This window comes from Coregonus clupeaformis, chromosome 8 (assembly GCF_020615455.1).
Source record: "Coregonus clupeaformis isolate EN_2021a chromosome 8, ASM2061545v1, whole genome shotgun sequence".
Lineage (NCBI taxonomy): Eukaryota > Metazoa > Chordata > Actinopteri > Salmoniformes > Salmonidae > Coregonus > Coregonus clupeaformis.
In genome coordinates, this window is record NC_059199.1 from 13,285,366 (window position 1) to 13,546,502 (window position 261,137).

At 43.0% G+C, this 261,137-nt stretch overlaps 3 protein-coding genes across 9 annotated transcripts; all 3 read right to left on the reverse strand.

Moving 5' to 3' along the window:
• Positions 1–19,783: 19,783 nt before the first annotated feature.
• LOC121571169 (DNA damage-inducible transcript 4-like protein) lies at positions 19,784–22,090 on the reverse strand. Its single transcript, XM_041882505.1, has 3 exons — positions 21,987–22,090; positions 21,570–21,682; positions 19,784–20,720 (listed from the first exon to the last, which is right to left on the reverse strand). The coding sequence occupies exons 2-3, from the start codon at positions 21,661–21,663 to the stop codon at positions 20,233–20,235; spliced, it is 582 nt and encodes a 193-aa protein (XP_041738439.1). The 5' UTR covers positions 21,664–21,682; positions 21,987–22,090; the 3' UTR covers positions 19,784–20,232.
• An 11,733-nt stretch (positions 22,091–33,823) lies between these two features.
• Positions 33,824–47,252, reverse strand: LOC121571170. 2 transcript variants are annotated; one of them, XM_041882508.2, is made up of 12 exons: positions 47,077–47,252; positions 39,139–39,198; positions 38,803–38,853; positions 38,329–38,460; positions 37,867–37,965; positions 37,720–37,740; positions 37,572–37,616; positions 36,930–36,971; positions 36,547–36,648; positions 36,423–36,447; positions 35,935–36,017; positions 33,824–34,150 (listed from the first exon to the last, which is right to left on the reverse strand). In XM_041882508.2, the coding sequence occupies exons 1-12, from the start codon at positions 47,138–47,140 to the stop codon at positions 34,137–34,139; spliced, it is 738 nt and encodes a 245-aa protein (XP_041738442.1). In that variant the 5' UTR covers positions 47,141–47,252; the 3' UTR covers positions 33,824–34,136. The 2 variants fall into 2 exon arrangements, with proteins under 2 accessions (XP_041738442.1, XP_041738441.1); XM_041882507.2 differs by having other exon boundaries at positions 38,803–38,898; positions 47,077–47,251.
• Positions 47,253–54,479: 7,227 nt separating this feature from the next.
• LOC121571171 (serine/threonine-protein phosphatase 2B catalytic subunit alpha isoform) lies at positions 54,480–202,323 on the reverse strand. 6 transcript variants are annotated; one of them, XM_041882509.2, is made up of 16 exons: positions 202,042–202,323; positions 140,511–140,711; positions 104,874–104,998; positions 104,446–104,557; positions 103,953–104,098; positions 100,822–100,961; positions 84,560–84,637; positions 83,827–83,921; positions 72,104–72,229; positions 69,547–69,618; positions 66,139–66,165; positions 63,866–63,950; positions 62,390–62,487; positions 61,687–61,695; positions 59,688–59,717; positions 54,480–56,421 (listed from the first exon to the last, which is right to left on the reverse strand). In XM_041882509.2, the coding sequence occupies exons 1-16, from the start codon at positions 202,100–202,102 to the stop codon at positions 56,228–56,230; spliced, it is 1,599 nt and encodes a 532-aa protein (XP_041738443.1). In that variant the 5' UTR covers positions 202,103–202,323; the 3' UTR covers positions 54,480–56,227. The 6 variants fall into 6 exon arrangements, with proteins under 6 accessions (XP_041738443.1, XP_041738445.1, XP_041738444.1 ...); XM_041882511.2 differs by lacking the exon at positions 66,139–66,165; XM_041882510.2 differs by lacking the exon at positions 61,687–61,695.
• Between the last annotated feature and the right edge of the window lie 58,814 nt (positions 202,324–261,137).

Below are 261,137 nucleotides of genomic sequence, written 5' to 3' on the forward strand. Positions count from 1 at the left end.
TACAAACTCTCTGAACAATGCATATCTCAAACAAAGGGAATGTTTATTAAAGATCCCTTCCTTTTTATGAACAACTATGCCATTGTCAAGTTGAATATAGGGTTTGGGGTTAAAATAGTGTTCGGAGCTAAGCTTAAAATATACTGAACAAAAATATAAAAGCAACATGTAACAATTTCAAAATTTTACTGAGTTACAGTTCATATAAGGAAATCAGTCAATTGAAATAAATTCATTAGGCCCTAATCTAAGGATTTCACATGACTGGGCAGGGGCGCAGCCGTGGGTGGGCCTGGGAGGGCATAGGCCCACCCACTGGGGAGCCAGGCCCATCAGAATGAGTTTTTCCCCACAAAAGGGCTTTGTTACAGACATAAATACTCCTCAGCGTTTAATCAGCTTTTTGATATGCATCACCTGTCAGATTTGTGCACAACACTTCAGAGTAATGCGATTTTTGTGCAAATAAAAAATTTCTGGGATCTATTATTTCAGCTCATGAAACATGGGACCAACACTGTACATGTTGCGTTTATATTTTTGTTCAGTGTAGGTTAAGCTGACTGAAGCTATGGTATACTAGAGATACCTAAAGTTTCTCATGCACTCTCCAACAATCAAGCAATCAACCATTCCTTCCATTGTAATGCAGTAAAGCACCAATGTCCAAGGCGCATACCCTGCCCTTCAAATAAGTGGGGGAGGGGGACAATTGATTCTGAATAAAGGTCAGTTAAATGCCTGCACACCTCTGAATAGGGTTTAAATGGCTACCCATTTTGCACCTTGATCCCATAATGGATCTGATGCCAAGAGCTGCCATCGTTGGATAAGGAAGGTATTGTGTAGCCATGGCCAGCTCTCTGACCCGGCTCCATTGGGGCTGTGCAGCAAAGCGTCCTGGCACACTGAGTTCCCTATGGGAGGAAGGAAAGTGGACACACTTCCTTCAATGAAGCCGGCCTTGCCCACATTGGTCAAAATGCATAAACATCAGACATGGGTGGAAACCATTTGGTGAAACAAGCAAAGTGTATTGGTCACCCTGATAGACAAGCAACATCTTGAAATGTTAGAAAAAAAGAAAGAAAGTGGCACATCAACATTGTTGATGAAGGAACACAAATAACTTTCCATATATACAATTACCTTGTATTTCAAGCATGTAATTTCCGTCATGCAATAAAATAGATTTTGTGCATAGCTGTAATATTTCCATTCCCCCACAAGATGGCAGTAGGTTAATAGTGCTTCCATTGCTGAGAATGACCTTTACTCTTTGCCTTTACTGTCAATGGAAGGAATGCTTTAGTCACCCACAGCTAGTTCATGTTCCAGTGCAGCACAAATATTGTAGTTGAAATACTTTGTTGCAAACCCAATTCCGTATTTGAGATGTTTTTATTTCTCTTCAGTTATGGCTTCGTTCCACTCTGTCATGTATGGCCCAGTTGTGTAGTGACTGGGATATTGTTGACCCATGGACAGTTTCCTCCCATCCCAACCTTTGACTTCTGAAAACGTCCTGACCCATTTACCCATTGTGCCGTGGTTTTCAGCTTGTTACATATTTACAGACTTAGAGCAATGGTTAAACATTATCCAGGAGTTGGGAAATGATTTAACCATTTTTAATATGGCACTAATGCGGTATGGGGTCAGAAAGGCCTAGATTCAGGGCCTCATTTTTTTTGCAACAGAGAAAAAGTAGCATCAGTGTCAAAAAAAGACCGTACTGTATGACTCAAAATAGTAGTTGCATTTATCAAAAGAGATTCAATGGTGTGGCATCCTGCTTGGATTTAGAGAGTGCTGTGAAATTGACCTTGTGGCCTCCAAGCACAATATAGACGTTAGGCATTTCAGGAAAGTGTAGGTTCAGAGGCAGAGACGTCATGCAGTGCATGACATGCACCTATTTTGCACTCATGGCCAAATGTGATATATTTGAATTGATTATTCACAAAATAAACAATATCTTTCTAAATGTGGAGCGTACAATTGGATAAAACTGAGGAGGCCTGCGCATTTGCAATGAGCATGACCCAGTTCAGAGGCACTCACACAACTAACATCACCAGGCATAAGCAACATAAACAGTCAGGTTTTTTTTTAGGATCTCAGTCAGGTTCTCAACTTACTGTTGAGAGTTACAATAGTAGAATACACAAGGTGCAAGTTTGTCAACATGGCATAAGTCATGGCAAAATGGGTCAAATTGCAGGAAATTAGCTTTAAAACAGCAAAAACCTTCTCTCTGCCCCATGGCAAAATGAGTAGAATTCCATGAAATTGGTTATAAAATTCCTAAATATTCTCTACGCCCCATGGCAAAATGTGTAGAATTGCATGAAATTAACTTAAAAAGTCAACTTTTTCAATTGAAATAAATTCATTAGGCCCTAATCTATGAATTGCATGACTGGGAGTACGGATATGCATCTGTTGGTCACAGACACAGAAAAAAGGTAGGGGCGTGGATCAGAAAACCAGTCAGTATCTGGTGTGACCACCATTTGCTTCATGCAGCACAACACATCTCCTTTGTATAGAGTTGATCAGGCTGTTGATTGTGGACTGTGGAATGTTGTACCACTCCTCTTTAATGGCTGTGCGAAGTTCCTGGATATTGGCGGGAACTGGAACATGCTGTCGTACATGTAGATCCAGAGCATCCCAAACATGCTCAATGGGTGACATGTCTGGTGAGTATGCAGGCCATGGAAGAACTGGGACATTTTCAGCTTCCAGGAATTGTGTACAGATCCTTGCAACATGGGGCTGTGCATTATCATGCTGAAACATGAGGTGATGGCGGCGGATGAATGGCACGACAATGGGCCTCAGGATCTTGTCACATTATCTCTGTGCATTCCAATTGCCATCGATAAAATGCAATTGTGTTCGTTGTCCGTAGCTTATGCCTGCCCATACAATAACCCCACAGCCACCATGGGGCACTCGGTTCACAACGTTGATATCAGCAAACCGCTCACCCACACATCGCCATACATGTGGTCTGAGGTTGTGAGGCCGGTTGGGCGTACTAACAAATGATCTAAAACGACGTTGGACATGGCTTATGGTAGAGAAATGAACATTAAATTATCTGGCATCAGCTCTGGTGGACATTCCTGCAGTCAGCATGCCAATTGCACGCTCCCTCAAAACTTGAGACATCTGTGGCATTGTGTTGTGTGACTAAACTGCACATTTTAGAGTTACCTTTTATTTTCCCCAGCACAAGGTGCACCTGTGTAATGATCATGCTGTTTAATCAGCTTCTTGATATGCTACACCTGTCAGGTGGATGGATTATCTTGGCAAAAGAGAAATGCTCACTATCAGGGATGTATACAAAGTTGTGTATACCATTTGAGAGAAATAAGCTTTTTGTGCGTATGGAACATTTCTGGGATCTTTTATTTCAGCTCATGAAACATGGGACCAACACTTGGTCAGCCATGGGAACAAAGGTCAGCCATTTTGGTCAGGGAGTTGGTCAGCCATTGTTTGCCAGTGCTGTGATAAGATATTGTGTAAAATAATGAATTTGAAGAATTGATCTGTACTGTACAGTAGCCAACCAGTTTTAGAGGAATGATTTTCAAATTAACTGCCAATATGCCAACATTCCATTCAAACAATGCAGTCAATCCACAGTCAGTAGATGATTGACTTAGCCAAATTGTAAATGCAACAAGTACTGATATTGTATCATATAATAGCACTCTCAGCTTTCCAAATATTTTTGGGGGGACATTGATGGTCTGTTTACATATATTTTAGAGGGTATTTATACTTTTTTTTTGCATGACAATATTTTAGGTTGACAATAATTATATTACACAATTTACAAAATATTGCTTTCTCAGACCTTGTGGGGGACCCACGAAACTGTGGTACACCACTGGGAGCAGAGAAGTAGAAGTGCTCTCTCTCATTCACCAGTCCCTTGACAACGGGCTCAATTAACTGGGTTACTCCTGGCTACCCAGCAGGGAGACGTGACTTTTGTACACACGTGCCAAGCTCTGAATCTATTTTGGTGCTTTTGGAAAAGGTTAAACTGTTTGAAGGTTACAAAGGCCAGATTTAGAAAATGAGTGATAAATAGCAGTCTAGCACTAGGGAGAATGGGAAGGTGTGCCTGCACAAGAGGGTTAAAATGTTTATAGTATTCAGAATATGGGGAAATGCATGTTCTATCAGTCAAGTATATGCAGGCGCCTTTTACAGGGTAACATCTTGGTGTTAGTTGTCTCATGCCTCTAGCAAGCTTAAAGGGATAGCTCACTGAAATTACAAAATTACATTTGGTTTCCTTACCATGTAAGCAGTCTATGGCCACCGTTAACTCATTTTTCTCATTAAGTATATCGATGTACCACTTTAATCTCATATATTTACAGGTATTTGGTAGATCATTGTGTTTTAAGGTAAGTAAACATATAGAATCTGTTGAAGGTTATCATCATCTTCACTTAGTAAACACTACGTAGAATACTTAGAAACATTCCTCGAATGAAAATTTACAAGGACAAATTGCTAATGTTATGTATAGATGTGCGTAAGAGAATGGTTATGTACAATTGTTTTAGATGCAACTTATTTTGGTGCACTTGGGTCTTGGCAGAAGTGGCGGACGGTGCATTGGCAGGGTCCGCCACCTGGCATCTTGCCGAGGTGACTTTGGGTTGGACGGCGACCTACTTTCAGCATTCTAAAAAAGGTCAACAGAGAGACAACGCCCCCCTTGGGTGGTGGCAGAAAAACGAATGGTCCCAAGCCAAGGGCCTATTGTATGGATGGATTTATTAGGTTCACTCGTATTTATTTGCATCGGTACGTTCCAGAGGGAACGTCCTGTAAAAGGTCAGTCATTGGCCAATACAGGCTACATAACCGGGTGTCAATGTCCAAGCCAAAACTCCTCTCCCTCCCCAATGAAGAACGATCAACATCACCAGATGTTATTTCAATATAGTTGGCAAGTACGTCTATGGGCCTCTTGGAGGCGGTAACATTTTGAAGGGGAGATTGGCTGACTGTAAAACAGCACATTTCACCGTACCTATCCGGTGTATGTGACAATAAAACATCTTATTTTTATTATTATTAGTAGGCATACTGTATAGTCAGCGTTGGGTAGCCAAGGCCTCAAAAGTGGATTAAAGTGCCTATAATATTGGTTTATTAATACTTGGTTGATTAAACCTTTTCTTGGCGCTGTAGAGAATGTATTATATGCAGAAGAAAAATGTCAAAATCTACCCAGAATGAAGAAAAAAAATATTTGAGGCACTTACATCAGAGAGGTTTGAAATATAATTAATCATCTTTGCTTACGTTGTAAACATGTCACTCTCTCATTATTGTACTTGAAATGTAATATGTCTGACATTGTGATGAATTAGACAGTATTTGGCACAAAGAGTTGTTGTTTGAGGGTTTAGGTTGTGTTGTATAGGTGGTGTGGTCTGGTATAGAACTGACAGTAACTATACAGTCTAGATTAGAAAGTGCATGCCATTCATTAGATTGAGTAAGTGTTCCAATCTATTTAAATTGACACATGGCAAATAAACTTAAAACTAGTCTAGTTGGTGCATTTCTGTCATATCTAAAGAAGCAGGTGTTTAGAAAAATAACTGTATAAGATCTCTGTACAATTTCAGACAGTGACAAGTAGTAGGGTGTTTGGGGCTATGTGTTGTGAGCTGTGTACAGTGTTTGGGGCTGTGTAGTAGTGTTTTTGACCAGTGTGTAGTGAGTTTGGTAGAGTGTTTTTGGCCTGTGTAGTGCATTGAGCCTTTGAGAGGAAAGAGTGAGAGTGATCTTGCTCCCCTGTGTGAGGACCAGCACAGCTCTGGCAGGCATTTTGCTGGATCAGCAGACAGTCCTCAGCACCAGGGTCAGGCAGCTGCAGCTGTGCACACTCACATACAGACACACAAACACAAACACACACACACTTACACAGCCACACACACACGCTTACACTTTCACACTCATACACTTAGACAGACACACACATGCTTACGCACACACACACACACACACACACACACACACACAAACACACTTACAAAGGCACAGATGCATACAGACACACACACGCTTAGAGACACACACACACACACAGGATGCAATAATAATTCACAATGGGATAATCATACACATTTCTGGATACATATCATGATACTGCCCACTGGGCACATCTCTGGTTGAATCAACGTTGTTTCCACTTCATTTCAGATGTTGAACCAACGTGGAATAGACGTTTAATTGATGTCTGTGCCCAGTGGGTGGGTTGTCCTTTTTTTATCTTATTTTATCCCAACAGCAGCTGTACAAGACTGAGTGAAGGACTGAACAGCGATTGGGCCTGATTGTGATAGGAGGAGGTATTTGCAACTGTACTAGTCAAATCAAATCAAATCAAAGTGTATTTGTCACATGCGCCGAATACAACAGGTGTAGACCTTACAGTGAAATGCTTACTTACAAGCCCTTAACCAACAATGCAGTTTTAAGAAAAATAAGTGTTAAGTAAAGAGCAGCAGTAAAAGAAAATAACAGTAGGGAGGCTATATACAGGGGGTACTGGTACAGAGTCAATGTGCGGGGGCACAGGTTAGTCGAGATAATTGAGGTAATACGTACATGTTGGTAGAGTTAAAGTGACTATGCATAGATAATAAACAGAATCGAGGGTGAGAGACAGAGAGAGCCTGGTGACCACTCAGGACAAAGGGGAGCGCCACCGGTAATGGACGACAGAGGCGGGTTCTTTACCGTGCCAATGGAATGTGCAATTTGCGAGCAGTGACCACCCAATGCTTTTAATGCGGAACCCGGACAGAGACATCCACCTTTGTTCACAGCTATTAGCATGAGGGTGACCTTCTGAGTCTCTCAGCCCTGGGCACAGTGTCTGATAGAGCTGCAAACAGTCCTGTTGAACAGCCATTAAAGACTAAAGGCCTGACTGAAACAAACAAACCCGCCGCACAGAGGGTTAGTCATATTGTTCCTGGTTACATTTCTCTAGCCCCATCCCTCAGCGACCAATCAGCCTGTTACCAACCCTTAGTAAACTTCTGGGAAAAATAGTATTTGACCAGATACAATGCTGTTTCACAGTAAACAAACTGACAACAGACTTTCAGCACGCTTATAGGGAAGGACACTCAACAAGCACAGCACTTACACAAATGACTGATGATTGGTTGAGAGAAATTGAGGATAAAGTGATTGTGGGGGCTGTCTTGTTAGACTGCAGTGCAGCTTTTGACATTATCGATCCTAGTCTGCTGCTGGAAAAACATATGTATTATGGCTTTACACCCCCTGCTATAATGTGGATAAAGAGTTACTTGTCTAACACAACACAGAGGGTGTTCTTAATGGAAGCCTCTCAAACATAAACAGGGTAGCTGTTTAGGCCCCTTACTTCTTTCCATCTTTACTAACGACATGCCACTAGCTTTGAGTAAAGTCAGTGTGTCTATGTATGCGGATGACTCAACACTATACACGTCAGCTACTACAGCAACTGAAATAACTGCAACACTTAACAAAGAGCTGCAGTTAGTTTCGGAATGGGTAGCAAGGAATAAGTTAGTCTTAAATATTTCCAAAACTAAAAGCATTGTATTTGGAACAAATCATTCACTAAACCCTAAACCTCAACTACACCTTGTAATGAATAATGTGGAAATTGAGCAAGATGAGGTGACTAAACTGCTTGGATTAACCCTGGATTGTAAACTGTCATGGTCAAAACATATTGATACAACAGTAGCTAAGATGGGGAGAAGTCTGTCCATAATAAAGCGCTCCTCTGCCTTCTTAACAACGCTATCAACAAGGCAGGTCCTACAAGCCCTAGTTTTGTCGCACCTAGACTACTGTTCAGTAGTGTGGTCAGGTGCCACAAAGAGGCACTTGGGAAAATTGCAATTGGCTCAGAACAGGGCAGCACGGCTGGCCTTTAATAGTACATGGAGAGCTAACATTAATGACATGCATGTCAATCTCTCATGGCTCAAAGTGGAAGAGAGATTGACTTCATCACTACTTGTAAGAAGTGTTTACGATCTGAATGTACCGAGCTGTCTGTTTAAAATACTAGCCCATGCATACCCCACAAGACATTCCACCAAAGGTCTCTTCACAGTCCCCAAGTCCAGAACAGACTATGGGAGGCGCACAGTACTACATAGAGCCATGACTACATGGAACTCTATTCCACATCAGGTAACTGATGCAAGCAGTAGAATCAGATTTTTTAAAACAGGTAAAAATACACCTTATGGAACAACGGGGACTGTGAAGAGACACACACAAAGGTACAGACACATGCATACGCACACATTGTGATTAAACATATTAAACATTTTGTATTGTAGATATGTAGTGGTGTAATAATGTTATATGATGTACTGTTTTATCTTTAGTTTTATATGTAATGTAAGTGCTTTAATATGTTTGGACCCTAGGAAGAGTAGCTGCTAATGGGGATCCCTAATAAATACAAATACAAAACAAATGTACTAAAAAAGTGGCAGGTGACGTCTTTGTTGTTTGATTTCCCAGATTGCCTCTTTGTGCAGTAAGAAATAACTGCTTTTGAAATGTAACTAAGGGATTCTTGAAAGTTGGGACATTGCTTGTCCGGCAGGAAAACTGTATTTTTATAGTAAAAAATACAATATTTTGTTTCATTATTTGACTTTAAAAGTTACATTTAGGGGAATTTTATAAGGGAAAATATTTGTTTTTGTAATTTTCTAAATATTTTCAATATTATTCATTTGCATGTCGGCTCTGTGCCATGAAATGCCCTTGTCCAGAGCAAAGGATCACAACTCTCCCAAAAAGTGTTTAAAATTCAAGAAATGTTCAATACTGAATATTAACTGATAAAGAATCTCATGTAGTTTCTTGCAATAGCCTTCTTTGACTTCAATACAAGGCATGGTCCTGAAAGTCCTCTACTTTTGATAGATTTAAACAAACAATATTGAAATCACCATGGTCACAACCATAACCTGTCAACTCCATCTCCCACTGAAAACACTGCTACTCCTACTGGTCTCTCCTCGTCTGACCATGTGTTCTCGCATACCCCGAGAGCATCTGGTCAGCGGGGTGGTGGCACAGGAATCCTCATCTCTCCCAAGTGGACATTCTCTATTTTTCCCCTGACCCATCTGTCTATCTCCTCATTTGAATTCCATGCTGTCACAGTCACTAGCCCATTTAAGCTTAACATCCTTGTCATTTATCGCCCTCCAGGTTCCCTTGGAGAGTTCATTAATGACCCTACTCAGATAGTAATGCGCCGTCGCAACCTTCGCTCTCTCTCTCCCGCTACTCTCTCCTCTTCCATCCTATCATCTCTTCCCTCTGCTCAATCCTTCTCCCTCCAATCTCCTGATTCTGCCTCCTCAACCCTCCTCTCCTCCCTTTCTGCATCCTTTGACTCTCTATGTCCCCTATCCTCCCGGCCGGCTCGGTCCTCCCCTCCAGCTCCGTGGCTTGATGACTCATTGCGAGCTCACAGAACAGGGCTCCGGGCAGCCGAGCGGAAATGGAGGAAAACTAGACTCCCTGTGGACCTGGCATCTTTTCACTCAGTCCTCTCTACATTTTCTTATTTCTTTCTGCTGCTAAAGCCACTTTCTACCACTCTAAATTCCAAGCATCTGCCTCTAACCCTAGGAAGCTCTTTGCCACCTTCTCCTCCCTGCTGAATCCCCCCCCTCCTCCCTCTCTGTGGATGACTTCGTCAACCATTTTGAAAAGAAGGTTGACGACATCCAATCCTCGATTGTTAAGTCAAATGACACTGCTGGTCCTGCTCACACTGCCCTACCCTATGCTTTGACTTCTTTCTCCCCTCTCTCTCCAGATAAAATCTTGCGACTTGTGACGGCCGGCCGCCCAACAACCTGCCCGCTTGACCCTATCCCCTCCTCTCTTCTCCAGACCATCTCCGGTGACCTTCTCCCTTACCTCACCTCGCTCATCAACTCATCCTTGACCGCTGGCTATGTCCCTTCCGTCTTCAAGAGAGCGAGAGTTGCACCCCTTCTCAAAAAACCAACACTCGATCCCTCTGATGTCAACAACTACAGACCAGTATCCCTTCTTTCTTTTCTCTCCAAAACTCTTGAGCGTGCCGTCTTTAGCCAACTCTCTTGCTATCTCTCTCAGAATTACCTTCTTGATCCAAACCAGTCAGGTTTCAAGACTGTTCATTCAACTGAGACTGCTCTTCTCTGTGTCACGGAGGCTCTCCGCACTGCTAAAGCTATCTCTCTCTCCTCTGCTCTTGTCCTTCTAGACCTGTCTGCTGCCTTTGATACTGTGAACCATCAGATCCTCCTCTCCACCCTCTCCGAGCTGGGCATCTCCGGCGCGGCTCACTCTTGGATTGCGTCCTACCTGACCGGTCGCTCCTACCAAGTGGCATGGCGAGAAGCTGTCTCCGCACCACGTGCTCTCACCACTTGTGTCCCCCAGGGCTCAGTTCTAGGCCCTCTCCTATTCTCGCTATACACCAAGTCACTTGGCTCTGTCATATCCTCACATGGCCTCTCCTATCATTGCTACGCAGACGACACACAACTAATCTTCTCCTTTCCCCCTTCTGATAACCAGGTGGCGAATCGCATCTCTGCATGTCTGGCAGACATATCAGTGTGGATGACGGATCACTACCTCAAGCTGAACCTTGGCAAGACGGAGCTGCTCTTCCTCCCGGGGAAGGACTGCCCGTTCCATGATCTCCATATCACGGTTGACAACTCCCTTGTGTCCTCCTCCCAGAGTGCGAAGAGCCTTGGCGTGACCCTGGACAACACCCTGTCGTTCTCCGCTAACATCAAGGCGGTGACCCGATCCTGTAGGTTCATGCTCTACAACATTAGGAGAGTACGACCCTGCCTTACACAGGAAGCGGCACAGGTCCTAATCCAGGCACTTGTCATCTCCCGTCTGGATTACTGCAACTCGCTGTTGGCTGGGCTCCCTGCCTGTGCCATTAAACCCCTACAACTCATCCAGAATGCCGCAGCCCGTCTCGTGTTCAACCTTCCCAAGTTTTCTCACGTCACCCCGCTCCTCCGCACACTCCACTGGCTTCCAGTTGAAGCTCGCATCTGCTACAAGACCATGGTGCTTGCCTACGGAGCTGTGAGGGGAACGGCACCTCCGTACCTTCAGGCTCTGATCAGTCCCTACACCCAAACGAGGGCATTGCGTTCATCCACCTCTGGCCTGCTGGCCCCCCTACCTCTGCGGAAGCACAGTTCCCGCTCAGCCCAGTCAAAACTGTTCGCTGCTCTGGCACCCCAATGGTGGAACAAGCTCCCTCACAACGCCAGGACAGCGGAGTCACTCACCACCTTCCGGAGACACTTGAAACCCCACGTCTTTAAGGAATACCTGGGATAGGATAAAGTAATCCTTCTACACCCCACTTACCCCCAAACAAAAATAATAATAAAAAAACATGGTAAAGTGGTTATCCCACTGGCTATAAGGTGAATGTACCAATTTGTAAGTCGCTCTGGATAAGAGCGTCTGCTAAATGACCTAAATGTAAATGTAATAGATTAAGGTAGAATATGAGTTATGGTTCAAATATGTTCATTTTAATTAGGTTTTAGAGTGATAAAGAAACTGAGGAAAAACTAAATTGCTACTATGTATACCACCTGAATAATGAAGAAAAATATGCAATTTGTCAACTCCGTAAAACATAAACTCTGTAAGATTTTTGTCAAATGTCAACTCCGTAAGAGTGCTGAAATAACTGATAGAATGGTTATGCTTTTATTGGTGATTTTCAAATGAATTATTTTCCATATTTTACTAATGTGTCTACAGAACTTTTAATTTTAGAGGCAAATATACAGTGCATTCGGAAAGTATTCAGACCCCTTGACTTTTCCACATTTTGTTACGTTACAGCCTTATTCTAAAATGGATTAAATAGTTTTTTCCCCTCAAAAAAACACACACAAAAAACTGAAATATCACATTTACATAAGTATTCAGACCCTTTACTCAGTACGTTGTTGAAGCACCTTTGGCAGCGATTACAGCCTCAAGTCTTCTTGGGTATGACGCTACAAGCTTGGCACACCTGTATTTGGGGAGTTTATCCCATTCTTCTCTGCAAATCCTCTCATGCTCTGTCTGCTTGGATGGGGAGAGTCGCTTCACAGCTATTTTCAGGTCTCTCCAGAGATGTTAGATCGGGTTCAAGTCCAGGCTCTGGCTAGGCCACTCAAGGACATTCAGAGACTTGTCTCGAAGCCACTCCTGCATTGTCTTGGCTGTGCGCTTAGTGTCATTGTCCTGTTGGAAGGTGAACCTTCGCCCCAGTCTGAGGTCCTGAGCGCTCTGGAGCAGGTTTTCATCAAGGATCTCTCTGTACTTTTCTCCGTTAATCTTTCCCTCGATCCTGACTAGTCTCCCAGTCCCTGCCGCTGAAAAACATCCCCACAGCATGATGCTGCCACCACCATGCTTCATCGTAGGGATGGTGCCAGGTTTCCTCCAGACGTGACTCTTGGCATTCAGGCCAAAGAGTTAAATCTTGGTTTCATCAGACCAGAGAATCTTGTTTCTCATGGTCTGAGAGTCCTTTAGGTGCCTTTTGGCAAACTCCAGTCGGACTATCATGTGCCTTTTACTGAGCAGTGGCTTCCGTCTGGCCACTCTACCATAAAGGCCTGATTGGTGGAGTGCTACAGAGATGGTTGTCCTTCTGGAAGGTTCTCCCATCTCCACAGAGGAACTCTGGAGCTCTGTCAGAGTGACCATTGTGTTCTTGGTCACCTCCCTGACCAAGGCCCTTCTCCCCCGATTGCTCAGTTTGGCCGGGCGGCCAGCTCTAGGAAGAGTCTTGGTGGTTCCAAACTTCTTCCATTTAAGAATGATGGAGGCGACTGTGCTCTTGGAGGCCTTCAATGCTGTAGAAATGTTTTGGTACCCTTCCCCAGATCTGTACCTCGACACTACCCTGTCTCGGTGCTCTACTGACAATTCCTTTGACTTCATGGCTTGTTAACTGTGGGACCTTATATAGACAGGTGTGTGCCTTTCCAAATCATGTCTAATCAATTTAATTTACCACAGGTGTACTCCAATCAAGTTGTGGAAATATCTCAAGGATGATCAATGGAAACAGGATGCAACTGAGCTCAATTTCGAGTCTCATAGCATACTTATGTAAATAAGGTATTTCTGTTTTTTATTTGTAATACATTTGCAAACATTTCTAAAAACCTGTTTTTGCTTTGTCATTATGGGGTATTGTGTGTAGATTGATGAGGAACATTTTTAAATTAATCAATTTTAGAATAAGGCTGTAACGTAACAAACTGTGCAACTAGTGAAGGGATCTGAATATTTTCCGAATGCACTGTATGTCTGTTTTGAGTATCTGTTGTCAACTCCATCAGAGGCTTGTCAACTCCGTCACTGATGGCCAACCCCCGTAAAATATATATTTTTGTCAATATTCTGAATAAATATTTTAATAACTGTTCTGCAACATATGCTTCAACTATTTAATAATTTTCTGCGCTAGTAAACCTACGGGATAATGTTAGCTTTGTAAATGTTGTTTTATGTTCTGAATCTAGAAAAACAGGGCAAAATGCTAACGAAGTTAGCCCTGAAGCATTATATAGTGCTATAAAACAAAACAAAAAGAAGTTTGGATTTGTATTACAAATTTGAATATCTGATGTTAGAATGAAACAATCAAGGCCTTCAAACACTTGTTAAAAAGAAATAGCCTTTTACGGAGTCCAGTTTATTGCATTGTTGTTCCTTTACATGGTGTGTTAGCTGATACTTTGGTTTATCAAAATATATATTTCAAATTGTGTTAATATTAAGAAAACATTTGTGAAAGAAAAGTTGAGATCGTACAGTCTTTCAAGAATCCCTGAACTACAGACAATAATTATATGTTGAAACAAGACAACTCACTTTTGTATTTAATTGACACATTTTCTCATCAGAAAAACAAGACTGTAGATACTGTGTACATAAACGTTCAAACCTAAATCACATGATGGATAGACAGTACGTCAAAAAGCTATCAAATGAAGAGCACAGCTACTGGTTCTAGGGGCGCAAAACAAAAGCTGTACTGCCAGAGCCACAAACGTCTCCAGCTCAGATTGTCCTGGTGTTTACAAAGATGATCTTGACCAAGACAGCCAGCCAAGACTTAATACCATGTTTATGTACAGTATGACGTATACACACTCTGGCCAAGTTCATCAAATTTCAATATTCCTAGAACGGGGCACGATCTGAGTCGGGGTTGATTCTATGGCATTAGGCCCTACCCCTCTCCTAAGACTCCTAAACACCCCTATCCAATGACTTGGGAAGAGAGACTACTCGCTTGAGTGGGAAACATCATGTAGGAGGCGGTCACGTTGGCAAAGAGCGTGTGAGTGCTCGAGAGAACATCCATCATGCCAACAAAACATTTGAGTGGAGTGGGAGGGGGGGGCTCCAGTACTCTTCCATATGAAGCACCGCCCCCGCTGCACCCTAATTTGAGATGTGTGTGCGTTATTTGAACTTTCGTATATACATCTTCCATTGAACATCATTTTACGAGGTTTGGTCTTAAGGCTAATTACTTTAGGCCTCAATGTTGAGTGTTTTCGCACTAGGACTTCAACCTGGCTTAAAATCTGTTTTCCAGTCATGGCATATCCAAACCTATCCTTATGCTAGTGGACATTATATTGTTTGGGTTGAGGTAAGAGGTGTGGACGGAGAGGAAAGGAAAGTTTCAAGTATTTACTGTCTTCAATAACCACTTAGGAAACTCCGGGTCAAGACTCAAAACGTATGGCTATGACCACACCACAATTAACCACAGGGAAGGAGTAGGTCAGAGAGAAATATAGGCCAAGATAAAACACTTCACTTCAGCAAAACAAATTTGATGTATACATTGCATACTCAATGAAATTTCAATAACTTCAGGACAAGGGATATTTCACCCAAATTACAAAATGACAAGTTTGTTTCCTTACCCTGTAAGCAGTCTATGGACAAAGTATGTAAACCTTTAAACAAAAATGTAAATAAAAAATAGACTGCGCTACAGACGGCTATATCAGTCCGCTAATAAAGGGCAGACATTTTTTTCTAAACAGCATTTGTTTTTTATAGATCAGATTTTTCAGGGGTTGCTGCAGCACCCACAGAATCCCTACTTCCTGCTGTTATGGTTCCAAACCTCTCTGCCAATAACAGCTCATTTTCTGTTTTCCCCTCCCCACTCAAACCACTCCTAGCTTATTTTTGCTTGAGAAATTGCTCTTTGCTAAGAAGCTATTTATGTTTATTTTTTTTACCATATTAAATGAAAACAATTACATGAAGGTACTTCATCTTTACCCAGAAATGATTTGATATTGAGATAAAAATGGCTGCATTGACCTTTAAGGGTGTGCAAGGCTCTGTAATGTTAGGGATACATGTTGCCCCATGTATCATTTTTGCTTACGAATTACTGATGAATAATAATAATTTGATCGTAAAAAACATATTCTAACTTTGCAATAGGTCTGGTACTGTAGTGGCCATACATTCTAAGGCCTAGAATCTAGACCTTATCTAGACCACTGACCCTTCCGTCATAAATCATTCAAAAGGGTGAGAAAGTTAATTAGAGTATTCAGACTCTGTGTCGTGCCACCTTAGTGAATGTCCCACAAAAGTGACATAGTTAGAGCCCTCAAATTCGACACCTTCTCATTAAGTGTCCGGTAGAGTCGAGTCCAGCAACATTGTCCTCCGCTCAGTCTGGAGGCCCCCCCACCATTAAAGAGTCCGAGAGAAATGTCACACATGCTCTCTGCCGGTTATCAGCCAGGGGTCATCTGATGTACTTACATAAACATCCCTCTGCGCTATTTACGCACAAGCTGCCACCTCCGAACCGCTACGCCATCTTGACCCGCCATGGAATGCCAGTCGTCAGCCCTATAGCATGTTTACCTCTGCCTAGGCCCTACGGAAACTACGTATTTGTTACGGTCATGGACATGATGCGATTGTTCTATGTATAATCATAGCCGCGGGAAGTAGGGGTGCTGAGGGTGTTGCACCACCCCCTGAAAAATCAGAATACACATTTCTTTCTCTTACAAAAGTAGTGCACTGGGCCTTTAATTGTGTTAGCTGACTGATATAGACATCTGTAGTGCTGGCAAAAACTTTTTTCAGCATCTCTGCAGTAGGTAACTGTATAATTAAGAACAGTATCTTGCAGGATTCAATAGTTGGAATTGTAAGAGTTGTTGCCCTGTCCTTTTCTCTGGGATTGCCATTCTAATGGAATCCAGAAAGAACAAAGCCATGTCCTCAAACATTTACATCAAAAGGTGCAAAGTTATGGGCAAAGACACAAAACATCCACATTAAAGTGCTGAAGCGCGTAGCGCTTAAAAATCGTCTGTCCTCGGATGCAACACTCACTACCGAGTTCCAAACTGCTTCTCGAAGCAATGTCAGCACAAGAACTGTTCGTCGGGAGCTTAATGAAATGGGTTTCCATGGCTGAACAGCCGCACACAAGCCTTAGATTACCATGCACAATGCCAAGCGTCAGCTGGAGTGGTGTAAAGCTCGCCACCATTGGACTCTGGAGCAGTGGAAACGCGTTCTCTAGAGTGATGAATCATGCTTCACTATCTGGCAGTCCGACGGACAAATCTGGGTTTGGCGGATGCCAGGAGAACACTACCTGCCCGAATGCATAGTGCCAACTGTAAAGTTTGGTGGAGGAGGAATAATGGTCTGGGGCTGTTTTTCATGGTTCAGGCTAGGCCCCTTAGTTCCAGTGAAGGGAAATCTTAACTTTACAGCATACTATTACATTCTAGACGATTCTGTGCTTCCAACTTTGTGGCAACAGTTTGGGGAAGGCCCTTTCCTGTTTCAGCATGACAATGCCCCCGTGCACAAAGCGAGGGCCATACAGAAATGGTTTGTTGAGATCGGTGAGGAAGAACTTGACTGGCCTGCACTGAGCCCTGACCTCAACCCCATCGAACACCTTTGGGATGAATTGGAACACTGACTGCGAGCCAGGCCTAATCGCCCAACATCAGTGCCCGACCTCACTAATGCTCTTGTGGCTGAATGGAAGCAAGTCCCCGCAGCAATATTCCAACATCTAGTGGAAAGCCTTCCCAGAAGTGGAGGCTGTTATAGCAGCAAAGGGGGCACCAACTCCATATTAATGCCCAGGATTTTGGAATGAGATGTTTGACGAGCAGGTGTCCACATACTTTTGGTCATGTAGTGTACAGTACAAAACTCTATTGTACATAGGTTGGTCATCTAGGTTTGTACCTGTAGACTTTCCATCACCACAGTAATTGAATACATTGAGACATCAAGTGGTTTGTGATAATGTGATGATGTGGCTCAGTTGGTAGAGCTAGGGTTGTGGGTTCAATTCCCATGGGGGACCAGTATGACAATGTATGCACTCACTACTGTAAGTTGCTCTGGATAGGAGAGTCTACTAAAATTGAAAAGGAATGAATAGACCATTTGTTTTCAAAGAAATTAGTTGCATTTGCAAAGTATTTCAAGAAACTGGAAAACATATCAAGCACATATTTTAATTTACTATTTTGTACAGATAATTATCAGACTCAAGTTACAAATGCTGGTAAACACTCAAATGCATTTTTTTTTTTAATCACAAAAGTAGTGCACTGGGTCTTTACTAGTCCTGTATTAGCAGATGGATGTAGACATCTTCAGCAGGCATTTTTCTTTCTGCATTCCCAAAAAAACAACCTCGCAGCACCCCACACTACTTCCCGTGGCTACGCGTATCATTGATTCAAATTCAACCCCTATAAAATATTCTGAACACCAGTATATGTAATGTGCAATTTGAGGAATTACAAAAAGATGTCAAATTTACAATAAAAATGTTTGAATGAAAAGCTGCTTCTGTACTTCAAGTGAAAACATGGCCGCCAAACTAACATAGAATGCTACAACGTTGCAAATATCGGAGACAGACAAAGTTTATGCAAATCTCGGATGAAAAAAAAATGTTAGTCTAAAAGAAATGAGATGTCTAGATGCTTTTTATAGTGGAGATCAAGTTTATAAAGTGCCCGGCTGGGCTGATAATGTGGATTGCAGTCAGATGGAACAGAGTAAATAGCCATTTTAACATCATACAGTAGATTTAGCCGGTGGTAACTTGTGGAATAGACACCGGCTGGAATGTAGTTTTAACCAATCAGCATTCAGGATTAGACCCACCTGTTGTATAATGCTATATAAAGTGAGGCAGTCTATAGGACCAATGTTTCCAAGGCCTGCAGTTTTTCCAAACAGTGTCATAATGCATATGAGACAGATGGTGAAATGGGTATTTCTATCCAGGATGCTTCTGTAAATGCACCCTGCTGCAGTGATGTTGCTATGCTGAAAATTCTGTGTTATGCCAGCCAGCCCCCAGCACAAAGAATCCCACTGGTCACGTTCTCCATGTCAGGTTTATTTTGCTGTCCTGCTTTTAAAAGCCTGTATTGTGCAACTGTTGTGTCATGCCTACTAACTCAGTCATAGCACCAGAATATGCATCACAGCTGGCTAGGTGATGGATTAGCCAAAATCTCTTGTACAAGACAAGTCAATTTTCCTCACCATTTTAAAACACATTTGAATTCTGTAATCAAATTCTATTTTCTTTCAAAATGGCAATCACCGAGTGGAGTGTAATGCAGTTGAACCCAGATTAGAAAACATTTGAATTCACATTTAACACATGACAAAGTTTAAAATGTTTTATTGTCAAAAAGACAAGATTTCCACTTCCTTTAAAAAGGAATTTCAGTTAAAAATCCTCAGTTGCTTAAACAGCACTGCAACCGTCAAGCATTGAGAACGGTATTGCGATGAAAACAAGGTATAAAAGATCAAGCTCTAAAGAACTCCCGTGGAGCTAGGATCTAACAAGTGCAAAACAAATTTACTTTGATTTTAACATTTTCTAAATGGCAGTTTAAGGTGTCTGCATCTGTCGAGGTTGAGAGCCTGCACCATTGATGAGCAGCATGTTCACAAGGACAAACAGTCAATGACTCGCTAACAAACATTCACATACCCGCAATTCAGCACTGAACCCTTACATTATGGCCCCTGACCATTTTCCAAGTCCTGCTCCTCTAGGTGTTTTTACTTTGCTCAACACAGTAGACAAATCTGGAAACAAACTCTACAGACTGATGCAACTACAAAGTGGCTAGTGACTGAACAAAAACATGTACTTACTAAAATGTGGAAAACCAGGACATCAAAACATTAAACGCCAAATATTTATCGTCATGAGTAGGAAAATGATTGATTACCAAAGACTATCTACCAGGGCAGCAGGTAGCCTAGCGGTTAGAGCAGGGTTCTTCATTTCCGGTCCTGGAGGGCCGAAACACCTCTGTTTTTCATCCTCTCCTTCTAATCAGGGGCTAATTCAGACCTGGGACACCAGGTGAGTGCAATTAACTACCAGGTAGAAATAAAAAAAACAGAAGTGTTTCAGCCCTCCAGGACCGGAATTGAAGAACCCTGGGTTAGAGTGTACGGCCAGTAACTGAAAGGTCACTGGTTTGAATACCAGAGCAGAGAAAAAAAAAGAAAGAAAAAAAGGTTGATGTGCCCTTGAGCAAGGCACTTAATCCCAATTTGCACCAGGGGTGCTGTACTACTATGGCGGACCCTGTAAAACGACACATTTCACTGCACCCATCCGGTGTATGTGACAATATAAATATATCCAAAATATTACATTTAACTTTAGCTGATTGGAAAACTTTGTTCAAATATTTTGAAGTCAATGAGTAATGCTAATCTTGTTCAGGCATTAGACCATAATCCATTACAGTAACCAAGCCTCGCCCATCCATTTTTAATAATCAGCTGTACCATCCTGGACATTGGAACAGACAGGCTGGCTGACCGGCCTTTGGACACCTCCGATAACCTTCGTATTCCACTCCTCTATCACATGACAAACTGTATTCATACAAAAACCATTTAGAAAATAAGACCCTCCAGGAGTGATTTTTACATTCAGATGCTTAAGTGTAGAAGTGCATTGTACCCCCCCCAATCCCAGAAGTCCCACCTTCCGCCATCCCCTCAGTACTCTACCACGGTACCAGCCGAGGAGGAGTAGAGCTTCTTCTTGATGAGCCGGAAGCCCGGACTGAGTTTGAGCACATGCCTGAAGCCTGGAGTGAAACAGGCGCCAATGTGCAAGAAGTCTCTGAGGCTGGGCCAGGCGCTGCCATCCTGCTTGAACACCAGCGTCAGCTCGAAGGTGGGCACCACGTCTGCGTTGTACACGATGCGCTCCAGCTGCTTGCAGCACTTCTCCTGTTCCAGGTGAATGTAGAGCACACAGCCACGCATGCCACATGGCTCGCCCGACGACAGGCGCAGGATATCGCGCGCTATCCTCCGAGTCAGCTTCTCCGGGACTAGCACCTTTGAGCAGTGCAGCGTGGTCTTTTTGGCCCGCGACAGGCAGTTCTCAAACATCTTGGCTAGCTGCTGACATGTCCGGTCCTCAGACACCTCCACATTCAGGTGGGATTCAGCCAGACAGTGGTCCCAGAAATCCAGCTCTAATTGCAGACAAAAAGACAATAGTTGAGTGAAGGATTTTAAGGCAAAAGCTCCTTATGGAACTCAGTCAAACACTGAATACAACAATAACATTTGATGTAGCGTCTCAATAAATTACATTTGTTCATTCATTTAATCTGAGGGCTTAATAATGGATAAACAAACATTGTAAAGATTGCCATCCCAAGTGTCCCTTTCAAGTCAGTGAGAAAGAAATGAGACCTGAGCCAAAGTCATGGTCCATGGACTGCTTTCAACATAACTGTCTATATTCAAATCATTGACAGGAGGGGCATTTTTTTTTTGTCATTTAGTAGACACTCTTATCCAGAGCGACTTAGTGAGTGCATACATTTTCATACTGGCCCCCCGTGGGAAACGAACCCACAACCCTGGCGTTGCAAGCGCCATGCTCTACCAACTGAGCTACAGGGGACTTACAGGCATCAGTGACAGAGTTCAATGTTTGAGAGAAGTCAACATCCAAACCCCCAGAAGCAAATTAAACCTAAAAGTTATAATTAATTACAGTAACGTTACAAAATTAGCATAAGGCATCTATGTGCATTCAAATCTCACATTGACACATGCCAGCAACTTTCATTGACGAATAAACGGAGTCCTGTAGGGTAGCACAGAGCTGATGAGAAAAGATGACTTCATCTTTTGTTGACTTCACCATCCACTCCCTCCCTCCCTCCCTCTCGCTCACCATTCTTCCCTGCGCTGCAGCTATGCGCCAATATTGGAGTAAACAAGCTCTGAAGACTTTAGAAATGCCCAGTTGCATAATAGGCCTACACATGCAAGTATACATTGTAGAAGAATAAAACGAGTTCCAAGCTTACCATTGTCGATACAAGCCTGGTCGTATCTACGGTCAATCAATTCTGATATGCATTCAGCGTTTTTACTCTTCAGTGTGCTTGTAGCAACAACCATAGCGACACTCCGTTTGTTCCTTTAAAGTGATGTAAAAACAACGGGAAAATGTTCAATTACAATTGAGCAACAATTTGCAAGCCAACTTGGCATAGATGGCTTAAAATGTGATACTAGCAAGCAAACATTCGCCAACTTGTCATCAAAATAAAGCTTTTAAGTTAACTAAGTGGGCTAACTTGCATCAAGTTACAACAAACGTTACCTAGCTAATGTTTCGAAAATGTGTATAATAACATTTCGGATTAGTTCTAATGTTGTAGCAGATCGTTTGGTTGCAGCATCAGAGTATTCAAGAAGGACAATAAAATAGACTCGCTTACCTTGATGTTTGTCCAAATTAAATTACTTTTAAAAAATAAAGGTTATCTTATAAATACTTTCCAACATAGGCTACACATCCACACAGCCTACATCTAGTGAAAAGCGTCGGGGGATATTTATACCCTTCTCCTCACCGATGACGCAGTTTTGACCAATCAGAATCATTTTATCATTCTGGAACTTGCTGAAGTTTACCAAGCAACACACCTCGCGCTTGTCAGGGCGCTCAGATAACGTCTGCCCGGAGGCACATGATTGGCCACGGAAAAAATTGCATCAACCAATAATCAAGAAACATTACTTTGTTGCTAACTGCATTTTGCAATCACTCACCTGCGATAATTCATTAGGCAAAAAGTGTTAGTAGTCAAATTATTACCCCAAGGATGATATTCAACAGGTAGTCTCCTAAACTCATGTATTTTTTGTGCTTCATTGTTCAGAATGTAATGAGATGTGTGCATATCTATGGTTGCTACCCTACTTTTTTAAAATCTGTTTTGTGTCTAACAATAACATTATATTATTAGTGGTTGAGAAATGTATGACCAGATGGATTGCACATTCATTTTGCACTCTGGGTACATTTTAGAGGTGGAGTAATGGCTCTAAAATGGCTTGACACTCTCCTAAATTTCATTTAGAAAACTGAGCATAAAATGTTGCTTTTCTTACCACATCTACGTGTGTGTTATTTTTTCCACCCAATCTTCTGTTTTGCAGCCTAAACTAACCAGATGAAGCAAAACAACAGGTCCATATTCCATTAGCTGTTGTACTAATTGATCATTTACAATATTCAGTATAACATATTTTCCAAACAAGGACTTCCAGGTCATCCTGAATGGCGAGACAGTTGCTTCCAGACACCTCTGGAAATGGGATCTTGGGGTGAAATTGGTTGAAGGAGTAATAGAACACATCAAGGGTTACCCTGACGACTCACACAAAATTATTCTGCTGCTCTGTCATTCGCTGCATACTTTAGTCTGAGACGGCCATCATTGAAGTCGTTGGTATTGATGAGTGCAACAAGGGGTGTTTTACAAACAAAGTCATCAGTGATTGGATCGTCTCTAACCAATCAGAGTATCAAAGCCAATGATGAATTTTCAAACTGCCGCTTTACCCACGTGTGTTCTGGCTTTAGCCCAACCCATCGGTTTCTGGATCAATCAGGTAGCCCCGAATGTGTTCGCATTCGGTGGAGGATCAGGGAGGTACTCAGATCCAGACTCATTGCTGAGAAGAAACTAACGTTCGTGGGCGTTGCGTAGCTTTTGGCTGGAGCAAGGAGTCTGTGTAGCCAGGCAAATCAAGGGCCTCCTCCCACCTGAAGGTAAGTGCAGTGAAGTATTTTGTCTTTGGTCTCCTGTGCATCAGAAGACTGTGTTAGCCCACTGAGCTAGCCTAGTGTTGCTTTGGGGAACTTACACGTCTTCATTAACTCATCACATGAGCATTACTCACCAAACCACCTCAATCTTTTTACCCCCCTTCGCCATCCTCTTTCTCAGAGAACCATGCAGGTCACGGAACCAATGTGAGAGACTGGGTTTGAACCCAGGTGTCCTGTGTCAGAACGATTGGGAACTATTTCACACTGGGAAGATTCTTACATGACATCCTGCACGGCACAAGATTAGCCCTTGAGCTAAATCCTCAGCTCAGGAAGCAATCACCAGTCTTCAGTTCTCAGGCAAAGTTACTCATCACAAATGTGTGGCTTACTGAACCATGTACAGTATGGAGAGGCACTGGTAGGTTTGTGTGCATTGTTCAATAAGCTGTTAGAAGAGTGATGCTTAACAATGTAGCTGCAGCACAACAGCCACACTCGGGGAATCCATTATCAATCCCTCTCAACAGCCATTTGATTTCCCCCATGCAATCCAACTCCCCAGGCCTGGCCCTCCCTCATTACAGCTGAGGGTAATGGAATCCAGCGCACCAGGGAGCTCCCACTGTCACATGGATAGAACAAGATACCCCTAAAAAAACACAGTCACATGCATTGCCAGTGCAGCTGGAGACTAGAAGAAAAGTTAACATTGCTAATGTTTTAAATTTAATAAGGGCATTACACTACAGCCAGTCTAATATTTGCTGATAAGGATGCCGCTTTCATGTGCTAATCGGAACTAGGAGACTCGGAAATGTCCGACTTGCTAACTGGTTGAAGTTATACACATGCTGCGTTCATGACTCACAAACAGGGTTGCCAGGTCCCTCTGGCAGGATTCCCTAAAACCTTCCATAAGGCCATTTCCCCTCACACCTGTATAAAGTTAAAACGTTATGGCACATACAACCGATACCAGTTTATTTGGTGTTTTTTAAATTTCATATAATTTCATAAATGTTGCAGGCCGTAAAACTATGTTCAGACCCATTGTCAAGTCCCGCCCTCTTTAGTTACTGTTGCGAGGTAAGACACTTTTCCCACCGCAAATAATATTATTTATTATTATTATCTGCGCATGTGCACGGGCACGCTTCACACATTGTGTAATGTACACGAATGCGTTCTGAAAAAAATTGTGATATAAACACCGAATTGTTTTATTTTTCGTGTGCCTGTCGCAAATTTCCAATAAGTAATTTGTGTCTATTTCACAATAATCTGTGATAGTGGGTTGCATGTTGCAGTATGATTCTAGGTCTGTTGACTGGGGCTGACCAGAGTAAGAACAGCACATGTTCTCGTTTTCCTCCATTTTGCTATCCACTCAATTGTCATTCCTTAATTTCCACCTTCTCCTTCTCTTTCTGTATCTTTTCAATCAACTCACACAGCCCAGCCCAGGTACAATGGGTTCGGAAAAGTTTTCAGACCCCTTGACTTTTTCCACATTTTGTTACGTTACAGCCTTATTCTAAAATGGATGAAATAGTTTCCCCCCCTCAACAATCTACACACAATACCCCATAATGACAAAGCAAAAACAGTTTTTTACAAATGTTTGCAAATGTATTAAAATAAAAAACTGAAATATCACATTTACATACGTATGCAGACCCTTTACTCAGTACTTTGTTGAAGCACCTTTGGCAGCGATTACAGCCTCAAGTCTTCTTGGGTATGACGCTACAAGCTTGGCACACCTGTATTTGGGGAGTTTCTCCCATTCTTCTCTGCAGATCCTCTCAAGCTCTGTCAGGTTGGATGGGGAGCGTCGCTGCAGCTATTTCAGGTCTCTCCAGAGGTGTTCGATCGGGTTCAAGTCCGGGCTCTGGCTGGGCCACTCAAGGATATTGAGAGACTTGTCCCGAAGCCACTCCTGCGTTGTCTTGGCTTTCTGCTTAGGGTCATTGTCATGTTGGAAGGTGAACCTTCGCCCCAGTCTGAGGTCCTGAGCGCTCTGGAGCAGGTTTTCATCAAGGATCTCTCTGTACTTTTCTCCGTTAATCTTTCCCTCGATCCTGAACAGTCTCCCAGTCCCTGCTGCTGAAAAACTTCCACACAGCATGATGCTGCCACCACCATGCTTCACTGTAGGGATGGTGCCAGGTTTCCTCCAGATGTGACGCTTGGCATTCAGGCCAAAGAGTTCAATCTTGGTTTCATCAGACCAGAGAATCTTGTTTCTCATGGTCTGAGAGTCCTTTAAGTGCCTTTTGGCAAAATCAAGGGGGCTGTCATGTGCCTTTTACTGAGGAGTGGCTTCCGTCTGGCCACTCTACCATAAAGGCCTGATTGGTGTGCTACAGAGATGGTTGTCCTTCTGGAAGGTTCTCCCATCTCCACAGAGGAACTCTGGAGCTCTGTCAGAGTGACCATCGGGTTCTTGGTCACCTCCCTGACCAAGGCCCTTCTCCCCCAATTGCTCAGTTTGGCCGGGCGGCCAGATGTAGGAAGAGTCTTGGCGGTTCCAAACTTCCTCCATTTAAGAATGATGGAGGCCACTATGTTCTTTGGGACCTTTAATGCTGCAGAAATGTTTTGGTACCTTTCCCCAGATCTGTGCCTCGATACAATCCTGTCTCGGAGCTCTACCGACAATTCCTTCGACCTCATGGATTGGTTTTTGCTCTGACATGCACTGTCAACTGTGGGACCTTATATAGATAGGTGTGTGCCTTTCTAAATAATTTCCAATCAATTGAATTTACCACAGATGGACTCCAATCAAGTTGTAGAAACATCTCAAGGATGATCAATGTAAACAGGATGCACCTGAGCTCAATTTCAAGTCTCATAGCAAAGGGTCTGAATACTTATGTAAATCAGGTATATCTGTTTCAGTTCTTTTATAAATGTGCAAACATTTCTAAAAACCTGTTTTCGCTTTGTCATTGTGGGATATTGTGTATAGATTGATGAGGACAAAAACGAATTTAATCAATTTTAGAATAAGGCTATAAAATAACTAAATGTGGGAAAAGTCAAGGAGTCTGAATACTTTCCGAATGCTCTGTATCTCTCTGCAGACCTACAGTACACAGGCACACCCTCTCCATCTATCTCTTAAAGCCGTCTTGCTACATTTGGGAATCTTTACAACTCCTTCTCTATTTTCTCCTCCATCTGGTCACTTCCTTTTCTGAAATGAGCAGTTCTTGAGAGGCATTGTGGTTACACCGTGAACTGCAAAAATCTGGCAAAACAACAATGTTTATGTCTGCCCCCTGCCGGTTCAGTGTTCAATTTCAGTTGAATCCTAAGCAGATTGGGTTTGGGTGTACTCTGCATTGCACTTCCTCGTTCAAGCAAATGACTAGCAACATCTTAAATTCCAAACCACATTTTGTGTGAGAGCTAACATTGTGTGATAGCAGTTTTCAGGTTACATGTCACAAAATAGTTTTAAATCAACTTCCGGTAGTTGCGGCATGGCTAACCCCAACTCATAAATTGGAGAATCCGGCTTTAGAGGCCTGGTTGAATCCAACATCTTAAGAAAATAAAACTTTTTAATGGACAGAACTGTATTTGGCACTATGGTCTGTCAAAGACTTTGAAATGGCTGTAATGAGAGCAATAGTCTTCAGTCCCTCAGTCTGCCTGTGACCTTCAGTTTTAGTGAGTAAGGCGAGCGCTGCCAAACTCTGCCTGTGAAATATTCCCATCTGTCGAATCAGCTTCCCTGAATGAGGCAAAAGTATCCCTGGTTGAGCTTCACATTACTAATCCAGTGCAATGGAGGCGGATCCTCTTGTTATCTCCCTGCCCAAGGGGCCTGGTATGCTGCCACCCATAGCCTCTCAGCGATGCATGACTCCTATTGCATCCCCTGACCTTCCTGTGGAATCTAACAGGAGACCCAGCATGCCTCTTGTGTTGGGTTGCATTCTTCTTCTTCTTCTTCTTCTTCTTCTTCTTCTTCTTCTATGGTATAATGGCGTTCGCAACATGTGCATTCCGCCACCTACTGTGCGGGTGGATAATAAGGATCACAAAAGGAAATAATGTGGGTAAAAAATAAATAAAATATCATACAAACTATTAAAAAAAGAAATTAACTAAACAAAATCAACACAGGTTCAAAAGACTCCTGTGAGGGCGGGACATTTCCTAGCGACAATAGTCCTTGCAGTGCTTCTGCCGTGAAGTCTTGGAGCCCAAAAAACGTATTGGCTGTAGATAATGATGTTCAGCTTCTTGGACGTATTAGACACTTGCGTTGTACAATTAATCACTGTGGCTATAAATGCTACAAAATCCACATTCTTCACAATGAGTGTATCCAGATCACTTGATTGACTTAAAACATTAGCAACTGGTTGCAATGCATCCACCACCATGTCTTCTTCAACACTATGGCCTCTTGCCCCTTTGACTCTCTTCACTGCCTCCACATAGGAGATCTGCTGTACAGCCCTGATCCTTGACACCTCAACCTCTTTCACCCTAACAGGGCACTCAAGTAAGTCCAGAGTATGATCCCCACCACAGTTGCGACATTTTCCATTCACAGATTATTCAATACCATACTTTTGCCATCTGCAAACATTTGACATGTCTTTTACAATTCCCACACTGTAGTGGTTTGGACACAAATGCTCTCACTGCATACCTCACATATCTAAGCTTCACATATTCAGGTAGAGTCTCCTAAAACAACAATAGTATTGATAGGCTTTTCTCCATCCTTCGATTTACCATACGGGTCAGGCAACGTGCACTGACCACTCCTGGGATTTTCCGAATAAGGTACTTGTCATCTATATCTAACGAGACTACTAGCTATAACTCCTTTGGCAGGCGCCCTGCTCCGAAGATCAATACAGGTAACTTCTGACGTGGGCAATTTTGCCAGATCCAGTGCACGCTTCTTCTGTTCTTCATCGACACAATTACCCAAAACAAGGCCGCTTCTAGTCACCTTGATTGAAACCACCTTTCCCACTGCTCTCTTCACAGTCCTCGATAGTACAAATGGATTTCCAAATGAACCTCCTTGTCTAAAAAACGCATTATTGGACAGCTCCTTGTCTTCAACTTTTTCTTGTTTTGTTCCATTCTTTGAGTTCACTATATTCCATTCATTGTCACACACTTCACTTGCCGCACTTTCAGATTCAAGCAACAATTCAATGGACGTTGCCATTTTGGAACTGTCATCCATCTCCTGTGCGTCTCCCTTCTTCCTTGTATTTCTCTTCCAGAGAATCCCCAGCGACGTAGTACAGTTGTCACTAGTTCACTATAATAAGCAGGTCATGTCTAAGAGGCAATTTGTTACCTGAATTGTTGAATTGAATCACCGGTTTCCTGTTTTAAAATGGTAAACGTTGAAAGCAGTGTTGCAGCAGGTTTCTTTTATGATTAAACTGAAACTGAAGGAAATGTTTGGCAAGGCGACACCAATGAAAGTAAACCCACATCACGTGTTAAATGGAGTCATACAGTGCATACAGGTCCCACAGTTGACAGTGCATGTCAGAACAGAAACTATACCATGAATTCCAAGGAACTGTCTGTAGATCTCCGAGATACATTTGTGATGAGGCATATATCTGGGGAAGGGTATAAAACAATTTCAAGAGCGTTGACAAACTGAGCAACCGGACAAGAAGGACCTTGGTCAGGGAGGTGACCAAGAAACCAATGACCACTGACAGAATTACAGAGTTCCTTGGTTGAGATGGATGAACCTGCCAGAAGGACAACGGTCTCTACAGCACTTCACCAATCTGGGCTTTATGGGAGCGTGGCCAGACAGAAGCCACTCCTGAGAAAAAGGCACACGACAGCACGCCTGGAGTTTGCAAAAAGGCACATGGAAGACTCGGAGAGCACAAATTGTACTCTTTGGCCTGAATGCAAAGCACTATGTCTGGAGAAAACCAGGCACAGCTCATCACCCATCCAACACATCCCTACCGTGAAGGATGGTGATGGCAGCATCATACTGTGGGGATGCTTTTCAGTGGCAGGGACTGAGAGACTGGCAAGGACAGAGGGAACAATGAATGGAGCTAAATACAGGCAAATCCTTGATGAGAACCTGCTTCAGAGTGCAAACAACATTAGACAGGGGCGAAGATTTACGTTCCAACAGGACAATGACCCACAAGCATGCAGCGAAAGCAATGGAGGTGACCCAGTGCCATGTTGAGATGGTTGAGGGTTGACGAGAGATTAACTGCTTCTCTTCTCATTTTTATGAGAAATATTACTGTGACAAATTCCAGATTGTCTGCATAATCGAATAACATTCAGCTCAGACACCTGTACATTCCCCACAAGACATGCCACCAGAGGTCTCTTCAGAGTCCCCAAGTCCAAAACGAATTCACAGCTCCAATTACTCAAGCAAACAGCAAAATTACCTTTAAGAAATGGATTAAAATACTAATGGAACAGCAGGGACTGTGTGGGGACACACATACAAACACACTCACACACAGACACTGTAACACACATTATTTTTCAGTTGTATTGTTTGTATTCCTTTTTTTGTTGTATATTGTTGTATTTTAAATTTGTGTAACTGTCCTTTTCTATTAGTGCATCAGCGTTTTGTTACTTGTCATGTTTTGTGCGGACCCCAGGAAGGGTAGCTGCAGCTTCTGCAAAAGCTAATGGGGATCCAAATAAACAAATGGCAATGAGTAGCAACGCTCCATGGGTAGGGAGTAATAGTAGTCTATGAGGTGTCCTCTGGGGTCATTCCCTGACTCATCTCTTTGCATGTTATCATTTTTATTTATTTTTTATTTTTTATATATTTCACCTTTATTTAACCAGGTAAGCCAGTTCAGAACAAGTTCTCATTTACAACTGCGATCTGGCCAAGATAAAGCAAAGCAGTGCGATAAAGACAACAACAACACAGAGTTACATATGGAATAAACAAAACGAACAGTCAATAACACAATAGAAAATCTATATACAGTGTGTGCAAATGTAGTAAGTTATGGAGGTAAGGCAATAAATAGGCCATAGTGCAAAATAATTACAATTTAGTATTGACACTGGAGTGATAGATGTGCAGAAGATAATAGAGATACTGGGGGTGCAAATGAGCAAAATAAATAACAATGTAAATAACAATATGGGGATGAGGTAGTTGGGTGGCCTAATTACAGATGGGCTGTGTACAGGTGCAGTGATCGGTAAGCTGCTCTGACAACTGATGCTTAAAGTTAGTGAGGGAGATAAGTGTCTCCAGCTTCAGAGATTTTTGCAGTTCGTTCCAGTCATTTGCAGCAGAGAACTGGAAGGAATGGTGGCCAAAGGAGGCTTTGGGGATGACCAGTGAGATATACCTGCTGGAACGCATACTACAGGTGGGTGTTGCTATGGTGACCAATGATCTAAGATAAGGCGGGGATTTGCCTAGAAGTGATTTATAGATGACCTGGAGCCAGTGGGTTTGGCGACGAATATGTAGTGACGGCCAGCCAACAAGAGCGTACAGGTCACAATGGTGGGTAGTATATGGGGCTTTGGTGAAAAAACGGATGGCACTGTGATAGACTACATCCAATTTGCTGAGTAGAGTGTTGGAAGCTATTTTGTAAATGACATCGCCGAAGTCAAGGATCGGTAGGATAGTCAGTTTTACGAGGGCATGTTTAGCAGCATGAGTGAAGGAGGCTTTGTTGCGAAATAGGAAGCCGATTCTAGATTTAACTTTGGATTGGAGATGCTTAATGTGAGTCTGGAAGGAGAGTTTACGGTCTAACCAGACACCTAGGTATTTGTAGTTGTCCACATATTCTAAGTCAGACCCGCCGAGAGTAGTGATTCTAGTCAGGCGGGCGGGTGCAAGCAGCGTTCGATTGAAGAGCATGCATTTAGTTTTACTAGCGTTTAAGAGCAGTTGGAGGCCACGGAAGGAGTGTTGTATGGCATTGAAGCTCGTTTGGAGGTTTGTTAACACAGTGTCCAATGAAGGGCCAGATGTATACAAAATGGTGTCGTCTGCGTAGAGGTGGATCTGAGAGTCACCAGCAGCAAGAGCGACATCATTGATATACACAGAGAATAGAGTCGGCCTGAGAATCGAACCCTGTGGCATCCCCATAGAGACTGCCAGAGGTCCAGACAGTAGGCCCTCCGATTTGTCACATTGAACTCTATCTGAGAAGTAGTTGGTGAACCAGGCGAGGCAGTCATTTGAGAAACCAAGGCTATTTAGTCTGCCAATAAGAATGCGGTGATTGACAGAGTCAAAAGTCGATGAAGACGGCTGCACAGTACTGTCTTTTATCGATCGCGGTTATTATATCGTTTAGGACCTTGAGCGTGGCTGAGGTGCACCCATGACCAGCTCGCAAAGCAGATTGCATAGCGTAGAAGGTACGGTGGGATTCGAAATGGTCGGTGATCTGTTTGTTAACTTAGCTTTCAAATACTTTCGAAAGGCAGGGCAGGATGGATATAGGTCTGTAACAGTTTGGATCTAGAGTGTCACCCCCTTTGAAGAGGGGCAGCTTTCCAATCTCTGGGGATCTCAGACGATACGAAAGAGAGGTTGAACAGGCTAGTAATAGGAGTTGCGACAATTTCGGCGGCTAATTTTAGAAAGAAAGGGTCCAGATTGTCTAGCCCAGCTGATTTGTAGGGGTCCAAATTTAGCAGCTCATTCAGGACATCAGCTATCTGAATTTGGGTGAAGGAGAAGCGGGGGGGGCATGGGCAAGTTGTAGTGGAGGGTGCAGAGCTGGTGGCCGGGGTAGGGGTAGCCAGGTGGAAAGCATGGCCAGCCGTAGCAAAATGCTTATTGAAATTCTTGATTATCGTAGATTTATCGGTGGTGACGACAGTGTTTCCTAGCCTCAGTGCAGTGGGTAGCTGGGAGGAGGTGCTCTTATTCACCATGCACTTTACAGTGTCCCAAAACTTTTTGGAGTTATTGCTACAGGATGCAAATTTCTGTTTGAAAAAGCTAACCTTTGCTTTCCTAACTGCTTGTGTATATTGGTTCCTGACTTCCCTGAAAAGTTGCATATCGCGGGTCTGTTCGATGCTAATGCAGTACGCCACATGATGGTTTTGTGCTGGTCAAGGGGAGTCAAGTCTGGGGTGAACCAGGGGCTATATCTGTTCTTAGTTCTGAATTTTTTGAATGGGGCATGCTTATTTAAGATGGACTGGAAAGCACTTTTGAAGAACATCCAGGCAAAAAATGTGTCTACTGTATGGGAATACGATACGCTTATAAGGTCCGCTTATTTGCATACCGGTAAGAACCAATGGTGCATTATATAACTCAGCACATTTGAATCAATCAGATACGGTGTGTAGCCAGGTGTAGTGAACATCCAAAATCAACATCAACTTATGCATTGTATTCCTGGCGCCAAACTCTTGTGAGCATGTGCGGGTGCAAAATCAACTTATGCATTGTATTCCTGGCGCCAAACTCTTGTGAGCATGTGCGGGTGCAAAACAACAAATATTCAACCAATGTCGATCAGTCAAATAGCGCTGTTCTTTATTTGAGAAATTCTAATCATCTTTGACCAGAGGGAAATCTTACGGATTGCTCCTTTACAAAACAGAAACAAAAATTGAGTTTATTTGGTTTCACCAAAAATTTAGTAGATCATACATCTGTGATTAAACAAAGCCAAACCCTCCTTGGGAAACATTGACAATAGGTTTCAGACAGACAACAGCTAATATACAAAATAACATGTTCAAAAGCAGGAAAGAAACTGGTAAAAGAGCTTATCTTTAAAATCCTGGCATTTACACCGAAAACTAAATCATTATTTTAAACAGGTTTAACGCATACAAACACTTGTTAACAATGTGTACAGGTCACTAACTGGTTTAAATCGAGGAATTGTGTGTTGAATTCAGGTTTAAATCGAGGAATTGTGTGCTGAATTCAGGTTCAGTGCATTTGGATTTCATGCATGTTTGGGTGTTTTATAAAATCCAAAGCAGTATCTTGAATACAGGGGTGAGACAAACAATCTTTCTTACACTCAGACAATGAGAATTTGAGCTAATTTATTCACATTCATTCAGAATCCTGCATTGTTTTCCTGACTAAAATGTCTGGATGTTGATCTTGATTCAATTAAAATCACAATTCCTCCTTGACTAAATTACCATGAAAAGTACATATAAAAAAAATATCTATATCTTCTAACAGACATGTGTTCAGTTAAGAGCCCCATATACATTTACATTACATTTTAGTCATTTAGCAGACGCTCTTATCCAGAGCGACTTACAGTTAGTGAGTGCATACATTAAAATTGTTTTTTATTATACTGGAATCGAACCCACAACCCTGGCGTTGCAAATGCCATGCTCTACCAACTGAGCTACATCCCTGCCGGCCATTCCCTCCCCTACCCTGGACGACGCTGGGCCAATTGTGCGCCGCCCCATGGGTCTCCTGGTCGCGGTCGGCTACGACAGAGCCTGGATTTGAACCAGGATCTCTAGTGGCACAGCTAGCACTGCGATGCAGTGCCTTAGACCACTGCGCCACTCGGGAGAATATCCTACAATACTCACACACCAATATTCTTTCCACACCATATACAAATGTTCCCACTTTAGTAACCTTTGGGATTCTGTGACGCCATATTTGATAGTCCATTATGTTTAGATCGTTGAAGGTGAAGGTCTGGACCATTTTCCGGGTTGTGAGAGCTCAGCCTCATCCAGTGGTCATTTCGAATGGGATGGCCTCATTAGAATGGGATGGCCTCATTAGAATGGGATGGCCTCCCTTTTATCTTGCAGCAGCTGAAATGGAGAGATCAAAATCCACAAACTGGTTATGTATTATAAAACCCTAACACAGGATCTAATTTGACAGGTGGGGTTATATAAATGAGATCGCTCCTTATATTACAACATCCCTCCCATTAGAATAGGAATATCCTGGGCCACGATCAGTAGCCAAATGTTGTCGAACGAAATGCCATGAATAGAGACAACGTAATTCCTTATTTTACATGACAGTGAGGCATGCTTGTTCTGCATAGTACATTTATATCTGAATGTTCCATAACATTGTGTCCTGCTTCGTGGATGCTCAACAGAACAGTAGAGGTCAGTGTTGTATTATTGTCCAGATATCAGAGTTTACCAGCCAACAGATCGAGGCTCTGATAACAGTGAAAAGAGAGGAAGGTGGGGATTTGTATGCCTAATTCCCATTTGGGGAAGTAGGCCTAATATATGCCTGAGGCACAAACTACACACACAGGGTCCACCCAGGGCACATTGACATTTGCCGGCCCAGGGCTCCACACAATAGGGCCAGTCCAAAATATTCTGTGTTTGTGTGAGGAAGTCCCCATCTTTCATCCTCTGCTGGTCTTTCAAGGATGGGGATGAGAAATCACAGGAAACACCTTCCCCTGTTCTCCGCAGCCCAGGCCCATTTACTGAACATGCACAATGAGATATTAAAAGCTCCAGGCTTCCCTGGAATAATTGCAGGTCCACGCCTGATGAAACAAAGTTGTAATGTAGAGGGATGGTGGAAATGAGTGTGAGAACTTGGAAAAGTTTAGTAGAAGAAGAAGACTAATGGTATGCATGTTTCTCTTGAACTTTTTAACGTTTTATTGAAGTGTTCCTCCTTGTCTTTACTTCACTTGAAGGGTAGGAGTCATGGGAACGGAATAGACTAATTGCTTGTTATAATATTTTCACACTACTGAGCCAAGCCAAGCTGAACTGCACTGGCCTGGTTATGCATTCACCATAGTTGCTGGAAGTGTGCTGGAAAGTACACAGTATAACACCACCTCACCGTTTGCAGTGGTGGAAAAAGGACCCAATTGTCATACTTGAGTAAAAGTATAGATACCTTAATAGAAAGTTACTCAAGTAAAAGTGAAAGTCAGCCAGTAAAGTACTACTTGAGTAAAACGTTTTTGGTTTTAAATATACTGAAGTATCAAAAGTAAAAGTATAAATAATTTAAAATTCCTATTATTTAGCAAAACAGACGGCACAATTGTCTTGTTTTCTTAATTTTTGGATAGCCAGGGGCACACTCCAACATTCAGACATTTTTACAAAAGATGCATTTTGTGTTTAGTGAGTCGGCCAGACCAGAGGCAGTACGGATGACCACGTGTTCTCTTGATAAGTGTGTGAATTTGACTATTTTCCTGTCCTGCTAAGCATTCAATATTTAGTAGGGCGGCAGGTAGCTTAGTGGTTAAGAGCGTTGTGCCAGTAACCGAAAGGTCGTTGGTTCTAATCCCCGAGCCGACAAGGTGAAAAATCTGTCGATGTGCCCTTGAGCAAGGCACTTAACCCTAATTGCTCTGGATAAGAGCATCTGCTAAATGATTCATTATTATTATTACTTTTGGTTGTCAGGGAAAATGTATGGAGTAAAAAGTACAATATTTTCATTAGGAATGTAGTGAAGTAAAAGTAAAAGTAGTCAAAAATATAGTACAGATACCTCAAAAAACTACTTAAGTAGTACTTTAAAGTATTTTTACTTAAGTACTTTACACCACTGACCGTGCTAACCTGCTAGTAAGTAAACAGTTTAAATGTACCATTGTCTTCACCACCTGAAGACTTCACCCCGAGAAGCATGACACCATCTTTGCCGCTGTCTGGCCTGCTCTGGAAAGAGGCACTGCAAAGAGGAGACAGCAGGGCATATTGGTAGTAAAATAGTCTTTTTTGACAAGATCACGGTATATTTAAGCAATAAGGCCCAAGGGGGTGTGGTATATGGCCAATATCCCACGGCTAAGGGCTGTTCTTAAGCACGATGCAACACGATACAGCCCTTAGCCGTGGTATATTGGCAATATACCACAAACCCCCGAGGTGCCTTATTGCTATTATAAACTGGTTACCAACGTAATTAGAACAGTAAAAATGAATGTTTTGTCATACCCGTGGTATACGGTCTGACATACCACGGCTTTCAGCCAATCAGCATTCAGGGCCCGAACCACCCAGTTTATAATTGAACTGTTCAAATGGGGTCCTGTCCAAATTGTATCTTTATGTACAGTCCAACGACTATACTTACTTTTCTGTTCCATTATCAGTTATCTCTGTTCAGAGACAAAAAAAAAAGATTAATTAGTGATATTTCGTTTGTAATAGACATGTTGACATAATGCTGTGCATCTATCTCAGTCATTAAGTAGTACCTGTGTGATCGTGGTCCTTCATGCATTTACTATTCAGAAGGAAGATGACAGCAGCCACCACAACTACCAGGACTGGCAAAAGAATCCACAGCAGGTTCTTATCTGAAGACAGAGGAGGCATATCTTTCTTTAGTGTGGCAGACAAAACAGTTGTTTTTCACATCCCATGAGAAGTTGGATTAGTACCATTGTTGGGACAATGTGTAATGTAGGCAATTTATGATGATTTGTAATCAAACATGGCTTGACTATTGACTTTGTACACACACACACACACACACACACACACACACGCACACACACAACCCAGTCAAAAGTGAAGTGTGTGCACCCTCTGGTGGGTGTGGTAGAACATAAATGTTGAGGTAAAGTTGCTACATTACTTGATTTAAGAGCTTCCGTCTCTTCACCTCTAGCCTGTTGACCTGAGTAGAAAAAATTATATATACTCTGCAGCGTGATTTATGCGGTAACTTTGAACTTTCGATGACCACAAGGAGATGCTAGTTGCATAATACACTATATGACCAAAAGTATGTGGACACGTGCTCGTCGAACATCTCATTCCAAAATCATAGGCATTAATATGGAGTTGGTCCCCCCTTTGCTGGTTCACAATAACAGCACTTACAGTTGACCGGGAAGCTCTAGCAGGGCAGAAATTTGACAAACTGACTTGTTGGAAAGGTGGCATCCTATGACGGTGCCAGGTTGAAAGTCACTGAGCTCTTCAGTAAGGCCATTCTATTGCCAATGTTTGTCTATGGAGATTGCATGGCTGTGTGCACGATTGTATACACCTGTCAGCAACAGGTGTGGCTGAAATAGCCAAATCCACTAATTTGAAGGGGTGTCCACATACTTTTGTATATATAGTGTAGGTAACTTGTCATCTGGATAATGTATCCATTTAAAATGTTACGGTTATTTTGCTGACTGTGTGTTTTTCAGTGCAAGGAAAATGGAGCACCATTCGTGGCAATGTAAGTTGATTCCTATACATATGATGGTAGCAGAGGACCTACCAGCATCTTGATCCATATTCCCATTGTCCTTGTTTATTTCTTGACCTGGAAAAACATTGTCATTTTTATCAGTATACCATCTTGTTTTCCTATACAGGTAGTGGACAAAATAGTGCATTGAGGGACAGTGATAGTGCTTTAGACTTACCTGTAATTTCATCCTTTGAACCTGAAGAAAACATTAATGGCAAAACATTGTTATGGGGTCATGGTATCGTTAACCCAATGCAGTACTTGCTATCATCTAGCCTATCTCTATTGTAATTTGAGAGAGGGTAAAATAATATTCTCTTACCTGATAAGAGCTTTGTGGTTGGCTGAGCTGTGGTATTTTGGGGGAGTGGGTCACTCTGGGTAACAGCAGTTATGGCCTTGGTCACTTTTGTTGTTACCTCTGCGAAAGAGGTAGAATGCACTCGTTCAGAAAATGTCTAACATTTAAAAGATCTGGGGCAGTATCAAGCATCTCAGAGTAGGAGTGCTGATCTAGGATCAGGTCCTCCCTGTCCATGTAATCATATTCATTATGATCTGAAAGGCAAGACTGATCCTAAATCAGCACTCTGAGATGCTGTATATATGGTCTGGTTTTACATCTGTAGAGCTTATTCCACAATCACATGTGAGCACATCTGACCTATTGTATAGAAATGCAGTTGATAGAGAAGACAGTATTAAATACTGTCAATATTATAAAGTCAATATCATAAATGAAATGTCAATGGCCAATTTAAATGAAATGTTTATGAAGTCTCACCATCATCCTTAGTATGTGGAGATGTGGAACTCACTGGATCTTGGGGTAAGGATGAATTCATTGTATTTTCTGTTGTATTTGTTGCTGGTACTGCTGATGTAGCAGGGACTGAGGCAGATTTCTCCTCTGTCTCTGGAATGTAAAATCAGTCTTAAAGGAAAATTCCACCCCAAAACAATATTTTGGTATTTAGTCCATTATTGATAAAGTCCCAAAAATGTTTTGCATGTCAGCAATCAAGTTCACAAGGGATATGACTTTCAAAATACAGAAATACAGCCAGTATTATGTATTTTGCATTATATGATGCTGTGTTAATAGCAGAGTTTCTACACCAGCATACTGTACCAATTTCTAAAGATTGAACATTTTCTAATGTTACAATGTCCTAATGTTCTGACACTTATTTGAACTAGAGATTAATACAGCAGTTTGAATATGAGACCATGTTTTGACATTTTTTCTTTTACTTACTGTTTGGGGTCACAGTGGTGTCAGAAACATTTTGTAAGACCGTTACAGTGGCTGAAATAGCCACAAGATGAACAGTCGTGGTGGGTTTCTCAGTTGCTGTGATGACAGATCAAAGATGTTCTAACTCATGAATAAGATTCAAATCACAAAACATTGCAGCAGCAGGTGATGCAAAAATCTTTCAGACTTAAAAATGCAACCAGCCTCTTGAGTGTTCATTTTTTGTTTGTAATAAAAAGAAAATCAGGAATCCCTGAGATTTTTTCAAATTACTATCACTGTCTCTTGAAATATTACCTCAATAACACAAATGTTTTATAATATACATGTACCTACATGTAATTGCATCTGATGGTTTCGCTGTTGTTGATTGTTGAAATGGGTCTTCTGATTGCACTGTGAAGCAAACAGTATTTTTTTAACGATACTTAACTTCTGTGGCAACACCATAACCATACCAAACAACAGACGAGAGGCAGACAAAAATAATTAAATGATTCAGTAAGTTTAGTTTTTTATTTATATAATATAATATATTGTAGGCGGATACTTCCTGCTAAGAGAACCCGTAATTGTACCACATTTAGCAATAAGCTTCACCTGCAGACTAATTCTCTGTAAAGTGCGGCTCTGCAACTTTTGAACATCCAAATCCTACAACGATATCTAGAGGATATGAGCACTACAAAGAGATCAAAAGTCACCATTGCTATCTTGGTCGCTAAAACATTTCCTCAAAAGTATTTGTCCCTTTTTAGATCCAAAGGGTAGACAATTGTGTTGTTCCTGTTTGGCACAGTTTGTAAGACCACTGTCTGACATTCATCTATTTTAATAAAAAAAATGTTTTTGACGATGTGCCACTGAGAAGGCCGCCTCGTCTGTGACACAATGGCTGCGTTTAGACAGGCAGCCCAATTCTGGTATTTCCCCCCCTAATCAAATCAAATCAAATGTTATTTGTCACATGCGCCGAATACAACAGGTGTAGACCTTAACCAACAATGCAGTTTTAAGAAAAATAGTTGTTAAGTAAAAAATCGATAACTCAAAAATAAAAAATAATTAAAGAGCAGCAGTAAAATAACAGTAGCGAGGCTATATACAGGGGTAACTGGTCTTTTGACCAATCAGATCAGCTCTCAAAAGGATCTGATGTGAAAAGATCTGATGTGATTAGTCAAAATACCAATTAGTGTAAAAATATAAGAATTGGGCTGCCTGTCTAAACGCAGCCTTTGAGGTGGATATCCTCTGATTCAGGCCCAGACCTGTGAAAAGCTGCATCCTGTCCCAGACAGAGTGTTGTTGTCCCCTGACCCCTACTGGCCCCAACAGCCAAAGGGCCAGGCAGGGTTTTCTGTCTTCTCCCCTGTCAGAGGCTGCTGCTGCTGCTTCAGCTAGACTGTGTCTTAGTGCTTGACGTTTCCCACTGACTGTTGAGCACGTAACCCAACACTAGAGCTCTGCTTTTGCCTCTTTTCCCGATGCTATAGCTGCATTTTGTCTGGTCCAGAGCCCACTCCTCATCGGCAGTGTCGGCAGATTCACCCCTGGCCCCACCCTTTCAGAAGTACTATACATTATGGCAACAGACTATTTCCATGATTCAGACAAATGGAAAGCACACTCTACAATGTAGGCTAAATACACTTGCACTTCACCCTTTATCAATTTCGTTTTGTATATATTATGGTGGAACATATTTGCAAGGGGGGAAAAAAAAACATTTCTCTGTCCACTCAATAGAGGCTTGCACTGTAGTCACTAGGGCTTTGCTTGGGTGTTTCCTGCAGATGTTTAGATTCATGCAGGAAGGAGATTTGCTGCTGATTGGATCATATTATTTCACTTTGAAAGGGACAGGACAATGATCTCTTTCCCTCTGTTAGAGAAGGAGCAGTTTGGTTCCCACTGGCTATCTACAGCTCCAATCACCTTTCTGGGCAGCGCAGGTCCAATCAAAACAAACAATCAGGAGACTCCCTCTTTTTCTTTTCCACTAGCCCAAGTAACCACATTCATCTGTCTTGGGCCTGGACGTCAAACAATGTTTTTTATTCCTATATGTTCTGTCTTATTATCCGTGTTGTCCGATGCATTATGTCTCTTGAAAAGATTGCCAAGGATTGCTAAACTTTATCTTAAGTGAATTTGTTGCGTAAATTCACTGAACTTGCGGAGACTTGAAATATACACTGAGTGTACAAAACATTAAGCATACCTTCTTAATATTGAGTTGCAACCCCCCTTTTTCCTCCCAGAACAGCCTCAATTCGTTGAGGCGTGGACTCTACAAGGTGTCGAAAGCGTTCCACAAGGATGCTGGCCCATGTTGGCTCCAATGCTTCCCACAGTTGTGTCAAGTTGGCTGGATGTCCTTTGGGTGGTAGACCATTCTTGATACACAGAATAAACTGTTGAGCGTGAAAAACCCAGCAGCGTTGCAGTTCTTGACACAAACCGGTGCGCCTGGCACCTACTACCATATCCTGTTCAAAGGCACTTAAATATTTTGTCTTTCCCATTCACCCTCTAAATGGCACACATACACAATCCATGTCTCAATTGTCTCTAAGCTTAAAAACCCTTACTTAACCTGTCTCCTCCCCTTAATCTACACTGATTGAAGTGGATTTAACAAGTGACATCAATAAGGGATCATAGCTTTCACCTGGTCAGTCTATGTCATGGAAAGAGCAGGTGTTCTTAATGTTTTGTACACTCAGTGTAGGTATAAAGCACACAATGTGCTGAACAGCGTTCCTCACACACACCTAATAAAGACTATTTCGGGTGTGCATCTGGTCTTACAATAGACCTTTAGTAAAACAGGGATGCTTCAATGTCCTGCCAACAGCTTTGGTTGGTCTCCCTGTCAACCTTTAAGTGATGGCGCCTGAGGGGATGGCTGCCGTTTTACGGGCTCCTAACCAACTGTGCTATTGTGTTAGTTTTTTCGCGTTGTTTGTAACTTCTTTTTTAACTTATTGTATACATAATGTTGCTGCTACTGTCTCTTATGACCGAAGAGAACTTCTGGACATCAGAACATTGATTACTCACCTCGAACTGGAGGAATAATTTTTCTTTAAGAGTCCGACGCGAAGGATATACTGCTTTCTCGGGAACGGGCCAAAATCCCTGTCATTTGCGTGAAGAAAAGACGGAGAAAAGGGCTGCCTTCTGAGAATTCGTAGGCCAGTGAGTAAACCTCCACTACCATCTGTTCTATTGGCCAATGTGCAATCATTGGAAAACAAAATGGATGATCTACGATCAAGAATATCCTACCAACGGGACATTAAAAACTGTAATATCTTATGTTTCACAGAGTCATGGCTGAACGACAACACAGATAATATAGAGCTGGCGGTATTTTCCATGCATCGGCAGGACAGAGAATCTTAGCGAGCTGTATATGGCCATAAGCAAACAAGAAAATGCTCATTCAGAAGTGGCGCTCCTAGTGGCCGGGGACTTTAATGCAGGCAAACTTAAATCCATTTTACCTAATTTCACATGTGCAACCAGAGGAAAAAAAACTCTAGACCACCTTTACTCCACACACAGAGAAGCATAGAAAGCTCTCCCTCGCCCTCCATTTGGCAAATCTGACCATAATTATATCATCCTGATTCCTGCTTACAAGCAAAAACTAAAGCAGGAAGTACCAGTGACTCGCTCAATACGGAAGTGGTCAGATGACGCGGATGCTATGCTACAGGACTGTTTTGCTAGCACAGACTGGAATATGTTCCGGGATTCATCCAATGGCATTGAGGAGTATACCACCTCAGTCATCGGCTTCATCAATAAGTGCATCGACGACGTCGTCCCCACAGTGACCATTAGTACATATGCCAACCAGAAGCCATGGATTACAGGCAACATCCGCATCGAGCTAAAGGCTAGAGCTGCCGCTTTCAAGGAGTGGGACACTAATCCGGACACTTATAAGAAATCCCGCTATGCCCTCATACGAACCATCAAACAGGCAAAGCGTCAATACAGGATTAAGATTGAATCCTACTACAGCGGTTCTGATGCTCATCGGATGTGGCAGGGCTTGAAAACAATTACGGACTACAAAGGGAAACCCAGCCGCGAGCTGGCCAGTGACGCAAGCCTACCAGACGAGCTAAATGCCTTTTATGCTCGCTTCGAGGCAAGCAACATTGAAGCATGCATGAGAGCACCAGCTGTTCCGGACAACTGTGTGATAATGCTCTCGGTAGCCGATGTGAGCAAGACCTTTAAACAGATCAACATTCACATAGCCACGTGGCAAGACGGATTACCAGGATGTGTACACAAAGCATGCGCGGACCAACTGGCAAGTGTCTTCACTGACATGTTCAACCTCTCCCCACCATTGTCCCTGTGCCCAAGGAAGCGAAGGTAACCTGCCTTAATGATTACCGCCCCGTAGCACTCACGTCGGTAGCCATGAAGTGCTTTGAAAGGCAGGTCATGGCTCACATCAACAGCATCATCCCGGATACCCTAGACCCACTCCAATTCACATACCGCCCCAACAGATCCACAGATGACGCAATCTCAATTGCACTCTACACTGCCCTTTCCCACCTGAACAAAAGGAACACCTATGTGAGAATGCTGTTCATTGACTACAGCTCAGCGTTCAACACCATAGTGCCCACAAAGCTCATCACTAAGCTAAGGACGCTGGGACTAAATACCTCCCCCTGCAACTGGATCCTGGACATCCTGACGGGCCGCCCCCAGGTGGTAAGGGTAGGCAAAAACACATTTGCCACGCTGATCCTCAACACTGGGGCCCCTCAGGGGTGCGTGCTTAGTCCCCTCCTGTACTACCTGTTCACCCACGACTGCGTGGGCAAGCATGACTCCAACACCATCATTAAGTTTGCTGACGACACAACAGTGGTAGGCCTGATCACCGACAACAATGAGACAGCCTATAGGGAGGAGACCTGGCAGTGTGGTGCCAGGACAACAACCTCTCCCTCAATGTGAGCAAGACAAAGGAGATGATTGTGGACTACAGGAAAAGGCAGGCCGAACAGGCCCCCATTAACATCAATGGGGCTGTAGTGGAGCGGGTCGAGAGTTTCAAGTTCCTTCCATCACCAACGAACTATCATGGTCCAAACAAACCAAGACAGTCGTGAAGAGGGCACGACAACACCGTTTCCCCCTCAGGAGACTGACATTTTTTTTGGCATGGGTCCCCAGATCCTCAAAATGTTCTACAGCTGCACCATTCAGAGCATCCTGACCGGATGCATCACCACCTGGTATGGCAACTGCTCGGCATCTGACCGTAAGGCGCTACAGAGGGTAGTGTGTACAGCCCAGTACATTACTGGGGCCAAGCTTCCAGCCTTCCAGGACCTACAGTTGGGAAAAAAAGTATTTAGTCAGCCACCAATTGTGCAAGTTCTCCCACTTAAAAAGATGAGAGAGGCCTGTAATTTTCATCATAGGTACACGTCAACTATGACAGACAAAATGAGGAAAAAAAATCCAGAAAATCATATTGTAGGATTTTTTATGAATTTATTTGCAAATGATGGTGGAAAATAAGTATTTGGTCAATAACAAAAGTTTCTCAATACTTTGTTATATACCCTTTGTTGGCAATGACACAGGTCAAAAGTTTTCTGTAAGTCTTCACAAGGTTTTCACACACTGTTGCTGGTATTTTGGCCCATTCCTCCATGCAGATCTCCTCTAGAGCAGTGATGTTTTGGGGCTGTCGCTGGGCAACACATACTTTCAACTCCCTCCAAAGATTTTCTATGGGGTTGAGATCTGGAGACTGGCTAGGCCACTCCAGGACCTTGTAATGCTTCTTACGAAGCCACTCCTTCGTTGCCCGGGCAGTGTGTTTGGGATCATTGTCATGCTGAAAGACCCAGCCACGTTTCATCTTCAATGCCCTTGCTGATGGAAGGAGGTTTTCACTCAAAATCTCACGATACATGGCCCCATTCATTCTTTCCTTTACACAGATCAGTCGTCCTGGTCCCTTTGAAGAAAAACAGCCCCAAATCATGATGTTTCCACCCCCATGCTTCACAGTAGGTATGGTGTTCTTTGGATGCAACTCAGCATTCTTTGTCCTCCAAACACGACGAGTTGAGTTTTACCAAAAAGTTATATTTTGGTTTCATCTGACCATATGACATTCTCCCAATCCTCTTCTGGATCACCCAAATGCACTCTAGCAAACTTCAGACGGGCCTGGACATGTACTGGCTTAAGCAGGGGGACACGTCTGGCACTGCAGGATTTGAGTCCCTGGCGGCGTAGTGTGTTACTGATGGTAGGCTTTGTTACTTTGGTCCCAGCTCTCTGCAGGTCATTCACTAGGTCCCCCCGTGTGGTTCTGGGATTTTTGCTCACCGTTCTTGTGATCATTTTGACCCCACGGGGTGAGATCTTGCGTGGAGCCCCAGATCGAGGGAGATTATCAGTGGTCTTGTATGTCTTCCATTTCCTAATAATTGCTCCCACAGTTGATTTCTTCAAACCAAGCTGCTTACCTATTGCAGATTCAGTCTTCCCAGCCTGGTGCAGGTCTACAATTTTGTTTCTGGTGTCTTTTGACAGCTCTTTGGTCTTGGCCATAGTGGAGTTTGGAGTGTGACTGTTTGAGGTTGTGGACAGGTGTCTTTTATACTGATAACAAGTTCAAACAGGTGCCATTAATACAGGTAACGAGTGAAGGACAGAGGAGCCTCTTAAAGAAGAAGTTACAGGTCTGTGAGAGCCAGAAATCTTGCTTGTTTGTAGGTGACCAAATACTTATTTTCCACCATAATTTGCAAATAAATTCATAAAAAATCCTACAATGTGATTTTCTGGAGAAAAAAAATCTAAATTTGTCTGACATAGTTGACGTGTACCTATGATGAAAATTACAGGCCTCTCTCATCTTTTTAAGTGGGAGAACTTGCACAATTGGTGGCTGACTAAATACTTTTTCCCCCCACTGTATATACTAGGCGGTGTCAGAGGAAAGGCCAAAAAATGGTCAAAGATTCCAGTCACCCAAGTCATAGACTGTTCTCTCTGCTACTGCACGGCAAGCTGTACCGGAGCGACATGTCTAGGTCTAAAAGGCTCCTTAACAGCTTCTACCCCCAAGCCATAAGACTGCTGAACAATGAATCAAATGGCCACCTGGACTATTTACATTGACCCCCCCTTTGTTTTTACACTGCTGCTACTCGCTGTTTATTATCTATGCATAGTCACTTTACCCCTACCTACAGGTACAAATTATCTCGACTAACCTGTACCCCCGCACACTGGCTCGGTACCAGTACCCCCTGTATATAGCCTCGTTATTGTTATTTTATTGTGTTACTTTTTATTATTTTTTACTTTAGTTTATCTGGTAAATATTTTCTTAACTCTTTCTTGAACTGCATTGTTGGTTAAGGGCTTGTGAGTAAGCATTTCACGGTAAGGTCTACACCTGTTGTATTCGGCGCATGTGACAAATAAAGTTTGAATTGAGGAGCTGCTCTTGGGCGACTTGGGGAGGTCTCCTGGTAACACTTGACGCACCTTAACCCGAAGTGTTCTGAAGTGTTATACTACTTTATTAACATTCATAGCACCTTATTAAGGTTTGAGGCTGTACCTTCCTCCACATGGGGCTGACTAGGATAATATACAGTTTTTATGGGAACACTACACAAGATTCCCATCAACAACAACAAAAAACAACGCTGCTCTTATCTCAGGCTTGGACCAATGGAAAAATGCACTTAGGCATCACTGGACGTCCCTGGAGAAATGTTCAAAGTGTGAGCCTGTCTCTTAGAACAACTCGCATACATACTGTTCTGAATACCTTGATTGTGATCGCCAGTCGTGTTTCATGTCATACTATACTAAGATATTTAATGACCCAAATGTCCATATGCAAGATATTTTTATTTGCAAACCAAGTCTGATTAAGACAATAAGTAAAAGCCAATAAAAACAATTATTCTACTCATCCAGACAAAATAACATAAAACACTATACAATGCAACTACTGGCAAGTCTTTTTACCTATTTTCCCAAGCATCCATTTTGCCTAACTAAAACTTGTATCTGTCCAACAGTGTTAAACACTTTGTAACTGTGTAACTTTTAAAACCCATTATTAATTGAATTAAACATTTTAGGCAACATTCCTGGCTGTGAGACAACAGTCCTTTGTCACCATATGCGATCTCCTATCCAAGCCAGTTAGTGGTCATTTTGGTCTAAATATCCCTGTAGGCTTACCTGTTGTGAGGAGCTGGAGCGAGGTTAGAAGGAGGACGAGGAGGGCTATCCTAACGGTCTCCATGGTGCTTCTACTGAGCGTTCCCCTCCAGGGTGCTTCGTAGGGTTCTTCAGAGCTGTGTGAGCCACTGCTATCAACCAGTGGAAAAGGTGTTCACATTCTGGCCCATTTCTGCTTATTTTGTCACTTCCTTTAGAGAAAGAAGGGGAGGAAGTAGAGCAATTTCCCTTGAGGGCGGAGGGTAGGGGTCTGGAGAGGATGGGGAGGCTGCGTCGGCCAGTGAGAGAAGTCTTTCTCGGGCCCCAGCCTGGAAAGGAACTCGGCCCTCAAGGCTATGTTTGTACTCCATCGCCAACTCCGGTGACTTATTTTTTCCTGACCTCACGTTGCAGGAGCAACGTGACTGGTGTGAAGGAGTCTAATAAGTGTCTGACTAGGATGGGCTGTGAATGACCCGAAACAACAGTATCAGTTGGATCAAGGAGGGTACAGTGGGATCAAGCAGTTAGCCAGATCATATTCTTAAATAACTTTTTATTTTTTAGAAAAATAAGCTTGAAATTGGCATGGTCTAATTGACTCAACAACCAACAACACATATCTAAATTTTAGCTTTCTTAATGAACCAGAAAATCATTAGTTATTTCTGGTTGTTTATTTAAGTTAGCTGGCTAACTCATTGATCCTGCTTTATAGTATACCCCTCAGAATGGGCTTTCAGGAAAACAGTGTTGTCTGAAACTGAACTGCATGTTCAGCTCTTCAGCTTACCCTTGAGACACCCACATTTTGAAATGTACTCATAAAAGGTTACAAATAATTGTTACTCTTGTTATGTGAACCACGTTAACTGAAACCAATATAGTGGTCAGTTGCAACTCTCGCTTGACCCTTTTAATATAGCTAGGGCCACTAGTTAGGGCTTGGCACCAAACTCTAATGAGATGGTGAGAGGCACACCCCATCGTCTTCGTTACAGTTTGTTTTAATGAACAGTTAACTGTGAGCCATACCTATTAGTGGTTAATGTCAGTTCTTCAGATCATTTCTTGAGCCACAGATCTATACTGAGCAAAAATATAAACGCAACATGCAACAATTTCAAAGATTTTACTGAGTTACAGTTCATATGAGGAAATCAGTCAATTGAAATCAATTCATTAGGCCCTAATCTATGGATTTCACATGACTGGGAATACAGACATGAATCTGTTGGTTACAGATACCCCCCAAAAAAAATTGCCTCACAAAGGGCCTCAGGATCTCGTCACGGTATTTTTGTGCATTCAAATTTCCAATCAATAAAATGCAATTGTGTTTGTTGTCCGTAGCTTATGCCTGCCCATACCATAACCCTATCGCCACCATGAGGCACTCTATTCACAACGTTGACATCAGCAAACCGCTCGCCCACACAATGCCATTCACATGGTCTACGGTTGTGAGGCCGATTGGACGTACTGCCAAATTCTCTAAAATGACGTTGGAGGCAGCTTATGATAGAGAAATGAACATTAAATTATCTGGCAACAGCTCTGGTGGACATTCCTGCAGTCAGCATGCCAATTGCACGCTCCCTCAAAACTTGAGACATCTGTGGCATTGTGTTGTGTGATAAAACTGCACATTTTAGAGTGGCCTTTTTTTGTCCCCAGCACAAGATGCACCTGTGTAATGATCATGCTGTTTAATCAGCTTCTTGATATGCCACACCTGTCAGGTGGATGGATTATCTTGGCAAGGGAGAAATGCTCACTAACAGGGATGTAAACAAATTTGTGCACAACATTTGAGAGAAATAAGCTTTTTGTGCTCATGGAAAATTTATTGGATCTTTTATTTCAGCTCATGAAACATGGGACCAATACTTTACATGTTGCGTTTACATTTTTGTTCAGTATAGTTGTCACTGTATTAGACAAAGCATAGGTGATTAGATTATGTTGAAATGTTGAAGTTGAAATGGTGCTGGAATAGTGGAGGCAGTTCCTGTTTTCTTTGCGACTTGCGGTAACTCTCTGTAGTTCTAAATCAATAGCAGTGTAGTAGACCGAAAATTTCGCACATTTTAGAGTGGCCTTTTATTGTCCCCAGCACAAGGTGCACCTGTGTAATGATCATGCTGTTTAATCAGCTTCTTGATATGCCACACCTGTCAGGTGGATGGATTATCTTGGCAAAGGAGAAACGCTCACTAACAGGGATGTAAACAAATTTGTGCACAAAATTTAGCGAAATACGCTTTTTGTGAGTATGGAAAATGTCAGTTTTTTTTTATTCAGCTCATGAAACGTGGAACCAACACTTTACATGTTGCGTTTATATTTTTGTTCAGTATACATTAGCATAGCTGTGGGAAGGAGGGTTGGATGATATGTTTTAATCAGCCCTTCCCTCAATAATCAGGCTTGGTCCTTCTCTACCTTTTAGAATCAGCATTGTTCTCCTACCCTGCCTCCCTTCTGAGCAATTTGTCGGTTACACAACAGCCAGTACACTTTATTTTACAGGTCTATTCCCTGCAAGTCTTCCATAAGTCGTTGTAAATGAGAATGTGCTAAGTTAAAATAAGGGCTAAACAAATAAATTGTTCCCATAACTCCAAAATACACATAAAACAATGATTAGATCTATTATGTAATCATATTATTATGTGAAATATAATTGCAATGAAAATGTAGTCAATTGCAATGAAAATGTAGTCAATATTGTTTCATAAATTAATGTAAGGTACTAAGTGTCAAAAAGTTTTCATGTAAAAAAATAGTTTTAAGTGTCAAAATGACTGTCTACAAAATGTATTGCATTGTAGAGATCACCTAATACTCTATTGCAACAATGCCAAAAAGGCTACATCTCAGCATTATGACCTATGGCAACTTAAAGCCATCAATATGAAAATTCATCATTTTCACTTATTCTTTGACCAACACAAAGTAGGAGCAGAGGCAGCACATCTCTTTGTGAAGGGATCTCATTCTTAGATGGGCAGTGAACAACTGCATGTTTCATATATTCAAATACACAAATTATTTTTTCGATGGGATTGGTGAAGTCGGCTCATTGTTGAAGAAAATGCAAGAAGCGGAAGAGTGTGAAGCAGATCGAATACCATTGATGACGTTTTCCATTCTTATTTGTTTTCATAGGAGTGTTACGCACGCAGATTACTTTACACTGTTTGCTTGGGAATGTTATTGTTATAGTATTGAGGGTGACATTCACTTCACTCAATAATGCAAGTAGTGTATGTAGCCTAGCGGTTAGAGCGTTGGGCCAGTAACTGAAAGGTCGCTGGTTCGAATACCCGAGCTGACAAGGTGAAAAATCTGTCAATGTGTCCTTGAGCAAGGCACTTAACCCTAATTTAATCCAGGGGTGCTGTACTACTATGTCTGACCCTGTAAAACAACACATTTCACTGCAACTATCCGGTGTATGTGACAAAACATTTATTTCCAATGCCAATTCTCTGGCCATCCCTAAACAGGATGTTAGAACCCGCTTCCTTCCAAAGTGCATTGTGACTCACATACAACTGAACAAATCTGACAAGGGCCATTGGGAGGGACTCAAAATCTGGCTACAGCTTTACCTCAGACTTGTAAATGACACTGTCAGAGCCCCGCCAAAGCTTAAATGTTGGTGGCCTACTTTTTGATGATATGCACATCTTACAGAGTGTGGCTTTAAAAAGCTAACATTGGTCAACACACAATATGATTTATTGAATTTACCGAGGTTCAATATTTTGAGGAATTACTATCAATGATCGTTATCATTGTTGTTACTATTATTATGGTCCAATAAATAACAATCTGTTTCGTAGCATTTTTTTAACTAGCAATTTATTGGATTTCTATTCCCAGAATGGCTCTTATCACAATAAGGGGAATTCTGAGAAAAGTGAAGGGTCCGGCCCTATTGTAATTTGATTTTGCTCTGTGGGAATACAGCCATTGATCAAAGGTCAGAATCAGGGTGGGAATGTGTTTGTTAAGGAAATATCTAAAGCATCGCAGGCAATACACATCTTCCCAAAGGAACAGGCTTTCTCTGGGAAAAGTGATCCTACCCCCGCAAAAAAAAGTCACATTTCCCCACATCATTGACTTTGGATTGGAAGCATAACACTGGGTAAAGGTTGTGTATAAAGTTACTTTGTATAATACCTTCTAATAGATTAATTAAGAGCATTATATTTGCAATGTACCACACTTATGCAACCCCTTTAATAGCAAAATAATATAAAATAAATAAATAATACATTCCACATGTTCCAGCCAGTTGTTGAGACGTAAACATTCCCATCCACACACACAAAGGTGTTTTGGTACTCCACCCAATGTTTTCCTACTTTAATCAAAGACGTTCATAATGTGCTCCAAAGTAAACACCTTTTCTACTAATTTCCTGTGCACTTATTTATTACTGGCCAAGGCCAAATTCCCTTGTTGAAATAACCTGTCCAGTACTCACTTTTAAGTTTGTCTAATAAGACATTGCTGTAGCCCTTTGCACTCGTACCCGTATACGGGTTGAAAATGGCAGATTTGGCCACTGATAAGCGCCTAAATTGGAACGCTGTGGCTGTACAGTAACATGCTATACATGATGTCAGAGCTCTGGCTCTGCGCTTCACAGCGCTGTATGGGTTTTGACTGACAGACATTCTGAACTTGAGTGAGGGAAATGCTGTAACTTAAGAGGACTCTATTTATTTTGAAAGATGAGACGATGATTATAATAAATACCGATTTGATGTCATACAAGCAGTCCAAATGTTCACATTTCCATATCATAAAACTCATGCCATATACAGTGTCAATGTTTATGATCACTATGTTTGATGTACAGTTACAAGATGACATGGCGTCATACCCTGGTTTGTTCTAAACGGAATGAGCCGATGTTTGTCTATTGGGAAGAGCATTTGTGTAGGACACGCACCTGAATGCACTCATGACTCCTTTCTATGCGCACCAAAATTATGTTTCTCTGAATTGCTCCTGAGTGGCGCAGTGGTCTAAGGCACTGCATCGCAGTGCAAACTGAGCTACTAGAGATCCTGGTTCGAATCCAGGCTCTGTCGTAGCCGGCCGCGACCGGGAGACTCATGGGCGGCGCACAATTGGCCCAGCATCGTCCAGGGTAGGGGAGGGAATGGCCGGCAGGGATGTAGCTCAGTTGATAGAGCATGGCGTTTGCAACGCCAGGGTTGTGGGTTCGATTCCCATGGGGGGCCAGTATAAAAAAAAAAAAATGTATTCACTAACTGTAAGTTGCTCTGGATAAGAGCGTCTGCTAAATGACTAAAATGTAAATGTAATTGCATTGTGAAAGCCTAACACTGTAAGGTTGTATTTTATAACTTAGCTAGTCATGTTGGCAATAGAACAAGGTCTCAAATTATGCCCACCTGACCAGTGGCATGTATTCATGGGTGCCAAGGGAAGCCAGCCTTCCCCAAAAAATTTACCAAGGAAAAAGTACATACAAAATAATCTTTCATCTCTCTGTGTTTCATACATTTCCTTCAATTCGCAAGAGAAAGCATCCGAGCGAGCGAAACCGCACCCCTCTGTCTCTGTATGTATAGCCCATCTATCTGATGCTGTCTGGTCAGAAAGAGTATGACATTGTTGCCGCCCGTAGCATTGAATGCAAGGGAAGCCAGCGAGCATTTGGCCTTCCTTGATAAAAAAATTAATAAAGTAATAGCCAATCAGCGTTGAGCTAAACTGAGTGAGCTCACCTGTGAATGGTCCTGGCACACCAAAAAAAAGTGTCAAAGGAAGCCAGTTTGGATTTGGCTTTAGACCAATCAGATCACAAGTCAAAAGCCATTATTGACAGAATTTTTATTTAGAGTGGCCTTTTATTGTCCCCAGCACAAGGTGCACCTCTGTAATGATCATGCTGTTTAATCAGCTTCTTGATATGTCACACCTGTCAGGTGGATGAATTATCATGGCAAAGGAGAAATGCTCACTAACAGGGATGTAAACAAATTTGTGCACAACATTTGAGAGAAATACGCTTTTTGTGCTCATGGAACATTTCTTGGATCTTTTATTTCAGCTCATGAAACATGGGACCAATACTTTACATGTTGCGTTTACATTTTTGTTCAGTATAGTTGTCACTGTATTAGACTAAGCATAGGTGATTAGATTATGTTGAAATGTTGAAGTTGAAATGGTGCTGGAATAGTGGAGGCAGTTCCTGTTTTCTTTGCGATTTGCGGTAACTCTCTGTAGTTCTAAATCAATAGTTGTTTAGTAGTCCAAAAATGTCTGAAATATTACCTTGCTTGACCATGCTGTAGGTCATGTAACTGTTTATTACATGCAATATGTTTTGTGGACTTCACCGGACAGATGTTGCTCTCTGGTTTTGTAATGAAACAAATATGTGGTTGAATTTATTCTGCCACTGTGCTTTCTTATTGTCTTTAGGCCTATATATCACAGTGTCAAGGCATATGAACTAACAGGTTATAGAGCAAACAACGCAATTATCACAACACATTGGTTGTAATATGGCTTTTTGTTCTGGATTGGCTTCCCCGGTGATTTTACCCACGCACCGCTACTGCACCTGACCCAGATTGTGATTTATAATGGAACTTTTTGGATTGCGTAAACAACAGTAATTGTGTGATGGGGGGGTGTGCTTGCTCTAGTTCCTCAATGGCACAGCTAGGAGAGCGCAAATAATCACCTTATAGTTGAAGACTCTTCTTGAGTCATAAAGTGCACTGAAATTACTTAGGCACTGTTCACACTTTGGAGAGGTGTGGCCACATGGAGACACCAGTTAGACCTCTCACTCAAACCCTTGTCATTTTTTTGTCTTATGTTGCACCTACCCCACATTTTCCAGGAATATTCTTATTTTGTTACTAAATGTTTCCAGAGTATTTTCAGATTTCGTTATCAACAAGTGTGGCGAAAAGTACAGTAAATGTAAAATGCACATACAATCAGCAGTGTAATGCTTGGATTCAAGCTTGTGTCAGGTGAACTGTTGTGTCCTCACCTTTTGGTCTAATAATTTCCCCATAAACTCCTAAATGTTTCCTTTCAATTGCTACCTCTGTTATGCATCTGCTTTTCATATTTCTTCTGTAAGAAACATCTACATTTAGCCCTATCCTTATAGGCCAATTCCCACCAGGTCAATATACTTTACTTATATTGTCTAATTTTGCACAGCCTTAAGCCTAGTCTCTTAAGTTCCAGCGAGAAGAGAGATACATACTTGTTGGGAGACAGCAGTGAAATCCAATTTATGAAATAAATATGATATAAATAATTTTTTATGAAGTGCTCATTATGAATGTTTTGGCGACTGCTGTGTAATCACTCACAGTCATCATGCAAAAATGTCCAAAAGAGTATATATTTAGAATGTAATACATTTTTATTTTTGTATGTTTACATTGATTTTCAGTTTGCAGACTTGAAATCTGAGAAGAGGAAAGTCTGGCTATATCACACACAAAAAAAAACAGTTTCATTTAAGTTGAAATTCATGCAAAATTTTTATTGAACAGTAATATAAAATAATTTTTCATAGTTGCTAGTTCATGCTTCATCTGCCAACTGTTTCGAAGTTAAATTACAAAAGCAAGGCTTCATGTCATGTAGTGAATTACTTAGGCATGGAGTTTTTTTGTTTTATTGAGCAGTAACAAACCTGTAACTGATATACAAAGCAGAGTTCCAAATAATAACAATAATCAAATTACACTTTCTGTGGCACATTTACAACAGAACAAAAATGTCTAAACCGTTATATGATTTTAACAGCTATCATGCATTTTGAGTTCCACATGTAACCACAAACCTCACAAGAATGGTCAAACATACTAAATTTGACTGTGAGCGCATGTCAGATAATTAAATGCTTCAATTATAAAAGAAGTTGAGGCATATACAGCAGTTTCATGGTGTTAATTGAATGAATGCCAGTATATGTTCACAAAGCGCACTACATTTCAAAAACAGGCCTCGGCAGCCAAGGTATTCAATTCATTTATCCACTTCCTTTGTTTGAGTTTATAAAACATGCATAGGCAGACACTTTCAGGTTGTCTTTTTTTACACAATAAAAGTTATTTACGTTTACTTTGTTCGCAATACTTTAAAAAGAGAAAAATGAACACTCACAGAATTCCAGCAAGCCACAATAAAATCTATAGCCCCAAAACATTTTTTTAAATTTGCAAATAATAGATACATGTAAATTCCAGTTATGAAACTCCCCCCAAAATAGATATTCATCACCAAGGTAATAATTAGCCATTATACAGAAATCCGGGTCAAAAGCGCACACCAAATGAACCTGGGGTAAGCATAATCTGTACAAAACCATAAAACATTCCATTTTTGGCATTTCAACAAGGTTGCAACATTCTTTTTAAGACTGCCTAATTTATCTGAGAACTATTTTATAAGAGTAGCAAAAAAAGTTATCAATAAATATTCCTTACTTAGTTTGTACACCCTTATGTTAAAAACATTTTTTTAATGTTCTGTCCTTTTTAGTGCTGTATTTTGTAAACGTACAATAGTTAGTAAGAAGTTACACAACATTTTCATATCCAGTAGAACAGGCCTCTCCAACCCTGCTCCTGGAGAGCTACCGTCCTGTTGGTTTTCACTCCAACCCTGGGGTTGGAGCGAAAACCTAGAGGAGGGTAGCTCTCCAGGAACAGGGTTTGAGAGCCCTGCAGTAAAATGAGTGAGGGGCTTTCATAAAACATCTCCTTTAAGATCTCTTTCTCTCTCTCCGTCTGTCTCTCTCGTACTGAAGTACAGAATCAAGCACGTCATCACCAGGTTCGAGGAGGCCAAGGGCCCGAAAGAGTGAACAATGCGAAAACTTTCTGTAGTTTCTACAAGTAATTTTTTTAAAGGCATACCCAAAGACTCTCTCCTGTAGTTGTTGTACTGTACGCGCCACTTCCTGTGAGCACCACTTCCTGTAAGCGCATTCCTGATCATGTCCCTCCATTTTCGCCTCCACCCTGCTGCCCCCGCTATGCCGCCCGTGGCAGACTGCGACGAGGAGGAGGGTGGTATAACGCCCCACCCTGGTCGCCACAGGCTGCCACCACCACCCGCCGCGGTGGAGCGTGCCCCTTCACTGGATGTTGCTGCTGCTGTCCTTGGCGTCCGTGCCATTGGTCTCCGAGGACAGAGCCTTGTTAAGGGAGTTGAGGCTGGCGTCGGAGGGGAGGCCGTCCCGCCTCGGGGGCATCCGCTCGTTGATGCGGTCCAGGCCCTTGGCCTCCTCGAAGCTGGTGATTTTGTGCTGGGGCGAGAAGCCCTTGATGGCTGGAGGATGGAGAGAGGGAGTGGGGGACGAGGGGAACATTAATGGAGGGGTGATTTAGAGGTAGAGAATACATGTAAAATATGAGGTTACTTATTTCTGGTTTACATGCAGAAACAGACACATCAATGTGTTTTGAGTTGTTTTTGGTTTTGTTCAGCGTCAATAATTCATTGTGAATCAAGTAATGTGATGACAGAATAACGAATGAAAATCTCTGTTTCTGAAGTGGTTGGCTATATAAACCATTGCACTGAATGGAAATGTCACTTGATGGTTGTTAGCAGAGGTCTAGTAGGCCAACCGACAGAAACCACAGCATCATCATTCTAACAATATAAATAGTTATTTGAGGAAAAAAAACATTTCTATACTATTTCATCTGCTTAGTGTTTTCATAGAAATAACTAGAGTATGAATGCGTGTGTGTACACTGAGTATACCAAACATTAGGAACACCTTCCTAATACTGAGCTGCACCCCCCCTTTTGCCCTCAGAACAGCCTCAATTCGTCGGGACAAGGTGTCGAAAGCGTTCCACAGGGATGCTGGCCCATTTTGACTCCAATGCTTCCCACAGTTGTGTCAAGTTGGCTGGATGTCCTTTGAGTGGTGGACCATTCTTGATACACACAAGAAACTGTTGAGCGTGAAAAACCCAGCAGCGTTGCAGTTCTTTATACAAACCGGTGCGCCTGGCACCTACTACCATACCCTGTTCAAAGGCACTTCAATCTTTTATCTTGCCCATTCACCCTTTGAATGGCACACATACACAATCCATGTCTCAATTGTCTCAAGGCTTAAAAATCCTTCTTTAACTTGTCTCCCCTTCATCTACACTGATTGAAGTGGATTTAACAAGTGACATCAATAAGGGATCATAGCCTTCACCTGATCAGTCTGTCATGGAAAGAGTGGGTGTTCTTAATGTTTTGTACACTCAGTGTATATCTAATATAAGTCTATAACTTAACTTCTTTCTGCAGAGACATTTGAACACTGAAATTAATAAATAATGTTTTACTGTCACATACAATGTATAGGTGCAGTTAAATGTGTTGTTTTACAGGGCCAGCCATAGTAGTATGGCACCCCTGGAACAAATTAGGGTTAAGTGCCTTGCTCAAGGGCACATCGACAGATTTTTCACCTTGTTGGCTCGGGTATTCGAACCAGCGACCTTTCGGTTACTGACCCAACGCTCTAACCGCTAGGCTACCTGCCGCCCTTGTAGATTATGGATAACATATCATATTTTTATTCTCATCTTGGAATATCATAGGTAAAACCATCCTATATAGTTCATTCTGCCTTTTGAAGATTGCAAAGAACTATAATACAATCAATATGAACAATTCATCAGAATAAATGACAACACAATACCAACACCAATTACCATATTACCGAAATGATTGACAAAAGGATGACATAATTCTACTGAACTATAGCTGAGTGTCTGGTGCTGCAGGACAACAGGTTGTCATTGTGCCATTGCCTTTCAATCAAGGACAGATTTTCAAAAGTAAAAACACTACTGATAAATCACATAATTGACTCAAACAGAAAAGTATGTCAAATGAATGTGCAAATTGAATAATGTGCAAATTATTCAACGTGGAAGTGAATGTAGTGTAATGTGAAAGTAAAAACAGTAAAACAACACAATGTTGCAGTGGATCTTCTATTTAAAAATAAACCTATAGATAACTGAGTGCATATTGAATAAAGGCACAATTAAAACACCTGAAGATCCTCAGGACCAGACCTCCCCACCACCGTACAATACAAACAAAACAAAAGGACCAACAAAATTGGAAAATAGAGAGCGGGGCCCACGAAACTGAAACATACAGTATACCACAGAAAGACCACGCTCACATACACAGACACCAGAGGAGGCTGGTGGACGGAGCTATAGGAGGACAGGCTCATTGTAATGGCTGGAATGGAATCAATGGAATGGTACCAAACACACGGTAACAAAGCGTTTGACTCCGTTCCATTGATTCCACTCCAACCGTTACAATGAGCCCGTCCTCCTATAGCTCCTCCCACCAGCCTCCTCTGATATACACTACTACAGAGGTAGTTGATGCTAATCACTTGTTAAGCCTGCTCAGAACCTGCAGCAAATTACTAATAAGGGACAAGGGGGGTATAGTGGTTGTGGGTAGCTACATTTTCAGGAGAACCTATTTCTGGATCGGGGGGCGCCATTTTGGAGGAATTTCCGATATTATGGAATTATGGGTGTAGAGAGAGGGGGCTGATGGGACTTATAGTTGTGTTGCTGCATAGCACAGGTCAGACACAGGTTATTAGCAGCTCAACAAAGAGAACACGACACAGCAGAGCCACAGAGGAACCACCAAGGAAAAATGAGTCTCGGGACTGATGCACGTAATCCTCTAGGGCGTGCTCAAGAGGAGTTGCTGAACAATTCCAACGTAAATAGCAGCTAGCTAGCAAACCGCTATTTACTGCGTAGTTGAGGTTGTTCTTTGTTGCATGGGTTTGTTTGCCCATTTGCTTTTGGAGTTGGAGTCCAATTTGGCTTTCAAAGCCTCTGTTGGGAAAGCAAATTTTGTTCTGATTTGTTTCTATCGAACATACTGTATATTAGTGAAAAAACAAAGCACAACTGCAAGTTGTTTCAAAGGGGGAAAATCTAATGGGTCTTTCATAGCAGGACTGAGTCGGTGGGTGAGTGGGTACAAGGGCATGGGGTGTTGTGTGAAGACACAGGTGTGACATAATATCCTTGGTTGGTGTTTTTTAGAGAAACTTATGATTGGGCAATATTTAGTGGAGGGGATCAAGACTCGATTCAGTCCGTATCGCGGAAGATCTGCGTTTACCATGAATGCAGCGTTTACCGTGAATGCAGTCTCCGTGAACACGATAACATTGCCTTTATATGTCAATTGCACTACAACGCAGACCTTCTGCGCTGCGGGTTGAATCGAGCTCTAAACTAAAAACTTTGTGAGTAGGAGGGAGGGGAAGGGGGGGGGCTATATCCTAGCAGGTGAAAAGAAAAGTAATTCACTTAATGCTCTCACCACCTGACCCTTTAAAACAAACATAGCTTTTCTGTACTCCCCCCGTTTTATATGTTTTTTCTGGGGGGGGGGTGTTTTGTTTTGTTCAACTATTATGCCACAATTTGTTAGCCCAAACACCCAACACACTCTGTAAGTGGGGGGGGGGGGGGGCACTGTCTATTGCAATAAGAAGCAACAGAGAGGGCCGCCGGCCTATTTACCTTCATCTGCCTCAATAGCCTCAATAGTAGCTGAAGAGAAGAAGATGGGGGTTGCAAAACGAACAAGAAGAAGGGTGACCAGCGAGGAATTCATTTGGTTTTTCCCAGGAACCGGTCAATGAGCAGCAAAAAGAGAGAGCCAATGCAAAGACAACAACGTTAAAAAACCTCTCCATGTTTTCAGACAGAGGCAACACATGGATGTTAGAGAAAAGAGGGGAGGAGGAGGAGGAGGGACAAAGCGGGTGTGTTAAGACGGACAAAGAATGTAGGAGGCAGGAAACCAAAAAGGGGACAGACGGAATGGAGCCAGTCAAATACCCATTGTAGACAAATGCGTGGTGCGCTGGTATTTTGAGCTTTGTAAAAACGTCACCCGTGTTTGACAAAGGGACAAGAAGCGGTGCTGGATGAATAGAGACAATGGACGTCTGGACGGGGGACACCGTGACAAGTAGAACTGGAGAGGGTTACAATAGTGATTATCAAAGGGGAACAGTGGATGTCTGACGTATCCTCACTCAACAAACTACACACTTAGAGGGGGGTGACGTCAGGGGTGTTTAACAGGAGTTGGGGTACAGTACATAAAGACGTGTGAGTGAAAACAGAGACAACTCTGCCAAAGTCAAGAATGCGGCTGCAACTGAATAACCGAGACCAGGTCAAATAAAATAAAAACATGAAGAACTCTTAATGTTCTCGGAAACAGCTATCTAGAACTGTTGCGCAGCCGTGTCTTTTGAAATGAACCGTCAAAAGAGCAGACACACCTTTTAAAAAACACATCATGGCAACACTTTGATACACTTACCACTTACTGTCCAAATCCTTCTGTTTTATAGCAGTAGTTATTGTCAAACACTTATCACCAGAAATACAGAATTTACTCTGTAGTCAGGTGGTACACACACAGACAAATAAATGGGTACGAGTTGGACTGCAAATAAACAAATACTTAGCGGCTACAGCTCTACACTTGAACAGGTGTGTGTTGCTATGGAGATATAATACAGTACATAATGCACAGGAGAGACGTACACACACAGGTAAGTTATAAGGAGGTCCAAATGAAACCAAGTGGTTGATGGATTGCACAACATTGCAGTAGAAGCACATTGGAGAATATCTGAACAATAGGAGCCTATGGTGAGCTGTGATTCTACCGATGTTGTGACAGACAATCTCTCAAACGTCACTCTGCCTCCCAAAATGGCTCGTCCTCGCTACTGCCTCTCAATTGGATGGCTTTGGCCCATCGTTGCCTCACTGGGAACTACATGGTTGCTCCTATGCAGTCCGAATCAACAATAGCAGCGTGTGAGTATATGCATCGGCGTATGTGTGTGTGTTTGAGATAGAGATATAGAATACTGTTCAGAGGGCAAACATGTAGAATTTCTGTGGTTAACTTCGGGAAAAGTGATCCTTAGGAAGTGAACCCAGAAATAGTGTCAGATGGGATCAGTAGAGGATAGAAAACATGATTCTGCAGGCCTACATGCTAAAACAACTGGCAGAAAAACTGACAGAGGAGACAAACTAACCAAGAGAGCCGAAGAGAGGAGAGTGAAGTTGTTTGGATTTCTGCCTTGTTTGTGGATGACAAGGTGGACAACATTGATCCCCTTCATCCACAGTTGTTTATGTCAATTCCAATTCATCTGAATCGTAGTCGATCCTTAGCCTCCCTGACTTCTTAGAAATGACTTACAATTTGTAAAATCAAGAGCCATGTTTTTGTTCTATAGAAAGTCAATTGAAATTCTAAATTGGCTATGTTGTAGCCCGATTCAGTGGGTAGATGATTCAATTCGACTAATAATCTTTGGAAGAAACGACTTCCCTGTGGCAAAGCATCTTCTAATGCTAGTCTGTCACGTAAAGGAGATCGATCGATCGTCAGACTGGTTTCGGGAGTGTTTGGAATTCAACATGGGAGGGTGAATTCTACAATATTCTCACAAAAACACTGCTGACAGAACACAACAGATTATACCTGTGGTTTCTAGAGAGAGAGGAGAAAGAAGAAGAACACACAGACAATTTTTGAGATATAACCAGTAGATTACAGAGAGAAAAGGTGGAGAGAGGGGGGAGCAAGACAGCATTAGAAGAGACAACTGGGACAAAGAAAGTCAACTTCTAACATTTAATGGCTGTATTATCTGAAGCCACCACCAGAGAAAGGGGCAACACTTCGCAGTACTTAGGTAATAGCCTATTCTAGGGTAACTCTGCTGCAATAACGGCTGAATTGAACTACAGCAGGGTTTCCCAAACTCGGTCCTGGGGACACCTTTTGGTTTTTGCCCTAGCACTACACAGCTGATTCAAATAAAGCTTGATTATGAGTTGATTATTTAATCAGCTGTTTAGTGCTAGGGTAAATAACAAGATGTGCACTTCTTGGGGTCCCCAGGACTGACTTTGGGAAACGCTGAACCACAGGTAGTTACATAGTATTTACCACTGCTGCAACTGTGTTCTACGACATAAAAGTCGTATAAAATATACCAGGTTTAAGAGAAAATCCCCCCAAAAAGGGGCTAAATAAGTATCAGGTATTTGAGGTAGATGTATTGCTAATAAAATCGTATATATAAGTGTGTGGTGAGGGGGGCGGAACATGGGGGCTTGGGGAGTGTGAGGGGTGTTGTGGGCTGGACATGGAGGTCCAGGGTGTGTGTTGTGGGGCTTACCATTCTGGAGCTTCTCCTTGCCCCCGGACAGCACTCCACTGGGCAGCATGCCGGTGGGGGTCAGCCCCTTCAGTGTCAACACACTCTCACTCTCCTCCCTGCAGGGACAACAAACAAACAAATGACACAACGCTCAGATAGAAATATAGCCCATAGAACATGTAGGCCTTTTAGCAAGCTCATTCCTGCACGGGAAAAATACATTAAGCAACGTTCAGATGGAAATATAGCATGCAGAACTGATGCTTTCATGTGAAATAGTGTTTCTCAACTTCTCAAAAAAGTGTTTCTCAAGTCTCACGTACTCCCAACATCACACATTGTTGTTCTAGCCAGTGGAGGCTGCTGAGGGGAGGTCGGCTCATAATAATGGCTGGAACAGAGTTAATGGAATGTCAAACACATGGAACAATGGTATTTGATACCATTCCACATATTCCGCCCCAGCCACTACCATGAGCCCTTCCTCCCCAATTAAAGTGCCACCAACGTCCTGTGTTTCTAGCCTTATACTAGCACACATGATTCAACAAACCATCGAGCTGTTGATTATCTCAATGTTTATGAAAGTTACTGCTCCTATTGCTTCAGCTTTATGAAATGACATCATCTATTGGGAGTTGCACCAGGAAGCGAGAGGTTAAACAGACAAATGAGCACTGAACAGGAAGAGTTAAAAGAGACACAGAAAGAGCTTTTCAGACAGTTGAAGAGACAGAAGGTTGGCCGATGCCCCATGCCAAAAATAAGTATTTAATCAAATACATTATACGTTAACAAGTAATACCTAAGTCAGTGGTATTCAAACTTTTTTAGCAGGACCCCATTTTTTTTCCATAAGAATTTCTCGACCCCACCCCACCCAAAATCTAATGACAAAACCTTAAAATTGGTACATTTTACATCAACAAATAATCTTAAATTCATTAAATGTATCTCTTATCAAAATGAAAAGAAACCAAAAAATAAATTTACTCAATATTGTCCCATATAATAATCTGTACTATTATTATTATTATTATTATTATTATTATTTTTAAATAAATTGGCAACCCCACTGCAGTTCCCCAACGACCCCACTAGGGGTCACGACACACACTTTGAATCCCACTGAGTAACTTATATAAGCCTTTGTTAAAAGCTTATCATTGCAGCCTTATTCTAAGCTGTGAGTTTCCCACTGGGCACACACTGGTTGAATCAACGTTGTTTCCACGTCACTTCAATGAAATTATGTTGAACCAACGTGGAATAGACGTTGAATTGACGTCTGTGCCCAGTGGGTTGTTACTAAGACACGTTTATGCAGACATTTCTGCAACAAAAAAACTGCCTTTTGATGTAAAATTGCACTCCTGTAAAGTACAGTGTAACTACTTCTGCCTAGGATCATGTAACTGGGCACATATTATAAAATACATAAACATTGGTACACAGGAAATGCACACCTAGACATACATGATTCCTAATAAATACCTTAGGACAGAGAATACCCTGGCCATCTTGCCAATGGCACGGATCTTGTTCCTGATGACCTCCTTGCGTGCAGCGGCTGTGGCACCTATAAGACATGCACGCACGCAGTTCTCAAGGTCAGACAGTCAGGCTGCTTCAAACCATCACAACATGTCTGCTTATCTGGGTGAGGCATTTTCTTTGAGGTGTGCTCATTACCAGACATGAGCTGGTAAAACGTAACACTAAGTTGTGTTTTGTGTGTCTAAGTAGTGTACGTGTTTGAGTGAATCCTACTGATACAAAGGAATCCTATCCTAAATGTTTAGTTGACATTTATTTGATCGTTTAGCAAATGTGTTTAGCACAGGAGTCTTACAGTGTCATATCACATCAAAATACACTATGTAGTTATTGAAGTTCAAAGTAAAACCAACCGAACCAGTACTTTGAATCTCACTCCACCACTGCAATTCCCTGGTTATGTCTACAGTCTTAGTATGAAAGGCTTTCGGAGAAAGAGGTGAAGCTTGGTGTTCGATGCCTCATCACCTCTACCCTGTCTAGAGGAAACCTCTAGACACTCATCCATAAAGTAGTCCCTCAAACACTCTGCCTGGCCTAATCACAGACATTGAAAAGCACTGCAGATGACCTTCTATCAGATTCCCTTTGCTAGGACTACTGTTTCTAATCTGCAATGCCTTTGTGAGGCCCATGATGGTTCTGAACTAACAAGGTGTAAACACAGCCTAAAGCTGTCATCTAACATGGTCGTGTTCAGTTGGCACGGACTGGAAGAAAACATTTCAACAGAGATAAATGGGGAGGTACTATTTGAACTTGTCCAATAAGAAACGCTTGTTTTCATTTTCTGTTGCAAAACAGTGTGCGCTAATGAACACGACCCAGGTTTCTGTTTCTGCTTGGAGAAGAAGAATAGAGCCTGGTGAACAATATAGCCTGGTGAACAATATAGCCTGGTGAATAGCTTAGTGGGTAAGAGCGTTGTGCCGGTAACCGAAAGGTCGCTGGTTCTAATCCCCGAGCCGACTAGGTGAAAAATCTGTCGATGTGCCCTTGAGCAAGGCACTTAACCCTAATTGCTCCTGTAAGTCGCTCTGGATAAGAGCGTCTGCTAAATGACGTAAAATGTAAATGTAATGAATAATATAGCCTGGTGAATAATATAGCCTGGTGAACAATATAGCCTGGTGAACAATATAGCCTGGTGAAGAATATAGCCTGGTGAACAATATAGCCTGGTGAACAATATAGCCTGGTGAAGAATATAGCCTGGTTTAGGAGCTTGTGTGTTGTGACAGGATGACTTGTGTTTGACACTAGGACCCTTTTGTGACCCAGCTTGGAAAATGGTAGCGAGGTGGAGTGTGAGAGATGGAAATTAATACAAGTGCTTGGAAGTATATGGAGAGAGAAGTATGAGTATGCAGAGAACAGTGAGAGACTCTAGTGGAGTGTGTTCCCTTAGGTTGGACCACTAGGGACAGTCCTGAGTATCCCATCTTCTGTAGCATTGAGCTACAGCTAGCTGGACTTTTGGGCATTCTACACAGGAAAGAGGCAATGCATATTGAGGACTGACTACGCTGCACTGTTTCAATTGAAGCTATAGGCTAACGCTAATTCACTCATGTGCAGATAACCGTACTGCAGATTCACTCAAAATGTTTAAGCTATGTTTAAGTTACCAGTATTGAAGGCAACACACCATGCAAGCTGTTCACCACGCAAAACTATACCAGTCTATTAAAATACTGGGTAACACTTTATTTGGATAGTCCATCTGTAGATGCTCTACAGACAATCAATAGCATTTACACTAACTTTCTACTAACCCTAGCTCTCTAACCCTTATCCTAACCTTAAACTTAACCCTTATTCTAAACCTAACCCTAACCGTAACTTTAGCAAGCAGTTGCTTATCAACAGATAGTTTGTTAATAGTATGTCCATCTGTAGACCATCAACAGATGGAAAATTTGGACTATCCAAAAAGTGTGACTCAAAACTGTATAGTGTCAACATTCTGAGTGAACCTACAGTGCAGTTGACCTTTAAATGCAATTGATTGAATTTGGGTGTATGTCTACTGTCTATATTTTTATAGATCGATTATATATTATATTTTTACTGATAAATATCAATTACCAAACTGAGCATAAATGTTACAACACATTTACGTCTTGTGTTAGTTAATTGGTTCCCAAAGTGCATGTGCAAGAGCAAGCACCAACACAAAGGTATATTGGCGGTAGAGCTGAGGGATGTACCTTTCTTGGGGGCATATATTAGTTGTCCTTCTCAAGAACACCCCCAGAAGAGAACAGAAAAGACAAGACAGATCAGTGAATGGCCGAAGAATGACAGAGGAAACGAAGGAGGAGGAAGAGGAGGTGGAGAGGAAAGAGAGAAGAGGCAAACAGACACCCATGAAGCATAAAGAAAAGCAATGGCTTAAAACAAAACTCTGAAAAACAGAAAAGAAGAGAGACAAATTAGATGAGGTAACCACGGAAATAATGAAATAACACAGCATCAGAGAGAGAGAAGAGAAAAAAAAGAAATAATACAAAGAATATGAAGATCAACACAATGAATATTAAACTAATGAAGAAAGTCAGTGAAGGAAAGAACATTAGGAAGTGATAAGATGTTAGTCACCAAGGCTTTGAGTGACTAAGAAGTGTCTGTCAGCTACCAACGTTAAGGTCAAGGGTTAGAATCGTTTTTCTATAACACACCACTTCCTGCCATACAGGAACAGGATATGACCTATGTTCACTGCTCTATGTTCACTACATACTTCAGTCTGAGACTGCCTTCATTGAAGTCATTTGTAGTGACGTCAAAATGAGGGGTGTTGTTCAAATCAAAGTCATCAGCGATTGGATTATCTCTAAACCAATCAGAGTATCAAAGCCAATGACGAATTTTCAAAATGCCGCTTTACCCACGTGCGTTCTGGCTCTGGCCCAACCCATCGGTTTCTGGGACCAATCAGAACGGTCAGAATGTGTCTGCATTCTTGAAATCGTTGGGGAGGTACTCAGGTCCATAATCCGTGGGCGTGGTGCAGCGTTTGGCCGGAGCAAGGAGTTTTGGTAGCCAGGCAAACCAGTGTTAGGGTCAAGGGTTAGAAGCAGTTTTCTATAACACACCACATCCTGCCATCCAGGAACAGGATATTACCTAAGCATTCCTTCCCCCTCACTATAGAGTTATGGTGACATGTTTAACTTTGGTAAATAAGAGACAGGATGGAGTATTTAGGGCTTATCTAGGAATGGGTGTTCCAAACCATCTCTACTTAGACAATGCGTCTGACCATTATGTTGTACAACAGTGGTCACCAACCTTTTCTGAGCCAAGATCACTTTCGCAGTCAAAAAGCAAGCCGAGATCTACCGCTCAGATTTATTTTTCAACATGACTGAAACAGTGTAACATTAACCTAATAAAAACAGTTCTGTAGGAATGATGTTTGGGCAGTAGGCCTAATATACATTATCACAGCATATTAGCTCTCTGCCCGGCCTGCCAATCTTTTTTATTCTAAGACCATATTATATTTACAAACTCGAGCTTTGATAACAAAATAGATCAGTTGGTGTAGCACTTGCGAGGCACTGTGGAGCATAAATGTTTTATTTTTTTATTTTACTGGACTGATGGTACCTGCATCTGATTGTCATGGTACTTTCAAGACAACTGGGAACTCGGTAAAAAAACCTGAGGTCAAATCATGAATTCAGTGATATTCAGGTTGGAAAGTCGGAGCTCTAGAAAGATGACCATTCAAAACAATATTTCCCAGTCGGATGTCGTTTTTTTCAGAGTTCCCAGTTGTCTTGAACGCACTGAAGTCGGAAGTCTGACATTTTCGTGTTCCCAGTTGTTTTGAACACGGCATTAGTCTCAGCAGAGGGAGGGAGAGAGCAGCAGAGGGTCCGCCTCTCACAGTCCCTGCTCTCTCCTTCCTTTCCTCCAGTGAGACTGACCAGAGAGAGGAGACACCGTCTTCCACCTGATGGCGAAACTAGAGTCGCAGCACATCTGCCTCAGTCATGCACACAATATTCCTCTATATTCAAGTAGACATGATGAGCTGCTAATAATAATAATAAAAACACAGGGTTATCGATACACTTGGCTACTCATTCATTGCAGCTGCAGCACGATTGGAAGTATGGAAAAGCAAGTTTTTATGTTTTGTAATAGTGTTGAATAAAAACAGTAACAGTGCTGAATAAAAACATGAACTCACTCATAAAAATTGCAGCTCTTTGCTGTATTCTTTGACAGTTTCTCTGTGTTCATGCTTTTAAAAGTTATTAAGTAGGCTAGTATCAAACTTTGCTGTGGCCGGCGTCGTGGAAGCCCTGTAGGCACAGTGATTTGAGCTATCCGATTGGCCAGCGCAGAAGGCGCACTCGATTTAGCCACAAATCTCCCAGTCTGTCGGGTAGGCAGAGTTTGTCTTTACAGACAAATTAAATGGTTCAAAATGGGAACACTTTGCTTACCCGGTGCACAGGGCTTCTGAATCAAGTGCACCTACCACCAACAGCGCAACACAAAAAAATTAAAAATAAAGAGCGCAAGCCTTTACCGTTGGCTTTTCTACAGAAATGTTTGTTGATCGACTAGGAATGCCGGTCGACCGGTTGGCAACCACTGTTGAAAATGTAGCCTACTAATGTTAAATGGAACCCAACCGAATGAGCCGTGAGATAAGACAGGAAAGAAATGAGAATCATGATTAAATGGAAATCATGAGGCATTGAATACCAGGAAGGTGCCATGGTCCACCCACCCATAGATATACAACCTGAATAGAATTGTGGAATGTGTTGACCTTTGTAACAAACTTACATAGTAGATAATAATAACCATAACTAACTGCGTTACATAGGATACAGACATGGAATAGAGGCATTGGGCAGATAAAGCAAGTTAATGGTGGTGTGTGTGTGGTGTGAGTGTGTGTGGTGTGAGTATGTGGTGTGTGTGCATCCATGTAGGCATCTTGCACTGTCATGTTTCTACTGTGGATCCAAATAAGGTAAATGTCAAATGTATGATGTGTTGAGCTGATGATGAGTGTTTCATTGGTAGAGTTTGCCCTCTAGGGGAAGTATAGTCAACCACAGACAGAAAGTCAATCCTCATAATGAACCTTGTCCTTCCTCCCTTGCCCTATAGAGTCACACAGTATGAGTCATAATACCCATATAACCTAGAGGTCAAAGAGGGAAATTGTCATTTTTAGTTTTTCCACCATTCATTTTTCCAATACGGGATTTTAGAAACACTTAAAATAAGGGCTGTGTTTCGTGTAGGCTTACCCTGGCGTGACGTTTTGATAACCATGTAAATCTCTCTCAGACAAGGTGACTTTTAAAACGATTGGAACCATTTCCCTGTTTGACCACTAACTCAACATTGGGGCTCTATTCCCCATTCTCCAATTACTCCAATACATATAGAGTGAAGTTAGCAATGTCATGCCATTAGATCTTGCTTTTTAGCTTTTGCTTAAATTATATTTGAATACAGTTTTGAAGTGAAACTGAGAGAGGGGAGGGAGCACCTGCGAGAAAGGGAATTGGGCTTATTTAACCTGTCGTGGCAACACGAAAATAAATAGTAACAGTCGATGGCACACCACACAGACTTACCGTCGATCTCCTCGTCTGTCGTCAGCTCATCATTGGAGCAGATGCTTAATACGTTAACCAGCATCTCAGTGACTAGAGAGAGAGAGAGAGAGAGAGAGAGAGAGAGAGAGAGGAAGGGGGTAGAGAGAGAGAGAGAGAGAGAAAGGAAGGGGGTGGAGAGAGAGAGAGAGAGAGAGAGAAAGGAAGGGGGTGGAGAGGGAGAGAGAGAGAGAAAGAAACCGTGAGAGAGAGGAAGTAAGGGAGAGAGGAAGGGAGGGAGGGAGAGCTAGGAATAGCTGCTAGAAAGCCATGTCTAAAATGTGACATCCAACTAGAGTGTTTGGGGAATGGGTTGGGGAACTACACTTCAGGGGAGAACAGGGTGAGGGGGGTTGTGTGAGTGGGGGGGTGTTGCCACATTTAACTACACTTCAGGAGAGAACAGGGAGATGGGGGGAGGGTTGTGTGAGGGGGGTCTTGGATGAGATAATTTATAGTTTACACATTGATTAAATTAAACAGAGAATGTAAATTGTAACTTGTCATGCAACTTTAGTACAGTAGATGTCAGCAACATACAAAGGAGGGGTGACTGGGTGTGCTGGAGATTAAAGTGGATGTACACTACCAGTCAAAAATGTGGACACACCTACTAATTCCAGGGTTTTTCTTTATTTTTACTTTTTTTTTTACATTGTAGAATAATAGTGAAGACAGCAAAACTATGAAATAACACATATGGAATCATGTAGTAACCAATAAAAGTGTTAAACAAATCAAAATATATTTTATATTTGAGATTCTTCAAAGTAGCCACCATTTACCTTGATGACAGCTTTGCACACTATGGACATTCTCTCAACCACATCCATGAGGTTATCCAGAGCGACTTACAAATTGGTGCAGTCAACTTATGATAGCAACTTATGATAGCCCTATTTGGTAAAAGACCAAGTCCATATTATGGCAAGAACAGCTCAAATAAGCAAAGAGAAACGACAGTCCATCATTACTTTAAGACATGAAGGTCAGTCAATACGGAACATTTCCAGAACTTTGAACGTTTCTTAAAGTGCAGTCGCAAAAACCACAAAGCGCTATGATGAAACTGGCTCTCATAAGGATCGCCACAGGAATCGAAGACCCAGAGTTACCTCTGCTGCAGAGGATAAGTTCATTAGAGTTACCAGCCTCAGAAATTGCAGCCCAAATAAATGCTTCACAGAGTAACAGACACATCTCAACATCAACTGTTCAGAGGAGACTGCGTGAATCAGGCCTTCATGGTCGAATTGCTGCAAAGAAACCACTACTAAAGGACACCAATAAGAAGAAGAGACCTGCTTGGGCCAAGAAACACGAGCAATGGACATTAGACCGGTGGAAATTTGTCGTTTGGTCTGGAGTCCAAATTGGAGAATTTTGGTTCGAACCGCTGTGTCTTTGTGAGACGTGATGTGGGTGAACGGATGATCTCCGCATGTGTAGTTCCCACAGTGAAGCATGGAGGAGGAGGTGTTATGGTGTGGGGGTGCTTTGCTGGTGACACTGTCTGTGATTTATTTAGAATTCAAGGCACACTTAACCAGCATGGCTACCACAGCATTATGCAGCGATACGCCATCCCATCTGGTTTGGGCTTAGTGGGACTATCATTTGTTTTTCAACAGGACAATGACCCAACACACCTCCAGGCTGTGTAAGGGCTATTTGACCAAGAAGGAGAGTGATGGAGTGCTGCATCAGATGACCTGGCCTCCACAATCACCTGACCTCAACCCAATTGAGATGGTTTGGGATGAGTCGGACCGTAGAGTGAAGGAAAAGCAGCCAACAAGTGCTCAGCATATGTGGCAACTCCTTCAAGACTGTTGGAAAAGCATTCCAGGTAAAGCTGGTTGAGAAAATGCCAATAGTGTGCAAAGCTTTCATCAAGGCAAAGGCTGGCTATTAGAAATAATCTCAAATATAAAATATATTTTGATTTGTTAACACTTTTTTGGTTACTACATGATTCCATATGTGTTCTTTCATAGTTTTGATGTCTTCACTATTATTCTACAATGTAGAAAATAGTCACAAAAAATAAAAAAAACTTGAATGAGTAGGTGTGTCCAAACCTTTGACTGGTACTGTATGTCACACTAGCCTTCAGCCTTATGACACATTATACTAAAATACATGCAGTCAAAGATACTGTAAATTGCTTTTGACAACCCTGTGGCGTTATGGTGAATGACATTTGATGTGATAATTAAGGACATATTTTTGATTGATAGGTTAGACATGACTATATCCACCACTGCATGGGAGTCCTAATAACAGCCGTAACAACAGCTTCCTAAACGTATTAAATTAACTTGAACCTCACTTTTGACTGGGTTGTCATTGTGTGTGTGTGTGTTAGTGTGTTGTGTGTGTGTGTGTGTTAGTGTGTTGTGTGTTTGTGTGTGTGTCTTAGTGTGCTGTGTGTGTTGTGTGTGTTAGTGTGTGTCTTAGTGTGTTGTGTGTTGTGTGTGTGTGTGTGTGTGTGTTAGTGTGTTGTGTGTGTTAGTGTTAGTGTGTGTGTCCCGCTCACCTTTCTCCCCGACAAAGGGCAGGGACCAGGTGAAGACGTCCATGAAGTTGGGCAGCCAGTAGGGGTGAGGGGAGCAGTTGAACTGCCTGATGTTCATCACATTGTTCTCATACTTCAGTACTGCAGCTGTAGGGAACAGGCAAAGACATCATTTAGATTAACTTGAATAAACATGTACTGGTTACTTCAGCCATTTAAGTTTAATTACTAAAAAAAACATGAGGTAATTGATTTCCTCAACATTTTTGAGTAAGTACTTATTCAGGGTGTGAAACACTGTATGTTGCAGACAGAAATAGAATGAATAGAGATGACATGATTCCCTATTCTATCTGACAGACAATCGTTTATGTTCTACTTGATCAATTTAGTTCTGTAATTTGACGTCCTCCTGAACAGACCCATGGAGAGAGGAGGTGTGTTAAAGGAACATATCAAACATTTACAACTTCATATACATCATCTCCAGCACTACCCCAACATCAACATACAGTGCCTTCAGAAAGTACTCAGATCCCTTGACTTTTTCCACATTTTGTTACGTTACAGCCATATTCTAAAATTGATTTTTTTTTTTATCCCCTCATCAATCTACACACAATACCCCATAATGACGAAGCAAAAACAGGTTTTTAGAAATGTTAGCTAATTTATTAAAAATGTAAAACTGAAATATCACATTTACATAAGTATTCAGACCCTTTACTCAGTACTTTGTTGACACATCTTTGGCAGCGATTACAGCATTGAGTCTTCTTGGGTATGACGCTACAAGCTTGGCACACCTGTTTTTGAAGAGTTTCTCCCATTCTTCTCTGCAGGTCCTCTCAAGCTCTGTCAGGTTGGATGGGGAGTGTCGCTGCACAGCTATTTTCAGGTCTCTCCAGAGATGTTTGATCAGGTTCAAGTCCAGGCTCTGGCTGGGCCGCTCAAGGACATTAAGAGACTTGTCCCGAAGCCACTCCTGCTTTGTCTTGGCTGGTGCTTAGGGTCGTTGTCCTGTTGGAAGGTGAACCTTCACCCCAGTCTGAGGTCCTGAGCGCTCTGGAGCAGGTTTTCATTAAGGATCTCTCTGTACTTTGCTCCGTTCATCTTTGCCTCGATCCTGACTAGTCTCCCAGTCCCTGCCGCTGAAAAACATCCCCACAGCATGATGCTGCCACCACCATGCTTCACCGTAAGGATGGTGCCAGGTTTCCTCCAGACGTGACGCTTGGCATTCAGGCCAAATAGTTCAATCTTGGTTTCATCAGACCAGAGAATCTTGCTTCACATGGTCTGAGAGTCTTTAGGTGCCTCCAAGCGGGCTGTCAAATGCCTTTTACTGAGGAGTGGCTTCAGTCTGGCCACTCTACCATAAAGGCCTGATTGGTGGAGTGCTGCAGAGATGGTTGTCCTTCTGGAAGGTTCTTTTATCTCCACAGAGGAACTCTAGAGCTCTGTCAGAGTGACCATCGGGTTCTTGGTCACTTCCCTGACCAAGGCCCTTCTCCCCCGATTGCTCAGTTTGGCCAGCTCTAGGAAGAGTCTTGGTGGTCCCAAACTTCTTCCATTTAAGAATGATGGAGGCCACTGTGTTCTTGGGGACCTTCAATGCTGCAGACATTTTTTGGTACCCTTCCCCAGATCTGTGCCTCGACACAATCCTGTCTAAGAGCTCCACGGACAATTCCTTCAACCTCATGGCTTGGTTTTTGCTCTGACATGCACTGTCAACTGTGGGACCTTATATAGACAGGTGTGTGCCTTTCCAAATCATGTCCAATCAATTTAATTTACAACAGGTGGACTCCAATCAAGTTGTAGAAACATCTCAAGGATGATCAATGGAAACAGGATGCACCTGAGCTCAATTTCGAGTCTCATAGCAAAGGGTCTGAATACTTATGTAAATAAGGTATTTCTGTTTTTTATTTTTAATACATTTGCAAAAAAATCTAAAAACCTTTTCTCGCTTTGTCATTATGGGTTATTGTGTGTAGATTGCTGAGGATTTTTTTTATTTAATCCATTTTAGAATAAAGCTGTAACGTAAGAAAATGTGGAAAAAGTCAAGGGGTCTGAATACTTTCCCAAGGCACTGTATGTGAAAATGGCGCGTTTCTATGTTTTGAAGTAAAAACAGAGGAAGAAAAGTGTTTTCAATGACATCGGTGTGCATCATGTGATTTTAACCAATTATTAGGCGTTGCCTACTAATTGCTGACTAATTGCCTACTAATTTTTGATGATGTCATTGGAAACACTTATCTTTCTCTATCTTCTTTACTACAAAACATAGAAATGTGCCATTTTCATATACAGTATGTTGGGGTGGTGCTGGAGATGGTGAATATGAAATTTCATCTGACACAACCCATGTTGGTTTCACTTTACTTAAAGCATCCAGGTATTATGCATTACAACTTGTTATAAGCATGTATGTTATTAATGTTTTATAACAAGGCGTATTTAGTATGTTTTGTCTCTCTTCCAAGTGTCTCAAACAGGGTTTTATTTGGTCTGGATCATTATGAAATGATTACAAGACATTATAATGTGGTAATACTGTACATGTTCATGACAATGCATTAGAACTGCATCATAGTGAATTATCCCTGGACGCTTTAAGTAAAGTGTTACCCCAATAGCTACTGTAACACGTTGAACGAATCACCGGTGTACATAGCATTATGAATGCATTCAGAGGGCCTTCTATCCTAGAACATTCATAGAGTGCATTTTAAAACTGTCCATAAAACTGTAAATTCAGCTCATCACTAAACCCCAATAAACCTGTTAGTTTTACACCATGAGGGACGGTGTGCCTTGCAATTAAAACAGCGGTATTAAGTAAAAATACCTAGTCAGTCTCCGCTGTGTGCCTGTTCTACACAGCTGGCCTTTTAAATCCATCCTTGGCTCTACCAGAATGTTCTTTGGCCTTGATGCCAAGCCCCCAACCCCCACCACTACAGTCCCAGCATCATTTAAAGGGATTTAAAACATGAATAAAACCAGGAAAAACACCTCGCTCAGCATATGGGCTTGATGGGGCTGATCGCCTCCATTCCTTAGTGAGAGAACATTCATTTCTGGTGAGGGATGAGGGATGGAGGGAGAGGGTGAAAGAAGAGAGTGAGATAAAGCGGCAGGGAAGAGGGGGGATGGAGGTGAAAGAGATAGATGAGGTGAGGGAGAGAGAGAGAGCGATGCAGAGCAGAATTAGGCCGATACTCGCTAATGATCAAAATCTAGAAAAGAGCCGTTCAATTCTACAGCCATTCCCAAACCTTCCATAACAAATCACCTACAGAGAGATGAACCTGGAGAAGAGTCCCCTAAGCAAGCTGGTCCTGGGTCTCTCTTCACAAACACACCCCACAGAGCCCCAGGACAGCAACACAATTAGACCCAACCAAATCATGATTAAACAAAAAGAGAATTACTTCACACATTGTGGAAAGAATTAACAAAAAAACAGAGCAAACTAGAATGATATTTGGCCCTAAACAGAGTCCCAGGACCAGCTTGCTTAGGGGACTCTTCTCCAGGTTCATCTCTGAATACCTGACCACTGTGACTGACCCAAACTTAAGGAAAGCTTTGACTATTTACAGACTCAGTGAGCATAGCCTTGCTATTGAGAAAGGCCGCTGTAGGAAGACCTGGCTCTCAAGAGAAGGCTATGTACACACTGCCCACAAAATGAGGTGGAAACTGAGCTGCACTTCCTAACCTCATGCCAAATGTATGACTATATTAAAGACACATATTTCCCTCAGATTACACAGACCCAAAGAATTTGAAAACAAACCCAATTTTGATAATCTCCCATATCTATTGGGTGAAATACCACACAGTGTGCCATCACAGCAGCAAGATTTGTGACCTGTTGCTACAAGAAAAGGGCAACCAGTGAAGAACAAACACCATTGTAAATGTTTATTTATTTTCCCTTTTGTACTTTAACTATTTGCACATAATATCACATTTGAAATGTCTTTATTCTTTTGGAACTTTTGTGAGTGTCATTTTAACTGTAAAAAATGGTTTATTGTTTATTTCACTTTTGTTTATTATCTATTTCACTTGCTTTGCCAATGTAAACATATGTTTCCCATGCCAATAAAGCCCCTTAAATTGAAATTGAATTGAAATTGAGAGTGAGAGAGAGATGATTAGAGAGAGCAAGAGAGAGAGATGATTGGAGAGAGAGAGAGATGATTGGAGAGAGCGAGATGATTGGACAGAGCGAGAGAGAGAGATGATTGGAGAGAGACGAGAGGGAGATGGAGGGATGTTGAAATGAAAATCTGGGGGCAGAAGAATAAGCTGAAACACAGCAAATCTACTCGTAAGTTCCACAGGAGATAAAACAAAGGGGAAAAGTTTACTGGAGAACCAGGAGGAGTGCTTTGGTTCGCCACAGTATGCAATACCGCTCAAGAAGTCCATAAGAATGTGCATACATAGAGCTTTTTCTGTGCCAATATGCATGGATTATCGGATCTGTGGAAAACACAGAACTCTCTGGGAGGCAATTGCAACATACCAAAGATGAGGTCAGAAACCGAGGCTGTACCAAGAACCAGTTTAACCCATATAGTGTTTATGAGTGAAACATATGTAATACAGTAACAAAACATATAATCACGGTCCAACAAATCCAATCTGTTTTTTTGTATCTTGAAAAATCTATAGATTCTTCTGGATGTTTTAGAATGATGATAAAAAACCATTTCCAAATACATTATGTCATGTACGACTTAACAAACTTGTATTATAATACTTTGCTATATTGTCCCACTAGGATCAGACCTGGGCCTGGGCCAATGACCTAGTCGGTCTAATCAGGGTAAGGTGATATCACGTTGCAACAGGCCAGGGAACCACACAGACAGACACTGCTGCCTAACCCCCTTTATACAGCAATCTGCTCCCCCTCCCAGCAGCAACGCCCAGCCAATGTGGCCCAGATTCGTTGAGGGGAAAGCTGACACCGAGGTCGGGTCCCGGTAGGGGACTTTCCTGCCTCAGGGCGTCTCCTGGCTGGGTTTGAGAATAGCAAGTCATCAAACGCGGCATGCCAGCCATCTGCATGTCATGAGTCTGTACAGCTACAGCCAGACAGAGACTAACATTCACTTGCATCCCAGTGGGCTTGGTGAGAGGTGGGGTTGGTGGTACTGTGGTGAGACGAGCGGGTGCGGGAGCAAGCAAACGGTGCAGCCTTGAGAATCAACAACCATTATTATGAGCTTCTGTGCCTTCTCTTAGACACAGACACACAAACTCAGAAAGCACAAATCCACTAGCATTGTAGTATCTAAGCAGTTAGTGGCTTATAACAAGCAATCCCTCATGCTACAAGGCTCAGCTGGTTGTCGTTTGTGACACCAGTGTTCTGGGTTTGATTCCAGGAAGGACCACATATTCCTAACATGTATTAACTGACTTGCTTTTCATTTTGTTTTTTACTCACAAAACAATTTATTTTCTGAGGTCTTGTTGCAGTTCCTCAGATGACCACAGGGTGTCTCTGTTGCTCTGATTAAGCTGCATGCTCCTCTAGTGCTTCTTGGAGGAAAGACCAGACTGTCTGTGCTCTAACACATACACACTACCACGGTCAAGCCAGCCCGACGCCTACCCACCTGTCTGCCCTCTCGTACATTATTTACAGAGTAGTACCTGCTGAGAAGGGATTTCCTCCCTTCGTCACGAGGACGGCTCTCTGATCCCCTCTGTCTGGAGGGATGAAAGTTCCTCTCTACCTCCTCTGGCTTAATGCTTCCTCCTGTACTGTCTGTCTGTCTGACTGTCTGTCTGTGAGGCTGACTGCCCATCAGACTCTACTATCTACAGTGCCTGGCAAAAGTATTCATCCCCCTTGGCGTTTTTCCTATTTTGAAGCACAGTTCCCGCTCAGCCCAGTCAAAACTGTTCGCTGCTCTGGCACCCCAATGGTGGAACAAGCTCCCTCACGACGCCAGGACGGCGGAGTCACTCAACACCTTCCGGAGACACTTGAAACCCCACCTCTTTAAGTAATACCTGGGATAGGATAAAGTAATCCTTCTACCCCCCCCCCAAAAAAAATTAAAAAATATTGTAAAGTGGTTATCCCACTGGCTATAAGGTGAATGCACCAATTTGTAAGTCGCTCTGGATAAGAGCGTCTGCTAAATGACGTAAATGTAAATGTTAATTTGATTTTTATTTGAATTTCATGTAATGGACATACACAAAATAGTCCAAATTGGTGAAGTGAAATGAAAAAAATAACTTGTTTCAAAAAATTATAATAAATAAATAATGGAAAAGTGAGGCGTGCATATGTATTCACCCCCTTTGCTATGAAGCCCCTAAATAAGATATGGTGCAACCAATTACCTTCAGAAGTCACATAATTAGTTAAATAAAGTCCACCTGTGTGCAATCTAAGTGTCACATGATCTGTCACATGATCTCAGTATATATACACCTGTTCTAAAAGGCCCCAGAGTCTGCAATACCACTAAGCAAGGGGCACCACCAAGCAAGCGGCACCATGAAGACCAAGGAGCTCTCCAAACAGGACAGGGACAAAGTTGTGGAGAAGTACAGACCAGGGTTGGGTTATTAAAATATATCCGAAACTTTGAACATCCCACGGAGCACCATTAAATCCATTATTAAAAAATTGAAAGAATATGGCACCACAACAAACCTGCCAAGAGAGGGGCGCCCACCAAAACTCACGGACCAGGCAAGAAGGGCATTAATCAGAGAGGCAACAAAGACACCAAAGTTAACCCAGAAGGAGCTGCAAAAAAAAGAAGCAAACACGTTTGGTGTTCGCCAAAAGCCATGGGGGAGACTCCCCAAACATATGGAAGAAGGTACTCTGGTCAGATGAGACTAAAATTGAGCTTTTTGGCCATCAAGGAAAACGCTATGTCTTGCGCAAACCCAACACCTCTCATCACCCCGAGAACACCATCCCCACAGTGAAGCATGGTGGTGGCAGCATCATGCTGTGGGGATGTTATTAATCGGCAGGGACAGGGAAACTGGTCAGAATTGAAGGAATGATGGATGGTGCTAAATATAGGGAAATTCTTGAGGGAAACCTGTTTCAGTCTTCCAGAGATTTGAGATTGGGACGGAGGTTCACCTTCCAGCAGGACAATGACCCTAAGCATACTGCTAAAGCAACACTCGAGTGGTTTAAGGGGAAACATTTAAATGTCTTGGAATGGCCTAGTCAAAGCCCAGACCTCAATCCAATTGAGAATCGGTGGTATGACTTAAAAGATTGCTGTACACCAGCGGAACCCATCCGACTTGAAGGAGCTGGAGCAATTTTGCCTTGAAGAATGGGCAATAATCCCAGTAGCTACATGTGCCAAGCTTACAGAGACATACCCCAAGAGACTTGTATCTGTAATTGCTGCAAAAGGTGGCTCTACAAAGTATTGACTTTGGGGGGGTGAATAGTTATGCACGCTCAAGTTTTCTGTTTTTTTGTCTTATTTCTTGTTTGTTTCACAATAAGAAATATTTTGCATCTTCAAAAGTGGTAGGCATGTTGTGTAAATCAAATGATACGAACCCTCCATTTTAATTCCAGGTTGTAAGGCAACAAAATAGGAAAAATGCCAAGGGGGGTGAATACTTTCGCAAGCCACTGTACCTCTCTGTATTCCACTCATGTAACAGAGGTAGACAGGAAATAGAGGAGGGAAATGGGCCGTTTTGATTTTTCACTTCACTTCTATTTATCATCCCACACATATTTGATCCAAGTATCCGTGGGACAATACAGTAGGCTATACAGTACAGTGTTAGTAATAATGCAGATCGAGTTGTCAATGTCACTGATCAATAATTGAGGTTTTGATCTTAACTGCACTTAAGTCACAGAAGGAGACTAAATAATAACCATGGAATGTTTATTGGTTAACTGCTCCTCTCTTGCCAATAGTCCCATCCAGCTTCCCTCCCAGAAATTCAGAAAGGAAAACAGAACGTCCCTGTTCTGCTCTGACGTGCTCTGGCTGGAGAGGGTGGGAATCCCTGGAGACTGTCCAGAGAAGGTCCCCACGCTGTCGTCTGTGACGAGGCGGAAAATTCCCTTCTTCACGGTCGTCATTCCTGTCCCGGGGATCCCATCCTGATATTTATTCCACGCTCAGCATGCCATCTCTTTCCACCCCTCGTACGATCGCACCGCCACAGCCAACCTCACAGGAAACTGAACGCTGACATTTGACCCCCAGAGGTCAATGAACAATGGCCTCGGCCATATCTCTGAGCCTGTCCTCTCTAGAGCAACAGCACATTTCCATCTCTATTTTCATTCTATCGATGAATAACAGGAGAGAGAAGGGGAAATATGTCTGTTTAGGAAGCAGGTAGGCTAAATGTTTGTGCTGAAGTTTGACCTAGTGATTAACACAGCCAACTTCTCAACACACATGCCTGAATCCCCAGTCTGACACTTTCAAAGCCATCCATCTACTTCGGTCTCCCCGTCATACTTTCAACTGTCTAAACACAAGCATCAACAACATACGACAGGGGAAAATCAGGTAAATGTCTTATGTGCTATGTTTGGATATGCGTAATTACCATCACTGTCCAAGGGACAGGCCCAGCGACCGAAGGGTCTTGTTGAGCTGGGTGATTTTAATTAAGCAGCTAGCCAATACAGTGAGGGAAAAAAGTATTTGATCCCCTGCTGATTTTGTACGTTTGCCCACTGACAAAGAAATGATCAGTCTATAATTTTAATGGTAGGTTTATTTGAACAGTGAGAGACAGAATAACAACAAAAACATCCAGAAAAATGCATGTCAAAAATGTTATAAATTGATTTGCATTTTAATGAGGGAAATAAGTATTTCACCCCCTCTCAATCTGAAAGATCTCTGGCTCCCAGGTGTCTTTTATACAGGTAACGAGCTGAGATTAGGAGCACACTCTTAAAGGGAATGCTCCCAATCTCATCTTGATACCTGTATAAAAGACACCTGTCCACAGAAGCAATCAATCAATCAGATTCCAAACTCTCCACCATGGCCAAGACCAAAGCGCTCTCCAAGGATGTCAGGGACAAGATTGTAGACCTACACAAGGCTGGAATGGGCTACAAGACCATCGCCAAGCAGCTTGTTGGTGCGATTATTCGCAAATGGAAGAAACACAAAATAACTGTCAATCTCCCTCGGCCTGGGGCTCCATGCAAGATCTCACCTCGTGGAGTTGCAATGATCATGAGAACGGTAAGGAATCAGCCCAGAACTACACGGGAGGATCTTGTCAATGATCTCAAGGCAGCTGGGACCATAGTCACCAAGAAAACAATTGGTAACACACTACGCCGTGAAGGACTGAAATCCTGCAGCGCCTGCAAGGTCCCCCTGCTCAAGAAAGCACATATACACGCCCGTCTGAAGTTTGCCAGTGAACATCTGAATGATTCAGAGGAGAACTGGGTGAAAGTGTTGTGGTCAGATGAGACCAAAATTGAGCTCTTTGGCATCAACTCAACTCGCCGTGTTTGGAGGAGGAGGAATGCTGCCTATGACCCCAAGAAGACGATCCCCACCGTCAAACATGGAGGTGGAAACATTATGCTTTGGGGGTGTTTTTCTGCTAAGGGGACAGGACAACTTCACCGCATCAAAGGGACGATGGACGGGGCCATGTACCGTCAAATCTTGGGTGATTAGCCAGTCTCCAGAGCTTAATCCCATAGAAAATCTGTGGAGGGAGCTGAAGGTTTGAGTTGCCAAACGTCAGCCTCGAAACCTTAATGACTTGGAGAAGATCTGCAAAGAGGAGTGGAACAAAATCCCTCCTGAGATGTGTGCAAACCTGGTGGCCAACTACAAGAAACGTCTGACCTCTGTGATTGCCAACAAGGGTTTTGCCACCAAGTACTAAGCCATGTTTTGCAGAGGGGTCAAATACTTATTTCCCTCATTAAAATGCAAATCAATTAATAACATTTTTGACATGCGTTTTTCTGGATTTTGTTGTTGTTATTCTGTCTCTCACTGTTCAAATAAACCTACCATTAAAATTATAGACGGATAATTTCTTTGTCAGTGGGCAAACTTACAAAATCAGCAGGGGATCAAATACTTTTTTCCCTCACTGTATAGCATGCAAAAATATTATTTCCCCCTTCGAGTCCTCCAACCTCCTCCATGTGTTGCAGCAGCCAGTTTGCATGTTTACAGCTCATGGAGAGCATGGATAAAGAGAGAGAGGGGAGAGTGAGAGAGAGAGAGAGCAATCATGGCAGTGTGTTCATTCATTTGAGCGCAGGGTGTACCTTAGTTCATCTCTCTCTATATGCACACCAGTGTAATGTCAGGAAAGGAGCAGGAGGAGAATAAGACATTAGCCTGAGTGACCACCAGTGACTACCCAGCTTCAGCTCATGTGACCACAGACAACTTGACCCCTGACAGGAGACCCTGTAGAGTAGTAGACCCTTGTCTCAGGGGTGGAACAATCTGATTCCACAATTTAACTAATCCTTTTCTAAAAAATGAGCTATTTGGCCGTTATTTTATATTCACGCAATGTTGGCCTTTGTGTTTAGGTTTGTATTTATTTGCCTGTGAAACCACCGGCTAGGGGTGCCCTGGCTCTGACGGCATCCCCTCTATGATGAGGGTTACACTGTCCCAGAACCGCAGACCATTGGGGAAGGACCCGGTTAATCTGAATCTGGCAACCTCCCCCTCCTTGCTGAGTTGACGGGCTCCATTTAGATTTACAGTGGCCATCGGCTGGCCATCAATCACTAGACTGCGGCGCTCGCAACCGAGGCCCCGGTCCAAGACGAGAGAAGATCAATCTATTACGGTCACTTGCATTTCAATTGGGCCCCCTGCCACCGCCCCCACCTAAATGAATGATCAGACAGATTCTAACCATATTTGTGCCTCATTGGGCGGTTCTAAACAGAAATAACATTGAGAATAGAATGTTCTCTTCTTAACCCTTCAGTTAGAAGATCTATAGAACTATCGTGGGAATCATCCCTTGTTGTTTCAAGAGAACAGAAAAGAATCCCATAAAACTACATCACCTGAGTCGTACCCTTTTTAACCATAAAAAAGATTTGAGGAAATATGCAACAGATGTTAAATGCACCATAAAACTACAGCGGGAAGTAGAATCTAGTAGGGCTGAGTAATTGCCTGCGTTCCTGACTCTGCTTCACAAGGCCGGCTATTTAAAGCTCTTTACCTTTGAGTTGGCAAAGCTGGGATCAAATATCAAAGTGGGCCGAGATTAGGGAACATCAAGGTTAAAACAACAACCTGGATGGGGCTGTAAACATAGCCCACTGTAAGACTGACTAAAAGACTCCAAAACATCCCGACACATGCCCTCAAGTAAACTCACTGGCTTCGCCCCAATTCACACCTATGCGAAAATATGCCCCCATGGGGAAAATGGCAGAGTCTCTCTCTCTCTGTGTGTGTGTCAAAAACAGCCCCATCCCTTTCTCTCCCTGTCCCGGAACTCCCCTTTGGTGCCCCTATTGGACAAAAAGAGTCGTTCTGAGAGTTTTTTTGCTGACTCACTTCACAAAGGTCTGTGTCCAGCCTACTCCAGAGTGTGAATGCCAAATGGACCGCAGCCAGTCCAGCCCATCCCCATCTAAACCAACCCAAGAGACGCAAAATAAACTAATACATAGTTGAGGTAATGAATACTGGGGACTCTGTGCTTACCTTTGTTATTGTAGACGTCTAGGTAGTTGGGTGCTGAGAAGATGGTGATGAGAGAAGGAAACCCTGTCGTCTGGCTCTTCCTGTACATGCGGTACCTAGAGGGAGAGACAGCATCATCATTACCGTTACAACATTACCTAATACTGTACTTGTGGTCCTCTGTAGCTCAGTGTGGTAGAGTAGTGGGTTAGATTCCCAGGACCACCTGAAATGTACGCACGCACGACTTTAAAATCGTTTTGGATAAAAGCGCCTGCTAAATGGCATATATTACAACAGATTCTATAATAATGTAACATACACATTGTTATTGTATGCATGTGAATGAAGTCAACAGTGCCCTGAGGAATAATTTAATTGATTTGGACAGGGTAATCTGATCCTAGAGCTGTGCCTAAGGCTGACTTGTATGTCAAGCTGTTCTTGCTCTTTGAGTGGGCCAGACAGTCTGCGTGGACAAGCAGCGAGAGTGCAGTAAACAAACAGGGTGACAAGCCTTCTGTCAGTTTGGCCGCTCCGCTCTGCCTCATCAGCCTTTTCTTCAACGTTTTGACATGCTCGCTCCCAAAGTCCTTTGAGGAGGCACGGATGGCCAAAACTCAATAACTTTGAATTCAGCACAATTTTTTTAGCAAGCACAGGTTCGAATGTTTACTTGTGTAGGCTCAAGCAACATAGTTGTCCGAGGAGAATGGCCGTAGCAGTTAGCAGTGGGCAAAAAGAGGGCACTTACCCAGCGTCCTGTGCTTCATGGGCTCGAATGACAGATAACAAGTTATTGTGTTGTAGAAAGTCGCAGACAGCGGGGTAGCTGTTGAAAGACAAGATGACACGTGCTTGATTAACGGGTCTAATTTGATCAAAAGACAGTGATTAGATTTTGTTGACACATAATTGAAATAGATATTCATTCAAATGTATTTTAATACATTTATAAATATAAGCAGATGCATCTTCATCATGTTACCATGAGAAAGGGCAAACAAAATGATCCAGCATAAAATCACAGACCTTTTCTCAACAAACACTATAATTATTCAGTGTGTGTGTGTGTGTGTAGCTTTTGCATACTCATGCAGTTCTGATCAGGCTGAGATGAAGGTGGAAAAAACAAACTGCCAGTAATTACAGTGTAGTACAATTTCAGTATTTTCCATTCCATAACCTTTCGTTACCAAAGATACCAAAAGTCCACTGGAAATGTCCTTTTGCTTTCAGTGAGGTAGGCCCTAGTCACACAGCCAACAAACCCCTTAAAACCAGTTACGTTGAAAACATTCCTAAATCAACTCCCGGAGAAGGAACGTTTAATAAGTGAGTGACCTTGGGAAACAGAATGCAGCTGTGAGTCCAAATCCTTTAATAACTCCCGACCACAAAAACTTCTGAAGGCTATTCAATGAACAGCTGATGTCACATGAGAGCAATCCAAGGATAAATATGCAATATTCTCAGACTGTTTACAAATCGTTCAACGAACCACACTCATTGTGCAACCTATTCATGTTTGTATTTTATTGTAGCTTACAATAATCAACCATTTCACATGGAGAAAAATACACATCAGCTGCACATTTGGAAATACGTAACGTAAGTGGGATCATTTAGCGCCTCCAGTGCTTGTTGCTGGATTGAGCTAATTAGCATAACAATGGACATGCTCTTTGCTCAGTCTGAGTCTCCATTGCTGAAAGCTTTTGGACCTAGAGGGTAGCTCACTGCTTTGTGTGATAGGTAGATAGATTTTTTTCTGAAGCCTTGCATTTCAGGCCACTGGGCACTTCTGGTAACATCCATTGTCCTCCCCCTACAGTTAATATCCAGGACAAAAAGTAGACAAGAGAACATATACTCTCACTTCACTAAAAGTAAACAAATATGTCTCAATTCACATTTCCTTGTTAGACGGGTAACAGGATATGCTTTGAGTGGCACAGTTACACATCAGGCTTCTAAGCTGAGAGGACTTTGCTTTGTCACTCAATGTCGACTTACACCTAGAAATAGGTCTAGGTATCACATTCATTCTGTTACTGATGACATGAGGAGAGAAAGTACAACTGACGGAGGAACATTACCAAAGTGTGTACGGTTTCTTTGTGGTGTGATCGCATTGCTTCGAGGAAAATAAAAAGTGTGCATCTAATATCCATCTTGATTCATTCTTTTAGTCCATTCTTTCTTTCCATGCACCTGTCGCTGTTTAGCAGATGCTGTTGTTTTTTTAAAGTTTTTTTTAGGGGGTAGATCAGATTAATATTGCAGATAGATTGTAACTTCCATCAATGTCATTGTCTGCATCACTTCCAATCCCCCATGTTTATATATACAGTGGGGAGAACAAGTATTTGATACACTGCCGATTTTGCAGGTTTTCCTACTTACAAAGCATGTAGAGATCTGTAATTTTTATCATAGGTACACTTCAACTGTGAGAGACGGAATCTAAAACAAAAATCCAGAAAATCACATTGTATGATTTTTAAGTAATTAATTTGCATTTTATTGCATGACATAAGTATTTGATCACCTACCAACCAGAAAGAATTCCAGCTCTCAAAGACCTGTTAGTTTTATTTTAAGAAGCCCTCCTGTTCTCCACTCATTACCTGTATTAACTGCACCTGTTTGAACTCGTTACCTGAATAAAAGACACCTGTCCACACACTCAATCAAACAGACTTCAACCTCTCCACAATGGCCAAGACCAGAGAGCTGTGTAAGGACATCAGGGATAAAATTGTAGACCTGCACAAGGCTGGGATGGGCAAGCAGCTTGGTGAGAAGGCAACAACTGTTGGCGCAATTATTAGAAAATGGAAGAAGTTCAAGATGATGGTCAATCACCCTCGGTCTGGGGCTCCATGCAAGATCTCACCTCGTGGGGCATCAATGATCATGAGGAAGGTGAGGGATCAGCCCAGAACTACACGGCAGGACCTGGTCAATGACCTGAAGAGAGCTGGGACCACAGTCTCAAAGAAAACCATTAGTAACACACTACGCCGTCATGGATTAAAATCCTGCAGCGCACGCAAGGTCCCCCTGCTCAAGCCAGCGTATGTCCAGGCCCATCTGAAGTTTGCCAATGACCATCTGGATGATCCAGAGGAGGAATGGGAGATGGTCATGTGGTCTGATGAGACAAAAATATAGCTTTTTTGTCTAAACTCCACTCGCTGTGTTTGGAGGAAGAAGAAGGATGAGTACAACCCCAAGAACACCATCCCAACCGTGAAGCATGGAGGTGGAAACATCATTCTTTGGGGATGCTTTTCTGCAAAGGGGACAGGACGACTGCACCGTATTGAGGGGAGGATGGATGGGGCCATGTATCGCGAGATCTTGGCCAACAACCTCCTTCCCTCAGTAAGAGCATTGAAGATGGGTCGTGGCTGGGTCTTCCAGCATGACAACGACCCGAAACACACAGCCAGGGCAACTAAGTAGTGGCTCCGTAAGAAGTATCTCAAGGTCCTGGAGTGGCCTAGCCAGTCTCAAGACCTGAACCCAATAGAAAATATTTGGAGGGAGCTGAAAGTCCATATTGCCCAGCGACAGCCCCGAAACCTGAAGGATCTGGAGAAGGTCTGTATGGAGGAGTGGGCCAAAATCCCTGCTGCAGTGTGTGCAAACCTGGTCAAGACCTACAGGAAACGTATGATCTCTGTAATTGCAAACAAAGGTTTCTGTACCAAATATTAAGTTCTGCTTTTCTGATGTATCAAATACTTATGTCATGCAATAAAATGCAAATTAATTACTTAAAAATCATACAATGTGATTTTCTGGATTTTTGTTTTAGATTCCGTCTCTCACAGTTGAAGTGTACCTATGATAAAAAGTACAGACCTCTACATGCTTTGTAAGTAGGAAAACCTGCAAAATCGGCAGTGTATCAAATACTTGTTCTCCCCACAGTATATATATATACAGTGAGGGAAAAAAGTATTTGATCCCCTGCTGATTTTGTACGTTTGCCCACTGACAAAGAAATGATCAGTCTATAATTTTAATGGTAGGGTTATTTGAACAGTGAGAGACAGAATAACAACAAAAAAATCCAGAAAAACGCATGTCAGAAATGTTATAAATTGATTTGCATTTTAAATGAGGGAAATAAGTATTTGACCCCCTCTCAATCAGAAAGTTCTCTGGCTCCCAGGTTTCTTTTATACAGGTAACGAGCTGAGATTAGGAGCACACTCTTAAAGGGAGTGCTCCTAATCTCAGTTTGTTACCTGTATAAAAGACACCTGTCCACAGAAGCAATCAATCAGATTCCAAACTCTCCACCATGGCCAAGACCAAAGCGCTCTCCAAGGATGTCAGGGACAAGATTGTAGACCTACACAAGGCTGGAATGGGCTACAAGACCATCGCCAAGCAGCTTGGTGAGACGGTGACAACAGTTGGTGCGATTATTCGCAAATGGAAGAAACACAACAGAACTGTCAATCTCCCTCGGCCTGGGGCTCCATGCAAGATCTCACCTTGTGGAGTTGCAATGATTATGAGAACGGTGAGGAATCAGTCCAGAACTACACGGGAGGATCTTGTCAATGATCTCAAGGCAGCTGGGACTATAGTCACCAAGAAAACAACTGGTAACACACTACACCGTGAAGGACTGAAATCCTGCAGCGCCCGCAAGGTCCCCCTGCTCAAGAAAGCACATATACAGGGCCGTCTGAAGTTTGCCAATGAACATCTGAATGATTCAGAGGAGAACTGGGTGAAAGTGTTGTGGTCAGATGAGACCAAAATCGAGGTCTTTGGCATCAACTCAACTCGCTGTGTTTGGAGGAGGAGGAATGCTGCCTATGACCCGAAGAACACCATCCCCACCGTCAAACATGGAGGTGGAAACATTATGCTTTGGGGGTGTTTTTCTGCTAAGAGGACAGGACAACTTCACTGCATCAAAGGGACAATGGACAGGGCCATGTACCGTCAGATCTTGGGTGAGAACCTCCTTCCCTCAGCCAGGGCATTGAAAATGGGTCGTGGATGGGTATTCCAGCATGACAATGACCCAAAACACACGGCTAAGGCAACAAAGGAGTGGCTCAAGAAGAAGCACATTAAGGTCCTGGAGTGGCCTAGCCAGTCTCCAGACCTTAATCCCATAGAAAATCTGTGGAGGGAGCTGAAGGTTTGAGTTGCCAAACGTCAGCCTCGAAACCTTAATGACTTGGAGAAGATCTGCAAAGAGGAGAGGGACAAAATCCCTCCTGAGATGTGTGCAAACCTGGTGGCCAACTACAAGAAACGTCTGACCACTGTGATTGCCAACAAGGGTTTTGCCACCAAGTACTAAGTCATGTTTTGCAGAGGGGTCAAATACTTATTTCCCTCATTAAAATGCAAATCAATTAATAACATTTTTGACATGCGTTTTTCTGGATTTTGTTGTTGTTATTCTGTCTCTCACTGTTCAAATAAACCTACCATTAAAATTATCGACTGATCATGTGTTTGTTAGTGGGCAAATGTACAAAATCAGCAGGGGATCAAATAATTTTTTCCCCTCACTGTACATACACATGCATATCCTTAAAAATATATATATTCCCCTTTATTACTTTCCAACCCCACCACCCTTTCCCTAATTGGAGTAAACTAGTGAACAACAATGCTTAGGCCTCTACTTCCAGCTTATACTTACTTTATACATTTTATGGACACAGTCCATTTTAAAATATTTATATTTTGTTTGTTTTATCCTGAACTTCTTCTACTCTCAACCTCTCCGATCATTTTCCTGATGTCCATCCGGTTTGCTTCTATATGCCATATCTTTCTAACTGTGCTCTTTCACAAAAGCTCCCAACCTACAACCTATATACTCATTGTGGACACAGTATGCTTACATTATTAGTTATCTTGTTATTAGTTGTTGTTAGTTGTTATTAGTCCCATCCTTCAACTCCATTCAACACCACCCATCTATCTCTTAACACCATCCGTATAGGATTTCTATTTGCCATATATTTTTCAACTGTACTGTGATGTTTTACAAAAGTTCTGAACCTTTCCATTCTCATTGTTTCTACAGATTGTAAATTGAAAATAAACATTTTTGCTAAAACTATTAATATATTATTGATCGATTGACTATGACTTTTCAGATCACCCAGTAATGCTATCTGCAAGGTTATCTCCAGGTAAATATTGGAATCCTTTAGCCATTCCTGGACCTGTGTCCAAAAACAAGCTACAAATGGACAGTACCAAAACAAATGACCTAATGATTCTCTCTTCGCAGCAAAATCTGCAGAGCTGGGAAGATTGTATCCCCCATATAAATAACATTCTATTGGTAGCAAGAATTTTATGTAATAATTTAAATTGAAATATTCTTAGTTTTGAATCCGGTGTCGTTTTGCGTATCAGTTCATAAACACTATGCCATGGGATCGGTACGTCAGAAATCTCTTCCCAACTATTTTGCAATCTATATGGGACGGCTGTCAATCCTATGTCCTTAAATTAAACTGGTATACTTTTGTATTTATCACAGTTTTCTTTAACCAATTATGTTCTTTAATGCAAGGCCGACAGACAAGTTCCTTACTTTCTCCCCCTTCCACTTTCCTCTTCCATATTTGCGGTAAGGCTGCAATTATTTGGTTGTAATTTTGGGTAGAGCAGACATTTCCATATGTTTTTGTTAGCTGCAAGTGCGACATAACTCCACCAGTCCTACCGATGATATCATTTACGAAGATTATACCTTTTTTATACATTTTGTCAAAAAAAAGAGTTTTTTTTGTCAATTAGTATATTTGAGTTTAACCACAATATTTGTTGCATTATTTGTTCTGTCGTTTCTGGAGGATTAAATTGAAATTGCAACCAACCTTCTATGGCTTGTTTTAGAAATAGTGATATTTGGGAGATTATTTCCTTTTCAAATAACTGAAAGTGAGAGGTTGTAATCTGAATAAAGGGAAAAAGGCCATTCTTGAACATTGGGTGAGACAATCTTACTAATTTGCTAAAGAACCAGTTCGGATTTAAGTATAACTTTTGTATGACTGAAGCTTTTAGTGATAGGTCTAATGCTTTAATATTTAATAATTTCTGTCCTCCGAATTCATATTCATTATATAAATAGGCCCGTTTAATTTTGTCTGGCTTGCCGTTCCAAATAAAATTGAATCTTTTTTTCTTATATAATTTTAAAAAACTGTTCGCTAGGCGTAGGCAAGACCATAAGCAAATAGGTCAACTGGGATAATACTAAAGAGTTAATCAGGGTGATTTTTCCACAAATTGACAGGTATTTACCTTTCCATGGTAGCAAGATCTTATCTATTTTTGCTAACTTTCTATTAAAATGTATTGAAGTGAGATCATTTATTTCCTTTGGGATATGTATTCCATGTATATCCACATCACCATCAGACCATTTTATTGGTAAACTACATGGTAATGTAAAAATGGTATTTTTTAGTTATCCAATACGTAATATAGTACATTTGTCATAATTTGGTTGTAATCCAGAGAGGTTAGAAAATATATCTAGATCCTCTATGAGGCTGTGGAGGGATTCTAGTTGTGGATTTAAAAGAAAACATGAATCATCAGCGTACAATGACACCTTTGTTTTTAAGCCCTGGATTTCTAATCCCTTGATATTATTGTTGGATCTGATTTTAATAGCTAACATCTCGATGGCCATAATAAATAGATATGCCGATAGTGGACAACCTTGTTTCACTCCTCTTGACAGTTTAAAACTTTCTGAGAAATAGCCATTATTTACTATTTTACACCTAGGGTTACTATACATGATTTTGACCCATAAGAGATTCTCCAAAATTGAAATGCTCCAGGCATTTATATATAAACCCCAGTCGTACTTTATCAAATGCCTTTTCAATGCTGTTGTTAGGTATTGCTCAGAAGACTAAATACATTTTGTGCTGAAAGCATTTGACATCTGTTCTGGGACACAGATGTGAGCCATCCTACAGTTGTGCATTGTCCCTTACAAATAAATAAATGCACACCCTGTCTACTTCTGTGAATCATTTGTACAGACAAAATCAAATCAAGGGCTATTTTCATAAAGCATCTAAAATACCATGCAATTACCTGCTTAGGCTACTCACAAATAGTAATCAATGGTTAAATAAAATAGACATATTTAGTCAACAACCACATCGAAAAGTGTCCGCTAGGCTAGAAAAGATAGGGCCTGTATTCAAAACAACATGCAATTTCACGCCTCAGTAATGTGTGTAAAACAGTTATGAGCGGGCCTATGGTGCTGGAACAAGACACAGCTGCCAGAACCAGGAAAAGGGACTAAACTGAGCCTATATTCTCAGATTGGAAAATTGTTCTCCTTTCAGTCTGGACCTTGAAGCTGGCCCATAAACTCAGCATGCCAGTGTGCTGCCAATTACAATGAGCCCTGCAGGCAGATCCAGCCTAGGACACTGGGGAAAACAACAAGGCTACATCTCAAATGGCATCCTATTCCCTATATAGTGCACTACCCATAGTGGGCTCTGGTTAAAAGTAGTGCACTATGTAGGGAATAGAGTGCCATTTGGGATGCACACCAAGGCCACAGAGGAATTTAAGCCAAGCCAAGAAGACACAGGAGGCTGTTGGGATAGCCATTGACTAGGGCCCTGATCATACAGTGCATTCGAAAAGTATTCAGACACCTTTACTTTTTCTACATTTTGTTACGCTGCAGCCTTATTTTAAAATAAAAAACTAAAACAAATTCACTCATCAATCTACACACAATATCCCACAATTACGAAGCAAAAACAGGTTTTTAGAAATGTTTGTAAAAAGAAATACAAAAAAAATGAAATATCACATTTACATTAGTATTCAGACCCTTTACACAGTACTTTGTTGAAGCACCTTTGGCAGTGATTACAGCCTCGAGTCTTCTTGGGTATGACGCTACAAGCTTGGCACACCTGTATTTGGGGAGTTTCTCCCATTCTTCTCTGCAGATCCTCTCAAGCTCTGTCAGGTTGGATGGGGAGCGTCGCTGCAGCTATTTCAGGTCTCTCCAGAGATGTTCGTTCGGGTTCAAGTCCAGGCTCTGGCTGGGCCACTCAAGGACATTCAGAGACTTGTCCCGAAGCTACTCCTGCGTTGTCTTGGCTGTGTGCTTTGGGTCGTTGTACTGTTGGAAGGTGAACCTTCGCCCCAGTCTGTGGTCCTGACTGCTCTGGAGCAGGTTTTCATCAAGGATCTCTCTGTACTTTGCGCCATTCATATTTCCCTCAATACTGACTAGTCTCCCAGTCACCGCCGCTGAAAAACATCCCCACAGCATGATGCTGCCACCACCATGCTTCACTGTAGGGATGGTGCCAGGTTTCCTCCAGACGTGACACTTGGCATTCAGGCCTTTAGGTGCCTTTTGGCAAACTCCAAGCGGGATGTCATATGCCTTTTACTGAGGAGTGGCTTCCGGCTGGCCACTCTACCATAAAAGGGCTGATTGGTGGAGTGCTGCAGAGATGGTTGTCCTTCTGTAAGGTTCTCCCATCTCTACAAAGGAACTCTGGAGCTCTGTCAGAGTGACCATCGGGTTCTTGGTCACCTCCCTGACCAAGGCGCTTCTCCCCCGATTGCTCAGTTTGGCCGGGCGGCCAGCTCAAGAAAGAGTCTTGGTGTTTCCACCTTCTTGATTAAAGAATGATGGAGGCAACTGTGTTCTTGGGGACCTTCAATGCTGCAGAAATGTTTTGGTACCCTTCCCCTGATCTGTGCCTCGACACAATCCTGTCTCGGAGCTCTACGGAAAATTATTTCAACCTCATGGCTTGGTTTTTGCTCTGACATGCACTGTCAACTGTGGGACCTTATATAGACGTGTGTCTATAGATGTGTGTGCATTTCCAAATCATGTCCAATCAATTGAATTTACCACAGGTGGGCTCCAATCAAGTTGTAGAAACATCTCAAGGATGATCAATGGAAACAGGATGCACCAGAGCTCAATTTCGACTCTCATAGCAAAGTGTCTGAATACTTATGTAAATAAGGTATTTCTGTTTTTTAGTTTGAATAAATTTGCACAACAAAAATGTAACCTGTTTTTGCTTTTTCATTATGGGGTATTGTGTGTAGATTGATAAGGGGAAAAAATAATTTAAGGAATTTTAGAACAAGGCTGTAATGCAACAACATTTGGAAAAAGTCAAGGGGTCTGAATACTTTCCGAATGCACTGTATACTCTTAAAACGCATCCTTCCTTCCTTGAAGTAATCACTGATCTGATATGCCATAAAACCAATGCAGTAATGCCCGATTAAGGATTACTTCAAGGAAGCCAGGAAGGAAAGATGCATTTTAAGTGTACGAACAGTGCCCATCACCTTGTGGTCCCCTGTAGCTCAGCTGGTAGAGCACAGCGCTTGTAACGCCAAGGTAGTGGGTTCGATCCCCGGGACCACCCATACATAAAAATGTATGCACGCATGACTGTAAGTCGCTTTGGATAAAAGCATCTGCTAAATGGCATATTATTATTATTATTAAATCACTGTCCCTTTGTCAATAGTCAATCCTACTGGATGTCGTATACTGGGTTCTTGTTACTGAGATATCAGAGATATCTCTGCGATGGCAGGGGCATACCATGGAAATATTACTAGCAGACAGAACCTGAAAGCAACAACACAGCTCTCTTACGCTCTCTCAAGTGACAGGCGTGACATTTCTCTCACTGACAGGGCCCCTGTTGTCTGGCAGATAGCCAAGCGAGACCATTTACAGCAAACGATTAGGTCATATACAAATCTAAGTCAAGCGAGACCATTTACAGTAAACTGTTGGGACATACACAAATCTAAGTCAAGCGAGACCATTTACAGTAAACTGTTGGGATATATACAAATCTAACTCTAGCAGGACCATTTACAGCGAATTGTTGGGTCATATACAAATCTAACTCAATCTGGACCATTTAGAGCAAACTGTTGGCTCATATACAAATCTAACTCAAGCAGGACCATTTACAGCAAACTGTTGGGTCATCTACAAATCTAACTCAAGCAGGACCATTTACAGCAAACTGTTGGATCATATATAAATCTAAGTCAAGCAGGAGAATTTATAGCAAACTGTTGGCTCATATACAAATCTAACTCAAGCAGGACCATTTACAGCAAACTGTTGGGTCATCTACAAATCTAACTCAAGCAGGACCATTTACAGCAAACTGTTGGATCATATATAAATCTAAGTCAAGCAGGAGAATTTATAGCAAACTGTTGGGTCATATACAAATCTACACTGAACAAAAATACACATGTAAAGTGTTGGTCCCATGTTTCATGACCTGAAACAAAATACTTATTTCTCTCAAATGTTGTGCACAAATTTGTTTACATCCCTTTTATAGTGAGCATTTCGCATTTCCTAAGATAATCCATCCACCTGACAAGTGTGGCATATCAAGAAGCTGATTACACAGCATGAGCATTACACAGGTGCACCTTGTGCTGGGGACAATAAAAGGCCACTCTAAAATGTGCAGTTTTGTCACACAACACAATGCCACAGATGTCTTAAGTTGAGAGAGTGTGCAATTAACATGCTGACTGCAGGAATGTCCACCAGAGCTGTTGCCAGATAATTTAATGTTAATTTCTCTACGAAAAGCTTCCTCCAACATTGTTTTAGAGAATTTGGCTGTTCGTCCAACTGGCTTCACAACCGCAGACCACGTGTATGGCGTTGTGGGGGCGAGCGGTTTGCTGATGTCAATGTTGTGAAAAGAGTGCCCCATGGTGGCGGTGGGGTTATGGTATGGGCAGGCAAGAGCTATGGACAACGAACACAATTGCATTTTATCGATGGCAATTTGAATGCACAGCGATACCGTGACAAGATCCTGAGGCCCATTGTCATACCATTCATCCGCTGCCATCACCTCATGTTTCAGAATGATAATGCTGGCACCATGGTGCAAGGATCTGTCCACAATTCCTGGAAGCTGAAAATGTCCCAGTTCTTCCATGGCCTGCATACTCACCAGACATGTCACCCACTGAGCATGTTTGGGATGCTCTGGATCAATGTGTACGACAGCGTGTTCCAGTTCCCGCCAATATCCAGCAACTTCACACAGCCATTGAAGAGGATTGGGACAACATTCCACAGGCCACAATCAACAGCCTGATCAACGCTATGCGAAGGAGATGTGTCGCGATGAATGAGGCAAATGGTGATCACACCAGATACTGACTGGTTTTCTGATCCACGCCCCTCCCTTTTTTTCAAGGTATCTGTGACCAACAGATGCATATCTGTATTCCCAGTCATGTGAAATCCATAGATTTCCTTATATGAACTGTAACTCAGTAAAATCTTTCAAATTGTTGCATGTTGCGTTTATATTTTTGTTCAGTATAAGTCAAGCGAGACCATTTACAGCAAACTGTTGGGTCATATACAAATCTAACTCAAGCAGGACCATTTACTGCAAACTGTTGGGTCATATACAAATCTATGTACAGCTATCTCACAGTCCTGACCTACATAAAATATTGAATGCAAATAAGCATAATTGTTCCCACATAAAATAGCTAAGCTAATTCTTTATTCTTTATTTGGATCCCCTTTAGCTGTCGCCTAAAGCTTACTACAAGCTCTACGCAGACGCAAGATTCGGAGTGTCACAATGTCGTTTATCGGCATTCAACGTGTTTTTTTACTACCTGAAAATTGAGACATGCCGTGGGGGCAGTGTTGTCGCTTGGTTCCTTGATCTGATCTATAGGCTATTCATCAAAGTAGCCTATTTTGCATTGATAACCAAATATAATCTCAGCAATTGTTCAAACAGTAAACCAAACAACAAGAATCCTCCCAAAAAGGTATTTTGTTTAAAAGTAATAACTACTGATTACAGGCTATTGTAAAATGGTAGAACCTGCTGCAGCCAACTAGCAATCCATGTGCTTTTTTTCTGGTGACCAAAACATGACGTTCTATTTTTAGCTGATTTGGGAATGAATACACAAGCAGCATATCAAACTGGGATAAAGTTTTAGGTTACACCGGCAAGTATAAGAATATTTGCCAGGGCATAATTAAAAATATTATCAATCAGATTATTTCACATGGCGATATGGGAAGCTAAAAAGGCTAGTTAGCTTGCTATGTTTTTAGCCAGGCTAAGGCTAGCCCAAAGGCCAGCAGATGGCGATATTGATCTGGTATTGATGGTTTCATCTTACCGTCCAAACGCATTGTATGCAGCCGTAAATACACTTGTATCCCCCGTGGACCGGTTTGTAACCTAAAACATTCTCCATTCAGGCTGCAAAGGCATCAATTTTCTACTAATGGTGAGAAGGCGGAAGAAAACGTGGAAAATACGTGTACTCCCTTTAAGCATCAGTTGTCAGAGCACCTTACCGATCACTGTACCTGTACACAGCCCATCTGAAATTAGCCAACCCAACTACCTCATCCCCATATTGTTATTTATTTTGCTCATTTGCACCCCAGTATCTCTATTTGCACATCATCTCTTGCACATCTATCATTCCAGTGTTAATACTAAATTGTAATTATTTTGCACTATGGCCTATTTATTGCCTTACCTCCATAACTTGCTACATTTGCACACACTGTATATATATTTTCTGTTGTATTTTTGACTTTATGTTTTGTTTACCCCATATGTAATTTTTATCGCACTGCTTTGCTTTATCTTGGCCAGGTCGCAGTTGTAAATGAGAATTTGTTCTCAACTGGTTTACCTGGTTAAATAAAGGTTTAAAAAATAATGTTTTAAATGAAACACCGTTTGGCTAATGCTACTTCCTGATGTTGCGCCCTGCGTTCAGCCAAGGGTAAACAACAGACTGCTGCAAATTGATTGGCTGAACGCGATACGCAACATCCGGGAATAGCATTCCTAGGCATTAGAAACTTTAGTATGGTGGTGGAAAATGGTGTTTCATAAAGAAAGTATGCATAGTTTCCCTGTTTCTTTCAGCCTTCTCACCATTACATCTATTTAAGGAGGAAATCGACACCTTTGCTGCCTGATTGGAGAATGTTTTAGGTACAAAGCGGTCCGCAGGGGATACGAGTGTATTGCCGGCTGCATACAATGCGTTTGGACGGTCAAATGGAAACGACTCAATATCGCCCTCTGCCGGCCTTTGGGCTAGGCTAAAGCCAGCTAGCCAGGCTGCCAGCTAGCTACTACTTGCAAGGGAAGGCGACTCTTCCTTGTTTTCATTAAATGAAAAGACCTTCAGAGACTGCTAGTCTTCCTGGGGTCCAAAGAGCAAATATTATGTTTGTACACTCGTGAAATAGGTATTTGAAATAGGTATTTTGGGTACAGCAAATAAGTCTGCCAAATATGATATATGCAGTCTCTTTTCAAATTATATCAATATGTAAACTGGAAAATGTCAAGGCCTGAATCTATAGCACACTCCAAAATAACCTCCCCTTTAGTTCCTCCGGGTCAATCCTATTTTACCAGGAATTACATACAGTGGCTTGCGAAAGTATTCACTACCCTTCGCTATTTTGTTGCCTTACAACCTGGAATTAAAATGGATTTTTTGGGGGGGGTTGTATCATTTGAATTACACAACATGCCTACCACTTTGAAGATGCAAAATATTTTTCATTGTGAAACAAACAAGAAATAAGACACAAAAACAGAAAACTTGAGCGTGCATAACTATTCACCCCCCCACCCCCACCAAAGTCAATACTTTGTAGAGCCACTTTTTGCAGCAATTACAGCTACAAGTCTCTTGGGGTATGTCTATGTAAGCTTGGCACATCTAGCCACTTGGATTTTGGCCCATTCTTCAAGGCAAAACTGTTCCAGCTCCTTCAAGTTGGATAGGTTCCGCTGGTATACAGCAATCTTTAAGTATACCACAGATTCTCAATTGGATTGAGGTCTGTGCTTTGACTAGGCCATTCCAAGACATTTAAAGTTTCCCCTTAAACCATTCGAGTGTTGCTTTAGCAGTATGCTTAGGGTCATTGTCCTGCTGGAAGGTGAACCTCCGTCCCAGTCTCAAATCTCTGGACGACTGAAACAGGTTTCCCTGTATTTAGCGCCATCCATCATTCCTTCAATTCTGACCAGTTTCCCAGTCCCTGCCGATGAAAAATCGGATGGTGTTCTCGGGTGATGAGAGGTGTTGGGTTTGCGCCAGACGTAGCGTTTTCCTTGATGGCCAAAAAGCTCAATTTTAGTCTCATCTGACCAGAGTACCTTCTTCCATATGTTTGAGGAGTTTCCCACATGCCTTTTGGCAAACACCAAACGTGTTTGCTTATTTTTTTCTTTAAGCAATGGCTTTTTTCTGGCCACTCTTCCGTAAAGCCCAGCTCTGTGAAGTGTGCGGCTTAAAGTGGTCCTATGGACAGATAATCCAATCTCCGCTGTGGAGCTTTGCAGCTCCTTCAGGGTTATCTTTGGTCTCTTTGTTGCCTCTCTGATTAATGCCCTCCTTGCCTGGTCCGTGAGTTTTGGTGGGCGGCCCTCTCTTGGCAGGTTTGTTGTGGTGCCATATTCTTTCAATTTTTTTATAATGGATTTAATGGTGCTCCGTGGGATGTTCAAAGTTTCAGATATTTTTTTATAATCCATCCCTGATCTGTACTTCTCCACAACTTCGTCCCTGACCTGTTTGGAGAGCTCCTTGGTCTTCATGGTGCCGCTTGCTTGGTGGTGCCCCTTGTTTAGAGGTGTTTCAGACTCTGGGGCCTTTCAGAACAGGTGTATATATACTGAGATCATGTGACACTTTGACTGCACACAGGTGGTCTTTATTTAACTAATCATGTGACTTCTGAAGGTAATTGGTTGCACCAGATCTTATTTAGGGGCTTCATAGCAAAGGGAGTGAATACATATGCACGCACCACTTTGCTGATATTCATTCTTTAGTTCTTTTTTTCATTTCACTTCACTAATTTGGACTATTTTGTGTATGTCCATTACATGAAATCCAAATAAAAATATATTTAAATTACAGTTTGTAATGCAACAAAATAGGAAAAAGAGGGATGAATAATTTTGCAAGGCACTGTACTACAGACCACACCTCTGATAGTGACAATTAAATCCTTATACTTTTGATTCTAAGTAAGGCCTGGTTTGAGAACAATCCTACCCAATTCACTGCCTTCTGTTGGATTGACTGCATTTATAAGTGGATTCATATCTACAGTCACTAACCCAGGAGAAACGTTTGACAGCTTGGGCTGCTTCAGGCTGGCTTTGCCACTAGCATGCCAGGGCCAAATGAGCATGTGTCCACCTGTAATGACTGGACACTAGAGCACTAAAACCCACATTTGGAGAAGACTCTGGCCCTGTGCTCATGCACGAGTTCATTACATTCAGGACAGCGTGAGCTCCCGCAGCACTTCCAGCGTTTCCTTTGTTTGCTCTGCCTTCGATTGGGCTCTTTTTAAATGGGAGCTCATATGTGTGTTACATAAACACTTGCGACAGAGTAATTAGAGAAAAGCCAGTTTCTCTGGGACATTGACAAATGCAGGTTATAAAGCTACTGTGATCCAGACAGTAGAAAAGGGACTGAGGGGGTTCGAAGGGGACTGAATGAAGATGAACATTTGTCAGAATAACTTGGGTTGGAAGGATTTGGCAAAGGAAGGTTCAGTGCTGCTTCAATGGCACAAGATAACTGTTTTATTTGAAGGGTTATATTACTGTAGAGCCCAGAAGTGTTACACTACATCAAGTCCATTGTATGATACATCAGCAATTTAACAAAGTCAGCAATGGTAACAAAGCAAGATATGGCCAACCATTACGAAAGCCAAGTTAAGACACACACACACACACACCAGCACCCCTACTTTAACATGAAAACAGAATTCTTAATAATGTGCACTGTCTCTGTCAACTAAATGACATTAATAAATTCATACATTCACAGCCTCTTTTTCACACTACGCAGCTTGTGAAGGAGGTGATGGCCCACCTGTAGAAGTAGGAGCAGCCTCTCACTGTGTTGTGTGTGAAGTGTTCTTGGCTTTTCTCGTTCCCAAAGTCTTCCAGGGGGTCTGACCACAGCAGGTCACACATGGGCCCGTATGCAGGGGGCTCTTTGAATCTGTCTAACTGCAGAGACAGAGGTACAGAGTTAGGAGAGACAGGGAAAGACAATGTCAATCAGTCAGGAAAATGTCTCATCTATCAGGAAACTGAGTCGGTTTAGCTTCCTCAATAGGTTGGTGTAGAGATACCTATGGGAAAGGGTTTGTTTTTGTAATTGTAAATTACTTGAAACTGATCTTGATTTGACAGTTAGTTTTGCTACATTGAACTGTGGTTACAGTAAAACTTAGAATGAAATCCCAAGTTCAAGAACATTGCGAAACGGTGGCACTCCAATATCATATTTTCTTTTTTACTAAAAGACATCACCTCATTTCACCCTTTTATTTTCAGTCAGGCAGGCTAACGCATTTAGGCAGTTATGCCTTCATCAGAGCATGTTACAGTAAAACTGTTGGTAGGGTCTCTGTCCTACCACAGTACAACATCTCTGTGTGAAAGAAACCCACAACATGTAATTGGATGGACTGGATGACAATTTGTGCCTATTATGAGTATGAAACATGAATAGATATTTTCAATCTTGACAATAATAATATTTCCACCTTGGAAATGGGATGAAAAGCTACAAATTAAAGTGATCAGCCAAAAGCTCATGACTCAGAGAAAGTATATACAGTGGGGAAAAAAAGTATTTAGTCAGCCACCAATTGTGCAAGTTCTCCCACTTAAAAAGATGAGAGAGGCCTGTAATTTTCATCATAGGTACACGTCAACTATGACAGACAAAATTAGAAAAAAAATCCAGAAAATCACATTGTAGGATTTTTTATGAATTTATTTGCAAATTATGGTGGAAAATAAGTATTTGGTCAATAACAAAAGTTTCTCAATACTTTGTTATATACCCTTTGTTGGCAATGACACAGGTCAAACGTTTTCTGTAAGTCTTCACAAGGTTTTCACACACTGTTGCTGGTATTTTGGCCCATTCCTCCATGCAGATCTCCTCTAGAGCAGTGATGTTTTGGGGCTGTCACTGGGCAACACGGACTTTCAACTCCCTCCAAAGATTTTCTATGGGGTTGAGATCTGGAGACTGGCTAGGCCACTCCAGGACCTTGAAATGCTTCTTACGAAGCTACTCCTTCGTTGCCCGGGCGGTGTGTTTGGGATCATTGTCATGCTGAAAGACCCAGCCACGTTTCATCTTCAATGCCCTTGCTGATGGAAGGAGGTTTTCACTCAAAATCTCACGATACATGGCCCCATTCATTCTTTCCTTTACACGGATCAGTCGTCCTGGTCCCTTTGCAGATAAACAGCCCCAAAGCATGATGTTTCCACCCCCTTGCTTCACAGTAGGTAGGGTGTTCTTTGGATGCAACTCAGCATTCTTTGTCCTCCAAACACGACGAGTTGAGTTTTTACCAAAAAGTTATATTTTGGTTTCATCTGACCATATGACATTCTCCCAATCCTCTTCTGGATCATCCAAATGCACTCTAGCAAACTTCAGACGGGCCTGGACATGTACTGGCTTAAGTAGGGGGACACGTCTGGCACTGCAGGATTTGGGTCCCTGGCGGCGTAGTGTGTTACTGATGGTAGGCTTTGTTACTTTGGTCCCAGCTCTCTGCAGGTCATTCACTAGGTCCCCCCGTGTGGTTCTGGGATTTTTGCTCACCGTTCTTGTGATCATTTTGACCCCACGGGGTGAGATCTTGCGTGGAGCCCCAGATCGAGGGAGATTATCAGTGGTCTTGTATGTCTTCCATTTCCTAATAATTACTCCCACAGTTGATTTCTTCAAACCAAGCTGCTTACCTATTGCAGATTCAGTCTTCCCAGCCTGGTGCAGGTCTACAATTTTGTTTCTGGTGTCCTTTGACAGCTCTTTGGTCTTGGCCATAGTGGAGTTTGGAGTGTGACTGTTTGAGGTTGTGGACAGGTGTCTTTTATACTGATAACAAGTTCAAACAGGTGCCATTAATACAGGTAACGAGTGGAGGACAGAGGAGCCTCTTAAAGAAGAAGTTACAGGTCTGTGAGAGCCAGAAATCTTGCTTGTTTGTAGGTGACCAAATACTTATTTTCCACCATAATTTGCAAATAAATTCATTAAAAATCCTACAATGTGATTTTCTGGATTTTTTCTCTCTCAATTTTTCTGTCATAGTTGACGTGTACCTATGATGAAAATTACAGGCCTCTCTCATCTTTTTAAGTGGGAGAACTTGCACAATTGGTGGCTGACTAAATACTTTTTTTCCCCACTGTACCAGGGTTGGGGTCAATTCCATTTCAATTCCAGTCAATTCAGAAAGTAAACCAAATTCCAATTCCAATTCAATTAATTGGAATTTGAGTTGGAATTTCATTGTGCTTCCTGAATTGACTGGAATTTAAATGGAATTGACCCCAACCCTGGTACAGTAAATACTGTAGCATAATGTACACGTCAATAGTGCAGATTTGATATCGGAGACCATCTGATTGCGGCCACAAAATCCAATTGTCGCTATTGAATTTGAGAGAAAGCAGGATCGAACTATTCAAAATGTTTAATCAGAGACAGCCAGATTGCAACTCTCTGTTAGCTTGGGGCATCTTTGAGAAGGAGGTAGTCCATGTTGTGTTATCGAGGTAATTCATTTCTAAATATTTCAAGGGAAATTGTAAAGACTATTTCCTTGAACAGCAAAAAGGAAAAAGGAAACAAGCTCTGTGTAAACCTAATTGTATCCTAATTTATGTGCCTTTCACATTATAATAAAATCCACTTGAATGAATGGATTATGGATTATCCTTCTTATACCGAACACCCATTACACTTGAATGAAACCTGGACATGACTGATATATTCATACACTAAATAAACGATACAATATCAATATCCCAAGTATCCATGATTTTAATATTTTGCTACTGGGAAAAAGAGGGGATCATTCTGAATTTAGTAGTCTGTGTAAAATGTACCAAATTCGGCACAAATTAAAAGCATATTGCATTGGGCTTTGTCATGCAAGGACTGTAGTTTGGGAAATCACGTACTTTCCTGATGTCGTCGAGGTTTGAGATTTCTGGGGAAAGTCCTCCGTGTACACACAGGAACTGCTGGTTCATAAGGGCGGCCAAGGGAAGGCAGTCGAAGGCGTCCATACACTCATCGTACACCCGCTCAGAATACTTAATTCTACCTGTCAGGGTGGAAATAGGGCGGGGACTGAAGAGTGTTGCCAGGCCAAACACCCCTAGCTCTTACACACTAGGGCAGTGTGCTGGGCCTGGGTCGGAAAGTTTTCAAAAAGTGTCCGAAAACATCCAAAAGACATAAAAAACCTTCACTCTGCCCTTGGTATTTTGGTTATACTCTAAGCCCGAATCCAACAGCAATAGCCCTGACATATGTAAATACATATCAAGGAGAGAGCAAGAATCTGATTTCATACTATGCCAAGAAGCACTTTTCTGCGTGAACGTTTGAAAGTCAAGCATCGCATTGAATGTAAAATGCTTTAGAAAAAAAAACTCAAACCATACTTACATTCCTGCTTAAATGTGAAATACTCTGTTAGATGTCTACATTCGTGGTTCCCACGGAGCAAAAATAGTGTTTTGGGGTATAGGATCTTTAAGGCCCACAAGTACAGCACACACTGGAAGAGTGAGAGAATAACAAAGAGATAGGAAATGAATTAGCATATTTTCAGAGAAGAAATACAATACACTATAACCAATAGGAGTCTCAGAAAAAAAAGCATCAACCACTTCCTTCTTTAACTTAAAGGATTATGCCAAACGCATCATACTGTGACACTTTCTGTATTTTGAAAGTTCTATATCTTGAAAACTTGATTGTTGACATCAAAACATTTTGGGACTATATCAACAATGGACTAATGAAACAAATACCAAATATAGTTTTTGTGTGGAATTTTCCTTTAATGTTCTTAGAACAGGTTAAACACTTACTTCAATACTGAAATATCCTCTGTCGACGTAGTCGCCCAAGAAAAGGTAGCGCGTGCTAGCTGGTGACCCTCCTACTTCAAACAGCTTCATCAGGTCAAAGAACTGGCCATGGATGTCTCCGCAAACTACAGGAAACACACAGAGGAGGAAATCGTCAGAAACAAACAAAGACGTCGTACAACTCTTGACTTTCATATTCTAAACATTTGCTTTGTCTTCTTTAAAAGTGCAGTTTTCCTGTGCTGTAAAAATATTATTATGAATGTAAATATGAATTTTAATATCCATTTATTATTACACTTTTGTTTGTGGTACCATAATTCATGTACATGGACCCAGAACAAAAAGAGGGCATTGTGACAATTGTTCCTCCTAATACATAAACATCATCATCACATTGATCATTATCATAAACCACCCTCTGAAGCCAAGTGGCACAATAGCTTTTATTTACGGGGGCAATTATGTGTTAATATATACCCTGTTCCAATACACACTGCAACTGCTACTCTCACCTAACAAGCAGAAAGGTTTCAACTCAAAGCATGTTTCATACAATTAGCCTAGAGAGGATTTGCAAACGCGAAGTGTCTTCTGTTTCTGTATTGTATGTCGCCAGCCAATTGAACCTGGGCCAACTGGTACAAAAATGTGTTGTCTCGCCTGCATCCCTTCATAATACATGCATCATGCATAAAACATGTGAACCGAGACACTATGTGTTGCATTACAGTGGGCTTGCAAAAATTATTCACCCCCCTTCGCATTTTTCCTATTTTGTTGCCTTACAACCTGGAAGTAAAATTGATTTTTGGGGGGTTTGTATCATTTGATTTACACAACTTGCCTACCACTTTGAAGATGCAAAATATTTTTGATTGTGAAACAGAAAACTTGAGCGTGCATAACTATTCACCCCCCCCCAAAGGCAATACTTTGTAGAGCCACTTTTTGCAGCAATTACAGCTACAAGTCTCTTGGGGTATGTCTCTATAAGCTTGGCACATCTAGCCACTGGGATTTTTGCCCATTCTTCAAGGCAAAACTGCTCCAGCTCCTTCAAGTTGGATGGGTTCCACTGGTGTACAGCAATCTTTAAGTCATACCACAGATTCTCAATTGGATTGAGGTCTGGGCTTTGACTAGGGCATTCCAAGACATTTAAATGTTTCCCCTTAAACCACTCGAGTGTTGCTTTAGCAGTATGCTTAGGGTCATTGTCCTGCTGGAAGGTGAACCTCCGTCCCAGAATCAAATCTCTGGAAGACTGAAACAGGTTTCCCTCAAGAATTTCCCTGTATTTAGCGCCATCCATCATTCCTTCAATTCTGACCAGTTTCCCAGTCCCTGCCGATGAAAAACATCCCCACAGCATGATGCTTCACTGTGGGGATGGTGTTCTCGGGGTGATAAGAGGTGTTGGGTTTGCGCCAGACATAGCGTTTTCCTTGATGGCCAAAAAGCTAAATTTTAGTCTCATCTGACCAGAGTACCTTCTTCCATATGTTTGGGGAGTGTCCCACATGCCTTTTGGCAAACACCAAACGTGTTTGCTTATTTTATCTTTAAGCAATAACTTTTTTCTGGCCACTCTTCCGTAAAGCCCAGCTCTGTGGAGTGTGCGGCTTAAAGTGATCCTATGGACATATACTCCAATCTCCGCTGTGGAGCTTTGCAGCTCTTTCAGGGTTATCTTTGGTCTCTTTGTTGCCTCTCTGATTAATGCCCTCCTTGCCTGGTCCGTGAGTTTTGGTGGGCGTATATATACAGGTGTATATATACTGAGATAATGTGACAGATCATGTGACACTTAAATAAAGTCCACCTGTGTGCAATCTAACTAATTATGTGACTTCTGAAGGTAATTGGTTGCACCAGATCTTATTTAGGGGCTTCATAGCAAAGGGGGTGAATACATATGCACGCACCACTTTTCCGTTATTTATTTCTTAGAATTTTTTGAAACAATTTTTTTTTTTTTTTCTCACTCCACCAATTTGGACAATTTTGTGTATGTCCATTACATGAAATCCAAATAAAAATCCATTTAAATTACAGGTTGTAATGCAACAAAATAGGAAAAACGCCAAGGGGGATGAATACTTTTGCAAGGCAGTTCTGCTTTGCATAAACAATGTAAGCAGGCCCAGGGCAGAATCCCACTCGAAAGACCCTCTGACCAATAACTAGCCTGCACCACAAATCAACATGACCAAACCCACTATTATATTTTACTTTTTACATAATCTCTTAGCATTAGAAATATGACTTTGCCAGACCTAATTTTCTAGATGAATGCAACACCTTCCCAGAATGTTGGATCCTACTCACACCAAGAAGGACCACTGTAATGTAAAGGGAGATACAGCAAGGCTGGCTATCAACAAACAAACAAACAAACATGGGACAAATAAGGTCCATATTCTTTCTGTTACAGTGGAATTTAGAGTGGCCTAATGTTTTGTCACAGTAAAATGCTTTATTCTCAGTGTATGATTAGTATAAGACTCAGTCTTCAATAACCCAATAACCTTTTGAATTGGCAATTTTAGTCTTACAAGCATCTATGGAAACACTGATGTACATTGATATCCCATTGATGTACATTGATATCCCATTGTTAGCGAGGTGGTATCATGAGATAACATGAAAAATGTATCAATAAAGCTGTCATTCAGCCATAGATCCTATCAAAATTTTTTCTCAGACTGAGTGGCATCTTTAATAGAATGTCTCAGTATGACGTGTCACTTCCCTGTGCTTTTTATTCATAGAAATCTGAAAGGAACGTCATTTGTACAGCCTATTATTCTATTGCTAAGGAACAAAATTCTGCTATTATTATTATGTTATTATGGAGGAACAAAATGTATCCCAATACCTGTATAGATCTCAACTCTAGAGTGTTGTTCTTGTCTGCAATTGTATGGCAATGTGCAGTATCAAAAATGTACTGTATACTCGACTCCCTCCCCGCCGTCATAACAGAGGGACTTGGGCACATTTATTTCCTTTGATGTTAATCACATCCCCACCCCACCTATCCATCAATCACTACAGTCAACCACCCAACATGACCCACATTGTTACTGGGCTGACTCAATTTCTCCATGAAATCAGGGATTGCCATTTGCCACTCTGACCCCGTTCACCACTGCTCCCCGGAGAGCCAAGGAGCCACATCCCACAGGGCCTTCAGACATTTGTCACCTGCTAGCCACACACTGACAGCGAGCATGCTGGGACTGCGATTACAGAACACAGACCAGCCAGGAACGACCTAGTCCTAGTCATTTCTTTGCATTGCAGTGCCCTGTGTTGAATGTCATATCCAGCTGTAAGTCAGAACCTTCATGACCAACCAATCATAGTTTATATTATCATACAAAGAATTCCCTGATTGATTTGATCAAAACATGTTTGTTTGTTATTCTGAGTGTGTGTGCTATTCACAAATATTGGTTGATAATTCCCTCTCCATTTTTCTAACCTTACATTTCAGTGAGAAAATGTTCAACAACATTAGCATTCATGTTAACAATTGATACACTGATACACAGTAGCAAAAGCCAACATCAGCCAACTACTCTGTACTGGAACACAGTTGCTAAAGCACTGATAGGCCTACTAATTTGGTCCTTGGTAATGAATATCAAAACCATCCTTCACAAACGCTATCCACTTATTTGTTTACATGTGTCTTTAAGCCTGTGTCTAATGACAGAGAGTAAACTCGTAGAAATGTCTTGAAGACAGTTCCAATTATCATATGTTGGATGACTGCATTGGAAAGTAATTAGCTCGAGTTACAAGCCCCTCGAGACACGAGGAAGAGAAGAGAGAATCTGTTCTACGCATATGCATCGTAAACTCTCATTTTGTCATTTTGTCTTGGAAGATTACCACTCTTTTCAAATTGTTTAATTTCTGGATTTAGACTTAGTTAATTTCTGGATTTAGACTTAGGTTTAGACTCAAAGGGTTCTAATTTCTAAAGTGCTCCCTTCCCCTCCCAAAATCAACTGTAGGTTAGGTCACACTTTATTTGGATGGTCCGGATAGTCCATCTGTAGATCTACAGATGGTCATACTATCAACAAACTATCTGTTGATAAGCAACTGCTTGCTAAAGTTACGGTTAGGGTTAGAATAAGGGTAAGGGTAAGGGTTAAAACCAAGGGTAAGGGTTAAGCTTAGGGTTAGTATAAAAGTTAAGGTTACGGTTAGGGTTAGAATAAGGGTTAGGATGAAGTTTAGGGTTAGGATAAGGGTTAAGGTTAGGGTTAGAGCTAGGGTTAGGGTTAGTTGATAGTTAGTTGAAATGTTATTGGTAGTCTATAGAGCATCTACAGATGGACTATCCAAATTAAGTGTTACCGTATGTTGTTACAAATGATATTCCATTCAAATAGTCTATTCATGCGGTCTGAGAAGCAGCTCACTGTGCTAAGTGGATGTTCAATCTCGCTTACTACAACAATGTGAATTATAGAAAGTAAAAATCCCTCTCATTCATAGCTTATTGGTTTCTGGGGGTTTCTCAGCCAGCACTGTACAGACCATGATCACCATTATATTGCATGTTGTAACCTACAGCACTATTGTAAGCAATAGTATAACTGTAAATCAATGCAAGCAAAGTCTATATGATGGACTTGCGATAGCACATACTAAAGCCTCAGAACCATGTCTGGTGAATTACTGGTTAGTTTCTGGTCAATGAAGAATGGATGTACACCTGAACAAAACCAGCCAAGTCACCCGTGATACAAGTCAGTATTCGACGTCCATCCATGTCTGAGGACTTCGGGGGATGACGTGGAAACTGGCCATGAGGGACAAGAGTGAGTGCTGTTACCTTCAAGTAGGTTTCGGTTTTGCTAGGGTGTTGTGGACGTGGATGGTGGATGGGCGTAAGCGTTGCCAAAGGTTGCATGTTCGAATCCAGCGATATGTTTTTATTTTCTATTTTTGCTAACCCTATCCCAAACCCTTACCTTAACCATCCGGAGTAATACCTAATATTTAGCAGTTAATGCCTAAACTTAACCTTAAACTCACTCACTCACTCACTGCAGTGGTCGGGAGAGGTTGTGTTTTCTCTAGCAGGAGGTAAGCTTGGCTTCTTATATGGTGTTGAGTAAAGCTTAAACCATGTATTTAGATTGTAGGTAGGTAGTTGTAGTTAGGTATTGTAGGTAGTTTATTTAAGTAGTTATTGTAGGTTATTGTAGGTAATTATTGTAGGTAAGTATTGTATACGGCGGAGCCCGGCGAAGCACGGTAGAGGCTAGCTAACCCACTACCTGGACCAATAAAGCTAGCTAGCTAGCGGGTAGCTACTGGTAACTTTTAGCAACGGTGGATAGTTGTTTCCAATGTTATTTCACGCTTAAGAGTACCTGTAATTAAGCCAGCTAGCTACCTACCATTCAGCTGTTTTTCTAACCTCATTATCTGAGGCATTAACGTTAGGTAGTTAGTAGCTACTGTACTTAATTACAGCTACTGATTGCAGAAGACAAATGTCTTCTTGTCTGCCACCCAGACAGCTGGCGTCGGGTAAGTTTGGCTTTATACATAGCTTGGGCTTTGTCGAGTAAGGCTTAAATTATGTATTTAGATTGTAGTTAGGTATTGTAGGTAGGCATCGTGGGCTGTTGTGGGTAGTTATTGTAGGTTAGCATTGTATTCGGCGATGCCGGGTGTAGCACGAAGCTAGCTAGCTAGCTAACTCACCTCCTGGACTAGCTGGCGAGTAGCTATTAGCAACGGTAGCAACTAGATACAATATCCTTTTAGCCAGCTACATTTGTTCGCAGCGCCGCCGTTTTTCAAACAAAGTCAACACAGCAGCCATTGCTAGCTAGCCAACACGACCAGCTAGCTGTACTGTAGCAGCTAAATACAATATATTTGTGCTAGCTAGCCAACGTTTAATTATTGCTGCGTTATGAAAGGAACGAGACACGGACACGAATTATCTGTTTAGTGTGTTAACACACTATTGGTAGTTTGTTGTAACCAAGTATTGGTGCTAAACTGTGTGTTATTGGATGCTAGCATGCTAGTTAGCTATGGCGTCATAGTTAGCTAGCTGAATAAAGTAAGTTGAGTCTATTCCTTAAAACATTGAACCGCTGTAGTTCACAACAATTCTAATTTCTAAAGTGGAAGTTGGGAGAGTTTTTATTCGGGTGGTTCAGTGAAAAAATTATAGTTTCTGAGGTGGAAGTTGGGTGAGTTATATTTGGGAGTTTTGGTGAGGGAGGCCCTACTCTCTCCTTTCCCAGATGTTTAGTTCATTTCATTCCGATCTCCTCTGCATTATTGTAGCCATTTGCTACAGCCTGTCAACTATGCCTCTGCCTATCCCTGTTCTCTCCTCTCCGCACAGGCTACACAAACGCCTGACACCGCGTGGCTGCTGCCTCTCTAACCTGGTGGTCCCTGCACGCACCCCACACCTGGAGTTCCAGGTCTCAGGCAGCCTCTGGAAGGACAAGAGCAGACACCTCTTTAAGGAATACCTGCGATAGGATAAAGTAATCCTTCTACCCCCCCGCCCCCAAAAAAAAAAAAAAAAAAAAAAAGAAAAACATATTGTAAAGTGGTTATCCCACTGGCTATAGGGTGAATGCACCAATTTGTAAGTCGCTCTGGATAAGAGCGTCTGCTAAATGACGTAAATGTAAATGTAAATGTTAAACACTTAGAAATTTGACATTTGGAAGAACATAGAAATGTGATGTTTGAGAAACATGGATGAACGTCTAATTCTGACATGAGACTGTGAGAGCTAGTTGCAGCAATATATTGTTCTATCAAAAAAGATGGGATAAAGTCTATTAAAATGTTTTATTCAACATCACACTGTTATAAGACATAACATGAGAATAACAAACAGGGAGGAACATGATGAAGCAACAAAAGGTTACACTAAACGCTCCAGCCCTGGGGATGTGCTCTCTCTCGCTCTGTGTGTGGGTGGATCTGGAGATCTGGACAAAACCCACCTTTGTGTTTCTCTGTGATAACGCCATGGTGACAGAAGTGGCCATGGCGTCACACTGGAATAGAGTGCCCAAGGGGTCAAGAAGACGACCTGATGTATGGCCAGCCAAGCCATGCCATGGTGAGTTATAGTCAGCTGTGCACACTGGACACACTGGATAGTAGGCAGTAAGGCCGTATTCATATCAGACACAGTGGCTTTCCTCTGGGCTTTGTTATAGCACAGCACACACATGCAGACAAGCACAGAGAGACGCATGCACGCCCACACAAGATGAGCAGGTGGGAGTACATTATCTCAAGTGAGATAGAATTTGTTCTCGCCATCCATCGCCCCGCGCTACTGTGCGAGACTGATCAAAACCATATCATCAGTCAGGCGGTAGCAGCTAGTATGTGTGTGGGTGGCTGATTTACACAAGCCAGCTCTGCTCGATAACCTACACAGGCCCCTCCAGAGGCAAGCTCATTGAGTTGTTGAGCTCTGCCGAGTTCAAGCCCAGAGTGAAATAGTTGTGTATATAGGAGTGCAGCTTACAAATTTGTTCAGTATTCATGTGTTGTATGTGACAGACCGGGATGTGAAAGTCTGGTAGATAAAGGCTTTTTTCGCTTGTTGGTTGTAAGTCATTAGTGCAGTGTGTTTCTGGAATAGCAGAACGTAGCTACAGGTTGTGCTGAATGGTACAGCGGAGAGCTGTGTAGGGAGCAGTTTGGTACAGCGGAGAGCTGTGTAGGGAGCAGTTTGGTACAGCGGAGAGCTGTGTAGGGAGCAGTTTGGTACAGCGGAGAGCTGTGTAGGGAGCAGTTTGGTACAGCGGAGAGCTGTGTAGGGAGCAGTTTGGTACAGCGGAGAGCTGTGTAGGGAGCAGTTTGGTACAGCGGAGAGCTGTGTAGGGAGCAGTTTGGTACAGCGGAGAGCTGTGTAGGGAGCAGTTTGGTACAGCGGAGTGCTGTGTAGGGAGCAGTTTGGTACAGCGGAGAGCTGTGTAGGGAGCAGTTTGGACCTGATGGACTAACACTGTGGCCCGGTCCCTCCATGAAACCCCAGCTGCCATCTGGCACAACCAGGAAGTGTCTATGTGTGTGAGAGTGTGTGTGTCGCCCAAGACACATCACATAGACGGAAGAGATGGGAGAATGAGGTGTAGAATGAATGAGTGAGTGAGAGAAACAATGGCTTCTTTCCAACAGAAAATGTGACCTTGTGAGGCACTCAGTATGTGTGTGTGTGTGTGTGTGTGTGATTGCCGTTGAACAGGACTGTTGAGTAGGAGAGGGGTGGGTGTGGAAGTGTCTCATGTTAACCCCTACCCCCTGCCTCTACATGCTGATTCACAACCCAACACACCACCAAGCCTTTTCTCTCACTCACCATTCTACTTCACAACCAATCACATACAACTGATTTCTCTGGAAGATAACAATGATGAATTGAACGTCCAGGTTTTTTTCTCTACTAACGAATGAGAGGTATTGCTTACATACTATCTGCAGAGAATGAGATAGGGACCACACATACAGGCATTATGGAGCTATCAAGCATATTCTATGAGCACAATCAAAAATACAGTTTGCAATACAGTTTGGCATCTATCCATGAATTAAAATACAGGTACTGTAAAAAAATGAAAATAGTGCCGATTTCTTTTTTTAACACCCACATGCTTTTGTAACTTTCATCAATGTAATTGTCTGCATCAATTCCAATACCCCATGTTTTTTTCTCTCGCAAATATATATATATATATACACACACACAGTGGGGGAAAAAAGTATTTAGTCAGCCACCAATTGTGCAAGTTCTCCCACTTAAAAAGATGAGAGAGGCCTGTAATTTTCATCATAGGTACACGTCAACTATGACAGACAAAATGAGAAAGAATAATCCAGAAAATCACATTGTAGGATTTTTAATGAATTTATTTGCAAATTATGTTGGAAAATAAGTATTTGGTTAATAACAAAAGTTATTATTAATATTATTAGGAAATGGAAGACATACAAGACCACTGATAATCTCCCTCGATCTGGGGCTCCACGCAAGATCTCACCCCGTGGGGTCAAAATGATCACAAGAACGGTGAGCAAAAATCCCAGAACCACACGGGGGGACCTAGTGAATGACCTGCAGAGAGCTGGGACCAAAGTAACAAAGCCTACCATCAGTAACACACTACGCCGCCAGGGACTCAAATCCTGCAGTGCCAGACGTGTCTCCCTGCTTAAGCCAGTACATGTCCAGGCCCGTCTGAAGTTTGCTAGAGTGCATTTGGATGATCCAGAAGAGGATTGGGAGAATGTCATATGGTCAGATGAAACCAAAATATAACTTTTTGGTAAAAACTCAACTCGTCGTGTTTGGAGGACAAAGAATGCTGAGTTGCATCCAAAGAACACCATACCTACTGTGAAGCATGGGGGTGGAAACATCATGCTTTGGGGCTGTTTTTCTGCAAAGGGCCAGGACAACTGATCCGTGTAAAGGAAAGAATGAATGGGGCCATGTATCGTGAGATTTTGAGTGAAAACCTCCTTCCATCAGCAAGGGCATTGAAGATGAAACGTGGCTGGGTCTTTCAGCATGACAATGATCCCAAACACACCGCCCAGGCAACGAAGGAGTGGCTTCGTAAGAAGCATTTCAAGGTCCTGGAGTGGCCTAGCCAGTCTCCAGATCTCAACCCCATAGAAAATCTTTGGAGGGAGTTGAAAGTCCGTGTTGCCCAGCGACAGCCCCAAAACATCACTGCTCTAGAGGAGATCTGCATGGAGGAATGGGCCAAAATACCAGCAACAGTGTGTGAAAGCCTTGTGAAGACTTACAGAAAACGTTTGACCTATGTCATTGGCAACAAAGGGTATATAACAAAGTATTGAGAAACTTTTGTTATTGACCAAATACTTATTTTCCAACATAATTTGCAAATAAATTCATTAAAAATCCTACTATGTGATTTTCTGGATTTTTTTTCCCTCAATTTGTCTGTCATAGTTGACGTGTACCTATGATGAAAATTACAGGCCTCTCTCATCTTTTTTTAAGTGGGAGAACTTGCACAATTGGTGGCTGACTAAATACTTTTTTCCCCACTGTATATATACAGTGGGGAGAACAAGTATTTGATACACTGCCGATTTTGCAGGTTTTCCTACTTACAAAGCATGTAGAGGTCTGTAATTTTATCATAGGTACACTTCAACTGTGAGAGACGGAATCTAAAACAAAAATCCTGAAAATCACATTGTATGATTTTTAAGTAATTAATTTGCATTTTATTGCATGACATAAGTATTTGATACATCAGAAAAGCAGAACTTAATATTTGGTACAGAAACCTTTGTTTGCAATTACAGAGATCATACGTTTCCTGTAGGTCTTGACCAGGTTTGCACACACTGCAGCAGGGATTTTGGCCCACTCCTCCATACAGACCTTCTCCAGATCCTTCAGGTTTCGGGGCTGTCGCTGGGCAATACGGACTTTCAGCTCCCTCCAAAGATTTTCTATTGGGTTCAGGTCTGGAGACTGGCTAGGCCACTCCAGGACCTTGAGATGCTTCTTACGGAGCCACTCCTTAGTTGCCCTGGCTGTGTGTTTCGGCCACGACCCATCTTCAATGCTCTTACTGAGGGAAGGAGGTTGTTGGCCAAGATCTCGTGATACATGGCCCCATCCATCCTCCCCTCAATATGGTGCAGTCGTCCTGTCCCCTTTGCAGAAAAGCATCCCCAAAGAATGATGTGTCCACCTCCATGCTTCACAGTTGGGATGGTGTTCTTGGGGTTGTACTCATCCTTCTTCTTCCTCCAAACACGGCGAGTGGAGTTTAGACCAAAAAGCTTTAGTTTTGTCTCATCAGACCACATGACCTTCTCCCATTCCTCCTCTGGATCATCCAGATGGTCATTGGCAAACTTCAGACGAGCCTGGACATGCGCTGGCTTGAGCAGGGGGACCTTACGTGCGCTGCAGGATTTTAATCCATGACGGCGTAGTGTGTTACTAATGGTTTTCTTTGAGACTGTGGTCCCAGCTCTCTTCAGATCATTGACCAGGTCCTGCCGTGTAGTTCTGGGCTGATCCCTCACCTTTCTCATGATCATACCCCACGAGGTGAGATCTTGCATGGAGCCCCAGACCGAGGGTGATTGACCGTCATCTTGAACTTCTTCCATTTTCTAATAATTGTGCCAACAGTTGTTGCCTTCTCACCAAGCTGCTTGCCTATTGTCCTGTAGCCCATCCCAGCCTTGTGCAGGTCTACAATGTTATCCCTGATGTCCTTACACAGCTCTCTGGTCTTGGCCATTGTGGAGAGGTTGGAGTCTGTTTGATTGAGTGTGTGGACAGGTGTCTTTTATACAGGTAACGAGTTCAAACAGGTGCAGTTAATACAGGTAATGAGTGGAGAACAGGAGGGCTTCTTAAAGAAAAACTAACAGGTTTGTGAGAGCCGGAATTCTTACTGGTTGGTAGCTGATCAAATACTTATGTCATGCAATAAAATGCAAATTAATTACTTAAAAATCATACAATGTGATTTTCTGGATTTTTGTTTTAGATTCCGTCTCTCACAGTTGAAGTGTACATATGATAAAAATTACAGAACTCTACATGCTTTGTAAGTAGGAAAACCTGCAAAATCGGCAGTGTATAAAATACTTCTTCTCCCCACTGTGTGTATATATATATACAGTGGGGAGAACAAGTATTTGATACACTGCCGATTTTGCAGGTTTTCCTACTTACAAAGCATGTAGAGTTCTGTAATTTTTATCATATGTACACTTCAACTGTCCACACACTCAATAAAACAGACTCCAACCTCTCCACAATGGCCAAGACCAGAGAGCTGTGTAAGGACATCAGGGATAAAATTGTCGACCTGCACAAGGCTGGGATGGGCTACAGGACAATAGGCAAGCAGCTTGGTGAGAAGGCAACAACTGTCGGCGCAATTATTAGAAAATGGATGACGGTCAATCACCCTCGGTCTGGGGCTCCATGCAAGATCTCACCTCGTGGGGCATCAATGATCATGAGGAAGGTGAGGGATCAGCCCAGAACTACACGGCAGGACCTGGTCAATGACCTGAAGAGAGCTGGGACCACAGTCTCAAAGAAAACCATTAGTAACACACAACGCCGTCATGGATTCAAATCCTGCAGCGCACGCAAGGTCCCCCTGCTCAAGCCAGCGCATGTCCAGGCCCGTCTGAAGTTTGCCAATGACCATCTGGATGATCCAGAGGAGGAATGGGAGAAGGTCATGTGGTCTGATGAGACAAAAATAGAGCTTTTTGGTCTAAACTCCACTCGCCGTGTTTGGAGGAAGAAGAAGGATGAGTACAACCCCAAGAACACCATCCCAACCGTGAAGCATGGCAGTGGAAACATCATTCTTTGGGGATGCTTTTCTGCAAAGGGGACAGGACGACTGCACCTTATTGAGGGGAGGATGGATGGGGCCATGTATCGCGAGATCTTGGCCAACAACCTCCTTCCCTCAATAAGACCATTGAAGATGGGTCGTGGCTGGGTCTTTCAGCATGACAATGACCCGAAACACACAGCCAGGGCAACTAAGGAGTGGCTCCGTAAGAAGCATCTCAAGGTCCTGGAGTGGCCTAGCCAGTCTCCAGACCTGAACCCAATAGAAAATCTTTGGAGGGAGCTGAAAGTCTGTATTGCCCAGCGACAGCCCCGAAACCTGAAGGTTCTGGAGAAGGTCTGTATGGAGGAGTGGGCCAAAATCCCTGCTGCAGTGTGTGCAAACCTGGTCAAGACCTACAGGAAACGTATGATCTCTGTAATTGCAAACAAAGGTTTCTGTACCAAATATTAAGTTCTGCTTTTCTGATGTATCAAATACTTATGTCATGCAATAAAATGCAAATTAATTACTTAAAAATCATACAATGTGATTTTCTGGATTTTTGTTTCAGATTCCGTCTCTCACAGTTGAAGTGTACCTATGATAAAAATTACAGACCTCTACATGCTTTGTACGTAGGAAAACCTGCAAAATCTGCAGAGTATCAAATACTTGTTCTCCCCACTGTATATACATACACACACACACACAATGAGTGAAAAAAGTATTTGATCCCCTGCTGATTTTGTACGTTTGCCCACTGACAAAGAAATGATCAGTCTATAATTTTAATGGTAGGTTTATTTGAACAGTGAGAGACAGAATAACAACAAAAAAATCCAGAAAAACGCATTTCAAAAATGTTATAAATTGATTTGCATTTTAAATGAGGGAAATAAGTATTTGACCCCCTCTCAATCAGAAAGATTTCTGGCTCCCAGGTGTCTTTTATACAGGTAACGAGCTGAGATTAGGAGCACATTCTTAAAGGGAGTGCTCCTAATCTCAGTTTGTTACCTGTATAAAAGACACCTGTCCACAGAAGCAATCAATCAATCAGATTCCAAACTCTCCACCATGGCCAAGACCAAAGAGCTCTCCAAGGATTTCAGGGACAAGATTGTAGACCTACACAAGGCTGGAATGGGCTACAAGACCATCGCCAAGCAGCTTGGTGAGAAGGTGACAACAGTTGGTGCGATTATTCGCAAATGGAAGAAACACAAAATAACTGTCAATCTCCCTCGGCCTGGGGCTCCATGCAAGATCTCACCTCGTGGAGTTGCAATGATCATGAGAACGGTGAGGAATCAGCCCAGAACTACACGGGAGGATCTTGTCAATGATCTCAAGGCAGCTGGGACCATAGTCACCAAGAAAATAATTGGTAACACACTACGCCGTGAAGGACTGAAATCCTGTAGCGCCCGCAAGGTCCCCCTGCTTAAGAAAGCACATATACAGGCCCGTCTGAAGTTTGCCAATGAACATCTGAATGATTCAGAGGAGAACTTGGTGAAAGTGTTGTGGTCAGATGAGACCAAAATCGAGCTCTTTGCCGTGTTTGGAGGAGGAGGAATGCTGCCTATGACCCCAAGAACACCATCCCCACCGTCAAACATGGAGATGGAAACATTATGCTTTGGGTGTGTTTTTCTGCTAAGGGGACAGGACAACTTCACTGCATCAAAGGGACGATGGACGGTCAAATCTTGGGTGAGAACCTCCTTCCCTCAGCCAGGGCATTGAAAATGGGTCGTGGATGGGTATTCCAGCATGACAATGACCCAAAACACACGGCCAAGGCAACAAAGGAGTGGCTCAAGAAGAAGCACATTAAGGTCCTGGAGTGGCCTAGCCAGTCTCCAGACCTTAATCCCATAGAAAATCTGTGGAGGGAGCTGAAGGTTCGAGTTGCCAAACGTCAGCCTCGAAACCTTAATGACTTGGAGAAGATCTGCAAAGAGGAGTGGGACAAAATCCCTCCTGAGATGTGTGCAAACCTGGTGGCCAACTACAACAAACGTCTGGCCTCTGTGATTGCCAACAAGGGTTTTGCAACCAAGTACTAAGTCATGTTTTGCAGAGGGGTCAAATACTTATTTCCCTCATTAAAATGCAAATCAATTTATAACATTTTTGACATGCGCTTTTTTGTTGTTGTTGTTATTCTGTCTCTCACTGTTCAAATAAACCTACCATTAAAATTATAGACTGATCATGTCTTTGTCAGTGGGCAAACGTACAAAATCAGCAGGGGATCAAATACTTTTTTCCTTCACTGTATATACATTTTTACGGACACAGTCAATTTTACAATAATTATATTTTGTTTGTTTTTACTCCTGAACTTCCTCTACCCTAAACCTCTCCCATCATTTTCATGATGTCCATCACGCTTGCTTCTATATGCCATATCTCTCCAACTGTGCTCCTTCACAAAAGCTCTCAACCTATAACCTATATACTTATTATGGACACAGCATGCCCTACATTAGGTATCTTGCTGTTGTTAGTTGTTATTAGTCCTATCCTTCAGCTCCATTCAACACCTCCCATCTATCTCTTAACACCATCCATATTTGATTTCTATTTGCCATTATTTTTCAACTGTACTGTGATTTTTCACAAAAGTTCTGAACCCTTCTATTCTCATTGTTTCTACAGATTGTAAATTGAAAATAAACATTTTAGCTAAAAGTATTATTATATTATTGATCGATTGACTATGACTTTTCAGATCACCCAGTAGTGCTATCTGCAGGGTTAACTCCAGGATAAATATTGCAATCCTTCAGCCATTCCTGGACCTGTGACCAAAAACAAACCACAAATGGACAGTACCAAAACAAATGATCAAATGATTCTGTCTCTTCGCAGCAAAATCTGCAGAGCTGGGAATAGTGTATCCCCCATATAAATAACATTATATTGGTAGCAATAATTTTGTATAGTAATTTTGAAGTTTTGAATCCGGCGCCGTTTTGTGTATCAGTTCATAAACACTATATGCCATGGAATCGATACGTCAAAAATCTCTTCCCAACTATTTTGCAGTTACAGTTCATATAAGGAAATCAGTCAATTGAAATAAATTCATTAGGCCCTAATCTATGGATTTCACATGACTGGGAATACAGATCTGCATCTGTCGGTAATTGCAATTGTGTTCGTTGTCCGTAGATTATGCCTGCCCATACCATAACCCCGCCGCCACCATGGGGCACTCAGTTCACAACGTTGACATCAGCAAACCGCTCGCCCACATAATGCCATACGCTTGTGGTTGTGTGGCAGGTTGGATGTACTGCAGGTTGGACATACTGCCAAATTCTTTAAAACGACGTTGGAGGCGGCTTATGGTAGAGAAATGAACATTAAATTATCTGGCAACAGCTCTGGTGGACATTCCTGCAGTCAGCATACCAATTGCACACTCCCTCAAAACTTGAGACATCTGTGGCATTGTGTTATGTGACAAAACTGCACATGTTAGAGTGGACTTTTATTGTCCCCAGCACAAGGTGCACCTGTGTAATGATAATGTGGTTTAATCAGCTTCTTTATATTGTCACACCCTGGCTCTGGGACTCTATATGTTGAGCCAGGGTGTGTTCATTCTATGTGTTTATTTCTATGTTGGTAATTCTGTTGTGTTTATTTCTATGTTGGCTAGAGTGACTCCCAATCAGAGGCAACGAGTGTCAGCTGTCGTTGGTTGTCTCTGATTGGGAGCCATATTTATACTGTCTATTTTCCCTTTGTGGTTGTGGGTTCTTGTTCCGTGTTCGGTCATTGTTACCGTGGACTTCACGAGTCGTTTCTTGTTTTGTTGATTGTGTTCTATTATCACTAAAGATAATAAAGTTAAACATGTTCGTTCATCACGCTGCGCCTTGGTCTGTTCATTACGATGATCGTGACAGAAGAACCCACCATGCAACGACCAAGCAGCGTGTCCAGGGGCAGCTCTTGGGCTGGACATGGGAGGAAGCATCGGGAGAAGAGACGGTGGAGGCGCGCCGTAGAGAGGAGCAGCGGCGCCAAACGGGTCAACGTCGGACAGGCGAAAGCCTACGGTGTGCGTCGCCAGCCCGGTCCGGCCTGTCCCTGCTCCACGCACCAAGCCTACGGTGTGCGTCGCCAGCCCAGCCCGGCCTGTCCCTGCTCTACGCACCAAGCCTACGGTGTGCGTCGCCAGCCCAGCCCGGCCTGTCCCTGCTCTACGCACCAAGCCTACGGTGTGCGTCGCCAGCCCAGTCCGGCCTGTCCCTGCTCTACGCACCAAGCCTACGGTGTGCGTCGCCAGCCCGGCCCGGCCTGTTCCTGCCACTCGCACCAAGTCTACGGTGCGCGTCGCCAGCCCGGCCTGTTCCAGCCACTCGCACCAAGTCTACGTGCGCGTCGCCAGCCCGGCCCGGCCTGTTCCTGCCACTCGCACCAAGTCTACGGTGCGCGTCGCCAGCCCGGCCCGGCCTGTTCCTGCCACTCGCACCAAGTCTATGGTGCGCGTCGCCAGCCCGGCCCGGCCTGTTCCTGCTACTCGCACTAAGCCAGGGGTGCGAGACGTCAGCCTGGTAAGGCCTGTTCCTGCTACTCGCACTAAGCCAGGGGTGCGAGACGTCAGCCTGGTAAGGCCCGTCCCTCCTCCACGCACCAAGCCAGGGGTGCGAGTCGTCAGCCTGGTAAGGCCCGTTCCTCCTCCACGCACTAAGCCAGGGGTGCGAGTCGTCAGCCTGGTAAGGCCCGTTCCTCCTCCACGCACTAAGCCAGGGGTGCGAGTCGTCAGCCTGGTAAGGCCCGTTCCTCCTCCACGCACCAAGCCAGGGGTGCGCGTCGTCAGCCTGGTAAGGCCCGTTCCTCCTCCACGCACCAAGCCAGGGGTGCGCGTCGTCAGTCCAGCACAACCCGTGCCTGGGTCACCGCAACTGCTCCACTATGGAGCTGAAGCTAACCGCTCCTGCTAAATCCAGTTCAGCTCCAGCCGGCGGGGCCAGACTGGACCAGGGGCGCTATGGGGGGTTTATTGGAGGGTGGTGGTCAAGGCCGGAGCCAGAACCGCCGCCGAGGAGGTATGCCCGCCCAGCCCTCCCCTGTTTTGTTCAGGTTGAGGCGCGGTCGCAGTCCGCGCCTTTAGGGGGGGGGTACTGTCACACCCTGGCTCTGGGACTCTATATGTTGAGCCAGGGTGTGTTCATTCTATGTGTTTATTTCTATGTTGGTAATTCTGTTGTGTTTATTTCTATGTTGGCTAGAGTGACTCCCAATCAGAGGCAACGAGTGTCAGCTGTCGTTGGTTGTCTCTGATTGGGAGCCATATTTATACTGTCTATTTTCCCTTTGTGGTTGTGGGTTCTTGTTCCGTGTTCGGTCATTGTTACCGTGGACTTCACGAGTCGTTTCTTGTTTTGTTGATTGTGTTCTATTATCACTAAAGATAATAAAGTTAAACATGTTCGTTCATCACGCTGCGCCTTGGTCTGTTCATTACGACGATCGTGACATATATGCCACAACTGTCAGGTGGATGGATTATCTTGGCAAAGGAGAAATGTTCACTAACAGGGATGTAAACACATTTGTGCACAACATTTGAGAGAAATAAGCTTTTTGTGCATATGGAACATTTCTGGGATCTTTTATTTCAGCTCATGAAACATGGGATCAACACTTTACATGTTGCGTTGATATTTTTGTTCAGTGTTGATACAGTAGCCCAAACTCAATCAGCACACGGACAATATTTAAAAAAGACAATGAATTCTCGGGCCAGATATAGCCTATTTGTTTTTACAAAAAAAACGTGCAACTGCGACCCAAACTAGCCATTGTTTTATTTGAAAAAATATGGCCCTTTATAATGTCCACTTATGTACATATGCTGTATATATCATTTTAACATATTAAAAAATTGATAAATAATATTTGTCCAACCCTTGCTGCTATGCTTGCAGAGGTGCATAATATGCTGCAACCCTAATCAGAAAGTCTTTAATAACTCCAAATAACAAAAACATAGCTAAAGGTTGATGTAACATTTCAACTTAAAACATATACAGTACAAGTCAAAAGTTTGGACACACCTACTCATGCAATGGTTTTTATTTTTTTAAACAATTTTTTACATTGTAGAATAATAGTGAAGACATCAAAACTATGAAATAACACATATGGAATCATGTAGTAACCAAAAAAGTGTTAAACAAATCAAAATATATTTTATATTTGAGATTCTTCAAATAGCCACCTTTTGCCTGGATGACAGCTTTGCACACTCTTGGCATTCTCTCAACCAGCTTCACCTGGAATGCTTTTCCAACAGTCTTGAAGGAGTTGCCACATATGCTGAGCACTTGTTGGCTGCTTTTCCTTCACTCTGCCGTCCGACTCATCCCAAACTATCTCATTTGGGTTGAGGTCGGGGGATTGTGGAGGCCAGGTCATCTGACGCAGCACTCCATCACTCTCCTTCTTGGTAAAATAGCCCTTACACAGCCTGGAGGTGTGTTGCGTCATTGTCCTGTTGAAAAACAAATGATAGTCCCACTAAGCCCAAACCAGATGGGATGTCGTATCACTGCAGAATGCTGTGGTAGCCATGCTGGTTAAGTGTGCCTTGAATTCTAAATAAATCACAGACTGTGCCACCAGCAAAGCACCCCCACACCATAACACCTCCTCCTCCATGCTTTATGGTGGGAACTACACATGCAGAGATCATCCGTTCACCCACACCGCGTCTCACAAGACACAGCGGTTTGAACCAAAAATCTCAAATTTGGACTCCAGACCAAAGGACAAATTTCCACAGTCTGATGTCCATTGCTCATGTTTCTTGGCCCAAGAAGGTCTCTTCTTATTATTGGTGTCCTTTAGTAGTGGTTTCTTTGCAGCAATTCGACCATGAAGGCCTGATTCACACAGTCTCCTCTGAACAGTTGATGTTGAGATGTGTCTGTTACTTGAACTCTGTGAAGCATTTATTTGGGCTGCAATTTCTGAGGCTGGTAACTCTAATGAACTTATCCTCTGCAGCAGAGGTAACTCCAGGTCTTCTTCCTGTGGCGGTCCTCATGAGAGCCAGTTTCATCATAGCGCTTGATGGTTTTTGCGACTGCACTTGAAGAAACTTTAAAAGTTCATGAAATGTTCAGTATTGACTGACCTTCTTGTCTTAAAGTAATGATGGACTGCCGTTTCTAAGATGGCGTAGCAGTGCGGTCGCTTTTATTCATTGTCCCTGTGTAAATATCCCGTTTCTTGTTTTTTTTGTCTATTTTGTATATATTTCTCAATTTTTACTTTTCATTCTTTAACTAAATATACTTTCCTGCAACCCGCCTCACCCAACGTGGAAAGGATTCTATTATTTCTATATAACTTTCATCAAGAACCGTAAGCTGAAAATAGTGTAGCTGCAACTGAATGGCTACTTACTATTAGTCACCGTTAGCGTCTTCACCACTGTCCGTGGCCTACACTATCCACCAGCCAGCTCTAGCTCTAGCCTGGACAATTTGTCGGCCAGTCTGCACAGCGTGCTATCGACCCAGCGTGCTATCGACCCAGAGCTTATTGGACTTTCTGCCGGAATCACTGGACCCTAGCGCCGGATCATCGCAACCAGCTAGCTAGCTGCAACCTGTTGTTGGCTGATTACCATTGCCCTATAGTAAGCACCAGTTAGCCTTGAGCTAGCCTCAGGCCCATCTCCCGGCTATCTACCTCTCTGTCAACCGGACGGGATCTCCTAGTGTTGACACTGAGCCCCGCCGATCCAACACGACTGGTCTGCCGACGAAATAGTCTGATGTGGTTTCAACAGGCTTCCCGTTGCGACGACCACGAAGATCCATCTGCCAGCCCCGGCCCGCTAGCACACGCAAACTACAACTGTGCTCCCTGCTAGCTGTGCTGAAGCACCAATTTGAACTGCTCTCTGACTCACATATTGCTGTTCACTGGACCTTATGATCACTCAGCTGCACAGCTGATGCCTGCTGGACTGTTTTTTATTTAAAAAAATTATTTCACCTTTATTTATCCAGGCAAACCAGTTGAGAGCAAGTTCTCATTTACAACTGCGACCTGGCCATGTCAGTTTGGCACCGATGTGGATGTGATGAGGAGTCAGGCGCAGGACACAGAGGTTTAGTCCAACAAACTTTACTATAGTAAAGTGAACAATAATCACTACACGACCTCGAAAATACAGAGGCGAGAACGGTACGCAACATGCGTAAAACAAAACATGTAGAGCGCAAAACACGCAGCTCAAACGACACGCGGACAACAACACACAATATAACTAACACAAAACAGGGAACTTATAGGACACGTAATTAGGACACAAACAGACACAGGTGTACCAGACAGACCAAAGCAATCAACACACGAAACATACAATGGTGGCAGCTAGTATTCCGGGGACGGCGAACGCCGAAGCCTGCCCGAACCAGGAGGAGGAGCAGCCTCGGCCGAAACCGTGACAGTACCCCCTGACGCTGGCTCCAGCCGTGCGCTGACCCGGTCTCGGGGACGGCCAGGAGGACGCGGACCCGGGCGTGGGATGCCCACGGTGGAACTCTGTCAGGAGGGATGGGGTTGAGGATGTCCCTCCTAGGCACCCAGCACCGTTCCCTCCGGACCGTACCCCTCCCACTCCACGAGATACTGGAGACCACTCCTCCGGCGCCTCGAGTCCAATATAGTCCGGACCCTGTACGCCGGTGCCCCCTCGATGTCCAAAGGGGGTGGAGGGGTCTCTCCTATCTCCTCCTCTTGGAGTGGACCAGCTACCACCGGCCTGAGAAGAGACACATGGAACGAGGGGTTAATATTTTTGTACTCAATAGGCAGTTGTAATCTGTAACACACCTCGTTCAATCTTCTCAGGACTTTGAAGGGCCCCACAAACCGCTGACCCAGCTTCCGGCAGGGCAGGCGGAGGGGCAGGTTTCGAGTCGAGAGCCAGACTCGATCTCCCGGTGCGTACACCGGCCCCTCACTGCGGTGGCGATCGGCGCTCGCCTTGTGTTGACGGATGGCACGCTGCAGATGGACATGGGCAGCGTCCCACGTCTCCTCCGAGCGCCGAATCCACTCGTCCACCGCAGGGGCCTCGGTCTGGCTCTCGTGCCACGGTGCCAGGACCGACTGATACCCTAAAATACACTGGAAAGGTGTTAATCCGGTGGAGGAGTGGCGGAGAGAGTTCTGGGCCATCTCTGCCCAGGGGATATACCTCGACCACTCCTCCGGCCGGTCCCGGCAATAGGACCTCAAAACCTACCCACATCCTGGTTCACACGTTCAACCTGCCCATTGCTCTCTGGGTGGTACCCGAGGTAAGGCTAAGCGAGACCCCCAGGCGTTCCATGAACGCCCCCAGACTCTGGAGGTGAACTGGGGACCTCGGTCGGACACAATATCCTCGGGGACCCCATAGTGCCGGAACACGTGGGTAAAGAGGGCCTCGGCGGTCTGTAGGGCAGTAGGGAGACCCGGCAGTGGGAGGAGACGACAGGCCTTAGAAAACCGATCCACAACGACCAAAATGGTGGTATTACCCTGGGAAGGGGGTAGATCGGTCACAAAATCCACCGAGAGGTGGGACCATGGTCGTTGTGGAACGGGCAGAGGATGTAACTTACCCCTGGGCAAATGTCTAGGTGCCTTACACTGGGCACACACCGAGCAGGAGGAGACATAAACCCTCACATCCCTGGCTAACGTTGGCCACCAGTATTTCACGCTAAGGCAGTGCACCGTCCGACCAATACCAGGATGTCCAGAGGAGGGTGATGTATGAGCCCAAGAAATAAGCCGATCACGAACCTCGAGCGGAACATACGTCCGCCCCACAGGACACTCGGGGGGAGTAGGGTCGGTACGCAGCGCCCGCTCGATTTCCATATCGACCTCCCATACTACCGGAGCCACCAGACAAGACTCCGGCAGTATGGAAGTAGGCTCAATGGACCTCTCCTCTGTGTCATACTGCCGGGACAGGGCGTCTGCCTCTTACCGTTCTGGGACCCAGGGATGTATGTGATCTTAAAAACAAACCGGGTCAGGAACATGTTCCACCTAGCCTGACGAGGGTTCAATCTCCTAGCTGCCCGGATGTACTCCAGGTTACGGTGATCAGTCAGAATGAGGAAAGGGTGTTGAGCCCCTCAAGCCAATGCCTCCACACCTTTAGGGCCTGGACTACAGCTAACAGCTCCCTGTCCCCAACGTCATAATTGCGCTCCGCCGAGCTGAGCTTCTTAGAGTAGAACGCACAGGGGCGGAGCTTAGGTGGCGTGCCGGACCGTTGTGACAGGACTGCCCCAATACCGGTCTCGGGCGCGTCCACCTCTACTTGGAAAGGCAAAGAGGGATCCGGATGCGCCAGCACCGGGGCCGAGACGAACAGGTTCTTCAGCTTGACAAATGCCATGTCCGCCTCAGCTGACCACCGCAAGCGCACCGGACCCCCCTTTAGCAGGGACGTAATGGGAGCTGCAACCTGTCCAAAGCCCCGGATAAACCTCCGGTAGTAATTAGCGAAACCCAAGAACCGCTGCACCTCTTTTACGGTGGTTGGAGTTTGCCAATTACGCACAGCCGCTACCCGATCTACCTCTATCTCCACGCCAGACGCGGACAACCGATAACCCAAAAAGGAGACGGACTCCTGGAAGAACAGGCATTTCTCTGCCTTGACATACAAGTCATGCTCCAACAGTCGTCTCAATACTGGCGCACCTGGGCTACATGCTCGGCTCGTGTAGAAGAATACACTAGAATGTCGTCCAATGTACACCACTACACCCCTGCCCATGCATGTCCCGGAAAATCTCGTCAACAAAGGATTGGAAGACTGAAGGAGCATTCATTAACCCGTATGGCATGACGAGATACTGCGTAATGACCCGAGGTGGTGCTAAATGCTGTTTTCGATTCATCCCCCTCCCTAATGCGCACCAAATTGTACGCGCTCCTGAGATCCAACTTTGTGAAGAACCAGGCTCCGCGTAATGACTCCGTCATCGTCGCAATCAGTGGAAGTGGATAACTGTATTTTACTGTGATCTGATTGAGACTACGGTAATCAATACACGGGCGCAATCCCCCGTCCTTCTTCTTCACAAAGAAGAAACTCGAGGAGACCGGAGAAGTAGAGGACCGTATGTATCCCTGTGCCAAGGACTCGGCTATGTAAGTCTCCATAGCCGCAGTTTCCTCTTGGAGACAGGGGGATACACATGACTCCTGGGAAGAGCTGCTCCGGTCTGGAGATTTATCGCACAGTCCCCTGTCTATGAGGAGGTAGCCGTGCTGCCCTCGATTTGCTAAACACTAGTGCTAAATCCTCATACTGGGGGAATGCGCAGTGCGGGTACTTGGTTCGGACTCTCTACCGAGGTCGCCCCTATGGAAACACCTAGACATCTCCCTACACACTGGGCAGACCACTCCATAAGAGCCCTCTGTTGCCACGCTATGGTAGGATCGTGGGTGCTTAACCAGGGAAGCCCCAACACCACTGGGTACGCAGGAGAGTCAATCAGATAGAACTGAATGATTTCCTCATGACCCCCCCTGCGTCGTCATCGTCAGCGGTGCTGTGACATCCCTGATCAGACCCGACCCCAACGGCCGGCTGTCTAATGCGTGGACAGGGAATGGAACTTCTACCGGCCGAAGGGGAATTCCTAACCTAGCACAAAATGCCCGATCAATAAAGTTCCCAGCTGCGCCTGAATCTACTAGCGCCTTATGCTGGGAATGAGGTGCCACCTGTGGAAAACGCACAGGAATACTCATGTGACCAACAGAGAGCTCTGGGTAAGTGGGGCGCCTACTCACCTGAAATGACTCCCCAGTGCGTGACCTGTTGTCCCCTCTCTCAGAAGACCCTCCCCAGCACCTGGCCGCGGTGTGTCCTCCACGGCCACAGTTGGTGCAGGGGGTGGCCCCCCTCGGGTTCTCCCTCCTCCTCTCTCTAGCGCCAGCACCCCGAGCTCCATAGGAATTGGCTCGGAGGTGCTGGAGGATGAAATGGACGACCCCCACTCGGGACGTCCGCGGGTGGCCAGCAGGGGTGTCAAGCCGGATGGAGATGTCCACCAGCTGGTCGAAGCATAGGTTGGTGTCCCTGCAGGCCAGCTCACGACGAACGTCCTTTCGCAGGCTACACCGGTACTGGTCGATGAGGGCCCTCTCATTCCATCCTGCATCCGCAGCTAACGTCCGGAACTCCAGTGCGAACTCCTGTGCGCTCCTCTTCTCCTGTCGGAGGTAGAACAGACGCTCCCCGCCGCCTTCCCTTCAGGTGGGTGATCGAAGACTGCCCGGAAGCGGCGGGAGAACTCAGCGTAGGTGATGGTAGCTGCGTCTATTCTCCTCCATTCGGCGTTGGCCCACTCCAACGCCTTTCCGGATAGACAGGAGATGAGGGCGGAGACGCTCTCGTATCCCGAGGGCGCTGGGTGTATAGTAGCCAGGTATAGTTCTACCTGCAGGAGGAAACCCCTGACACCCGGCTGCAGAACCGTCATATGCCCCTCAGGAGCGAGAGCCGAATACCACTGGGTTCCGGCGCTGAGAGAGGAGGACTGACCGGTGGTGATGGGATGGTGTATGAGGACGTGGGCACCTCTCCATTAGCCAACCGGTGCAGAGTGTTGGACACCTCGCCCAGAACGGCCTCCAGTTGCCGGATCATGGAGTCCTGCTGACTGAGCCGTTCTTCTAGCGACCAGGTTGTCGTCGCTGATCCTGCTGACTCCATAGAAGGTGTGTTGTTCTGTCAGTTTGGCACCGATGTGGATGTGATGAGGAGTCAGGCGCAGGACACAGAGGTTTAGTCTAACAAACTTTACTATAGTAAAGTGAACAATAATCACTACACGACCTCGAAAATACAGAGGCGAGAACGGTACGCAACATGCGTAAAACAAAACATGTAGAGCGCAAAACACGCAGCTCAAACGACACGCGGACAACAACACACAATATAACTAACACAAAACAGGGAACTTATAGGACACGTAATTAGGACACAAACAGACACAGGTGTACCAGACAGACCAAAGCAATCAACACACGAAACATACAACGGTGGCAGCTAGTATTCCGGGGACGGCGAACGCCGAAGCCTGCCCGAACCAGGAGGAGGAGCAGCCTCGGCCGAAACCGTGACAGGCCAAGATAAAGCAAAGCAGTGCGATAAAAACAACAACACAGAGTTACATATGGGGTAAAACAAAACAAAGTCAAAAATACAACAGAAATACATATAATATACAGTGTGTGCAAATTTAGCAAGTTATGGAGGTAAGGCAATAAAATAGGCTATAGTGCAAAATAATTACAATTAGTATTAACACTGGAATGATAGATGTGCAAGAGATGATGTGCAAATAGAGATACTGGGGTACAAATTAGCAAAATAAATAACAATATAGGGATGAGGTAGTTGGGCGGGCTAATTTCAGATGGGCTGTGTACAGGTGCAGTGATCGGTAAGGTGCTCTGACAACTGATGCTTAAAGTTAGTGAGGGAGATAAGTGTCTCCAGCTTCAGAGATTTTTGCAATTTGTTCCAGTCATTGGCAGCAGAGAACTGGAAGGAATTGCGGCCAAAGGAGGTGTTGGCTTTGGGGATGACCAGTGAGATATACCCGCTGGAGCGCAGACTACGGGTGGGTGTTGCTATGGTGACCAATGAGCTAAGATAAGGCGGGGATTTGCCTAGCAGTGATTTATAGATGGCCTGGAGCCAGTGGGTTTGGCGACGAATATGTAGTGAGGACCAGCCAACAAGAGCGTACAGGTCACAGTGGTGGGTATTATATGGGGCTTTGGAGACAAAACGGATGGCACTGTGATAGACTACATCCAATTTGCTGAGTAGAGTGTTGGAGGCTATTTTGTAAATGACATCGCCGAAGTCAAGGATCGGTAGGATAGTCAGTTTTACGAGGGCATGTTTGGCAGCATGAGTGAAGGAGGCTTTGTTGCGAAATAGGAAACCGATTCTAGATTTAACTTTGGATTGGAGATTCTTAATGTGAGTCTGGAAGGAGAGTTTACAGTCTAACCAGACACCTAGATATTTGTAGTTGTCCACATACTCTAGGTCAGACCCGTCGAGAGTAGTGATTCTAGTCGGGTGGGCGGGTGCAAGCAGCGTTCGGTTGAAGAGCATGCATTTAGTTTTACTAGTGTTTAAGAGCAGTTGGAGGCTACTGAAGGAGTGTTGTATGGAATTGAAGCTCGTTTGGAGGTTTGTTAACACAGTGTCCAATGAAGGGCCAGATGCATACAAAATGGTGTCGTCTGCGTAGAGGTGGATCTGAGAGTCACCAGCAGCAAGAGCGACGTCATTGATATACACAGAGAAAAGAGTCGGCCCAAGAATTGAACCCTGTGGCACCCCCATAGAGACTGCCATAGGTCCAGACAACAGGCCCTCCGATTTGACACATTGAACTCTATCTGAGAAGTAGTTGGTGAACCAGGCGAGGCAGTCATTTGAGAAACCAAGGCTATTTAGTCTGTTCCTTTACACGGTACCCTGTCCTGTCCTGTTTATTCTGTTTAGCCTTAGCCCAAACGTTATCTCTATTTCCAGTTGTTGTCTTAGCTCTCTCTAATAACACCTGTGACTGCTTTATGCCTCTCTCCCATGTCAATTATGCCTTGCCTATTGCTGTTTGGGTTAGTTCTTATTATACAATTTCACTGTAGAACCCCTAGTCCCTCTCAAACTGCCTCAAATAGTTCCTTTGTTCCACCCCCCATACACGCCGAGACCGGCTCAATCGGTGCCTCTAGTGACGCTATCTCTTTCATTGTTACCCAACGCTTAGGGTTACCTGAACTGTACTCATATCCTTCCATATCCTTTTCTGTACATAATGCCCTGTATCTTTTCTACAACGCCCGGAGAACTGCCCCCTTTTTTCTATGTACCCAACGCACTAGAAGACCAGTTCTTAAAGCCTTTAGTCGTATCCTTATTCTAGTCCTCCTCTGTTCCTCTGGTGATGTAGAGGCTAACCCAGGCCCTGCAGCCCCCAGTATCACTCCTACTCCCCAGGAGCTATCATTTGTTGACTTCTGTAACCGTAAAAGTCTTGGTTTTCTGCACGTAAATATCAGAAGCCTCCTTCCTAAGTTTGAGTTATTCACTGCGTTAGCACACTCCGCCAACCCTGATGTTCTAGCAGTGTCTGAATCCTGGCTTAGGAAGGCCACCAAAAAATTCTGAAATGTCCATCCCCAACTATAACATTTTCCGTCTAGATAGAACTGCCAAAGGGGGTGGAGTTGCAATCTACTGTAGAGATAGCCTGCAGAGCTCTATCATACTATCCAGATCTGTGCCCAAACAGTTTGAGCTTCTACTTCTAAAAATCCACCTTTCCAGAAATAAATCTCTCACTGTTGCCGCTTGCTACAGACCCCCTCAGCCCCCAGCTGTGCCCTGGACACCATATGTGAATTAATTGCCCCCCATCTATCCTCAGAGTTCGTACTGCTTGGTGACCTAAACTGGGATATGCTTAACACCCCGGCCATCCTACAATCTAAACTAGATGCCCTCAATCTCACACAAATTATCAACGAACCTACCAGGTACAACCCTAAATCCGTAAACATGGGTACCCTCATAGATATCATCCTGACTAACTTACCCTCTAAATACACCTCCGCTGTCTTCAACCAGGATCTCAGCGATCACTGCCTTATTGCCTGCGTCCGTAACGGGTCCGCGGTCAAACGACCACCCCTCATCACTGTCAAACGCTCCCAAAAACACTTCAGCGAGCAGGCCTTCCTAATTGACCTGGCCCAGGTATCCTGGATGGATATAGATCTCATTCCGTCAGTAGAGGATGCCTGGTTGTTCTTTAAAAGTAATTTCCTCTCAATCTTAAATAAACATGCCCCATTCAAAAAATACAGAACTAAGAACAGATCTAGCCCCTGGATCTCCTCAGACTTGACTGCCCTTGACCAGCACAAAAACATCCTGTGGCGTACTGCATTAGTATCAAATAGCCCCCGCGATATGCAACTTTTCAGGGAAGTTAGGAACCAATATACACAAGCAGTTAGGAAAGCAAAAGGCTAACTTTTTCAAACAGAAATTTGCTTCCTGTAGCACTAACTCCAAAAAGTTTTGGGACACTGTAAAGTCCATGGAAAATAAGAGCACTTCCTCCCAGCTGCCCACTGCACTGAGGCTAGGAAACACTATCACCACCGATAAATCTACAATAATCGAGAATTTCAACAAGCATTTTGCTACGGCTGGCCATGCTTTCCACCTGGCTACCACTACCCTGTCCACCAGCTCTGCACCCTCCGCTGCAACTTGCCCATGCCCCCCCCGCTTCTCCTTCACACAAATCCAGACAGCTGATGTTCTGAAAGAGCTGCAAAATCTGGACCCCTACAAATCTTCTGGGCTAGACAATCTGGACCCTTTCTTTCTAAAACTAGCTGCAAATTGTCGCAACCCCCTATTACTAGCCTGTTCAACCTCTCTTTCGTAACGTCTGAGATCCCCAGAGATTGGAAAGCTGCCGCGGTCATCCCCCTCTTCAAAGGGGGTGACACTCTAGATCCAAACTGTTACAGACCCATATCCATCCTGCCCTGCCTTTCAAAAGTTTTTGAAAGCCAAGTCAACAAACAGATCACCGACCATTTCGAATCCCACCGTACCTTCTCCGCTATGCAATCCGGTTTCCGAGCTGGTCATGGGTGCACTTCAGCCACGCTCAAGGTCCTAAACAATATTATAACCGCGATCGATAATAGACAGAACTGTGCAGCCGTTTTCATTGACCTGGCCAAGGCTTTCGACTCTGTTAACCACCGCATTCTTATTGGCAAACTAAATAGCCTTGGTTTCTCAAATGACTGCCTCGCCTGGTTCACCAACTACTTCTCAGATAGAGTTCAATGTGTCAAATCGGAGGGCCTGTTGTCTGGACCTATGGCAGTCTCTATGGGGGTGCCACAGGGTTCAATTCTTGGGCCGACTCTTTTCTCTGTGTATATCAATGATGTCGCTCTTGCTGCTGGTGACTCTCAGATCCACCTCTACGCAGACGACACCATTTTGTATACATCTGGCCCTTCATTGGACACTGTGTTAACAAACCTCCAAACGAGCTTCAATGCCATACAACACTCCTTCAGTAGCCTCCAACTGCTCTTGAACACTAGTAAAACTAAATGCATGCTCTTCAACCGAACGCTGCTTGCACCCGCCCACCCGACTAGAATCACTACTCTCGACGGGTCTGACCTAGAGTATGTGGACAACTACAAATATCTAGGTGTCTGGTTAGACTGTAAACTCTCCTTCCAGACTCACATTAAGAATCTCCAATCCAAAGTTAAATCTAGAATCGGTTTCCTATTTCGCAACAAAGCCTCCTTCACTCATGCTGCCAAACATGCCCTCGTAAAACTGACTATCCTACCGATCCTTGACTTCGGCGATGTCATTTATAAAATAGCCTCCAACACTCTACTCAGCAAATTGGATGTAGTCTATCACAGTGCCATCCGTTTTGTCTCCAAAGCCCCATATAATACCCACCACTGTGACCTGTACGCTCTTGTTGGCTGGTCCTCACTACATATTCGTCGCCAAACCCACTGGCTCCAGGCCATCTATAAATCACTGCTAGGCAAATCCCCGCCTTATCTTAGCTCATTGGTCACCATAGCAACACCCACCCGTAGTCTGCGCTCCAGCAGGTATATCTCACTAGTCATCCCCAAAGCCAACACCTCCTTTGGCCGCAATTCCTTCCAGTTCTCTGCTGCCAATGACTGGAACAAATTGCAAAAATCTCTGAAGCTGGAGACACTTATCTCCCTCACTAACTTTAAGCATCAGTTGTCAGAGCACCTTACCGATCACTGCACCTGTACACAGTCCATCTGAAATTAGCCCGCCCAACTACCTCATCCCTATATTGTTATTCATTTTGCTCATTTGTACCCCAGTATCTCTATTTGCACATCATCTCTTGCACATCTATCATTCCAGTGTTAATACTAATTGTAATTATTTTGCACTATAGCCTATTTATTGCCTTACCTCCATAACTTGCTACATTTGCACACACTGTATATATATTTATTTCTGTTGTATTTTTGACTTTGTTTTGTTTTACCCTATATGTAACTCTGTGTTGTTGTTTTTATCGCACTGCTTTGCTTTATCTTGGCCAGGTCGCAGTTGTAAATGAGAACTTGTTCTCAACTGGTTTACCTGGTTAAATAAAGGTGAAATAAAATAAAAAAATAAAAAGCTGTTCTTGCCAGAATATGGGCTTGGTTTTTTACCAAATAGGGCTATCTTCTGTATACCCCCCCTACCTTGTTACAACACAACTGATTGTCTCAAACGCATTAAGAAGGAAATACATTCCACAAATTAGGCACACCTGTTAATTGAAATGCATTCCAGGTGACTACCTCATGAAGCTGGTTGAGAGAATGCCAAGAGTGTGCAAAGCTGTCATCAATGCAAAGGGTGGCTATTTGAAGAATCTCAAATATAAAATATATTTTGATTTGTTTAACACTTTTTTGGTTACTACATGATTCCATATGTGTTATTTCACTGGTTATGGATCACCGGTGCAATGCAATGCAGCATTGCTGTATGGTGCACTCAAAATGTATTGTAGTTGAGTAGCCAACCTAGGCTACTGCTCAAATGCTGTTTCTGTTTTACATGGTGTTTTGTTGCAGGTTTTGTTTTTTGGTTATTAATTGTCAAGCTTTAAAAACCGAAGCCAGACTGCAACATTTTAGTAGCCTAGCTAGGACTGTGGCATGTGTCTGTACTCTTTCTCTCCGCTGTAAACGGGACACATGAAAGAAGCGCAATTGAATTGAATTAAACGATGTGAGCGCATCTGGCTGTACTTCATTAAAGTAGCTGACTCAACTGTTGACTCATTTATACTCGCTTGTGTGTCCTATTCAGCCCACGGGCCTTGTGTTTGACACATGTGCGCTAGCCCATTAGCCACGTTATGATTGACTTGTGATCATTGCCCTTGCTAGTTTGATTGTACTGACATTCCCAGCCTTAGTTATAGTCATCTGTTTTTGTTCAAAATATTGAGTAATTGAAACTGAAACGGGGCATCCCGAATGGGTTGTGGCAGCAAACAATGTACCAGGTCAGCTGTGATTTACAACCTAACAGCAATATTTTTGGACTACCAAGAAATGTTTTGGTGGATTATATTAAATAATGCATTGAACTGCATCCATCTATTCTGCCAACAATGCCTTACTGTACGTCATGGAATTTTGAGTCAAATATAACCTATTTTCAAAACCTCTTATTAAGTTGGTTTTGAAGTATAAACTGGGAATTTTAAATTTTTGACTCATATTATGATTGTTTGTTCGTTTCATATCCACAAAGTAGTTCAAACACTGTTGGTTCCACTTTAATGAGATGTACACTAAAACAGACACCATTTTGTTATAACACAACACCTAACACATAGCAACCACTGCCCTTCGCTCCCTTATTATCTAATAAGTGAAAATCTCGCATGGCGCTATGATTTGCGATCGTGGCAGAGACAGTGGAGACATCATTTACAACACATTGTGCAACACTCAGCCACAAATAGAGGGACAGCAGCACAGCATCTACAGATGTAGGATCTTAATTTTAGGCAGTTTGCTACAGCAGGAAAATAATCCTACAGCAACAGGAAATGTGAATTATTATGTGGATTATAATGAATGGAATTTTTTTATAGGGGTTGAAACATTTTTCATGAAGGAAAATCAAGTCTGACAATTTTAACTGGAAATTACAAACTTTAGAAACCTTTTTAAACCTCCAATACACTACATGTTTGCACTTCCTGCTGTGCAGGAAAATTCTCAGCAACAAAACAGTGATCAAATTAAAATCCTACATCTGTAGGCACCCTGCCATCTTCCATCATCACCTTAAGCCCATTGGTTGATTCGCATAATATCATAGGTTTGTCATATGCAAGAACATGAGTTTGAGTCAAAATAAATAAATGTAATTTGTCACATGCGCCAAATACAACAGTTGTAGACTTTACCGTGAAATGCTTACTTACGAGCCCTTTCCCAACAATGCACAGTTAAAAAGTAAGAAAATTAGCTAAATGAAATATAAAATAGTAACAAGTACCGAGTCAATGTGCAGGGGTACGAGGTAGTTGAGGTAATATGTACAGGTAGGTAGGGGTAAAAGTGACTAGACAATCAGGATAGATAATAATCAGAGTAGCAGCAGCATATGTGAAGAGTGAAAGTGTGTCTATGTGTGAGTGTGTGTGTGTGTATATGTGTTGGAGAGTCAGTGTAGTATGTGTGAGTGTGTGGGTAGAGTCCAGTGAGTGTGCATAGAGCCGGTGCAAGAGAGTCGGTGCATAAAAAGGAGGTCAATGCAAATAGTCAGGGTAGCCATTTGATTAACTGTTCAGCAGTCTTATGGTTGGGGGTAGAAGCTGTTCAGGAGTCTTTTGGTACCAGACTTGGCGGTTCGGTACCGATTGCCGTGTGGTAGCAGAGGGAACAGTCTATGACTTGGGTGGCTGGAGTCTTTGGCCAGAATGGCAGGGAGCTCAGCCCCAGTGATATACTGGGCCGTACGCACTATCCTCCATAGCGCATTGCGATTGGATGCCAAGTAGTTTCCATACTAAGCGGTAATGCAGCCAGTCAAGATGCTCTCAATGGTGCAGCTGTAGAACTTTTTGAGGATCTGGGAGCCCATGCCAAATCTTTTCAAAGCCTCCTGAGGGGGAAGAGGCGTTGTCGTGCCCTCTTCACGACTGTGTTGGTGTGTTTGGACCATGATAGGTCCTTAGTGATGTGAACACTGAGGAACTTGAAGCTCTCGACCCGCTCCACTACAGCCCTGTCGATGTGAATGTCCCATAATATCATGGGTTTTAGTGTCATCCAAGCAACCAGAATTTATTCTGTGAAAGTTCCAAGAACATTTGTTAGGTTGCAGCAAATGTTCTCATAACACAAAACTGTCCAGTTGTGCTGATGATTATACAATGTTTAAAACATTTGCCTGATGTTGCAAGAACGTTCTCAGAACGTTGCTCTCACATTCTGTTGCGGCAGTATGGTCTAAAAACATGTGGTATTACATTACCTGGAAACCTAATGTAAACGTTTGGGGAATGTTCTGTGGTGGTTGTTACAGATGTTGTGCACAATATTTTAGTGAATGTCTTTGGAATGTTATTATCCTAATGTTATATAAAAACCCTAGCTTATGTTCTGGGAATGTGCCGGTTTGCTGGGAGGGCGTGTACCAGCCCGTCAGCCGTATCCAAAGCTAATGCCTAGGCTTTAGCTCAATGGGCTAACACATCTTTGCTGGGCACAGGAGTCCCAGATTCAAACCCAGTCAGTCACATTTGCATTAGCCAGGGTCAAACGGCAGAATAATGACTTGGCTTCTGGTGTGGACACTAGAGAGATAGAGAATATCTGATGATGTGTTTCCTTGAAGGCTGCACAATAGTAGCCTTGTAAGTACCAGACTGATTACCGCTGAATCCGTGTAGCGAAACAGAATGTAAGCTCGCGAGACTTCCAGATGGTTGTACGAGGTTAGCACAATAGAGTCTAAAACAAAACATATAAAGGAGATGGATGAGGCCATTTATCTTTGGATTCTTCCTGGAAGTGCTCTATTGCCATTAGTTCATAGGACTGGCCCTCTGCCTCTTATTAAACCAACATCAAAGAAGCACATTAGGAAGTCTAATTGGGGTATGACTGAGAAACATGACTGAAGGGAGAGAAAGAGAACAGTAGGTTTGCATCTATACATATGGACCAGCACATCTCCTCACCAGTTCTTATCAAAGTGTCAGAAATCACCCCAAAATGACTGTTCATATTAAAATGACTAATGATTCAACAAAACTAACCAACTTAAAAATCAAGGTTTTGTGTATCTCCTAACAAATGTTTAGGAATCATATTGAAGGTTTCAATACATTTCAATGGCTCACACAATATGCTTTATGAAACCCCAGTTTCAAGAGGTCCAAAATGTTGATCGTGTGTGTCAGAGTAATTTACCTTTTCAAGTCTGTTTGTACCAGAATGGCATTTGAACACATAGTGCCGCCTTGGTTGGTCAGACCGTGTGAACGAGTTTAATTGACTCTTGGCCCTGTGCTTGTTTTAGCGTTCTGATGTTTGGCAGCAGAGCCCACGTACGTCCCTGAAAGCCTGGCGGTATCTCACATACTCAGGGGAAGTGGGAGAAGGTAGAAGGTTGGGTGAGGGCTCCCCAGAGAGAGGGAGGGAGGGCTAACATCCAATCAAACCCGCATTACAGGTTTTAGGCTACACAGTTATTTTTCCCATGATACTGTAACATCACAGTATGACTTTGGGTACTGTCAAATTCAGCGACCACACAACCCAGTATCACAGATTATTGTGAAATAGACACAAATTACTTATTGCAGGCACACGAAAAAGTAATTGTATACAGTGCATTTCAATCACAGATCAAGAATGAGGTTACTTAAGACAGAAACAATAGGAGGGAGGTTGGTTGGGGAGGATAGGTGGGCATATAACGCGAAGGTCTAGCAACCCAAACGTTGCGTGTTCGAATCTCATTTTAGCAACTTTGCAACTACTTATTACTTTTTAACTACTTAGCTAGCATGTTAGCTAACACTAACACTAACCTTAACCCTTTAAATACTTAGCTAGCATGTTACCTAACCTTAACCCCTAACCCTAACCTTAACGCCCCTAACGTTAGCCACCTAGATAACCTAGCTAACGTTAGCCATAACAGATTGGAATTCGTACTGCGATTTGATGGTCCCGTGTAGCTCAGTTGGTAGAGCATGGCGCTTGCAACGCCAGGGTTGTGGGTTCGATTCCCACGGGGGGCCAGTATGAAAAAATATATGCACTCACTAACTGTAAGTCACTCTGGATAAGAGCGTCTGCTAAATGACTCAAAAGTAAAATGTAAGAAAACTGTGTAAAGTACACAAATGCGTTATGAAGAAAATGTAATATTTTTTAGAATAAGATGTGAGCAGGCAGTAGGTGTGGGTGTGTGTGTGTGTGTGTGTGTGTGTGTGTGTGTGTGTGTGTGTGTGTGTGTGTGCGAGCGCGCGTCTATGTCCATGTGTGCGTTTTACTCACTAACCTGTCACGGGTGCCTCTATGTCCAGCAGGTTCTTCTCAGCCCTCAAGATGGCCGCTCCCTCTCCGATGAGCCTGAGGGCTACGCTCTCCTCCACGCGGCCCTCCTTGGTCAGGTGGCCTTTGAGCACGTCCACTTTGGGCTTCCCATCACTGTCAAACACCTCCTTGGCTGTGAGCCGGTGACTTGGTGGGAACGGGACAGCTGGATGAGTAAAAAAAGAGTTGGACAGTTAGTTACAACAAACCCACAGATACAAAAGCCCTTGTACAGAAAAGAGTGAGGACAAGTGCAATGGTGGACACCCTATGATCCCAAAAGGGGCCAAGAGGATTGAGTCAAATAAGTCACAGGTACAGTTGTATCACTAAATAAGGTGAAGTCCTCCTGTGTTTTAGATTAATTCTGTGTGAAAATAGAACAAAAATGCCTTTGAAATTAGTGTATTTTCATGACATTTTGTGCAAAGAAATCTCTTTTGGAAGAAAGATGTTTGTCACATATCTGGGCAGATGTCAAGGGAAACATAACACCTCTCATCACATGTAACAAAACATTTGTGCTTCAAACTAAATGTGTGAATAAATCTATTTACGATTTATTAAAATAGTAAACAAACTTTGATGTCAAGAGGAAAATAACTTAAGACAGCAAAATGCCTCCCTTCAAAAAAATTTAAAAGTGCGCTTTCAGCAATTATCAAACTGAAAACCAACTGCCGGTGTAACATACACTAATTAGGACTTTGAAATGACAAAATTAATCAACATTTGGTAGCCTCTACCTAGCAGTTATTGTATGTTGCTGCTGCCTGCTGCCTACACATAATCCTATCAAAAGCTCACTTTCCTGGATTTATGGGTAGCATCTTGATAACTTACTAATTACAGTCACCCACAACAATACAATTCATTTGAGGAAAGCAGAAACAAGGAATTCTATGAAAACACATTTTGGTGGAATTTGTAATGACATGGCCTAACAGCTGTACAGTACAAAGTAAGTACACCACCCTAATAGTTCATTGCAAATTAGCCACCAAAGATGCAGAAAATATGAAGTGGATTCACTAACTCAGCATTTTCACACCATCATAAAATAGGAAATCATGTTAACTAACATCCCAGAGAAGCATCACTTCTAACTAGAGGGTAATGTGCTGTGCCTGTAGCCATTACAGTGGAGGGGGGGGGGGATCTCACAGACGGGGCAATGATTTCCCTAAGGTGACATCATCTGTAATCACACCTCTAGCGCACCTCTATGTCACACTGTAATGAATGAAAAAATTGAAAAATGTCATTAATTATGGGGCTTAATTCTATATACCAGTTGTGCTACCTAAAACTGCACAGATCTCTTGGGCAGCGTCCAGGTTCTCAACCCTTCTCCTGAAGTGTGCACTTGAATACTTCCCAGCCAATACTTACACCAGTCCAATGCTTTAAAATCAATGCTCCCTTGTAAACAGCTTTACAAAGTTACACTTATGTCAGGATATCGCTACATTAATTTGACTACACCAACATGCTTTTTTCCCCCCAAAGTGTGAATATGCACAAAATGTAAGCAGAGCTTGCACTTAAGGGCCAATGGAAGGGTTCCAAACAGGAAAACTCTGTTACATACCTGGCAATGCTGAGTGAGCTAAATCAAGTGCTCCTAGTATTTAATTCCATGCCTATAGTAGGATGAAGTAAAGGACATTCAGTATTGTTGGATAATCCTGGCTGCAAGTGAAGCTCTCAGGTTGCTGATGTCCAGATGCTTAGCAGGCTGTTGAACAATGTGTTATGGATATGAGTGAATAGAAGAGAGTTAGCAGAGACTAAGGGGAAAGGGGATACCTAGTCAGTTGCACAACTGAATGCATTCAACCCAAATGTGTCTTCTGAATTTAACGCAACCCCTCTGAATCAGAGGGGTTGGGTTAAATCGGCACCCTGGGAGCAGTAGTTGTTGGGGGTTAACTGCCTTGCTCAAGGGCAAAACGGCAGATTTTCCCACCTTGCGATTCGATACTGCGATTTGATGTTCCAAACATATTGCTCACCATATGTCTGCTGCAGAGAGACAAGAGAGCATGAGAAACAGGTTGGCTCACTATTAACAAATAAGATTAAGGCCAAGCTATAGGAGGAGAAATACCTACGTTTTGGTGTAGGTACAGCTGACTAGCTAGCTCACGCTACCTAGCAAAAAATAAATTAAAATGTGTATATATATATATTTTCTTTTAAATCCAAATCGATACTTTAGGTCAAATATCGATATAATATTGTCCAAAAATAATATTGCGATATGTAACTGTATCGATCCCCCCCCCATCATTACTACTAGTTGGGATATCTGTGTTGTTAATGTCATTTGAGAAGGTGTAGGTTAGTTGGATTGTCAATGTTTGCAATACAAAGATGGCAAAAGTATATTAGCTGTTTTAAAGCCACAGCAATTCCAAATATCTACGCAAATATACGTTGGCTACCGTGATTAATGTTGGCCTAAACGCTTTTTATATACTTTTATGTATTTTATGTATTGCCCATTTCTAATGATCAATCATGTCCTTTCTTAATCCACTCTAATTCATCCTCAATAGTTGATTCGGAAGTTCTTCAAAATCCATTTAATTAGGGCATATTTCAATTTCGAAGACTGTCATTCGGAATGGCACAGGCTCCTTTGTTCCAGCACTTCAGAACTGTGTGAGTGCAGCAGACTGAGTTGGTCGAGCCTGCCTGCCTGGTTGCCTGCTTGTCTGCCCGCCTGGTTGCCTGCCTGGTTGCCTGCTTGCATGGTTGCCTGGTTGATTTCTCAGTATGACTCAAAATTGGGCTCCATTAGCTGATAGCTTTCATTCATTTCATCATTACTCAGCCCCCTGCCATGTCACCAGGCGATTGCTGCTCCGCCAGCTACAGTCTAGAAGGAGCGAAATTGGTCTGCATTTATGTGAAGTCTGAACATGCCCTTACACCACGACTTAAAGGAGAATTTAACTGAAAACTGATAATTTGATATTGTACATGAGGTACAGTAATTAGGTACAGTTATTCATTCATTCAGTAAAGGAACATCAAGGATCACATCTCATCTCTCCAGCAACAACCACCCCACCAAACTTGTCTTGCCCCGGCCTTTTTTAACCCTCACGCTTAAGTAAAATAGACCAACCCCAGGATTCAATATCCTGTTTACGAGCAGTCAGCTTTCAAGACAATAATCTCAGATCTCATTTACCTAACTTTAAGAGCTATGACTCTCTTTTCTCCTGATTTATATCTCCCATCACAATGCAGTGGGACTGTGGGAGTAGAAAATGGCTTTTGGCAATCAGTGAAAAAGTAGGTGCTTAAATTGGTAAAAAGCTCAATAACAGTTTCAACTCAGGAAACCAACAGGCACGCTTAAGAGACATTTCCACCATTAGATAGAAACGCTATCCATCTCCCGCTTGCATAGCAAATTAATACTATGTATTATTCAAACGACACCCCCTCATGTATTTTGAATGCATTATCTATCTCCCCCTCATGCATTATTTGAGGCACTCCAGGGAACAGTAACTAATTCCTTTCCACAGATTAAAAGTATCATTCAAAAGGCTGATTACAGGAAACCATGTTGGTTACACTGCGGGTCGGCACTTTTCACATTGTGTAACAGTCACTTCAGCTCTAAGGTAGGAGTATAATGACGTTGCAGAATAATGATTAATCAGAAGACAGGATGGAAGACTGGTGGATCACTGGTGGATAAATTGTGATATATGACCAAGCATGACACTTGGGGTGCATCTCAATAGTCTGAAGTCATGCAAAGGATACCAGACAGATTTCAGCACATTGAAACTGCAATGCATTATTATATGGCAGCACACAAGCGTAATTGACCAATTAAGAAATCACTGCTGCAAGAATCTTGTCTAGAGCTCTATAATGACATTAGTCAGACGACATTACCTCTCTGCTACTTTCACTACAGCACATTACCTCTCTGCTACTTCCACTGCAGTACATCTTTGCTACTTTCACTGCAGTACCTCTCTTCTACTTTCACTACATTACCTCTAGGATACTTTCACTACATTGCCTCTCTGCTACTTTCACTACCTTAACGAACTAAAGTACTGCTCTCCAACTGGCTACTAAAGCGACAATCAGCAGTAGAAACAATAACAAAGTGTTGGCTGGAGAAATGAAACCACTCTCAAATTCATAGACAGAGCTATGGATGCAAGGACTGACCGTCCATGATATCAACATTATAGTTTTAACCATGTTTTGAGGCTATATAGTGTTTGTTTACATTTACTTTGTTTACAAACATTGGAGTAAAACACGTTTATATTTTGGGATCTGATGGGGTACAGCAGTTGAACTTAGCTCATGAGGCATTTATAAGTTATATACAGTACTTCAAAAATCAATGGGTACATATTAGGCTTGGCTGTATTCCGTATATACCGGGTTATTTGGAAAAAGCCACGGGATGGTTTTTACAATACCGTCAATACCGTTGAAACAATTTATTTGCATTTTTTAAATACATTTGAATATTTGTAGCTACTTTTTAAGTAAATACCTGCAGTCAACTTGTGCAATACGTTAAGAGATAAAGAACAATGCATTCTTCATTTCACCTGTCACATTATTATGAAGCTTACATTAGTAGGGATGTAGCTCAGTTGGTAGAGCATGGCGTTTGCAACGGCAGGGTTGTGGGTTCGATTCCCACGGGGGGCCAGTATGAAAAAAATATAATGTATGCACTCACTAACTGTAAGTCGCTCTGGATAAGAGCGTCTGCTAAATGACAAAACAATTTAAATGTAAAATAGTCCCCAGTCACGCTTCACATGGTGTTTGTTTACAAGCACACAATGACAAGAGACCGGGAGCCTTGTGAGTCACTCACTGTTGTGCAGTATGCGCCAGGTGATCTAATTATAGTATGGAATTCACAACTACATGTTTGCGAGCTAGATATCTTATAACTATTAAGTTAACTTTCTAAAATGTGCTAAATGCTCTGCAGTTGTGCATTTGGTTTGCTAAATTAGTAGCTAGTTAACTATCTAGCTAAGTGGTTAGCTTCTTCCAAAATCAAGCATTCACTTGGTGACAGCAGAGAATCCCCTCCTGGATCAGGAGCCTTGCTGGCTAATATTTGTTTTGTGCGTGCAGCAAACTGTGAGTAGCATTTTTTTGTTACTTGTATAGTTGTTTAGTTTAGGTCAGAAACTGTCCATAATGTTCGCAATGCGCTAGTTAGCATTTAGTTAGCATTCTCTATGGGATTTGACATGTACTTGTTAGCATTGCTAACCTTTGGATTACAGCGTATCAGTGGGGTTTGAAAACACTGCCCCTTGTGTTCAGTGTCGAATATCCCGGTATGGCACAAGGTCAGTATGAAGGTATGACAATCTGGACACCGCCCAAGCCTAGTACATATAATTAATTTATACGTCCAAAAATGGATGTAGCAACTACTGATTGCCCCTTTTAGCGGTGTATGCTCCAATTACAAGATGCTGGATATATGGTTGTTTCTAGAATATCTCAACATCTCTAACTGGTCCAATAGCTTTCTTCTCCAGAACCCCTATACTATATAAATTGATGCATATGTAGCCATAGAATTACATAGAGAATGTGAATTAAAGGATCTCTATGCATGTAGCCTCCATGATTCAGTAAATATGGCCCAAGTGCACCACGTTTCAGTGCACACACTGAGACATACAACATACATATTTTTTTTTGGGGGGGAGTCTTGATGAACATAATGTAGTGGGACTCAATCATAACAACAAAAAATTGATTTCCCACAGGGCCAGATCTTACCTCGATTAATTTTCCCAGAAGCTCAGCAACAGCTCAGTACGGGCCCCATAGGAGAGACCCGTGAGGACCATTTGCTCCCAAAGCAACTACTGTAGAGCATGTAATTCATATGGGAGGCAGACTAAACTGTTTTTAATCTATAGAAGACAATAATGGACGTAACAAACAAATTATTGCGGCGTAACAGTAGATTATATATTGTATGTACAAAGAATGCTTTTTAGCATTATGATCAGTCCATGCACTAAATGTTCCTTTTTCAAAAATAAAGTGGTTTATGTCAGTACTTGAAATGATTAACGAGCAACATTAAGTGCAGTGTTCATGCTCAGTACTAGACACGCAATGTGAGAAAAAAAACTGTTCTTCCCCATTAAACTCAAATATCTGAACCTGTCCAATAACAATGTTATGTCCTACTTCTCTCTCTCTCTCTCTCTCTCATCTCCATCTCCATCTCCATCTGACTGAAAGCTGTATTCAGTAGGCAATAGGTTATGCCCTTACCTCAAACTCAAAAGATATGGAATCAACAGGACACTACGGAAGATTGTGTAGCATACCAGAAGGAGTCGTGATGTCACTGCATCGGTCAACACGTACTGTAGCTCTGATATGAATATCCATTCAAACCACTGCACAGGCACCCACTTCTCTCATCCAGCATTACACCTGCTAATGCAGTAGCATACAACCACATCACATATACCACTCATGTTTCTATTTCACCTTTTATGGGTGATGGAAGGGGCCATGAACTATTTTCTTCTTTATAAGCTGCAGGGTTTCTAGAGTTTCCAGAGGCAAATATGAGTACAAAAAGACCCATGTGTGTGCATATCAAGTCAGCATGCACAAATAACATGAGCGAGCGTCAGGAAAAAAAGAACGCTCCCATTGTTATCGACTAGGGAACCCTGACTGTCTGTAGGTGTCAATCAAATTACAGCCAGCATCCAGCCCAGGAAGCAGCTTCTTTCTATGGGTCTCAAACCAAGCAACATAACTGTGGCTTCACAGCCTTCACCACAGGTGCCCCCAGGCAGAGAGTCTGAGCATAAAGATACCACTTGGCAAAAATACAATTGGCTGCACAAAGACAGAATAGAGATGGATAATAATAATCATATATTGGGCAGATAGAGCTTGTGACTTAGATTAAGAAAATGACTAAATTAAACACTGTAGGCTAGGCCTATATGAAAAAGACAAAAAAAAAAGTGTTGCCATGAGACAGCCAATGTGAATAGTCGCAACCATGCCATGTAAACACCACTGACATTAAAAAGTAATATTTACAAAACTATAAATGCAACATGCAACAATTTCAAATCAGTCATTTGAAATACACTACATGAACAAAAGTATGTGGACACCTGCTTGTCGAACATCTCATTCCAAAATCACGGGCATTAATATGGAGTTAGTCCCCCCTTTGCTGCTATAACAGCCTCCAATCTTCTGTGAAGGCTTTCCACTAGATGTTGGAACATTGCTGCGGGGACTTGCTTCCATTCAGCTACAAGAGTATTAGTGAGGTTGGGCACTAATATTGGCCGATTAGGCCCGCAGTCTGCGTTTCAATTCATCACAAAGGTGTTTGATGGGGTTGAGGTCAGGGCTCTGTACAGGCCAGTCAAGTTCTTCCACACCGATCTCGACAAACCATTTTTGTATGGACCTCGCTTTGTGCACGGGGGGACTGTCATGCTGAAACAGGAAAGAGCCTTCCCCAAACTGTTGCCACAAAGTTGGGAGCACAGAATAGTCTAGAATGTCATTGTATGCTATAGTGTTAAGATTTCCCTTCACTGGAACTAAGGGGCCTAGCCCAAACCATGAAAAACAGCCCCAGACCGTCATTCCTCCACCAAACTTTACAGTAGGCACTATGCATTTGGGCAGGTAGCGTTCTCCTGGCACCGCCAAACCCAGATTTGTCCGTCGGACTGCCAGATGGTGAAGCGTGATTCATCACTCCAGAGAACGCGTTTCCACTGCTCCAGAGTCCAATGGCGGCGAGGTTTACACCACTCCAGCCGAAACTTAGCATTTGCGCTTGGTGATCTTAGGCTTGTGTGTGGCTGCTCGGCCATGAAAACCCAATTTCATGATGCTCCCGACGAACAGTTATTGTGCTGATGTTGCTTCCAGAGGCAGTTTGGAACTTGGTAGTGAGTGTTGCAACCTCCACAGATTTTCTATGGGATTAAGGTCTGGAGACTGGCTAGGCCACTCCAGGACCTTAATGTGCTTCTTCTTGAGCCACTCCTTTGTTGCCTTGGCCGTGTGTTTTGGGTCATTGTCATGCTGGAATACCCATCCACGACCCATTTTCAATGCCCTGGCTGAGGGAAGGTTCTCACCCAAGATTTGACGGTACATGGCCCCGTCCATCGTCCCTTTGATGCGGTGAAGTTGTCCTGCCCCCTTAGCAGAAAAACACCCCCAAAGCATAATGTGTCCACCTCCATGTTTGACGGTGGGGATGGTGTTCTTGGGGTCATAGGCAGCATTCCTCCTCCTCCAAACACGGCGAGTTGAGTTGATGCCAAAGAGCTCCATTTTGGTCTCATCTGACCACAACACTTTCACCCAGTTCTCCTCTGAATCATTCAGATGTTCATTGGCAAACTTCAGACGGGCATTTATATGTTCTTTCTTGAGCAGGGGGACATTACGGGCGCTGCAGGATTTCAGTCCTTCACGGCGTAGTGTGTTACCAATTGTTTTCTTGGTGACTATGGTCCCAGCTGCCTTGAGATCATTGACAAGATCCTCCCGTGTAATTCTGGGCTGATTCCTCACCGTTCTCATGATCATTGCAACTCCACGAGGTGAGATCTTGCATGGAGCCCAAGGCCGAGGGAGATTGACAGTTATTTTGTGTTTCTTCCATTTGCGAATAATCGCACTAACTGTTGTCACCTTCTCACCAAGCTGCTTGGCGATGGTCTTGTAGCCCATTCCAGCCTTGTGTAGATCTACAATCTTGTCCCTGACATCCTTGGAGAGCTCTTTGGTCTTGTCCATGGTGGAGAGTTTGGAATCTGATTGATTGATTGCTTCTGTGGACAGGTGTCTTTTATACAGGTAACAAGCTGAGATTAGGAGCTCCTATGTGTGCTCCTAATCTCAGCTCGTTACCTGCATAAAAGACACCTGGGAGCCAGAAATCTTTCTGATTGAGAGGGGGTCAAATACTTATTTCCCTCATTAAAATGCAAATCAATGAAATGCGTTTTTCTGGATTTTTTTGTTGTTATTCTAACTCTCACTGTTCAAATAAACCTACCATTAAAATTATAGACTGATAATTTATTTGTCAGTGGGCAAACGTACAAAATCAGCAGGGGATCAAATACTTTTTTCCCTCACTGTATAGTGTATATTCATTATGTCCTAATCTATGGATTTCACATGACTGGGAATACAGATATGCATCTGTTGGTCACAGATACCTTAAAAAAAGTATGGTTGTGGATCAGAAAACATGTCAGTATCTGGTGTGACCACCATTTGCCTCATGTAGCGCAACACATCTCCTTCGCATAGAGTTGATCAGGCTGTTGATTGTGGGCTGTGGAATGTTGTCCTACTCCTCTTCAATGGCTGTGCGAAGTTGCTGGATATTGGCGGGTACTAGAAGACGCTGTCGTACACGTCGATCCAGAGCATCCCAAACATGCTCAATGGGTGACATGTCTGGTGAGTATGCAGGCCATGGAAGAACTGGGACATTTTCAGCTTCCAGGAATTGTGTACATATCCTTGCGACATGGGGCTGTGCATTATCATGCTGAAACATGAGGTGATGGCAGCGGATGAATGGCACGACAATGGTCCTCAGGATCTCGTCACGGTATCTCTGTGCATTCAAATTACCATCAATAAAATGCAATTGTGTTCATTGTCTGTAGCTTATGCCTGCCCATACTATAACCCCACTATGGGACACTCTGTTCACAACGTTGACAAACCACTCGCCCCACACGACGCTATACACACAGTCTGCCTTCTACCCGGTACAGTTGAAACCGGGATTCATCTGTCAAGAGCACACTTCTCCAGCGTGCCAGTGCCCATCGAAGGTGAGCATTTGCCCACTGAAGTCGGTTACGACGCCGAACTGCAGTCAGGTCAAGACCCTGGTGAGGACGACGAGCACGCAGATGAGCTTCCCTGAGACACCATTTTCGGTTGTGCAAACCCACAGTTTCATCAGCTGTCCGGGTGGCTGGTCTCAGACGACCCGGCAGGTGTGGAGGTCCTGGGCTGGTGTGGTTACACGTGATCTGCATTTGTGAGAGCGGTTGGACATACTGCCAAATTCCCTAAAGCTACGTTTGAGGCGACTTATGGTAGAGAAATGAACATTCAATTCTCTGGCAACAGCTCTGGTGGACATACCTGTAGTCAGCATGCCAATTGCGTGGTCCCTCAAAACTTGAGACATCTGTGGCATTGGGTTGTGTAACAAAACTGCACATTTTTAGAGTGGCCTTTTATTGTCCCCAGCACAAGGTGCACCTTTGTAATGATCATGCTGTTTAATCAGCTTCTTGATATGCCACACCTGTCACGTAGATGGATTATCTTGGCAAAGGAGAAATGCTCACTAACACAAATTTGAGAGAAATATGCTTTTTGTGCATATGAAACATTTCTGGGATCTTTTATTTCAGCTCATGAAACATGGGACCAACACTTTACATGTTGCATTTATATTTTTGTTAGGTATAATATACAAACAATCTCTGAAAACAATGTTGATAAACAAATGCTTTAAATCTAAAGGATTTCGCAATGAAATCTTGCAGAGCGCAGCGCCTTTCAATCCTCTATGGGATTTGACCTGGGAAAATGGCTGACAGGGCACAAACAGGGTACTACCCTCAGAGAGAGTGTGGGAGAGGATTTGGCTGGCACTACCCATCTACACAAGTTACCACGTCAGCACTTTCACTGCCCCCAGTCTCTGCATGACCACCAGAAAGAGAGGAAAAGTGAGAGAAGTGTAGCGATGGAGACATAGTCAACGATAATGGCGGCTAAAAACAGCAATATTGATTATCTTCCATTATCTTCTATTACATTCATAGACGATATTTCAAGATCCCAGACAACAGCCAATGTGCCATGGCTTTGGTGACTCACTGAACGAACTGAACATTCTCTGTGCTTGTCACCGCACGGAATCAGGCAGAGCAAGTCCCTTTGTTTTACTACTCATCCCAGTGCTCACTCACTGACCCGCTGCCCGCTGGTGTGGCCATGCTCTGCGGGCACAGCCAGCACGACAGCTCCACAGCCTACTGATCAGGGAGGCGGTGAGCTTCGCTTTCAGTCAAGGTGCTTGGAGACACGCACAGTGGGTGGACAAATGTCTACAAGCACCCGTGGTTGCTCCCCCACGCCGCACCACACATACCAAAGTAAAAGCTGCAAAGCTTTGCAGTGGTTTTTCAGTGCATGTGTAGCTAAAACCCATTATGAATCATGACTGAACTGTTGTTTGAATGGTTCCTACCTCCCAGTTTTCATCAAAGACAAAAAAAAAATATGGAGGCCATGAACCAAGACATGACTCAATAACTGAGAAAAGCGCTGCCTTTCCTCAAAGAAAAGGTCACCTCTATTCAGTGTGACTACCACCAAGGAGGAACATCCAAACCAGCACCCAAAAAACCATTCCCATCTCTCAACATCTTCCCATAAAAGGCTCTCAGCAGAGTTGGGTTTCCAGTATATTTGGAGCAGAATTGCCAAGTGTTGAATAGGATACAAAGAGGGTGCATCTCATTCCCCAAACAACATTATCAGTCAGTGCTAACTAATTAAATGACATAACCACAATGAGATGGAGAAGAGAAGACTATGCTACTGGGTAATTGGTAGAGAATATTGAAAGGGTTCAAACATTTGTAAGACGGAAAATAATAGAAGAGGCATTACAAACTTAGAACACCAACTGGAACTTCTGGTCCCCCCCCCCCCCAAAAAAAAAGTATATACAGTCCATTTGGACAATGTTGTCTGCCACATCCAAAGAAGATGAATATTAGTCTATCCTTTCTGACACTTGTGTTGAAACACTTCACCCATAACTCAAGTTTGTAACATCTGTGTGTCGATGGAGATAATTTATTTCTTGCCGTGTGCTGTGCTGCGCTTCTTCAACCACTGGGTGTGTCTCAAATGGCACCCTATCCCCTATATAGTGCATTTCTTTTGACCAGGGCCCATAAAGGGAGTAGGGTGTCATTTGGGACACAGCTGGATAAATGAGCCTGGTTTCCCTACGGAACACCTCAAACTGCATTTGAGCTACCTCTCAATTCAGCTTTCAGTCTCCCCCCATCCACCTCTCATTTAGAATGGCTACAAAGCTGCCCATCAATAATTCATAAGTCAGCACTCTGCCTAGGAGATGCAATCTTCAGATACAATATAAGGCGTAATACATTTGAGGGTGAGCCCTCCATATTTAAAACCCGCCGGTCCCCTCGCAGCAGCATGCAAGGCGCTGCAATATTATAATATGGACAGGGGATTAAAATAACGTTTAAGTCTGGGATTATGGTTGCCAACTTCATTTAGGGAAAGCAAAGAAATCCCGAGTCAAAAAGGAATAGTAATCCCGGCAAAAATCCTCTTTCTGACTAAGTAAGCCTGGGTAACCAACTCCTTTCTCTAGCCTCCTCTCTACTGGCCAACTTTCAATAAAACAATTATGATAATTTCTCTCTGTGGTTCCCACACAGGGTTTTCTTGACCAGTTATCTGGTCTGGTGTTGAATCAACCACACATCCTTTCAGGAAGTCGTATGAAGATCTGCTGCTTGCGATCCACCATTTTCTGAGACTGAACAAGCTTTCTAATGAAGCTGCAGACTGGCCAATACTACATGGTAGCCTACAATCTTTTATCCACTCTAACACCGACACCATTTAAACCCACTGACACTACCGGGAACGAGGAAACAGTTCTGGTTTTCTATATTGTGTAATATGGAGATGAAGCACAAGTTCAATGGCGCTCATGGCAACCAAATGTGTTCTTGTCAGCGTTGGAGGAGTTTTCTGTTCTATCTACTAAGTAAAGCAGAGGCCCCGGTCATTTAGACATTTGCGTGAGCCTCTTTAGCATGCGTTAGTAGGAAGGAAGCTGGTTTGGGACAAGACCCTTAGCGGAACAAGGCTTTGAAGCTAGTGCCTTTGAGTACCACAGGCTCAGACTTGAATTGAGCTGCCTGTATTTGAAAAGCAGTGAGGAAGATGGAGAGACAGGGGGATATAAACTGAATGTGGTGTGGTGGTGGACCCAGGGGCGGCAGTCACAGTCACACACGGTTGGAGCCCCTGGCACTCTGGTCCAGAGGAAACGGAGAATGCAAAGTTAGGGTAAAGAGGAGAGCTGCTAGATGAAGAGAGTGTCCAAATGGGCACCGTCAAAATCAAACCCCTCTATAAGGACAAGCATATTTCAGTAGTTCATGTTTTCAGGTCACAAGATAATTGGAGTAGAGGTAGTTGGTGAGTGACTTCTACTCCAGTTCATAAAATGTTCTGATAAAACATTTCTGAAAAAGAACACATATTACTATTCCACATTTACAGTATTACAATTTCAATTCTCTTAATATTTAATCATTTTCCATCCCTGGGGTATTTCCCTATGGGATGTTTTTATTAGTCATTAAACAAAATCATATTTTAATACCCACAGAAATATCCATGGTATGTACACAGTCAGGTGACTGAATAAACCCTTTACCCTCCCCATGGTACACACCATTGCAACAAAAAAATTTGTTATCATAGAAAAATGTATAAGAAATGAGTAAAGGGGTTGCCACGGAAACACAGCAGCACAGCCTCGGCCTGGTCTTTTATCCATCATAGCAAAAAACTGGCTTTTGAACGAGATGATTTATATGAGATATAGTGCTTAGAGAGCTCACACACACAGGGTTCCTAGGTCCTCCTAATTCTAGCGAAATCCTATAGTGCCATGTCACATTGTGTGATATCTATGGTGGTTTGGACTGAGATGGCGAGAGCGTGGGACTGTAAGGTTCTATCTACAAAAATATAATTCGTAGATAATTGGCTTTAATGTTCCGATCCCTCATTGGTTTGAATGGTGTCAGCAATTTTATCTAGTAGTCTTTTGAATTTAACATCATGAATTGGGATATTTAGAGTACTATATGGGTAGAGAACATTGAACAGAACAAGGCTGTGCCAATAACTCAATTTTGACAAAAATGCATAAAGAACCTTACAATCCCAAGCAAAAAAATGGCTTCAGAAGGAGACACCTACGGCTATAGTACTTAGAGAGCTCACACACACAGGACTCCTACAGGTCCTCCTAAAGCCGTCAGCATGCTTCAGTTCGGCTGGCGGCTAGCTGAAGTCAGCTAGACGAACCAAACTACAGTGCTCGCATGCTCTCTAAAAATAAGTTAGCTTGAAAAACGCAACAACAAAATAATAGGGGGGAAAGTGGAGATAATGGAAGTTGTGCGAATTGCCCGGGATCTACTAGATTTGATGTACAGTTTAAGTCGGACGTTTACATACACCTTAGCCAAATACATTTAAACTCAGTTTTTCACAATTCCTGACATTTAATCCTAGTAATAATTCGCTGTCTTATGTCAGTTAGGATCACCACTTTATTTTAAGAATGTGAAATGTCAGAATAATAGTAGAGAGAATTATTTATTTCAGCTTTTATTTATTTCATCATATTCCCAGTGGGTCAGAAGTTTACATACACTCAATTAGTATTTGGTAGCATTGCTTTTAATTTGTTTAACTTGGGACAAACGTTTCGGCTAGTCATCCACAAGCTTCCCACAATAAGTTGGGTGAATTCTGGCCCATTCCTCCTGACGGAGCTGGTGTAACGGAGTCCGGTTTGTAAGCCTCCTTGCTTGCACACGCTTTTTAAGTTCTGCCCACACATTTTCTATAGGATTGAGGTCAGGGCTTTGTGATGGCCACTCAAATACCTTGACTTTGTTGTCCTTAAGCCATTTTGCCACAACTTTGGAAGTATGCTTGGGGTCATTGTCCATTTGGAAGACCCATTTGCGACCAAGCTTTAACTTCCTGACTGATGTCTTGAGATGTTGCTTCAATATATCCACATACTTTTCCTTCCTCATGATGCCATCGATTTTGTGAAGTGCACCAGTCCCTCCTGCAGCAAAGCACCCCCACAGCATGATGCTGCAACCCCTGTGCTTCACCGTTGGGATGGTGTTCTTTGGCTTGCAAGCACCCGCTTTTTCCTCCAAACATAACGATGGTCATTATGGCCAAACAGTTCTATTTTTGTTTCATCAGACCAGAGGACATTTCTCCAAAAAGTACGATCTTTGTCCCCATGTGCAGTTGCAAACCGTAGTCTGGCTTTTTTATGGCGGTTTTGGAGCAGTAGCTTCTTCCTTGCTGAGCGGCCTTTCAGGTTATGTCGATATAGGACTCGTTTTACTGTGGATATAGATACTTTTGTACCGGTTTCCTCCAGCATCTTCACAAGGTCCTTTACTGTTGTTCTGGGATTGATTTGCACTTTTCGCACCAAAGTACGTTCATCTCTAGGAGACAGAACGCGTCTCCTTCCTTAGCGGTAAGACGGCTGCATGGTCCCATGGTGTTTATACTTGCATACTATTGTTTGTACAGATGAACGTGGTACCTTCAGGCGTTTGGAAATTGCTCCCAAGGATGAACCAGACTTGTGGAGGTCTACTATTTTATTCTGAAGTCTTTGCTGATTTCTTTTGATTTTCCCATGATGTCAAGCAAAGAGGCACTGAGTTTGAAGGTAGGCCTTGAAATACATCCAAAGGTACACCTCCAATTGACTCAAATGATGTCAATTAGCTTATCAGAAGCTTCTTTGTGTCATGCACAAAGTAGATGTTCTAACAGACTTGCCAAAGCTATAGTTTGTTAACAAGACATTTGTGGAGTGGTTGAAAAACTAGTTTTAATGACTCCAACCTAAGTGTATGTAAACTTCCGACTTCAACTGTACCTAGCAACACATATAATAGGTGAGATACGGAGACAGAGAAGATGCATGTTCACAATGGTGGATGTAGGGGCATACAGCTAACAGAGCTATGGTGGAGTGTTTCAAGAGAGTTCTTTTGGGTCCAAACTGCTGCAGAAGACCCTCGATTTACCACCGCCAACTGTCCTGCCAGGTACCACAATGCCAAGTCCTTATGTTTTCCTGGGAGATGCAGCTTTTCCCCTACATGAGAATCTCATGGGCCCTTATCCAGGTATGTTGATAATAGAATTTTGGGATCAATTTAACTTTTTCAGTTTCTAATTTCCCTGGTTAGTGCATACATGTATGCACCTCTATATGAGAATTGCCATTTTATCAAGGCTTTTGGAAAATGGTTACCGGAAAATGGTATGGTGTTTTTTTTGCTGACCAAATACAGTGAGGGAAAAAAGTATTTGATCCCCTGCTGATTTTGTACATTTGCCCACTGACAAAGAAATGATCAGTCTATAATTTTAATGGTAGGTTTATTTGAACAGTGAGAGACAGAATAACAACAACAAAAATCCAGAAAAACGCATGTCAAAAATGTTATAAATTGATTCACATTTTAATGAGGGAAATAAGTATTTGACCCCCTCTCAATCAGAAAGAATTCTGGCTCCCAGGTCTTTTATACAGGTAACGAGCTGAGATTAGGAGCACACTTAAAGGGAGTGCTCCTAATCTCAGCTTGTTACCTGTATAAAAAGACACCTGTCCACAGAAGCAATCAATCAGATTCCAAACTCTCCACCATGGCCAAGACCAAAGAGCTCTCCAAGGATGTCAGGGACAAGATTGTAGACCTACACAAGGCTGGAATGGGCTACAAGACCATCGCCAAGCAGCTTGGTGAGGTGGTGACAACAGTTGGTGCGATTATTCGTAAATGGAAGAAACACAAAATAACTGTCAATCTCCCTTGGCCTGGGGCTCCATGCAAGATCTCACCTTGTGGAGTTGCAATGATCATGAGAACGGGGAGGAATCAGCCCAGAACTACATGGGAGGATCTTGTCAATGATCTCAAGGCAGCTGGGACCATAGTCACCAAGAAAACAATTGGTAACACACTACGCCGTGAAGAACTGAAATCCTGCAGCGCCCGCAAGGTCCCCCTGCTCAAGAAAGCACAAAAACATGCCCGTCTGAAGTTTGCCAATGAACATCTGAATGATTCAGAGGAGAACTGTGTGAAAGCGTTGTGGTCAGATGAGACCAAAATGGAGCTCTTTGGCATCAACTCAACTTGCCGTGTTTGGAGGAGGAGGAATGCTGCCTATGACCCCAAGAACACCATCCCCACCGTCAAACATGGAGGTGGAAACATTATGCTTTGGGGGTGTTCTTCTGCTAAGGGGACAGGACAACTTCACTGCATCAAAGGGACGATGGACGGGGCCATGTACCATCAAATCTTGGGTGAGAACCTCCTTCCCTCAGCCAGGGCATTGAAAATGAGTCTTGGATGGGTATTCCAGCATGACAATGACACAAAACACACGGCCAAGGCAACAAAGGAGTGGCTCAAGAAGAAGCACATTAAGGTCCTGGAGTGGCCTAGCCAGTCTCCAGACCTTTAATCCCATAGAAAATCTGTGGAGGGAGCTGAAGGTTCGAGTTGCCAAACGTCAGCCTCGAAACCTTAATGACTTGGAGAAGATCTGCAAAGAGGAGTGGGACAAAATCCCTCCTGAGATGTGTGCAAACCTGGTGGCCAACTACAAGAAACATCTGACCTCTGTGATTGCCAACAAGGGTTTTGCCACCAAGCACTAAGTCATGTTTGTAGAGGGGTCAAATACTTATTTGCCTCATTAAAATGCAAATCAATTTATAACATTTTTGACATGCGTTTTAAACCTACCATTAAAATGATAGACTGATCATGTCTTTGTTAGTGGGCAAACGTACAAAATCAGCAGGGGATCAAATACTTTTTTCCCTCACTGTATATATATATCTGACATATTTTCTTGTTACCTCATTCACAGGTGTCCATCTCAATGAACCTGGACGTACCTGGAACTACTACCACTCTTGTTGTCGGAGAGCCAGATAATGGATTCGGCATCATGGCTGCAAGGATGAGGATTCTTGGTCGTCCAATCAAGTGTACCGCTGAAAAGGCTAAGGGCATGTGTGGCCCTCCACGGATGAAGCTCATGAGCCAAACGCAAGATACGTGCGACCCGCTTTTGCTGACACTCCCCTCCCTTCTTGCAACTAGCAACATGGAGGCTTGCGGCAGGGGACGACAATCTCAAGAGCCAGGGAGACCCTCTCATGCCAGGGCGACAAGGCTTGCAAGTTAAACGACTTCTTCCTCTCCCACCCGGACCTGTGCCATGGCAGGAAGACAACAACCCAAGGCCAGACAATCATGCAGAATAGGCCTTTCTTTGGACTGCTCACACACAGCCCTTGATGGACGCACATACTCAGTTCTTTGTGTGCAATGTGAACCAAAGTACTTTGTACAAAATGTATAGTTTTAATCTTGTTAATAAAATGAAAACTGATTCTATGACGTGTGCAGTAACTTAGATGAGATTGAACTACACCACAAGTAGAAGAAAGCCTGTAAAGACTTTGGAACACAGCTCTTCTGTATGTTGTCAGCACTTGATCTTCAAATAGAATGCATTGAAACACATTATATTGGAGATGAAGAAATGCCAACAGAGCTTTTTCAGCACACAAAAATAAACCTTTATTCTTTCTTCTGTGCTCTGAAAGTAAACCACAATACAAAAGTGTCTGCTGAGAACAGAAATGTAAACAACAAAAGTGGCTAGTGTCTGACTCCTGAGATGTCTGAAAAACAACACAACATGTTAATTTCACTGTGGTCCATGTCCTCTTCTTGAAGTCATGCACGAACTCATGCAGCTGGTGATCGAATTCCTCCCGGAGTTTTGGCGAATGTTCATCCATGAAATCAGCTATAAGTGCCAGGGCCCTGTGAAGAACGGGGGGAATTAGGAGTGTCTGGAGAGCAGTGTGCATGATGAGGAGAGGAGGGGGGGACATTAGGAGTGTCTGGAGAGCAGTGTGCATGGTGAGGAGAGGAGGGAGGACAACAGAAGAGAGGAAAGGGGATCAGAGTAAAGGAGGAGATTCTGAAATCATCTTTATTCATTTACCTCTGGGACAAGCTCAGCGCATGACATTCTCCAGATCTTGAGATCTGTGTTGAATCATTTGTAATGCCTTTGCGAGTGACGTGTCAAGAGCTGAGGCTGCAGCTCTTTTCTACCTTCTTCTCACAGCCCTGCTACTACTGCTGCTGCTCTGTGGCATCGCTGAGGACCAAGCCAGTGGAATAGGTCTTGGAGGTGGGCCCAGGATAGAGCTTCCCAGGTCCTGCATGGAAAAATTTATTAATTCTGCACTGCAGCTCAGAGTGGGAGATGGGCTGGGGGCCGATGACCAGTCAGAACTGGGGGCAGAGGTAGTGCTTGGGGCCGGTGAACAGGCAGTGCTGGTGCGAAGAGAACAAAACCCAGGTGCTGTCTCCATTCACTGATGTTTGTGCCTTAAAATTAAAAAGTAGAGGGCTATTTAGTACACATATCCAAAACCTTAATGAACATCAAATATCATTAACCGAGACTACAATAGACTAATGTTGAAAATATTTGAGCAGAGTTAAGTAGGCCTGGCCTGGCCTAGCTACTCAACTCTGCTCAAACGTTTGCAACATTTTGACTAGCTGGACCTTGCCACCAAACTTTGACTTTGGTGTTACTAATGTGGGATGCTTATGATTTTCTGTCTCTGACAAAATTATGTTTGATCAAAAGTTGTATAGAGCTTTAGTTTAGTTGGTTGGCTTGCTGCTAGGCTAGCTAGCCACTAACCAGCCAAGTAGCTAGCGCTAGCTGCCTAGCTATTGTTAGCAAAACATGGCTACTCTTTTCGTAGCCTACAATAGAAAATACAACAACATACCTCAGCCTTTGGTGAAGACGGTATGTTGCTTTCAGTTCTCCCCTGCTTCATGTGCCGAACAAGCCACCAGCAACATTTCTGGAGTAGCCTTTCCACCGGCATCTCCACTGCGGACCTTGTTTATTTTCTTTGCCTTGACGAACTAGTCGAGAACCCTACTACACTTTTCCAAACAAGTGGTTGGGTCGGACCCCATTGTCTCCGCAATCTCCCTCCATGAATTGGTATTTACACGCTGGTCTTTATATAATGCATGGCTAGAATCGTAGTGGTGAAGGTACCTTTGTACCTCCTCGGTCAATCGATGCCCGAAGTTGTCGTTCTACATGTTGAATTCACACTGAATTTTGGGCTGAATCGACAAGAAGCAGAACTCGCGTCACGAAGGGGCGTAGACTTTGGCTCCCTGAACATCGGCTGGCCTTGAGAAAACATTGTTTGCCCGAACAGCCAAAGAAAACTCTAGCCGAACACCAAAACAAACAAAAAAGTCACAAAATATCAGCATAATATATGCGCAAACTGTTCCGAAATGTTTCGGTTGGGAAGCATGCGGCCGCCTTAACTCTAGAGAAAACTCCTACAGTGCCATGCCACATTGTGTGATATCTATGGTGGTTTGGACTGTTGTGCACAAAGATGGGTCTAACTACAGTGGAGGGAAGGAGCTAACGAGTGTGGTATTACCCACAGTGATAGTGAGATCTATGGTATCTGTATCGGCCATGATAAAGAAATATTGGTTTTACAGATGTAAGAGCCAGTTTGCTACTGCAGGAAAATAATCCTGCAGCAACAGGAAATGTGAATTATTATGTGGATTATAATTCATTCAAATCAAATTTTATTTGCCACATGTGCCGAATACAACAGGTGTAGACATTACAGTGAAATGCTTACTTACAAGCCCTTAACCAACATTGCATTTTTGTAAATAAAAAAGTAAAATAAAAAAAGTGAAATGTAAAAAAAAATGTAAGCAAATAACTAAAGAGCAGCAGTAAAATAAAATAACAGTAGGGAGGCTATATACAGGGGGGTACCGGTACAGAGTCAATGTGCAGGGGCACCGGTTAGTCGAGGTAATTGAGGTAATATGTACATGTGGGTAGAGTTAAAGTGACTATGCATAAATAATAAACAGAGTAGCAGCAGCATAAGAGAGGGGGATGGGGTGGGGGGGGGCAGTGCAAATTGTCCGGGTAGCCATGATTAGCTGTTCAGGAGTCTTATGGCTTGGGGGTAGAAGCTATTGAGAAGCCTTTTGGACCTAGACTTGGCGCTCCGGTACCGCTTGCCGTGCGGTAGCAGAGAGAACAGTCTATGACTAGGGTGGCTGGAGTCTTTGACAATTTTTAGGGCCTTCCTCTGACACTGCCTGGTATAGAGGTCCTGGATGGCAGGAAGCTTGGCGTACTGGGCCGTACGCACTACCCTCTGTAGTGCCTTGCGGTCGGAGGCTGAGCAGTTGCCATACCAGGCGGTGATGCAACCTTACTTCCGTTCATTTTTTTAAACTGGTACCGGTTACCTTCAGATGAGTCCCGTGACACTTGTGGGGGTCGTTGAGCAAAACGGAGAGCATCGTGTTCGTGGGAATCTCCCCTTTCCACAGTGAGGTCACAATAGTTTGTAGCCCAAATGGTTTGGACGCTACAAACAGAAGTTGGCACATCGACGGTACCGACTTCAGACGAGTCCCCTGACACTATCGTGAGAGTCTCCCCTTTCCATAGAGTGGACATAATAGTTTGTCGGTCAAACCGTTCGGATGCTACAGATGTTTTCGTGAGAAGACCGATTTTCCGGATGTCTCATGGTCTGACAAACACCGCTCTAGCTCTGCCACCTTTCACCGCAGATGCGGATGTGGTGGATTGAGATGCATCCAATGCAAAAAAACATATCTTTAGCTTAAACTGACGTATTTTGATGGGGACTTTTTTATTGTTACTTATATTGACACACCGGTGTGTCAATCGACTCTAGGGGGTTAATGGACATTTTTGTAGGGGTTGATTTATTTTTCGTAAGGGAAAATCAAGTCTGAAATGTAAAAGTGGAAATTACAAACTACAGAAGGCTTTTTAAACCTCAAATACACTACAAGTTAAACATTTCCTGCATTGCATAAAAGTTATCCTGCACAGGGTGATCAAATTAAGATCCTACATCTGTATGGTACAGCATTAAAATAAACATGATACTTTGAAAGTGCAGCGTTCTGGAGCTTCTTTCCTTTGAATGACACTATCTATGTGTAGAAAGTGACAGTAGCTGTCTCCAAAACAGCAATCGAGCCCACCCGTATCGCTAAGACAATAGCATTTAAAGCGCTTTTTAGTGCCAAGGGTCTGAGGACTGTAGGAGATTGCGTAATGAGCAAACTGATTGTCCTCGTTCGACAGATGTAAAGGTCACGCTGGAGCTTTGTGACAACATGGCAATCAAAACATGTGTAAACTGAGAAAACAGAGGGGAATATGTATGTAACGCATGGTTAACCAATTCCTGACCAGCTTGGGAGGAGGGGTGGTCTCCCTCCCTCTCTCTCTCTATCACTTTTTCTCAGGATGTCCCTTTCCTGCGTTGGCTCCTGGCCCACAGTGTGCTGCTGGTGGCTGGCGTGTGTTGGCCCATTGGCGGAAGTAGAGGAGGATCGATGAGTGGCCAGTGGGGACCCGGCGCTTCACAGCTGCCTGGCGGATGGTATCGGCCATGCAGGGGAGAGGGGGGAGGGGGCGAGGATTAGTCAGGGCCAGCCGAGAGGACCAGAGGGACGGCACGATACGTCAATGAGAACATGGAGGGAACTGGAGGGGGCTGGGTAAATCAGTATGCTGGTGTAGGCCCGTCAATCTGTCAAAGCACCCACTCTCCCTGACTGACTATCGACTACTCAATGACAGACAGCCTTTGACGCAGACTGCCTCACACAGACTAAATGCTCATATGAGAAGCACCATATCGACATGAATAGATCTTCTCATTAGCATTGTTTAACATACAGTGACTCACCATCTCAATGGATATATATCTCAATGGGAGAGTGAAGAACTCTCCCATATGTGCGCTCAGAAAGCCACTTTGAAAAATTGTGGTAGATTCATTCAATTATTCAATCTCTTAAGTCATGAATTGAAATCATGTTTAAAACATACGAGCTGAAGGCTGATTCTACCACGGTCGGTTCAGCACTCTGCGATCCAGACCCGAGCTGCTCTTTAGCTAAACATGCAGCAGTCATAACCTCTCTCAAACCGTGCTCTGCTTTCACTCTGAGTACTCCTGAGCCTCCCCAGATCTCCACAGTCCACACACACAGACCACTCTTTGAAGACCCCTACTTTACAAACACTTACCTACGTTTCCTGCCTTGAAATTACGGTGAATGCATTCCACCGCTATCTACTCCGTCATTCCAAGAAAAGATAGCACATTTTGCCCTCTGAGACAAATACATCACCAATCACAGATACTAGACGGGCATGATGCAAAAACCCTTACCATGACTTCAGCAACCCTCTACAGCGCAGTGACATCCCAAACACAGAAGTCTTCAGAACTCTCAGCCCATGACACTAGTCATCTCTTCATAACATGACATGACATTGCAGCCCAGAGGCTAACTTCCGAGTTGCTAAGTGTGGCATGATCTCCTGCACTGTAGCATCTCTCTAACTGTAGCATCTCCTGCGCTAAAACGCCTAGCCAGCCGACTGACAGCCACTGAAGAAGATGTTAGTTCCCTAGTTGTGGTGCCATGCGGATGCCTGTCTCCCCTGTGCCATGACACAGGATTAGCTTTCATTAGAGCCGGGGAAGTGTAATCAGCTTCAGAGGGGAGCCGAGAGGGAATAAAGCAGGGAGCCTAGGAGGATAGGGAAGAGAGGGTACTTCTGGAGGAGGAACATTTAACTAAACTGCTGCTAAAGTCTTGATAGGGAGCTTACATTCAGCTGGAAAATGCTGCTGCATGTTACTACAACAGATTACAGCAAGATACACTTACAGGAAACACATACTCAGAACCCAGTGTTAACAAATGAGACATGTACAGTGGGGAAAAAAAGTATTTAGTCAGCCACCAATTGTGCAAGTTCTCCCACTTAAAAAGATGAGAGAGGCCTGTAATTTTCATCATAGGTACACGTCAACTATGACAGACAAAATTAGTTAAAAAAATCCTGAAAATCCCATTGTAGGATTTTTAATGAATTTATTTGCAAATTATGGTGGAAAATAAGTATTTGGTCAATAACAAAAGTTTCTCAATACTTTGTTATATACCCTTTGTTGGCAATGACACAGGTCAAACATTTTCTGTAAGTCTTCACAAGGTTTTCACACACTGTTGCTGGTATTTTGGCCCATTCCTCCATGCAGATCTCCTCTAGAGCAGTGATGTTTTGGGGCTGTCGCTGGGCAACACGGACTTTCAACTCCCTCCAAAGATTTTCTATGGGGTTGAGATCTGGAGACTGGCTAGGCCACTCCAGGACCTTGAAATGCTTCTTACGAAGCCACTCCTTCGTTGCCCGGGCGGTGTGTTTGGGATCATTGTCATGCTGAAAGACCCAGCCACGTTTCATCTTCAATGCCCTTGCTGATGGAAGGAGGTTTTCACTCAAAATCTCACGATACATGGCCCCATTCATTCTTTCCTTTACACGGATCAGTCGTCCTGGTCCCTTTGCAGAAAAACAGCCCCAAAGCATGATGTTTCCACCCCCATGCTTCACAGTAGGTATGGTGTTCTTTGGATGCAACTCAGCATTCTTTGTCCTCCAAACACGACGAGTTGAGTTTTTACCAAAAAGTTATATTTTGGTTTCATCTGACCATATGACATTATCCCAATCCCAAACATGTACTGGCTTAAGCAGGGGGACACGTCTGGCACTGCAGGATTTGAGTCCCTGGCGGCGTAGTGTGTTACTGATGGTAGGCTTTGTTACTTTGGTCCCAGCTCTCTGCAGGTCATTCACTAGGTCCCCCCGTGTGGTTCTGGGATTTTTGCTCACCGTTCTTGTGATCATTTTGACCCCACGGGGTGAGATCTTGCGTGGAGCCCCAGATCGAGGGAGATTATCAGTGGTCTTGTATGTCTTCCATTTCCTAATAATTGCTCCCACAGTTGATTTCTTCAAACCAAGCTGCTTACCTATTGCAGATTCAGTCTTGCCAGCCTGGTGCAGATCTACAATTTTGTTTCTGGTGTCCTTTGACAGCTCTTTGGTCTTGGCCATAGTGGAGTTTGGAGTGTGACTGTTTGAGGTTGTGGACTTTTATACTGATAACAAGTTCAAACAGGTGCCATTAATACAGGTAACGAGTGGAGGACAGAGGAGCCTCTTAAAGAAGAAGTTACAGGTCTGTGAGAGCCAGAAATCTTGCTTGTTTGTAGGTGACCAAATACTTATTTTCCACCATAATTTGCAAATAAATTCATAAAAAATCCTACAATGTGATTTTCAGGATTTTTTTTCTCCATTTGTCTGTCATAGTTGACGTGTACCTATGATGAAAATTACAGGCCTCTCTCATCTTTTTAAGTGGGAGAACTTGCACAATTGGTGGCTGACTAAATACTTTTTTCCCCCCACTGTATATCCGCCAACCCTCCATTTCAATATTTTAACAGTATGCTATAAAATGTCAACAAAGTTTATAAAAAGCTATATACTGCAACACTACGCTATGCTAATCATGTCTATTGGTGTCAGCAGTCAGTTTGTTTATCCTTAATCTACAAGGTAACTTGATTGAGACCACACCCCTCTGAAGGACTAGAAGGGCATGTTTTGGTCCTCTCTCCTCTCCCGCCAGACCAGACAGTGAACATGAAGGGCAGGCTGGAGGGAAACTGGAGAGTATGTTTGGATTTCGCTCAAGGCGAACCTGCACACAAGAAGCATCTTTGTCTCTCTCCACTGCAACTCTCCATCATCCTGTAAGCTCGACTGCCCTGCGTTTAGGGAAGGCTGACGACACCGGTCTGTAGAGGAGAACACACATCCACACTAACCCCGCTGGAGAGTTCCCCTGTGGCCAGACGGCCACTTTACAAAGCGACCCTTGTTGTTTGCGGGTTGTTCAGAGAGCTGACAGTAACATTCTGAAGGGCGGTAACTCGCCAAAGAACAAGGTGCAGATATGGTGTCGATGCTTCTGCCCGGTGTTGAGAAACATTTAGAAGAGAGGTTTGAGTTAATTTGATACAGTGGGGTGCGCCGAAATGTGTTTTATGTTTATTTTGGAGGGGTACCTGATTTTGGGGCCCGCTTCACTGACCCAGATGATTATTTTTTACTCCTGGATTTAATTGCTCTTTAATCAAGATTCAGTTGGTTTCATCAATTGGTTTCATCATGGCCTAAAAGGAGGATTGGCACATATCAGACTGAAAAGAAACACGTGGCATTTCTCTGAAACTTCACTATTACTATTACACTTCATTATTATCCATAGCATTTCATTATTATTATTCAAGTTATTACCTCTAAATATTAGACTAGTATACAAATGACGAAATGTCAAATTGGAGAGGAATTACATTTTATTTATTTTTTACGCACTAAACCATTCACACCAAGTCCGATGCGTTTTTCCTTCCACTTTTCAGAACAATTCGCATGTCATGTTTCATTCAGTTGCACCCCATTTAATAAGACAGGAAACTCAAAACTGGCACCTGTCATCATTCCTCACACATATGCTGACCCTGCTTAAAGAGATGAAGTACAGACAGGCTTATTTTAGGAATCCTTCTGAATTGACATAGAGAGTTAGTGAACTCCTACAGGCACTGCAGGACATCTCAGTCAGACATAAGCAAATCACATTTGTCCTTTCCCAAAAACGTATTCAAAACCTTGCCTTAGCTTTAAATTTACATTTACATTTTAGTCATTTAGCAGACGCTCTTATCCAGAGCGACTTACAGTTAGTGAATACATATTTTTTTTATACTGGCCCCCCGTGGGAATCGAACCCACAACCCTGGCATTGCAAACGCCATGCTCTATCAACTGAGCTACATCCCTGCCGGCCATTCCCTCCCCTACCCTGGACGACGCTGGGCCAATTGTGCGCCGCCCATGAGTCTCCCGGTCGCGGCCGGCTGCGACAGAGCCTGGATTCGAACCAGGATCTCTAGTGGCACAGTTAGCACTGCGATGCAGTGCCTTAGACCACTGCGCCACTCGCCATCACCTCATGTTTCAGCATGATAATGCACAGCCCCATGTCGCAAGGATCTGTACACAATTCCTGGAAGCTGAAAATGTCCCAGTTCTTCCATGGCCTGCATACTCACCAGACATGTCACCCATTGAGCATGTTTGGGATGCTCTGGATCTACATGTACGACAGCATGTTCCAGTTCCCGCCAATATCCAGGAACTTCGCACAGCCATTGAAGAGGAGTGGTACAACATTCCACAGTCAGTAAATCCTTTCTGTAGGGTAACAAATAGTCTACAATATAGGATCATGCTAAATCAATGTAGCCTATCAGATAAATTGATGAGGAAAGTTTTAAATTGGGATATATAGAGACAGTTGTGATACTGTATTATAGGCTGCATGAAGATGAAATTAACAACCATTAGAAAATAGAAAAGCATGCACGCAACCTGTCCATAGCAACCTTTCCATAGCCTAATGATCAGCCATTGATTCATTTTAGTGAAGCGATGGGTGGTTATGTTGACACTACATTTTAATTTGAGTGCTTTATCTAAATCTGTACAACTACTTATTGATAAGGGTCAACTCCAGCGGATATTTTACTCTCTCTGTCTTTTAGGGTTGCCTATAGCAAAGATGGTCGCCTAGATTCACTTTAGCAGGCCTTTAATATATAGCCTAATATATAGGCTATACAAATGATGCATTAATATATTAATTAACTTCTAACTTATACATCTGTCATCTTCTTCACTGTTCCCTTTTTGCGCAATTCACGCATCTCGGCTGGCAACTCCACTGGCCTCTCTTCCTCTTCTCTCTAGCTCTTGAACGAGTAGCCTGTATATAATGTATATAGAATGAAAAGCAATATAGTTTGAAACTTATTTTGAGCAATTAAAAAAAAAAAACTAATAGGCCTATTCAAGGAGAGAAGCATTGATCGATCCTCTTGATTGCTGAATGGCTAATAAATAGGCCACAAAGTTGGCAATGAACTGGCGGGGAAGTTTGAATGGCCAGAGAGATGTGTAGCCTAGCTCTGGTGTGATGTGATCACATTGGTTAAAATTGCAAAACGTAAAAAACAGGCAGAGAGAAATTCATGAATTCTCACAACGAACCCACAGACCTGTCAGTGGCAGCGCGCGGTCTGTCAGTGTCACAGATAATAATTGTTATTGGTCAACAGCTTATTTTTGAATGCGAAAAGAAAAAATAATAAATCAAACTTATGTCAGGACGATATTTTGCATTTGGTGTAAACGGCGTAATAAACATGACGTGCTCGTATTCATTTTGTATTATTATTTGGACGAAAATAACGGACTGGGTGGGAAAGGACCTTTACTGAAAAGAGTCCTTTTACAAGATTAAATCAGGAGCATTTGATTCTTATTAAAGAGACAGAGTTCAGACAGGCTACACTCTTAGAAAAAAGGGTTCCAAAAGGGTTATTCGGCTGTCCCCATAGCAGAACCCTTTTTGGTTCCATCTGTAACTCTTTTGGGTTCCATGTAGAAGCCTCTGTGTAAAGGGTCCTACCTGGAACCAAATGGGTTCTACCTGGAACCAAAAAGGGTTATTTACAGGGTTGTCCTATGGGGACAGCCGAATAACCATTTTAGGTTCTAGATAGCACCTTTTTTTTCTAAGAGTGTACTTTAAGAAACGTTCAAAAACTTTGCGAATTCACACACACATTCCCGTAAAAGGACCCGTCAAATCAAAGCCACCAGCATATGTCAGAGACAACAAATATTTATCCTTTCCTTAAAACGTATTAAAAAACCTAGGCCTACCTTATAGCCTACTTTCGGAAAGCCTAAGATAATTAATTGACAAGGAAAGTATGAAGGGCAGAGAGACAGCTGTGTGACAGTATGAAGATGAAATTGACAATAATTAAAATAGAAACAAATACACGCAATATGTCCATAGCCTATTTATCTGCGTTGATCAGTCTATACATTAAGAAAATATTCTTAATGAAATTATACCATGCCTGGTTGGATAGGATTGGCGCATTGGTCATTTGACACATTAGCGCATTACACTGTAGGCCTCAGAGCCAGAACAACCTTGTCGACTTCTGTTGAATAAGTAATGAATAGTCAGACACATCCAACCATTTTTAAAATACCAAATTATTTATTTACTAGCAAGCAATGAAAACGTGCATTGTATAAAAGAAAGTCCACATATCAAACGATTTCTATTTACTGAAGTGCCGTAGCCTATAGTCTAGCACCCTGCACATCTAGCAGATTAGCTGCCTGAGCATAAAACGACAGTTGGAAAGAGGAGTAGATCTAGACAGACCAAGTTAGCATTGCATATAATCATTAGTAAACACTCCCGCTATTAGGTAATGTTTACGTGAAAAGAAAGTTAATACAAATAAATACAAAATGAATGTAGGCCTATTTAAACGGTTTTTACGGTTATTTTATTTTCATGGAGGTCTTCATCCATAATGGTCTATAAACGGTTATTCAATTACCGTCACAGCACTACCCTCATACCTTTATCAACGTGGTGAGATTTATATTTTATGAAAATGTATCGATTTCATATGCTTGATGTTGTCAGGTGGTCATTTTTACTCAGCATACAACTCACAACCACATAGATGTTTATAGGTGTGTTTTTACCATAATTATGAACAATAACAAGCAAAAAAAAAAAGTCTCACTGATCAGAAAACTGCATCAAGGAACAGGTCTGATCCAATAGTATAAACACTGAAATTAGTAGGCTCTTATGTCAAACAATGCTCAAACAACTCTAACCGCTTTCTAATTTATTTATTTTATTCATTCACAGCTTGCCTTCCAAAAAAATATGCCTCAACAGGTGTGACGATCGCACCTCCCGAGGAGAGGAGCGCTCCACACGCTGGCAACCCTAGATATTGGCATTTCTAGAATGCAATTACTAGACGGATACCGGGGGGATGAGTCTGGTCAGTTGGCCATGCCAAGATTACAGGCCCGGCTGGTGCAGTGAGTTGACCCAAATACAACGGGCCTGAACTGTAGATTACATTCCTCTTCATTAACTAAAGTTCCTGCCCCACAGAAGTAGTAGGAAGGTTATGTTACGGGCCTTAGGAATGAATGGAGCAGCCTGTTACCAACCCTTAGTAAACTTTAGGAAAAAATTGTGTTTCACCAGATACAATGCTATTTTACTGTAAACAAATTGACAACAGACTTTCAGCACGCTTATAGGGAAGCACATTCAACAGCACGACACTTACACAAATGACTGATGATTGGCTGAGAGAAATTGATCATACAAATATTGTTGGAACTGTCTTGTTAGACTTCGGTGTGCCTTTTGTCATTATCAATCATAGTCTGCTGATGGAAAAACGTATGTGTTATGTTTTTACACCCCCTGCTATATTGTGGATAGAGTTACCTGTCCATGTAGCTCAGTTGGTAGAGCATGGCGTTTGCAATAATAATAATAATATGCCATTTAGCCGACGCTTTTATCCAAAGCGACTTACAGTCATGCGTGCATACATTTTTACGTATGGGTGGTCCCGGGGATCGAACCCACTACCCTGGCGTTACAAGCGCCATGCTCTACCAATTGAGCTACAGAGGACCACCCAGGGTTGTGGGTTCGATTCCCACGGGGGGCCAGTATGAATAAAACATTTTTAACAAATGTATTCACTCTAACTGTAAGTCGCTCTGGATAAGAGCATCTGCTAAATGACTACAATGTAAAAATGTAACAGAACACAGAGGGGTGTTCTTTAATGGAAGCCTCTCCAACATAATCCAGGTAGAATCAGGAATTCCCCAGGACAGCTGTATAGGCCCCTTACTTTTTTCAATCTTTACTAATGACATGGCACTGGCCTTGAGTAAAGCCAGTGTGTCTATGTATGTGGATGACTCAACACTATACACAATAGTTACTACAGCGAGTGAAATCACTGCAAAACTTAACAAAGAGCTGCAGTTAGTTTCAGAATGAGTGGCAAGGAATAAGTTAGTCCTAAATATTTCAAAAACTAAAAGCATTGTATTTGGGACAAATCATTCACTAAACCCTAAACCTCAACAAAATATTTTTAATAAATTATGTGTAAATTGAGCAAGTTGAGGTGACTAAACTGCTTGGGGTAACCCTGGATTGTAAACTGTCATGGTCAAAACATGTTGATACAACAGTAGCTAAGATGGGGAGAAGTCTGTCCATAATAAAGCACTGCTCTGCCTTTTTAACAACACTATCAACAAGGCAGGTCCTACAGGCCCTAGTTTTGTCACACCTGGACTATTGTTCAGTAGTGTGGTCAGGTGCCACAAAGAGTGACCTCGGAAAATTACAATTGGCTCAGAATAGGGCAGCACGGCAGGCCCTTAAATGTACACGTAGGGCTAACATTAATAATATGCATGTAAATCTCTCATGGCTCAAAGTGGATGAGAGATTGACTTCATCACTACCGTATTTTCCGCACTATAAGGCGCACCGGAGTATAAGCCGCAGCAGCTAAATTGAATGATATTGAATGATGTGTACATATATAAGCCGCACTGGACTATAAGCCGCAGGTGTTTTAATGTTTAATTACCATATGTAAGAGTTCGTGCACAGAGGGGATTGTCGGGAAAGAGACAAACTGTCTCGCTCTCGTAATGTCTGTCTGTCTTGCTCTCGTTCTGTCTCTCGTTCTGTCTCTCGTACCACTCTCGGTTCCACTTTTACTTTTGCGCGCTACCTGTCTCACTCTTTTCCGGCCTCCAGCTTTTCCTGCTGGAGCCCGCCGCTTAAAGGTGGGGGGCGCGGACCGGTCATAGAGCCCATAGAGTTAAAGTTGGTGGACTGTAACCTGTAAAATCCATAGATTTAGGAGGTCTTCTAGTGGCCGTTAGCTGTAAAAATCCATAGATTAGCCGCACCGTTATATAAGCCGCAGGGTCGAAAAATGGGAAAAAAGGCGCGGCTTATAGTCCGAAAATTACGGTACTTGTTTTCGTAACAAGTGTTGACATGCTGAATGCACCGAGGTGTCTGTTTAAATTACTAGCACACAGCCCGGACACCCATGCATACCCCACAAGACATGCCACCAAAGGTCTCTGCCACAATCCCCAAGTCAAGAACAGACTACGGGAGGCGCACAGTACTACATAGAGCCATGACAACATGGAACTATATCCCACATCAGGTAATTGATGCAAGCAGTAGAATCAGATTTAAAAAACAGTTAAAAATACACCTTATGGAACAGCGGGGACTGTGAAAAGACACACACACAGGCACAGACACACATACACATGATAAGACACACATCCCGTGGCCTTGTTAATTCAGCCACTTACTTAGATAACTAGCAAGTTAAACTTAGGGGTCGCCTTAATGCAGAATTCTTTGTTTTGCACCCAGGAAAAGAAATGCATAAGAAATATCTTGCTGCGTTTTGTAAAGGCAGATCTAAAATGCTTCTTATTGTAATTTCTGCTCAGCATCAAACAAATAGTGTGCTTCAGTTGCACTTCACGAACGGTATTCTATCAAAAGACAGCGTTCTGACTGATGTGTAGCTACTTTTCTCGGTTAAATGCAAGATTAACTTTAAGCAAAACATTAGGAAATGTAGCTGGCTACATTATTTCTATGTTAAACATTGGAAATATGATGGTCATGCATAATTTATTGCAAAAAATACCTTGCTTGGTCATTGTAAGCTAATTTACTTGTGGCTACCAGCCAAATAGTGTTGCACTTCTGTTGTCATCTGACGGCAAATCAAGCTATTTTCTGCCAAATATGTTGCACTAATGTATTTTCTGTGAAGGAAAACTATAGTTGAACGTCCCCGATCACTCTATTGAAACAAAAAAAACACTTGACTTTAAATATAAAACGTGACCCCTGTCAATACACAGCTGGACTCATCTGCTCCCACTTTCTCCTGTTGTACTATTTACAAACAAACGCGTGACTGGCTCAACTGTTCTGGGGAACTACAGTAGGCTTCATAATGCTAAATAATGTGACAGGTGAAATGAAGAAATCTGCTAAATCTGCTTCATCTGCTCACATATTGTACAAGTTGACTACAGGAATTTATTATCCCCCCAGCCCCTGACACAATCCCTGTATCTAGGCCACTGCTTTAAGGGCGCGGCAGTCTCTCCTGCTCCTTCACCACCTGAAGGGATGAGAGGGGGAGAGAGAGAGGGAGAGAGAGAGGCAGGTAGAGAGAGAGAGAGGCAGGTAGAGAGAGAGAGAGGCAGGTAGAGAGAGAGAGAGGCAGGTAGAGAGAGAGAGAGGCAGGTAGAGAGAGAGAGAGAGGCAGGTAGAGAAAGAGAGATAGAGAGGGCGAGGGAGAGATGAAAAGGGGAACCTCTCCCAGACTGCAAGAAAATTCTGACTCGGCAGAGACAGGCTCCCCCTCTCCCCCCTCCTCCTCACCCCACATCTCCTCTCTTCTCCGACCCAGCCCTTTGAGAGAGGGCCCGTATATCATATCAGAGGCTTGTGATGAAGCTCCTGAGGTATCTGTAATTATATAACCCCTCTGTGGCTAAAAGTGACCGTTGCGGTAAATCATCCACCTTTACCGCCTGGCCTGACCTCCATATTGTAAAAATAGCAGTTGCACGGTTCGGTCGCTCACTTCCAAAGGAAATCACTTGGTAACACATTACATTAAAGTTCACCATCTGTGCAGGTTTACCAGCCGAGGAGATTAAACGTGGGAAATGGCGTAATTCGAAAACCTGTTTGTACCAGGAGGTCTAGCCACGTGCCCCATCTCGAGTGGGGGGAGGGGCTGTGTTAGCCTGTGAGGGGCAGTGTGGTGGGTCCAGGGACAGCAGGTTGACCAGTCAGGCCGTGCCCGCCTTCCCTTTGTGTTATTTAGCTCATTTGCCAGGGTCAGGACCAGCCAGAGAATTGGTCATGCAGCAAGGGACACTGCTACGACGGCCTGAGGGTGTCCAGTAAGGGCCAGAGATTAACAATATACAGTATATGGGATACACTGCACCTTATCATGTTGTGCCTGTTGGTGGCCCTGGTTTCCACAAAATGTGTCACAATATCTTAAGTGTGTACACTGCCACAGAATATCTCTATTTGAACAATTATTTCAAAATATGGACTGGTTTGAGGTATAAGACAAGTTATAAACTGGATGGTTCCAGCCCTGAATGCTGATTGGCTGACAGCCGTGGTATATCAGACCGTACACCACGGGTATGACAAAACATTTATTTTTACTGCTCTAATTACATTGGTAACCAGTTTATAATAGCAATATGGCACCTCGGGGGTTTGTGGTATATGGCAAATATACCACGGCTAAGGGCTGTGTCCAGGCACTCCGCGTTGCGTCGTACATAAGAACAGCCCTTAGCCATGGTATAGTGGTCATATAACACACCCGCTCGGGCCTTAATGCTTAAATAAAAGAGCCCATAGCCACGTGTCTTGAACTACTTCCTTTATTATTGTGATCCACCAACACTGGGCTTCCTTTGGCCTACCCTGCTCCATACTCCATTAGAATGACCACAACTGGGGGTCGGCAACATGGCAATGAGGGCAGAAGAGAGGAGGCGGTGGGGGATTTGCTCTTCTGCTCTTCAAAGTGCTGCCCAAGTGCAGACCTACACATTATCCTGGCTCAGATGCACTAGAGAGATATACTATCCGCCAGACGGAGTGGCTGATTTGTATCTCGATTTGGTCGTCCCAGAAGGCCCGGCAGCATTCCTCCTGGGGGATCGGGTAACGGTCTATAAAGGGAGGCAGCAGGCCTGACCAAGGCTTCATGGGAGGTTTTTCCCAGATGCAACATGGGGGCTAGAATAGTGGTCCATGTCAATACAGGGATGCAGGCTTATGGCATGATGGGAGTCCCCCCCCTCCCCCTACATTAGGTCAGTGTTCAGTCACAGAGCAAAGAATTGACTCAATAAACAACAACAGTATGAGAGGCAGATGGTAACCCAGGCTGATGTGATATTCAGCTCAGCTGTTTGAACAAGGGCATCCTATATACACAGAATCCCTCCACCAAAAACAAATCGAAAAATAGCGGAAGAAAGAGAAACAGCCTTGGAACAAAACAGAGACACAATGAGAGCAAGTTTGACAGACAGATCCAAAAGTCTACGTTGCTAGCAAGGTTTGTCAGAGAGCTTGTTATCACGCTTCAGTTAGGTGACTGACGGAAGGACACAGACAGACGGTCGTGTTCACGGTAAATGTGTGGCAAGCAGCAGTGCCATTCCCTCAACCTTCCCAGAGACTGTGTGGGGGCTGGGGGAACGTGACAGGCTGCAACAAACAGTGGAGCCACACGAGAGCTGCCAAGAAGAACGACAAATAGTGAGCTTGTGTGTGTGTGTAACTAGGGTGTGCCAGCAGAATTCATTACAAACAACGGTGCTCATATTCTCTCCTATAACATCCCACACTTTGATGGCTGGTTGATTGCTGTGTGTGTGTTGGGTGTTTTGCGTATTGGTTTTATTTACACGTCATATTTACATTATGCACTATGCATGAAGACCACTCTAAGCCTTATGATGATAATACAGTGTGTGTGTGGGAGACAGAGAAAGAGAAAAACCCAGAGAGAGAGAGAGTGAGAGAGACAGAAGTACACAGTACTTCCTGGATGTTGAAATCAACAACATGCCCCGCGATGACCAAAAACACACCCACCCCCTCAACACACAGTCGACACAGGCACAAAATAAACTACGGGCCTCGGACCAACAGACTTTGTTTTTTCAGCCAAGGCATTCCTTTGAGTTAAAGGTCCTACAACACATAATCAATGCAGAGAGAAGCAAGACCATCCATCGGAGTGGGAGGCAGCGCCACGCTAGACAACATCAGGATGCAGCTTGGGTGGTATTCATTACGGCACACAACAGAAAACATTTTGTAACAGAAAACCAAAATGAGCGTTTGTTATTGGACATGTCCAGGTAGTCTCTCCCTGTTTCAGTCTGCTTTCTTCCGTTTAGTGCCTAATTAACACACCCTAGGATTTAGGGGACACTGCCACTCCTTTTGACCATCTCCTTTAGGGCAGTAGGATGATTTAAAAGCTATGCTGATTGGTCAATCAAATATTTGGCTTCCCGTCCGTCACTCTTTGGAGAGGCACAAAATCAATGGGGGCAACTGGGACACAGTCAGACAGACATACAGACTATCCTCTTTAACAGTCTGGCTGGCCCTCCTGTGTTAGGTAACAGTTGATAGTGTTAACATCTGTTTGTGATCTGATTGCATCTGACTACGCAGTGTTTTAGCTTGGCCACTTCTATTTGTATAACAACTTGACTTGGATGTTTATGAAATGCATGCTAAAGTCTTACGTTGCATTAAGACAGCATCGTCATGCGTTACAACAATTGGCTTTGAGTAAAATGTTTTTTTAAAAACTACTCTACAGAGTAGACACTACAGAGTAAACACTACTGTACAGAGTAAACACTACTGTACAGAGTAAACACTACTGTACAGAGTAGACATTACAGAGTAAACACTATTGTACAGAGTAGACACTACTGTACAGAGTAGACACTACAGAGTAAACACTACTGTACAGAGTAGACACTAGAGTAAACACTACTGTACAGAGTAGACACTACTGTACAGAGTAGACACTACTGTACAGAGTAAACACTACTGTACAGAGTAGACACTACAGAGTAAACACTACTGTACAGAGTAGACACTAGAGTAAACACTACTGTACAGAGTAGACACTACAGAGTAAACACTACTGTACAGAGTAGACACTACTGTACAGAGTAGACACTACTGTACAGAGTAGACACTACAGAGTAAACACTACTGTACAGAGTAGACACTACTGTACAGAGTAGACACTACAGAGTAAACACTACTCTACAGAGTAGACACTACTGCACAGAGTAGACACTACAAAGTAGACACTACAGAGTAAACACTACTGTACAGAGTAGACACTACAGAGTAAACACTACTCTACAGAGTAGACACTACTGTACAGAGTAGACACTACAAAGTAAACACTACTGTACAGAGTAGACACTACAGAGTAAACACTACTGTACAGAGTAGACACTACAGAGTAAACACTACTGTACATAGTAGACACTACAGAGTAAACACTACTGTACAGAGTAGACACTACTGAGTAAACACTACAGAGTAAACACTACGTACAGAGTAGACACTACAGAGCAGACACTACTGTACAGAGTACACACTACTGTACAGAGTAGACCCTACAGAGTAGACACTAGAGCCCCTAAAGTACCACCAGTACACAATGGTCCGCATTAAGGCTTTCAGTAGCTTTCGAACAGACAGGCAGGCAAGCGGACAGAGAGCGCGACCCAACCACACAAACAGTGCTCAGTCACGACTCTGGCCAGACGCCTCTGCAGTAGGTCTTTCACAGAGCAGAGCGGGCTGGGCAGCTAGCCTCACTCCCCTACCCTCCTTTCCTCTCTTCTCCATGTGGGCGTGTGTGACTGAGTGGCCTGCCATGCAGCCACAGCTTTAACCCCTTGCTTCCCGGCTGGCTCCTCTCTCCCACAGCGAGGCCTGTTCAGTGACTGAACGCAGGTCAGCTGGATCAAACTGTTCTGAACGTCAATCTTCCAAAATGCAGACTAAATCAGACCTTATATGAAATGACAGAAAATTTACACAAATATATGTTGAGTTAGTTACATTTGGGTCGTTTTGTCTAGACCTGACGCAGACCTTTATAAATTAACATAACAAAATACAATCTTGTCCAATGAAGATACAGTATAAACATGTGACCGACCAGCTCAAATCGGTCTTACGTAGCAAAATTTGAAATTGTGTTTTTTACATTGGATAAAAGTAGAGACTCAGAGCTACAAAATGGTATATCATACACTACAGTTGAGGAACAATGGAAAAGTAATTTTACTTTGAAAGTTGATAAACATGTAAACTCACTTTTGAGAAAATGGCCTTTGAATGTTTTGGTCCTACTACTGGAGAGCCCTTCCTTGTCTCCACCCAATCAGCATCGTTCACACCCTCTTAAGCTTTAGCCCCACCCATCTCTTTAAGGGTTCATCAGAGCGTTCTGTACTAACTTGCTGGCTACTTCCAGACATCTAAGTGAGAGAGAACAGCTCACTGAACATTACTCGCCCTAGCAGAGCTGGTTAGGCTGCTATGTTATCCAGAGCGTTGGTGACTGCAACAGTGCTGTCAGATTGTCCGTTCGTAAATTCAGAGCGTTTCGCGTTCAGAGCGCACACTGGACGCTCTGGCCAATGAGTAGGGTTGATCCGAACGTTCTGACCTCACAACGACAGTCAAGCACCCAAGCTAACTGGCTAACATTGGCTAGCTACTTCCAGACACAGAACACCCCACTCTGACCATTTAACTCGCCCTAGCAGAGCTGGTTAGGCTGTTTTCATGTTATCTAGAGTGTTGGTGACTGTAACTGTGCTGCTGGCAACAATTTAATAACGCTTTTTTGCCTACGTTTACTGACACGGCCATATTCAACAGGTGTTGAGCGTTTGTAAATTCATCAGTTATTCTGCGCTCTGGCACACTAAGATGAGAGTCTTTTGTTAAGAAATGTAGCTAGATAGCTAGCTAAACAATGAATTCCAACGCTTGACGTAACATTAGTTAATGTGACAGCCAGCTAACATTAGCTAGCTAGCTAAAAGTACACTAACTTGAAATGAAAATACTTTATGTCAAAATTAGAAATGTGTAATATCTGAAAATGTAGCTAGCTAGGCTATCTTACCCGTGGTCTGAAATCTGAGTAGATAGCCAGAGCGAATTTACCAGCTAGTACGTATATCAACAGTTGCAGTGACATTCTATTGAAATGGATACTTGCATAGTGGAGTCTTTTGTTAAGACATGTAGCTAGCATGAACCATAATCACAACTCATGACGTTACTACCCTGCATGAATCTGCAGGTAGCTAACCAACCAGGTTCAATGTTAGCTAGCTAACATTAGGCTATAACTAGTCAAGCCAATGTGTCCGAGATACGAAGAATAAGATCATAAACAAAACGTTAGCTAGCAAGCCAGCCAGCTAACGTTAGCTAGCTAACAGTACACTTTAACTTGACATTAGGTTTATGCAGTTTTACTACGCAATACATTTTTTTAAAAGCCGCGTTAGACAGGATTACCTAGACATACTGACCAGCTCAAATAGACAGAAGCGTGCTATATGGCAGACCAATCCAAACTCATCTCTCGGCATGACTCATTATCTTAGTCAGTCATGGCTAGCAGGAAGGTTATTGTATTTTTCTCTGGCTAAACCAACTAGGCTCGTAATTTAACAATTTTATTGGTATTTACAGATGGCATACAAGTTTGTTATTAAGGCACATGAAAGTTCACATGTTCGAGAAGGCATTTCTGCCAACAAAAAAAAGTTTACATTCAAACGTCTCTCCTGTAAAGTATTGACCCGCGACATACGCCTAGTTTTCTGAAACAGGTCACATATGAACTGTAAGTACTGCCTATACAAATGTGCATAGTCAAGCATGTGGAGTGTAGACCTCAACACACCTGTACATGGGGTGGGGGGTTACTTTTCAGCCAGGCAGTATATAAGTAACATGACTGAATGTGTGTAAATAAACCAAGAAGTCCTGACTCTAGCTGAAGTCGCTAGTCTAATCCAGGGGTTCCCAAAGCTTTTCACTCGGGGCCCCCTTTCCAGCATTGGGGAACATCCATTAAACAAAATTGGGGGGAGACCCCTGCGTGCCACAGTTTGGGAACCACTGGTCCAGTCCACCTACCAGGAACAGTATGAAAACAGAAAATTGTCTTCCTGGGTTCTAGTTTCACTGCAGAATTCGATAAGTTAGCCAGCTAGCATTGGCAAACACTCATGTAGCTAGAACTCTGTTTTGTGCTTAATGAAGAAAGCTTATAAAGTTGAATAAGGGTTATTGAGAGTATTGAGTCACATTGCCATGACTACTTCAATACCTCTTTGTATGACCAGGAAATGTGAATAATTGCTGTGTCGATACTATCGATTACTTTTTATCCGAAAAATGAACTAAACTGTGTGATTCAAATTCATATGGATATTGTGCAATATATCTGACTCTATCCAAAATCATCTGGCATGTACTAATGCAATTCCTAAAGTAAATGACTATGGTACACAGACAACAAAGTCCTAGCAGAGGAATATTCCCCTTCGTCTAAAACCCCCAGGACCTTCGAAGGGCTCTTATTTTATAATGGAAACCCGAACGTGACCTCGGGAGAAATAAAACACATAGTAAAACATCCCAGCTAGAGCCTGAAGGCCTGGCACTGCCTAAGAAACCGCTGGCAACCCCAGGACAGCGTAGAGCGTGATGCCATCTTGGAATGCTCTGGTGCCAAAACCAGGCCTTAACGACGCGCCAAACACAACCCTCGCTTTACCTCCTCCAGTTCGGAAGCACACTAACAAGGAACCTCACAATTGGCCTTCTTTCTCCCATGAATTTCAAGGAACTGAAACAAATTCCATTTTGAAATGTTGCTTAACTGCTAACACTTTCCCTCCAGTCGGAAGAAACCAGTAAGGGGTCTTCTTACATAATCCTCTAGGGAGTTTTCAATCTCTTCAGGTCCTAGGTCCTTACTAGCAGACACATTTTTGTTCCAGCCCAACACTTTCACACCTGCTTCACACTACTCGAGGGCTTGAGGATTGATATATGGCAAGATTATGAGGGGTAGTATACTCCCATCAGTGTTTAACATTCTACAGCCCTGCTGACATGGTGCTGGAAGCCTGGAACATCTCTCTCTGACGTTGAGCTTTCCCTTTCTCAGCTAATCCTCTGTTTACAGGCAGCGTACAGCTGGCTTTTCACATACCCCTCGCATTATATACTAATGGGAATTGCGGCCTTTCGGAGCAGACCAGTGTGTGTGTGTGTTTGTACAGTGTGTGTGAATGAGTGAGCAAGTTAGTGTGTGTGTGTGTGTGTGTGTGTGTGTGTGTGTGTGAGAGACGCGCTGAAGCATGCCACTTACACTGCAGGAGATTGTCCCATCCGTCAGGGGCTGCGGCCCGGGTAGAAAGAAACCGCCGTCTAGCGTAGTGGTATGTTGTCACCACATAACCCATTTCAGAAACAGTGAGTATTGCTGACACTGCAGCATTAGAGTTAGCTGAGAGGTAGACCTTGGCTTGCAGCACCAGATGGACTGGAATCCCCCATTCCACTTGCAACCAAAATAGTATTGTTTAAGTTTTTTGGTCTGTGGGTACTCTTGCTGCCAAAAGGCATGTTTGCAAACTGACATGATGCCAACTGACGAGTCATGTTCTCCTAGGCCTCAGGGCATTTTAGATGTTCCCTGAAAATGGAAAAAAGGACATGGTGCCAACTCCAGAGGCGTGTCTTATGTGTTGAGAGGGAAGTCCATAGAACACTTCAAATACCTCAACTGGTATTGTGCCACGCCTCATCAGGGCTTTCTCACTCAAACTCATCTCTGGGGGGAAGAGGGTTAAATCCGCCCATCCACATGTTAACACATAACACCAACACAGATTAGCACACAACGTTAGGTGGCATTGAATAGGCTTGTTGTGTGCATACTGTCCAGTGTGTACAGTCTGAGGTACAGGTACAGAGTCATCCAGATAAGGCAGAGAGGGGATGCAACCTTGATGTTTTCATGTGGACAAGCACAGATATTTATAGTATGTGTGTTTGTGAGAGAGAGTGTGTGTATTATTCTGCCCTCGCTTATCTAGATCAGCATTAATATTGCAGATAGATTGTGGCTTTTATCAATGTAATTGTCTGCATCATTTCCAATCCCCCATATACAGTGGGGGAAAAAAGTATTTAGTCAGCCACCAATTGTGCAAGTTCTCCCACTTAAAAAGATGAGAGAGGCCTGTAATTTTCATCATAGGTACACGTCAACTATGACAGACAAATTGAGGAGAAAAAAATCCAGAAAATCACATTGTAGGATTTTTTATGAATTTATTAGCAAATTATGGTGGAAAATAAGTATTTGGTCACCTAAAAAACAAGCAAGATTTCTGGCTCTCACAGACCTGTAACTTCTTCTTTAAGAGGCTCCTCTGTCCTCCACTCGTTACCTGTTTTAATGGCACCTGTTTGAACTTGTTATCAGTATAAAAGACACCTGTCCACAACCTCAAACAGTCACACTCCAAACTCCACTATGGCCAAGACCAAAGAGATGTCAAAGGACACCAGACACAAAATTGTAGACCTGCACCAGGCTGGGAAGACTGAATCTGCAATAGGTAAGCAGCTTGGTTTGAAGAAATCAACTGTGGGAGCAATTATTAGGAAATGGAAGACATACAAGACCACTGATAATCTCCCTCGATCTGGGGCTCCACGCAAGATCTCACCCCGTGGGGTCAAAATGATCACAAGAACGGTGAGCAAAAATCCCAGAACCATACGGGGGGACCTAGTGAATGACCTGCAGAGAGCTGGGACCAAAGTAACAAAGCCTACCATCAGTAACACACTACGCCGCCAGGCACTCAAATCCTGCAGTGCCAGATGTGTCCCCCTGCTTAAGCCAGTACATGTCCAGGCCCGTCTGAAGTTTGCTAGAGTGCATTTGGATGATCCAGAAGAGGATTGGGAGAATGTCATATGGTCAGATGAAACCAAAATATAACTTTTTGGTAAAAACTCAACTCGTCGTGTTTGGAGGACAAAGAATGCTGAGTTGCATCCAAAGAACACCATACCTACTGTGAAGCATGGGGGTGGAAACATCATGCTTTGGGGCTGTTTTTCTGCAAAGGGACCAGGACGACTGATCCGTGTAAAGGACAGAATGAATGGGGCCATGTATCGTGAGATTTTGAGTGAAAACCTCCTTCCATCAGCAAGGGCATTGAAGATGAAACGTGGCTGGGTCTTTCAGCATGACAATGATCCCAAACACACCGCCCGGGCAACGAAGGAGTAGCTTCGTAAGAAGCATTTCAAGGTCCTGGAGTGGCCTAGCCAGTCTCCAGATCTCAAACCCATAGAAAATATTTGGAGGGAGTTGAAAGTCTGTGTTGCCCAGCGACAGCCCCAAAACATCACTGCTCTAGAGGAGATCTGCATGGAGGAATGGGCCAAAATACCAGCAACAGTGTGTGAAAACCTTGTGAAGACTTACAGAAAACGTTTGACCTGTGTCATTGCCAACAAAAGGTATATAACAAAGTATTGAGAAACTTTTGTTATTGACCAAATACTTATTTTCCACCATAATTTGCAAATAAATTCATAAAAAATCCTACAATGTGATTTTCTGGATTTTTTTTTCTCATTTTGTCTGTCATAGTTGACGTGTACCTATGATGAAAATTACAGGCCTCTCTCATCTTTTTAAGTGGGAGAACTTGCACAATTGGTGGCTGACTAAATACTTTTTTTCCCCACTGTATATATATATATATATATATATATTTTTCCTTCTTTATTATTTTCCCCTAACCCTACCACCCCTCCCCTAATTGTATTACACTAGTAGACAACAATACTTAGGCTTCTACTTCCAGCTTATACATACATTCATACTATATACATTTTATGGACAGTATATTTTGCAACCTGTATGGCACAGCTGTCAATTTTCTGGTCCTTAAACGAAACTGGTTTACTTTTTTATTTATCACAATTTTCTTTAGCCAATTCTGGTCTTTAATGCAGGGCCGACAGACAAGTTTCTTACCTTTTCCCCTTTCCACTTACCTCCATGTTTGCGGTAATGCTGCAATCAGTTGGTTGTAATTTTGGATAGAGCAGACATTTCCATATATTTTTGTTAACTTCATATGTGACATAACTCCACCAGTCCTATTTATAATATAATTTACAAAGATTATACTTTTTCTTTTATTAGTAGTATATTTGAGTTTAACCATAATATTTGTTCTGTCTTTACTGGAGGATTAAACTGAAATTGCAACCAGCTTTTTATTGCTTGTTTTAAATTATTTCATTTTCAAATAACCAAAAGTGAGAGGTTATAATCTGAATGAAGGGGAAAAGGCCATTCTTGAACATGGGGTGAGCCATTCTTAATAATCTGCTAGAGAACCAGTTCGGATTTAAGTATGGTTTTTGTATGACTGAAGCCTTTAGCGAGAGGTCCAATGCTTTAATATTTAATCATTTCTGCACTCTGAATTCATATTCATTATATAAATAGGCCTGTTTAATTTTGTCTGGCTTGCTGTTCCAAATAAAGTGGAATAGTTTTTGCTCATATAATTTAGAAAACAAGTCGTTAGGTGTAGTAAATAGGTAAACTGAGATATGACTAAATAATTAAATTAGTTTTTTTTTTTCCACAAATAGACAGGTGTTGTGCTTTGTAACCAAGATGGCTATCGGCAAGTTCGGCATGGTGGCAGCACTTTCACTTTATGTGTTTGTTTTAAACATCACTGGAAATAAATCGCATCTGCAATCGAAATGAAAGAATGGTAAATTCTCAGCAACTTCTCAGTCCTGCCAACACTTCTGATGGCATCCAGCACTTTGGATTTAGAAGGAATGTTATATACCAAACTTTCATTAGACCTTGGCACAAACCAAAACGATCATTCAAGGCCAGTATAAAACCTCAAATTAATGGTGGAGATCTTATAATAACTTTATGCTTTCTCTTATCGGGTGATCTCCATCAATGCCCTCGTCCTCAGTTTATCACGAACACCAAACAGTGTATGCACCCATGCACCTCCTGCGAACGTTGGGTTAAGAGTAACAGCAAAGCTCTGGTATGTCTGGAATGCGCGCTGTTGAAGCTAGCTATGGGCATGGGGTCAATGAAACGTACATTTGCTGTCGGTGTGCTGTACCCGTGGGGTGTGTGAGCATCGAAGGTGGAGTGAGACCGGAGGACTCACCTAGGACGGAGAGCGCACCATAGCGGCAGAGAGGCCACCAGAGGCAGTGCAGCAGGAGGGTGGCAGTGCAGCGGGAGGCAAGTTACAAGTGGACCGGGAATTCAGCGAGGCCTTTGGGAAGAAAGGTTTACATTGTTTGACTTAAACGTCCGAAGCCTACTACCAAAGATTGATGAGATACGCCTGTTGGTTCAAATCAGAGGTGGGTGTCTTATGTTTTACAGAGAAATGGTTGGATTCATCTGTTTGTGACAGGTAATTTCTCTGTTGTCAGGAAGGATCGGAATGGTGGGGGGATATGTGCCTTTGTAAGATCGGACATTGCTTATAACGTCAGATCGGATTTAAATCAATGATCGAGAGATTGTCTGGCTGGATATTTGCCTTCCCAAAACTAAGCCGATTTTGTTGGGCGTGTGTTACAGGCCGCCCAATCAGAATGCATTCTATGAAGGTCTTGAAATTGTGTTTTCAAACTGTAATGATTCCCTGGCGAAGGAAATCGTCTAAGGCAAAACCAATAAGTTGTGGCGTTCCGCAAGGGAGCGTGCTTGGGCCACTACTGTTTTTACTGTATACAGTGCATTCGGAAAGTATTCAGACCCTTTGACTTTCTCCACATTTTGTTACGTTACAGCCCTATTCTAAAAAATATTAAATAGATTTTTTCCCTCATTTTTACACACAATACCCTATAATGACAAAGTAAAAAAAGGTTTTAATTTTTTCTGCTTTTTATTTAAAATAAAAAAAACAGATATTACATTTACATATGTATTCAGACCCTTTACTCAGTACTTTGTTGAAGCACCTTTGGCAGCCATTACATCCTTGAGTGTTCTCTGGTATGATGCTACAAGCTTGGCACACCTGTATCTGGGGAGTTTGTCCCATTCTTCTCTGCAGATCCTCTCAAGCTCTGTCAGGTTGGATGGGGAGTGTCGCTGCACAGCTATTTTCAGGTCTCTCCAGAGATGTTCGATCAGGTTCAAGTCCGGGCTCTGGCTGAGCCACTCAAGGACGTGTCCTGAAGCCACTCCTGCGCTGTCTTGGCTGTGTGCTTAGGGTCATTGTCCTGTTGGAAGGTGAACCTTCGCCCCAGTCCTGAGCACTCTAGAGCAGGTTTTCATCAAGGATCTCTCTGTACTTTGCTCCATTCATCTTTGCCTCGATCCTCACTAGTCTCCCAGGCCCTGCTGCTGAAAAACATCCCCTCAGCATGATGCTTCCAACACCATACTTCACCGTATGGAGGGTGCCAGGTTTCCTCCAGAAGTGACGCTTGGCATTCAGGCCAAAGAGTTCAATCTGGGTTTCATCAGACCATTGAATCTTTTGGCAAACTCCAAGCGGGCTGTCATGTGCCTTTTATTGAGGAGTGGTACCATGATAATTGAGTGTCCTTATAGCTATACCATGATATTTGCACTGTTAAGCATACTGTAGCTGCGACTAAGTAAACCTCTAATTGTCCTCCAATATTCCACCCGCTAAAACTTCCCCCCATCCCAGGTTGGGTTGTCATCCCAGTGACTGGCTAACCATCCCTGTACACATGGATCCTAGGGCCTTTAAGAGATGGGGGCCCATCCTTTAAAAATGGATCCGCAGCCAACATCATTTTGAATGCCTTCGCCTCGGTTGTACTGCATGTAGTTATAAAAAAATATATACACATATAAATAAATAAATCTTGCATACCTTAAGTTATTCCCACAATTGATGAATAATATGCGTAATAATATAAGCACTTCTACAAAGGATTGTTACCTATAACAAGGGATGGCAGTAGGAATTCTACATTTTATCAACAAATGTGGGATGCATACACTCACTCACCCCACCCTTCCCAAACAAACACCTCTGCCCCTCTTTCCCCTTCCACCCATAGATCAAACTACACCCTAGTTTCGGGCTTTGGGTACTTTTGTGTTCCAGTTCCTTGTATTTGGGGATTTATTATTTCATGAATTGTCCTATCTTATATTCATTTATAAATACTGTACATAAAAAAATGTGAATACAAATTATTTTACAACATTCCATAACTTGAATTGTATAATGTCTTTATAGTTTCTTTATTAATTGTTGTATTATTTTATTATTTCCGTAAAAAATATATTACAATCCCTAACATTAATACTGTTGGATGTTCCATTTTATTTAGAATAGCCATGGAGTCTCGGAACAGTTGGTTATCAATGTATAGCTTGTCGACTATGAGAGTTACACGTCTCCCTTTAGTCTATTGTACTGGGCCGTACGCACTACCCTCTGTAGTGCCTTGCGGTCGGAGGTCAAGCAGTTGCCATACCAGGCGGTGATGCAACCAGTCAGGATGCTCTCGATGGTGCAGCTGTATAACTTTTTGAGGATCTGAGGACCCATGACAAATCTTTTAAGTCTCCTGAGGGGGAATAGGCTTTGTCGTGCCCTCTTCACGACTGTCTTGGTGTGTTTGGACCATGATAGTTCGTTGGTGATGTGGACACCAAGGAACTTGAAGCTCTCAACCTGTTCCACTACAATACACGCGCAAGCTCCAAATATCTAACGGTTGCCCCAGCGGGAGTTATTTTTTTATGCGCGAGATGTCAGAATGCACTCACTGTTCCAAAATGTGATTGTTACGCAACAGGACAGTTAACCCATGCTGCACTCAAACCAAGACATGCTGCCTGCTAATTATCTATAGGCTGTTTCAACTTGTCAATTTCTAATATTTTTTTAACACGTTTTATTTTCTAACAACAGTTTGAATTGAGGTGTGTTCCGCCTCCTCATTAATTCACATAAGAAGTAGCCCATTTCACTGTTGCGGACAATTTATGTTTGAGGCTTTACTGAGCCAGACAAACCTCTCTCTTCGAGGAAAGCCCAAGCACTTCAAGTGTTTCCCCAGATCAAGTATGCAGACATTTGCGCAGTCTTGCACAAACTTTTTCCCCCTGGCACATTTTCTGGCTGGCGCTCGCATTGCCTTCATTGTCGTTTTCCTTACAAATAATAATTTTAGACATGTGTGCGTTCCTATCAAAGTAAGTGCCTTATTTTCTGTATATCGTGTTGTCGTTTCAAATCAAATCGTATTTGTCATATGCGCCGAATACAACAGGTATAGACCTTACAGTAAAATGCTTACTTACAAGACCTAACCAACAATGCAGTTTTAATAAGTGTTAAGTAAACAATAGATAAGTAAAAATTAAAAGCAGTAAAATAACAGTAGCGAGGCTATTTACAGGGGGTACCGGTACAGAGTCAATGTGCGGGGGCACCGGTTAGTCGAGGTAATTGTGGTAATATGTACATGTAGGAATAGTTAAAGTGACTATGCATAGATAGTAAACAGAGAGTAGCAGCAGCGTAAAAGAGGGGGTGGGGGACACAATGCAAATAGTCCAGGTGGCCATTTGATTACCTGTTCAGGAGTCTTATGGCTTGGGGGTAGAAGCTGTTAAGTAGCCTTTTGGACCTAGACTTGGCGCTCCAGTACCGCTTGCCGTGCGGTAGCAGAGAGAACAGTCTATGTAGCATACCATATGTATGTATGGAACATAATGTATTTACTGTTTTATTCACATGTTTTCAAGTACTGGTGACAAATCACGCACTCTGATTCTCGCATAGATTGTAATGGACACATATGATGTGTGTAAAATACTTTTTTGAAGGTTGTAGTCATTATGATGAGCTAATGCTAAGCTATTTGCCAGAAAAGTGTGGCGCCATGTTTGTTGACATTATACGATGCATTCTGGGGGTCACATAAAACGTCTGTCAGACCAAAGATGTTATAACAAAATGAGGTGAAGGGATAGTTCACTCATCTTTCGAGGAAACTTCCAGAAGTGAATGAAGGGAAGTGAATGATGGTAGACGACACACCCCCTTCAACATGCATACTGCAAACAGACCAAACTCACCGTCTCCTCTTCTTATCTTTAGTTGACGCAAAAAAAAAAAAAAATGGCAGAACGCACACAAAACCCATCGTCGGATTACTTTACATTTTTTGAAAGTGTTTTACTCAATTATTTCGATCAATGGTGAGCTCCCCCGTGATGTGATGAATTGTAAATAGTAATTGCTATTAGCTAATTCATATTATGGTTTCTGTCAGCCGAGAGTTAGCTAAATATGATCGCTTGTATTACATCAATCTTTCCTTAGCGCTACGACAAATGTAGCCTACATTTTCCGGTTTGGAAGATTGTGTTATGCTGTCGCTACTTCTGTGAATGTCTGAACATTGCATCCAAAAATTAACTGGTCACTATCAGGGCATAATGTTGTAAGGACTGTGTTTGTGCTAAATGTTTCTGTGAAAAAACAGTGCGGCCAAGGCAAACGCTGACTGTCAATCGAAACTGGACATTCTACATAAGCGTTCTAATCACACCGGTTTGAGCGTACGCTGCATGGACCACTGTAGAATGATCAAACCCGTGTGTTGGTATGTGTCAAAGGGTTAAAGCCGGCAAGTCTTTTGCCCAGACTTTTAACCATTAGGGGGGCTCGCTTGAAACCCTCCCGGCTCCAATAAGACTTCGGTCCATTGGGTTAGCCTCTGCCCTCCCCCCTCCGTGTGTGTGCCCGCTGTGTAGTTACACTTGTGGTAGACATCCCATTGATTGCTCTAGAGGGGGCTCTAATGACATGCAACAGTCTCTGTTCCAAACGGACTGCTGCCGTTAGCCAAATAAAGAGAGTGCATGACACCCTGCCAGCCACAGTAACAGGAGACATGTGCGTTTAATATCAAAAGAGGACAGCGACTTCACCACATCAAGCATAGTGCCTACAGTTCAAGGAAAGGGAGATAACTGCTCTTGGGTATGACAAGCAAGGCAAGCAACCTGAGCATAAAAGTAGGGCTTTCTCAATATCACTCCATGGTGTTTAGTGGTAGAATAGAGTTATCGATAAAAGTATAAATATTATCAGCAAGAAAACCTCAGTGATGAATCTGTGTTCAAGAACAGTCATGATACAGAAGACTGGCTGAGAGGTAGGAATTTCAGAGACAACTTTGCAGGACTCACTTTTCTATCTAGATCTAAAACGCTGAAGTGTAATGTTTTAACAAAAAAACTGCATTAACTAACCCCACTAACCTAAATTATTAAGTTGTCTAAACTTGCATATTACAATAAATGTAAGTTATCTTTTTAAGTTTAAACAACTAACATGTGTATGGTGTAGACTGGATTCTATTTGTATTGGTGTAGCTATGTATGATACAGTGCCTTGCAAAATTATTCATCCCTTGGCATTTTTCCTATTTTGTTGCATTACAACCTGTAATTTAAATTGATTTTTATTTGGATTTCATGTAATGGACATACACAAAATAGTCCGAGTTGGTGAAGTGAAATGAAAAAAATAACTTTTTTCAAAGAAATCTACAAAATAATTAACGGAAAAGTGGTGTGTGCATATGTATTCACCCCCTTTGCTATGAAGCCCCTAAATAAGATCTGGTGCAACCAATTACCTTCAGAAGTCACATGATTAGTAAAATAAAGTCCACCTGTGTGCAATCTAAGTGACACATGATCTCAGTATATATATATATATATATATACAGTGGGGAGATACAATGCCGAGGGTGATTGCAATAAAATGCTAATTAAATACAATGTGATTTTCTGGATGTTTGTTTTAGATTCCGTCTCTCACAGTTGAAGTGTACCTATGATAATAATTACAGACCTCTACATGCTTTGTAGGTAGGAAAACCTGCAAAATCGGCAGTGTATCAAATACTTGTTCTCCCCACTGTATATATATATACATACACACATACACACACACCTGTTCTGAAAGGCCCCAGAGTTTGCAACACCACTAAGCAAGGGGCAACACCAAGCAAGTGGCACCATGAAGACCAAGGAGCTCTCCAAACAGGTCAGGGACAAAGTTGTGGAGAAGTACAGATCAAGGTTGGGTTATAAAAAAATATTCAAAACTTTGAACATCCCACGGAGCACCATTAAATCCATTATTAAAAAATGGAAAGAATATGGCACCATAACAAACCTGCCAAGAGAGGGCCGCCCACCAAATCTCACAGACCAGGCAAGGAGGGCATTAATCATAGAGGCAACAAAGAGACCAAAGATAACCCTGAAGGAGCTGCAAAGCTCCACAGCGGAGATTGGAGTATCTGTCCATAGGACCACTTTAAGCCGTACACTCCACAGAAATGGCCTTTACGGAAAAGTGGCCAGAAACTCCCCAAACATATGGAAGAAGGTATTCTGGTCAGATGAGACTAAAATTGAGCTTTTTGGCCATCAAGGAAAACGCTATGTCTGGCGCAAACCCAACACCTCTCATCACCCCGAGAACACCATCCCCACAGTGAAGCATGGTGGTGGCAGCATCATGCTGTGGGGATGTTTTTACATCAGCAGGGACTGGGAAACTGGTCAGAATTGAAGGAATGATGGATGGCGCTAAATACAGGGAAATTCTTGAGGGAAACCTGTTTCAGTCTTCCAGAGATTTGAGACTGGGAAGGAGGTTCACCTTCCAGCAGGACAAATGACCCTAAGCATACTGCTAAAGCAACACTCGAGTGGTTTAAGGGGAAACATTTAAATGTCTTGGAATGGCCTAGTCAAAGCCCAGACCTCAATCCAATTGTGGTATGACTTAAAGATTGCTGTACACCAGCGGAACCCATCCAACCTGAAGGAGCTGGGGCAGTTTCTCCTTGAAGAATGGGCAAAAATCCCAGTGGCTAGATGTGCCAAGCTTATAGAGGCATACCCCAAGAGACTTGCAGTTGTAATTGCTGCAAAAGGTGGCCCTACAAAGTATTGCCTTTTGGGAGGGGGGCGAATAGTTATGCACGCTCAAGTTCAGTTTTTTTGTCTTATTTCTTGTTTGTTTCAGCATCTTAAAAGTGGTAGGCATGTTGTGTAAATCAAATGATACAAACCCCCCAAAAACTAAATTTTAATTCCAGGTTGTAAGGCAACAAAATAGGAAAAATGCCAAGGCGGGTGACTACTTTCGCAAGCCACTGTATTCCTTAATGTGGAGTTTGACTGAGTAGAGTTTGCCAGCTCAGGAACAAGAAAAAGTATTTTGAGGTAAGAAGGCACCCATGACATTTACATTAAGAGGAGAACACAGGGCCTGGTGCCTTCCTTAGAAATTTGAATCACACGGCATGAGGTGCCAAGTCAATCAAGATCCCCCTGCCCTCTGTTTTTAAGCATTACTGAATAACAGGTGGCCTCGTATAAAAAAAAGTATGTGATCAATTGAAATTCAAAAGCCATTGACTTGCACAGGGGGAAAAAAGTATCCACTGAACTACAAGCTTAGCTATCGACAATCCAAAATGCTATGCTAGCTAGGTAAACTGTTTTGCTTTGGGTTGCTGTTTCCAGATCTACGCTATGCTAGCTACATTTGTTTGCCTGAATTAGCAAGAGCACAGGCTAATTACATCCCCTGAGCAGATCTGCCTTTATCCCTTTATATGGAGCTTAATCTGGCCAAATCCATCGCTTTGCTGTGTCCTAAATCCACGACAGAGACTAATTCCTCTGTAATCTAATGAGCGACCAAGGTGCAGTAGTCGCTCAAGGTTCACAACGGTAGTGACACAGTGTGTGTCAGAACATCATGGACATTTTGGGACATCCCCTAAAAACCAATGTCATACAATTCCAGAATGTATTAATACAGTACAACATGGAGAGGTTATGTCATTGCAGTTTCATGACAAGTCATTCAGACAGTCAACAGCTGTAAAAAAAGGCCCGGCTCTGATCTCAGCTCTGATAATGTCTCCTACCTTCAACACGTCCTTGTCCAACCCCATTTAACCGAAGTCATCGGTCTTATACACCATAGGAATTCTGGCCGGGGTCCTATCCGCATGCCAAAGGGACACTGTGAGGACCAAGGGACACACAGGTAGGTGTCTTTGACTTGTTAAGTCGTTACTTCGAGACACTCAAATCTCGTGTCGGGCATCCATCCATGATGAATTGAACAAATGTCGAGCAACACTTAAGCTTGAAATCGAGTTGATTCTGACTCAACTGACAAAGTAAAGAGAGAACAGGTTTGGTAGCCAGTTTAATTAATACAATCTGTCAGCATATGCCTTCTTCCATCTCTATTTGTTCAGCATGCTCCTCTGTCCTTTAACCACCCAGTAACTGTTGACACTCATGCGTTTACCCTCTCTTTTCATTGGGGTTACACTTAAAAGAGAGACACTAAAGTGTTCCAATCAATAACTGAAGACAGACAATGGAGTACAGCAGCCAAAGACAACTAGCCAGCAGGCAATATGTGTCATCTAAGAAGCTATGGCAACAAGCAGCTCTTCGGACCAAAACAGAGATTTTTACTTTTTACAGGTGGAACCATGGTTCATTTCATGGAGCAGTGCAGCTCTGTCAACAAAAACAGTCTCTGGGTCTGCAGACACTGCCAAGAGAGTGAGAGAGAGCACACATGGTTAATTCTCTGTGAGTAATAACAACACGATCGCTCGCAAACAGGCCTGCTCCGGGGCATAACACTTGTCTTTATGCCCGTGAATAGCTCATTGACTAGCTCACTAACTGTGGCTGGCTGCTTTGCACTCTCAAGGCTCGACCAAGACGAGCTCCGCTTGTCTGACCTTTATTTCCCAGGGTGCACCATTCCCAAAATCCTACTGCAAGAGAGTATAGTGCGTTGTGCATGGCAGAAATAGATCGAGCAAAAGGGTGCATGTATGTTAGACTTAGAGAGAAAGGATTTGTAGGGCCAAAGAAATTGGAATGTATGTGTGTGTATTCATGTGTTTGAGCGTGCATGTGTTAGAGACAGGAAGGCCATAGAAGAATGTATACTGAACAAAAATATAAACGCAACACATAAAGTATTGGTTCCATGTTTCATGAGCTGAAATAAAAGATCCCAGAACTTTTCCGGACGCACAAAAAGCTTATTTCTCTAAGAATGTTAGCACAAATTTGTTTACATCCTGGTTAGTGAGCATTTCTCCTTTGCCAAGATAATCCATCCACCTGACAGGTGTGGCATATCAAGAAGCTGATTAAACAGCATGATCATTACACAAGTGCACCTTGTGCTGTGGACAATAAAAGGCCACTCTAAAATGACCAGTTGTCACGCAACACAATGCCACAGATGTCTCAAGTTTTGAGGGAGCGTTCAATTGGCATGCTGACTGCAGGAATGTCCACCAGAGCTGTTGCCAGATAATTGAATGTTCATTTCTCTACCATAAGCCACCTCCGTCATTTTAGAGAATTTGGCAGTATGTCCAACCGGCCTCCCAACTACAGACCACGTGTAACCACGCCAGCCCAGGACCTCCACATCTGGCTTCTTCACCTGCGGGATGGTCTGAGACGAGCCACCCGGACAGCTGTGGGTTTGCACAACCAAAGAATTTCTGCACAAACTGTCAGAAACCATCTCAGGGAAGCTCATCTGCGTGCTCGTTGTCCTTACCAGGGTCTTTACCTGACTGCAGTTCGGTGTCGTAACCAACTTCAGTGGGCAAATGCTCACCTTTGATAGCCACTGGCACGCTGGAGAAGTGTGCTCTTCATGGATGAAACCCGGTTTCAACTGTACCGGTCTGATGGCAGACAGCGTGTATGGCTTCGTGTGGGTGAGTGGTTTGCTGATGTCAATGTTGTGAACAGAGTGCCCCATGGTGGTGGTGGGGTTATGGTATGGGTAGGCATAAGCTACGGACAATGAACACAATTGCATTTTATCGATGGCAACTTGAATGCACAGAGATACTGTGACGAGATCCTGAGGCCCGTTGTTGTGCCATTCATCCGCTGCCATCACCTCATGTTTCAGCATGATAATGCATGGCCCCATGTCGCAAGGATCTGTACACAATTCCTGGAAGCTGAAAATGTCCCAGTTCTTCCATGGCCTGCATACTCACCAGACATGTCACCCATTGAGCATGTTTGGGATGCTCTGGATCGACGTGTACGACAGCGTGTTCCAGTTCCTGCCAATACCCAGCAACTTCGCACACAATTGAAGAGGAGTGGGACAACATTCCACAGGCCACAATCAACAGCCTGATCATCTCTCTGCGAAGGAGATGTGTCGCGCTGCATGAGGCAAATCGTGGTCACACCAACTACTGACTGGTTTTCTGATCCAAGCCCCTAACTTTTTTTAAAAGTATCTGCGACCAACATATGCATATCTGTATTCCCAGTCATGTGAAATCCATAGATTAGGGGCTAATGAATGTATTTCAATTGACTGATTTCCTTATATGAACTGTAACTCAGTAAAATCGTTGACATTTTTAAGTTTATATTTTTGTTCAGTGTATTTAGTTTGTGTGAAAATAAAAAGACCTTACAACAAGCTGATAAGAAAAAGAGACACAAGGCTGGACATACTTTTCCAAAAGAATATTCATAGACGTTCTCTCACCTTGATGCTCACAAAGATTAAAGGAGACAATTATGGCAGCAGAAAAATACTTCACTTCAGAACTCTTAAGATTCTACAGGTTGCTGACGCTCACTGATACAAGGATGTCCACAAGAGTTCCGTTCGAAAAGAACCCCCAAAAGCTTTTTCCTTGGCAACTTTCATAACTTGAGGGGCCATGGAATGCACATAAAGAAAAACTCAGTGGAACTGGAAGGAAGTTGCAATTTTTTCCACTACTACGAAACCCACTCAATCCCAAACTTTCTGGCTCTCTCACAACCTGTGTCGTTTTCATTAGGCACCACATCGGAAAATGTACTGAAACAGAAAGGGAATACCTGGACTTGTCCAATAAGATTTTAGTTTTCCTAATGTTTTCCTAATTGTGCACTGACATCTCAGTTTGGTTACCATGGTTTATATCCAATCCATATATACTGAAAAAAAATTATAAACACAACATGTAAAGTGTTGGTCCTATGTTTCATGAGCTGAAATAAAAGATCCCAGAAATTGTCCATACGCACAAAAAGTTTATTTAGCTAAAATTGAGCACAAATGTGTTTACATCCCTGTTAGTGAGCATTTCTCCTTTGCCAAGATCATCCATCCATGTCACCAAGTACTAAGTCATGTTTTGCAGAGGGGTCAAATACTTATTTCCCTCATTAAAATGCAAATCAATTTATAACATTTTTGACATGCATTTTTCTGGATTTTTTTGTTGTTATTCTGTCTCTCACTGTTCAAATAAACCTACCATTAAAATTATAGACTGATCATGTCTTTGTCAGTGGGCAAACGTACAAAATCAGCAGGGGATCAAATACTTTTTCCCCTCACTGTAGCTAATCAAATGGCTACCAGCTGCTGCAACTGTCTATTATCTATCCTGTTGCCTAGTCACTTTAACCCTACCTATATGTACATACTGTAGCTACCTTAATTACCTCATACCGCTGCACATCGACTCGGTAATGTTTACTCATTATTGTTATTCACTATGTATTTATTCCTCGTGTCACTATTTAAATTATTTTATTACATGTATTATCTTTAACTCTGCATTGTTGAAAATGGACCCTTAAGTAAGCATTTTACTGTTCTACACCTGTTGTTTACAAAGCATGTGACAAATAACATTTTATTTGATTTAATTAATCAATCAAGTACAAAGGAGGAGCGAAAACCCGCAGACACTTGGCCCTCCGTGGAATGAGTTGGACACGTGGCATATTATATCCATCAGATATGCCTTCATTTACTTATCCGCATAACACCTGGTGATTATCCTATTAACCAGATTTAAAGATAAACCAATTAAAACGTGTGTATGGAGAGACACTGTAGGGCCTGCACGCACGCGCACACACACACACACACACAAAACCGCCCAACACACAGCAACCTGAAAGCAGGAGAAGGCCGGCGCTCTGGGCAGGTGATTACATAAAGCTGGAGTGAAGTATGTGGTGTTACCTAATGTTCTATTCTAAAAATGACAGCTATCTAGCTGGGATCAGTGGCCCTGGTGGTGGACCCCCACACGTCTTTAGCAAGGGGCCCTGGCCTCTACGAAAAAGTCAAACGTCAGATACTATCGATCCAAGTCAAAGGAAAGGCCCCTGCAAACACACAACTGATATTCACTTCATATTAATATGGTTGTCATCTTGCCATGCATGCTATTGAGCCGGAAGCAGCAGTCATGTAGCTATCTAGATCACAGGAGGTTGGTGGCACCTTAATTGGGGAGGACGGGCTCGTGGTGATGGCTGGAGCGGAATCGGTGGAATGGCATCAAATACATCAAACACATGGTTTGATGCCATTTCATTGACTCTGTTCCAGACATTATTATGAGCCGTTCTCCCCTCAGCAGCCTCCATTGGTCTAGATCTATAGCTCTTCCACAAACTGAAGTAGAATACTCGTCTTATAAGACAGACCTGGATATTTCGTTAAACTGAAACAGTCAGTTGCCTCCTCATCAGTTTTATACAGGCTTTGTTTTCAAAACAGGTGGAAATGAGTGATGCACATTTTATTGAAGGTGAACTGGGAGGATTAGCAACAGATGACTTCATACATTTTGCCTCCAGATATTTGGGGATGCTTTGTACACAATACAGTGATGATGTTGACACAGAGCTAAAATAATAACTACTCTGAGTCTGATATCATAAAAGCTGTTTGAGGATTTAAAAAAAAGGAATTCATGAAAAATAATGAAAAGTCTAAACTGTACTATTTCCATTTTATAGACATTTGTACATGCATGGTAGCATTCAACAACCTAACAGCATAATCAATATCACCGTTTGTTGTCAAGTTAAAATCATCCTCTTTACGATTTTCAGGACATGAATTGTGATTCTGTCTGATGTGGGTTGTGAGTAGGCTAACATTAGCATTCATGAGCTAATGGGATGTGTAGTACAATTGGACTTCCACGATTCTCAATTTCTCACTGAATCTTTTCAAAATCCATTTGGACCATGTAATCATATTCCCATTACTGAGCTTTAACCCATTATGTTGATACATAGGACACATCCCAAATGGCACCCTATTCCCTATATAGTGCATTACTTCTGAACAGAGCCGTATGGTCCATGGTCAAAAGTAGTGCACTATGAAGAGGAGAGGTTGCAATTCTGGAGTCAACTATAGGGACAGTCTCTTGAAAATATTTAACAAAACCACCCAATACCTTACCAGTCACCCATACAGGTCTCTCAACCTTCATTTCTTTAAATGAATGTGGATAATGAGCTAACATACAGTGAGGGAAAAAAGTATTTGTTCCCCTGCTGATTTTGTACGTTTGCCCACTGACAAAGAAATGATCAGTCTATAATTTTAATTGTAGGTTTATTTGAACAGTGAGAGACAGAACAACAACAAAAAAATCCAGAAAAACACATGTCAAAAATGTTATAAATTGATTTGCATTTTAATGAGGGAAATAAGTATTTGACCCCCTCTCAATCAGAAAGATTTCTGGCTCCCAGGTGTCTTTTATACAGGTAACGAGCTGAGATTAGGAGCACACTTAAAGGGAGTGCTCCTAATCTCAGCTTGTTACCTGTATAAAAGACACCTGTCCACAGAAGCAATCAATCAGATTCCAAACTGTCCACCATGGCCAAGACAAGAGCTCTCCAAGGATGTCAGGGACAAGATTGTAGACCTACACAAGGCTGGAATGGGCTACAAGACCATCGCCAAGCAGCTTGGTGAGAAGGTGACAACAGTTGGTGCGATTATTCGCAAATGGAAAAAAAAAATAATAACTGTCAATCTCCCTCGGCCTGAGGCTCCATGCAAGATCTCACCTCGTGGAGTTGCAATGATCATGAGAACGGTGAGGAATCAGCCCAGAACTACACAGGAGGATCTTGTCAATGATCTCAAGGCAGCTGGGACCATAGTCACCAAGAAAACAATTGGTAACACACTACACCGTGAAGGACTGAAATCCTGCAGCGCCCGCAAGGTCCCCCTGCTTAAGAAAGCACATATACAGACCCGTCTGAAGTTTGCCAATGAACATCTGAATGATTCAGAGGAGAACTGGGTGAAAGTGTTGGGGTTAGATGAGACCAAAATCGAGCTCTTTAGCATCAACTCAACTCGCCGTGTTTGGAGGAGGAGGAATGCTGCCTATGACCCCAAGAACACCATCCCCACCGTCAAACATGGAGGTGGAAACATTATGCTTTGGGGCTGTTTTTCTGCTAAGGGGACAGGACAACTTCACCGCATCAAAGGGACGATGGACGGGGCCAAGTACCGTCAAATCTTGGGTGAGAACCTCCTTCCTCAGCCAGGGCATTGAAAATGGGTCGTGGATGGGTATTCCAGCATGACAATGACCCAAAACACACGGCCAAGGCAACAAAGGAGTGGCTCAAGAAGAAGCACATTAAGGTCCTGGAGTGGCCTAGCCAGTCTCCAGACCTTAATCCCATAGAAAATCTGTGGAGGGAGCTGAAGGTTCGAGTTGCCAAACGTCAGCCTCGAAACCTTAATGACTTGGAGAAGATCTGCAAAGAGGAGTGGGACAAAATCCCTCCTGAGATGTGTGCAAACCTGGTGGCCAACTACAAGAAACGTCTGACCTCTGTGATTGCCAACTAGGGTTTTGCCACCAAGTACAAAGTCATGTTTTGCAGAGGGGTCAAATACTTATTTCCGTCATTAAAATGCAAATCAATTGATAACATTTTTGACATGCGTTTTTCTGGATTTTTGTTTTGTTATTCTGTCTCTCACTGTTCAAATAAACCTACCATTAAAATTATAGACTGATCATTTCTTTGTCAGTGGGCAAACATACAAAATCAGCAGGGGATCAAATACTTTTTTCCCTCACTGTATGTACATTGATCATGGTACGCTTACATGAAGACTGTGTAGTCAGTGGAGTGAGCAGGAAAGAGACATACAGAGTTGAGCTACGTAACATGGCAAGCAACTACTGATTGCAGAATTCTATATTCACTTTGGTATGAAAACAAAATCCATACCAGCTCATATACAGAGTCAAGGCTTTCCTGTGTCATGTCCTCTGGTCATAGTTTAATTATTAATCTCTTTACAATGTAGCATCAGTCATTATCGATTATAGAACTATGTCCGATTTGTTTTTATTATGACATTATGACCATGATGTCAAGAGAACAGAGATGTGTATGTGGTTGGTGATATTGCTATTTGCAAATCATTTCACCAGCATATCAGCATTTAAACTCCATTTATGATCCCAATCTGAATGCATAAACGGAGGTTGAACTCTGTCTATTGTTATAACACTGTTGCTGAGCTAGTAAACACACCCACAAAGTCATAAACCCCACCTATTTCTACAATTGATCTTCTTACAATCTGATTTTAAACAAAACCTTAACCACACTGCTAACCTTATGCCTAACCCTAAATCATGCATTTTTATGATATAGCCAATTTTGATTATTATCTAGTGGAAACCATGGAACCATGTGGTCATAGAGGAATTAAGTTATTTTCTTTTTTTAGAGCACACCTATAGGCCAACTAGTAGAAGATTCAGTGCATCAAGTTTAGTAGAATGCAGTTTGAGTACATACCAGCAATTACACACAAAAACAGGAAAACTGTTCTTAACAGATGCTTGTGTAAAAGACCATGATGCAGAATAGTAATATAGTGAGTAACTACAGAGAGCTGGTGTGTCAAATAAATGCAATGACATACCAAACATATGATGTCATTGCAAGAGACTACGGGAGTATCTTTGATAGCTAAAATGTGCAACAGTCGCCTTTATAGTAAAATGAAGATTCTGATGCAACTATTTACACAATGTGTGCAGAGAATAAGGGCAAACCTAACTTTTGAAATCAATAGTGATTTCATGTATAATAGAATAGAGGAAATGAGTCCTGATAGTCCTAGCCCCCATGAGGGTTCTAGAGCCCTACAGTATCATGGGGCTAGACAAAAACAGACATGTTTATTACTAGAATAAAACACACCATGTCACACTGTTATTTATGCGCTCCTAATTCAACCAAAATAGGGGGGGGGGGGGACTTCTAACTTTTAACCAGGGCATAATAGTTGTGCAATAGCCTACATGCTCGTTTATGTTTCAAAATAGAATACAGAAGAGATGTGTGTGGCTACAAATAACATATTTTATGGTAATAGAAAATCTATATATATTATTGTATGTGCAGATGATAAACAATAGGACCATATCCAACAAGCACGTTGCGAGACATGGACATTAACCCAAACCTTGAATGCCTACAACTCTTGTAATAGCACCCTTACTTCCTACTTTTCCTGATTGCTTAGCCGGTGTCATATCTCACGGCTAACACCCTTTTTCTGCATAACCAGTTTTCCAATTGAGCAGACCATTAGGGTGCAATCAGACCAGGAATGTGTTGAGGGAGACACATTCGTCTATGGCAGCAGTGTGACTTCATTACCCCCCCAAAAAAGCACCGCAACAACAGTTTATGATCAACAGCAATTAATTTTACACTTACATTTTACTACCCTGTCCGTCGTAGATAACTTCGGATCATCATTCGGCTTGTTTTCGGACATTTCCAGGATGATATAGATTCAAATATATTTGAACTGTGCGTGAAAAAGATCCGATGTTGTCCTTTCCCAACAACTCAACTCTATCCAAATGGGAGATCGCAGTGATCTCACTTGCTCCTATCACTCGCCCAAAAATACTTGCAACAAGGTTACAAATTTCACCACCCCTAAACTGTAGGTCCGTGTGATTTCTGTATCAAGTTCTTTCTCCCAGCGCTGTGCGCGCAACCTAGCCTGCAGTTGGTAAGATACGCCCCCCCATATATGTGGTCTTCAATTGGTGCCAGAGACCTATTCCTCTTTACTGACGGCCTAATTTTGTTTTAATCTGTGTATGTCTACCATTTTTTAAATTTAGATGACATTCGTAAGTATCAACAATATGAATATTAGGCTATATTTGCAGTACTGTGTGTTGCAACAAATCAGTTCCCTCTCCTGTATCTTGCAACATCAATCGCGTGTGTGTAGCGTTGGCCTGCAACTACCATTTCTGCTTCTTCTCAGACAGTATCTAAACTTCACTCAATCTCTCTCGAAGGGTTTAGAGTTGTCATCATGCAAAATGTCATGCAATTTAGATGGCCAAATATTCACTGTTTTGAGTGAGCACCACGAGGCTAGAGAGTAGGTGCATTCGAATTCACTCCCCTGGCACACAGGGTGGGTACAGAGTTATATTATGGCTCTGGGTGGGTGGAATCAAGTAGGCCTACATCTATTCTCTAGCTTCGTGGTGATGCAAGTATTCAGCCAACCGCTTTGGGAATACTATAAGGGGGGGTTGTAAAGGGAAGGTTATAAGTAGTTGATAGACAGTTGACCTTTTAGGATTTATAAGTAAGCTAGTTGAGACAGTTACATTTGGTTGTAATTACAGCACCACCATGTGGACATTTAGAGACTTTCTAATAGAGGAAATAGAGGATACTAACCCCAACCAGTCTATAGTTTGGTGACTGTGTGGCTCAATCCCAAATAGACCCCTAGGCTGCTGCTCTGCTTCTTATTATTATTGACGATCGCACAATTTAATGTGCATCCCGCCACCTACTGTGCGGGATGGAAACTGTATTCCCAAAAACGGAACAAACGACCAAAAAACTACCAAACGACCAAGAAAAAAATGTTATGTTAATAAAGCAAACAGATCTTATCAATACATACCCCTAGACCCTATCTTTGCCCTATTGCCCTATTTAACAGTGTATACCAATTGCTTATACCAATCTAATGATCTCCACAAGTGTATAGAGGACAATTTGCGGTCAGGTTTTACCATGTTAAAGTTGTAGCCATTTTAAAGGCACAAAAATAGTAATCCCACTAATTACAATAGGGTTGCAGCATTGGATCCCTGTAAGGAAAGTTTGTATTCTTTATGTGGAATAGAAATGATAAATTCCCCCCCCCCCATTCATGTTAATGTGACAAGGTAGGAACCATAGTTTTGGTCAGTGTTTCCCAGGGAACTCTAATTAGTGATGAACATGTAAAATGGTACAAAATCACCTCTTAGCCCTGTGCAGGTGAGAGTGTTTTCCCATTGCTGTATTTCTTTGAGGGAAACCATTTTGAGACCAAGGGGACCATGCAGTCTGGGAAGAACTGTTTAGGGCATGGTCGAGTGTACTATTTATCTGTATCAGTATTTGTTTATTTAAGTTAGAAAATATAAATTGTTTATTGTTTAAAAAGTTATGCCACTGCAAAAAATGTTGTTTTGTTTTCATGTGTTTAGAGATAATTTGGAGTCAAATTTAATCTGTTTAAAACAAGTAATCCTGAAGCCTTTAATAAACCTGGCTTGTTTGTATTTTTCTGCTGCTGTTTCCCTGTAAATGGGCCTAGAACTTAAGGTAAATGAGGAATAGATGTTACATTAATATTTTGTGTGTTTGCTATCAAGGGTATAGTTTGTATAGCCTTTGTCCTATGTTTTTTATATCATGTCTGTTCCACTGTAGATCAGGTAAAGCTGAGACACTTGTCCCTAAACTCATCTGGAATTGGAGCCACCATGTACTGCCCATCTCTGTCTAATTTTGATAAGCAGGAAGCTCCCTGCCCTTAACTAGTTATCAGACCAATGCAATGCAATCAATAGAGCCAGTGTGTGGAGAGCTGTTTTTCCTTGTCACAGCGGTTACAAAGACTCTCACGCAGACAGATGTAAATAATGAGTTCAGGTGAGTAGTCTGGACCTTCTGAACGTTTTGAGAAATTCTGACGTTTGCGTCTCTTGTTTAGTGCCGTGTTATTTTATGAAATGCATTTTTTTGTGGAATTGTTGTGTTGATTTTGGAAGATTGGTATTGGATACTTCACAGCTGTAATTCTGGCACAGTATTGTTAACATTATGATGTTGAAGAATCTGCTACACTTTCATTATTGTGCTTCTCTTATGACCGTGTAAAAACCAAGTGAAAAGTAACTAAGAACTTCAATCAAAGTATTTACAACCATACCAAAGTTCATATCAAATTTGTGGAAAGATTACTATAAGTTTGCAATACCTTAGTCAATCTACTAACTAGATGGTAAATCAATTCAACGATCTCATGACTGTCCTACTTACCTGATTAGTTTAATACGAAATGTGTTTTAGTAATATTTTTATCATACTATTTAGCAGCAAAATATTGTCAAGTAACTTGCATATATCAAGGGAGCTGGAGCTCTGTAAAGTTTGTTTTTCATAGAGAGACTGATTTGAACATAGGAAAAAACACATTTACAACATATTACATATTGGTTTGACTTGCAATATGAGGCTTTACTTATATTAGTGGCATTGCGCCTGTGACAATCTCCCTATTTCCACCATCCTCTTGTAGCCGTGGACCTGCTCATCATCTATGAGGCGGAGGCAGAGCAATGGGCTGTATACCTGCGCTCTATCTTCACTGGGCCCATCCGGGAGGGAGGGATCCGTTGTTATGACATCGCCACAGTGACCAGCCGGCGGCAGGACTTCCCCCGACTGGGCCGGTACAAGGTCAAGCTGTTGATCCTATCCAGGGGCATGCTGGAGGGCCTGTGCCCGCGTGCTGAACCCTGCGGCCCACGTGGGGGAGCTCCTATGTGGGGTGGACAGCCTGGCACCCCTCCTGGAGGTGGTGCCCCTCAAGGGGGACGAGTGTCTGCAGATATCCAGTGAGCAAGACGCCCACGACTACCTGTCGGCCGTGACTGACATCATGCAGAGAAGTATGGGGGAAGGGGAGGTCAGAGATGGGTATTATGGGAGGTTGGGTGCAGTGTAGAGGGTCCGCTCTCTATTATTATTTTTAATGGTTATTCAATAATGAATGATATAATACTTTTATTCATTCCTGAGGCAACAAGTGGTAGATTGGTGTAAGGGCAAAAGTTAGATTTAATGTATTTATGTATGTATAGCCTACATTAAATCTATATATCTATAGCTTACATTAAATATACAGTGCATCCGGAATGTATTGACACCTTGACTTTTTCCCACATTTTGTTACGTTACAGCCTTATTCTAAAATTGATTAAATTGTTTTTTTTCCACCTCATCAATCTACACACAATACCCCATAATGACAAAGCAAAAACAGGTTTTTAGAACATTTTACTAATATATTAAAATAAAAAACGGAAATATCACATTTACATAAGTATTCAGACCCTTTACTCAGTACTTTGTTGAAGCACCTTTGGCAGCGATTACAGCCTTGAGTCTTCTTTGGTATGATACTACAAGCTTGGCACACCTGTATTTGGGGAGTTTCTCCCATTCTTCTCTGCAGATCCTCTCAACATCTGTCAGGTTGGATGGGGAGCATTGCTGCACAGCTATTTTCAGGTCTCCAGAGATGTTTGATCGGGTTCCAGTCCGGGCTTTGGCTGGGCCACTCAAGGACATTCAGAGACTTGTCCCGAAGCCACTCCTGCATTGTCTTGGCCGTGTGCTTAGGGTCGTTGTCCTGTTGGAAGGTGAACCTTCACCCCAGTCTGAGGTCCTGAGAGCTCTGGAGCAGGTTTTCATCAAGGATCTCTCTGTATTTTGCTCCATTCATCTTTCCCTCGATCCTGACTAGTCTCCCAGTCCCTGCCGCTGAAAAACGTCCCCACAGTATGATGCTGCCACCACCATGCTTCACCATAGGGATGGGTCCAGACGTGACGCTTGGCAATCAGGACAAAGAGTTCAATCTTGGTTTTAACAGACCAGAGAATCTTGTTTCTCATGGTTTGAAAGTCCTTTAGGTGCATTTTGGCAAACTCCAAGCGGGCTTTCATGTGCCTTCTACTGAGGAGTGGCTTCCATCTGGCCACTCTACCATAAAGGCCTGATTGGTGGAGTGCTGCAGAGATGGTTGTCATTCTGGAAGGAACTCTGGAGCTCTGTCAGAGTGACCATTGGGTTCTTGGTCACCTCCCTCACCAAGGCCCTTCTCCCCCGATTACTCAGTTTGGCCGGGCGGCCAGCTCTAGGAAGAGTCTTGGTGGTTCCAAACTTCTTCCATTTAAGAATGATTGAGGCCACTGTTTTCTTTGGGACCTTCAATGCTGCAGACATTTTTTGGTACACTTCCCCAGATCTGTGCCCTGACACAATCCTGTCTTGGAGCTCTACGGACAATTCCTTCGACCTCATGGCTTGGTATTTGCTCTGACATGTATTGTCAACTGTGGGACCTTATATAGACAGGTGTGTGCCTTTCCAAATCATGTCCAATCAATTGAATTTACCACTGGTGGACTCTAATCAAGTTGTAAAAACATCTCAAGGATGATCAATGGAAACAGGATGCACCTGAGCTCAATTTCGAGTCTCATAGCAAAGGTTCTGAATACTTATGTAAATAAGGTATTTCTGTTTTATTTGTTATAAATGTGCAACATTTATAAAACTTTTTTTGCTTTTTTTCATTATGGGGTATTGTGTGTAGATTGAGGATTATTTTTTCAAAATCTATTTTAGAGTAAGGCTGTAACGTAACAATGTGGAAAAAGGGAAGCGGTCTGAATACTTTCTGAATGCGCTGTATCTATAGCCTACATTAAATCAAACTTTTGCCCTGACCCCAACCTCCCACTTGTTGCCTCAGGAATGAATAATAGTATTCTATCATTCATTATTATGGTGGGTGTTTTGGATACATGGTTGGAATTGTTGAATGCACAATGATCACAATAAATCCCACACACAATCATGTTATAGAAGTGAATGCAAAAGTCAGTTCTTGAACGTAATAATTGAAATAATCCAAATGGATAAGCATTTTATGAGTCATTGCCTATTAGTGAACTTGCTGGTTTCCAGTCACACCGGCAAGGTGAAAAGTTGTGGCCACCTACGTCTATGTTGAATTGTATTATTTTTCAAGTAATTGCCTCAGAAACGAATTAGTTGACTTGTTGCACAAGTGATCTCCTGCCTCAGTGGAGACGTCTGCACAGCAATTTCCATACAACTAGGCATTGTCAAATAATTTAAGACAAACCGCACATAACTGTAGCTGTGGTCCTCTGTAGCTCAGCTGGTAGAGCACGGCGCTTATAACGCCAAGGTAGTGGGTTCGATCCCCGGGACCACCCATACACAAAAAAATATATAATGTATGCACGCATGACTGTTTTTAAAAATTTTTATTTCACCTTTATTTAACCAGGTAAGCCAGTTGAGAACAGGTTCTCATTTACTGTAGGTCGCTTTGGATAAAAGCGTCTGCTAAATGGCATATTATTATTATTATTATTTATATATTATTAGCTCAAGTCAACACTGAAGATGAAAGCTAGTAGAGTAGCAAAAAATGGGAGGTCAGACACAAACGGGGCCGGATTACGTAACAGGCACGCAGGGCAGGGCCCCCCCAGATCGCATATGAACATGTCGGTTGGGGGCCCCCTGGAGGTTGCCCCCAGATGGCATGTGAACACGTCATAAATGTGTAGAATTGCAGGAAAATGTGCTTTTACACTGCAACCTTTTTCTGTCTGCCCTATGGCAAAATGTGTAGAATGCAGAAAATAGGCTTTAAATCAGTAAAATAAAATATCTCGCCTCATGGCAAAATGTGTAAAATTGCATGAGATTTGCTATAAAAGTGCTAATTTCTCTGCACCGTGGCAAAATTAGCAGGAAGAATTGCATAAAGTTAGCTGTACAGGGGCCCACTGGAGGTAGGTGCCCCGGGGCCCCAGTTGTGGTAGTCTGGCCCTGGACATAAAGTGTAGGAACACAATGTCCCTGACTCTAGTTAAGTGCTGCAACAGTCGGACAGTAGCTAGGTGTTCACTTTGACCTCGGTTTCCATGAGAACTCTACGTATTCTGAGGAATTTGACAGTAATTATTTCCTGAGTCACACTCTACTCTCTGCTACCCAGTTAGTTTTCTGAGAAATTCGAAGCCATCTGCTGCCAGCCATATACTTTTATTAAAACCTTTTACTGCAGTGGGCAAAATTAAGGCCACACAGAGTGATTCTTGGTAGTCTTAAATCTACCTGGAAACAAAAGTATACACCTTACACAAATGGTTATGGGCTTAAAAAAGAAGACATGTCAGATATGTGTTGTTGTTTTTATCGCACTGCTTTGCTTTATCTTGGCCAGGTCGCAGTTGTAAATGAGAACTTGTTCTCAACTGGTTTACCTGGTTAAATAAAGGTGAAAAAAAAAAATATATATATATAGAGTTGAAATGTATTCAATTTTGAGTTTACATCCCAATATTGCACTTTATATACATCACAGAAGACTGAAATATAACAAAACTGTTTGACATAGAAACACCAGATTTTCGTCAGTTGAAAAAAAATAATGTATATATATATATATATTTATTTATTAATTAGGGAAAATATGAATATCATTCCACCCATGAGGCCAAAGAGGGCGCTTCTGGTTACGTGATCTAAAATGGATGGGAGTTCCAAAAGGTATGTTTCTCTGCTAGTGTGTGTAGGTGGCATAGCTCATGTAAATTGTCTCCCTTTCCTCTTTTGTCATCAGCGGCCATTATCTCTCCTTATTCAAATCCAAATGTACCCTACTTAGTCTCCTCATGCTGTGACCCGCACAGCCAGTTCGGTAGCAGTACTGGCTAATCTTTGTAAACTACTGTAAACTACTCAGAAATGTAGATTTTTAGAACAGAAATTTAGATGTTCACTATTACTTGGGATATTTGAATCTCACCAATTACCAGACAAAAGTGAAACGCTTGAGTCAAGACTATTTTCCAGGTGAGACACAAAGGCCCAAAGTAACACCCAGCCCCTCTAGCACCAAAATTGTTAATACAGTGGTAGGGGAAACACTAAGTATGTAATTTGGGCATGACTCTTCCACAGGGCACCAGGCTGCAGCAGGTAACATCAGTGATATGCCTGGGAAGTTGACCGGACCGGACCTAAACCTAAAGTTGGAGAGCAGGCAGTCGACTGGAACCTCGAGTGCCAAGCCCAACAACATGCTGGTGGTCCCCTCCAGAGTTCCCTGTGGGGTGAGGCATCAACACACATCAGGAGGCCACATCAAAGCATTCAGTGCCATGACATACCCAGTCAGAATGTACTGTAACAATATTTTTTTAGCAAACAATATAGTTGAAAAATGCTTTCCCGTTACAAATTGGTTTTGAGTTTTTACAGTTTTTTACATTTTAATAGCACTGCTTGTCAGAATGTCACCCAATGTACTTTTTTATTGTAAATTTGTCTTGAGTTCCTTCCTTCCTGTAGACTCCAGGTGAGGTGTTCATTATTTTAAAAGACACTGTGGCCAGTAAAGATGCTGAGGGTGAGTTCAGAGGGAGTAAACGGAGGGTGAGGGTGAAACCTGTCCACTTGAACGAACACATCCTCTGTGTGAACACAGCAGGTGAGTGAAAATTCGATGGCATCGTTGCTTATTGTAGAGCGATGTTTATTGACTTTGACACAGAGCACATAACAAAACACCATGGTTTCTAAAATCGCACCCTATACCCATTATAGTGCACTACTTTTCGCCAGAGGCTCTTAGTGGAGGGTCGTTATAGTGTACTACTAAGGAAGTCTATCCATGATTTTACATACTGGGTCATGTCATAAACAGAATGAATGGAATGGTGAGATTAGGGAAATGAGACATTAAAAGAAGCGCTGTCAAACTCCCATTTTGAATCACTCATGGTGTTTAGTTCGCTTCGTTTCCCCACGACTCTTTGATTGAATATTGATACAAACATGTAGCAAACTATTTGCGAAAACACTTTTTCCATTTCAATGGTATTTGTGGCTATTATCCCCAAAACAAACTTTCCCCCTCTGACTGTCAAACCTACACTCCACTACAGATAGCTACTGTAACAACCAGGAAGAGACCAATTGTATGTTTCCCCCAAAAATAAGGTTTCCTCTACAAATGCACTCTGTGCACTGTAGTTGTATGATACTCAATGAGTTGGTTTATGATGCCCAATGCTAATGAGACATGTTGATATTATTTGTCTTTCTGTTGTAGACTTCCCAGCAGGAAGTGTGGGTGTAACACCGTATTGTTGTGGGGTGGTGACGTGGAAGGCCCATCTGCAGTTCTACAGCACCATGGAGGAGATCTCTCGCCTCCTGGCCAGGGTGGCAAACCCTGTGGATGTCATGTGCCAGGAATGCCCAGGCAATAGCAGCTCAAAAAACTTAGAAGCTCTCACAAGGAAGATGTAGGATCATTCAGTTTATTGGTCTACAACGAAGGCCATTTGCACAGAGGCAGGCATATCACTGATGTTACCTGCTGCAGCCTGGTGCCCTGTGGAAGAGTCATGCCCATGCTTATATACAATATCACGGGGCCCGCCGGTGTAACTGCTTACTGACTGCACACTAACGTTACTGCATGATTGTAGCGGGTTTACTAACGTGTTAGTTCTATTAGCTATGCTGACTATGACGTTACTTTAGCTAATATGGTGACAATGATGTAGGCTGTGTGTAGCGGTTTGGCTTGAAAGGGTTTTCTCGCCTGGTCACATACAGCTGATTTGTTGTGCATTGAAGTCCACAAGCGAAGGGAAGAGAGGAATACAACGTGGCTGTTATGAGAGTGAACTCTGTTTACTCGTGATCAGGGGTGTATTCATTCCACTGATTCTGTTGAATAACGTTTCTTAAACTGAAGCAAACGGAACAAAACGGGGATAAACATACCTGAATTTGTCCAATAGAAACTCTCGTTTGCAACTGTTGGACTAATGATTACACTCTATACCAGCTAGATGCAGGCAAGAGTTGTAAACTTTCATTCATAGGCTAGGTTGTAGCAACCTCATGATGGGTATAGGGAAAATGTGAGTATCATGTAGTAGCCTAAACCTATCGCTGTTACATTGAACTGGGTGAATGGAATATGAATGAGAGTCATCCAAAATGCTGTAATAGAAATAAGGACATATTTTGTTGCATTACAACCTGTAATTTAAATGGATTTTATTTGGATTTCATGTAATGGACATACACAAAATAGTCCAAATTGGTGAAGTGTAATGAAAAAAATAACTTGTTTCAAAGAATTCAAAAAAATTAATAAGGGTAAAGTGGTGCGTGCATATGTATTCACCCCCTTTGCTATGAAGCCCCTAAATAAGATCTGGTGCAACCGATTACCTTCAGAAGTCACATAATTAGTTAAATCAAGTCTACCTGTGTGCAATCTAAGTGTCACATGATCTGTCACATGATCTCAGTATACAGTTGAAGTCGGAAGTTTACATACACCTTAGCCAAATACATTTAAACTCAGTTTTTCACAATTCCTGACATTTAATCCTAGTAAAAATTCCCTGTCTTAGGTCAGTTAGGATCACCACTTTATTTTAAGAATGTGAAATGTCAGAATAATAGTAGAGAGAATGATTTATTTCAGCTTTTATTTCTTTCATCACATTCCCAGTGGGTCAGAAGTTTACATACACTCAATTAGTATTTGGTAGCATTGCCTTTCAATTGTTTAACTTGGGTCAAACGTTTCGTGTACCCTTCCACAAGCTTCCCACAATAAGTTGGGTGAATTCTGGCCAATTCCTCCTGACAGAGCAGGTGTAACTGAGTCAGGTTTGTAGGCCTCCTTGCTCGCACACGCTTTTTCAGTTCTGCCCACACATTTTCTATAGGATTGAGGTCAGGGCTTTGTGATGGCCACTCCAATACCTTGATTTTGTTGTCCTTAAGCCATTTTGCCACAACTTTGGAAGTATGCTTGGGGTAATTGTCCATTTGGAAGACCCATTTGCGACCAAGCTTTAACTTCCTGACTGATGTCTTGAGATGTTGCTTCAATATATCCACATAATTTTCCTTCCTCATGATGCCATCTATTTTGTGAAGTGCACCAGTCCCTCCTGCAGCAAAGCACCCCCACAGCATGATGCTGCCACCCCCGTGCTTCACGGTTGGGATGGTGTTCTTCAGCTTGCAAGCGGACCCCTTTTTCCTCCAAACATAATGATGGTCATTATGGCCAAACAGTTCTATTTTTGTTTCATCAGACCAGAGGACATTTCTCCAAAAAGTACGATCTTTGTCCACATGTGCAGTTGCAAACCGTAGTCTGGCTTTTTTATGGCAGTTTTGGAGCAGTGGCTTCTTCCTTGCTGAGCTATACACCTGTTCTGAAAGGCCCCAGAGTCTGCAACACCACTAAGCAAAATATCCGAAACATTGAACATCCCACGGAGCACCATTAAATCCATCATTAAAAAATTGAAAGAATATGGCACCACCACAAACCTGCCAAGAGATGGCCGCCCACCAAAACTCACGGACCAGGCAAGGAGGCCATTAATCAGAGAGGCAACAAAGAGACCAAAGATAACCCTGAAGGAGCTGCAAAGCTCCACAGCGGAGATTGGAGTATCTGTCCATAGGACCACTTTAAGCCGTACACTCCACAGAGCTGGGCTTTACAAAGAGTGGCCAGAAAAAAGCCATTGCTTCAAGAAAAAAATAAGCAAACACGTTCGGTGTTCACCAAAAGGCATGTGGGAGACTCCCCAAACATATGGAAGAAGGTACTCTGGTCAGATTAGACTAAAATTGAGCTTTTTGGCCATCAAGGAAAACGCTATGTCTAGCGCAAACCCAACACCTCTCATCACCCCGAGAACACCATCCCCACAGTGAAGCATGGTGGTGGCAGCATCATGCTGTGGGGATGTTTCTCATCGGCAGGGACTGGGAAATTGGTCAGAATTGAAGGAATGATGGATGGCGCTAAATACAGGGAAATTCTTGAGGGAAACCTGTTTCAGTCTTCCAGACTTGAGACTGGGACGGAGGTTCACCTTCCAGCAGGACAATGACCCTAAGCATACTGCTAAAGCAACGCTCGAGTGGTTTAAGGGGAAACATTAAAATGTCTTGGAATGGCCTAGTCAAAGCCCAGACTGCAATCCAATTGAGAATCTGTGGTATGACTTAAAGATTGCTGTACACCAGCGGAACCCATCCAACCTGAAGGAGCTGGAGCAGTTTTGCCTTGAAGAATGGGAAAAAAATCCCAGTGGCTAGATGTGCCAAGCTTATCCGAGTTTCCAGTTGTTTTGAACATGGCAGAAGTCATGCTGGATTGACAGCATGGCCAATGTATTCAACCTTTTCTGGCCCATGGTGTTGATTATGGAGATACCCTTTCAAACAGACATTTTTAAATCCTTAAACCCACACTTGGACCACACACCCTCTCCACCAAATAGTAGGCAGGGGAAGCAAAATATTGATTGCTTTGCGACGTTTGCAGTTAGCCATTGATTCCTTCCAAACCACTCATTGTTGAATTTGCCATTTCCGGCTTGTGTAATGTTTATGTCCAATGGCCAATGAGCTCCGATACGTTTGATCTGTAAATTCTCTTCATATGACAAGGATTGAAAAGGATTTGCCAGTAGATTGTTGACATGATTCATGATAATGACTGCTTGTCTAGCTTGCTAGCTAAGATTTTGAAAGTATGATGTTGACCTGATCAGTCCAATCAAAGCTATGGTAGATACAGTATAACATGATTTGACTTAATTTTATCTGTGGCCAATGGCCTTGAGCCTTCTTGGATGGGCACTTCTGATGTAAATCTATGGCAACACCCAAGGGGGCTTGAACTGCCTAGTAGATTCTGCGGTGACGTGGTGTCCCCATGAGTGACAGAACACTGAGCCTATCACGGCGCAACTAGAGAAGATTACCAACGCCTACGCTCTGTATTTTTGCTGGCTGCCCCTCCACCACAGAAAGCACTGAGCTAGGCTGAAACACCTGCGGCTTTATTAACTCAAGGATTATGTATTATTTTTACATTGTTGGCAAACTGATGTGACACGAATTAATGCCAAAATAACATGCAAAACAGGATAGTTTTTGCTAAACCGCTGTGGCTCACCTACCTGAATGACAGGTCACTAATGGAATTGAGTGTCAGTGTGCATGAGTGTGTAGGGCCCTGTGAGTGTGCATAGAGACTATGCATAAAATACAAGGGTCTGGAGGATTTGGAGAAAGGGTGATCTTCAGAGAGGAATATAAACTATGAACATACATTTCATTTAAACCTGTTTGACTAATTAATGGAATGAATCAGCATGTTCCTGCAGATTTTGATGTTGTTTACTTCCTCTCTTTGAAAGCCAGCTGATTGCAACTCTAATTGATTAGGCACCTGAACACTTACGTTGATTAGACCTATTTTGCAGAAGTTTCAACCCTTTGAATCAGTCCTGTTCAAGCTGCCAAAATTGGGTTTTATTTTTAGAGAAGAAATAAATGAATTAAACATATTAGGACACAGAATGTGTTGCTTGTTAGTATCACCCACTCTGCCCCTGTTAGTTTACATAGCACTTCTCTCCCTACAGACAGGTAATGAAATTACATAATTTATTATTAATTCACTTCTGTAGCACTTCATTTGACATAGTTGCAATGCCTTGGATATGACTGTCTGCAGTGGCAGTCAGTGTCGTTGAAGATGAGGGAGGACGATTTTTTTTTTATGAGCATGGCCTTATTTCTATTACAGCATATTGGATGACTGTCATTCATATTCCTTTCACCCAGTTCAATGTAACAGCGATAGGTTTAGGCTATTATATGATACTCAAATTTCCCTATACCCATCATGAGATTGCTACAACCTAGCCTATGAATGAAAGTTTACAACATAGGTGCACACAGGTCAAGAGACAAATTTGAGGTGACAGACAGGGACACATGGACAGAAAGTTGCAAATGAGAGTTTCTATTGGACAAATTCAAGTATGTTTATCCCCGTTTTGTTCCGTTTAAGAAACGTTTTTCAACAGAATCTGTTGAATGAATACACACCCGATCATGCGTAAACACACAGCCACGTTGTATTCCTTCTCGCATCTATGCACTCTCCTCCTCTCACCTCTTCCCTTCGCTTGTGGACTTCAATGCACAACACATCAGCTGTATGTGGCCAGGCAAAAAAACCTTTCCAAGCCAAACCGCTACACACAGCCTACATCATTGTCACCATATTAGCTAAAGTAACGTCATAGTCAGCATAGCTAATAGAACTAACACGTTAGTAAACCCGCTACAATCATGCAGTAACGTTAGTGTACAGTCAGTAAGCAGTTACACCGGCGGGCCCCGGTGGCAATAAATTAGTAATACCAAAAGCTTACCTTGACTTGGAAAAGTTCCAGTGTTGTGTTGGATAGTCATAGCCAGCTAGCTAACATACCATCCCCCTCTTTGGGCAGGGTGTTTCAGTAGGCTAAATTAGCTAGCTGCATTTGCTAGCTAAGTAAGTGAAACTGAAAGTGGAAAAAAAAATACAATCTCTTTCTCTCTTGCTTCTCCTTCATTTTGGAAGAAATGAATTTGTTAAAAACTGTTCAACTATTGTCTTCCTCTCTCTTTGAGTCAACTACTCACCACATTTTATGCACTGCAGTGCTAGCTAGCTGTAGCTTATGCTTTCAGTACTAGATAAATTATCTGATCCTTTGATTGGGTGGACAACATGTCAGTTCATGCTGCAAGAGCTCTGATAGGCTGGAGGACATCCTCCGAAAGTTGTCATAATTACAGTGAAGGGGGTGAGAACCATGAGCCTCCTAGGTTTTGTATTGAAGTCAATCTACCTAGAGGACGGAAGCTAGCTGTCCTCCGGCTACACCATGGTGCTACCCTACAGAGTGCTGTTGAGGCTACTGTAGACCTTCTTTGCAAAATAGTATGTTTTAATCAGTTATTTTGTGACGTGATTACATTTAGTATATCGTTTTATCTAAAAAGGATAACTTTCTAAATGTTTTTTTAATGAAATTCACTGAGGAGGATGGTCCTCCCCTTCCTCCTCTGAGGAGCCTCCACTGACCGTCTGCTAGGGTTACAAAATTCCGGTAAGTTTCCTGAAATTCCCAGGTTTTTCTGGAATTTAGGTGAGAATATTCCCAGAATCATCAGGAGGGAATTAGCAGCAAAACTTGAGAATTTTGTGAAAGTGACTGGAATTTGTCAACCCTACAGTGTGCTCATGCCTCTTGTCTCAGGCTCTTCAGGTGTCCTCGGTGGAGAAGCTGGACCAAAGGCTGTCCTCCATGCTGTTGAAAGTCATGCCCTCCACAGGCTTCCAGGGACTGCAGGGAGATGACACACCCGAAGGGGGTAAGTGTTCTGTTGTCTGTACCCCCTCGACAATCCATAGTCAATTGAATGATCTGCTGACATTCATACAGTATTTTATGTTATATTCATACATCAATATGAGTGAATACATTTGCCATCCAGTACAGTAGTTACACATCTGTGGACACTATTAAAATGCTCTGAAATGTGTGAGCTGATAATTAATCAAAGAATGTTAGGCTGCATTTACACAGGAAGTCCAATTCTGATCTTTTTGCCACTAATTGGACTTTTGACCAATCAGATTTGTTGCCTATAGTTGGGCAAAAGAACAGAATTGGGCTGCCTGTGTAAACTCAGGCCATAATTACAGTCCTTCAATGTTTACTTTTAATGTATTAATTGGATGCAGGCGTTGAAACATAGAATAGATATTCTGTTAACCTGGAGGAACATGCCAATTACAGGACACTAACCGGGATGTTGTCAACGCTATCTGTGGAAAATAACTCCAGTGCAATTATTCTAGCACTGAACTGCAGAGATATGTAAGAGACTAATGAGTAAAATGTATTTGAAGTCATGTCTTATGGTTGATATTCTAAGAATTGTTAATGAGTTAGCCTAACAGCTTTTCATACCACAATGTCCAATGTCTCCAAGGGTTTAAAATAGTTCAAACCTCTGTTAATGCATTTATGTTGCTATTGTATTTTCTGTTATATTGACACTTGGCTATATCATGGATCCATGTGTCCTCATCCACCTCTGGGGGTGATCCTCCACAACTGATCATGATTAGATCATAGTGCGCCTCCTTCATTAACCGTGCCGGTTCTGCGCAAATATGTGTATATTTCACAGGGTTGGGTTCAATTCAGGAAGTACACTGAAATTCCAATTCTCTTCAATGCTTTTCAATGAGGAAAATGTGCAATTGGAATTTGGTTTACTTTCTGAGTTGACTGGAATTGAAATGGAATTGACCTCAAACCTGATATTTCAATCATCAATCTTGCCGGTGCCACAGTTGTGTATATTTCAATCATAAGGGTGATTTTTATTTATTTATTTATTGTTTTTTTTTGTACAAACACTTCAGCATTCATAACAATTTGCCTAGCTTGGATATGTTCTTTAAGTGCAATATATTTAATTAATGGGGAAAAACCCCAGGTCATACAATGATTTACAGCTGGTCACAGCAACAAGTAATTATGATATTACTTGTACCTACTGCCCATTGTGAATGATTTGTGTTTTCAATGTAATACATTGACTTTGGTCAAAGGGTCTAATTACAAAGTTTGTGTAACCTATAATATAAATGTATGAATTCATTTTAATTATCCAGTTAAATGATTCATCATAACATTCGTATCCATTTTGTTATTTTTACACATTCCCAGTGGCCTGTCGTCTTCCCTGGGCTATGCTCATTATGTGGTAGATTGATTGCTTAATCAGTCTCTAGTATTGATTAGTTACTCTGCGCAAAAGGTTGGGGTTGAGGGGGGATGTATTTTCATGAGAAAGGGGTCAATACATGCCCTGAATCTGTTTTAAGCATTAAACATTCAGCAGTCTTTTTAATGTTTGTTTGCTCGGAGTTGGATCAAATTAGAATAATGTAGGCAACAATGATCTCATTTGGTCGTACATCCTGACTACCTGTGAATCTTACGTCATAGTTAAATGAGTATGCTGTTAGCCATATTCAAACATATATAAATTACTATTTTAATAAAGGTCTCAGATGCTGTATTCATGGATATATGAGTGTATTTGCAGTTTTAAATCTGACTCAACCAAATGTTGTAGAAGGCACTGTAGTTTGTTAGAAATCCTGAATCCTAACTTGACATCTGTGCAGTAACTTGAATTAGTGCGCAGATCGAATTATATCTAACTACGTTTTTGGATGGTTTCTGTCTGCACCTAACCCTAACCCACCAAAAAAATCTCCCACCATTACTAGTCGCATCTAGAGGACATACCGTCACTTCTCCACTTTGCTGCCCAGAACGGGTTTAAGGACGTCTCCAGTGTGTTGCTACAATGTCCGGGGGCAAAGAGAGCTTTACACACCGCTAACAGCCAAGGTCAGACACCCGCTGAGATCGCCCAACATCACGGTCATGCTGAGGTCCATGCCCTGTTGCAGCAGACACTGGTAAGTGCATGATGTGGTTGATCTAGGTTCAGGTCCCCCCTGTCCATGTAACCTTATTTATTGGGATCTAAAAGGCAAAACTGATCCTATATCAGCACTCTACTCTGAGATGCTTTGGGAATACAGGCCCAGATCTCCTCAGCTCTGCTAAAACATGGAGGGGTTGTAACATTTTGTATACTATACTGTACTGTGAAGTTACTGTCCTGCATGGGCAATGTAGTACAATGGGTACCCTGCATTTCCAGGACCAGGAGTCATTACATTCTCTTCAACACATCTAAATGATTACTAAACTATTTAATGATTTATTCACTTTGAAAGTAGCTAGTGGCTCTGAAGTGTCCGCAGCCCACTTCTTGGGTTTCTCTTCTTAGCAACAGCCATTTTCAGAACAAGAAATTATTCTCTTAGATGGCTATCTGTCAATGCTTACTGGAAGAGGTTCTGAAAACCTGTATGTCAAGAAGCTGAACAACAATGACAGCTGTGTTCTCAGGAATGTACTTAACCAGATGCGGTACAGCATACAGAGATGCGCCATAAATAATAAACATGGTGGAAGTGGGTAGAAGGAGGCTGGTGGAAGCCCTAGGAGTACTGGGACCACCCATACGTAAAAATGTATGCACACATGACTGTAAGTTGCTTTGGATAAAAGCATCTGCTAAATGGCTTATTATTATTATTATTATTATTACTGGGTCACCGGGTTCTCCTCATCCTCCAGGACAGCCGCTATATCTCCGTCCCTCCATTTCTCCATCCCCCACCTCTTTCCATTACCCATGACCAGGGGCAATACGGTAAAGCATGCATGTTTCTGTCCTCCCGTTCCCCCTTTTCCTCCCCCTCTCATCTCTTCTAATCTGTCACTGCAGTGCCTTTATAGGATTTCTCCACAGGAGTTGTAACACCCCTGTGGAGGTTCAAGAGGTCTGTGTTTGTTCATGCAGTCACAGTGGTGTCGGGGAGAGAGTAGTGTGGGTCGTCAGCATACATTAGGACCATTATGCGATGCCTAATGCGAGAATTCTTGCTAAATGTTTATTTATTTTTCTTCTGTTTAATATGGTGAGAGCCTCGTCCTGCTTGTCCCCCCACGTCCCAGCGACAGGAAAGGAGAGGGAAGTGCAGCGCGTTCGCCGTTTACTCACTAATGACATGCAATCCAAATATGATAGGTAGGCTACGCATGTGTATCTGTATATGCATTAGCTAAACCCAGAGCAGATGAATGTGCCTTAATGCTGCCTGATTTCCACAATGCAAATGTCATTAGTCAGTGAAGACAGCAAATAATTTACAAAATACTGCACTGTCTGGAGATAGGTACCCCTATGGTGCAAGATCTTAAACAATAAAGAGATGCAGCATTTTCACTAAAGCCTCTCCTCAAAAGGTTTATTGGGCTCTACAGTATTTGTATAGCAATTCCATAGTTGATATTGAAAAAGATATATAATATTCATTCACTCTCATTCTCGGCACAATAATGAAGCCCTTGCCAGTAATACCACCATGCAAGAAGCAAACAGAAAAACCTAAATGTGTTTACAAGCTCAGTGAGTAGCAACCAGGGACCCAACCTAGGCCCAACCGTATCCACACCATATGTGCCTTCCCGGATATACAGTGAGGGAAAAAAGTCCAGCATGACAATGACCCAAAACACACGGCCAAGACATTTTTGACATGCGTTTTTCTGGATTTTTTAGTTGTTATTCTGTCTCTCACTGTTCAAATAAACCTACCATTAAAATTATAGACTGATCATTTCTTTGTCAGTGGGCAAATGTACAAAATCAGCAGGGGATCAAACACTTTTTCCCTCACTGTATCCTTTTTAAAATGACAAGTAATAACAGTGATCGTTACAGTACACCAACATAGTGTGGTCCTCTGTAGCTCAGCTGGTAGAGCACGGCGCTTGTAACGCCAAGGTAGTGGGTTCGATCCCTGGGACCACCCATACACAAAAATGTATGCACGCATGACTGTAAGTCGCTTTGGATAAAAGCGTCTGCTAAATGGCATATTATTATTATTATTATTATTATAGTAGGGGTTCATTGAAACTGTACATTTCCACCCTCTTCTGAACTTAAACGGTAAGAGAAAACAGCTGTGCTCTCTACCTACCCTAGCCTTTATTCTTGTCTACCAACACTAGTTTTGTAAAAAAACGGTTTCCCTCCAGGAGCGTAGCTGCTTCTCTCCATATCTCCAAAGAGCAGCGGATTCCCAGTGGGAGACTTAGACACTCGACAGCTGCTCAGAATGTATTTATCCTCTGGCAATGCCGCTAATTGCGAGAGATTGCAGATGGAGCGAAGGCTGATCGCCCTGATGGGATTGTTCCAGACAAGAACTCACTGGTGTCTTTTGAGTTTTAGGAAAACCTGACGGGAGAAACTGAGGAAGAGCAGGGCATGGGTTTCCAACAGAGGTCACTCCTTTGGAATGCCTGGAATTCCGTAAGCTGCTGGCAGCCATGTTTTTGCAGAATTGTTACTCACCGGCAAGAACGGATGTTTCCTTGGCACGCAACTCAATATTAGGAAGGTGTTCTTAATGTTTTGTACACTCAGTGTAATCAAATTGTCAATCATAATATAACATAATACTGTTATTTTGATGTAGCCTAGAATGACACATTTCAGGTAATATAAGTAAAAAGGTCAATGTATTTCAGCTGACTCCCGGGGCTGTTATGGGGTAGACCAAGCTCAGGTAGTATAGTGGTTTCATTACAGCCATGTGTCAGCCCCTCTCCCTGCCAATTAATCAGGTTATGAGTGCTATAAGGGGAACAATGTCAATACAGTCAAGCCGAATGGCCCCTCTGTGGCTGAATACGGCCGTATCACTCACAGAGACCATTTAACTACAATATCACCGTTGATCTGCCACCGTTGGTTTCCAAGGCACCACACTTCTCCAGCGGTAATGAGCTGTGAACTGCTCCACAGGGGAAATCTGCCAGTTAGGGACAGAGAAACAAACATTGCATAGAGGATCTACCTATTAAATACAGATTATGTTAGTAGCTCCAACAACTTTCTAATTGTAATATTATAATATAATCGCAGTTTAATGATATCCTTTATTGAGGCCATTCTTCCTAAATGAAACAATGTATTCATACTTAAGTGTTTATAGTTGCACAGCATGCTATTTTCTTTTATTTCTGAGATGAAATTGCCAAAGTGTAAATGAGGTGGTTCCTGTAACCACACTTGTGTGATGTGCAAATGTATTTTAACTCAGCGGGCTAACAGACTCGTGGCGTGCAGAAGATCTGGGTTTGAAACCCAGTTGGTTACGCATGCACAAGAAAGGGGACTACTAAGGAGGGAAATGTGGTCATGTTCTAGTAAACGGCGAGGAGATTCTTTCCAGTCAATGTATTTGTGTCTGAGTGGTAGGTTAGTGTAAGGGGCATTTAGCTGGCTTAATGGAACTTTCAAAGCAATGTTCTACCAACAGCCACATGGGACTTCTCTTGCTGTGTCTATAGAATTTAATTGAGTCCACATTGTCATACAGTATAAGACGGGAGTGCATTGGTTTTTAGCTGACCCATGCACTCCTGTCTTATACAACAATAAAGTTGTATAGAGACGGAAAGAGAGGTCCTGTGTGGCTCAGTTGGTAGAGCATGGTGGTTGCAATGCCAGGGTTGTGGGTTTGATTTCCCATGGGAGACCAGTATGAAAAATGTATGCACTCACTATTGTAAGTCGCTCTGGATAAGAGTGTCTGCCAAATTACTTTAATGTTTTTTTTATATATATTTAAAAATGAAAAAGGAATGACCCACTGATTTTTTTTTTTTTACTTGTATTGACTTGTGGTCATAGATCAGTCCTGCAGAGGAAGCCGTACATTCTCCCAGGGATAGACTTTTAAACGCACATCCTCCATGCACTCCACTGATGTGTACCGTGTTGACTGTCAAATTGCAGTTGAAGTCTTGTTTTTTCCCTGCCATTGGGTCTCTGTTGCGTTTGCATGCCAACTTATTTGCATAAGGGCCAGAGACAGTGAGATGCATCCAAACTCCATGATTTGCATACGATTTGGATGATACGGCTACCTTGTCTACATTAGGAAGTGACTGGTTCTTTCAGCTTGTGTACAACTGCCAATTCTAACACATTACCTATAACAGTGAATTAAACATGATATGTATAGTAGTGAAGGACATTTTATCAATCTTATACAAACTACTCCGGGATCAAGTGAAGTTTCACTAGTCAACAAGCAATGATGTCATGATCACAAACAGGTGGCACTAGTGCCTTTTCCAAAAACACATCTAAATAAGATATCTGTTCATGGACCAAAGCGTTTCAATAATACATCAATATCAAAGCATTATTTGACAATTTCTCCATAGATTATACATGTTTAATTAGCTTGTCTTGTCAAATGTACCTGAGCTTCCTGTTACTGTAATATATTCATGACAGAGAATACACAACATGCAATATCAGGAAGTGTAATATTGCAATGGAGTGGCTGTGTTGCTTAGGAACAGCACATGGAACATTGCTGGGGAAAATGCTTAGTTGAGTGCACATCATTATTTATTTTTTATCAGTTTCCATGTTAATCATAAAAATGCATATTTCTGTATCAGTACTAGTATGGTTCAGAATATTCCCACAACATTAGTCATTTTAACCAGTCATGGTCCTCAGGCTTGACATTGACTATTTGAATCAGCTGTGTTACAGTAGGTCTGTAAGATGTGCATTGATTTTAGGTCAAACATGAAAGACTGAATTAACACACTTTACCCCCATCCTAATTATTATTATTATTAGCTAGGCCTGATCTTTTCCCTGTTCTTACCTTGAGAAAAAAAAGAAGAAGTTGCTAGCCGGAAAAATAAGCATATTGTCTGAAATGCATTCCGTCAATAGCACCTCTACTGGTTACCCCAGTCAAAACGGTCAGCTCCTATCAAACACTAGTCCTTGAATCCCCACAAAATAATATGTTTGAATGGACTGGGGTAGAATATCTGTGATTGCTTGATTATCCTGATTTCCCCACCCCCCCTGACACACATAAAGTAACAGACAGGAAATGCATATTGTACTCTACGTTGCTTTCGACATAGGCAGTAGGGCAGAATGTTGAGGAGCCGAAGAAGGGGGGTGAAATCTTGACTGACTCCTGTTTTTCCATAACAAGGAGTCTTTATACAAGGAGTTCCATGACATTTAGACCTGTGTTGTAATGCAGGCCATGTAGGAGTCAGTCTCTTTATGATCTGTTATTACAGAATATGTTCACCGTGGACAAGGACAGCGGCGACACAAGTGTCAACTAAATGATGTGCAACGCAGGTGAGTTGAGGAACGATGGTCAACGATCTAATATTGGATTGGTTGAACTGCTCAGTGAATGCTATTTGTGTTTCATATGGTTCATTCAATAGATCCCTCAAACTCTACTGTGGACCTCGAAGCCAGTTCCACTGCGTTTTTTCAGTGTTACCCTCGATTAAGCAGCGACTGATTTAGACCTGGTACACCAGGTGAGTGCAATTACACTGAACAAAAATATAAATGCAACATGCAACAATTTCAACGATTTTACTGAGTTACAGTTCATATAAGGAAATCAGTCAATTGAAATAAATAAATTAGGCCCTAATGTATGGATTTCACATGAATGGGAATACAGATACCTTAAAAAAATAAAATAAAAAATTGGGCCGTGGATCAGAAAACCAGTGGGATATTTGGACGGGAACTGGAACACGCTCTTGTACATGTCGATCCAGAGCATCCCAAACATGCTCAATGGGTGAAATGTTTGAGTATGCAGGCCATGGAAGAACTTGGACATTTTCAGCTTCCAGAAAATGTGTACAGATCCGTGCGACATTATCATGCTGAAACATGAGGTGATTGCAGCGGAAGAATGGCACGACAATGGGCCTCAGGATCTCGTCACGGTATCTCTGTGCATTCAAATTGCCATCAATAAAATGCAGCTTGTTATCCATAGCTTATGCCTGCCCATACCATAACCCCACCGCCACCATGGGGCACTCTGTTCACAACGTTGACATCAGCAAACCGTTCATCCACACGACGCCATACACCGTCTGCCATCTGCCCGGTACAGTTGAAACCGGGATTCATCCGTGAAAAGCACACTGCTCCAGCGTGCCAATGGCCATCGAAGATGAGCATTTGCCCACTGAAGTCTGTTACGACACTGAACTGCAGTCAGGTTAAGACCCTGGTGAGGATGATGAGCACGCAGATGAGCTTCCCTGAGACTGTTTCTGACAGTTTGTGCAGAAATTATTCGATTGTGCAAACCCACAGTTTCATCAGCTGTCCGGGTGGCTGGTCTCAGGCAATCCCGCAGTTGAAGAAGCCTGATGTGGAGGTCCTGGGCTGGCGTGGTTACACATGGTCTGCAGTTGTGAGGCCGGTTGGACCTACTACCAAATTCTCTAAAACAACGTTGGAGGTGGCTTATGGTAGAGAAATTAACATTAAATTCTCTGGCAACAGCTCTGGTGAACATTCCTGCAGTCAGCATGCCAACTGCACACTTTCTCAACCTGAGACATCTGTGGCATTGTTGTGTGGCAAAACTTCACATTTTAGTGACCTTTTATTGCATCTGTGTAATGATCATGCTGTTTAATCAGCTTCTTGATATGCCACACATGTCAGGTGGATGGATTATCTTGGCAAAGGAGAAATGTTCACTAACTAACAAATTTGAATGAGAAATAAAGCTTTTTGTGTGCATGGAACATTTCTGGGATCTTTTATTTCAGCTCATGAAACATGGGACCAACACTTTACATGTTGTGTTTTTGTTCATAATTATCAGGTAGAACAGAACCAGCAGGCTCCGAACCTCGTAGGGTCAGAGTTGAATACCCCAGCAATAGATCAGTGATCTCCAGTACCGGGGGGAGGGGTTGTTGACTGAGTGTATTCTGTAATGTTGTTTCTGATTAATTGTGACATTGCCATAATGAAAAGTGGGAATCCACAACTACATTCAGTGGATGTAATTTTATTAAATGGGATGGACTATACTGGGTGGCTTGTACTTGACCCTGACTCATGAAGCTATTGCTTCTTGTAAAATGTCAATTAAACGTCAAGTCTCAAATAGCTGCCTGTCCCTTTTTAATAGCCGGGCAAGGGCACACATTTCAGCTAATAAATGCCTGTTTTAAATAAACGGTGGGTCAAAATGAATTGTTTACAAGGTTTAATACTTGATTTGTTACATTCAATAATTCAGTAATGACTTGAAAAAATTATGGCATTCATCCGTTTTTATTGCCAGTAAGAAACTGCTAGTCATTGGCTGCTAACAGCTGAGAACTGCTAGCTAACTGTCAAGCACAAAAACAGTCAACAACTTCGGGAGTAGCCTACAGAACCCTAGAAATTGGCCGACCACCCTCGTGGCGAAAGTAAGAACTGCCAAAAATTCACAGTGGAAGAGGAGAATAATTATTCTGTCAAGGAAAAGTATATGTATATTTTAATACAGGCATACTAAGACAAAATAAAAGTGACTTTGTATAAATGATAACTATTAGTGCAGGAATTTAAGAAATTGATTAAAATGCTGGAAGTGAATGCTGGAATTAATTAACTATGCAAATGAGCAAAAGCTGTGTGCATTAAGGAAATGGACGCCTGGCTCAAATGTAAGCCTGTCTCTAAGCGCCTGTTGTGTTCAGTGATTTAAGCAAATAAATAACCAGGCTATTAATTGATGTTTTACGGTATCTATACCAGGCGGTGTCAGAAGAAGGCCTTAAAAATGGTCAGACTCCATTCACCCAAGTCATAGACTGTTCTCTCTGCTACCACACGGCAAGCGGTACCGATGCACCAAGTCTGGAACCAACAGGACCCTGAACAGCTTCTACCCCCAAGCCATAAAACTGCTAAATAGTCAGTCCGGGTAGCTATTTCGTTAACTACTTAATTATCTGCATTAACCCATTTTGACTCATCACATACGCTGCTGCTTCTGTTTTATTATGTCACTTTATTTCTAGTTATGTACATATCTACCTCAATTATCTCGTACGCGGCACATCGACTCGGTACTGGTACCCCGTATATATAGCCAAGTTATCATTACTCCCGAGTGGCGCAGCGGTCTAAGGCACTGCATCTCAGTGCTTGAGGCGTCACTACAGACCCCCTGGTTCGATTCCAGGCTGTATCACAACCGGCCGTGATTGGGAGTCCCATAGGGCGGCGCACAATTGGCCCAGCGTCGTCCGGGTTTGGCCGGTGTAGGCCGTCATTGTAAATAAGAATTTGTTCTTAACTGACTTGCCTAGTTAAATAAAGGTTAAAAAAAAAACTCATTGTGTATCTTTTATTACTTTTATTATGTGTGTTTTACTTTTCTATTATTTCTCTATGTTCTTTCTCTCTGCATGGTTGGGAAGGGTCTGTAAGTCAGCATTTCACTGTTAGTCTACACCTGTTGTTTATGAAGCATGTGACTAATAACATTGGATGTAGGGAATCCTAGTGCTCAAGACACTCCTGGAGAGGAGCAGGGAGAGGGGGATGAGCTGGGGGAGGAGGACGACTTGTACGCACCGGCGGGCATACATTATGAACACTACAACACCATCTTGACCTCCAACAGCGCTGTGGTTATTGCTAACCGAGCACCGGCGCCCAAGCCCCGGCCTGAAACCACCCCCGTCAAAAAAGACGGCACCCCCTTCATCGCTCAAGGTAGGACTAGGCCGGTGAAATTTGGGTTGTGTTCAATAGGCACGAAATGGGAGAAAACAGAGTGAGATAGAGAAGGTCCTACATGAACCTGTCCAATGGTCATTGAGAACGGTCGTTGTCCTTTTCCATTTAAAAACCTTTTTCCTACATTGTGCCCTACTGAATATGCCCCTGGGCTGCTAATATGCTTATGCTGCCTGTGACTATTGAGCATGAGTGATAGAAAATCAGGCTCTAGTGTAATGCAACATCGTTTTTGTAATAAGGTAAATTGGCTCTTAGAACCAGACAGTGTATCTGATGGTATGCACTAAATATTCTAGAAAAGTCTGGAGATTTCCTCAACAAACGGGAATGTGTAGCAGATGGGAAACTAGCATGCGAGGGCCGCTATGACAAAGACAGAACTGACAGTTACAAATACATAGATCCAGATTCTCTGGCATGTGATATTTAAATGTTCCATTTCAGCTGTGTAAACAACACAAGAGGATGAAGCTACTGAAAGAGACTCGTATTGTTAAGGGTTTATAACTACTTTGTGTTCTTGATTCCTCGTTCTTTGTCTGGCAAAAAAACAATTCCAATTCTTAACACTACATTTGAACCGTGGACTGGGTCTTAAACTCCCTCAGTGCTTTGTGGGAAAGGTGATACCTTGGTTGGGGTTGGACAGGAGAAAATGTGTACTTTTCTGTGAGTGAGTCAGGCAGTAGCTGGTCCTCCATTCAACTATAGGGTTATCTGTCCTATTTGAAGACTCTTGAAAACATAGGATTCCATAACCAGCACTTAACACCATTCTGCATTATAAAAGGCCCAAAAGTATTTATCTTGGGAATGAATGTGACGTTATTGTGTGAACTGCCACCTCTCCGTGAGCTTTCAGCCCGGCCCATAGAACCCGAAGTCCAGCTAAAGCAGAATACACTGCATTACAAATGTCTGAAAACAGAAGCACAACTACTGGTCTGCCATCTGCAACCAATCTGTGCCAGTCTCGGGCCAAGTCAGCCAGCATCAGTCGTTACATGTGTTTTCCATCGTTCATATCCTCTGACATGAGACAACACAGCACAGGAGAGGGCGAGTAGGGGGATCCAGAGATATCCACGCATTAATACAGTGGAGAATTTCATCCAAATACTGATCAAATTTCCTCTAGTGAATGTGTCACAGTGATGGGCCTGACTTAAAGACACTGGAGGAGGGTTGGAGTGGAGCATTATGGACTTTACCTAATGCTTGAGTGCACTGCACCGCTGGAAGTAATGGACATAAGTTTAGTTTATCTGCTGTTCTGACTAGTAAGACGATCGTAGTCAGTATGTGGAAAAGGCTCATTTGTGAATTAGGGAATATGTCTGTGTGTGAAATGGCAACCTATTATTCTTTAAAGAAGTGTACTATATAGGAAATAGGGTACCATTTTGGATTCAACCTATGAGTGCGTTAGTGGGTACAGTACATATGGATATGCTTGTGTGTACAAGTGGGTGGGTGTATCTTCAGGAGGTAAATGAAGCTTTGAAATCTGAGCAGATTACTGGGCCAGAACCATAAAGAGGTTCCATTTTTATTTTTTTATTTTTTTTATTTTATTTCACCTTTATTTAACCAGGTAAGCCAGTTGAGAACAGGTTCTCATTTACAACTGCGACCTGGCCAAGATAAAGCAAAGTAGTGCAATAAAAACAACACAGAGTTACATATGGGGTAAAAAAACAAAGTCAGAAATACAACAGAAAATATATACAGTGTGTGCAAATGTAGCAAGTTATGGAGGTAAGGCAATAAATAGGCTATAGTGCAGAATAATTACAATAGTATTAACACTGGAATGCTAGATGTGCAAGAGATTATGTGCAAAGAGAGATACTGGGGTGCAAAAGAGCAAAATAAATAACAATATAGGGATGAGGTAGTTGGGTGGGCTAATTTCAGATGGGCTGTGTACAGGTGCAGTGATCGGTAAGGTGCTCTGACAACTGATGCTTAAAGTTATTGAGGGAGATAAGAGTCTCCAGCTTCAGAGATTTTTGCAATTCGTTCCAGTCATTGGCAGCAGAGAACTGGAAGGAATGGCGGCCAAAGGAGGTGTTGGCTTTGGGAATGACCAGTGAGATATACCTGCTGGAGCGCAGACTACGGGTGGGTGCTGCTATGGTGACCAATGAGCTAAGATAAGGCGGGGATTTGCCTAGCAGTGATTTATAGATGGCCTGGAGCCAGTGGGTTTGACGACGGACATGTAGTGAGGACCAGCCAACAAGAGCGTACAGGTCACAGTGGTGGGTAGTGTATGGGGCTTTGGAGACAAAACGGATGGCACTGTGATAGACTACATCCAATTTGCTGAGTAGAGTGTTGGAGGCTATTTTGTAAATGACATCGCGAAGTCAAGGATCGGTAGGATAGTCAGTTTTACGAGGGCATGTTTGGCAGCATGAGTGAAGGAGGCTTTGTTGCGAAATAGGAAGCCGATTCTAGATTTAACTTTGGATTGGAGATTCTTTATGTGAGTCTGGAAGTTGAGTTTACAGTCTAACCAGACACCTAGATATTTGTAGTTGTCCACATACTCTAGGTCAGACCCGTCGAGAGTGGTGATTCTAGTCGGGTGGGCGGGTGCTAGCAGCGTTCGATTGAAAAGCATGCATTTAGTTTTACTAGTGTTTAAGAGCAGTTGAAGGCTACTGAAGGATTGTTGTATGGCATTGAAGCTCGTTTGGAGGTTTGTTAACACAGTGTCCAATGAAGGGCCAGATGTATACAAAATGGTGTCGTCTGCGTAGAGGTGGATCTGAGAGTCACCAGCAGCAAGAGCGACATCATTGATATACACAGAGAAAAGTGTCGGCCCAAGAATTGAACCCTGTGGCACCCCCATAGAGACTGCCATAGGTCCAGACAACAGGCCCTCGATTTGACACACTGAACTCTATCTGAGAAGTAGTTGGTGAACCAGGCGAGGCAGTCATTTGAGAAACCAAGGCTATTTAGTCTGCCAATAAGAATGCGGTGGTTGACAGAGTCGAAAGCCTTGGCCAGGTCGATGAAGACGGCTGCACAGTACTGTCTATTATCAATCGCGGTTATAATATCGTTTAGGACCTTGAGCGTGGCTGAAGTGCACCCGTGACCAGCTCGGAAACCGGATTGCATAGCGGAGAAGGTACGGTGGTATTCGAAATGGTCGATGATCTGTTTGTTAACTTGGCTTTCGAATACTTTCGAAAGGCAGGGCAGGATGGATATAGGTCTGTAGCAGTTTGGATCTAGAGTGTCACCCCCTTTGAAGAGGGGGGATGACCGCGGCAGCTTTCCAATCTCTGGGGATCTCAGACGTTATGAAAGAGAGGTTGAACAGACTAGTAATAGGGGTTGCGACAATTTCGGCGGCTAGTTTTAGAAAGAAAGGGTCCAGATTGTCTAGCCCAGCTGATTTGTAGGGGTCCAGATTTTGCAGCGCTTTCAAAACATCAGCTGTCTGAATTTGTGTGAAGGAGAAGCGGGGGGCATGGGCAAGTTGCAGCAGAGGGTGCAGAGTTGGTGGCCGGGTTAGTGGTAGCCAGATGGAAAGCATGGCCAGCTGTAGCAAAATGCTTGTTGAAATTCTCGATTATTGTAGATTTATCGGTGGTGATAGTGTTTCCTAGCCTCAGTGCAGTGGGCAGCTGGGAGGAAGTGCTCTTATTCTCCATGGACTTTACAGTGTCCCAAAACTTTTTGGAGTTAGTGCTACAGGAAGCAAATTTCTGTTTGAAAAAGTTAGCCTTTGCTTTCCTGACTGCTTGTGTATATTGGTTCCTAACTTCCCTGAAAAGTTGCATATCGCGGGGGCTATTTGATGCTAATGCTGTACGCCACAGGATGTTTTTGTGCTGGTCAAGGGCAGTCAAGTCTGAGGAGAACCAGGGGCTATATCGGTTCTTAGTTCTGTATTTTTTGAATGGGGCATGTTTATTTAAGATTGAGAGGAAATTACTTTTAAGGAACAACCAGGCATCCTCTACTGACGGAATGAGATCTATATCCATCCAGGATACCTGGGCCAGGTCAATTAGGAAGGCCTCCTCGCTAAAGTGTTTTAGGGAGCGTTTGACAGTGATGAGGGTGGTCGTTTGACCACGGACCCATTACGGACGCAGGCAATAAGGCAGTGATCGCTGAGATCCTGGTTGAAGACAGCTGAGGTGTATTTAGAGGGTGTGTTAGTCAGGATGATATCTATGAGGGTACCCATGTTTACGGATTTAGGGTTGTACCTGGTAGGTTCGTTGATAATTTGCGTGAGGTTGAGGGCATCTAGCTTGGATTGTAGGATGGCTGGGGTATTAAGCATATCCCAATTTAGGGTCACCAAGCAGTACAACTCTGAGGATAAATGGGGGGCAATCAATTCACATATGGTGTCCAGGGCACAGCTGGGGGCTGAGGGGGTCTGTAGCAAGCGGCAACAGTGAGAGACTTATTTCTGGAAAGGTGGATTTTTAGAAGTAGAAGCTCAAACTGTTTGGGCACAGACCTGGATAGTATGATAGAGCTCTGCAGGCTATCTCTACAGTAGATTGCAACTCCACCCCCCTTTGGCAGTTCTATCTAGACGGAAAATGTTATAGTTGGGGATGGAAATTTCAGAATTTTTGGTGGCCTTCCTGAGCCAGGATTCAGACACTGCTAGAACATCAGGGTTGGCAGAGTGTGCTAACGCAGTGAATAACTCAAACTTAGGAAGTAGACTTCTGATATTTATGTGCAAGAAACCAAGACTTTTGCGATTACAGAAGTCATCAAATGATAGCGCCTGGGGAGTAGGAGTGATACTGAGGGCTGCAGGGCCTGGGTTAGCCTCTACATCACCAGAGGAACAGAGGAGGACTAGAATAAGGATATGGCTAAAGGCTTTAAGAACTGGTCTTCTAGTGCGTTGGGTACATAGAATAAAGGGGGCAGATTTCCGGGTGTTGTAGAAAAGATTCAGGGCATTATGTACAGACAAGGATATGGAAGGATGTGAGTAAAGTGGAGGTAAACCTAAGCGTTGGGTAACAATGAAAGAGATAGTATCTCTAGAGGCATCAATTGAGTCGGTCTCTGAGTGTATGGGGGGAGGGACAAAATAGCTATCTAAGGCAGGTTTAGCTAGGCTGGGGGGTCTACAGTGATATAGTACAATTAGAAATAACCGAAACAACAATAAACTAACCATGTTTGGGCTGAGGCTAAACATAAACAGGATGTAGTACCGTAAAAAGGAACAGTCCAGCAGATATCAGCTGTATAGCTGAGTTATCATAAGGTCCGGTGGTGAAGCGCTAGTGAGTAAGAGGGTTAGCAGGGGCTAGTAAGGGCTAGCAGATGGATGGAATCTTCGTGGTTAACGTCGTAACCACATCAGACGATTTCGTCGGCAGACCAGTCGTGTAGGATCGGCGGGGCTTCGTGTCAACACTAGGTGGTCCCGTCCGGTTGACAGAGAGGTAGATAGCCGGGAGATGGGCCTAGCTCAGGATGATTAGCCAGACCACAGCGTCCGTTTTGTTGTAGCCAGCTGGTAGCGATGAATCCGGAGTTAAAGGTCCAGTGATTCAGTGATTCCGGCGGAAAAACTGATATGTTCTGGGTCGATAACGCGCTGTGCAGACTGGCCGAATATCCGGTGATCAATGTCCAGTAATTAAAATTAATCCCGCGGAAAAAAATCCAAGGTTCTGGGTGAAACACCGCTGGCTGTGGCTAATAGCAAGTAGCTAGTTCAGTAGCTTGTTCAGTTTAGTGAGTAAGAGGCCACGGATAGCGTGTGCTAGCGGGCCAGGGGCTAGCAGATGGATGGAATCTTCGTGGTTAACGTCGTAACCACATCAGACGATTTCGTCGGCAGACCAGTCGTGTAGGATCGGCGGGGCTCCGTGTCAACACTAGGTGGTCCCGTCCGGTTGACAAAGAGGTAGATAGCCGGGAGATGGGCCTAGCTCAGGATGATTAGCCAGACCACAGCGTCCGTTTTGTTGTAGCCAGCTGGTAGCGATGAATCCGGAGTTAAAGGTCCAGTGATTCAGTGATTCCGGCGGAAAAACTAGCTTACCTCCATCACCATCGCCCCTGTCAACAGCCTAGTGCCTCCCTCAGCGAGTGTATCCTTCAGTCTGATTCAATTCCGCTTCATGGATCTGTATGCATTTTCTACCAAACCTTTAAAGATTATCTCAAATAAAATGAACATAGTACATACTATTATGAATTTTTACAATGAAATTCACTAATATTCACCGTAATAAAATATACAGTGGGGAGAACAAGTATTTGATACACTGCCGATTTTGCAGGTTTTCCTACTTACAAAGCATGTAGAGGTCTGTAATTTTTATCATAGGTACACTTCAACCGTGCACTTCAACCGTGAGAGACGGAATCTAAAACAAAAATCCAGAAAATCACATTGTATGATTTTTAAGTAATTCATTTGCATTTTATTGCATGACATAAGTATTTGATACATCAGAAAAGCAGAACTTAATATATATACGTTTCCTGTAGGTCTTGACCAGGTTTGCACACACTGCAGCAGGGATTTAGGCCCACTCCTCCATACCGACCTTCTCCAGATCCTCAGGTTTCGGGGCTGTCGCTGGGCAATACGGACTTTCAGCTCCCTCCAAAGATTTTCTATTGGGTTCAGGTCTGGAGACTGGCTAGGTCACTCCAGGACCTTGAGATGCTTCTTACGGAGCCACTCCTTAGTTGTCCTGGCTGTGTGTTTCGGGTCGTTGTCATGCTGGAAGACCCTGCCATGACCCATCTTCAATGCTCTTACTGAGGGAAGGAGGTTGTTGGCCAAGATCTCGCGATACATGGCCCCATCCATCCTCCCCTCAATACGGTGCAGTCGTCCTGTCCCGTTTGCAGAAAAGCATCCCCAAAGAATTATTTTTCCACCTCCATGCTTCACGGTTGGGATGGTGTTCTTGGGGTTGTACTCATCCTTCTTCTTCCTCCAAACACGGCGAGTGGAGTTTAGACCAAAAATCAAATCAAATACTTGTTCTCCCCACTGTATCAGTGTTTTTCCATACATGCACTTATCCAGCCTATTTGTGTACACTAGCTTACCTCTGTGCTATTCATGTGGAATGGCGGCATCTTGTGGAACGGCGTGAAATAGACTCATTAGGGGTAGAGGGGAAAAACACAGCATCAGTATTTGTAGTGTCAGTGTGTCATGTGTCTGGATTGTGTCTGGTGGCAGTATGTGTTTTGTGTGTTTTCAGTGTTCCAGAAGAAAATGTCGCAGGGCGATACTGAAACACTGTATTCCCTAGCCACTAAGCAAGGTAAGTGTCACGGTTTCGGCCGAGACTGCTCCTCCTCCTGGTTCGGGCAGGCTTCAGCGTTCGCCGTCCCCGGAGTACTAGCTGCCACCGTTGAATGTTTCGTGGTGTGATTGCTTTGGTCTGTCTTGTACACCTGTGTCTGTTTGTGTTCTGATTACGTGTCCTATAAGTTCCCTGTTTGGTATTGGTTAGATTGGGTGTTGTTGTCTGCCTGTATTTTCGGAGCTGCATTTTGACGCTCTGTTTGTTTGTTTAGTGTTTACGCATGGATTACGTATTCACTCGCCTCTGTTTGTTTTCGAGGCCGTGTATTGTAATTTAGCACTTTTGACTAGTAAAGTCTGTTGGACGAAGCCTCTGTGTCCTGCGCCTGACTCCTCCACCACATCCACATCGGTTCTACTGACAGAACAACACACCAACCATGGAGTCAGCAGGAGCAGCTGCGACACCCAAGTCGCTGGAGGAACGGATCAGCTATCAGGACACCATGATCCGGCAACTTGGGTCCGCCATGGACGAAGTGTCCAACACTCTGCGCCGGTTGGTTACTGGGGAGGTGCCCACGTCTTCTTACACCATCCCATCACCAACGGCCAGTCCTCCTCTCTCAGCACCGGAACCCAGGGGCATTCGGCTCTCGCTCCCGAGGGCATATGACGGTTCTGCAGCCGGGTGTCAGGGGTTCCTCCTGCAGGTGGAACTTTACCTGGCTACCCTACACCCAGCGCCCTCGGGATACGAGAGCGTCTCCGCCCTCATCTCCTGTCTATCCGGCAAGGCGTTGGAGTGGGCCAACGCCGAATGGAGGGGAATAGACGCCGCTACCATCACCTACGCGGAGTTCTCCCGCCGCTTCAGGGCTGTCTTCGATCACCCACCTGAGGGAAAGGTGGCGGGGGAGCGTCTGTTCCACCTCCGACAGGGGAAGAGGAGCGCACAGGAGTTCGCCCTGGAGTTCCGGACTCTAGCGGCAGATGCGGGGTGGAATGAGAGGGCCCTCATCGACCATTACCGGTGTAGCCTACGAGAGGACGTTCGTCGTGAGCTGGCCTGCAGGGACACCAACCTATCCTTCGACCAGTTGGTGTACATCTCCATCCGTCTCGACACCCTGCTGGCTACCCGCGGACGTCCCCGAGTGGGGGGTCGTCCATTCCACCCTCCAGCACCTCCGAGCCGATTCCCATGGAGCTCGGGGGTGCTGGCGCTAGAGAGAGGAGGAGAGAGAATCAGAGGGGGGCCATCCCCTGCACCAACTGTGGCCGTGGAGGACACACCGCGGCCAGGTGCTGGGGAGGGTCTCCTGGGAGAGGGGACAACAGGTCACGCACTGGGGAGTCATTTCAGGTGAGTAGGCGCCCCACTTACCCAGAGCTCTCTGTTGGTCACATGAGTATTCCTGTGAGATTTCCACAGGTGGCACCTCATTCCCAGCATAAGGCGCTAGTAGATTCAGGCGCAGCTGGGAATTTTATTGATCGTGCATTTTGTCATAGGTTAGGAATTCCCCTTCGGCCGGTAGAAGCCCCCTTTCCTGTCCACGCCCTAGACAGCCGGCCGTTGGGGTCGGGGGCTGATCAGAGAAGTCACAGCACCACTTAAGATGACGACGCAGGGGGGTCATGAGGAGATCATTCAGTTTTATCTGATTGACTCTCCTGCGTACCCCGTGGTGCTGGGGCTTCCCTGGTTAAGCGCCCATGATCCTACCATTGCGTGGCAACAGAGGGCTCTTATGGAGTGGTCTGCCCAGTGTGTAGGGAAATGTCTAGGTGTTTCCTTAGGGGCGACCTCGGTAGAGAGTCCGAACCAAGTGCCCGCAATGCGCATTCCCCCTGAGTATGAGGACTTAGCACTTGTGTTCAGCAAAACAAGGGCAACACGGCTACCACCTCATAGACAGGGGGACTGTGCGATAAATCTCCAAACAGGAGCGGCACTTCCGCGGAGCCGTGTGTATCCCCTGTCTCAAGAGGAGACTGCGGCTATGGAGACTTACATAGCCGAGTCCTTGGCACAGAGATACATTCGGTCCTCCACTTCCCGGTTTCCTCTAGTTTCTTCTTTGTGAAGAAGAAGGACGGGGGGTTTGCGCCCGTGTATTGATTACCGTAGTCTCAATCAGATCACGGTTAAGTACAGTTACCCTCTTCCACTGATTGCGACTATGACGGAGTCATTACGCGGAGCGCAGTTCTTCACAAAGTTGGATCTCAGGAGCGCGTACAATCTGGTGCGCATTAGGGAGGGGGGATGAATGGAAAACGGCATTTAGTACCACCTCGGGTCATTACGAGTATCTCGTCATGCCATACGGGTTAATGAATGCTCCTTCAGTCTTCCAATCCTTTGTTGACGAGATTTTCCGGGACATGCATGGGCAGGGTGTGGTAGTGTACATCGACGACATCCTAGTGTACTCTTCTACACGAGCCGAGCATGTAGCCCTGGTGCGCCGAGTGTTGAGAAGACTGTTGGAGCATGACTTGTATGTCAAGGCAGAGAAATGCCTGTTCTTCCAGGAGTCCATCTCCTTTTTGGGTTATCGGTTGTCCGCGTCTGGTGTGGAGATAGAGGTAGACCGTGTGTCGGCCGTGCGTAATTGGCAGACTCCAACCACTGTAAAAGAGGTGCAGCAGTTCTTGGGTTTTGCTAATTACTACCGGAGGTTTATCCGGGGCTTTGGACAGGTTGCAGCTCCCATTACGTCCCTGCTAAAGGGGGGTCCGGTTCGTTTGCAGTGGTCAGCTGAGGCGGACAGGGCATTTGTCAAACTGAAGAACCTGTTCACCTCGGCCCCGGTGCTGGCGCATCCGGATCCCTCTTTACCATTCCAAGTAGAGGTAGACGCGTCCGAGACCGGTATTGGGGCAGTCCTGTCACAACGGTCCGGCACGCCACCTAAGCTCCGCCCCTGTGCGTTCTACTCCAAGAAGCTCAGCTCGGCGGAGCGCAATTATGACGTTGGGGACAGGGAGTTGTTAGCTGTAGTCCAGGCCCTAAAGGTGTGTAGGCATTGGCTTGAGGGGGCTCAACACCCTTTCCTCATTCTGACTGATCACCGTAACCTGGAGTACATCCGGGCAGCTAGGAGATTGAACCCTCGTCAGGCTAGGTGGAACATGTTCCTGACCCGGTTTGTTTTTAAGATCACATACATCCCAGGGTCCCAGAACGGTAAGGCAGACGCCCTGTCCCGGCGGTATGACACAGAGGAGAGGGCCATTGAGCCTACTTCCATACTGCCGGAGTCTTGTCTGGTGGCTCCGGTGGTATGGGAGGTCGATGCGGAAATCGAGCGGGCAATGCGTACCGACCCTACTCTCCCCGAGTGTCCTGTGGGGCGGACGTACGTTCCGCTCGAGGTTCGTGATCGTCTTATTTATTGGGCTCATACATCACCCTCCTCTGGACATCCAGGTATTGGACGGACAGTGCACTGCCTTAGCGTGAAATACTGGTGGCCAACGTTAGCTAAGGATGTGAGGGTTTATGTCTCCTCCTGCTCGGCGTGTGCCCAGTGTAAGGCGCCTAGACATTTGCCCAGGGGTAAGTTACATCCCCTGCCCGTTCCACAACGACCATGGTCCCACCTCTCGGTGGATTTTGTAACCGACCTACCCCCTTCCCAGGGGAATACCACCATTTTGGTCGTTGTGGATCGGTTCTCCAAGGCCTGTCGTCTCCTCCCAATGCCGGGTCTCCCTACTGCCCTACAGACCGCCGAGGCCCTATTTACCCACGTGTTCCGGCACTATGGGGTCCCCGAGGATATTGTGTCTGACCGAGGTCCCCAGTTCACCTCCAGAGTCTGGGGGCGTTCATGGAACGCTTGGGGGTCTCGGTGAGCCTTACCTCGGGGTACCACCCAGAGAGCAATGGGCAGGTTGAACGAGTCAACCAGGATGTGGGTAGGTTTCTGAGGTCCTATTGCCGGGACCGGCCGGAGGAGTGGTCTAGGTATATCCCCTGGGCAGAGATGGCACAGAACTCTCTCCGCCACTCCTCCACCAACTTAACACCTTTCCAGTGTGTTTTAGGGTATCAGCGGTCCTGGCACCGTGGCACGAAAGCCAGATCGAGGCCCCTGCGGTGGACGAGTGGATTCGGCGCTCGGAGGAGACGTGGGACGCTGCCCATGTCCATCTGCAGCGGGCCATCCGTCAACAAAAGGTGAGCGCCGATCGCCACCGCAGTGAGGGACCGGTGTACGCACCGGGAGATCGAGTCTGGCTCTCGACTCGAAACCTGCCCCTCCGCCTGCCCTGCCGGAAGCTGGGTCGGCGGTTTGTGGGGGCCCTTTAAAGTCCTGAGAAGATTGAACGAGGTGTGTTACAGGTTACAACTGCCTATTGAGTACAAGAATATTAACCCCTCGTTCCATGTGTCTCTTCTCAGGCCGGTGGTAGCTGGCCCACTCCAAGAAGATGAGATAGGAGAGACCCCTCCGCCCCCTTTGGACATCGAGGGGGCCCCGGCGTTCAGGGTCCGGACCATCTTGGACTCGAGGCGCCGGATGAGTGGTCTCCAGTATCTCGTGGAGTGGGAGGGGTACGGTCCGGAGGAACGGTGCTGGGTGCCTAGGAGGGACATCCTAGATCCATCCCTCCTGACTGAGTTCCACCATGGGCATCCCACGCGCCCGGGTCCGCGTCCTCCTGGCCGTCCCCGAGGCCGGGGTCGGCGCACGGCTGGAGCCGCGCGTCAAGGGGGGGGTACTGTCACGGTTTCGGCCGAGACTGCTCCTCCTCCTGGTTCGGGCAGGCTTCGGCGTTCGCCGTCCCCGGAGTACTAGCTGCTACCGTTGAATGTTTCGTGGTGTGATTGCTTTGGTCATTCTTGTACACCTGTGTCTGTTTGTGTTCTGATTACGTGTCCTATAAGTTCCCTGTTTGGTATTGGTTAGATTGTGTGTTGTTGTCTGCCTGTATTTTCGGAGCTGCGTTTTGACGCTCTGTTTGTTTGTTTAGTGTTTACGCATGGATTACGTATTCACTCGCCTCTGTTTGTTTTCGAGGCCGTGTATTGTAATTTAGCACTTTTGACTAGTAAAGTATGTTGGACGAAGCCTCTGTGTCCTGCGCCTGACTCCTCCACCACATCCACATCGGTTCTACTGACAGTAAGGCCAGACAATAGCCATAAAGTATATTCAAGTAGGTCTGCATTTACGGTTGAATCGGTCAGTGATGCTAAGTATATGGAGCAATATTGCTGCCATTAAAATGATTGAATTATCACTCCATAGTCTATTGACAAGTTCTGTCAAACCGGAAAATTATTTGTTACTGAACACCTGGTGGAAAGGGATTGATTTTAGTCTCCCTTTCACTCTGTTATTCTATAGCGTGCGGGCGAGACAACATCTTCCCCATGTATGACACATTTGTGCCCACCTGGGCTGGAGCAGCTGATTGAGCTACAGGAGAAGGTGAAGAGCGGGTCTCTCAGTATGGACAAGCCTCTGGAGAGGTTCAGTGACTGGCAGAGGGTCCAGACGGGAATGGACTCCATTCAACAGGTAATAATGTGGGGAAGTTAGTCTGCTGTTTTCAAGACCCTGCTCACCAGGACCATTGCCATCAACCTTAAAGTTAGACTCAATAATATGACCACCATGTGACATTGTCATTCACAGCGGGGAAACTTCCTGCTCACAGACGCCAACAACGATAGAATTCAAGACTGCCTCTATTATCTCTTCCCAATGTAGGCGTGCCTCAAAGGGCTCAAATAAGGAACTGTGTGCAGGACAGGTGGGTACATGGCATGTGTTATGTTGTGCATTATGCCTTGGTGTGGTTGCTGTATCTAATGGATTGGTTGATGTTTCTAATGGATTGCTTGCTCTGTCTAATGGTTGGTTGCTCTGTCTAATGGATAGGTTGCTCTGTCTAATGGATTGCTTGCTCTGTCTAATGGATTGCTTGCTCTGTCTAATGGATTGCTTGCTCTGTCTAATGGATTGCTTGCTCTGTCTAATGGATTGCTTGCTCTGTCTAATGGATTGCTTGCTCTGTCTAATGGATTGCTTGCTCTGTCTAATGGATTGCTTGCTCTGTCTAATGGATTGCTTGCTCTGTCTAATGGATTGCTTGCTCTGTCTAATGGATTGCTTGCTCTGTCTAATGGATTGGTTGCTCTATCTAATGGATTGGTTGCTCTGTCTAATGGATTGGTTGCTCTGTCTAATGGATTGGTTGCTCTGTCTAATGGATTGCTTGCTCTATCTAATGGATCGGTTGCTGTATCTAATGGATTGTAACTCCACAGGAGAAACTACGCCAGCTGACGGCGAGTATCATCAACAACCAAGAGGACTATGAAAGTGTCTACGGTAACATTCTAAATAATTTTTGTTGATGATGCAGGATAAATTGCTATCACAATTCCACACTTGGGAGATACCTACTGTAGCCTACTGCATATGATCATTACCATGGCTTTTAACAATGTGCTTACATTTTACATAAGCAGTCACAGCTAACATCAAGGGACTTCATATAATTGACACATTTTTGTTTAGTTGGCCAGCTAGCTACTTAACTGTGACCTATTACAATATTATGCCAGAGCTATGAAGGCCGAAATAGAGATGTTTCTAAAAGTTATGCAGAAGATTGAAGTCCTCCTTTCCCTTCAAGTTGTAGTCCCATTGGGCACACATCAAATGACAGCACCCTTTGTAATAGAAAGAGCTTGTAGTTGTAATTCCCACAGCTCATCTTGATGGTGATTAGTCTACAAATGACAATCTTGGCAGAGGGACATTTTTCATTCCTTAATATAAGTCTAACTTGTCCGTCATTAAAGTGGTGTGAAAGTGACATTGCAGAAAGAGAGTAGAGAGCCACATGCAGTACAGTTAGTGCCTCAACAACCCTCTTTCTCTTCTCTCTCCAGATAAAATCAACATCATCCACCACACACCCAGTAAGTCCTTGAAAATCCTTTGTATTCAGAGGTATTTAGGTATTTTCATTCACTGCCTCAGTTCCTGCAGTAGTGAAACAATCGTCCCAAAGGAACAGTTAGCTAGATAAACCCTTATGAACAGTTTGCTCAGAAGAGTTTTTAAAGTCCCCAAAGCTGTAGCTTTGATGTTCTAGGTTCCATATTGCTTGAGATCTATTTCTTCACTCTAGTTGCTATGGTCTTTGTAAGTATACCACCACTAAATACATTCGCATTCTTAAATTCATAATTACTGTAGCGAATTTGGGGGCTAGCCCCAATCAGGACTCGAACCCGTATCCAGCGACTGTCAAGCCAACACCTTAACTGTTACGCCAAGAAGTTCGAACCCCTTCACAAGATCATTAGGGGTTGTCTTAAGGTCGCTACACTACATTCTGAAGCATAACTGTGAACGCAAATGGAAATGAATCAGCCTGTGCGAAGGCAGGGTCATGTTCTTTTGCCACAAAATGGGAGAAAACTTTATGAAACAGGGATGCACTGCACCGTACTAGCATTAACTTATTTATTTTTTTACGTTGCGCCCTACTGAACACAATCCTGGTGTTTTGAAATTCTGACAGTGGACTTTTCCTGTTGGTTAGATGTGACTGTGAATGAATGTCGCAAAGGAAGCCAGCCGGTGGAGACAGACTTTTACAGCAAACCACTTAAAGGACAACATGTACATTTATCATGTGTTTGTATGGGCTCAGGTCAAAGCAGTCCATTATGTAGGAAATAGGGTGTGATTTGGGAGTCCATGCAGTCCATGTTTTTATATCTGTGTTGAAATTTCAACATGTCATAATTAAATTGAATTATAGTTTTTGAGTTCTTGTTGAGTAAAATGTGCAGTTTATAAAGCTGAAAGCTGTGGCTAACCATGTTTCTAAGTGTTGTACATTTGCTTTTCATTCACATTTATTCTGGAAAGCAGACAAAAGGTAAAGGTAAGTAAGAATATGAATTACTAAAGCTGTTGCAGTAGTAATACGATATCTCAAAAATGACATAATTCATTTATTAGTTTGCTGTTATATTAACTCTATGGCTTTCCATACCCTTATAGGTCCCATCAAACAAGAAACAAGATGAAATTGTAAAACTTCCTAGCTGCTTTGAGATGTTTGTTGAGTGTTTAATCACTGGTATAACTGTTGTATAATTTGTATTTGTAGATGGATTTTAAAAGTAGAGTCAGCGAAAGGATGTTGCACAAGCAGCACCGCAGATATTGTGATGAGCAGGATGCAAGACTATGCTCTCAAACAGACACACACAATACCTGTGCATGGGTTCGCTTCACACTGTTACAGCCTGGTAGCCAGGACACCAAAACAGCAGTGAAGTTTATCCTCGCGCTCCAACGTTCTTAGTTGTTTGCGGAAATTGACCCACTATGCTGTTTACTTTGTGCATCTGTATCATATCGCAGACTCTATCTTTTAAATATCAAGTTCTAATGAAAGCTAAACTTAGATGTGTTTTTATTTATTTCGTTTTTATTTTGGTTCTTTTTTTTTTGGTTTCTTTTATTGTTTAATTATTTGTATTATTATTATAAGTGTTTTTGGTTGTTGAGTTAAGTAGACCATACTCATCTTTCTAAAAAAGAACACGTTATTTCAGAATATTTTGGCAAGTTAGCAGGCTAACTCCTTGAACCTTCTTTGTACTATACCCCTCTGCATGATGAGTGTTACAAATCCTGTTTTCCTTCACCAATATTTGAAGTGTCTGTGATTTGATAACCACTGCACTTTAGTCTACATGACCACCCATCTGGGGCAAAATAACTACTAAACAACCAGTTTGCCTTTTGTAGGCTATACCTTTAATTAAATAAGAAACATTTAAATAATAAATGCTACAGGGCCTATAGTTAATTAGAGGTCCTATTCCGCCTTCTAGTGGACAAGGAAAAACAATACACCTAAAGACAATTGATGATGAGGCATGTCTAAGTGATATTCTTCAAGACCCAATGTGTACCAGTTTGAATTATCAAAATTGGCAGTACATATCACTAAATGGGCCTATAGGCCATATAATCTGGTTCTACTACTCTCATAATCTTGTGCAGGTTGAACACAAACAGATTAACGCAGAAATAGGCAACAGTCACGGTCACAAGTGTTTCCCAACTCCAGTCCTCGAATACCCCCCAACATCACGTATTTTTGTTGTGGCCGCGGACGAGTGCACCTGATTCAACTAATCATCAAGCCCTCAATGAGTTGAATCATGGGAGTTTGTCTGGGGCTACAACACTTGTTCTGTTGGGTGTACTCGAGGACTGGAGTTGGTAACCGCTGACAAAAAACATGTACAGTAGACTGTCGACATTATAGACCGAAGGGTTCTAATATAGGTATTTTTCTCATCAGTTTGTGGTGAGGGGGACGAAGTCATCCATATGGAGTAGGGAGAAGTTGTCCCTAGACGCTGATCTTGGGTCAGTTTAGCATTTCCCCCACTAATGGTTAAGGATTGGATTGGGGGAGGGGATGCTGATCCAAGATCTGTACCTAGGGGAAACCTCACCCCTAAATCAACCATACAGGGGGATGAAGCGCCTCTGTTCTTTGCAGTACAGGCATCTGCAGCCAGAGGGCAGCATCACAAAGCAGTGATGTACAGGTTAATCACTCGTCCAAGTCAATGATGGAAGATTTTTTTATTCATGTTAATTGAGGTTGTGAATGTTTGGGGTGCATAATGATAAACGTGGAAGCCATACAGGGTTTTAAGGATTTTGTTCTTATTGGAGACGGTGACTATTGACAGAACTGACACTGTCGTACCAAAGCACTGGATCATTGACACAGTGGTACAATACTGCAGCCGGAATGGGTCAACTAAAAGGGAAAATGGCTTGTTGCAAAGAATGTATAGTCTTTTGTAGGGAATTTAACTAATACAGGGCAAAACACAAACCCCTGGCTTGGGCCGAAATCAGCAGTGTACAATGTGTAATGTTCAGATAGAAATATAATCTGTAGAACAAACATGCCCCTTTAATATGTAGAATAAGGAATCACATTCTATTCATGGCATTTCTAATACAACGTTCCACAACGGTTGTCTGCTGAACTAGATTCCCTTGTCTAGAAACCCTGGCATCAGTTGGAGCCGTTAGCCAACCAAGCAGCTGGGTACACGCTGGGTGCCATTCTCATGATCGACCATGCTCTTTGCAAATAATATGTATTAAAGCCCATCCTTCCTACTTGGTCCTGCCAGTTAGCCTTTGGAGATGATCCGGCTCAGTCTGCAGGACCCCGTGGCATCGGAGGCATATGTTTGTCTGTCACCTGCTGAGCATAGTTCCTTCTGTCTTCCCTGTCAGGGCGTGGTGGTGGTGGAGGAGGTAGACCATGGTTCATCATGCATAAATATTTCATGCTGCACAGCTAGGAGAGAGGGAGCTTTTTACAGGAGAAGGTTCGTTTGTGTTCTGTCAACATATTTTTTTTTGGAACATCACATTTTTGGCCATCAGAATGCAATTCATTTATGAATGACATCTCTCATTTCCTTGGGTGAGAATTTACTTCTCTGTTTTTCATGGTGTGCTGCCAAACTGTTTAACTACACAACAAGATGTACTTCCCCCAAAGCATTAGGCGTTGTAGATACAGGGGATATTACAACTGTGATCATAGAGAGCCATGCTGCTTGGCTCAACCAAGCTCAAATCAAGCTGTTAAGATATCTCACCTTTGTTTCAAAGAATTCAGACCTTGATAGATTTCCCTTGCAGCAGAAATGATTGAAAAGCTATCATTATGACTTTGTAGACACTGATTGAAAATTATCTACAGTACTAAACTTCATTAAATTGTATTTGATTTATCCTTCATTTAAACAGGTGAGTCCAATTTGAGGTAGAAATCAAATTTTCATGATAGCCCTGGCATTTAATAGAGAAGGGCACTCAAGCAACTCTGCAGAAGCAGGTATTTGGAGCTTTCCCCATTGGTGACCCCCCCCCACACTCCCACTCCCACTTAAACACGCACAAACTTTCCTGTGACTGTGACTCCCCCTTGGGTTGTTGTTTCTCTGGGCCCTGGCAGGATTAAGGCTGTGGATTGAGCACAGCTGCAATCCCGATAAAAAATCTTGCAATTTTACAGTCTGTGCCATTCTCTCATCCCCTAATCCACACAACACATACAGAATATGGGAACCCCTTACCAGGAAGAGCACAAGCTGTTCTGAGCAGCATTTCCGGTTTGCCGCCACCGTAAATTGAATAGACTTAAGTCAGGTGGTGTGAAGTAGGTGTCCAGCCCCAGATGTGTACAATTGAAGAGTAGTGTGTCCATGTCCTGACCAGGTGTAGACTACTGTAATTATGATTGATGTGACTGGTATGGGGTTTCATTACAAACAGAAGTTGGCTATGGCCAGCATTGACAGTTTTGAATTATCTTTTGAGCTGCACTACCTTGTTGGGGTCAAAGTGTCTCAGAGAGCCAGATCCCTGCCTTTCCGAATCCCCACCACCACAACCAACCCTCTGCATTATACCACCTCTGCCCAGTCTCTCTAGGGCATGGCTCATCCCTGGCAGACACAGTGACATCCATCTGCCAAAGGGCACATAGTCGTGTGCCCTTGTCCCTGTCTGTTTGATCAGGGGCCAAACGAAGACCCAGTGGTCCCCACGTCTCTGGGCTCGAAGCTCTGTCAGGGGCCCCAGGGGCCTCACAGCGGCCCTACCAGCGGCTCTCTCTTTTGAGGCTTTGGAGAGATTAATAGTTCCTCCTCTGCTGAGGCCTTTTGTAAAGCAGCGCCCAGGCGTGTTCAAGCTGTTGGAGTAGCGGGGAGGCCAGGGGACGGGCCTGGCGATGAGGGGGGTTGGCTTATTCCACTGCAGGTCAGTTCGTAAGAGGGAGGTGGCAGCTCTGCATTTTCAATGAATCTGCTTTGCCTGCGCTGGGGACTGGGGAGGAGCCCAAAACATACCAGTAATTTGATGGAACAGTTGCCACACTGTAGCAATTATGTCCTCACAAGGAAGGAGTCAAATTACAGAGTTGCAACCTTCAAATGCAAATGAAAGGTGCAATACTCTCCATACCCTGTATCTTATGTTATATTTCGGCCTCCATCAAGACTATCACCACTAGGTGATAGTTCTATTTGTTTTTCACAAAGGGGTGCTGCCCATTTTAAAAGGTTGGTGCTGCACCTGATTGTTCATAAACTAAGGGGTAATCATTTGTTGTTTAATAACTGCTGACAGAGGTCCAGATACACAACAAATGATGATGACACACTTCACAAAAATTTTCCCAGGGGGCATAACACTCCCTTAGGTCTTCCTCATGCCCCTCCTGTGACATCTCAGGTTTGCTTCTCACAGGTATTAGCAGGTTTCTCTATAACTATGCTAATTATTCTTACACACGTGCAATAATGGATCGATTCAATGTCGAACTAATCGTGTGCAAGATGGTGGCCCATGTGGTGATTATGGTGATTTCTCAATAACATTGAGGGTGGGAATTATGTGGTAGAAAAATAACTTAAAATGCAATGGACTTTGTATTGATCATTTTGAATATGTGTTGTTTGTTTAGGTTTATCTCTGGATTCTTGGATTTCTGCCCAGAGCCCTGGTTTAGATTTGGGTATTATCTGTTCACACTAGACCACAGCTGAACAATCAAATAAGCCACACACACACACACACACACACACACACACACACACACACACACACACCTATGTTTTCCAGCATCGCAATCAGGATTAAAGGTTCACTCATGGGTGATTCTCATGAAACCAGTTTTAAACATGTCTGTAGCCAATTGAGTTACAAAATCATGATGCATCTGCAAAAATCAACTATCATTCTTAAGACTAAGATGGCTAGTTTTTGGCAAACGTGTTATTTTAAATACATTTTACATTTTCGCCCTGAATTTTGTACATTTTCACCCCAAATTCTCATTACCGAAATGCGTCTGGATGAAATTCTCAGGTCATTTTATAAAATGTAATAATATGTTGCTGTAGTTTGTCCATAAATCATAAAAATGATATACTAATTGAAAGTTTACATTAAACTATAATATTTATTACGTAAAACAGTGTCTGTGCCGTAATTGCCATAAGCATTTTTCAAGTTCCTGTAAAAACTCCAATCTGTTTTTAAATAAAGGTTTATTCACCCATGATGCATCATCTAAAGAAGCAGATGAGCACAAGTTAAGTAAATGTATTCTCTTATATGTCTTTAGAATGAGGTTCTTATTCTCAAACACCCCATTTACCCCACTTCGCCTTCTCATTACCGAAACAGCTAAAAAGCTCAAATTGGGAAAAAGTCAGAAACATTACCTTACCGACATGGAGGCATGAATGGGCTTTAGTGATGTGGTCAATTATTTGCTGACTCATAACGGCTGTCTCCTATTATTTGCACACTGAGCTAAGGGCCTTTCATTACGAAAAACGAATTTCTCATCACCACGCCAATTTTAGGTCTGTTTCAGTAATGAGAACCTTAATTTTGGTATTGATATTAAGCTAATTTGAATCTATAGTCAATGGGTGTGCTGTGTTGGTAACTTTGATTAAGTAGGGTTTTTCAATAAATATGGTGTGTTTTAATCCCATTAACTTACTTTAAAACAAGTCAGTTTGTGTTCCAGCAAAGAGCAATCACACCACTTAAAATACCCCCACCAGAGGGCAATGCCGCCCCTATTTTGAAGTAATTCCTGTCCTATAACAGAAATTGTCCTTTCGGTTCTACCTCCGAAAAATGAAACGGGCTGCTAATACATATTCACGATTTGGGGGTGGGAACGTTGTGGGTGATTTCCACGTGGAGTGGAGAAATAACAACAAGTAGGGAGCTGACCAGAGTATGTGAGAGGAGGAGCTGACCAGAGTATGTGAGAGGAGGAGTTGACCAGAGTATGTGAGAGGAGGAGCTGACCAGAGTATGTGAGAGGAGGAGCTGACCAGAGTATGTGAGAGGAGGAGCTGACCAGAGTATGTGAGAGGAGGAGCTGACCAGAGTATGTGAGAGGAGGAGCTGACCAGAGTATGTGAGAGGAGGAGCTGACCAGAGTATGTGAGAGGAGGAGCTGACCAGAGTATGTGAGAGGAGGAGCTGACCAGAGTATGTGAGAGCAGTCGGAAATCATATGGCTCACAGAGCGGCACTGTGAATGCGCTCCACGTCCTTTCCAACAGCTCCGCTAAAAACGGTCCTTGCTCACAGGAAGAAAGAAAAAAACAGCCGCTCCAAATTCGTTCCATTCATTAAAATCACCATTTAACCAACACCCAACTATTTTTGTGACTACCTGGACCTAAGATTTGGGTTTTAAGTATTGAAACCAAACCATATGATTTTGAATGAAAAGTATTTTAATAAACAACATGAAAAGGTGCCTGTAGGAAGCGGTCATCATTTTCATATTAAACAGCATATACAGTGGGGGGAAAAAATATTTAGTCAGCCACCAATTGTGCAAGTTCTCCAACTTAAAAAGATGAGAGAGGCCTGTAATTTTCATCATATGTACACATCAACTATGACAGACAAAATGAGAAAAAAAATCCAGAAAATCACATTGTAGGATTTTTAATGAATTTATTTGCAAATTATGGTGGAAAATAAGTATTTGGTCAATAACTAAAGTTTCTCAATACTTTGATATATACCCTTTGTTGGCAATGACACAGGTCAAACTTTTTCTGTAAGTCTTCACAAGGTTTTCATACACTGTTGCTGGTATTTTGGCCCATTCCTCCATGCAGATCTCCTCTAGAGCAGTGATGTTTTGGGGCTGTCGCTGGGCAACACGGACCTTCAACTCCCTCCAAAGATTTTCTATGGGGTTGAGATCTGGAGACTGGCTAGGCCACTCCAGGACCTTGAAATGCTTCTTACGAAGCCACTCCTTCGTTGCCCGAGCGGTGTGTTAGGGATCATTGTCATGCTGATAGACCCAGCCACGTTTCATCTTCAATGCCCTTGCTGATGGAAGGAGGTTTTCACTCAAAATCTCACGATACATGGCCCCATTCATTCTTTCCTTTACACGGATCAGTCGTCCTGGTCCCTTTGCAGAAAAACAGCCCCAAAGCATGATGTTTCCACCCCCATGCTTCACAGTAGGTATGGTGTTCTTTGGATGCAACTCAGCATTCTTTGTCCTCCAAACACGACGAGTTGAGTTTTTACCAAAAAGTTATATTTTGGTTTCATCTGACCATATGACATTCTCCCAATCCTCTTCTGGATCATCCAAATGCACTCTAGCAAACTTCAGACGGGCCTGGACATGTACTGGCTTAAGCAGGGGGACACGTCTGGCACTGCAGGATTTGAGTCCCTGGCGGCGTAGTGTGTTACTGATGGTAGGCTTTGTTACTTTGGTCCCAGCTCTCTGCAGGTCATTCACTAGGTCCCCCCGTGTGGTTCTGGGATTTTTGCTCACCGTTCTTGTGATCATTTTGACCCCACGGGGTGAGATCTTGCGTGGAGCCCCAGATCGAGGGGAGATTATCAGTGGTCTTGTATGTCTTCCATTTCCTAATAATTGCTCCCACAGTTGATTTCTTCAAACCAAGCTGCTTACCTATTGCAGATTCAGTCTTCCCAGCCTGGTGCAGGTCTACAATTTTGTTTCTGGTGTCCTTTGACAGCTCTTTGGTCTTGGCCATAGTGGAGTTTGGAGTGTGACTGTTTGAGGTTGTGGACAGGTGTCTTTTATACTGATAACAAGTTCAAACAGGTGCCATTAATACAGGTAACGAGTGGAGGACAGAGGAGCCTCTTAAAGAAGAAGTTACAGGTCTGTGAGAGCCAGAAATCTTGCTTGTTTGTAGGTGACCAAATACTTATTTTCCACCATAATTTGCAAATAATTCATAAAAAACCTACTATGTGATTTTCTGGATTTTCTTTTCTCAATTTGTCTGTCATAGTTGACGTGTACCTATGATGAAAATTACAGGCCTCTCTCATCTTTTTAAGTGGGAGAACTTGCACAATTGGTGGCTGACTAAATACTTTTTTTCCCCCACTGTAAACACTAAATAGGCCAGGAGCCAGACAGGTAGCCTAAGACGGAACGAAAATTAATTATTTAGGCTATATTATTAACCAATTATTTCAATATTTCAAGACCATAGCCTACAAATAAATACATTGTGAAGCATTTGTGAGTAGGTATACTAGGCTGGCAGGGACATTAAGCGCTCAGTATTTAAAAATGTCATTGTATTAAATCATTAGTCTATAAATTGCGCATATAGGCTGCGACTTACTTAGAATTAAATACAAATTAAACAAAAAATGCATTATTAGGCTCAGTCTACAGTGGCCGGAGTCTGTGGCTTCAGGCTTATGCAATGGTGCCTGGAGTGCAGGCCAGCAGCAGAGAATACCTTCTCCGTGCTTGCAGACTAGGGATGCTGAACACCCTTTGGGCACTCTTGCCAAGCTGGACAGGGATGGAGAGTTTTTATTTTTATATAGGAACGCCTAAAGGTTTTCAGGCAAAATAACTGTGGTCCTCTGTAGCTCAGCTGGTAGAGCACGGCGCTTGTAACGCCAAGGTAGTGGGTTCGATCCCCGGGACCACTCATACACAAAAAAAAATTTATGCACGCATGACTGTAAGTCGCTTTGGATAAAAGCGTCTGCTAAATGGCATATTATTATTATAACGCTATCAAAATGGAAAGCTCCTTGGAAGAGGTCAGGCCTATTGGGCCAAAATCAATGGTAGCCTATTGTATAGATAATTGAATGAAAATGAACGAAACTGATTTGTTTTGTTGATAAATCCTTCACTACAATGACACACTTAGCTAGTTACCCACCTTGTTCCTTTCTGTTAGCATGTGCACATAGTACACTGTCATGCTTTCACCTCTTTTCAGATTCCACAATGATTCTTTAGTTGTGGACACTACATCACTCTTTAGTTGTGGACACTACATCACTCTTTAGTTGTGGACACTACGTCACTCTTTAGTTGTGGACACTACATTACTCTTTAGTTGTGGACACTACATCACTCTTTAGTTGTGGACACTACGTCACTCTTTAGTTGTGGACACTACGTCACTCTTTAGTTGTGGACACTACATCACTCTTTAGTTGTGGACACTACATCACTCTTTAGTTGTGGACACTACATCACTCTTTAGTTGTGGACACTACATCACTCTTTAGTTGTGGGCACTATGTCACTCTTTAGTTGTGGAAACTACGTCACTCTTTAGTTGTGGACACTACATCACTCTTTAATTGTGGACACTACGTCACTCTTTAGTTGTGGACACTACATCACTCTTTAGTTGTGGACACTACATCACTCTTTAGTTGTGGACACTACATCACTCTTTAGTTGTGGACACTACATCACTCTTTAGTTGTGGACACTACATCACTCTTTAGTTGTGGACACTACGTCACTCTTTAGTTGTGGACACCACGTCACTCTTTAGTTGTGGGCACTACGTCACTCTTTAGTTGTGGACACTACGTCACTCTTTAGTTGTGGGCACTACGTCACTCTTTAGTTGTGGACACTACATTACTCTTTAGTTGTGGACACTATGTCACTCTTTAGTTGTGGACACTACGTCACTCTTTAGTTGTGGACACTACATCACTCTTTAGTTGTGGACACTACGCCACTCTTTAGTTGTGGACACTACGCCACTCTTTAGTTGTGGACACTACATCACTCTTTAGTTGTGGACACTACATCACTCTTTAGTTGTGGACACTACGTCACTCTTTAGTTGTGGACACTACATCACCTCACTCCCACTCTTGCGCTTGCTCCTCCTCATCTTTGTAGGTCACCTTGATTTAGCACCTGTGTGTTTTATCAGTTTCTTTATGAAAATGGATTATGATAATTTGCTGGTAAAAAAGTGGAGGTGCATGAACAGGCAGGCAGCAAAAAGCTGTAGCCAGAGACGGAAGAGGGACACCCCACTTTTTTCTGGTTTAATGAAAGTCAATGAACTAAGTAGACCAGACCCAGCTGCTATTGCAAACGGCCTGAGTGAACTATCTTCATTTATCCACCATCTTTGCTGTAGCCAAAGATTATCTATTATATTGCTCAGTGCAGTCGCGACTCGCTAACTTTGCAGGTGTTTCTGATTAATAAACAATGCAATGCTGGTGGGTGGTACCATTCAAATAAAACCCAGACCTGAAATCGTAGCCCAAAATAATGTGCACGTCATTTTATAGGAAAATACACGTCATTGGCACAAATTGGCACGAAGCAGGCAGCTCAGTTTTGTCACTTCAGGCCCAAATATATCATACTTTGACTAAAAAGATGACTGATTGACTTACAACGTTGTGCAACATTATGCGTAAGTTCTGGCCATCGTCTTTCAGCTCGAAAAATTGTATTTCTACTGGTGTGGGCGTTTAAAGGAGGATATCCCCCATTTTTACATGTGTACCTGTTTTCACAGTTACTTATTGTGTTATGCCGTTTGCCCATATGATTACATTTACATTTACATTTTAGTCATTCAGCAGACGCTCTTATCCAGAGCGACTTACAGTTAGTGAGTGCATACATTTTTTTAATACGGGCCCCCCGTGGGAAACGAACCCACAAACCTGGCGTTGCAAGCGCCATGCTCTACCAACTGAGCTACACGGGGCCACTCAATCCAGAAATACATCTAAAATACCTTACAACCACAAATATCCACGTCCTAATACACCAATATTACCTGTAAAGACCTTGGATATCCCCCCATACACACAAAAAAAGTTACTTTGTTACGTTTAAGTCCATGCATGTAATTACAGTACTTATACTTATACTGAAATAAGGGGTATTTTAGTAAATTGCTTTAAGATGAAATGTTGTTGAAGTGTTGTGGTTGCAAGTTCACCTGCCTCATCTATAGCCTCTTCTTTTGAGGGTGTTGCTATGGGCCACAAAGTGCTAACAGTCACTGCTTAGTAACTAACCGGTCCTCTCAAGAGGAAGCTTCTAATTGTGACTAATATGTAATATGACCCAGTTTATAACTCAACCAACTAGAGTGCATACCAATAGTGTTGGATCTGTGACATTCACTTGTATTGATCATATCTTCACTAATGCTGCAGAGCTTTGCTCCAAAGCATTATCAGTTCCCATTGGCTGTAGTGATCATAACATTGTGGCAATAACAAGGAAAGCCAAAGTGTCAAAGGATGGGCCTAAAGTAATTGAAAGGGATCATACAAAATGCTTTCTCAGGACTCTTGTTGATGATGTTAAAAAAAAAGTATGTTGGTCTGGTGTGTATGAGAAAGTGAATCCAGATGCAGCACTGGATGTATTTGTATATGATGAATTTAAATGTTTTATTGTTCAAATAAATTATGCAAATGAGGTGGCAAACAAGTCAGGCAGCTCAGCTGATTGGTTGACATACTGTGAATTGAGAAGTTGAAAAATCATTTATAACCAAACCTTCCAACATTTCCAATCATTTCAATGACTATTTCACTAGTGAAGTGGAAAAACTCAGAAGTGAAATGACAATATTGAACAGTGAACCATCATATTTTTGTTTAAAAGATCTAATAATGAAAGAGAAGGATTGCTGTTTCGAATTTGGTCAAGTTAGTGTGGGAGAGGTGGAAAAATTATTGTTATCCATCAATAAGGATAAGCCACCAGGTATAGACAACCATGATGGGAAACTATTGAGATTGGTAGCAGATTCTATTGCCAACCCTATTTGCTCTATCTTTAACCAAAACCTAAAGGAGCATGTGTCCACCAGCGTGGAAGGAAGCAAAAGTAATTCCACTGCCTAAAAATAGTAAAGCACCCTTTGCTGGCTCTAAAAGCCGCGCAATCAGTTTGCTGCCTGCTCTTAGTAAACTGATGGAGAGAATTGTGTTTGACCAAATACAATGCTATTTTTTAAAGAACAAGTTAACTACTGACTTTGAGCATGCATATAAAGAAGGGCACTCAACTTGTACTGCACTGATTCAGATGATAGATGATTGGTTAAAAGAAATTGATAATAAGATGATAGTTGGAGCTGTATTGTTAGATTTCAGTGCAGCCTTTGATGTTATTGATCATAAATTGTTTTTTACTTTTTTGGACTTAAACTGTTGCTGTAATGAGAATTTCTGCATTGCTAGTTGTGAAAATTTAGGTAAAAGGCATATCTGATCAAAAAACATAATAATTATTAAATAGATCAGTACAGATCCTAATCTCAGTGATCTAAGAGGAAATGTTGTGGAAAATGACACTTGAGAATGTTTTGGTCATGCCAGTTTTGTGAGAAAGACCCTCATATGCATAACAACACTAGTACTTTTCTCATAGGCCTGTGTAGGGTGCTATGTAGAATGGTATTTGCCCATAGACCTATGTAGACTGCATTTTAACCAGGTTGTGGGAATGTATATTTTTGGTTTCACATTGGTTGTGGGAGTTTCCTGACTGGTAAAACTCAATGTTTTTTAAAACATTCTGAAAACAATTTAGATTGCAGGGAGGTTCTGAGAACGTTTTACTCTGGTTCCTTTAAAGTTTTCCTGGGAGGTTTTATTAACGCTCTGAGAAAGGAAATTATAGGTTATTTTGAGGTTTTTGATAACTTCCTTAACTTTCACTGTTTCAATAAGATTTTTAATAGGGACCTCCGGAGTGGCACAGCGGTCTAAGACCCGGGTTCGATCACGGGCTGTATCACAACCGGACGTGATCGGGAGTCCCATAGGGCGGTGCACAATTGGCCCAGCATCGTCCGGGTTAGGGAAGGGTTTGGCCTGGTGGGCTTTACTTGGCTCATCGCACTCTAGAGACTCCTTGTGGCGGGCTGGGCGCCTGCAGGCTGACCTCGGTCGTCAGGTGAACAGTGTTTCCTCCGACACATTGGTGCGGCTGGCTTCCGGATTAAGCGGGCGGGTGTTAAGAAACGCGGTTTGGCGGGTCATGTTTCAGAGGACGCATGACTCGACCTTTGCCTCCCAAGCCCGTTTGGAAGTTGCAGCGATGAGACGCGATCGAAATTGGGGAGAAACGGGGTAAAACATATTTTTTTTTTTTTACAAATAGCTTATTTTGGGATAACTTTCTTTAACTCCAAGCACAGATAGGAGACATAGAAATTAATTTCATTAGGCATTAATCATTCATTCATTAAATAGCCACAATAGTCAATGGTAGAAGACCTGCCACCCGTCCTGAATCCTGCCTATGTTTAAGCCTCCTTCAGACCTGCCGGGCAGGGGCTTTGGTTAGCGTCGTTAGCTGGTAAATACATCAGCGTTGGGGCCAAATTCTATGGTGTGTGTGTCAAGTAATGCTGTATTTAATTGCTGGATATCCTTAAAAGCTAAATGTTTCTTTGCACTTATCAGAATTTCACAACTCACTTAACTGGATTTGAAATAAATCAATTAAGATACAATTATGAATGTGTTATGAAGTCCTTTTGTAGGTACACATTTCTAACCATTCTGATTGGTCCCAGAAACCGATGGATTGGGCCAGAGCCAGAACACACGTGGGTCAAGTGGCGTTTAGAAAGTGTGTCATTGGCTTTGATACTCTGATTGGTTAGAGACGATCCAATAGCTGATTACTTTGTTTTGTACAACGTCACCACAAACGACTTCAATGATGGCAGTCTCAGACTGAAGTAGGTAGCAAGCATAGAGCAGCGGAATAATTCAGTTTGAGTCGTCAGGCAATGGGATTAGTGCACTTCGCCACCAGGATGCAGCTAGCATGCCATGCTTTTTTACGCATACAAAGCTGTTCATTTGAGTCTATTCAAACAGACCCATTTCAAAGGAAACAAGCTCATTAAGAGCAGATGTGGCCAATTAGTGGGTGAGGCTAACACACCTGAACACACTTAAGATAGAGGATAGAGAGAGTTTTGTTGATGCTGAGAATGGAATGTATGTTTTTAAATATAATTCTTACAATTTTCTCTGAACGTTACTAAAGTTTTCTTGTGGTTTTACGGAAAGTTTTCTTAACGTTCTAGGAACAATTTGAGGACCTGACTTTAAATAGAACAATGAGGAAACTGTAGGAAACGTTCCGCTGAAATACTGAAATTCCCACAGAAGAACATTGTTTCTTAATGTTCTCTGAACTATTTGTGAACGTTCCCAATGTCAAACCAGTTGGAGAACGTTCCTAGAACATTACCAACATTTTAATTAAATGTAACCATGTTTGAACTTTTAGGAAATGTTCTGTCACAATAATGAAATACCAAGAAAATTATGTAAAGTTCCTTAAATGTGCTGAGAATGTTCCAAAGCCAAGTAACTATCCTGCACCATTCCCAGAATGTTGTGGGAAGGTTGTATGCAAAATAACCATAGGACAACCACCAAGCTTTAAGATGCATATGGTTCTCAGAACGTTATGCGCTAGCTGGGCTGTGTTCACACAAACTCATCACCAGGGTGAGCTATTAGTATTGTGGTCTGTCTCTGAAGCATCATTTGTATGTAAACTTCTGGCCAGAAAGCTATCAAACATCTTTCCCCACATAGCACTCCACACACTCATCCCCCAAGTACACAATCAAGCCTAGAATCCATCCGAAGGGAACTTCTAAAGTAACACTTGAAAATGAGAAGCCCCCCCCAATACAACATAAAAAAGGGGGCCAGGTATTTCTAGCCAAAGGACTTTATGCATGGAAAACGATTTTAATGATTTTCTTCACTACGATGCAGGTGAGGGCGTTGGATTCCAGCTGAATCACGCGCTGCGGCGCCCCCTGGCAGCTCCAGGTGCCAGTGTGAGGAAAACATCCAATCACTGCGCTCGCCTGGAGTTGGATGGTGGCCATTTTGTTATCAAAAGCTACGGGTAAGATTTCCTGCTCCCCTCTCTCTCCCTCCACTGGCTCCCAGAATCACCCCACTCTCCGAAGAGGGGAGTATCTGTTTAACTAAAACATGATAACCAAATGAAGGAGAAAGAATATCATAAGGAAAGTGGCAGGTTTGGTTGTGAATAAACATGAGTATTGGAGACAGAGAGAAGATGATGTGCCACTGGTTGTCAAGCAGACAAGAAGGTGGCAGGTAGCCTAGTAGTTAAGAGCGTTGGGTTGACTAGGTGAATAATCTGTTGATGTGCCCTTGAGAAAGGCACTTAACCCAAATTGCTCTTGTAAATCGCTCTGGATAAGAGTGTCTGCTAAAATGTAAGGCCTATTTCTTGTGGTTGCCATCCACCAGTGGTGGTTCGGTTAATAATCAACAGACTGGCAGATGGATACAGATCTAGTTCTGATGAACGACGCTCAAGGGAGTCTTCTTATCACCACTTTCTATGTTCAGTGATGAACTTCAGAGATATTGTCATTAAATGGCCGTTATCAGATCGATGCATATCTTCACTCTGACTACTGGGAGAGCTTAAGTGTCTTTCAGATCAGCTTTTTTTGGGGAACTCACCGTTCCTATCGCCCGTAGCGCCAAAAAAGCGTAATTATGTTCCGTCCCATATGTGACTTATTATTAATGGTGATTCATTTAATACTCTTCCTTTGCCAATTTCCTAAATTAAAAAAATACCATGTTGATATTTTTTACACCCTGCGTCCCCTCAGCTACCATCTCTCTCATCCCCCTGCTTCCCTGACATCACCATGGCAACTTCCAATCAGTTAGGGATTGGCAGAGCCTGCCAGGCAGTGTGCTTGGCGCGCGTCTTAGAGTGGCGCAGGTGGAGCGCATATGGAACAGTTCCCCCCTCCATGCCCCCCAGAAAAACCTGCCCGCCTGGATGTGCCAGCAGTGCCCATTTTTTAATCCCACCAATACCTTTGTGATCTCCTGATGGAGACGTGGTGCTGCAATCACAGAGACAGGGCCTAGCTGCTGCATGCTGGGATGGCTGCCAGGGCCCGCTTCAGTATGCCAAGATAGATGCCTGTAATTTTCGCTGATGTTTTTTAATGTTCCTGGATTTTATGGATAGGTGTAGATATGGACGTTTCTCCACTGCTGTTTTTGTTTCCTGCCGGCTATCATAGTTCCTATAGTCCCTAGCTAGTGCAACATATTAAACTATTTGATTCCTGCTTGTTTGAAAGCATTAAGACCCTGCTAGCATAGTTCCTATAGTGGTTAGTCATGTCTTGTCAAAGGGGCCAAAGTGACCTATCAGGGAGTACTGTCAAAATGTAGCAAAGTCCAAATGGGTCCACCTTGCCTAGTTATCCTTCTGTAGTATGCATATGCACACTATAACATCTTATTACATTTCACCACAGCTCTTTATAGAGAGAGAGATGTATGCATGGGCATACATCAAGGGCTTCTAAATGGCTTCATACTGGAGCGACTTCCCATGGCTTGGGAAGGTAATGTTATGGAAATCACCACCACGTGCAGCAAATAAATCAATCATCCAAGGGACCTCTTATCTGTCACTGCACATTGAAGCAGTCAGTTCTGTGTAGGTTCATTAAATAGCCACAATAGTCAATGGTAGAAGACCTGGCACCCGTCCTGAATCCTGCCTATGTTTAAGCCTCCTCCAGACCTGCCGGGCAGGGGCTTTGGTTAGCGTCGTTAGCTGGTAAATACAGTGGGGGAAAAAAGTATTTAGTCAGCCACCAATTGTGCAAGTTCTCCCACTTAAAAAGATGAGAGAGACCTGTAATTTTCATCATATGTACACATCAACTATGACAGACAAAATGAGAAAAAAATTCCAGAAAATCACATTGTAGGATTTGTAATGAATTTATTTGCAAATTATGGTGGAAAATAAGTATTTGGTCAATAACAAAAGTTTCTCAATACTTTGTTATATACCCTTTGTTGGCAATGACACAGGTCAAACGTTTTCTGTAAGTCTTCACAAGGTTTTCACACACTGTTGCTGGTATTTTGGCCCATTCCTCCATGCAGATCTCCTCTAGAGCAGTGATGTTTTGGGGCTGTCGCTGGGCAACACAGACTTTCAACTCCCTCCAAAGATTTTCTATGGGGTTGAGATCTGGAGACTGGCTAGGCCACTCCAGGACCTTGAAATGCTTCTTACGAAGCCACTCCTTCGTTGCCCGGGCGGTGTGTTAGGGATCATTGTCATGCTGAAAGACCCAGCCACGTTTCATCTTCAATGCCCTTGCTGATGGAAGGAAGTTTTCACTCAAAATCTCACGATACATGGCCCCATTCATTCTTTCCTTTACACGGATCAGTCGTCCTGGTCCCTTTGCAGAAAAACAGCCCCAAAGCATGATGTTTCCACCCCCATGATTCACAGTAGGTATGGTGTTCTTTGGATGCAACTCAGCATTCTTTGTCCTCCAAACACGACGAGTTGAGTTTTTACCAAAAAGTTCTATTTTGGTTTCATCTGAACATATGACATTCTCCCAATCCTCTTCTGGATCATCCAAATGCACTCTAGCAAACTTCAGATGGGCCTGGACATGTACTGGCTTAAGCAGGGGGACACGTCTGGCACTGCAGGATTTGAGTCCCTGGCGGCGTAGTGTGTTACTGATGGTAGGCTTTGTTACTTTGGTCCCAGCTCTCTGCAGGTCATTCACTAGGTCCCCCCGTGTGGTTCTGGGATTTTTGCTCACCGTTCTTGTGATCATTTTGACCCCACGGGGTGAGATCTTGCGTGGAGCCCCAGATCGAGGGAGATTATCAGTGGTCTTGTATGTCTTCCATTTCCTAATAATTGCTCCCACAGTTGATTTCTTCAAACCAAGCTGCTTACCTATTGCAGATTCAGTCTTCCCAGCCTGGTGCAGGTCTACAATTTTGTTTCTGGTGTCCTTTGACAGCTCTTTGGTCTTGGCCATAGTGGAGTTTGGAGTGTGACTGTTTGAGGTTGTGGACAGGTGTCTTTTATACTGATAACAAGTTCAAACAGGTGCCATTAATACAGGTAACGAGTGGAGGACAGAGGAGCCTCTTAAAGAAGAAGTTACAGGTCTGTGAGAGCCAGTAATCTTGCTTGTTTATAGGTGACCAAATACTTATTTTCCACCATAATTTGCAAATAAATTCATTAAAAATCCTACAATGTGATTTTCTGGATTTTTTTTCCTCAATTTGTCTGTCATAGTTGACGTGTACCTATGATGAAAATTACAGGCCTCTCTCATCTTTTTAAGTGGGAGAACTTGCACAATTGG

Bases quoted from the DNA above. Each gene is read 5' to 3' on its own strand.
- LOC121571171 (XM_041882509.2), bottom strand. From the start codon at position 202,102: ATGTCCGAAAACAAGCCGAATGATGATCCGAAGTTATCTACGACGGAC. The intron at 104,999-140,510 runs GTTAGTGAGTAA...TGTTTCCTGTAG, and splicing joins CATAGAGGCACCCGTGACAG to TTTGCGGAGACATCCATGGC. The intron at 63,951-66,138 runs GTACATCCCTCA...CATGTCTTATAG, and splicing joins AATATATGCCCCCAAGAAAG to GTGCCACAGCCGCTGCACGC.
- LOC121571170 (XM_041882507.2), bottom strand. From the start codon at position 47,140: ATGGAGACCGTTAGGATAGCCCTCCTCGTCCTCCTTCTAACCTCGCTC. The intron at 38,461-38,802 runs GTAAGTAAAAGA...TTTACATTCCAG, and splicing joins CACCACTGTGACCCCAAACA to AGACAGAGGAGAAATCTGCC. The intron at 37,617-37,719 runs GTAAGTCTAAAG...ATGTTTTTCCAG, and splicing joins TTCAAAGGATGAAATTACAG to GTCAAGAAATAAACAAGGAC.
- LOC121571169 (XM_041882505.1), bottom strand. From the start codon at position 21,663: ATGGTTGTTGCTACAAGCACACTGAAGAGTAAAAACGCTGAATGCATA. The intron at 20,721-21,569 runs GTAAGCTTGGAA...GTCTGCAATTAG, and splicing joins CCAGGCTTGTATCGACAATG to AGCTGGATTTCTGGGACCAC.